This window comes from Talpa occidentalis, unplaced genomic scaffold (genome assembly GCF_014898055.3).
Source record: "Talpa occidentalis isolate TD23 unplaced genomic scaffold, MPIMG_talOcc4v2.1 talOcc4.15, whole genome shotgun sequence".
NCBI classification, from domain to species: domain Eukaryota; kingdom Metazoa; phylum Chordata; class Mammalia; order Eulipotyphla; family Talpidae; genus Talpa; species Talpa occidentalis.
Window position 1 is genome coordinate 28,581,420 of NW_023601543.1, and position 241,764 is coordinate 28,823,183.

General features: G+C 46.3%; 2 protein-coding genes across 4 annotated transcripts; both read right to left on the reverse strand.

Annotated features, from left to right (window-relative positions):
• Positions 1 to 38,354: 38,354 nt before the first annotated feature.
• On the reverse strand, positions 38,355 to 64,027 carry PRPS1 (phosphoribosyl pyrophosphate synthetase 1). The gene is made up of 7 exons (XM_037512111.2): positions 63,777 to 64,027; positions 52,397 to 52,580; positions 51,304 to 51,402; positions 49,887 to 50,011; positions 47,130 to 47,303; positions 44,307 to 44,466; positions 38,355 to 43,420 (listed from the first exon to the last, which is right to left on the reverse strand). Exons 1-7 carry the CDS (start codon positions 63,896 to 63,898, stop codon positions 43,328 to 43,330), a joined length of 957 nt encoding a protein of 318 aa, XP_037368008.1. The 5' UTR covers positions 63,899 to 64,027; the 3' UTR covers positions 38,355 to 43,327.
• Positions 64,028 to 75,425: 11,398 nt separating this feature from the next.
• On the reverse strand, positions 75,426 to 202,285 carry FRMPD3 (FERM and PDZ domain containing 3). 3 transcript variants are annotated; one of them, XM_054695620.1, is made up of 16 exons: positions 202,239 to 202,285; positions 136,188 to 136,342; positions 133,051 to 133,153; positions 129,464 to 129,509; positions 120,469 to 120,573; positions 118,242 to 118,343; positions 115,099 to 115,206; positions 111,921 to 112,052; positions 110,413 to 110,532; positions 104,757 to 104,893; positions 104,343 to 104,469; positions 102,153 to 102,242; positions 100,329 to 100,508; positions 91,048 to 91,192; positions 80,904 to 81,725; positions 75,426 to 79,402 (listed from the first exon to the last, which is right to left on the reverse strand). In XM_054695620.1, the coding sequence occupies exons 2-16, from the start codon at positions 136,333 to 136,335 to the stop codon at positions 76,314 to 76,316; spliced, it is 5,454 nt and encodes a 1,817-aa protein (XP_054551595.1). In that variant the 5' UTR covers positions 136,336 to 136,342; positions 202,239 to 202,285; the 3' UTR covers positions 75,426 to 76,313. The 3 variants fall into 3 exon arrangements, with proteins under 3 accessions (XP_054551595.1, XP_054551593.1, XP_054551594.1); XM_054695618.1 differs by lacking the exon at positions 202,239 to 202,285 and adding an exon at positions 152,065 to 152,091; XM_054695619.1 differs by lacking the exons at positions 115,099 to 115,206; positions 118,242 to 118,343; positions 202,239 to 202,285 and having other exon boundaries at positions 136,188 to 137,102.
• Positions 202,286 to 241,764: the final 39,479 nt, after the last annotated feature.

A 241,764-nucleotide genomic window follows, 5' to 3' on the forward strand; every position in this document is an offset into this window, starting at 1 on the left:
CATATACAAAAATTCTCAACAAAATATTAGCAAATCAAATCCAACAATGTATAAAAAGGATTATACACTATAACCAAGTGGAATTTATCCCAGATATGCAAGGCTGACTCAACATTCAAAAATCAAATTAATGCAATGATCACATCAATAGGCTAAAAATAACAATCACGTAATTATTCATAATTGCCAAAACTTAGAAGCAACCAAGGTGTTCTTTAGTAGGTGAATGGAAAAATCAGCTGTGGAACATCCAGACAATGGGGTATTGTTCAATACTAAAAAGAAATGAGCTATCAGATCATGAAAAGACATGAAGAAAGCTTATATGCATATTACTAAAGGAAAGAAGTCAATTTGTAAAGGCTATATAATGTATGATTCCTACCATATGATATTCTGGAAAATGAAACTATGGAGACAGTAAAAAAAGTCAGTGGTTGCTAGGAGTTGAGGGGAGGGAGAGATGAATCAGCAGAATTGTAGATTTAGAGCAGTTTTGTATGGTACTATAACAGTGAATATGTCATTATACATTTGTACATACATATACAAAACCCATAAAATGCACCACACCATTACTGACCTGGGTGATAATGATATGTCAATTTGTAACAAATTGACACTCTGGTGGGGTGTCATATTGGAGGAGGTTGTGTATGTGTGGAGGCAGGAGGTAAATGAGAACTCTGTATTGGCCACTCAATTTTGCTATGAACCTAAAACTGCTGGAAAAAACAATCTATTAATTAAAAAAAAAAAAAACGTAGGAGAGTGTGGTGGCAGATTCCTTAGGAGATAATCTGCCCATTCTACTGAATTGGCAGATGGAGCTGCTGAGGTCCAGAGAGCAGAAGGCATCTGTCTAAAGTCACAGCAGAACCTGGGTCAAAATCAAATGATTGCTTCTCTGTCCTAGGTGTATCACGTCACATAGCAAGGGTCAGCACATTGTTTTTTTCAGTTAGACAATAACTTGCATGAGCTCTTCTGAAACAGTTTCCAGGTCCCATTGTCTGCAAGCAGACAGAATGTCTTATCACTCTTTCATCTCTGCAGTGCAAACGCAATGACCAGTTGGCCTCTCTGCTTAGCAAAAGATCGCGCTTTTGCCACACCCAGGCCTCACTTCTGCCCCATGTTCTGCTGAACCTTCCAGGCTAGGGAACAGCCTCAGAGATGAAAACCAGGCAAGGAGCCTGATGCCTTTCTCCTGTCCTCTCCTCAGTCCCGAAGGCCAGAGCAGAAAAGAACAATTGGCAAACCTGTTAATTAGGTCCTATTTATTCATTGTAAAATCTCATCATTTATTTATTTTTTTAAAGATTTATTTATTTATTTATTTATTTATTTATTTATTTATACATGCACTGGGTACAGTCAGAAGCACGGGAGGGTGAGAGAATTCACCAGAGCCAGAGCGGGGAGCAGAGCAGCCAGACTGGCAAAGTACACTGCTGAGGGGAGCAGCGGGAGGCAGGAGAGGTCTGCGCACCATGTGGGACCCTCACCCAGCAGCTGGGGATTAAACCAGCGCTGTAGAGGCTACGGGCAGCTTCGCAACCCAGCGTTCAACCGCTGCGCCACCGGGGAGGCCCTCATCATTTATTTTAAGGGAGACTTTTTTCCTTGATTAATATCATAGGCTCCCAGGTGTACACTAAACTGTGTTTGCATCTGTACAAACACACCTGAAGTGTGCGCTGTTTGCAGTTTGCAGAGGGCACCAGCGCTTCTGTCAGCACAGTCCTCTCCAGATGCCTATGATCAAGACTCGGATTCTATTTGAACTAGTCCGTAATTATGCCCAACTACTCTCCACGTTTGCTAAGAGCCCCAACTCATGCACGGATAATTTGATCTTCGCTGTTTCCTCCGCATTGAAAATTATTTCATGAGAAGTAACCATTCAAAGAAAGGTCACCCCAACCACATTTCCTGGACTCTCCTTGTCATCTTAGCCCCACCTCCACCTTGCTTTGCTGGTTAATTCCTTCCTCTTCTGTGTTTTCAGACTTGCCTTTCTCCTAACTCATTCTCTGTAGCTAAAATGGGTTCACTAAGTCTCTTATCTTTATAAAACTCTCCTCCAACCCTTCACCCTCCAGTGCCCCAGCTGCCAACCCACATCACACACCCCCAACTGACTGCACAGCCTTGCTTCCCTCTTCCTCCCCAGTTTGACTTGCCACCCCCATCTGCTCAAAGATCAAAAATGAACACCAAACCCAACAGACACATTTCAGCTTTTATCTTAAGGACCTTCCCCCTCCATCCCTAAGCACTGCTAAGCAAGCTCCCCTTGCAACTCCCTTTCCCTGGCCTCTGTGACCCATTTCTCTCCTAGTCCTGCCTCTATTACCATTTCATTTAAGCCATCTCTACAGACTTCCTCTTCTTCCCCCTTTTCACACTGCTGCTTGCCAAGGGCGTTGTCCTTAGACCTCTTCTCACGGTAACAGCGCATGCTCCCATTTTAGCCTCTTTTTTTTTCAATTTCCATCTACATGGTCCTACCTCTGTGGCCACAGCCCAGACCTCACTCCTGAGTCCCAGACCCCCATATCCATCTGCCATGTGTCCCACCGACATCTCCCACATGATACATCCATGGGGACTCATTACCCTTTTCCACAAATTTTGCTCCTTCTGCTATGCTCCCCATCTTTCTCAATGGCTGCAGCAGATACCCACACACTTAAGCCAGAAAACTGAGAATTATCCCAGCCTCTTCTTTCGCTTTCACCCTCCCCCAAATCCAGTCCATCAACTTATCCTTCAAAATATGGCCATCTCCTTCCACCTCTACTTCTACCTTCCTGCTCCTGCCTCCATTCTCTCTCACCAGATGGCTACCACAGCACCTTGCTGGCCTCCCTTCTTCTGCTCTCTCCCCCCATCAGTCCACACCCCACATTACAGACAGAGGGAGGGATCACAGATTATAGATCGAGGGGGCAGAAACTGGCCCATATCACTCCTTTGCTCAAAATATTCCAATGGCTTCTCATCTTACTTAGAATAAAATTCCAGCTCCCTACCATGGAGTGAAGGGAAGTCCACATTTTGGTTCCTGCCTGCCCTTTCCAAGCTTCTCTCATATCACTCACCCTCTCACCCAATGCTCCAGCCACTGTACATACCAGGCTATCTCCTCCTTCTGGACCTTTGCTTATAACTATTCCCTCTACCTGGAATAATCACCCTGTTATGACCAGTCAATATGGGAACCACATACTCATCTTTCAAGAACAGTGATAGAAACCTTCCCTGATATGCCCAGGTGGACTCTATCATTTCCTCTGCTGTGTCCTCTACAGTACCTATAAATCACTCTCAGGAAATGCCTAGTAAGCATCTAATAGGTGCTGTTCCCACCCACTCCTGCAGGTAAACAATTCTATTTGTTTCTAGTTTATCCTCCTTAGGTCTGTTTTTCTACAAATGAGCAGATGCATCTGTACCTTCTTACTTCCCCTTCCTCTTACAAAAAAGGAAACACACTAAAGATACTTTTTTGCCCTTTGTATTTTGGATTTAGCAACATATCCTGGAAATCACTGTCACATCACAGGGAATGACCTTGTTTGTTTTATAGCTGTATAGTACTCCATTCTGGGCTTGTACCAAAATCTATTCAATTATTCTGCTATGTATGGGCATCTGGGTTATTTTGTACAAAATATACCTTTTACAAAGTTGTAAGCAATGAATAACTTCATGCATATGCATTTCCGTATTGTTGGAGGTGTATCACCAGGGTGAATTCCTAGACAGGGGATTGGTGAGTCAAAAGGTAAATGCATATATAATTTATGAGATATTATCAAATTCCCCTCCAAATGGGTTGTATCAATTTTCTTTTCCAGCAGAAATGTATGGGAACCACTTTTGGCAATTTTGGAAGAGGTTTTCGTTAGGACATTAACCAGCCCAGCTTTCTAATTGACTTGTCTTTGTGATTGATCCATCCCAATATTCACAAAGTCCCCTCAGTCATTCACCACACAATCTTGCCCCTTGAGAATTCCCATTCTGGGTGGAGCAATGGACAAAACTAAACCCTACGTTACTGGAACTGCTCCTCCATCTTCTGCCTTTTACATTCTATGTGCAGAAACAAAAAGCAAATTGCCCTGGCTCTAAGTGCACACTGCTGCAGGCCTATCAGGAGGTTCTTAATCAGTGTCAATTAGCTGAGGAACTCAGGAGGAAGTAGGAGGAAAGTTTAGTACTTTTCCAGGCTCAACAAGTACCAATTTGGTTTGTTCAAAAGCCCTTAATGAGGACAGGCATCCATCTTGTAAATAAATAAGCCATCCTATTGAGAAAAATAATAATAAAAGTAATTTACTCTGCTTCAAGGATCACTAAGTGCTTTCACGCACGCACACACACACACACACACCCCACACACACATATACACACACACACACAGATATTATCTCATTTGATCCTTATAATAGAAGCACCCACGCTGGAACAATTGCTTCCTTGGCCAATCTTTGATGCACATTAAGTGGTTCATAGACTTTAACTGTGATTTGTCCACCCAGACTTCAAAGAGTTAACTAGAGCTGAACTCTGAACAACCTGAACTTATTAGAGGCACAGGATTGGAGGAAGCCTGGGAGCAGGAAGTGGTCAGGAAGCCAGTCAGCCCCAGGCTCGAATTTCCCTGACTGAGAGCCTCAGATGAATTATGGTGGAAAACCCCCAACTGCACTGTATCCCTTTAATTTAGGCATTTAATAAACAGATTGCCTCGTTCTCCAGAAATGAGGAGGGTTAATAATTTCCTTGGACAGAGAGTTCCAAGCAGCCCTGGCGGCTTTGTGCAGACCTTCAAAAGAACTTGTGCAGACAGAGTCTGTGAAACTTTTTATGCTCGTCCATTAAATTTTCACTAGGCTCCCCAGCCCTCATTAATATCATTAGCGTATAGGCCTGAGAACCCATCCAATATTTGACATTGCAGAACCCGAGGGAGGGATCTGAGGCTATAAAGTGGGCCATGCGCTCATGAGGTATTCCTCCTGCTAACTTTCCCAGCCATCAGCACCCTCCTGCTTCCCCCTGGGGGCCCAGGACCCCCCACCATGCACCATTGCCAGGAACTAATTAAAAGAGGCCTTCGCTTGACTTTTTACCTCATAGCAGCAAAGTGTCCACCTGCTACCAACATGTCAGGCCAAAATGTAAAATGGGGAGACAAGGTCATTTTCCTTCTTCAGCATTCCCGGCTTGTCAGGGTTTTGAGGGCAACTTGGACAGCGCAGAGCCTATAAAGATGCTGTTTTAAAAAAGCTATTCTGAGTGTGGGATGTGAACTCAAACAAACCCGAATTCAGACCAGGGGTCTCTCTCTCCCTAGTTGTGTTCTTGAGTAAGCCACATAATCTCTCTGAGGCTCATTTTCCTCTTCTGTGAAGAGGAGGGGACATGCATAATAGCATCAACCTCCCGGGAGTTGTCATGGGAATGAAACAAGGCATATGGAACACTTGGCCTGGTATCTGCTGCTTAACAGTTATCAGACTGCTAGCATGTTACAACTGAAAATGACCTTGGAGAACATTCCTGTGGGCCCCTCCTTTTCTAGATGAGGAAATGGACGTAGAAGGAGGTTATCCAACTGGTTCATGAAAGGGCCAGGATTAGAAAGGGTGTCCCGACCCTTTCCCATCCACCACGGCGCCTGCCTATTTGCCCAAAGAACCACACTCCCAAGGCAGATGGGTAGGTAGTGAAGAGAGCCGGGACCCACTGGGGCCCAGGTAGGGAAGATGGCGAATGCCAGGTAAGTGGGCTGAGACCTCGTGAGAATTTCCTGTCTGGGATTGTTTTCATGATCCTTTACACACCAGGCTAGTTCAGCTCAACATTTGGTGTCATTTCTCCCTAATTGGTCCTCAACCGAGTTCTCCCTGAAGAACAAATGCTTCACTTTGGGAAGAACATTCCTCCTCCTTTGGCTGTGAGCAAGGCGCCTCTCCCCAAGGCCTCTTCGGCTGGGTGTGGAGCGGAGGAGGGAAGGAACTTCTCTCCCCTGCTCACTTTGTGGTGGGAAGTTCTGTGGCTTTCACAAGGACGTGCACGGAGGGAGAGGAAGGGGAGAGGGAAGCCTGGATGCTGTGACTTTTGTGATTGGCTGTCCACAGAAGTGGTGTGTCAAAGAGCAGCCAATCCCATGCAAGCTCCTGTGTGCAGGCCCCGCCTTCCTGACCTCACGTGGCCCTGCATGAGGTTGCTACTCCCTAGCTGTGAGACCCAGGAGCACTGGGAGTTCTGCCCAGCTCAGCACTTCGTTATACTATGGAGGCAGGAAGGAACTGGCTAGTAAGTACTTAGCTCCTGGCTGAGCAACAGCCAGACTAAACAAGGTTGGGATCTGTAACTGAAGGCTGTGGAACGACAGGGCCTCCCGAAGAACCGGAGGGCAGAACAACAGAATCGCTTCGCTGCCTTTCCACTCCCAGTGTCTGCATGGCTTCCAGAACCCAGATTTGCCACGAAGCACCAACAAGCTCATCTTAGCAGAATCCACTTACCCTCGTCTGCTTGGTTCTCTGTTAACCTCCCTCCTGTGGGAGCATAGGGCCAGGAGACGGGGTGACCTGGGGCAAGTCACTCCCCTACTCTGGGCTCTGAGGTTTCCATTGCCTCCGTTCCAGACCAGGTCGCCCTCATAACCTCCTGATTTGTCTCTCTGCTTCCACGCCTGTCCCCCTCCAGTCCATCACCAGTGCGGCAACCCAGGAACACTCTTTCAAACACAGATTATGTATTAGCCCTCCCCAGCCTAAAACGCTCCATTCCACTTTAAATAAAATATAGACTTCTCCTGTGACCCACAAGCCCCTACCTAGCAGCTTAGTCTCATGTCCTGCCTCCCACCCCCAGACTCTGTTCCAACCACACCAACCTTGCATTTCCATGTGCCAGGTTTGTAGCTGCCTCAGCTTCCCACATGGATATACTTTTTGCCTTAGATGCACTTCCTCAGGTTATTGCCTATTTAACTCTTGCTCATGCTTATGGTCTTAGCTCGAGGTCACTTCCTTGGGTAAACCCTCATTGAACAGCATCCCTCCTCTGCCCCAGCCAGGTGAATTCAAGTTCTCCTCTTAGATACTTTCACTGGACGTTGTTCATTTCCTTCATAGTGCGTCCCACGACCATACTGCTTTCCCTAACTGTTAACGTCAGTCTTCCCCACTAAACTGTAAGCTCTGTGAGGGCAGGAACCTTATTTGCCCTGTCCACCAGTTCATCTTTGGTACCTATGTGGTGTCTGGTACATAGGAAGAGCTCACTAAAAATTGGTTGATTGAGGGCCTCCCTGGTAGTGCAAGGGGTTGAGTACCACACTATGAAACAATCCGCAGCCTCTGCAGCACGAGTTCAATCCCCGGCTGGCCAGGGAGCTACCCACATGGCGGAGCAGACCTCTGCTGTCTCTCCCGCTGCTCCCCTCAGCAGTGTATTTTGGTCAGTCTGCCTGTTCTGCTCCCCACTCTGTCTCTGGTGAATCCTCTCACCCACCCCCAGCATCTCTGGCCTGTACCCCAGCTCTTGTTTGTTGTTGTTTTTTTTTTAAGATTTATTCATTTTTACAAGAACCAGGGTACAGGCCAGATGCGCTGGAAGATGAAAGGATTCACCAGAGACAGAGCGGGGAACAGAACAGGCAGACTAATGAAATATACTGCTGAGGGGAGCAGCGGGCGAGGCAGGAGAGGTCTGCTTCACCATGTGGGATTCTCCCCGGCCAGCTGGAATCGAACCAACTGATATGTCTGGCCCTGTCCTAGATTCTGCTAGTCTAAAGGTGCTAGTCTTCTTAGACATGGCTCTGGGACTTGGGTCTGGGATCTTCTAGAGCTTACATGTAAACAACCAGTTCTCATACACATCAGCCTGTGCTGAGTGCTTGAGAGGACAGAGGAAAGAGCAACTGTGCACTGATTGTCCTGTGGAAATTTAGTGGGGGAAGGAGGAGGGGCAGAAGATTGTGCAAGAGGGTAATCCGATTAGCATCAGAGTAACAAGAGTGCATTTCCTGATGGAAAGATGAACACAGAGAAGGATATCCATGTTGGGGGAACACTGGGTGAAAGTTCTCTGTCCATCAACTGGCCACCAGGGCCTGTGTGTTGGGGTGGAAGGCCTACAAGCACCCCAAATCCACATCACACTTTCCATCATCCCAAATGATTGTGTCTCAAATGCACTCGGGGGGCTTCTGAAACATGCATAATCCACTCCTCCTAGCCAGTCCCACAGACTCCGATTGAGTGGGGCAAGTATGAGATCTGGTCATCTGCATGTGTGATAACCCCCACTCCAAGTCATTCCGAGGCGTGTGGTCCAAAGAGCACACTCAAAGAAGAGCGCGGGTCCTGTTGACAGGCAAGGTGACTGATGCATTGGGAACTTAAGTGGAAACCTTGGATCTCTCTGTGTCCTGAGGACTTGGGTTGCATCACTGATTGGTGGTGGTGGTGGGGGTGTTTGTGGGTGAGTTGTCGAGACTAGGAAAGAGTGGGAGTTAATGGTATAAGAAAGGAATCCTGAGCCCACGACAAAAGTCCTCAGGTTGTTGGTGGCCATTCACTCTGGAACATTCCTCCTACCCCAGGCCAAGGATCTCTTGCATGTCCAGGTGGTTTCTGGACCAGAAGGGACCTGACAAGATGAGGTTTTCCCAGCAGTGAACCCAGGAACAGCAGAATCTCCTAGATACTCCATGACTCCAAACAGGCAGTGCTGGACAAGGTCTAGCCTACAGGAAAGAGGGAGCAATAGAACAGGACAAGAGTGCAGGGATGCACTTCATTCATTCATTCATGTCTTCATTCTACAGAGTTTTGCGTAGGACCAGGCACTGTAGGAAGGTGCCATGAGGTTTGGTGCTACCACCTGCCCACCTATCAAAGCCAGAGACCAGAGTGCCACCCTAGACTGTTCTGTCCCTTACTTATGCAGGCAATCTGTATACCCAGTCTCATTGATGGAACCTCCTAAATGTCTGTTAACTCCAGCCCCATCTCCCAGTCCTGCTGCCACTGTCTTAGCATCAGATCTCACTAACTCTTGCCTGAATCTTTGCAGAAGTTTCTTCACTGCTCTTGCCACACACACCCAGGCTTGCCTCACTACAATCAATTTTCCACCTTGTGGCCAGACTGATGGCCTCTTATTTTGTAACAGTTTTATTGAGATATAGTTTACATGGCATCAAATTCACCTGTTTTAAGTGTACAATTCAATGATTTTTGTACATTCACAGAGTCATGTAACCATCACCACAATTCAATTTTAGAGCCTTTTTATCACCCCGAAAAGGTCCCTCGTGCCCATTAGTAGTCAGTCCTCATTCCCACCCCCTCCCCCAGTCTCAGACAACCACTAATCTATTTTCCCGTCTTTGTGGATTCGCCTTTTCTGGGCTTTTCATATAAATGGAATCATGCAATGTGTGTTCTTTTGTCTTTGGCTTTGATCGCCTCTCATAACACAGAAGTCTGCACAGTTAAAACCCTTGAATGCAGTGGTAACTAGTGATGGCTGTGTTAACTAACTTTATTGTGGGAAGCATTTTGAAATATATATGTATATCAAATCATCTCTTAAACTTACCCAATGTCATATGTCAACTATTGCTCAATAAAACTGGCAGGGGATAACCCTTTAGCCATTCCCATCATCCACTGTTCAACCAGCTCACATTACTGCTCAAGGTCATCTGACTTTGCTCTTGAAGTTCTCAGGGTTCCCTAACAGATACCTTGCTCTTTCTTGCCATCATGCCTTTGTCTCTGTGGTTCCCCTGCCTGGAACGTACTTTCTCTCCCCGCTGAGGGAGCATTACCTCTGCTATAATGTCACCAGCCTCCCATTTCCAGATTCTGTTCCTCACCTGCTAGCACTTTCTACGTTATATCTACTCTAATTATTGCACAACTCACATTGCCTTGTAGATATCCGTGCACACTGGAACTCCCTAGCTAGACTGTGAGTTCCCTGAGGGCACAGATGTGATCCTATTCATTTCTGTAGCTTCACGTGGCACATCAGAAACTGCCCCTGAGGAGCACACACTCTGCTGGGAGAGCAAATAAACTATTGCTCAATCAACCCACATTTATTTATTTATTTTTTTAAAGATTTATTTATTTATTTATTTATACAAGCACTGGGTACAGTCAGAAGCGCGGGAGGGTGAGAGAATTCACCAGAGTCAGAGCGGAGAGCAGAGCAGGCAGACTGACGAAGTACACTGCTGAGGGGAGCAGCGGGCGGCAGGAGAGGTCTGCATGCCATGTGGGACCCTCGCCCGTGGCCGGGGATGGAACTGGCGCGCAGAGGCTGCGGGCAGCTTCGCAACCCAGCGCTCAACCGCTGCGCCACCAGGGAGGCCCTCAACCTACATTTACTGATGCCTCCCACACATGCCATGGTGGGAGGAGTGGGAGTGCAAAAGCACGAGGCACGATGCCTGCCCTCTGGGAGTTTACAATCCACTTGAGAAAATACACTCTCCGGAGATCAGCAAGATGCAATGAAAAACAGGAATTTACCACATGGTGGGCAGGACACTGGAGAGTGTCAGGAGTGCAGGGGGTGACTGCTATTGAGACACTTCGAAGCAGCATCATGGAGGATGACCTTGAGGTGGGGGAGGATTTGAACAGCAGTGGGAAATGTAAAGAGCATCTTTGAATGGCAGTGAGAGAATGGTTTGAGCAACACAGTGGTGCAGAGGAGAGGATGATTTGGAAGAGGGAGCAACCAGGGGCAAAGAAATCAGCTTGAATGCTGGTGATTTCACTCAACAGAGTGATGATGAGAGCGTGAAATAGCCACACATGTTCAGGAATACGTCTTGAAAAACGCATCCTTAGGCTACTTTGATGGCGAACATCAGAGAGTGTGATCGTGCAAACCTAGACGGTAAAGTCGACTACACACGTGCGCTGAGTGGCACAGCCTATTGAGCTACCTTCCCCATATATGTGGCCTGTCATTGACCAAAATGTTAACAACTCATGACCGTGCAACTATATGAGTAGGATAGATAGGAGGTTGGAGTAGGGTTCCCAGATTTAGCAAATCAAAATGTAGGACACTGCAAGGGACATACTTAAACTGAAAAATAATTTGTTGTGTATCTGAAATTGATATTTTGTGTATCCCTGCATTTTATCTGACATCCCTATGTCAATGGAGAGCAAGCTTGGACCAAACTGTGAAGGCCTTGAATGCCATGCCAAAATGTTTACCCTGTGCCCTGTACCCTGAGGAACCACTGAAGGGTATTATCTAGAGGACTGGCACAATCAGGTATGCCTTTTAGAGAGACGGCACAGGTAGTGGTGGGGAGAACGGGCTGGCACGGGATGGGGGGAAGGCGGGAGGAGGCGGTAGGCTGTGACAGCAATTCAGGAGACAGAGCAAGGCCTGAATCATAGCATAGGCGGGTGGTGGGGAAGTAGAGAAGAGGGTGGAGTCCAGGAGCAACCCAGCTCAAATCAGATGATGCTAGATTAATACCATGTACATGGCAGGGGAGTGAGGCACAAGGCTTTGGACTCAACACGCAGGGCCCATGGGAGGGGAGCAGCCTCCATGTGGCAGCTGGCCCAAGCATCATGGGCTTTTTCCCACTACCTCCTGCCACCCAATGGAAGGAGGAGAGGCAGACACTGGTGCAGCCTAGGTGGGGAGCCAGAGCAGCTGCCACAGCACAAACCTCTCCCAGCCTCTTGGCTGGCTGGCCAGTCCTCCACACTTCCCTTTCCTCTCCAGCCCCGGCGCCTGGCCAGGGTGCACAGTGTTCTCACAAGCGAATACACGCATTCTGGTCTAGGCAAGTCACTGTCCCAAGCCAGAAAGTCCTGCCTGCCGGGGCAAGGACCAGGCAACCCCAAAGAACATTCCCAAGGGCCCCCTGTGCAAACCCAGACAGAAAGGCTCACACAGGGGAAAAAGAACAGGTGTCTAAACAGAGCTGGCCTTTCCTGGGGTGATTTTTAGCACAGCTGATGAAAGAGATTCCCCATCTTAGCTCTTCGGGCCAGGAACATCTAGAACACTCTCTGCACTCAAGCCTGGCACGCCTTGGGAATGCAAGAGCCAAGGAGGCAGAGCCTGCTTCTCTGCGCAGATGTGGCCCACTCTAGTCCACACACTTGTGCCAACCTCAAGACCCACACCAGTCTGTGATCCTTGTGCCTGCACATGGCACTCAGGTAGGGGACAGAGGTTGGGCGCAGGGAAAGGCTCTTCTCCAGAGGCCACAAAGGTGCACAAAGAGTAGGGTGAGCATTTCCCCTACAATCCCTGCTGGCTTTCCCCAGGATCTGTGGGATGCCTCAGTCCCTGGCGGTCAGAGATGGAGCTGCTGGCACCTCCCTGGGTAACCTCTGAGGCTGGTGTGCTGCCAGCAGGGAGGCTGCCTGATTAAGAGCAGTGGCTCCACCGATGGTGGTTCTCCTGGGGCCTCTTATCCTTTCAGTCACTTGCCCTCTATACTTCAGCCTTTAATCTCTCATGTCATTGTTGGAGGAGCCAGACATGGAAGGCAAAGGGCAGGCGCAGAGAGTAGGCTGGCGACAACGGGTGGGGCGGAGGAGATGGCGAGCATCTGTCCCGTCAGCACTTCTTATGTGTGGAGAGGCTGCCGCCCAGGGATTGGGCTTTTTGAGAATGTCCGTGCCAGCTCCCGTCCCAAGCTGGCCTGCCCCGGTGCCAGCACCCCCGCCCCAACAGGCTCTCCGATCTCTTGGGTAGGCGGAACAAGAAGCTCAGAGTCCAAAAGATCACCTCCCACATCACCCTCCTGCAGCCCCTCAGCCCAACCCCCCGCAGTCAACCTCCATGACTCTGTGGGCGGCACCCATGGGCCCCAATTCACACCACACACTGAAAAGTCAAGCGCAAAGCTAGTCTTGTAAAGAGAGAGGATCCTGGAGGACCAGGCAGAGACCCGCCATGGGAGGAGTTTGTTTGCTCTCCAAACTAGGCCTCCCAAGGCACCTCCCTGCCTTTGTGCCCCAGAGGAGTTATCAAGAGCAGGTGTGAAAGTGTCCCCAGTGCTAAATCAATTAGGATGGCCTCAGCAATCAAGCCCTTGATTTAACACCAGCTTTTCCCCAGCTTTTACTGCACCTTCTAGGGAGAATCTCATTAAATCCAATCTCCAGGAAAAGAGACAAGCGAACACTTGAAAAAAAGAGAACACAAATAGCTGGATTCAAGCAGACGGCACAGAGAAAATAAGGAGTCAGTGGGGGAAAAATAGAGATGTTATGCTACAAACATCTGGGAAATGGTATCTGTCCTTTAAAACAAGGCTGGCTGGGGCGGGGGGGGGGGGGGGGCTTTCCATTGGCCTTGCCCAGCTGTCTTCCTCCCACTCAGTTAGAACGAAATGTTCTGTCTTTTTGTGGTTATAACCTCTTTTCACTTGGAGTGACTTGCCCATGTCTGGACCTTGCTCAGGGCTGCCGCTCTAAGATGCTCTCACGCAATAATGAATTACCCAGTCAGCCTCCGTGGCAGCTCTCCTCCCCCGCCCAGCCCCCGCCCCCTCTCTGCCCCTCCCGTCGCCCCCCCCCCTTCCCGCACCCGGCTTCCAAGCCCCTTGCAGGTCGGCACCACTGCGGGCTCCTGCGCCTGGCTGAGCACATGTCCTCCCACGTGGCCTCCGCCCACCCACCGGGGAAGCGGAAGGCATGTGGGGCGCCATGCGGCCGCCAGACGAGGGCGTGGCCAGCGGGCGGGGAGCCCGGCCTAGGCTCCCAGCGAGTCCAAGGGTTCCTTCCCAGAGGCACCCCGGAGGATTGGAGTTCTTGAGAATTTCCAAAAGCCTCCAACACATGTCCTCGGCCAAAGCCGCCCAAGAAAACAAAACAACCGCCTCTGACGAGGGAGGGGTGGGAGAGGAGACGTTTGCCTCTGGAACCCCAGAACTAGGCTGGAATGAAGGCAGTGCCCAGGGTCTGCCTGGGAAGCCAAGCTTCCCGGTTTGGAGCAGAGCCGGGGTCAAAGGCCTTAGGGTGTGCCCAGGCAGGTAAGGGGAAGAGGGAAGGTGGGTCTCAAATTTCGCTGCGGATTAGAATAGCCTGGGGGTGCTTTAAAAATCCTGATTCCCAGGACTCACCCGACCAGTGTCATCAGAATGCTTTGGGGTGGGACCCCCCCCCCCCCCCCCGCACTGGAGTTTTCGAAACTCCCCAGGTGGTTCAATTGTGCAGCCAAAGTTGAAAAGCACAGGAAAAAGCCGACAGCAACATCAGCCACACTGGGGAACTTGTTAGAAAGATTGTCCAGCCCCACCTCAGCCCTGCTGAATCAGCATCTGCATTTTTAAAGTAACAACTTCATTAAGCTATACCTCGCATCTCACACGATTCACCGTTTTAAAAGTACAATCCGGTGGGATATAGTATAGTGACAATTTTATGCAAACACTACAGCTGTCAACCTAGTTGCATTTGAGCACCCCACCCAAAGAAACCCCCTGTTCTCCAGCAATCACTCCATTGCTCCCTCCCACCAGCCCTGGACACCCCATTATACTTTCTGTGAATGCAGAGCTGCTAGATTTTCTGCTTTTTTTTAAAAAGCCAGAAATCTGGATTTTTATGTGAAATCTTCCACTTTTTAAACGGCTGGCAATTCATTCAAACTTTTTTTTCTGGTGGGGGGGGGTGGTGGCGGGAGAACTCTGTTTGGGCCAGACAAAACATGCCTGAGGGCTGGATCAGTCTGTCAGCTGCCAGTTTGCAACTCCTGATGGTCACCAGGTTCTTACCCACACCCACTAAAATCCTTACTTTAGCCATGGTGCATTTCTCCTGGTTCCAGTTTCCATGGATGTGGGGGTAAGAACTTAGTGGCCTTCTGGTAAAATCCTCCTACATCTTATTCTTCCCTTCTCCAAACTGACAGCTGTGTATCAAGGACCCACTCTGGGTTAGGTGTTTCACTTTTTTTTAAAAAAATCACTTAAATCTTCCCAACAGTTTTTACTGCAGATAATAATATTCCAAGTTTTAAAGACAAGGAAACTAGAGGTCAGAGAGGTTAAGTAACTTGAATGAATTTGCACAGTTGTTAAGTGGCCAGCGGCTGGACATTGGCCGCGAGCTCTTTCTATGTCATCATGCTGCCTCTACCAATCTTTGCGACACCCCCTTTCTTCAACTCTTTCTTCCACTTCTTCACTTTCTCCATTTCCCCCAGATTTTGGATTTAGCTCTCCAATAAAGACTAGACTGCGACAGAGCGTAGTGTCGGTGAGCCTGGGACCACGGTTTGCTGGGGGAGAGTCTCCATTTCAAACCCCCAGGCTTGTTTCCCCATGAGTACACTCATCCCTGTCAAATATGTGCTCTGATCTTTGGTTTGGAAAATGTGGCCAACAGAAGTGAGCCATGCTCTATTTTGAGGCTGATTCATATTCAACTTGTGGTCGACTCCCTCCTTCACTTGGTGTTTTTCTTGTTTATTTGTGTCGAGCCAAATTATGTTGTTAGGTTTTTGTCGCTAACGAATCCCTTGCACTTGTCCCCACTGAATATCATCCTGGTTTTGCAGGAACTTCTTCCTCCAACCCGTCGGACTAGAAGTTGTTCCCCTATCTCCTGTGGCTTTGGTCCCCTCCCAATTGTCTCGTGCTCAAGTCATTTCAGACTTTGGGAAAGTGTGGTCACCACCCTGCCACCAGTGCCCCATCCATCTTCCTCCCTTTCCTGCTGTGGAAACCCTAGTTGGGGTTTCCAACTAGGTGGAGACAGAATCTGTTCCCCAAAATTGGTTGGGGTTGGAGGCGGCCTGGCTGTGACCTGGAGTGTCCCTTCACAGTGCTTTCTCCTGAAGCTCTCCTAAGTCAGTTCCGTGCCTAATCTGGCCCCAGGGTGGTGCCAAGGGGTCCATGTACCTCTCTTGTGATCAGAGAGATCATGGATCCTGGGAGACCCTTCGAAGCGTCCCTCTACTAGGTTCTGGCCAGGTGGGACATCCCATTGTCTGATTGCTGTGGAATCCCAGACCAGTTGCTAGGCACACGGTTGTCAAACAATGTAGTGTGACAGCTCTCCAGCCTGCCCCAGGGGCCTCCCCAAGCCACAGGGTGTGGTTTGCAGTCTGGGTACATTCTGTACCCTTACTTGGGGGCGGGTTTGTGGTTCCTGGTGCAGAGCAGCAGAGCCCCGCCCATGCCTTTCCTCTCCAGCCACAAAAACAAGCTTAGAAACCAAGAGGGGAGGGGGGACTTGAAACAGAGGCTGTTACTGTACAGCTGGTCCCCGGAGACTCTGAGGTGGACACGCCTCCTTCCCTTTCCCTGAAGGCGTCCCACGGGGAAGGCCTCTCTTCTGCTGCTTCTTTGCTTCCTTCTGGTCTTTACGCTGACGCTGAAGGCTGGGGTTTGGGACTCTGTGATTAGCTACCGCCAATGGAGGGCTCTGTGCTACTGGGTCCTTTCAACCTTCCCCATCGAAATCATCATAGCCTCTTCAACCTTCCCCATCGAATCATCATAGCCGCTTTGTGAGGGAACGCTAGCTGACACTTATTTCACACGCAGTAATTGCAGGCACTGTTGTAAGAACTTGGCATATCTCATTTAATTCTCAGGATTGTAAGAGAAATCCCAGTGCTGCTGTTAACCACATTTTACAGACGAGGCAATTGCAGCACTGGGGGGAGGGGAGGGATACTGTGGCCAAGTCATATCATACCCAGTGGTAAAATCAGGATTCGAACCCGTGTCTGTTGTACTCAAGAATCCATCATCTATGCACTGGACTGGATGGCCTCCTTTGCCCCCAAGACAAACCTGGGACCAGACAGGTAGTACCTCTTCGTAATCTTTTCGCTGGAGAATAGTCTGGCTTGGATCTGAGAGGGGAGGACATGATGCTGGGAGAGGTAGGCGCAACCTTTGCTCAGTTATAGGGATTCCCCAGGACTCCCTAGGATTTGGGCCACACCCAACTGCTGCTTCTGCTGGGCTGGCGGGCAGTGTCTGAGCTGGAGTGTGGTAGAGGGTGAGTGAGTGAATGAGTGAGTGAGTGAGTGAGTGTGGTGTGTGTGTGTGTGTGTGTGTGTGTGTGTGTGTGTGTGTCTGCTCCATCACGCTGCCGCGAGCACTCACCACAGACTGGGGGTGGGGTGGGGGAAGGAGGTGCCTGAGAAACTTCCCATCCCAGAGCTCTCTGGCACCCTCTTTCGGCCACACACGCTCACTGCTGCTCTCTCTTGCATAGTGACTAATTTCTGCCACCTCAGGGCTTAGTCTTCGGACCTCAAAACCCACCTCCATTCCCTGTGGGCTGCAAGCTCAGCGAACCAAGAATTTGCTGCTGGGCCTGCCTTGATTTTATTTTTTGCCACTTTTCAGTGGCATTAAGTACCCTGTTGTGACACCATCACCACTATCCATCTCTAGAATGTTTTCACCTTTCCAAAGTGAAACACTGGAACCATTAAAATGACCCTGCCCCCTGCCCCAGGCACCACTAGATACTTTCTATCTCTATGCATTTGACTATCTGGGTCCCTCATATGAGTGGCATCACACAGTATTTGTCTTTTTCGTGTCTAACCCCCTTCACTTGAGCATTGTCTTCTAGCTGCACCTGGACACTGGGGGCGGTGGTGGGGGGCACCCATGGCTATTGTAGCAGGTGTGAGAATTTCATTCATTTCTAAAGACTGAATCAGGGGCCTCCCCCGGGTTGAGCAGGGGGTTGAGCGCAGTGCTGTGAAGCTGTCCGCAGCCTCCAGAGCGCCGGTTCGATTCCCGGCCGGCCAGGGAGAATTCCACTTGGCGAGGCAGACCTCTCTTGTCTCGCCTGCTGCTCCCCCCAGCAGTGCTTTCGGTCTGTCTGCCTGTTCTGCTCCCCACTCTGTCTCTGGTGACTCCTCTCACCCTCCCACGACTCTGGCCTGTACCCCAGCTCTTGTATAAATAAAAATAAATCTTTAGAAAAAATAAAGATTGAATCATAGTTCACTTTATGCATCTACCACCTTTTGCATATCTGCTCATCTGTCCATGAACACTTGTTGGTAGACATTTAATTTGTTTCTGCCTTCTGACCTCTGTGAATAATGCCGCTGTGAACATGCGTGTACAAGGGCCAGTTTAAGTGCCTACTTTTCACTTCCTTGGGATATCTACGTAGGCGTGGGTGCTGTAGCTGTTTGCCTACTTCCATGGCAGGCTAGTGGCCCGGTCTTCCTCCTTGGAGGAAACTTACTTCCTGCCCTGTAGCTGTTTGCCTACTTCCATGGCAGGCTAGTGGCCCGGTCTTCCTCCTTGGAGGAAACCTTTTTCTGCCCTGTCTGCTTTGTCTCAGTGTGCCTGTGAGCACCTCTAGGAAAAAGCTCCTTAATTCACCCCACTCTGCTGCCAGTGAGCCTCAGCACCAATTCTGAAGGGTGAGCCTCTCTGGGCTTCATTTTCTATTTCTTTGCCCATGTACTTATCGACGGCTTCTCTCCCCTTGAAGAATATGTCATTCTCTGGTTGGCGTGAGCAGCAGGATCAAGGCTGCCAGTTACCTTTGTACAAGGAGAGACAGACTGTGGCACAGTGGTCAAGGGCGTAGCTGTCTCCTTGTGTAACTTCAGGCAGGTAAATGATTTCGCTCTGCCTCAGTTTCTCCATCTGATGGGGGCAATAATAATAGTATCTATCTCAAGGGGTTTTGAGGAATAAAATGATATACATAGAGCCAGAAGTAGATGCTGGGTATGTGGTAAGGGACAAAGTAAATGGAAGCTGTTGCTTGTAAGTTTCCTTTCTCACCTTGGCTGTTTCTTTGACAAGAAACCATATAGGAGGCAGCAGGTGCCACCTCAGTTATGTGCCCCCCACCCAGGGTTGGTGCTGAGTGTATAGACCTCCCTCTCCAGCTCCCTCTCTTCCTCCCCCCTTCAATGCTGATTATCTCCTGCTGGTGCCCTCTGCTTCTGTGAAACGCTTTTGTTAAGTTAGTGTAAAAAATACACAGACTACAGAGGTTGTTTCTCTCCACTCCTGCAGCATTGTAGCCATTGTGTGCCTCCTAACCTAGAGGTCCGGTTGGGTTCCCACTCAGGCCAGATAGGGCTCAGAAGAGCTGCCAGCAGCGGTTGGCTTTAAGGAACCTCTCTTTCCCTCTCAGGAACCTGCCACAGAAGGGATGCATTGTCTTTGGCTCCCAGCTGGGGAGAAATGACACCAGGCTCAGTGTATTCCATGCTTATCAGTCACGATAGCCCTATCTAGTTAGTCCTGTGGGCTAAGGCAACATATTAATAAGATCTATTAATAGGGTCAAGACCATCACTTCAGTCTCCTCTGCCATTCTTCAAACATTGAGTAGCCACCTGTTACCAACAGGGCCTACAGAGATAAGCAGAGTAAGATCCCTGGCCTCCTGCACCTGGGCCAAGACAATGCAGAGGAGTGTCCCTAAATCCTGTGGGAGTCGGGCAAGGCTCTCCATGAGGCCCCCGCTGACTTTGTGTTGACTCTTGAAAGAGAAGTCTGTGGGACTGAAGCCTGGCAGGGAGGACAGGACAAACCCCCCAGGGGACAGGAAGTTTGTGCACTGAGGGCTAAAATTGTTGGGAGTGCCAGGGACTTGCTGGTGGTTGGCTGTCTGGAAACACAGCGGGTGGGGGAGGGAACCGAGGCCAGACGCCACTAGGAGCACAGAGGCGCACTTTCTTATTGTTGCTGTTGTCTTTGTTTTGTAAGAGTTTGGACTTTATCCCACAGGTTTTCAACTGCTGATGTTTCCTGGAGTGGCCTCCAGTAGCTGCTGGGATTGACAGGGGAGGCAGGGGTGAAGATTCTGAGCAGGTGGGACTACGAACTCTCCATGCCTCTCCAGCTAGAGTAGCACCACTTGTGTTAAAAACTTTCATTTGTCTGTTTCTTTTTACAAAAAGCTTTTTTTTTGTTAGATGTTTTAGAAGAAAACACCAACAAAAGTGAAAACTGCTGTGGACAGTGGGCAGCTACTAAAGAATTTGGAGTAGGGGAGTTGATATAGTTGAATTATCATATATATGTGTGTGTGCATATGATAAATATATCAATTTCCCTCTTCAAATCCTTTAATATTTAATAGCTGCCTATTGTCCATATCTGCCTTTTGTCAAATAGTTTTTCTATATGTGTACATATATACAATATTTTTATATACATGCATGTATATATACATATTTCATACACACGTATGTACATATACGAAGAGGGAGATTTCCTACATGCATGGAGAATGTATTATAGGCAGAAAGCGTGGAAGCAGAAATGAGAAATGCAAGGAAAATATATAGTGGCTTAGACTGGGGTGAAAGCTGTGGCGGGGTGAGAAGTGGTGGGAATAGAGCTAAGTGTGGGTACAGGAGACGATGTGAAGGATGACTTTTAGGCTGCTGCACCATTCCCTGAGGTGGGGAAGTCTGATTTGTGTGACATCTTGAGCTCATTTGGGGCCGCATTGCTTGGAGCTATCTGTGAAGCAGCCAAGTGGAAATGCCCTATTAGCGGTTGGATATGGGAGACTGGAGTTCAAAGAGGAGGCATGCAATGGGACTGAAGATTAGGGATTCATCAGCAAGGAGACCCATGAGATGTCCTACAGACTGGGTGCAGGTGGAGAAGAGGAGGACTCTGAGTCTGGACACTCCAGTGTTCAGAAATCAGAAAGATGAGAAGTGCCTTGTAGAGGAGACTGAGAAAAACTAGTGAGGTAGGGAAACCAGGAAGGCACAGAGGAGGCCCAAGTGATGAGGTGAAGAAAGAGTTTCAAAGAGCGTGACCAATCAATGGGTCTAGTAAGTTGAGGATAGACAGTTGGCTTTTGGAGTTGGTTGCTTGGAGGAAAGGAGAAACATTGACAAGAATAATTTTGGTGAAGTGGTGGGCATAGAAAGGAGATGGGAATGGGTTAAAAAATAAATGGATTGGGCCTCCCCGGTGGCGCAGCGGTAGAGCGCTGGGTTGCGAAGCTGCCCGCGGCCTCTGCGGCGCCGGTTCAATCCCCGGCTGCTCACCGGCCACTGGAGGAGGGTCCCACATGGCGCGCAGACCCCTCCTGCCGCCCGCTGCTCCCCTCAGCAGTGTACTTCGGTCCTTCTGCCTGCTCTGCTCCCCGCTCTGGCTCTGGTGAATTCTCTCACCCTCCCGTGCTTCTGACTGTACCCAGTGCTTGTATAAACAAAAAAACAAACAAACAGATAAATAAATAAAAAAAAACAAATAAAAAAAATAAAAATAAATGGATTAAAAATAAGAATAGAGGAAAAGCGAGAGTTGTATTTTGTTTTAGAGAGGAAATAAATATGTTCAGTTTGAGGTGAATTAAACCCGAGGTGCCTTTTAGATATCCAGATGGTATCCAGTGAGGGAGATGGATATACAGGTCTGGAGATCAGGAGAAAAGTCTGGTGTGTGTGTGTGTGTGTGTATTTGTGAGTCAATCATTCAATAGGTAATCATTAAAACTGGGGATTGATGAGATTGGAAGGGAGAAGGTTAAAGGTTAAAGTGATAAATAAAGATACAGATTACTTGGTGGCAGGCTGGTTGAAAGTTGCAGGAGTTCCCAGCTGGTCGCTCTGAGAGGAGCTAATTAGCTTGGCTCTGTCCTAAGGGACACAAAGCTGGTCTGTGGAAAACTGAGGGGAAGATTTTGTGAAGCCCAAGGCTGCAAGGGAATCAGCAGCTCTGTGGTAAATGTGCGTCTGTGTGGGGCATAATTGTGGACACTTTATAATCTGGGAACTGCATGAATGAGGCCATCTACTCTAGCAAGATAGAGATTTAACCACTTGATGGATTGAGATTTGGCACATATACACAGTGGAATACTATGCAGCTATAATAAAGATGACCACGTGCCATTTGCAGCAACATGAATAGAACTGGAGGGGATAATGCTAAGCAAAATAAGACAGAAAGAGAAAGACAATTGCCAGATAGTTTCATTCATGTGGAATATAGAGAGACAAAACAAAAGGATCACATAAAACCAAAACCAAAACAAACCCTAGAAATCTGATTATAGAATTGAGGCTAACAGATGGGGAGGGGAAGGGTAGAGAACAAAGTGGGGAAAAGGCTCAATGAACTATGGTGGAGGACTGTGGGTGCCTTGGTGGTGGGTGTGGGGCGATAACATACTTCTGAAGAGGTGTATTCCTATACCTCTGAATCATATACAGAATGTTGTCAACCAGTATTACCGCAAATCACACACACACACACACACAAATTTAACCACTGGTTTCAAAAGGATACGTAGATCATGACTCCATTTATGTACAATAAAAAAATCAACACCACATAATGTTTATGAATAGAGACTACATGGTAAAAACATAAATAGGAAAGACCCTCACCAAAAACCAATTTCAAGTTATTGGTTGCCAATAGGGAGGGAAGAGGAGGAAGCGTGGGTTAGGGAGAATGTTAGCTGTTCCTGCAAAGTTTGCTTTTCTGCTTGCTTAAAGGAGCTAGTAAATATGGCAAAAAATGAATTTGTTGAATCTGAGTTGTGTCTACATATTATTTGTTATGCTGATACCAGCTTCACCAGGTTGTGAAGAATGAGTTAACCTCCTGCGGATGTGTTGAGCAGGACTGGTTCATTAGTCCATTCAAGTGTGAACGACTAGAATCAGCTCTTATTGTTTCTGTTTTGATGTATATTGTAGGGATTTCTGAATTCCAGAAGTATCTATTGAAAAACAAAGCCACTCCATGGAAAAAGGCAACCATTACCTTTTGAGCATTTTCACCTGTGATGGGAGCACTCGCAAGCTTAATCCGTCTCACCATGGAAATGGCTTCATTATGCTCTAGACCATCTACCAGCTGCAGTGCTGCGGTGGGAAAGAGACAAAACTGCAGATGCATCGCAAGGAAAATGCAACTAGCTAAGCCGCTGCACCTTCCAGTTGGGTTTCCCTTGAACTTCTTATGATGTTAAATTTGAATTCAGAGTACCGTAGCCTATAAGTGCACCCCCTGCCTCTGTTCTATGGCCAGGGAGTAGAAGTGTCTGATTAGCAAGTCCAGTACAGGCTGGCCCGCAGCCGCCAAGAGGATGAGCTCGTCTTGTGGCAGGAGCAGAACCAGCTGACATGCTTACATCTGTAGACAGGCTAACAGAGGCCGGAAGAGCCCTGGGGGAAGGGGAGGGGAAGTGGAGAGAGACCATGAAAACAGCGGTAGTAAGCACATAACCATGAACCATTTGAGCTGGAAGGTCCCTTAGGGATCATCTTTCTATCTCTGAGGACTAGAAAACTGGGGCCCAGGGACGGACAGGACTTGTCTTTTCAGAGGAGCCCTGTAGCTTCTGGATCAGGGGTGCAGCAGAGCGTGGCCGGCTCTACTTTGGCTTCCCCTTTATCAACGCAGCACTGCAAGCTGTGGGGAGAGAGGCCCATGGCATGTGGGTGCCCATAGCTCAGCGCAAAGACTGTGGGCACCCCACATGCTAACCTGGCAGGTTGAGATGGCAGCGGCAGCGCCCGTTCCAGTGACATCAGCCTGGACTGCACCACGGCAGCTCCACTGCAGGGCCCATTCCCGGATGTGAGACTACCAGGCCTCAGCATGGTCAGTTTCACATGCTGGTGGGGTTTTGGTTTAAAAGCCCACCTGGTTTTGAAAACGGACTAATCAGGTTTGAAAGGCAGGTACCCTGAAGGGGATACAAGCAGGGGTTCACACAGCTTCAGATTCACCCTTATCTGGACACACTCCTGAAACTTTCTTCTGACACAGACCTCCAAGACCTTCACATCTGATCTCCACTTCAAACTGCTGTCTGACCACTGCTCCTGCCTCCAGCCCTGTCCACGACATCAGCTGCTAACTGGTGCTGACCCCTGCTGCTTGCTTGGGCCAGCATCTTTATTTATTTTTAAACATTTATTTATTTATACAGGCACTGGGTACAGTTGGAAGCGCAAGAGGGTGAGAGAATTCACCAGAGCCAGAGCGGGGAGCAGAGCAGGCAGAGGGACCGAGGTACACTGCTGAGGGGAGCAGCGGGTGGCAGGAGAGGTCTGTGCACCATGTGGGACCCTCCTCCGGTGGCCGGGGAGCAGCCGCGGATCGAACTGGTGCTGCAGAGGCTGCGGGCAGCTTCGCAACCCAGCGCTCAACCGCTGCGCCACCGGGGAGGCCCTGGGCCAGCATCTTTAAAGAGCTGTAGCTCTGGTGCCCGGTCCTCCACATTGCTGTCTGCTGACCAGCTCTGCCAATGCCTGGTCATCTCTAAGAACTGTCCACAGCTTCTGGTCCTCCGGTCTAGTGCCTGACCATCACCCCTGCCTGACCATCACCCCAACCCACCTTCTCGTGCTGTTGTGTGTGATGCTGTCCAGTCCAGCCTTCAGATTTCTGCTGTGCCACTGTGCTGCCACCTCAGCAGTGCCAGCTGTGATCGTCTGCAGCTGCCACCATGAGTTGGGTCCTGGTCCACCACGTATGGGTGTGCCTCCAGCTCCAGGATCTTGTCAAAGGGACACCACCATCTTGCACAAGCAGTCTTCGGGTTGGACTACTGGACACTGTGGACACTCTTTCCTTATCTTTTCTACTCTTTTGTAAATAAACCCTGATGTCGTTGCACCCTGAGCCTGAGTCTTGCCTTGCAGTTGTGAGCGCACGGGTGAGGACCCACAAACCATGACCTCCCCCAAGCTTGGCAGGATTTCAGTTTGACATTACCTAACTGCTCAGTGGCAGATCTGAGAACAGAACTCAGATCGCCTCACTTTTCTGTACGGTCTTCATGCTCTTTTCTAGAGACTTCTCTGCTTCCTGGCCATTCAGACCCTTTACCTGGGAAACTAGGTTAGCTACCCTGGATGCAGCACCCTTCAAAATTAATTAAACTCTTCTATAGAACCCTCCTTTTCAGCTTTGCTCAGCTTGGTCCAGAGTGTTGGGCCCAAGTCAGTGAGGATTTTGTTCTTACCACATGTACTTCTCACATCATCCAATGCAGGCCTGGCTGCCAAGGATAGAAGCTGGCATTCTGGATGAATGTAGAATCACCCTAATACGTAACCAGGCACCAGAGTCTTCAGTCCCAGAATGGCCAAATTCTAAGAGAAGCTCCCAGGCTCCTGGTTTGGTGCAGACGACCGACCCTGGCGCAGGTCAGGCTTCATGTGTTGACAGGGTCTGGGTTTTGAAACTTGTGCCAGTTTTTAAAATGTGCCAATCAGGTTTGAAACCCATGGACCTTGAAAGCCAAAGAGAACTGGGGCAGTGGATGCATTCAGATTATCTCACTTGGGACTCTCACCTGAGACTCTTGCCAGAAAAGAACCTTGATTCAGACCTGCAACTCTTCTTAGACCCTCAACTGGGAAAATCTTTGCTTCTGATCCTCCAGCACCACAGCCTAACCACTGCTCCTGACTCTGGCACTACCTACACTGCCTCCTGACTGGAGCCGCTGGCTGCTGACTGGTGTCTCCAAGCGCTGTCTGCTGCTGGCCTGTGCCTGTACCACCTTTATAGGTATCTCCTATTGCTGTTGTGTCCATGCTGTCCAGCCCAGCCTCTGAATTACTGTTGCTGGCTGCTGCCATGCTGCCTCAACAACGCCACCTGTGAGTACCTCCAACTGCCACCATGAGTTGGGTCCAGGCCACTTAGGGGTGTGCCTCCAGCTCCAGGCTCTTATTGAAGGGACAGCACCATCTTGCATGAGTAACTTTTTATTTGGACTACTGAACACTGCGGACACTATCTGGGGGTAGGGCTGTTGGCTATTTGTGGCCTTAGAAACTCTTCTTTTTTTCCTCTCAATTTCTTCTTTGTAAATAAACCCCGTTATTGTTATTCTCTGTGTTTGAGTCATCTCTTACAATGGTTTAAGTGCACGTGTGAGGACCCAGGAACCGTAACTTCCCCTCGGTTTTCACAGTTTCAATATCAAGCATCTGAAGACTGTCCACAAAGCATGTGAAGGTGAGGAAGGTGGTGAGGGGTCAGGATGGGTTATGACAAGCAGGAGAGGCACCCCAAGAGCAATGAAGGCCAGCTGGGGAAAAAAAAAAAAAAGCTGGTGGGGATGTTAATTGCCAAGCAGGCCAGAAGGGAGTGTCAGGAAACCCTGAAACGATAGAATGGGAGCAAAGGGAGAGCTTGGTGGGGATTGAAGATACGGACTGAGTAAAACCAGATGGGTAGATGGGTATTAAATGATTTATTCCCACTTCACCTTTTCTCAGAAAAGATTTCAGGTAGTTCATAAGGACATACAAGATAGGTCAAGGAGCGCAAATTAAAGAGAAAAACAGGAGTGGTGCCAAGAATAAAGGTAGGAACATATACCATAAAAACCTCTGCTCCCATGAAGGCTGGGCACGAAAGCGTTCTAGCAGCCAACAGGAAAGGGGAAATTTTGTCACTACACAATTTACAATGTCCAGGAGATAAAAACAAACTCGTTGCTCAGAAGGGCAACTGTTTTCAGTACTAAGATCAGACAGGAATTCCTCCCGGGGGTCCTCGAGAGGATGCTGTGGGATACAATGAACTACATCCTTGACAACATCCTTACAATAGCAATAGCAACAAGTTTCAAAGGGCTGTTTTTCATAAGGACCCTCCAGAGCAACTGCCTATAACCCACTGCAGCCAGGCCATCAGAAGCTAAAAATAGCACGTGAAGGGTGCACAAGAGTGCGTCTCCTATGTTCGCACTGGGGTGGGGGGAAAGGGGGTTATATATAGACATACATGCATTCAAGTCTCTTGGAAGAATAAATTGGTAACAGCGGTTGCCTCTGGGGAGAGGAAGCACAGGACTGTGGCTGGGACGGGAGAGACTTCCTTTTCATGATTTTATGCTGCCTGGACTTTTGTAAACTGTGTCTTTTCAATAAAATCATTCGTGATTAAAATAATAACAACATTCAGGGTTCAGAGGGTCAACTGGGTTTTATCTCTGGGCCACACCCAGGCTGAGGATGTCTGAAAGGTCTCCTTGATGTTGGAAGAAAGAAAGAAACATTTATGAGCAACTCCTGGGTGTTAACAGTTTTCATTTCCATTAACTCATTTAATCCATACAAGAATCCTGTGGGAGACTCTACGGTCACAATCAACTCAGTTTCCTTGGAGAAGACACATGAGTTAAACTGCCTCTTTTTCTTCCTGGAATTGATTTTTAGGAAAATGAGCCATTGGGAAGAAAACAAGTAACTATGATGAGTTTAACACAGCAGCTGCATGAGATATTAAACTGAAAAATTATTCTTTATCTGGAATTCAATTTCAGCTCAGCATCTAGCGCTTTTTCAAAAACTTTTTCAAAAATTGAGATATAATTGACATATAACATTAGTTTCCCATCTATACTATCATGATTCAATGTATGTATATATTGCAAAATGATCCAGGTAACCTCCATCCAGTATTTTCCCCCTTTTTTTAGCCACTATGCCAATTTGAGGCTTTCAATTGATGGATTTAGACCTTATACACCAAATGTGATTATTTTTTTGCTGTTATTTGAAGTGTTCTTTTCTTAAGATTTTTTTTATTTTAACATTTATCATTTTTTACATTTTTTTAGACAATATTTGCTCTCCCCCCCACCCTCTCAGATTGAGTCCCCACAGAATTTCCTTCCCCAAGGCACCCATGCACCATCACCACAGTCCCAAATGTGATTATTTGTTAGATATGCTAGAGCACAAGAACGGCCATTTTATTGGTGGTTTCCTGTATGCTGTTTTTTCTTCCTTTTTCCTTACTTCCTGTGGGTTATTTGTACCATTTTGAGGATTTCATTTTAATTATCTGTTGTACTTTGGAATATCTCCTTGTTTAACTTTTCTATTGGTTGTTCTAGCATTACATAATATATACTTAATTTATCAACAGCTGACTGGACATTTTACTAGTTTGAGTGAAGTACAGAAATCTTATCTCCCTCTACCCTACCTCATTTATATTTTTTTTTCTTCTGAAAAATTTTCTAGCTTTATTGACAAATATATACTTGTCATAAATACTTCTTCTACCTACACTGAGAATCACATCCACAATGTTGTAAGTTTTCTTTCAAACTTAGTTTAGAAATCTCGAGAAGGAAAGCCTATTGTATTTCCCCATGTTTTTGCTTACCCTGTGTTTTCTTCATTCCTGATGTTCTAAGATTTGCTCCCTTTCTTAAAAAAAATCAATTTCTTTCTGTTTAGAAAACTTCCGTTAGCCAGTCTTTCAGAGCAGTTCTGCTGACAAAGTTCCATTGGTTTTCTTTCTAAGAATGTCTTGATTCTTCCTCATTTCTGAAATGTATTTTTTCTGGACTTTTGGTTGACAGTGCTTTCTTGCGGCGCCTCCTTCTGGCTGGCCCGCATGATTTCTGATGAGCAATGCGCTGTCATTTGAATTGTTTTTCCCCTCAGGCAATGTCTCCCTGATTTTAAGGTTTTTGTTGTCTTTAGTTTCTAGCAGTAAATGTGATGTATTTTGGTGTGGATTGCATTTGGGTTTATCCTCTCTAGGGTTCACTCAGCTACTTGAATATGTTAGGGCTATGTCTTTTTGCCCAATTTGGAAAGTTTACAGCCTTTATTTCTTCTAGCACCATTCTGGCCTCATATTGTCTCCTCTCTTTCCAGAACTCCGATGTCATGGATGTTAGTGTTTGTCTCATAAGTGCAAAAGTCTTTTTTTTCCCTTTTCATCTATTTTCCCTCCGTTGTTCAAAATTGGTCAAGAATATTTGTTCTATCTGACACTTTTCACTGGTGCCCACACTCTGTATTGAGCCCATTTGTTGAGTTTTTTCAGTTCTAAAATTTCTAATTCTCTCTTTTCCTCTTTTACTGAGGTAATATTGGTTTACAACACTATATAAGTGTAGAGTAAGTGATTTTCAGGCTTTTCTGTCCTCCCACCATTAGGATTGCTCTGCCTGATGGGGCACCTGTATTTATTATATTGTTAGAGTTGTGTTGTTTACTCCTGTGGGCCTTGAGTGCAGAACGGAGATACCCTTTGAGAGAAGCAGAAGCAGGAGAGAGGCAGGAGAGAGAAGGGGAGAAAGACCTCCAGAGAAGCCCAGAGTGAAGACTTGCTGGCACCCCTGCCTGCCTTCTACCTGGTTGCTGCACTACATGTAAAGGCTCAATAAAAGCCTGAGAAAGCCACCGAGGGCTCCAGGACTCTCCTTTACCCAGGTCTGCCGAATCATAGAAAAACTGCTCTGGGCCCTTCCTGCCACTACTATTGGCATAAGTCGGCAAGATAATTCGAGGCAGACGGGTGTGGAGCCCTCGGAAGACCTCAGGAGGGACTGAGGAGGAGCAGACTGAGCCTGTGACAACGCTGGAGGCACCATGGCAGCACAGGAGGTGGACAGGGTCTGGGAGTTGCGGGACAAGAGCTCAAGTGGAGGAGGAGACGGCCTGCGAGGACCAGCCTGCAACCCCTGAGGCAGCAGAATCATCGGGGAGGAAAAGACCATGATTCGGAGCCCGCCAGTGCTGATGCAGGGAAAAAAGCCGACGGATGGACTTGGACTGACAATCCTGCCAAAAGGCAGAGGAACTTTGGCAGGGTAAGGTTATGTTTTGGGGACCCTGGGGGAGGATGGTATGGCTTGTATACCCAGGAGATGGGAATCTGGGAGTGGTCAGTGGGCCTTGATGGCCAAAAGCAGCCTGTGTACTGCCCAGCGGCCAGGCAGACGACATATATCAAAAGCCAACTTAGAAAGGCAAGAGCTGGTGCTGAGATTGGGAAGCCCTGAGCGGGCTGTTAAGCAGCCTAAGTATGTTGAAGAAGTCCAGTGAGTCTGTTAAAATCACCTGTGGGTGATGCCCTGCTCACCTTTGAGTGAGGGTGAGGAGCTGAGGAACCCGTCCGTGGGGGACAGGTGGGGAATGTCGCTTGTGGTGGTGCCCATAGCCAAAGAGGGGCCCCAAGAGAGGCCACATGTGGCGCTTGTTTCCACGGATCCCCGACCCATGTGCTTGTGCAAAGGGTTGGCCTGAGTGCAGGGGTCTTCATGTCACACTGGTGGCTATGAAAGCCGAGTGTTGGAGTGACCGCAGACAGAAACCCTGAGGATTGGGCGATTACCCCCCAAAGAGTGCAGAATCGCCAACCCAGGAGTGAGTGCATCCTGGGGGTGGATGCTGTGTGTGGCTTGTGGCCGAGACCACAGCCAAGGAAGGCCAGGAAACCTGACGGCTCCTGGAGTGTGAAGGCAGATGCCTGAGTGGTTCCTCCCTCCCTTGTATGAGCAGTGCTTTCGGCATCGGTGGATCATATGCTGGTGCCAGTAATTGTCCTTTGCCACTAGGTTGGTGCCCTGCCTGGACTCATTTGTGTTCTGCTGTATTGTGTCATTGCTATTTTCTTTTGTGGGCTATGGCTGCAGCGTTTACGTTTGCTAGGGGAAAATTGTATATAAGTAGACTGTATAGCAGAAAACCCTGAGGGGGTGGATTGTAGAGTAAGGGATTTTCAGGCTTTTCTGCCCTCCTACCATTAGGATTGCCCTGCCTGATGGGGCACCTGCATTTGTTACGTTATAGTTGTGTTGTTTACTCCTGTGGGCAATGAGTACAGTATTGAGATGTTCGCTGAGAGAAGCAGAAGCAGGAGAAAGGCAGGAGAGAGAAGGGGAGAAAGACCGCCAGAGAAGCCCAGAGTGAAGACTTGCCGTGTACCTGGTTGCTGCACTACCTGTAAAAGCTCAATAAAAGCCTGAGAAAGCCACCGAGGGCTCCAGGACTCTCTTTTCCTGGGTCTGCTCAGATCATAGAAATCCTGCCCCACCCGATTCTGCCACAATCGGTTTCAGGTGTACAGCTTCTCATGTCAGCAGCTGTGTATTTTACACCCTGTCCACCACCAAATGTCCAGTCACCTTCCACCCCAACCAACCAGGCCCCCAATTCCCCCCTGGCAACCACCATTCTGTTGTCAGAGTCAAAGGGTTTGTTTTGCTTTTGCTGCGTATGTTCTTTTATATCCCAGGGATGAGTAAAATCACACGGCATTTGTCTTCCTTCTGACTTATTTCCTTTAGCAAAATCCCTCCAAGGATAATCCATGTTGTCAAAAATAGCTAGATTTTACCTTTTTTTCCCTTAAATAGCTGAAGAGTATTCCTTTGTGTGTATATACCACATCTTTGTTGAGTCATCGGTCAGAGGGCACTTAGGTTTTTCCCATATCTTGACCATTGTAAATAGTGCTGCAATGAACATAAGGTTACATATTTTTTTTTGAGTTAGTGTTTTTATATTCTTCAGATAATTACCCAGAAGTGGAATTATTTTTTTTATGGTAGTTCTATTTTAATCTAATTGCCTCTTAAATATCTATACCTTTGCTGAGACGTTCTATTTTTTTTTTCATTTGTCAAGCATATTTGTATTTGCTCATTAAAGCATTTTTATGATGTTGCTTTAAAGATTTTTGTCAGATAATTCTAACACCTCTGCATCCTGGTGTTAGCATCTATTTTTTTTTAATCCTTTTCACTGCAATTGTAAATGGAATTGTTGATTCCTGGTTTTTCTTTAAAGATTTATTTTATTTATTTATGTATATAAGAACTGGGGTACAGGCCAAAGGTGTGAGGGGTGAGAGGATTCACCAGAGACAGAGTGGGGAGCAGAACAGGCAGATCTACTGAAACACACTACTGAGGGGAGCTGCAGGCAAGGCAGGAGAGGTTGGCTGTGTCATGTGCGTTAGCTCCCTGGCCAGGGGTTGAACTCACGTCTCAGTGGCTGGTGATAGTTTACCCCTGCGCCATCAGGGAGGCCCGTGTTAGCCTCTATTGCCTTTTTTCAGACGGTTTGAGATCTTCCTGGCTCTTGGGAAGACAAGTATTTTATTTTTTTTTTATTGCATCTTAGACAGTAGGAGTTTTACGAGACTCTGGATCTTATTTAAACCTTCTGTTTCAGCTGGCCTCCTCAGATACCATGCTGGTGGAAGAAGGGATCGTGGTCTTATAACCGCCATGTGAGATGGAAGTCAAGGTCCTCCACTTGGCTTCTGTAGGCCCCCAGAAGCTAGGCAGGAGTAGTAGTACAGACTTCCCAGTAGGCTCCCTGGGGTGCCTCCCACGACACTATGGGATAAAGATGCTTTGCCTTTTCTGAATCCATGCTGGTGGAAGGCTTGAAACGCCTTACTGCATGGTGCGGGTAGAAATTGGGGCTTCCTAGTAGTTTGGGGCACTAGTTTTCCCCACTAGTGTGGGTCAGTGGGGGGTAGTTTTCTTCATGGTATTGGGTTGCCCTGGAGCGGTGCCCATTTATAAGTTTTCTGTCTTGTGAGGTTGCCTCTTTCCTTTTTCCTGCTTCCTTGTACAGAGAAGCCAGACTTTCTTAGGGCTTTTTTTGTCTTTGCTCATTGGCATTTCTACGTTCCCTGCCTCTCCTGCACTGAATCCTGTGTGTATGAGGCAGAAAGTAAATGCAGAGAATTCACTGCAGATGCTCTTCTTCAGACCCTGAGTAACTAATGCTCTGCCTTCACCCCACCTCCCTGCATGGCAGCCAGACAGGGGAAAGAACTCAGAGAGGCCGAGATAGGACATGGAATTGTGTTAGCCCAGAATCCCACAGGGCCTTTGCTCGGCCATGCTGAAAGGAAAGTGAAACAGAATTGGAGCGAGGGGCTGGCCGGCCTCCACCTACAGAGAGGGGCTGGCTCTCCCATCTTTCCGAGTCTTAATTTCATTTCAAAATATATACTGTCTATGTTTGTTAGTTCACATCCTGTGCTTTTATTTTCTAAATCTGGCAACCTTACCCAGGATCCCTATTACTGGTTGAGGCAGTGAAAAAGACTTGGGAATTTTGGATGAATTTTTATCCACAAAGATCAGAATAGTTAGAAGGTTCTGTGCAACACCTATTAACTCAGAAAATCCTTTTTTAAAAAAGAAGTTGAACAGCCAATTTTCTTGAACATTTCAGTTAATCAAAGTTTTACTGTGGCTTCCAGTCTTGGCAACCTTCCTTCCCATATATTTGCCATGACATTGAGTTTTGCTAATGAGGCCCTCTGCTGTCTGCAGAGAGAACGGCAATGCCATAAATCCAGAGACTGTAGCAAATTTCTCTGCAGTGGAAAAAGGCAGATGAGATCATATATTATATCCAATTATTAGAGTAACTGAGCCCCGAACTTTGGGGAGCTGCAGTGCCCTATCTCTGTTTAACTCCAAGATCTTTCCTTCTCTCCTCCCAGAAATAGGAAATGGCATAACTTGAAAATGAAGGTTATGGCTGACTGCATTTTGGACATTCAGTGACAAGCTCTCTCCTTAACCCCCAAATTGGGGTGCTGAGTCACCACAGGGCTTCACCAAGGTTGGCCTGCACATGGCAGCCAGACAGGGGAAAGAACTCACAGGGGCTAAGCTAGGTCATGGATTTGTGCTAGCCCAGAACCCTGCAGAGCCTGTCTGCCATACTGAGAGAAAAGTGAAATAGCATTAGAGCGAGGGGCTGGTCTGCCTCCACCTACAGAGAGGGGTTGGCTCTCCTATCAGCATTGTCTTCAGCCCCCTCCAGGCCTTGCTTAAGGAGTCCTGAGGAGGGGCATGAAGGGGGGGGCAGCAGTAACTGACCTTGTTTCTGAGCGGGGGAAGGAAGTGTGTCACCACGGCGCTAATACCAATACTGTTAATACCTAGCCTAGGCCGAAGGTTGGCGTGTGTGCCAACCACTACTCTAAATACTTCACAGGATTTGTCTCATTTAATCCTCATGACAATGCCACAAGGTTAGTACTGTTATCAGCCTTTTCTAGACACACAGCTAGGAAGTGGTAAGCTGGGATTTGCACTTAGGTTGGATTTCAAGCCCATGCTTATAGTCACGACACTGTTCCCGTGGAAAATAATGGAACACAAATTTGAACCTGAGTCTGTGAAGAACTTTTAAACCTAAGGTTCGTAGATGAGGAAGTCGGGTTAATACAAGTTGTGTGCAAGAATCCATGAGCCTGTACATACAGGAGCATGGACACACACACACACACACACACACACACACACACTCACTCTGGAGAAAGCTTTGAGCCAGTCACAGGGTCCTAAAGCTGCCCATATTCTCCTTCTAGGTCAGTCAAGTAAGAGCCATAGAGGTCATCACTACTCTAATGTGGAGAGAAGTGACTGAAAGAGGATGAGAGGGGGCATCTGGGGAGCTGGTCATGTGTTTATTTTTTTAATCTGAATGTTAGGTATGTTCAGTTTGTGAAAATTCATTGAGCCATATAAACTTAAAAACTGCACTTTGCTGTATGTTTTATGTCAATAAAAAGTCTTGGTTTTATCAAAGGCATACGGACTTCTGGAAAAATGGAATAGATACACCTTTGCCTATTTCTTCTGCTAAGTACAACTGAAAACTCAGGACATTATATATCAAGCAACTGCAGAAGACTCTGAAGGGTGAAGAGAAGGTAAACAGGTTAGGAGTGTTGGACTCAAGGAACAACAGAGTGATGAGCTTCTGGGGTTTTCTTCTTGCTTTATAATCCCAGACTTGGCACTGAACAAGCTGACAACCTCCCGTTCCTCCCCCCTCTCCAGTGGTGCAGGCAAAAAAGCCCCAGCCAAATCTCTCCAGGAAAGGGGTAGCCTCGGCTGACAGAAAATTTTAGAAATTAATCTTGCTGTTATAACTAAACACCACAGGAACAACTGTGTCCTCATCTCTAGCAGCGAAGGTGGAGTCAGGAGCAAAAACTTCAATTTCAGGCTGTCACAAGGGTCCCCCTGCACCCCCCTCCCATGTCTCCTGCCAGAGGATGTCGGAAAGACAAGCAGGGAGCTTGCACTTCTGTATTATTGAGTGGTAATGGGGTTTTCCCTCATCCTCTGTTAGTGGAGACCCTGTAGGGAGCCCCACCGGTCTTAATGAGACCACATTCCCTTTCCTTGCTGGATGTGTCAAGATCTAGTGGAGAGCTAAGATTTTTACTATCACCCAGTAGCAGCAGGGCCACACCCTTCCACCCTGAGGTGTCAGCGGGAGCCATGTGGGGAGTAGTAATGAGGAACTCCTACTTCTCCCAGCCAAGTGTGTATCTGCAGAGGCCTAGTGGAGAGCCCAACTCCCATTTCCACCCAGCAGTAATGCGGAGGCTCCTTACTTGTTTGTCAACAGAGACTGAGTAGGAAGCTGCCCTTTGACCCCTCCAGCTGGCAGTCATGCCCCATATCTCCCTTCCCACTCTAGAGGGAGGCCAGAGGGAGCCAGATAAAATAGAAGACTTAACTAAAATTCAAAAAGATTTGACCAGATACTACAGCAAGAGGATATAAGGATGGCTCATGAGCATATGAAAAGATGCTCATCATTAGCCATCAGGGAGATGCAAATGAAAACCATAGATACATCACTATATAATTATCAGAATGGCTAAAATTTAAAAAAAAAAAAAAGAGTAACAACACCAAATGCTGATGAGGATGCAGAGAAACTGGACCATTCACCCATTGGTGATCAGAATGCAAATGCCTGTTTTTCACAACAGCCACTCTGGAAGCCAGTTTGGCAGTGTATTAAAAAGTGAAAAGGTGATGCATGGGGTTGAGTCTAAGCACTATGAAGCTATCCACAGCCACTGTGGCATGAGTTCAATCCCTGGCCAGGGAGGTGACCCACATGGCACAGCAGACCTCTCCTGTCTCGCCTGCTGCTCCCCTCAGCAGTGTATTTCAGTCAGTCCACCTGTTCTGCTCCCCACTGTCTCTGATGAATCCTCTCACATCCCGTACCTCTGGCCTGTACCCCCACCTCCTGTATGCATAAATAAATCTTTTTTAAAAAAGTAAAAACAATGTATAAACAAAAAAAAAAAAAACCACACACTTGTAAAAAACAAAAAAATGCATTGGCATTTCTGGGCATTTATCCCAGAGAAATAAAAGCTGATGTTCACAACAAAAACAAAACCAAACCAAACCAAAAAAATGCTTACACATAAATGCCCATAGCTGTTTTATTCTTAATAGGGATAAATGGAAAGCACAGGTGTCCTTCAGTACATGAATGGTTAAAAAAAAAAACTGTGGTCCTATATCATGGAATTCTACTTGGCACTAAAAAGGAACAAGCTATTGATACACAACTTGGATGAAATGCCAGAGAATTAGGCTGCCTTAAATAAAAGCCAACCGCAAAAGTTTATATACTATAAGATTCTATTTATATAAAATTACTGGAATGAAAAAATTACAGTAATACAGAACAAATTAGTAGTTGTCAGGGGTTAAAGAGGAGGCTGGGGGAGTGGGTGTGGCTATACCAGGGCACCAGGAGGATGGCACTGTTTGTATCTTGCCTATGCCAACATAAGGATTCGGTTGTACATTACATGCTGGTTCTGCAAGATGTTACCTTTGGGAGGAATTGGGTAAAGGACATATGAGACCTCTCTGAATTGTTTTTCACAACTGCCTGTGAAACTTATTTCAAAATAAAATAAACATTTTAATTAAAAAGTAAGGCAGAGGGACTCTCTGTGCAGCTCCACACAAGGCTCTGAAGATCCATTTTCAATGACTCCTAATGGTCACTCTCACATACTACTCAAATCCACCAAAATAGTGACTGTGCTGGGGTAGCGGGTTATGAGTAAGGCTTCCCTCCCATGTTTCCCATAATCTGTAACGTAAACCATGTCTAATTTTTAAAAGACTCCTATCTCTCTCTTTGTGAGTCTTTTTCATTGGCTTCCATTTATCTTTCCTTTTTAGATAACCTAAAACCCAGATTTTTATCTTAGGTTTTTAAAACCTTTCTTTAAACTCTTCTTCATTGTTCTCTAGATTTCTACTTATTCCATAACCTCCCCCACTTTTCCTTGCCCTTTGGAATCAAACACCAGGGATACTCAAGGCTGGCTTAATTTACAGCCCCACCTCCTCATTGCATCTGGAGAGGGCATCTGAGCAAAAATGTATTGATGACCCCAATTGGCTGCAATGGCTGCCCATTGACTCCTCCTGGGAAGGTGCCCTTGGCACCTTAAAACTTAGCAGTTCCTGCACTGTATTTCAGTATGGCTCCCAATACTCCACAGTGCGAGTGTCCAATGGGCATTCAAGCCAGAAAAATGGAAATTGTCCTGGACATCCGCTCCTCCCTCAACTGCTACATTAAAACATCACCAAGTTCTGTTACCTTGTCCTCCAAAATGCATTACAGATTTGTCTTCTGTGCCTGTGGACAACAGCAGTTTCCTAAGTGATCTGCCTGTCTTAACACGTGCCCTCCACCAATTCGTTTTTCACATTACTGTCATCTGTTTTAATAATGGGAATCTACCTCTCTCAGTACCCTACTTATTATCTGCAGTGGCTCCTCTTTGCTCCCAGGATAAAGGTCTAAGTCCTTAGCATGTCTTACAAGTAGGCTCTGCACACAATAGGGTTACAATATCATCCAAACCAGGATACTTTTAGAGCAAAATGGATAGTATTTACAAGGTTGCTGGGACAATAATAGGTTTATGTCCAGCTCCATCCTTCACAGCTCCCAATCCTACCCCAAAGCCCCCCCCACACACACACCCTACACACACACACACACACACACACACACACCCTCCAGCAGCATTCCTTTGGATAGCCAGGAATGCGCGTGCTCTTCTCTGCCTGAAAAACCCTTCTCCTAAAACACACTTCTCTTCTCTTTGTCCAACTTTTAATCAATTTCTTTAAGAGTCAAAATCATTTTCTCCAGGAAGACTTCCCAGCCTCCCAACACTGGCTTAGGTGTCCCCTTGTGCTCCTATGGCAACTGTTTCTTCCAGAATCTCAGACCTTATCACATCAGGTTGTGGTGTCTTGTTTCCCTTCGAGAGGAGAGCGCCCCCTTGTGGGGAAGGTCTCTGTGTCCTAGCATCTAGCACAGTGCTTGTTGTGTGTTTTCCTGTCTGCTGAATGAGTGGCAGTTGGGCACCGTGTTGTCACCCTGGCTGTTGGGGGACAAAATGGGGAAGTGGGGACCAAAGGACCTGGAGGAGGCTAGTGCTTAGGTGGGTCTCCTGCTTCCTTGAGCCCCTGAACCATTTCTACAAGTGTCCTTCCCTCCAGCCTAGGCTTGGCTCCCCCTGGTGGCAGCTGGAAAGTAGCGACAGACCCCGTGGGCCAGGTGGAGGCTGCAGGAAAGGGAAGGAGAGGAAGGGGCCTCGGCCAGGAGGAAGCTGGGAGGAGGCTTTGACCTCAGGGCAGCCCTCCCTCAAGCTCCCTGCCCCCCCTCCCTGCAGCCCCTCCTGCAGCATGAATTCCCCACCCACTGTGTCATCAAAGGCCTAAAGGCCTTACAAGAAACTTTTGAGGGTGATGACTTAAAGCTGGGCCATGTGACGCCCAACTAACCTACATGCTAGAGGTATGTGTATTGCCCTGCTTAGTCTATCAAAATGATCTGTCCAAGCCAGCTGTCCTGCTTTGTTTTGTATTCAAATCCTGAATCAAAACCACAAGATGTGAAGGAACTCATGACAACTATATGGGCGAAGCAGTGAGACCCAACTGCAGCAGTGCGTGGATGTGAATGTGGCAGTGGAGACTTGGAGACTATAAGAACTGATCCAGTTAATAAAAAAAAAAAAAAGCAGAGCTGAGAGGAATGAGTCTTAACCTATTGTAACTTGATTCTGTAGTTTCAGGGATTTTTGCTTCAAAATGAGCTTTTCCTTCACCCCAAGTTTTAATTTTGCACTTAGTAAGTGAGCTCGTGCAGGAGAATATAGGGGAAAAGAGCTCAGGAAAGGGGAAAGATGGTGGAGTCCGACTCTGAGGGCCAGTGGAGAGCCTTGGGTCTCCCTTGGGGCTTGAGGTAGGGGACACCAGGCCACCTCCGAGGACATACAATGGGCCAGTAGCAAAGACAATCACATACACAGGGGCCTCAGTCAGAGCAAGGAACCTGCCATGTTTCTGAGCTTCTAAGCTGGTAAGGTTACAAAGGTCTAGCATGGAAAATGCTATCCTGTTGCTTTGTCTGTCTGTCTCTCTTTCACTTTCCAAGCAAGCCACCCCTTGGTGGTGCCACCCCTTGGCACATCCTCAAAAAGAATGGGGAGATCAAGAAGCTTTGTGGCAAGATCTACTAAGGAACATCAAAGGTGAAGGGTATCCAGGCTTCCTGGCAGGAAGAATTGGGCAGAGGGGAATGGAAGGTGGTGGCCAGGAAGAGTCGACTTTCTCATGAGCCTCAGTGCTAACAGAAAAGCTCTCAGGATGGGCAAGGCCAAAGGACCCAACAATGCCCTGCAAACCCTTGACCTTTGCAATCTTTGGGGTCATGTAGGGCAGCGACTAAATCATTATCAGAGGTTATCTCATCTTTGAGGTCAAATTCCACTTCCTGAAGTTCTAAGGAAAGGACTGTGGCCTCTTCATTATTACTCTCTATATACCTCAACCCCCATTTCATATTCCCCTGCGAGAAACAATTCAAAAGAAAGTGATTTCTTTCCCCATCTTAAACATTCTGCTCCAAATGCACCGAATGACTGCAAGTCACATTCCTGGTTATCAAACTTACAGCAAACTCAGAAACCAGAATTTCTTTCAGATTTGACAACTAACATGTGGCCTTAACTTTTGATTTAACATCTAACCTCATGATCTTATCCCTGAAAAAACATATTTTTACAACATAGGTTTTTCTTACCAGAACAATGTCTTCTGAGGCAACTAACATCGACGGCCTGGCAGAAACCTACAGAAGAGCAACCTGAGAACTTGTGGCAAGGTGGACCAGATGCCCTCCCCCAACCTCACAGGTAATACAAGGCATCTGAACATGCCTAACATTTTCGTTCCCCTGCAGTTCTGTAAACACTCAGAAGACTGAAAAAGATGACTGAGAAAAAATGCCTGAAGCGATGCTATGGAACATACAGTTTTAGCCATCATAAAATTTGGAGACTTTTATTCTTAAACCAGGAGTCTTCAGACTGGCAAAGATCTGCAAGTGAGGAACAGGCCTCCAGACATGGTTTAAGAGTAAAACAAGCGGGGGGACCTTCAGCTATAGCACCCTTGCCTTTAAACCACGACCTCGTGACAGAAGCTGCCCCTTCTGTTGGCAAGGGAGCCAATGACTGGTACTGAGGGGAGGGATACCACTGGTGAACTTTGGGATAATCACTTGCACAAAGGCTGAGCCTCTTAGAGCACACTTACAGGTGAGCCAGCAAATAATTAATAGGCACCTTTGGTTAATCCTTGGCCTGGTAATGAGGTATGAATTAACTTGGGTGTGTTCCTGGCCCCAGGGTTGTGCTTATTCTAACTTTCCTTTCTCTCATTTGCAGCTGTGAGAGAACAGCAGAGATGACCCTGGTGACTATGTGGGTGGGTTCCAGAAGACTCCAAAGACACAAGACCTTCCTATAACCAATCTCTTGGTTTTACCACAGGGTTGCAAAAGGCTTAGTTAGGGAAATGAGAGTGGATCCCTGGGAAAGGCAAGGCAAGGGAGAACCAAGGGCACACGAAGCCAGGGCTCGGGGCTCCTGGAGCCAATCAACTGAAGCTGCATCTGGCTGAAGACTGGAGAAACAGATTCAAGGGCAGGAGGCTGGTTCTATGTCCTGAGGGAATGTAATGGTTATTTTTACAAATAGGCCATTTACTCCCTCATCGGCCTCCAGTCTTAGACGTGGGGCCCCAGGCCAACAGAGCTTCCTCCATCCTCAGTTTTTTGTGAGAGAGGTGCCACCAATAACCAGACTCCTTTGCAGGAGTCTTTTTCCCTCCCTCTCACAACCAGAGCTGGTAAGAGGAGGATGGCAGAAAGGGAGAGACTGCATTTTTTTTTTTTTTTACATTTCAGACATACATATGATTCTAATAACCCTCAGGTTAAGGGTTACATGCTCTTAATAAGCAAATTAAATACTTCAGCAGGAAACATTTATATTCTAAAATCTGGGAAGACCAGCAACCCCAACTAGAGATGAAATAAATCTTTTATAAAGGCATTAGCTTGGGAAGTGGCAAGCTTAGCCTTGGTCTAAGTAATCTCCTTTTCTCTGGTTCTGAGAGTGTCTGGGGGAAGAACCTGGTGAAGCCTCTGGCTCAGTAGATATGTGGTCATTGGAGGTGGTTTCCACTGAGCTCCCGCTGCCATTTCATTCCGCTCTGGTGCCTCTTCCTCAGGCCCCAGCAGATCTGTTACTACCATTGTTCTACAACTGCAAGAATCACTTGCCATTTGGGACACAGGGCTCTCACCCCTGGAGAAATAAGGACCACCCTGGGGGGTGCTTATGGCACTCTGAAGAGTGTCACAGGAAACGGGATGTTCACCTCCCCTCACCAAGAATAGGAAACAGAAGATGGGGACTGAAGGCCTTTCAGTGACCTCAAAACCTTATCTTAGGAATTGGATTAGCAAAGCAGTCCACAGTAGTGGTCTTATGTCAAAATATTCTGAAACGGCAGTCCCTGATGACAGACCCACTACTTCCGGCAACAGCACAGTCAGCAAGTTAGGGCATCGAAGATCCATGTCAGGTTCTCCCAGGAGACTTGAGGTGGAAGTGCCTAGAGCGTCAGAGCTGCACATTTCCCTGTTCACTTTGGCCCCTTTTGAATCACTTCTTCCAATAGATTTATTGTAAAGTAGATATCCCAGTATTCAGCACAAAGTCAAAACAGAAGGCAGAATCAGGCTTCAAAGGGAAGAGCTCTTCACAGACCTCCAGGAGCATGTAGCAAAGGATGCCCTTATTTGATGATGCACTAAGAAAGTCACTTGAACTTTTTAGAATGTGTTATAATTCATCCTTAAGTTTGCCCTTCACCAAATGGTTTTTATTTCAAAGGGCTGAAATTAAATGTGAGATACATCTCAACTACTAATAAAGGGAGGGGAATGGCCACATTTGGCAAAATTAGATCAAAAGGAATAAATTATAGAAACTATTCTCCTCTCATAAGAAAATACCTAATTCCTACACTCATTCCACCCACACCCCCAGGAATAAGAACCAGAGATTCCACAGGTATTATGCATCTGATCATCCAAGTATAATGAAATGCACAGACTCATACTGTATCTAGTTTTCAGTAAACCCCAGACTTCTAAAAGTCTTATTACTGATTAAAACTGCTGCTAATGCTTTCTCTTGGCTTAGCAACGTAGCTAAAATTTAAACACAAATTAGAGCTACCATAAGTTGGCAAGATACCTAAACCAAAGCTCTGGCAGAGGGACTAGTATTGATGACATAGACCCATGGTCACACACAACAGACAGAGACACTTTATTAGTCTTGTCTATTACAAGAGACAGTAACATCTTTTTAACAGAAATCTCAGGTCATATGAGAGGCCAAATAGATCCAAGGATGAAAATTAAATATTTAACGATGAAAATTAAATATTTAAATTAATCAAAAGGCACTACACCACCACCTAAAACCTACTACCACAATGGTAGCCGGCTAAGGAAGATTAAGCTACAGAGTGAAGTCATTTCATGTAAATGTTAGAGATTACAGAGCAGGAAGTGAGTTTGATTTCCAGAAGACTATGGGAGCAATGATCACTTGGGCCCAAGAGGATATTTGGCCAGGAAAAGGTCGAGATGGCTGTAAGTCAAGCCAAAGTGGAAAGGAACAGATACAAAGGAGAATCCAAGTAACAGTTCCTAAGCAGAGGGTGATGGATCAGGCTTTTTCCTCCCAAGAAACATTTGCTGCACTGTGTGCTGCATCTACTCAGGCTTCTGCCCGAGAGCTGCTGGAGCTGAGAGCTGCCAGCTCCTGTCTTAAGGGGCTTGGCAACCAGGGCTCCTGCAGTAATATAACATAGACCTTACAGAGCTTATCAAATAAGGGGGTGGGGAGAGGTAAACAGGGGTGGGAGTAAGGGACTGGGCTGGCTTTGTTGCTAGCAGTTCTGAACCAAGGAAAACCCTGAAGCATTCACATGCAAAGTAGTCTAAGTACCCTAATTGAATTCAAATACCCCTATACAACACCCTCCAAAGTTTGAAATCTTACAATAGCTATGCTGTAAAGCTGCAAGACTCACAAAATTTAAGTAGCCAGAATGAGACAATGCAGGTAGGAGATGTCAACAATTAATCTCAACCTGTCTTCCCCTAAATCAGGAGAAACACTATTTATTATACCTGATGTGGGACTTAGTAAACTACACTGGAGCAAGCTGGGTCTTCTGCTCAATAGTTCATCAAATATCAAGGGAAAACAGGGATGGGGTTCAGTTTATTTTTAAAAAGCTTCGGTCAATTCTATTATAAAGGGACATGGCTGAACAGGTAAGAAACCGATTCTCCATTGTGAGTTCTCCTGATGGCTTCTGCAAGGATCATGGAGATGTCAATCACCTAGGAAGGTGGGAAAAGCATCAGTTTAGTATCCTATTGTCAGAGATGGCTGGGTAATTTGCAGACACATAGGAGCCTAATGAAGGGTCCTTCCTCTTAAAGCTGCTGCACTGTGCCATTTTCCCTCATGAGGCTGCATCCAGCTTGTCTTCGTAACATTTTTAATATCACTTGGGAAAGAGTCAAAATGCTGATGGAGGAAAACCCTAAGACTCACCAAGCTTGGTGGTGGGTTGGCATTTCAAAATTCTTAGGAATGAAAAAAAATTTAGGCTGAAAGAAAATCCCTAAAATGACAGCCTTCCACATACTAAATCCAGAAAGCTAATGGATTACTGTGCACATTTTTAATTGAGCAAGGCTTTGCTCTTTCAGTGCAACAGCACTCAAACATTAGTGTCTAATGATTACTCGAGGAACTAAAGTACTGGTCTGAGTCCTCCAATTCTGTAGGTCTTGGATGGAGCAAAGGAATCAAGAACCCTAGAAGTAATTCATTTTGGTTTCCAGAGCACACTTTGAAAAATGCTGACATTCTAAGGAGTGTACCATCAGCTCAAAGGCTTCACATATCTGCAAGGGCCAACAGTCAAGAGTGATATACATACTTTAAAGCATGGATCTGCTACCATGCGTGTGTGTCACAATCACTGGAAGAGCCTGGTAAATGTAAAATCCTAGGCTCCATCCTCCAGAGATTGAGGTGAAACAATTTGAATATTTAAACATGTGACTTCCACCCTTTTGGATCACAGATCTATCTCAGTGACAAACTAAATCCTTAAGAGCAAAAGAGGATATTTTCAAAATTCAGACACCTAATGCAACATTTCCCCACATTCTAAATTCTCAGTGGAGTCTTATTTTGCAAGAATACCACCCTTACCTGTATTTTGGAGCAATGCTTCATCTTGTCCTCCTGAGGTATGGTGTTGGTAACTACTACTGCTTCAAAGCATGCATTGTTAATGCGAGAAATGGCTGGGCCAGAAAAGATTCCGTGAGTCAAGATAGCATAAACTCTCGTAGCTCCAGCTGAGAGAAGTCTAGAAGAAAAAGCAGAGTTGATCTGGATGAACCTTACTTGTCACTACAGAATCTGAGTTAGGAAAGAGGAGTGTATTAGTCAGCTTAGGCTGCCATAACAAAATATTGTAGACTGGGTGGCTTAATAGGATTTTATTTCTCACAGTTCCGGAACCTGGGAAATCTAAGATCAAGGTGCCAGCAAGGTAGGTTTCATTTTAAGTCGTCTTTGGCTTGTTGGTGGCCACCATCTCGCTGAGTGCGCTCATGACTTCTTTATGTGTACACACAGTGTGCAGGAAATCAGGGAGCATGCGCGCTCTGGTATCTTTGTATAAAGGTACTAACCTCATTGCAAGCCCCCCATCCATCGAAACTTAATTACCTCCCCAGAGCCCCAACTCCAAATACCATCACACTGAAAGTTACGGCTTCAAAGCAGTAATTTTAGGGGGGACAATTCAGCACATGGCACAGCAAAAGAAATGACTAATTACTGATCTGAATGGATTTGGATCAGTTCAAAAGGACTATGGAAGACTGCTACACTTAATGAAATCTACCTCTTCTTCCTGGACAGACAGCTGGAATTCATATCCCAATTTCCGTTGCATAGTCATATATGGCCATACAACTTAAGTCTGGCTATCAAAATGTGGACAGATATAATGTATACCATTTCTTGGTTGGTTCTTATAAAAATCTTCTGAGTGATCCTCTAGGCTCTTTACCCTTTCTGGCTGGTCAAAGGAGAATAGTGACATTGGAATATACCATGAATGAGAAAGAAACTGATCGTGCTGAGTCACTGACATTTTAGGTAGTTGAAATGGCAAACAACACTGAACATTACCTCATCAATATGACAACAAAAAGAGTTTTATAAACCCCAGGATCTAAGTCAGGAATCATTCAGCACACAATTTTTTAGCACTTAATACATGCCTATGCAAAGCAGGTTAAAAAAATTATGGGGGGTGGGGGAGGATGGAAGGCATGGATAGAGGGGATCAATTTGATGCTGGTTAATGACACTAAAAATTTAGTAATGGGTGGTGTGGTATATATACCTATTGAAGTGTGAAGCTGTACTTCTGAAACATAGCATTATAAAGCAATGACAACTTTATTACAATTTAAAAAAAATTAAATCTTAAGAAAAATGAGCAACAATGTTGTCCATAGTGGCTTGGACTGTAAGCAATGGTGAGCCACGTAAAGTTTTTTTTTTTTAAAGACTTATTTATTTATACAAGAACTGGGGTATAAGCCAGAGGTGCAGGAGGGTGAGAGAATTCACCAGAGACAGAGCAGGGAGCAGAACAGGCAGGCGGACAGAAAGCACTGCTGAGGGGAGCAGCAGGCTAGGCAGGAGAGGTCTGCGCCATGAGGGTATCTCCCTGGCCAGCTGGGAATCGAACCCTTGCTGCAGCAGACAGCTTCACAGCACTGTGCTCAACCCGCTGCACCACTGAGGAGGCCCACCATTTAAGGTTTTAAAAGAGAGGTAACAATGGGATCTAGTCTTAGTTTTAAAATGACTAGCAAATAGGAAGGCAATGTGAAAGATGGAGAGATAAGAGACTGATGCTGGTAGCAAAGCTAACAGAACATGATTTAGAGCAATGCAAGCAAGAAGTGAGCAGTAATATGAGCAAAGGTAGTAGCAGCTAACATGGACAGTCAAGAGGTAAGAGCCATGTTTCTAGCTTAGGCAAGATATAAATACGAAAATACATTATACACTGAATGGACTTTTATCTTGTTTATTAGAAAATCTAAAAAAAGGGCTTCTCTGGTGGCGCAGGGGTTAAGATGCAACCTATGAAGCAATCCGCAGCCACTGCAGCACGAGTTCGATTCCCGGTCTGCCAGGGAGAAACCCACATGGCGGGACAGACCTCTCCTGTCTCCCCCACTGCTTCCCTCCGTAGTGTACTTCGGTCTGTCTGCATGTTCTGTTCCCTGCTCTGTCTCTGGTGAATCCTCTCCCCCCCCCATATCTCTGGCCTGTACCCCAATTTTTGTATAAAAATAAATCTTTAAAAAAAAAATCTAAAAAAAAAAAAAGGGCCTCCCAGGTGGCGCAGCGGTTGAGCGCTGGGTTGCGAGGCTGCCCGCAGCCTCTGCAGCGCTGGTTCGATCCCCGGCTGCTCCCCGGCCACCGGAGGAGGGTCCCACATGGCGCGCAGACCTCTCCTGCCGCCTGCTGCTCCCCTCAGCAGTGTACTTCGGTCCTTCTGCCTGCTCTGCTCCCTGCTCTGGCTCTGGTGAATTCTCTCACCCTCCCGCGCTTCTGACTGTACCCAATGCTTGTATAAAATGAATAAATAAATCTTTTAAAAAAAATCTAAAAAAAGTAGTCTTCCAAGTGATGATGAAACTTTAGGAATACAGCGGCAATATTTGTCCGACATTGTAAATGTAGTTAACACCACTGAGTTGTATACTTAAAAATGGAAAAATTTTATGTTCTCTATAGTTTAGCACAAAAAAAATTAAGGAAATCTGGGGCAAAAAACCCAAATATTATCAATGTATATGTATTCATGACATAAGCCTAAAATTCCCAAAACTAGTCATCACCTCAATTCAGTTCCTAAAAACCAATCAGCAGGTTTAAGGTACTCAGATCATATGAGCTTTTAATTTCTAACCACTGGTCCCACCACTCAGCACTCACTTGTCAGCCGCGTGGCAGATTGTGCCACAAGTGTCGGCCATGTCATCCACCAGGATGGCCACCCGGTCCTTGACATCTCCCACCAGCACCATGCGGTCCACTTCATTGGCCTTCTTCCGTTCTTTGTGAATTAAGGCAAAGTCCACATTCAACCGGTCTGCAATGGAGGTCACTCTGCAAAAAAGGGTGTTCACTGCTAAAACCGTTTGCATGACTCCTAAAATAAAAGAAATGCACTCCAGCATGGTCATGTTTTCTGAGGGTGACTACTCCTTGATGCCAAACATTTCCCAGGGCTGGAAGAGAGCAACGATAATTGACATCACAAGCTGAAATTTATACTGATGTCTCCATATCCCAAGAGCAGTTTATGAATTTATTAGTTAAACTCAGATTATAATTCATTGGGTTATAGTAGGGGGCAGATATGTTCTCACTAGTCCCAGGAAGTAGTATAAAAAGCAAAGGCACATTCATTTAATGGACTGGCAGCTGGAGGGTACAGAGAGAGAAGACATGGCTAATGCAAGGAGTGCAGATTGTCCCAATTTGACATGTGGATGTGAGAACTGAACCTGAACCTGGTGGGAGAGAAGCAGTATCCAGCCCATTCCAATGCCTGTGCCCTCCATCACGCCCCTCAGTGATCCACCAACTGTCAATGTCAGTGGTACCTGGATACTGAACTTGGGAGTTTCTTTTACAAATGCTAAGAAAGCTAAACCCATTAACCGGGCAAACCGGGTTCCTGCCTGTTCAGTCCAAAGTATTTCCAAATCGGGCCTCCCCGGTGGCGCAGCGGTTGAGCGCTGGGTTGCGAAGCTGCCCGCGGCCTCTGCGGCGCCGGTTCGATCCCCGGCTGCTCCCCGGCCACCAGAGGAGGGTCCCACATGGTGCGCAGACCTCTCCTGCCGCCCGCTGCTCCCCTCAGCAGTGTACTTCGGTCCTTCTGCCTGCTCTGCTCCCTGCTCTAGCTCTGGTGAATTCTCTCACCCTCCCGCGCTTCTGACTGTACCCAGTGCATGTATAAACAAACAAACAAATAAATAAATTAAAAAAAAAACAAAAAAAAAAAAAAACAAAGTATTTCCAAATCAAAACGGTATTTTTATTTTTCTTATTACAAAATACAAACCAGACTAGAAGGTGGAACAGGAGACAAATCTGATAACAATTCTCATATAATTCATTCAAACAGAAATTTACTTGGTATAAATAACAATGTCACCTTGGAAGTGATAATGTACATCCCTGTTCCACTGCCATGCTGTCATCCGTAAAGAGGCCTATGCTTTGAGCTTTGTTCTTTAATGGAACACTGACCCAACCAGAGCACTATGTCCTGTCTCCATTGTGACTATCTATGGTCACATATCTGAGTTGTTTTTGCTAGATGGGGATGGGGGAGGAAACTATGACCATATACCAGAAAACTCACACGGTCTGAACTGCAACCTCGGCAAGATCTGTGCCAGGATCAAAATGAACCATGCCCTGTGCTCTCCACTATGTCATTAGTAAGTAAGCTGCTTGGAACGATTACTGATTTGCGGCAAATGCATGATCAATTAGTTCAAGCATCCCAAACCATGACACTCACTGGCCAACAAACCCACTACCTGACAATGCATAAAGGGTTACAAAAAGTTACTCTCTGCACCCTTGGGAGGAGAACTATGTGCAAGACACAATCACATACTCCAAAAAACATGCCAAGACACAACTGAGGGCCACTCATTTTGAAAATGCTCCACCACTGTACGAAAATTACAAGCAAACAAAAGAAACCATGGAGCAATAAATCAATTACTGAAGGCAGTTTTTCTGTACTCAACTTTGAAAAGAAAATCCACCTTGAGCATTTCAAATGTGACTAGTTTCTGAGTGCCACGGCAAGAGGGAAAAATAATGCCCAACAAGTATGGCAACTACCATTAGGGGAATGTTTTTTTAGGATCTGTCTCTGGTATTACACATGGTTACCAGTGATTACATGGGACTCACAAAGCCACACACCTGGCCGGATGACAGAACTCAAGTTCTCAGCTTATCAGTTCTATTGAAGTTACTAAAATAAAGAGGTTGTTGAGAAACAGTCTCAAGATTTGAATGGCTTTTAGAAAGATCTGAACTAGCTTTTCCTAATCATCTGTGTTTTGTAGCTCTTCATTCTATTTCCACAACAAGAAGAACATGTGTCATGATTTTGAATGCATTACTAATGAGTGATCCACTAAGGAAATCAAGAGCTCTTGGTCTGCACCATGTGGGCTGTAAAGCACTGCAATTGAAGCACTGACAATCAGTTTAAAACATTAAGGTCTTGGATTGAAAGAAAATGACAACACTTCATTTTCCTTCCCATGTTAACATTTCAATCCCAGGATCAAAATGACTGTTTAACCAATAGCATTTTAAGAAGTATGTAAAAACTTACTTGTCCACCAATATAGGGTTCAATAGCAGGCACCATTCATTAGAAAACCAAATTTTCTACCCTTCTTGACAGCAGGTCTGCAATGCTACGTTAAGGTGGGTTACAGTCAAGCCCAGAAACTATTTAGGGTTCCTTTCCTGCTGTCTTGTCTTCCAGGCAATGACTCAGGCCAATAAAAGAGCAAGTAAAACTATTATCTATTTCATGTCCCTGTTTGGTAGGGAATTAAAAAGAGTCACTTGGAGAGAAAATCACATTCTGATACAACTATCTGAAGGGTTTCCCCAGGGCCTTGGGAATAATACAGATTTCTACCATACCTCTTAGCCCCACCAGCATCGGGTGAGACAATAGTACAGTTCCTCCACTCAGAGATGTTCTCCCATATCCACTTCAGGACAGCTGGCTCTGCATACAAATTGTCCACTGGGATGTCAAAAAAGCCCTGTAGAAAGAAGGGAATCAGTTGGGCTTCACTGTCTTTCTCTTCACTTATTAATGACACAAAGACAAATAGTAACTTGCCTGATTAGAAGGCATGCTCAGTGTGGTAGTTTATAAAAATGGCCTTCTCCAATCTGGTCTGTGCAAGAGGGTCCAGCCATGACCAGAGAAGCCAGCCTCAAGCTAACCCTCAACTGTCCACAGGCACGTGAATGACCCCTTAGGTAGAAGGACCAAGTTCAGTAGAACTACCTATCCAGTGGCAGACTCATGACTTCATAAATCCTTACTGCTTTACGCTATCAAATGTTGGGCTGGTTTATCCGGGAGCAAAAGCCAAGCAGTAAGCAGTTAGAGTGACTATAGTATATAAACTCAGTGGAAGGGATTTTTAACAAATGGTCACAGAATTTTACAAGTCAGAAAATCTGTGTCTTAATACTAGTTGTTACAGATTAGTTGTGTTTCTCAACTAATTTGTTCCCTCTTTTTTAAAGTGGGTGTAATTATTACTTGTCCTATGTACATCACTGGATTACTGTAAGCCTCAAATAATGATCTGAAAATCTCTTTAAAAAGTATAAAACATAAGGTGTATTCCACTTCCCTTACTCTGGGTTTGTGCTAGAAAGTATATACTAAGTCCTCACCTAACGTCAATAGGTTCTTGGGAACTGACTTTATGTGATGTGTATGAGGATATATAATGAAAGCAGGTCCTCGAATAGCTTCATTCCTTTAAAGGTGGCTGGAATTGTTTTTCTCTCATCAACATTGTAAGGAAATGGTGCTGAACGAAATTACATTCATTATTTGAGGACCTGCTGTGGGTTCCAGTAGCTGTGGTTCTAAATTAAGACCCTGAATATTCAAGGGAAATAATAATTATGACAGTAAGTTTCCATGCATTAGGACCTGAGCCACATTATACTGAGCCGGACATATACTATGAATTTAAAATCTTACTTAGTACAATAACAAAGCAGTGTCATGTTCAGAAGTTAAATAACCTGCCATGGTTACAAAACTAGTAAGTTCCAGAGCGAGTATTCAATCTATTAATAGATTGCTAATGCCTACAATCTTCCTAGAGCATGAGAATGTCTCCCTATCCAACTACCCCAAATGACTAAGATCATGAACTATACTTAAGGTGAGTATGTTTAAAATGTCATCAGTGTCAAGTTTATTGGAGCTGCTTATGGGCAGCTTTTTTGCTTCTCTGCAGTGCTCAGCACTATCAGTCTTCTTTTCCCACCTTTCTAACTCCCAGTATTTAGCTCCCATAGATACCTGAATTTGAGAAGCATGCAGGTCCATGGTGATAATATGATCTGCACCTGCTACTGATAGCATGTTTGCAACAAGCTTGGCTGTGATGGGAGCCCGGCTCTAAATGGAGGGAGGAAAAGAAAAAAAATGAGAAACAATGTATGTGCTCAAGAAGCATTTATTTATTGTACATCTACTATGTTTAAGGCACAGGACTCCTGGAAATTCATAGAAAGTGACACAGCCACTGACTTTGAGTAGATCACAATCTAGCACCAACTTTTCAAATTCAGGATACGTGTTTCAGAAGAAAATACCTTTGTACCTTTCCTTTTCTTAATGTATATATCCAGTCTATTTAAGTGTTCCCAAGCTTAAACTAGGGAGACTTAAAAAAAATCTTTTAAAAAAGAATTTTATTAAAATCTTATAACATAGCCTTACTCAAACCTGTCATAACATGTCAAATTTTAAGGACACATCACAGAATAAAAATTACAGTTTATTCTGTAAGGATACCACTCCCCTTACTCATGTGAATGTCAATCTTCCAGCAACATCAATCCCCCTTAAATAACGGGGACAGATCTGTGGCACTATAAAATAGCAAAGCCCATGCCCTCTACACTATACAGGAATAAAACATTCCCAGTGTTCTATGCATTGGGTGTAAAATTTGGGCACTGATTATAACAGACCCACAAAGCATTAGGTATGTCTTATCTTCTAACATACCAGATAAATAAGACGAGCGCACGTATGTATGGGTGTGAGAAGAGAGCTCAACTAGAACCCCAAGAGGGTCCCAGAGAACTCACCATAATTTAAAAAAACGTTCTACTCCATGGGAGTTGGTGCATAGTCTTACAGATACAATTGAAAACTGGCAGTGAGCTAATTCAATGTCACGTGTGTGACAAAAGCAAAATGTGCAGATTACAAATGTGTTGATCTATATAAACCAATCACATGCCTATTGTTTTGAAGATGGGGAAATACCTGAGAAAATATGGTGATTCTGATGGCTAAGGAATTTTTGCTGACTTTGGGCAAGTGCTTCTGCTTCACTTAATTAAAAAAGAGCATAAACAAAAATAGGAGGTTCTGCTCCTACCTTATCCTTCTTATCTTGCCGGGCATAAGGGAAGCATGGGATGACTGCAGTAACTTGGCGGGCAGAAGCAATCTTACAGGCATTAATCATGATCAAAAGTTCCATTAGATTGTCGTTGATTTCGCCACAACCACTCTGTACAATATAGACATCTTCTCCTCGTACACTCTCACCAATTTCCACACTATAGTGGGAAAGGAAGAACAGCAGAATAATAGATTTTTAAGCATTATCTTATACTTCACAGGCAGTAGAAAAAAGTATAGCTAATACACTGCTAAATAGTGTATTATGAATAGGTTACAGCTGCATGGACATTGCTCCCCTCTAACTTCAGGGGATACCTTGGAAGAACCATTACTGCCTCAGTTTACTCCAGTAGACCCTACATATATTACCTATTTTTACATGTGGCATGACATGAAAAAGATTAGTCAAAATAGTTACATGTCATTGGACCATAATTTCAGTAGGTGGCCACAAGTACGTGACATGTGGATGCAAATTTGATGCACCACCTGTGACTGCCACAATCCATAGATAACAAAGAAGTAAAAAAATCAGGTAAGATGCAATCACTACTGTCCCATAATGATGCCGTCTGCAGAAGATAGTACACCTCATTTACCATACTGGCAGTGCGTTCCACAAATACTGTATACTCTTATGCCAGTCACTCTACCAGGTGTCAAAGACACAATGGAGAGCCGAACTGCTGTAGCCCTGGCCCTCATTCTACGCTAAACACTCTGGTCCATTTAGTAAATCTCATTTTAAAAAATGCCACCAGAAGTTACACTAATTATAGACTGGGGTTATTATTTTGCCATAAAATAAAAGTTTTAATACCCATATTTGGGTCCTTATCAAGAATAACATGATTAAAAAACAATCACCTCAGTTGAACCTCAAAGCAACACCTTTTTCCAAATTAATCCTCTAGATGAGGTGGGGGTGTTTTGGGGTGTGCATGTGTGTGCATAGTGTGCACAGATGAAGGGTTCATCAGGAGATTATTCCATTGCCAGAAGGAGTGAATTCTGAAATATTATTTACTATGTATTCCTTTCCAGTCCAAGAAAGGATCACACTTCTAAAGAGGAATGGGACAAGGTTGGTTGCTCATGGGCATTTGATGGCAGGAGTGGTGAGAAAATGTAATCTTGGAACCTACAGTGTTGTAAGGTAAGGTTACCTCAAAAAAAGATGGAAAAAATGAATAAGGTTTGTTCATTTTATATATAAAAAAAAGCAAATAGCAAAACCCAAACTAGAAACCAATTAAAATAGGTAAGCTGGCACTGACATTCCTGGTAATCAGAAGAAAGAACAAGACATTGGTTTGGAATATCTAGAGATAAACCTCCAGGCACTAAATTGAAGTTTTGCATCAGACATCCTTATTTTTAATCTATTCTGGGGCATTAAATTTAAGTATTTTACATTAGCTCATTATTTGCTCAAATCAATAACCTAAGTTCCTATATTAAGAACAGCAGCATTATTCATAATAGCCAAGACATGAAACCAATCTAAATGTCCATCGACAGATGACTGGATAAAAATTGTGGACTATAGGGCCTCCCCCATGGCACAGCAGTTGAGCTCTGGGTTGCCAAGCTGTCCGCAGCCTCTGCAGCACCGGTTTGATCCCGGCCGCCAGGCGAGGGTCCCACATGGCACGCAGACCTCTCCTGCCGCCCGCTGCTCTCCTCAGCAGTGTACTTGGTCGGTCTGCCTGTTCTGTTCCCCGCTCTGGCTCTGGTGAATTCTCTCACCCTCCTGCCCTTCTGACTGTACCCAGTGCTTGTATAAATAAATAAATCTTAAAAAAAAAAAAAAAGATTAGGAGAAACGTTAAAAAAAAATTGTAGACTATATACACAATGGAATATTATTCAGCTATCAAAAAAAGAAAACAGTGCTTTTTGGGAAATGATAGATGGATCTCAAGGCGATAGTAATTTACTAAGCCAAATATATCAGAAAATGAAAGACAGTTACTGGATGGTCTCACCCATTTGTGGAATATAAATACTGAAAGAGAACAAACTGACAAAACAAGGGTAACTTTTAGACTCTATGAATAATATACTGGTTACCAAAGGGAATGAGGGGGTGAGGGTAGGGGAGAGGGGAGGAAAGATTGTGTACTGGTGCTCTGGGGGAGAGTGAGGCAAGTACACATGTGAAGTTCTATTACCAAAAATATATAGTTATGTACATTAGTGGCAAATCAAAACTTAAATAAGAAACTACAGGGCCTCCCCGGTGGCACAGAGGTTGAGCGCTGGGTTGCGAAGCTGCCCACAGCTTCTGCAGCGCCGGTTCGATCCCCGGCCACCGGGGAGGGTCCCACATGGCGCGCAGACCTCTCCTGCCGCCCGCTGCTCCCCTCAACAGTGTACTTCGGTCCTTCTGCCTGTTCTGTTCCCCGCTCTGGCTCTGGTGAATTCTCTCACCCTCCCGTGCCTCTGACTGTACCCAGTGCTTGTATAAATAAATAAATAAATAAATCTAAAAAAACCAAAAAAACAAAAAAAACCAAAAACTACAAAGTGGGCAAAATAAGAGTAAAATAAGGTAGGGAAGAAAATAATCAACATCAGCTATCAATGAAAACTAAAAACGGGAAAATGGAGAAAACCAATGAAATAAAATGTGATTCTCGGAGGTAGGGGGAGTAGAATAAAAAAACTGATAAACCTTGAGGAAGAATGACCAAAAATAACTTCACCAGAAAATTTGACCCAACATTTGATTGAATTTTGCACACATCTTCCCAGAAAACAGGCAAGGAGGGGATAGTTTCCAACTCATTTTATGAAGCAAGTATTATCCAGATACTAAAGCCAAAGGCAATACAGTCAATAAAAAAAAAGAAGTGCAGAAGAGGGGGAGGAGGAGGAGAACGGTGGCTCTGATTACAGTTGGGCAATAGAAAACATTTATGTGGTGATAAAACCGTGTGTCTTGACTGTATCAAGGGTAGCATCCCGCTTGTTTCATTGTACTATACTTTTTCCAAGACTAGATTGGAAAAACGATGGTCTGGGAAAGTGGGTAATGCGTACACAGGATCTCTCTATTACTGTCCTTCCTACAATTGCATGTGAATCTACAATTATCTCAAATTTCCATTTTAACAAAGAATATTATTATACCTAGTGTATTCTTGAGTCAGCCGTTACTGCAGCACTCAGTGAAAGCTGAGGTCATAAAAGTGTAACACCAAAGGCACTTCTGTACTAAGTCAAAAAAAACCAAGTCCAGTTGTACTTTCAAAGAAAAGTATGTGATATTGTGAGGCAATCTGGAGAACTCTGGCTTTAAGTCAATTTAAGAACTAGCTCATCTCAAAATATTTTCTCCCTTGCTTACCATGCATCAGTCACACTAGCTTCCTTTCCATTCCTCGAATACGCTCTCCCCACTTCACAGCCTTCACACTTCTTCCCACTACCTGGAATGCTCTTTCTATAACCAACTCATTCACTTCTCAGATCTCCAAATAAAATATCTTCCCTGACCGTCTTATAAAAATTACTTCCCAGAGAGCCCAGAACAAAGTAACTTAAAAAACATTCATTGATTGCACTAATCGGACCTTATTTGCACAGCGATTTAAGCTAACAGTAAAAAGAAAACTTTTATGAGTTAGGGAAATTGTAGCAACGGCTGCTTATTTGATATCAAGAGATTATAGTTCAATTATTTTTAGGCATGAAAATGACATTGTGACTACTATAGTATGCATGGATGATGGTATGATATCTAGTGTTGTCTCAAAATGATGCAATTGTTTGTGGGGGTGTGGGTGGAGGAGAAATAAAGGTGAAACAAGAATAGCCATAAATTGATAACTGCTAAACTAAGCGATGTGTGAAAAGTAGGTAGATTTCAGTATGATTCTGTTTTTCGTATATGCTTGAAATGTTCCTTGATTCTCCCCAATTATTATCCTGGTGATTCCCTTCAGAACACTTATCAGAATTTGTTATCACCTTATTTTTAAATGCATTTTTAATTGTCTGTTCCACTGTAAGACAGGGACCAGCTCTGCCAGGCCCAGGCATATGAGCATGAATGAGTGAGAGTGAGTGAGTGTGGGAATACCCCTCAGGATTAGGCTGTACTTTGCCTGAATTCACTTTAGACAGAATGTGAACTGCTACAGCCTGCTTTTGTGAAAATTCAGAACAGACTTTCATTATCTTCTACAAAATAACTCACAGGCAAGTGGGTCCAATATGTTTCTCTCTCTCTCTCTCTCTCTCTCTCTCTTTTTTTTTTTACAAATATCTTTTTTTTAAAGGCTTTATTTATAAAGGAACCAGAGTACAGGCCAGAGGCGCGGGACGGTGAGAGAATTCACCAGAGACAGAGAGGGGAGCAGAACAGGCAGATGGAACAAAGACACTACTGAGGGGAGCAGTGGGCAAGGCAGGAGAGGTCTACTGTGCCATGTGGGTTTCTCCCTGGCTGGCCAGGTATCGAACCCGCGCTGCAGAGGCTGCGGACAGCTTCACAGCACGGTGCTCAACCCGCTGCGCCACCGGGGAGGCTCTCCAATATGCTTCTTTAAAAATCTTTTTACAGACACTCACTGACACTTTAATTTTGGGGAGAACTACAACCCACCAGGATGAGATAGCTACAAAGAATTTTATGGCAGTACCCTCCAATAGTGATACTAATATATGAACAATACAGCAATTTTATGAGCAACCCCCTCCCCCCACACACACACCATGTAGCTGAACTAATGTCTATTAATCACCAAGATCAGCCTTAAGAAACAACTGAATCTGGGCCTCCCTGGTGGCACAGAGGTTGAGCACTGGGTTGCGAAGCTGCCCGCAGCCTCTGCAGCGCTGGTTCGATCCCCGACTGCTCCCCAGCCACCAGAGGAGGGTCCCACATGGTGCACAGACCTCTCCTGCTGCCCGCTGCTCCCCTCAGCAGTGTACTTCGGTTCTTCTGCCTGTTCTGTTCCCTGCTCTGGCTCTGGTGAATTCTCTCACCCTCCTGTGCTTCTGACTGTACCCAGTGCTTGTATAAATAAATAAATAAATCTTAAAAACAAACAAACAAACAAAAAAATCTTTAAAAAAAAAAAAAGAAACAACTGAATCTGTTGGCAATGTCAACTAGGCTAATGCCAAAATTACTTTTTTGAAGACATTCTTCAAAATTTAGGAGGGAGCCAGGGAGAACTTTCTAGAAGAGTAACTTCCACATTTCTCTAAGTGTAGATTCTAGGATGGTCCGATATGGAATCATGGGCCTCATGTGGCTACTGAGCACTTGAAATGTGACTTGTGTGATTCAGGAACTGAATTGAGATGTGCTGTATATACACCTTATTGTGAAGATAGTATAAATAAAAGAAAAGGTATCTCAACTTTATATTGATTACATGGTAATATTATATATTTTGGATATATTTGGGATAAATATATTAAAATAAAAAGAAACACAAATGGAGAGAACTAAATAATGCCTCCCAGTGGTTAGCATGTGCTTCAAGTCACGCATGGTGGCAGGCCCAGATAAGGGACAGTAGTAGTTTATGGGGACTTCTCAGTTCTCCTTTATTACTACTAGGCCTTTTGAGCGGTTCCATGCTGAGAGAGTCTCTCTATGCTTTATGATACACATACACAACTCTAGGATCCTGAGCAAGTACTTCAAATACCTGAACAATTTCTTTTTTCTTTTTTTAAAAAAGATTGATTTATTTATGCATATAAGAGGTGGGGTACAGGCCAGAGATGCAGGGGTTGAGAGGATTCACCAGAGACAGAGTGGGGAACAGAACAGGCAGACTGACTGAAATACACTGCTGAGGGGAGCAGCGGGTGAGACAGGAGAGGTCTGCTGTGCCATGTGGGTAGCTTCCTGGCCGGCTGGGGATCGAACTCATGCTGCAGAGGCTGCGGATTGCTTCATAGTGTGGTGCTTAACCCCTTGTGCCACCAGGGAGGCCCTACCTGAGCAATTTCAAAACTCAAGAATATTTTAATCCAGTCTAAAGTCATCCCCCATGCCTTACCTCCTCCTCGACTAAGATCTCCATTTTTTCTAGGGGGAAACTAAAGTGAGGCATGTGGACTTCCAATAAAAAGTCATCCCTGTCCTCTCCATCTGGTACTTAGAAGCAGTTGTTTCAGTCAAGAACACCGAATACCACCTGTGCTCCAGGCATTTACTCGTCAGTCAGGTTGTGTGATTAGATACTATGGAGCAGTTTGACAAACTGATCCAAGACAGTTTAAGGTATGGAATAATTACCTGTCCTAAAGCTTTCTTATTATCAAGCAAAACCAGAAAACAACATACTTAGACCACGGTGGCTTAGCTCTCTTTATAAATGCCTCAACTCTCAGAATCAATATAAAAATACCTATATAATTGCTTACATTGTTCACTATGATACAGGATATCATTATTTTAGGATCCCACCCATAAAATTCTTAGAACTGTATGCCTGGCAGTCTCTAAAGAGTTTCTATGAAAATAAAAACTACATAATCCATTGCATATGCCTTTATCCCTTTTGCTGCCAGGAAGCCAAGGGATACACTTACAGTAACACTAAACCTCAATAATCACTTCATTGCCAAATTCTTGGCACAAATTATTGTAGTCCTTTGTACTAAAGATCTGATTTATCTACTTAACAAATCGTTTGTACCTATGATAATCACAGAGCACATTTTAAATCCTTTCTTAAAGACAGGTGAAGTATTCATTATGAAATTATCACTATCAACTTAAACATCAGCGCATTTGCTAATATAGCTTTGGTAGAGATGATTCCTTAAAAAAATCAGTTCTAACATCAGATAAGGTTTGAAAATAATTTTAAAAAATGACCAGCCTACCATCCAACACAATCACTAGCACCAATTTGTTATTATATCATTTGATGATAATCAACCGACAGTTCATTTCCAGACATACCCCAAAGCCATGCTTAGGGGAAAAAAGCTTACCCTTGGGCACAGAAGAATGTTTTGACAAGGCATGCTTCTAATAACTTGAAAAAGGTCTTCTTTAGTCATATTAAAAATGTGTTGCAACACAATGCCTTGTTTTACTGTATATAATTCTAATTTCAATAACCAAGGCCAATCTTTCCCTCCAGTAGTATTAAAGGTAAAGAATTTCATTAATGAGTCTTAAAAACCCCATGAATTATACTCATTACAGAGCCTGGTCAATAAACAGTTCAATGAATCCTGAAAAAAAAGCTTAGTATTATTCTTACAGTTTCCTCTAAATCTGAGATGTAAATTAGGCAGTGATTGATGGCAGAACAATTGTGCCTAAAAACCTGTTTTCTCTGCATATCAGGTGGAAAGAACTGGTTCAGCAATTTAAAGGGCAACAGTCCTTGTTCCCTCCTACCTAATGGAGTGATCTGCAAAGGACTTTGGGTCAATCACTCTCCTAGATATTTTGAAGAGGCCAGATGCCTGGTTATATGTCCAACCAATGAGAAAACTAGCTTCTCCTTTCCCTTTCCCTTTTATCATCAGGCATTAACTGCACCAGACTGGCACTGAATGTTAACCACAAAAAGGAAATAAAGTGAAATCTAATAAGCAGGTGGTATTCTTAAGAAAAGCGTAAGAATTTACAGAGATGTTGGCATGTGCGAATCATAGGGTATTAACAACCAAAGAATATAGTTCTTGGGACAATCCTAAGCAACCAAAGTTAGTATTCCAACTAGAGTAACCAAATAAACCAAAGTTATGTATTAATGTTCAAGAGTACTGAGTAAAAAATATTTAGTATATTCAAAAGCTTTAAAAGTCAGATGAGCTATATCAGCAAAATTTTAAAAGAATAATTCCCAGATTAGGGAAAATTACTTAATCTCTGAATTTTAGTTTCCCCATCTGTAGAATGGGGGTTAACAGTAACTCCTCATATCATCGTTGATGGTATTATGTGTATAAAGTGTTTAGCATAGGATGAAGCACATAATAAGCATTCACTATACATTAATTACTAGTATTTTATTTCTGCTGATGAGACTGGAAATTCAACTTTATTGGAGAACAATTTGGCACTAAATAGTAAAAGCCTGAAAAATGGTGTATATCTGATCAAATAATTTCCTTCCTAGGGGTTGATCCTCAAGAAATAGTCAGAAATGTTCAATAGGTTTTCATATAAAAGCATTAGATCAAAATTAGATCAAATATTAGAAATAGCTAAAAATTAGGATTTATTAATAACCACCGTTCTCCAAGGGAGGCCAAAAAAACCATCTAAAATCATTTAAAATGATGGTATAACCATAAGACCATAAGACAAAGACTATATGGCTACTTAAAATCATATAGACTAAATATTAACGGGAGAAACTAGTCACAATGTTACTATGTGATCAAAACTAAACTGTTTCTTATATTTTTGAGGAAGTGTGTAAACATGCACATACATTTATACACCAACATCTGGAAGGCCACAAACAACATGTGAACAGTTTATCTTGGCCGTGGCACTATGTGGGATAGGTCTTTTCCCTCCTTGTTCTCTTCTGTATTTTCCACATTTTCTGCAATACCCTTACCACCTCTTCTTAGCAACATTTATTGTGTATTTGTGTTTGACAATGTTCTAAGAACGCTAATCCTATCTCATTTAATCCTTACAGTGACTGTATGAATACTTGTTTATAGAGATGAGATTACCGAGGGGAGGAAAGGCTAAAGATGTAAATCCAGGTTTTTTTTTTAATTTCAGAGCCTGCACTTTTTAACCTCTCCTACTACATGTTCGTGTGTGATACACCCACATCCATGTATGTATGTGACAAAGGATGATCTTCATTTCAAAAAAGGCCACTCTGGTGAAAAGCGCATCAATCCCTATGTAGCAAAGAGCAAAACTGTTTCATTTGAAGATGGGCTCTCTCATTTCCCATCTGATGACTCACTGCCCTCACTGAGCTACCCTGTCTTTTAGATCCCAAGAATCCCCCGGGGGGCAGCAATTAGCATTTCTTCAGTGCAGAAAAGCCAAAGGTTGGAGGAGAAAATGAGGGGTGGGGAGAAGCTCCAGAGGCATCATGTGTGATCGTATTCAATGAAGATTTCAAAACATCTAAGGCGTCAAAAAGCTAAAGATTAAGCCACAAACAAGGAAACCTAACCAATCACTAATAACCCACACTGGGCTTAACCTTAGCCAATGTTTCCAAGCATGCTACTGTCCAGTTGTTTAAAAATGAAATTTGAGCCTTATATCTGAGGGAAGGACATTGTGATTGCTGATAAATTTAGACAAAATCAGTAGAAAATTGCCTTGTTGTCCCCTGCCCCTTCCCAATATAGCCGGGAAGGGTTCAACAAGAAAAAAATGTCTTTTTTCCTATGTTTGATGGAGTCTTTGAGTAGAAAAATTTAGGATGGAAGATCTCACAAGGACAGACACCAGAGGTGAGGGTAGGGATGATTAATAAATCTTAACTAAACCAGCTATGGAAGGAAGGTTCCAGGAATCTAAGGTGGGGTCAGAAAAGATTATCAGCCAAAGGTGGGGCAGAGAGGATCATCGATCTTAGAAGACCAACCCAATCTGACCGCAAGGGGATAATTTCCACAATAATTCCATCAAAGAACACCCCTTGCCCTGTCTTTTAAGACTGCCTGTCTGCATCTATGCAGGCATCTCTTGCTGTGCGCTCATGCATGATAACGTCTGCTGAATTCTTTCTCAGAGGGACCCAAGACCCCACACACCGAATGTTACCATGTGGACCCCAAAGGAAACCAGAAAATGATTTGATAACCACCGTTCTAAGGGGTGGTATGTCTTTAAAGGCAAATCATTCTTGTCCCCTAGCTGTATTGTCACTTGCAAAGCCTGGTCCTGTTTGTCTTTATTATTTCCCATGAATCATAATGCTGTGGTCTAAGATAAAGACAGCTTGCCTAGTCTCTTTTGACTTAGGTATTGCCTGGTTACAGATGACATCCATGTTTGCACTAACATTTGCCTCAACCACTGGCACAATAATCAAGCATCCAAAAGGATCTGTCTACTAGAGAGGAACACTTGCAGCTGTCTAAAAAGAACAAGGGGAGTTGCACTTTGGTAATCTGTTTAAGGATAGAAAAAAGGAAACAAAAGTATTTAGGAAAAATATATAAACCAATCTTAACTAATTTAACTGATCAGTAGAATTGATATAAACTTTCCCTTTCACAGATATCTGTAATATTGTGGGCCCTGCTCTAATTTGATCAACAGGGTGCAACCACAAAACTACAAAGCACAGCTGTCAGAACCAGAAGATTCCTCATTTAGATGGAAGAGGTACTGTGGGGATCAGATAACCAAGTTATCTCTAAGATGGCCCCAAGGTGCTTGTGGAAAGTGGAAGTGGGGGGGGGAGGGAGCAAGTTTAACTGGCAAGGCAATGAAAAAAATTCGAGTTGCAATGCACTGTGGGATCCTGATCTTACACTCCATTATCTCTTCTCGGTTATCTTAACATTCAAGGATAAGATTGTTTCCTACATGCCCCACATAGCACTAAGAGAAGTGGACAGGTTCTGAATAAACTGTGCTATTGAAAAATATGCTTTTGTATGATCTGTACCAGCAGCTGCATCGGGGAAGGTGGCGGATTCCCGAATTAAGGTGCCCTAAAGACGTTCTGGATGGCTCACGCGGAGATGCTTCCAGTCGGGTTACCAAGTTAATGGATCATTTTGTCCAACCAACTAAATCGAACTTAAGTATGGGTCCGATTCTCATGAACAGCCAACGCTATCCCATGTGAGGGAGTCCTCAGTAATAATTTTGGCGCCCTCAGTTTGTCATGTCAGTTTCCTTCAACACCAAATCCGACTGACATTTCGAATCGAAAAGCTGCTTCTTAGACTCTAGGAGAATCACCAACAGGGCTCAATATGTAGTAGATTCTCCCATGCGAGCTGGTCCAAGAGCTGAAGCAAACCCAATCTGGCCCGGATGGCTCAAGAGCAAAGCGACAAAGCCACGTGTCCCCATGGCCAAGGCTAAGCGTCTCTCCCTTCACGTCGCTACAGGCAGCCACCATCCCCGCGTTGGGTCCTCTAGCCCTTGCCTTCAGACCTAGCAGTTCTGCCTCATGCTCCATCTTGACTCCACCCCACCGCACGGTGAGAATAAACGTGACTCTCCCGCGAGAGGCAAAATAACGGAAACCGCTCTTGGGGCACCCTTGCCACAGAGCAGTCAGTCCCAGCCTCCCCCCCACGATGGCCCCTCGCTACTCACGTGGCAGCACCATCTCCCCTACCCTCCGCCGCCCAAGCGCCGCCTGCACTACCCATGCAGGTGCAGCGGGTCGGGGTCCCACCTTCGCACTTACCAGGTCTCCTGATTGCTGAATTTCTTAGTCACCACCTTGCCTAGCTCCAGGCCCAGGCGCTCGGCAATTTTCTGGGACAAGTCCTGGTGGGAGCTGCCGCTAAAGATTTTGATGTTCGGCATGTTGGCCCACTGCCCTGGCCTCTCTTCGTGCGGCGATCGCGGCTGCTGTTGAAACCCGAACCCAAGTCGCCCCGGAGACTGTGCAAAATGCTTCGCGTTGCTACTCCGCCATCTTACATTCCCGCCCGGCGCGCGGCTCTAAATTAGCCCAGCTCCGGGGAGGCGGGGTCCAGCGGGCCGTCCACACCCCCCCGCTCCGATTAGCGGAGCCGCAGGGAAGGGCGGGTCGTCGCTGGAACTCCGCCTGCCCCCGAGTCGCGGAGACCGCGGCCGGCGGCGGGGAAGTCGCCCCGCCTCTGTAGCCAGGCAGCCCGGGGAGCGGCGCGCGGAGCCCGGAGATAAACGGCGCTCGCCGGAGATGCGGGGATGCTCGTGACGCGTCGAGCCAGCTTTTTCCCGCGAGCGGGAAATCAACCACGCTTTTTTTTTTTTTTTCCCTCCTCAGCACCAGAAAGTGACATGGGCTCTATTACACTTTCTCTTAAGCAAATCCGTTTATCAGGATGGCAAGCCACAGCTCATCAGAATAAAAGAGATTTCTGAACATGTTTGGCATGTTTCTGAACGTGGTTTTTAAAATGTCTTTGTGAGAATGAGGCCCAGTTAAAGCTTTTTCACATCGGACACCCAGAGCACGGCCGCATCCGGAAGGCTTGGTTGCTCTTTGAAATTGCACATTGTTGCTTTGCCTGGAAGGCAAGCAATGCCCAAGGGGAAAGTGAATAAGGCCACGCCACCTGAATCATCCAGAGACTCCGCAAGAGAAAGCTGTTTTGTTTCTAAGGCTGGGATCAAGTACGTTCACACAAGTGAAAGTGTGTGGATTTTCCACAATATCTGCGCACTGAAGGTCTGATTGATCCAAGCCTTGGAAAAGAGTGCACATCCAGTACACGTGCATAACATTCGCCTAGCGAACTCTGAATCAGAAAACCTGGTTTTTGGTCCTGTCTTCCTCATGTGAGCCTCAACAGCATCATCTATATAAAAAAGGCCTTTCCCACCATATTTGATTATTTTTCTAATGATACTTGCTAATTAAACCAAAGACAGCCTTTATACTTTCACCACATTTTCATTAAGCATAGTCCACCGATGTGTTGAGAGAAAAATTATACCATTTAAGAATCAAACGATTTTAGTTGTGTGTATCACCGTGCAAGCTGTAAAAATAGAAGGGGCTTCAACAGCCCTCTATTCACTAACTTCATTTTACATAAGGTGAAGCCAACTTCCAGGGGTGGAAAGGATTTGTCTAAGTGGTGTAGGCAGAAAATACTCAAGGCAACATCCTGTCTTTCTCTTACTTGCATTTTCAGCAGTGTCCATGGAGGACCTCTCTTTCTGACCTTTTTTTTTTTTTTAAAGATTTATTCATTTATTTATACAAGCACTGGGTACAGTCAGAAGCACGGGAGGGTGAGAGAATCCACCAGAGACAGAGCGGGGAACAGAACAGGCAGACTGATGAAACACACTGCTGAGGGGAGCAGCGGGCGTGGCAGGAGAGGTCTGTGTGCCATGTGGGATCCCAGGCGGATGGGGATCGAACTGCTGGGAGCTTCGCAGCCCAGCACTCAACCACTGCGCCACCAGGGTGGCCCTCTTTCTGACCTTTTATCATACTTTTACAAGTTCAGAATTTTAATGTAGGCTTAGATGTATAGGAATACTTGGAGAAGGAAGTAAATTGCAAGGCAGAATATTAGTAGCCCCCCCCCCCATAATGGTCCATTCATCAAAGATTTACTGCATGCTTTATTGCATATAAGGCAGTGTGGTAGGCATGAAGGGGACTGTAAAGTGTTTGCCCGAAAGGAATTCATTCACTCAAATATTTATTGAATACTTATGTGTGTGAGATCCCGTTCTGGGTACTGAGAATACAGCAATAAACAAAAACCCCTGCTCTCCTGGAGTGTACATTCTCAGGAAGGGCTTCTTTCACAATCAGCTTTCATTAGCTGGGCTTCCTTGTCATCTTCAAGCAACCTGTCTCGCTCCTTCTGGGTATTAGCATTTCTTTCAAGATATTTTCTCTTTTCTGTCTCTGGCCTATGTTCTGATCTTTCCCTCTCAGAACTAGTGTAAGCTGTCCTCATTGTTCATATTCTGCCTTTGCTTTGTCAGCCAACAGAGTTCAATGTCAAAGTGATGGCTGGCAGATATCGCTTTTGTAAGCATACCAGAGGGCTTTCAAAACTCACCACGAAGCACATTGCATCTGTAGAGGCTGCCTGATGTGTACTGAGTTCATCAAGCATCAGGAGTCGAAACTTCCATTGGGCCCTGGTCTCCCAAAACCTTTTTTTTTTTTTTTCTTTCGCGAGCATGCAATCTCTTTGAGAGCAGAGCATGCATCTCCAGCAGCCCCAAGCATAGATCCTCAGAGTGGATACATGTTAAATATTAAAGATTTGCTTCTTCTCTTCATTTCTCTGTCATCATATTGTGTGTTTGGAACTGTTCCCTACCATATTTTCTCACGAGACTTTCAGGATCGAGTGATTCTTGGCCAAGAAACAAAAACAGGGCTGTCTTATTCCCTAATGGATTGGAGAATAAAATCAGATAATAAAATCAGGTACAACTCCAAGAGGAGAAATGGTGAACCAAGCTGTGTCTATAAGGACTCACCCGTAAGATGCCACACATATTTATGCTGCAACAAGGTCACTAGCATCTTGTCATATCATGCTGAAGCATCACTACTCTTTGGATATATTTTATTAGGAAATGATTTTTCTCTTTATGTGTTTCTGCTCTAGTAGGTTGGCTTAGTAATAAATGTGCGAGACCTTTTTTGGAAAAAAAAATGAACATTTTAGGATTTGAATTGAAAATTGGGATTGATAAGGAAGAAAGATTCAGAAGTGACTTAATGAATTTTCAAAAGGATGCAATGCAAGGGTCCTTTGAAAGAGTAAAAGACAGGTATGTAAATCATGGTTTTATGAACAAGAGTCCATCTTACTTAAGATGAATCCTGTTCCAGAAAATTTAGCCCATAAAATACATTTTACTTGTTTTATCTTTCGTTTGAGTATTTCACTGTCTTAGGTTTCCTGGGACTTGTTACCTGTGAATTGTGGGATCTATTATGCAAGGTCAGTATCCCGGGGAACTAGAATCATCTGTGGATTTAAGAGAAAAGGCATTTCGGCCCAATTTGACAGAAAGGGATTAGATGAAAATGGCAGGTTCAAGTGGGTTTTTGGTTTATTCTGATGTTTAACTTTTATGAGCTGAGGAGTTCTCCCAGTTTAATTATTGAAGTGGGGAATGTTTGGGTGATGCTGGAAGTATTCGCCTTGTTTTAAAAATGCTTAAATGAAAGGATATGGAGAAACTGAGCTCTTTATTTTTTAATTTTTTTAAAATATTTATTTATTTATACATACAAGAGCTGGGGCACAGGCCAGAGGTGCGGGAGGGTGAGAGGATCCATCAGAGACAGAGTGGGGAGCAGAATAGGCAGACTGACTGAAATACACTGCTGAGGCAAGCAGCGGGGGAGACAGGAGAGGTCTGCTGCGCCATGTGGGTATCTCCCCAGCCGGCTGGGATCAAACCCATGCAGCAGAGGCTGCGGACAGCTTCACAGCACTGTGCTCAACTGTCTGTGCCACCAGGGAGACCCAAAATGATCTCTTTTAAAGCTAATAGCCCCCCTAGTCCAACCAATTCATTTTACATAGCAAGAAACTGATATTCAGAAAGGGGAAGTAGATGCCCAAAGTCACACAGCTAGTTCATGGAAGCTCTGCAAGTAGAACCAGTTTTCTGATTGCTGGTACAGGGCTCGTGCTGGCAACTGCATTTCAGAGCCATTACCAATGGGCTTAGGCTACAGTAACTGCAAGTCAAATTGAAGTCATTTCCACCATTCAGCAAGGGAAGAAAAATCTGCCCATTTTCTACTTGGTTCTTTGAAATTTTTTTTAAAGATTTATTTATTTATTTATACAAGCACTAGGTACAGTCAGAAGCGCGGGAGGGCGAGAGAATTCACCAGAGCCAGAGTGGGGAGCGGAACAGGCAGAAGGACCGAAGTACACTGCTGAGGGGAGCAGCGGGGGCGGCAGGAGAGGTCTGCACGCCTTGTGGGACCCTCGGCCCGGTGGCTGGGGATCGAACTGGCGGGGATCGAACTGGTGGGGATCGAATCCACAGGCGGCTCCGCAGCCCAGCGCTCAACCACTGCGCCACCAGGGAGGCCCAGGTTCTTTGAAAAAAAAAATTTTTTTTAATAGAGGCATATTTTATTTATTTATTTGTTTGTTTTGTTTGTTTGTTTTATTTATACAAGCACTGGGTACAGTCAGAAGCGCGGGAGGGTGAGAGAATTCACCAGAGCCAGAGCGGGGAGCAGAGCAGGCAGAAGGACCGAAGTACACTGCTGAGGGGAGCAGCGGGCGGCAGGAGAGGTCTGCGCACCATGTGGGACCCTCCTCCGGTGGCCGGGGAGCAGCCGGGGATCGAACCAGCGCTGCAGAGGCTGCGGGCAGCTTCGCAACCCAGCGCTCAACCGCTGCGCCACCTTTTGCGGGTCACTGGAGGCATTGCATGTTCCCTCAGTGCCAGGTTAGGAATAGGGCAGGAATGCTAGTCCTAGCTCTGGCCTTCCTACCAATTCCTCTGTCCTTCTTGGCTAAGAGTCCTGCTATTGCCATAGAGTATTTTTTTGGCTTGTAACTCGTAAGAGGAAGCAGGAATTGTAGTTCCTTCTAAGAAACTGCAAAGAGATTGCCCATACTACAGATTGATCCTCAAATTTATATGAGGTGGGGGGCAGGGAGAGGAAGGATGAAGGTCTAAATAAGGGGGGTGCAATTGTATGGGGAATATAACCAAAATGAAAAATGCATACCTTGTGCAAAAATGAAAAATGATGTAAGAATTACATAAAATAAAATATTAAAAAAGTTTATATGAGGTAGTGAGAAGCAGGTGGGCTGTTTAGTTTTCAAGTGGGCAGGCTAAGGGGCTGAGTGATCAGGGTACTAGAGAAGGCGAAGGGGACATGCAACTCTGGCTTGTCTTGGCTACTCTCCACTGTCATAATCCCATAATTGCAAGAAGGGATTTCTAACAGTCATGTTACCAAGGTCACTCAGCGTGCCTACCGATTAAAAGATCAGATTCGTGGCATTCTGTATTGGATATGACTCTGTAACTTTGCAGGAAGCTCTTAGACACAGTACAAATTGCTTTATTTGTTAATCAGATAGCTCAAAATCTAATATATGCTCATAATGCCAGTTTTTGCTTGGGCAAAGGAAGAGGTCATTTTGAAGGGAGGGCAGGCCTATGGGGTTGTCACCACATAGAGTGTCGAGATGCCAGAGGAACACGTGAAGATGTCTTGGTGAGAAAGTAGTGGGGGGTGGGCAACCTGAGGGTGCGGTCACCTGAGAGTGGGAGCTAAAGCCAGTTTTTCCCTATAAGCTATTTTGCCATGATCCTGGGAGCAAAACCATCTCCTCCCTTAATAAGTATTTGAAAATCTTTTCTCCTGCTGCCCTTGGCACAGTCATAGGCTGTGAAACTGCTAGGGTGGGAGTGAGAACTCAACACTGGGCACAGTAGCTAGAACTGGAAACTGTCACTGGGAAGTTAGCTAAGAGTTTGCCGTTGAAAGGTCTTTGCTACTAACAAAGAATAAATGTTGAAGAAAGATGAGACGTTCAGACCCCCTTCCATTATAAGTACTTCTAGTGAGAAAGATAAGAATGAAGAGGATGGGAAATGTCAAAAAAAAAAAAAAAACAAACCAGTCAGGGGAATGACCAAAGCCCCAGAACAGCCTTGTGTCTGCCTGGCTGTATTCACCCAAGGAGGGGGGTTCTCCATTGAGATAGCAGCAGGGCTTCCAACTTCGCAAGGCCCAAAGGGGAAGAGGTCTTGCATTTCTCTTTTGAGGGGAATCGATGGGAAGATGATTTTGACTGAGAACAATGGCTATTTGAAGGAATCAGGCCCCCAAGTTTCTGGTTCCAGGCTCTTGGTGGCAGCCTAATTAGTTTCTCTGGACCAGCTGCAAACAGGACAGTTCAATTTGCACTTGTTAAGCTTATAGGGCTAGGACTGAGGATTTTTATAGCTGCTTTTTCATCCCTACCTCATTAATCCTCAGATTCGCAGAGGGAGGCTGAAGACTCAGTCATCTTCATTTTAGAAAAGATCCAAAAGGTGAAATGACTTGTACCCCATCATCTGGCAAGTCAGCGGCTGGGCTGAAAATAGAACTGAGCCCTGATTCTGGGGGGAGCTGCTCATCTTAGTCCACATGTTTTGCTTGCTCACTGCAGATGCAGAAATCAGCTTGCAGGGAATCTGGTTCCCTTCAGTCTTTGTCTAGTGTGTAACTTTGCTGGTATGTAACAGGCAACACTGGGGCCGGGCGGGGGAGGAAGGGAGGCATCCTGCCACCACAGGCCCCTTAGCCTTAAAGAAATGCCTTACTCCCTCTTGTGCCCAGATCGCCAGGCCAGTCCTAGATGTCCTTCCCTTGGGGCCCATGATACCAGTTATCCCATCTGAGATATCTCAAGTGTGGCGAGCATTTCCACCGAAGCCTATCCAGGGGGGGAGGGGTGTGAGCCTGGCCACCGGGTTGGTGGGCATGGGAGCGGAGCCAGCAGTATCAGGCACAAGGCTTCAAGTGTCTTTGAAATGACAGGTATTCTTCACAAGAAATGCAACTTCTCCATTTGTCTCTGATATTTTCACCTAAAAATACTTGCTGTATCATCAGCATAATGTTTTCCTCCCAAATATTTAAGATTCAAATACATGAGGAGTATGGACCCATGGAGCCACTCTGTCCCCTGGGAGACTCAGACCCCAGTTTGAGGCACACAAGGGGCCCTTATAATTTTTTTTAAAGATTTATTTATTTATCTACACAAGATCTGGGGTACAGGCCAGATGCACGGGAGGGTGAGAGGATTCACCAGAGACAGAGCAGGGAACAGAACAGGCAGACTGATGAAATTCACTGCTGAGGGGAGCAGTGGGCGAGACAGGAGAGGTCTGCTGCACCATGTAGGACCCTCGCCGGCCGGCCGGGATCGAATCTGTGGGTCTGCTACTCCTCGGCAGCCTATACGGCCACCATTTTGTTACTTAAACAAGGTCAAAGTGGTCTGGCCAGTTAGGAACAGGAGCCCTAACCCTTAAGCCCTTCAGATCAAACAAGAGCACAAAGCTGGATCACACTGGGAAGGCTGTGCATCACAAGGTATGTCCAGAACGCCCGGAGGGCTGAGGACCAATGCATAACATGCATCAATGAGGTATGTCCAGAAAGCCCAGGGGGCTGAGGACGGATGCACAACATATACACCCGATTTATACATCATGAGGTATGACTGGGAATGCCCGGGGGGCCGAGGACCAATGTATGACAAGGGACCCCAAAAGCTGATCAGTGGAGGGCCTTGTTGATGAGATTAGAACCATGGCTGGGGATTAGGGTGTAGCATCAAATAGATTAGAAGTGCCTGGAGGGCAGACTCACAATCCCTAATCTTCTACACCCTTCCCCTTTCCTTAATCTCCCTAATCTCCTAAAAACCAATTACATGTGTCAATAAAAGGGCCAGGATCTTGCTCTTCAGCAGTATCCTGCATTTTGTAGCCTGCTCCACGACTCCCGTTTGTCAGTGTGGTGTTGCCCAACGCAACAGAATCAGCGCTGCAGAGGCTGCGGACCGCTTCACAGCACGGTGCTCAACCTCCTGCGTCACCAGGGGAGGCCCTGCCCTTATAATTTTTGTGGTAACTTTTTGGGAACAAGTGCTCTTTGCACAAATGTCCATGCTCACATACTACTCCCCCCACCCCTGGCTCCTTGAGGCATGTGGCACTAGGGCAGCCCCTTGAACAGAGCAGGAGCAGGAGGTCTTCGGTATTCTGAATCTTACACACCAATGTTACCAACAACTTGTTACCCATATGCTGCCAAGACACCAAGCAACAATTATAGGCCGTCTTCTGAGGAGTGTGGCTGTATCCATACCTGTTTCCAGGTGGGGTTGGGCTGAGCACTGTAGGGTAGCACTTTGAAAGCCTAGGCTGGGCTTACTGCTTTCCAGCTGTGTGACCTCAGCCTAGTTACTTAACCTCTCTCGGCTTCCATTTCATCCTCCGAGAAGGTGGATGTGATGAAAGTTATCTTGGTTGAAGGATGGTTAGAAGATTAAATGAAATTGTGCGTGTAAGCACTTAGCACAGTGCTGGGCATATGGCAAGTGCTATACACAGTTGTTCTTGTGTGTTTAAGGGCAGGGATCAACTTTTCTGGGCTGTAGAATGTTTCCAACATAGTACAGATGCACATTCCTTTTTAGCCAAACCTGGGAAAATGATGCGGAATCAACAATCAGAGGGAAGGGCAGCTATCACAGAAAGGAGCGCAGGGAAGCTAAAGTGGTCCAGACCCTGCCACTGGAAATGTCAACACAGATGTCAGAGTATGTCTCCGAGATGCTAGGAGCATGGGCAGTACCCAAGGACTGCAGCATGGGTGCGTGGGCATGGGTGGAAAGGGGGTCACTAGAGAAATGAAACAAGCAGTTCTGTGCCTGTGAGAGGCCTCCATGATTGCCACCTACCAGCAGCATTGGGCAGGTCATGGCTTGGACCCAAGCGATCCACCTGGAGTCCTGGACATTTTGCCAGGGCCCAGGGCTGAATCCTTAGTGTTCGTTCCCTCCCACTCCTCTTCCTTGCTCCAGATGCACCCCCACAGCCTGTCTTCCAGCCTGCAGAGCAGGGTATGGGAAGGAGTTATTACTCCCATATCAGTGGTGCTTGGAGGGATTTGATCCTTCCCTCCCCCTTTAGGAGGAGAACTTCTGGCTGAGGCAGGTCCTTTCGATTTACTACTGATGAAACTGCCCATTGTCCACAGTGCCTAGACAACACCGTGAAAAAATGTGGCTGTGCCAGCAATATGGGCATCCCGGGCCCAGGCCAACATGAACCTATTTTCCTTTAATTGACTGAGTCAGAAAGGCAGGAGTCAAGCTCTGGGGACTCGTTTCTAGGAAACAGGCTCTGGCTTAGGCCAAAGAGGGTGAGGAAGATGCAAATGGGACTCTGCCTCACCAGCCGCCCCATGGCCCCATGCTACCAGCTGCTGCAGAAAATGACCCTGGGTTCACAGACTAGGAGATCATCTGTCATCTCAGGAGTTTCTGAAGCTTTGGAAAAGTAGTTGGAGAAACTCAGCTTAGTCAGTAGATCATCAGATGATGGACCAGACTCCTTAACCTTTGCTTGGTGGATGCCAGGCTGCCCAGCATCATCAAAACTGCACCACTCTGGATCGACCCTTCCTAGAGGATGGGCCCTTTTCACGAGGTGCCTTCTGGGAGGGCACTGATGATAGTCATCTCATTCAACAAATATTTATTCAAGATATGTGTATGCTGGTACTGTGTGGGTGGGCACCCTGGGCACAGAACTCAGTGAGAACATTTTCTGACTATAAGGAGGTACTAGAGTACAGCAATGGGCCCAAGGGTCCCAAAGTGTCAGGGTGGACTGGTTGGGTCGTGTTGAGTGGTAGGAGGCCTCACTTGACTCTGGCACGAGCTTCCAGAGTCCCAACCTTGGTGTTGTGGGACAGTGTCCCTGTTGGGCAGCTCCCAGAAGAGGTCTGTGCCCAGGGCCAAGCCTGTTGCTCCTGGTGGCCTCCCACCACAGAGCAGCCCAGCCTGACTCTTTCTGGCTCCTCCTCCATGCTTTGCTTCCAGACCGCTTTAGCCACACCCTTGCAGACATGAGCAAAAGAGGCTGTGCTCAACCATTGGGAGGAAGTGATTGATCAGGCCAAGGCCACTGTACATGGCTATAGAGTGTGTCCACCTGGCCAGCGAGGCAAGTGGGCCTAGATGGGCTGAAAGGACCAAGCCACATGCCCACAGCTAGCATCACCCAGAAGGTGATGGGGTGTTCCTAATTCCTTGTAGGGGATGGAAGTGATGGGGAACATTTTTCCAACTGACACAAAGGAGTCTCAGGCTAGTGGGAACCTGAGATTACCAGAAGAAAAGAAGAAAAGAAACAAGACCATTTCTCACCAGTAGTTAACCCTGAAAAGCCTGAGAGGTCAGTTTAGGTCCTTTGGAAACTTCTGTGGAAACACCCCTCCCCCCACCACCATAACCTGCCAGAAGCTGTTGCAAGGCTGTGAGGCTGCGCTCTGAGGTGACTGGACAGGCTTCAGAGGGAGGCTCCATCTCCCAGTCCTGACCCGAGTGTTGGCCTAAGACCCCCGCCTCCTCGTCTGAGGCCACCAGTGTGCTAAGCAGGGAGGGCATTGTGCTTTCGCCTTCACCTGACCCTACCCCCCTTCACTTCTGAGATCACAGCCGAGGTGGCCAGGTGACCCCTGAGGTCGTGAGAAAAGAGTAGGCCATTTCCAAGGCCTGTAACCAGTAGGAGGCTTCTAAGAGAAGCAAAGGGAGGTTAGGGGGAGCAGCGTCCTCATCACCCTGGGGGCCCAGGCACAGGCTTACTTGGGGAGCACTCAGGGGGCTGCCATTAACCCACAACTCAAGGACACCCACAAAGAGACACCACAAAGGCTTACTGGGATAGTAAGATGAATAGATTTAATCATTCTTGTTTGAAAAACAAGACATAAATTAGTATATATATAATTTATATATTTTGTGTAGTATATATACTATATACAGACATTACAAAATGTGTCCTCTCCGTGAGGCTGAGGGAGAGGTGACAGATGGTGGTGCGATGACACAAGCGGGGCCTGAGTGGCAAAGGCGCAGGAGCAAGAAGTTGGGAGAAGGGGAGCCACGTCGGCACTCGAGCTTGCAGTGGTCATGGGGAGAAGGGTCCCCCACCGGCTGCATCTCTGATCCATCAAACAACTGAGTCCTGTGGGAGAGGCAAGGAAGGGGGGACTGGCTTCTGCAGAAGGAGCTCCCCCACTTCTTGCCAGGAGAAATCACCACTCAGGGGGGTTTATTGCACTAGGGGGTACAAGGATGGGTGGGGGTTAAGCACAGTGTACATCTTTATAAAACTCACATAAGAATGAGATTTCACGCGGCCTCTCACGTCCCGGTGACAGAGAGGCAGACACAGGGCACAAGCATATGGGAGGCGGGCGGGATGGAGAGGTGGACGAGAAGCAATCTATACAGAAGAAACATTGGCTTTCTTTGTTCCCTACGGTGGGACCATCGGTAGGGACTCCGTGTCTTCACTCCCAGGAAGGTTACAGGGGGCGGTGGTGGCAGCAGTAGATGTGTGTCAAGGAGGATGCTAAACAGTGTGAATTCCCTTCCAGATGACTCCGGAGAGAGAGAGGTGCAGGGCTGCACCGGATAAGGCGCTCAGCTTCTTTTCTTAAGAGACAAATCCACAGGGTCAATACACAGCCAAAAGCATATACTCAGGATAAACATATCACGCTAGCTTCCAGAAGTTTAAGATATAGTCGTCGACACCCCAGCCCCTCCCCTCCCCCCCCCCCCCCCCCCTTCCCCGATCCAAAGCTACGTCGAACTCCTAAGGACAGTCTGTCTGGTAGAGAGATGTTGAGAGACGAGCCGCACGCCTGCAGGGACAGCCCTGCGCTGGGCCAGGCTGGGCCGGGCGGGCTCTGAGGTCTGCACTGAGTCTCCCCAGGGCAGAAATTTTCACCAGGTACCTTACCCAGGACAAGTGGGATGATCCCAGATACTTGCTCCCTAGTGGACTGAGCCGCCCTGCCCGTCAAGCGACAGGCAGAGCACTTTGGGGATGGCTGGTGTGGAGCTACCGGGCCTGGGGGGTGAGGGCCCCGAGGCTGCCAGCCTATTGGGCCGGCCACAGACAGCCCCGCGTGGCCGTTTTCTGCAAACCTACCACGTGGGCACAGACCCTCTGGGGTGGCTACTGACAGGCGAGGGTGAGCCCAGGGTGGGTGGGCACAGCTGGGCTGAGTGCCCTCTCCCCTCTGCTCGGTGCTGTGGCCTGCTGCTGTTGCCACTGGTCCCTGGAGGGGAGCAGATGCCAGGAGGAGCTCAAGACCCATGGCCCTGCTTGCTTCAGGCCCAGCTCCCCAATCCCCGCACAAGGAACAGGAAGTGAGCTTGATGTCACCTCTCAGTCCCAAAGAAGGGATAAAATAAAGCTCGGGGGCGGGCGTAGTGACAAGGGGCTTTTGCCCTCACAGTGACGCCCAGAGGCCAGGGAAGGGGCAAGGATACCCAGGGCGGTGGCGGCCTGGAGCCCTCAGGGACAGCCTCAGCCCAGGGAGCTGCACTCCCTGGACACTGAAGGCTCTCGGACCCTGACTGGCCGAGAAGACACATACACTCACTACAAGATGCAAGGACCACAAAGCTCAAACCTGGGGCCGTGTTGGGGAAGGGGGCAGGCCTGGGCAGATGCCCTACTTAATAAGGGTTTTTAAGGAGCGGGTGAATGTGCTCATAACAGTCGCCGAAGTTGGGGAGCCTGGTGGGTGCCCAGGGGCTGCCCCTATAGCAGCTGCTGCCTGCTGCTGCTGCTGCTGCTGCTGCTGCTGCTGCTGCTGCTGCTGCTGCTGCTGGTTAAGGTTCCGGGCAGTAGACTCCTCGGCTGCGCGCAGCAGGAAGGTGTAGTTCCTCACCACCTCTTCTACCTTGGCCAGCAGCTCTTGGCGCTGGGCCTCGGAGCGCACGATGAACACCAGCCGCACGAAGGTCTCAATGAGGCTGCTCAGCACCTGGAAGCTGCCTGTGATGGCTGCCAGCATGTGAGTCGGGCTCTTGTCCACGTTGGCCACGCGGCGGCAAGAGGCCCGGAGCTCCTTGAACTTGAGAGCCAGTTCAAGCTTGTACTCAGAGATCTGGGAGACATAGGGCTTGGGGGCACGGGCCTCGGGGCTAGCCACACACTGCCGCAGGACTGTCAGCAGCTCGTTGGTATCCAGTCGGGCGGCCAGGAAGCCATCGGGCAGGCCATAGGCGTGGGCCCGCAGGGCATTGATCTTTGCCAGGCTCCCCTCAAAGGTGGACGCCCGCAGGTCAATCTCCTGGGTGCGGGCCGCCTCGGGGCTGCTGCTGCTGCAGGTGGCGGCGTCCAGTACCTGCAGGGTCCTGCTCACCACAGGCACTACCTGCTCATCCAGCTTCATGCCAGGCAGAATCTTCATGGGGATGGAGTAGGAGAGCTCGTCCTTGCCGTCGCTGGCATCGTCAGCCATGTCGCACTTGCGGTAGTAGAAGCAATAGCGGATGGAGCAGCACTTGCTGCTCTCGCTCTCGTCGTCCAGCTCGGCGGGCTTCCGGTACACCTCTTCCGGCAGTGAGAACACAGCCATTGGTCTGGGGCCTTTGGTCTCAGGGGCAACCTGGACATAGGAGGGATCTCCTAGGGTGGGTGACTCCGGAGACTTGCTTTTGGTACCCAAGCCTAGGGGGAGGCCCGCCTCTACCTCCTTGGCCTCCCGGGGCAGCATGCCCAGGGGTGGGTGTGGGTAGACATCCGAGGTCAGCGAGGCCCTGTCACCCTGGTCCAGCTCACCGATACTGTAGCGGCGCATCAGTTTCCTGTAGTTGGGAGCTCCCAGACACTCGCCCCCCGAGGCACACGTGGTCAGGCATGATATACCACTCTCAGGGTCCGATCGACACTCTCGGGATTCCAGGCTGGTGGAGCGGATGCGCCTGACATTGATGGGGCTGCTGAGGCTCAAGGCTGGGCCGGCCTCTGGCTGCCTCTGGGTAGGGGGAACCCTGTCCTTCTCCCGCCCCCGGAGACTGGGCACTGGCGTCTGGGGGGCCTGAGGGCGGCCCCCCCGGCAGATACGCTTGCAATCACAGCTGCGCCTCTGCTCGCGGGACATGCCAGGCCCCTGTTGCACGGGGCTGCTGCGGAGCTGGCAGCCACAGCGGCCAGGTGCTGGGGGTTGCAGGTACTCGGTGCTTGGCAGTTCCCCCTGGCTTGGAGGCTTTAGAAGTTCCTCCAGGAACTCCAGTTCATACTGCTTTACCTTCTGTAGCTGTGCCTGCCGCTCATCGGTCTCCTTCTTCTGGCGGGTGGGGAAAGTGGCAGAGAACAAATTGCGAAGTCGGAAAGGCCCTCGGGATGATTTGGGCTTTGTGGGGCCTTCCGAGGCCGAGTGGGCTCCATCCAGGGTTGTTTCAAGCTTCCTGGAGGGCATCGTGCTCACCTGCCGGCTGGTGACCTGAGGCCTCAATGGGCTCTGACCTCGAGGTTGGCAGCTGGGACTCTGACCTCGGGACTGATTGCTGGGGCTGTGTCCACGGGGCTGGCAGCTGGGGCTGTGGCCTCGTGGCTGGCAGCTGGGGCTGTGGCCTCGTGGCTGGCAGCTGGGGCTCTGCAGAGCCATGGGGTAGCTGGCTCGGGGGACCAGGCTGGTCTCCTCAAGCTTGCTGCCTTGGGGCGTGATCTCCAGCTGCCCCTTCTCCCCCTGGCTAGAGACAGTGCCCTGCTTATGTAGGGCAAGCTTAGTACCCTCTGGCCCACCCTTGCCTACCACCTCCCCTATCGCTTGCTTGCTCACTGACTCTCGACTTGCTCGTGCAAGATAGCTTTTGGGGGGGAAACTTTGGGCAGGCAGCCTGTCTTCTTGAGGGGAGAGGTGCAGGCTGTCAGCCCGGCTGCTTGTGGGTGCTCTGGAGCAGGAAGAGATCTCTGGGCTCAGCTGCTGTTGGGAATTCCTAGAGGTCTCCGGAGCACCAGGGCTCATTTTGAACTTAAGATTCTTAGTACTGCCACTCATCACGCTAACTTCTGGTCTTCCCATGCTGACCTCAGGCCTCCCCACGCTGGCCTCCAGTCTTCTCTCCCCACTGCTGGGGGGTGTCCCTAAGGCACCGCCAGGGGTGGCTAGACTCTTAGTGTGAACCACCTGCTGTAGGGCGGCTGAGATGATGGCCGGGGTCACACTGCCCTTTGGGTCCAGGATAAGCTTGGGGCTCAACCTGACTTCCTTGGGCAGGTTCTCCCTCAGCTCAGAGACCTGCTCTTCACTGAGGGATGGTGTGGTCGCCCTCAGTGACATCTCCATGCCTCCACGAGTGTGGCCAGGCCCTTTGTCCTCAGGAACTGGGGACAGCAGGCTCAGGTTCTTCTGCTCACTGAGCTGCGGGGACAGTGCCGGGTGCACCGCCAGGGCGTACGTTCGCTCTCTCTGTGGCTGAGCCTCTGACTGCAGCAGCTTCCTCCGAGCGCCAGGGGGGCCAGGACTTTGGCCTGGGACTGCTGGTTGGAGGGATGGGTTGGGATCTGGGCGCCCGAGAGAGTAAGGGGCTGTGAGAACAGCCTGGGCTGCGCAGCTCTGGATCCGGAAGGGCAGGTCCTTGCGGGCCAGGAGGCTATCCTTGTTGAGGTGCTGGGCCAGGAAGTAGGTAGTGTTCTGGTGCTGCTTCATGGCAGACATCATCTCTGACATGTCTGTGAGCTCTGAAGAGTTGGTTTCATGGCCTGAGTCCAACGATGATTCAGGGGTGATTGTGGCCAGCACAATCAGACCTGGAAGAACAGAGACAGGGCTGCACTTACTAAGACCAAGTCCATTTCCAGACATACATAGAGACTACGGTGGTCAAGGTCAGCCAGCAGTATTTCAAGCCTGGGAAAACCAGCCAGGCCTGCACAGGAGGGGGGAAAGCTATGACTGCAGGGCTGACAGGGGCTGGGATGGAAGGGAGGGGCAAGCTAGGAGAAAGGGTTATGAAGGGCTGGAATTCGAAAGGGAAGCAAAAGAGGCAGAGAGGAGATCTGGGTAGTTTGATGGCAAATTAACATGCAAATCACATGCAAAACAACATGCTAATCATCACTATTTTTAGATTCAACAACTAGGATATTTTCGTTAATTATCCTGAAGAGGGCTGGCAAAGAGAAGTCCCTCTCTATCTGGCCAAGCCGGCCTACAGTCCTCACAGCTGAGGCCATTTAGCTCAGCTTCTCCTCTCTCTGGCCGCCATGCCAGCCTCATGCCTGGGAGCAGCAAGCGCTCGGAAAAAGTGCCAGCCCCAGAGGCTGAACGTGTGGGGTCTGCGCATCAAAGAGGTTGGTGCTCCCCCTAGTCAGTCAGGCTCCCTCTCACCCCAATCTCTTCATTCACTGTCCACACTTTCCCCTGCCTCACATGCCTCATCAGAGCCCCCTATTCCTCGCTACTCCTTTTCTGTTTCTGCATCATTGACTTCTTTTTAAGGTTTCCATGTGTACAGGGGTATGTAGGAGTGACGACGGGTGCATGTCTGACCTGTGTGTCTACAAGATGGACGTGTGTGTCTGTAAGAGGAACAGTATGCAGGCTGTAAGCTTTCCTCACTAAATAATCAGTAATAACAGCTACTGCTCACTGAGTCCTTACACGGGCCAGGCAGTGCTTAAGTGCTTAGCATGAATGATCTCACTTAATCTTCACAACAACCCTATGTAATGGGACTGCTCTTACCAAACCCATTTAAGGTGCCAAAAGTGAGGCTCAGAGAGAGTAAGTGCCTTGCTGAAGATCACACTGATGGTAAGTAAAGACGCCAGGACTCAAGTGTGTCTGATGCAGAGCCTTGCCTCGTAGGCAGGATGAAGACCTCAGGCCGGAGTAATGATGGCCCTCGGGTCCTGATCCCAGGTCACTAGGCAGTTAGGTGGTTGTTTTTCCTTCCAGTCATGTGCATGCTGGATGTTCTTTGCCTGTCTTCTATATCTCCACAATATCATTCTGATCCTACATCCTGGCCTGGCTCCATAGCTTGTCATGGCCCCAATCCTGGGCTCCAACTGAAAAACATTTCCAAGACATGGAATGGCAAAAGCCAGAGCTCTAGCTAAGCTGAGGAGTTGATCCCTGCCACAGTGTCACTGCTCCCCGGACCCTACCTAAACTGCCTCTGGCCATCCGCTGTCATGACATACCACCAAGACTGACCTCTGCTTGGGAAGAAGCAATGTCCCCTGCTGGACCTGCTTGGCCAAGATAGGCAAGGGGAGGCAAGAAAGAGGAGGAATGGGCTGTTACCTGCAGTCTGTGGGGGTGGGGGATGGGGTCCATCCTCTGAGGCTGCCAGGGCTTCCAGAGCCTGCAGAGTAGACACCAGGGCATCATCTAGCTCCTGGGCATGATCTCGGACTGTCCGGGTCTGCACACTGTCAATCAGTGTCACTGGAATCTCATCATACAGGAGTCCGCGCAGGTGGCGTCCTTGCTCCTGGCTCTGGACGGCCCGGCGTTTGGGGTCATCCTCATCAGAACTGTTGTCTCGGAAACCAGGAGGTGGGGCAGCAATTGCAGGCAACAAAGAAGTGCTCTCATCTTCCTCCTCTTCCTCCTCTTCACTCCCAGGGGGTGGGAGGGACATTAAGTCTATCATATTGTCACGAGAGGAGCCAGGCCTCCCACTTTTGCGAGGGCCCAGCTGCTCCTGGAGTTTGGCTTTGCAAGAGTCACAGTAGAAATTCAGGGCTTCAGCCCCAAGGGAATTGTCCAAGGTGTAGGACCGGGCCCTGCTGGCACAAGGCTCGTGGTCTAGGCTGGCTACATCAAAGTCATCGGGGACCACATCATAACCTTGGCCAGAGCTTTTGGACGTGGGGTCAGATTTGGTCCGGGGCCTGGTCTCCTCAAAGAAGATTAAGTTCTCGTTGACATCTGTCCGGCTTTCCTGTTCCTTCCTTTGTTCACGCATGTGGAGGTAGCAAAAGCTGACAAGCTCAGAGTCGGCAGGCGGGGGCGTGCAGCGGCTCGATTTCCTGGGGCTGGTGCCCACGCTGCCCACATAACTACTCTCCTTTTTCCCCAGGTGGCCCCCAGTGACAGGGCGGTGGGCGCTGTGCATGTAATCTAAACCCAGAAAGAGAATCAACAGATGAGCCCTGGTGTTGAGGAGTAGGCTGAGCTCCTTTGGCACCTATGGTTTCTGGCCCACAGTTGTAAGGCAGGTACTGAGGGAGAGAGAGCATTACCTGGCGCTAGAGAGTAGGGGAAGGGAGTCAATGAGCCATGTCACTACTGACCCTTAAAGTAGAGTGAATAGAGTGAATAGAATGGAATGGCCAGAAGTAGATAGCCTCATCACCTCTGAAGTAGAAAAAGGCATGGGGTGGTGTTGGGTGCGGGTGAACACATTGGTATCTGGGCACAACTGGATGTTTACTTGGCTCTATCTGGTCAAGAGTCAGCTGTAAGCCTACGTGTTTTATGTCTCCCTTGGAACTGCCCTGGCTCCTACCCTTATTCTCACCCTTTTCAGTGCCTTGCTACTCCACATTGCTCTGCTGCGTGTGTGTTACATTGGGTCTCTCCTAGCAGAAGGAACTAAATCTATCAAGTTACTAGTGTTTTAATGGGAAAGTATAAAAGAGGCTACATATAATGCCCAAGAGTTCACATTTCAAAAAGGACTGTCAATAGAGGGACCCTAAAAGAATAAACCTATACTAGTAGAATTCCTGATATTGTTAAGTGTCTTGGAGATATGCTGGGATATGCATATGTGAGAGGAGGGTGGGGGGAGCATGCTTAGACTTCTTCAAATCATGTTACCTCTCTGTATTCATGCAAGGCCAGTTAATCTGCTACTCAGAAGCATGGCAAAAATGTATTAGCCAACAGCTTTTATATGGTAGGTATGTGCATCTGGAAATTATTCGTAGCAAATGCTTCATCTCTGAATGGCTTTTCTCAGTCTGTTTTGGGACCCCATGTTATCTGTGAGAACATACTTTAGACAATGCAGGCTCATTTTGCTATCAGCAGATAAACAGATGACAAACAAGCACTAACTTAGGTGAAGATCACCACACATGATCACACTGAATCCTCACAACAAACCAATGTGGTAGGTGTTATTATTATCCCCATTCTACTAAGGAAGAAACAGGTCCAGCTGCTTATGTGACTTGCCCAAGGTCACAAATATCACAGGCGGTAGTATGGATTTGACTCCAGGTCTGAGGAATTGGAAAGCCCATGTTTTTAATCATTTCCTTAATGTTCATCATGGTGATCAAGATGCTAGGAAACAAAACTTAAAAACACCATTCTAATTCCAGTTTGACAGGGTTAATGTGTCAGTGCTGCTTTTTGCGTAAGCATAGTAATGGACAACAGAGTCCCCAAATGCATGAAGCAAAAAATGAACTGAAAAGAGAAACAGTTCAATAGCAATAGTTGGAGACCTCGATCCCCACTCTCAATGGACAGAACAACTAAGCAGAAGATTAGCAAGGAAACGGAGAACCAGAAGAACACTATAAACCAACTAGACTTAACAGAAATCTATTGGACATGCGACCTAGCAACACCAGAATATGCATTAGTCTCAAGTACATCTGGAACGTTCTCCAGGATGGACCATATTTTGAGTCATAAAATAAGCCTCAATAAACTTAAAATGAATTAAATTATACAGAATTGATTTTTAAACACAACAGAATTAAATTAGAGAGCAATAACAAAGAAATTTGGGAAATTCACAAATACATAGAAATTAAAACATTCCCAAATAACCAATCGGTCAAAGAAAAAATCAAAAAGGACATTGGAAAATACATTGAGATGAATGAAAATACAGATACAGAATAGTAAAACTATGGGATCTAGCTAAAGTAGTGTTTAGAGGGAAATTTATAGCTATAAACACCTACATTCGAAAAGAGGAAAGGTTTCACATCAATAACCTAATCTTTCACCTTAAGAAACATGAAATGGGGACTCCCCTGGTGGTGCAGCAGTTGAGTGCTGGGCTGCGAAGCTGCCCACAGCCTCTGCAGCACCGGTTCAATCCCTGGCCGCCGGGAGGGTACCACATAGCGCACAGACCTCTCCTGCTGTTCCCGCTGCTCCCCTCAGCAGTGTATTTCGTCAGTCTGCCTGTTCTGTTCCCTGCTGGTGAATTCTCTCACCCTCCCGTGCTTCTGACTGTACCCAGTGCTTGTATAAATAAATAAATCTTTTTTAAAAATGTCCTTAAAAAGACCAGTCATTGCTTGAGTTAAAAAAAAAAATTAAAAAAAAAAAGAAACATTAAATGAAAGCAAACTAAACTCAAAGCAAGCAGAAAGAAAGAAAGTATAGAGCATAGAAAAACAGTAGAGAAAAATCAATGAAACTAACAGTGGTTGTTTGAAAAGATTAAAAAAAGACATTTAGCTGTATAAACCAAGCAACAAAAAAGAATATTCACTTTACTAAAATCAGGAACAGAAGAAGGATATCAGTACTAACTCTACGGACATAGAATCAATTATAAGAGAATATTATAAATAAGTTTATGCCAAAAATTTAATAACCTAAATAAAATGAACAAATTCCCAGAAATACAGAGACTACAAAACTGACTCAAGAAGACAGAAAATCTGAATAAGGCAATACCAGGAAAAGAACTTGAATGAGTAATGAAAAATCCTCTCCTTCCTGCCCCCCACCCATGAAAATCTGGCCCACATGGCTTCAATGATGAATTTGCTAAATGCTCCAAGAAGCATATAGCATGTGTACCAATTCTTCACAAACCCTTCCAACATCAAGAGGAGGGAACACTTCTCATTCTATGAGGCCAACATTACTCTGATACCAAAGCCAGATGAAGACATCACAAGAAAACTACAGACAAATACTTCTTATGAACAGAGATACAAAATTCCTCAACAAAATAGTAGCAATCTCAATCCAGCAACTTATAAAAAGAATTATAGGCAATGACCAGATGGATTTATTGTAGGATCACAAAGTTAGTTTAAAATCCAAAAATCAACACACTACACCACAATAACAGAATAGAGGACAGAGACAACATGAGTATCTCAGGAAACACATAAAAATCATTTGACAAAAGGTAGCACCTTTTCATGATAAAAATCAGCACTCTAGAATAAAAGGGAATGTTCTCAACATGATAAAAGTTACTTATGAAAGAGTTGAGTGTGAAATACTAAAAGCTTTTCCCCTGAGATGAGGAGACATTCAGGATTTCTGTTTTCATCACTTCTGTTCAACTCTGTAACTGGAAGTTATAACCAGGACAACTAAGCAGTCAAAATGAAATATACAGCATCTAAATTGGAACGGAAGAAGCAAAACTATCTTTTTTTTGCAGATGACATGATCTTATATATAGAAAATCATAAGGAGTCTACCAAAAAACTATTAGAACTAATAAGCAAGCTCAGCAATGTTGCAAGATAAAAGCTGAGTATAAAAAGAAATTATATTTTTATATACTAGCAATGAATAATCATAATGAAAATTCTATTTACAATGGCATCAAAAAGAATTACTTAGTTACAAATTTAATAGAAGTATAATACTTGTTCACTAAAACTATAAAACATTTGTGAAAAATTAAAGTTTTAAATAAAGGGAAATATATTCTCTGTTCATGGCTTAGTAGACTTAATATAGTTGAGATGGCAATACTTCCAAAGTTGATCTACAGATTCAACAGTCCCCATTCAAAATCCTAGCTGACTCTGTAGAAATCTACAAGTTAATTAAAAACTTCATGTGGAATCACAAGGGAACCAGAATAATGAAAACAATCATAAAAAGGAAGAACAAAGTAAGAAGATTTATTTCTCAATTTCAAAACTTACTACAAAGCAATAGTAATCAAGATAGTGTGGTATTGACATACCAATAAAACATAAATATCAATGGAAAATAATTGAGAATCCAGCAATAAACCCTCATATTTATGACCAAATACTCAAGTTAAAATGGGCAAAAGATTTGAATAGATATTTTACCAAAGAAAATATGCACAGGGCTAACAAGCATATAAAAAGATGCTCAATATTATCAGTCATGGTGATGCAAATTGAAACCAACAGGTATCTCTTCAGACCTACCGCAATGGATGTCATAGAAAAGGTGAACACTGAGAAGTGTTGGTGAGGATATGGTGAAATTGTAACCTTCCTCATTGGGATTGTTAAACGGTGCAGTCACTTTGGAAAACCTCTGGCAGTTTCTCAAAATTAAACATACAGTTTTCATTTGACCAACAATTCCTCTCCTAGGAATATATTGAAGAGAAATGGAAATATATGACCCGACAAAAATTTGCACGTGAATATTTATATTATCATTATTCATAATAACCAAAAGGTGGAAATAACCTTAATGTCCATCAACTGATAAATGGAGAAACAAAATGTAGTCTATCCATACAATGGAATATTACCAGTCAATAGAATGAAACAAAGTCCTGATATATGCCACAACATGAATGGCACTTGAAAACATTATGCTAAGTGAAAAAGCGAGCTACAAAACGACCATAGATTGTATGAATCGATTTATCCAAAATAGCTAGAATAGGCAAAGCTGTAGAGGGAGAAATTTGATTATTGGTTAAGGGCTGAGTGGTAGTTAGGAGGGAGGGAAATGGTGGAACGAGTGTTAATGGGTGCAGAGTTTGTTTTAGAAGGGGTGAAATGTTCTAAAATTAAATTGTGGCTAGGATTGCACAACTTTGTGAATACGTTGAGTATACTCAACATTGAGTAACTTTAAATGGGCAAATTTTATAGCTTGGAAATTATATCTAAATGAAGTTGTTTAGTTATAAAAATAATAGCAACACACTGGGCCCATGATAAACTCTCAATCATTATAAAAAGACCAGAAATGTACACTTTACTGTGGAAGGACTATATGGGGTTTATCACATATAAGCTTATCAAATCCCTTGAGCTAGGTACTATTATATTATTATCCTTAGTTTACAGATGAGGAAACTGAGACTGAGTTTATGGAACTAGCTCATGATCACATAGCTACAGCAGAGCAGGTACCGGACCCCATCTCTCTGACTTCAGGTCCCAAGCCCTCGAGTTTTCCATAGACCATGTGCCCCTCTAAATATAAAGTGACCATACCTTATTGAGTGGGTCCAATTCAGGCCTCAGAGGCTGTATGTGTGAACTCTAGCTCAGCTGCAGAAGAGTTTGTATGGCTCTTGGAGACTCAGGGAAGAGGTGGTCTAGCGGAACACTGAACTGGGAGTGCGAACTATCTGTTGAAGAGGCCTCTAGTCTCAGGCATTGTCCGCAGGTCTGGGCCATGCATCAGGTACTAACTACCTACGAGACAGCTGAACAATAAATGCAATCAGCCTGGCAATAAATTGCCATCAGAGGTGGCTCCCAGGGGCATGTCCAACAAGCAGATGGTGAGTCGTCACAGACTAGGGCCAGGTCTAACAGTGGCTTACTCCCTGCAAGGTGGAAATGCCTCTCAACCAGACTTGTCAAGGCACAGGTAATGTATAGTCCACCACTCGTGTTGTGATTTCCAGATCAGAGGAGCAGCACGGGGATGTGCAGAAGAGAAAATGTACCTGGAAAAGCCAAATCCCCTCCAACCTGAAGGTTGGAAGTGCCAGCAGCACCAGGTGCGGTCAGTTGATGGCTGGGACAGCACGTCTCCCAGATTGCAAATCTGCTATAAATTGCTTATCAGCTCACCCCAGGGAGAGCTATCCCTCTGTACTCAGCCACTCAGAAGACTGACTTTAAAAAAATGCTTGCAAAGAACAGGATGGTGATCCAACTGGAACTATGTTCCAAAATAAATGCAGTTCACATATATATGACATATATAATATAAAATATGTATATATATACATGTATATACACATACATATATACACATATATAAATATTTACACGAGTGTGTGTGTATATATGTGTGTGTGTGTGTATATGTATATATATACACAGAGTCAGCACAACACGGACTCAAGCAGCTATTTCTATCACTTGGCCTTGCTGTATTCTACAGTCCGATGATCATTACTAGTCCTAATGAAGACCTAGAGGCCATTCAAGAAGCTCATGTTCTTTCTGAATCATCAACAAAAAGAGACTGTTAGGTTCCGTCTAGCTTTAGTACTCTGTACATGTTGCTGAGTTTTAACTACATGAAAATTGGTAAGCCATGTATGGGATATATATATATATATATTATATATATATAATATATATATATATTAGCGATTAACATGAATATTCAGTTCATTAGACCAAACTGTTTTTTAACCACGTTAGAGAATGTAGAGTGAGTTCCTCCAACTGTGGCCCCAGTTAGGGCTCCCAAAGCCTTTTTTCCTGTATTCCTCCAGGATACAGGGAGCTCAAGGATGGAGAGAGATGGCAGTTGCCTCTGGATTTCCCACCAACTTAGTACAGACGGAAAACTGGCTTTTGTCTCAGTCTTTCCCTAAGCTGTGTCCTCTAGCCTGGTGCTGTTTGTTGTGTCAGCTGAGTATCCCCTCTATGAATGCAAAGGTAATTACTGCACTGGTATTACCCCTTTAGTTGTCTGCTGTACCGCCCCCGCCTCCCACCGGCCCAGAGTGTAAGCTCTATGAAGGCAAGGACCAGGTCTGTTATTCATGGCTCTATCCGCAGTGCCCGGCCCATAACGAGTACTTGAGAAACAGTCATTGAAAGGGGCCTCCCTGCTGGCGCAAGGGCTTAAACACAGCTCTGTGAAGCTATCCACAGCCTCTGCAGCACAAGTTTGATCCCTGGCCGGCCTGGTAGCTACCCACATGGCACAGCGGACCTCTCCTGTGTCGCCCACTGCTCCCTTCAGCAGTGTTTTCAGTCAGTCTGCCTGTTCTGTTCCCTGCTCTGTCTCTGGTGAATCCTCTCACCCCCCCACCCCACCCCTCTGGCCTACATCCCAGCTTTTGTATGCATAAATAAATAAATCTTTTTTTAAAAAAAAACCATGGAGCGAATGAGCAAAATAACTACTTGAGGAAACTACTGATAAAGCCTAAGAGGTCATCCCTTCCCTTCCACGACGTCATTTTCCATTTTTCTGGATCTTAAAGAAGAGGTGAAGCTTTCTCCTTTCCAGTTACTGGTATAACAACATCCTGTGGGCCCAGTTGGCTGAGCATCGAGCTGGGCTAGCTGGCAGCCAGAAGCTGCTGTGGAACAAGAACAGAGAGTGGGCCAGAGATCACGCCCTGTGTGGGCCGGAGCTTTGGCCGCTGAGGGAAAAGCCTAGATGAGATTGGCAGGATGCCTGCTCAGCAGCGGGACTTCTGTTCTGGGATGAAAATTGGGGCTGATAGAGGAAACAGATTTCAACTTTGTACCAGAAACTGGTGGCCCTGTACTGTAACTTGGGTGGAGAGCTCCGTGGGTGCTGCTAACGGCCCCTCTTTCCTTTCCTTGGGGCTGCAGGATAAGATGTGCACACCAACCCTTGGGAGGCAGAGCGGTGAGGCTCACCCTGTCCCACCTGGCAAGGACACTCCGTGGCTGCTATTGACTTTGCATCCAATAGCCCAGAAGGTCCTGGGCACAGGCATGGACTGAAGCCCCTGCGGAGGTGAAGCATTACGAAGAGTGGGGAAACAATGGTGGTCCATTTGGTTTTTGTATGGACAGAGAGGGCCGGTGCTAGAGGCGGTCTGAGCCCCGAACACTGCAGGCTAAGGGGGCTCTCAGGAATCAGGGAGGGGCTCTAAATCAAGCTCAGCATTTATACAAGCCACCTTCCTTAGATTCCTTTTCAAGTGAATCTAATGAAATTGACTTGCCTTTGGAAAAGTGACAGAGATGCAACATGCAATGTGTTCAGGGAGACAGACAGGACACACCTGTTTCCTCCCTCAGTTGGTACACCAGCCCCACAGCAAGGGCGATACTTAAGGACAGCACTGGCCAGGGTGCTGAAGGAATGAAAGAAACCCTTTGGCAGTAAGGATGGACTACAGTGCCACTTCCCCAGAGTCTTCTGAAAGTGGATGCCCTGCCCCCACCCCATGACCCTCACTTCCACATCTGGTCCTGGGCTGGTTTCTGGCTCTTCTCTCTACCTTCCTCTTTCCCTCCCTCCCTCTGTATCCTGCTCAGTAAGAGGTATAATTTACTTGGGTATGATCACAGAGAGGTGACCCTGGCCATGCTAATGCTGCTTTGCCATCATCTGGCTACACATTGGTTTGACAGCACACTTTGGAGCCCTTCACCTGGAGACATAGGATGGCTCGGCCCCCCTGGATCCTTATTCGTGATCAGTTCCTTTGCTTCTCTCTGTGGGGCCCCCATCATGTGACTTAGGGCCACTAATGCTTTCCCAAATCTGTGTTTGGTGGATTCCTTCTAATTCCTGTGCACAATGTGGTGAGAGATCAACATGATACTGGTGATAAACAGACAAAGAAGTTAAGAGGGTGGTGGATGAGGGCACAGGGTCCTGTAGGAGTTGGGTCATCAGTAGTGTCCCTATTCTAGAACTTCTTCATCTAGATCAGGTGTGACCATGTTGCAATCCCAGATAGTCTTGAGAAGAGAAGAAATAGTCAAGTGGCGAGGCAAGTGCACGGAGTCTTCAGCATAGAACAAGGCAGCTACTGGGTGTTCTCAGCCCTGCCCATGATGATTGGAGTCCCAGCATGGGGCGGGCGGGAGAGCACTTGTGTGTCCCTAAGCTTTATGCCTAATATGGGGAGTACCCCTGGGATCTCCCCCTTGTTCTCTCACTTTGGTTCGAGGCAGCAGTAAATGGACTGGGATGGCTCTCCCAAGGCCCTGTTTGTGTCATCACCAGGACAGAGCCAATGGGTGGCTGCAGGGAGTTGCCTAACTGGGAAGCCTTCTGTTTGGGGGCAACATTTGACTTTGTCCTTAGTGAAGGCCCCCTCCTATCTCTAAGCCTCCTATTGGACTGTACTCTGGGCCTGCATGGCCTTTCCTGCCCCAGCCTTCCACAGCCTCTTACTGAAGATATATGAAAGAAAGGTTTTGTGTTTATTTTCAACTCCACTTCAACTAAGTCTGAACACACTTGCATCTCTCCTAGATCAATGTACCTCTAAAGTCTTACCTTAGAGCCAATGTGATCCTTTAATTGGTTCTATTCTATTGCTTGCTTGCTATTTTTATTTTCATCTTTCATTTGTTCACTGACTCAATCACAATGTGTTGTCACAGGTCTCCTCTGTGGGACAGGCCCATCTGAAGGCCTGCTGCCTTTCCCACGGGTTTGGACAGGTAAGTTTTGTTGTGGTCTAGCACCAGCTCCTGGTAAACTAGGCCCTGGAAGAAGGGGATGAGGACTAAAGCAGCAGAGTTCCTCCCTCCAAGTCTCCAGGCTCTAAAGGGCCTCTGACACACCAAAAACCGAGGCTGAGCCCTACCTGCCTTGATCATTGGAGGTGGAAGAGGCTGGCTGGTGGGCCTGGAGAAGACCATCTTCCTGGAATCCAGCAGGAGGCGGCAGTACCCAGCAATCAGGCAGGCAAAGTTGGTGGCTTCCGGCCACTCCATCAACAGCACCAGAGGCTGGAGGGGATGGGAAGAAACATGAGGACACAGGAAGGAGGGAAGCAGGTGCATTTCCAGGAGGGTGAAAGTGAAAAGATGACTTGCATAGTAAAGGAGTTACTCTTCTAAACCAAACATAGGCACGTGGCCTGACAAGGAATTTCCTTCTGATTTGAGAATTTATTTATAGTAAACTCTTACCCAGGTATCAAAACTAAATCAACCTTTAATTACAGATTTAATGAACCATCTTTACTGAAAAAGTCTAAAATTACCTAACATCACTTGACTGCTATGTGGCTGTGTTTGTGTTTGTCAGGTTTCAGCAGGTGTAGGGGCCAGCTGGTTGAACCCCAAAATTTAGGCTAAACTAGGGAATGCCCTTGAGGAGTGCCTGGAGCATACAAACTATCTCCTGCTCATTTCCATAACTCCTCACAACATCCAGAACAGCTCCCCAGACACGGGTGACACATGCAATCAAACAGAATTCTGGGTTGATCTTTCTGGTCTGTGGCCCTGCTCAGGCCTCTTGCTCTCTCTCTTTCCTCTATTTCCTCAAGTGTCCATGTGGCATTCATTGGTGCTCTTTAAGAGTTCCTTGGCCAGATACATGTGTGAAGCAATGGGTTAAACAAAGCTTGCAGCAATTTGCACTTGTGGGAACGCACAGACCTTTTCATATACAAACGTGCACTGTGAAAATCTAAGAGGGCGGCTTTAGTATTCCAACTTTTCCAAAATATTTGACCAAAAAAGTCTATTTTCATATAGAATATCTCACAGTAGTGGGACTCTCATTTTTAAAAACCAATTTTGGGAAGTACTAGCATACTCTATTGACTTGTGTTCCTAACCCTAAATCAAATTTATCCTGGGGTTACCTGATTGACTGCTTCAGAGACTTGGAACTAAAATATGGGGAAAAAAATTAGCACATTTTGAGGAAACCTTCTCAGTGTCTGTACTATATTTTTAAAAGTGTGGTTTATACTAGAAGGGAGGGGAAGGTGAATGTTTGTACCAAGGCGGAGTGGGGGGCATTGGTTATGGTAAAGGCTGTGGGTGCCGTGGTGGTGGGTGTGGTATGGTAACATACATCTGAGGAAGTATAAACCTATTCCCCTAGATCATAAAGAGTGTTGAAGCCAATGTTACCTCAATAAATAAATACTGCTGAGGTTTTTAAGAAACAAACAAACAGGGCCTCCCTGGTGGCGCAAGGGGTTAAGACTCAACCTATGAAGCTATCCGCAGCCACCGCAGCATGAGTTCAATCCCCGGTCAGCCAGGGAGCTACCCCCATGGCACAGCAGACTTCTCCTGACTTGCCTGCTGCTCCCCTCAGCAGTGTATTTCAGTCAGTCTGCCTGTTCTGTTCCCCACTCTGTCTCTGGTGAATCCTCTCACCCCCTGCACCTCTGGCCTGCACCCCAGTTCTGTATGCATAAAGAAAATCTTAAAAAAAAAATAAAAAAGAAACAAACAAAATAAAAGCATAGCTTGAAGATAAGTGTTGGTCACTGAAGTCATCAATGGGAGCCTCCTCCCAGGGATAGAAGCAGCCTTCAGATAGAGTTCAGTGAAGACTGGCTGAATGGGGAGCCCTGGAACTGAGGGTCACCTTGCCGTTTTGGGGTTCTCAGACCAGGCATGAAGAGCTGAGAGAATGAAGAGGAGGGAGTGAGTCCTTCTCCGAGCAGTGAGGAAGCTACTTCATGGTGCAGCTGAGAGGAGGCTAGGGCAGTAAAAGGAAGGGACATCGTGAAGATCTGATTGAACTTGCCACCAATTCTATCAGCGTTCTATGACTGGATGGTTACCTTGGGAACAATTCTAAATCCAAACCAACTCAGCTTTTAGCTAAAGGTGCCCCAGTTTCCTTTGCTATCTCCCCAAACCCCAACATAATAGTTGAGTTGAATAGTTTGTAGTTCATATAGATCAGAGATGGACAAACATTTTTAGTAAAGGGCTCGATAGTAAATATTTTAGGCCCGTGCGTCATAAAGACTGTTACAACTAGGCCACATAGGGTAAAGTCAGCCATAGATTAACCTGGAAGCTAAATGCATGGATATGATGGTATTCGATTAAAATTTTATGTACAGAAACAGGTATGGGATCAAGTTTCAGACCCCAGACTTTGCCATCTGATCCAGAAGTGAAGTCTCTTGTGAGCTAAATACAATAGTTTATATCCTTTTTCACGCCTCTCAGCTTGTTTTACTTGCCAACAGTAATCCCCCTCCTCTCCGGAAATTTTTCTCTTGGCTTCTGTTTCTGTGAGGTGACCCTGTGATCTGGTTCTGTAAGCTCTCACCATCTCCATCTTCCTTTCACAGGCTCCTCCTGCACAACTTCCCCCCCACCCCCATACATGCTCCGGGCTCTGTCCTCAACCCCAGGTTCTTCTCTGCTAAGGCATCGACTTTCACCTCTCTGCTGGGGATTCCATAATCTTCACTTTAATTCCCTCTTGAACTCTTTACCTATTTCAGAACTCATACCGTGCTGTGTCTATAGCACACAATCTGGAGCTGGATCAAGTCCTGTCTTGAATAATCGTTTAATAGTTACTGTATATGCAAAAAAAAAAAACCCCAATTACTGTATATGCAATCACACTGCCTGTCTTTGTAAGGCATCTGGATTCTGCCCCACAGGCCATGAGCTAGCGATGCCCTATGGCGCTCACACCATACCATGAGGAAGAACAGGAACCTCCGTACCCGAGTGAGAAAGGGAGCGAGGATGAGATGCCACCTTTGGTCATCATTAGGATGGGGCAGAGGAGGTATTTACACCTCCAGTTAATGGGTGCTTCTGTCACAACGGAATGGTCAAATTTGTGTATAACAAAGTAGGAACAGAAGGGGAATGGAAGGGGGGAAAAGTCAGATACCCCTTTCTGCCTCACCTTCTGTCACTAACGGCAGGAGGATACCTGTAGGTCTGTGCGTGGATAGCTGCCACCACCATGAGGGCCCGAGGTGTGCCAGGCTTGCCTCAGGATCTTTCATAGATATCATAGTGATCCCGGCTGCCATTGCTTTATCTCAGAACCTCATCATCTTCCTCCAAGACCAAAACTTCTTGGGTGTATGTGAATGGGTGACAAGTGTCCTGAGACACTGAGTACCTCAGCTGCTGTGTCCTGTTGCCTCTGCCTACAAGCTGCCTCCTTTTTGATATACAAATTGTGGCATTTGCTTATGATAAAGAAAAGGAGGGGACACACTAACCTCAGCACCTCCAGTAGCCTCCTGATTGGTCTCCCTGCCTCCAGTTTCAACTCACTTCATCTCCATCTTGCTACCAAAGGACCTTTCTAAAACACGACTTTTCCTGTCATGAAATATCTTCAATAGCTCATCACCTCAAACCCAACTGCCTTCCAATATCACACAAAGCCCTTCAGGACCTGGACCCAGTCTTCTGTCCCAACCATATCTCCTGCTAGCTCTGCCTCCTCCAAACACTGCCCCTTGCCTTACGCTCCAGCAATGACACATCATCCCCATTCTGCCAGAGATATTATGTTCTCTACCCTGCCATACCCTAACCTATGCTCTTCCCTCTGGCTGAAATGTCCCTGCACCCCACTCTGCCCACTCAGCAAGCTGCCACACACTTGCGAGGTAGCTCCTGGATAGCTCACTCACTGAGAGAGGCATGCATTAACCCCAGAACACGGCCAACACAGCTCCTGCTCTCATGGAGCTTGTAATCTAGTCTAGAATAAAACGTAGAGTCATCAAAACATAGATTGTCCTTAACTGGAATGTGGGTGGTGGTTGTGAAATGTGTGCATGGGTGACTCATTTGGTTTCTGAAACTAGAGAGAGCTTCGAGGGAATGGTGTTGGCTGACAAATACAATGAGGGACCATTTGACCAAAGTACAGGGTGACTGGCTGTCTGGCTGATGCACAGATGGCTGGACTAGCTGGCTGCAGGGCAGTCTGACTGTCTGATGTCCTGGATGAAAAGCTGGCTGTAGGACAGGCAGAACGTCCAACAGCCTGACATTCTAATCTGTTGGTTAGAGCTGCCTGCCTGGCTGTTCGGCTGGTGAATGTATGGTTTGGAGCTTGAGTGACTAATGTCTGCATTCACTCAGTTTCCCCTTTTATTCTTACCCAAATATGGCCTGAGGTCAGTAATAAAGCAGCACAGAAGCAAAATCCTGTGCACAGAGAGGGCCAATGATAACCCCAGCTGGCTCAGCACAGCACACAGGAGCTTTTCCTTTGCACCCCCCACACAGTCAACTAATTGGGCCCCAGCACGGGCCAAATACAGCTTGCAAAAGGAGCACAGATGTGCTTTCTCCCAGCAGGGGTAAAAATCAAATCAGAGGCAGGCAAGCAAAGAGGTTGGATAGGTTTTCTTAGAAATCTTCAAAAACATTTTATTTTAAATAGGATTTTAATGATCATGACGTCTAATGTAATGCTTGTCCCTACAGAAAGCACTAGAGCAATAAAACTCAAACACGAAAATAGGAGACACACTGGGCCACAAGAGATCCCTTGGGACATTCCCATGATGGTTTCTCCCCACTCCGTGTGCTTCTGTGGTAATGGGGTATGGTAATGACCCAGTGGTGTTGCAGCACCAGACTGGTGTCTCTTGGAAAACAGATATTTGAATATTACCACATGTTCTCTCCTCTAAGAGCAAGTAAGCTGAGGGAAAACTGTGAATACGCTCAGGCCATCTTCACATGGAAAAGGAGAATGGAGTTGGAAGCACAGCCAGCCCTAAGTAGGGACAACAGGATCAATTTGACACACGCCAGTCCACCTCCTCCCCAGAGTGTTCTGGGAGTTTGAAGGCACCCCACACTTTGGGATGACAACTAGGGAATGGAGGGGCCCTAGGGTCGTCTCAGCTCATTCTATACATCCCTAAAAACAAGAAAAAGATAGAAATCCAGGGGTCTTCAGGAGCAAGGGGGCAAGCCTCCACAGCATTGGGAAAGACTGCTTGGGCCTAATTAGGGGGCAGGGCAGAATATCACTTTAAGGCAGTGGTTCATAGGCCCAGTACATTATTAGAATCCCCTGAGAAATGAAAAACTTGTCTACTCCAGTCTCACCCCCTCACACTCTGGTGTAAATGGTCTGAGAGGAAAGGCCAGGCAGGCTGTGGTTTTTAAATCTCCATACTAATGTGCAGTCAGAGCTGAGAGCTACTGTTTTAAGTGAATAATCTTAGTTTTGCTGAATCCTTCTAGAATATTCCCAGATCAAAGCGGCTTATCTTGGGGGAAATGGGCCAAATCTGCTTTCTAAATTCTATGTTCCTTGTTAGGGAAATTTCGTCTTTTTTTAATGTTCCCTATGCAGCAGCTTGCCAGTAAGCATTTAACGACCAGATCTCTGAAGTCCTGATTTTGTAGCATTTGTCAACTCCTCTGGGTGGAGTTTGTCACTGACACTAAAGATAGAATCCCTCCGAGCCCAGGAAGCCATTCTCTTGTAGGGAGTGTCCCAGACCCCGTCCTCCACAATCCATCCCTTCGATTGTTCACATCTATTAGAGAAAGGCACTGCACAGTAACCACAGACACTACTAACATAAAATACCTCCAGGAAGCTTCCTTTAACCCTAGTCAGAATTAATTTTGCTCTCTGTACTCACGACTGGTACCTCTCCTATGGTTCCTCCTTTGGTATGCGACATATTCATCTACTTCTTTCTCTCCTACAAGCTAGTAAGCTTGAGGGCAGGAGACAAGCTCCCCACCCCCATCTTTGTCTCTCCCACCTCAAATGGGAATCTGCATCTTTTTTTCCCCACAATCTTTCTCTTTTCTTCCCACTGCTGTATCATTGATCCTGCCTCTGCTGAATATCTCCCTATCCGCTTCATAAGGTACTGACTTAGAACTAGCAAGCACCCGATTACAGATGAATCTGATTTCGCATAACAAAATTTGGGTATGAGCAGAACACTTATTCATCAAGTCATATCTTAAGGTGGTGTATGAGAGCTTCCTGCTTGACCAAATCTGATGATACATTAGTTTTTGGTTACTTTTGCAACAAATTACCACAAACTTAGTGGCTTAAACAATACATATTTATTTTCTTACAGTTCTGGAGGTCTGAATTCTGATATGAGTCTCTCACCGGCCCAGTGGGGTTAAAAATCAAGGGGATGCAGCGCTGTGTGCCTTCTGGGGCTTTTGCTCTAGGGGAGAATGAATTTTCTTGCCTTTTGAGCTTCCGCAGGCTGCTGCATACCTTGGCTCGTGGCCCCTTCCTCCATCTTCAAGGCTGAGTCCTTCTCACATGATATATTGACCTTCTTTCTGCCTTCCTCCTCCACTTATAAGGACCCTTGTGATTACATGAGCCCACCTGGATCATCCAGGTTAATCTCCCTATTTTAAGATCAGATGATTTGTAATTGTAATTCCACCTGCAACTTTAATTTCCTCTTGCCATATAACACCATATTAACAGGATCTAGAGAGTAGGACATAGGCATCTTTGGACCAGTGGTGGGCATGATTCTGCCCACCACAATGAGAAATCTCTTCACAGGTAGAAACACTGAAGCATAAAGTGGACAACCACTGTGGTTTTTCACATACATTTAATCGGTTGCTTCAAGTAAGGCAGACCTGAACTATCCACCACTGGATGGGGGCATCATCCACATAACCAAATTGCTGTTTCCTACTCAGTGAAGTGCAGCTTTCCTCTTGCCCTCCCCTTCCCCATCACCAATATGATCTCCCATTTATTCCATACTGTAGTCTCTCACCTTTCTACGCACCCGAGAGGTGAACCTCTGGGTGTTGTGTGCATAGCACTGTTCTTCAGTGCACTCGGGATACAGGCAGCAGCCCACAAGGCTTAGGTATGGCAAGACATGTGCTTTGTACGTGCAAGGGGGATGTGTGTGGGGACATGGCGTGCACATTCAATGATTCCCCCACACACTTCACATTCACTCTGACTCTTTCATCACCACTGCTGTCTCTCCGGCTCAGGCCCTGCCTTATCAATTCACTCCTGCACCAGCACCATGCTCCTCTCACTAATCTCCCTGGCTTCCCAGTAGTCTTGCTCCATCCACCTTGCACACGGGTCCAAGTTAGCTTTCCTTCTGTCACTGCTGTCCTGACAGGCCTTCAGCGGATTCCCACTATTCTATCACACTGAACCTTAACCTCTTGGACCAGCCTTTGAAACTTTCAACTAGTTTGCTTCGCCCACCCCCAGTCTCTCCAAGCCCCTTCTTCATTCTTCCCTCCAGTCAGGCAAATGATGTGTATCAGCCTGCACATATGGTTTGCTTTCTTCCATGCTTGTTCTCTGCCTGTGAACACATCCCACTTCTCTCTGCTAATCTGTGCCTACCACTTCAGGATCCAGATTAAAAGACTCTTGTGGGAAGCCAGTTCTGGTTAACCCCTTCCTGTCCTTTTGTTCCATATTCTATACCAGATTTACCTACAAAATTTACTTCATATTCACTTTTCTTCATTGCTGTTTTGCTTTTAAAGATATAATAGCTCTCAATTTTTTAGTACTTACTATGTGTCAGGCAGTGCGCAAACACATTTTACATAGATTTTCTCATTTAACCCTGGAAAACAACCTTTTGAGTCAGGCACTACATTTTGCAGTTGAAATCAGTGTCGGAGACCTTAAGACACTTTTTCAAGGCCACACAGCTAGGAAGTGGCATTGCTGGGATTTGGTTCTGGTCTGATCCCAGAGCTCCATGCATGCCCTGATGTGTTATTGAGGTCGGTCACATGTCTTTGTGAGTCTAGTTTCCACAATAAGAGTGTAGCCCCTCCACAGCAGTATTCGTGCCCATAACTATGGCTAGATTGCGCCTCAAAAATGAGGATGGTGCTCCTTACTCACCCCACTCCCAGATGTCTGGTCTGAGAGATGAGTGGTTTTCAAACCTGGCTTACTACAGAATCACCTGGGGAACTGAGAAAGAAAGAAATCCTGATGCTCAGGATCCCCACTTCAGTCGATTTAATCACATTCTTTGGGAGGAGGAGCCAGGCCTCTGTGTATTTTAAAAGCTCTCAAGGAAATTCTATTGTGCAGCCAATGTTGAAAATCACTTGTAGGCATAGAAAGTGACTTAGTTGGAGAGCTGTATCTCTGTTTTAAACTTCATTTTGCAAGAAGCCACATCTCCCCTGTATCTTGACCTTCCTCTCCCTTCCCTACCCGTCCTTTTGGCTTTTTACCCAACAACATCTGAGTAGGGCAGCGATCATTGGTTAAGGAAGTGGCCACAAGCCAATTAAGCATCAGCTCTGAGCATGTTCCTAAGCCAATGGGAATCCTGTGACTCACTGGTGGAAAGATTAACATATTAAAGCTCTCTGGGCTTCACAAAGACAAAAATAAAGTAAATAATTTGCTCTTCTAGAAACAGCAAACATTCCACCTCTTAATCTGCTAACAATATCTCCCCGTGGGAAATCCTTTAAGAAAGGAAAGTTGTACCTCCTCGAACAGCCTCTGCCAGTTGGCAGGCCAGCCTCCCAGCCACCCCCACTCCCCGCCCCCACTGGTAACTAAGTATTCAAACAGGAGAGTGGTGGAGGGGGTGGCTGATCATGGCTGCCAGACTCTGCACAGGTGACAGCTGCTTGCCAGTCTGAAGGAGCCAATCTAGGGCAAAGGTTCTAAGGTTCGGGAATAGCTGAATCGGAGGAGTAAAATGGGGACTAGGTTCTGCCAGTTCCCCATCATCCCAGGCCCCTTGATCCTCATCTCCATGATTCCAAGCATGCATGCCTATGGTGGGCAGGGGTCCCCAACTGGTGCGTTCATATCACTTTGGCCCCTGTGGGGTGGCAGCCAGGTAGGGCCTGGGGTGGCTGAAGTGTCTGGGGCTGGTTCATTTACCCCAATGATCCACATGAATGTGATATTCTATGCATGCTACGGCACGAGAAAGATTGGGAAGTGATGGCCGAGGGCTACCTCCATGCTGTTCAATTCCCCTGCCCTCTGCTGAAGACCAGTTGATGGGACATTTCCCACTTCTAATCCTCCCCTTGCACTGGTTCAAACAGGTTTAAACTCCCTCAGATTGACTTCTTCCTCTGGACCCAAGGTCTCTCCCTAGAGAAAAGCATCCCCTTAAAGCCGGATTACCTTGGCATCCATGATGCTGGTCTCCACCCGGGCCACGCCCTGGTTCTCCCGGAACAGCTGGATCTTGCTGATCTTGCTGAACTCGGACAGCACAGTGGTGAGGTTGGTTTTGAGGTCAATAACATGGCTGATGCCGTGACGGGGTCCCACCAGAAGAGTGGTGGCCGACTGCTTCTCATCCTGGTACCCAAGTGTGGCAGGCATTCACAGCAGGAAGGGCAGAGGAGGTGGGAAGAGGAGGCAGGAGGAGGAAATAGAGAATAGGCATTGAACTGGATCTGTCGAGAGGTCTGGAAACATCTGGGGCTCAATGCCAGGGCGGGAGACAACCTCAAGGGAAATTGGTCCGGGAACCCCATTCCCTGAGTAGTGCCCTGGATCATCATCATCATCAGTCTGAGGGGACACCACAGCCTCAGCAGCTGGTTGAGTGAAGTGGGCAGCAGCAGATTTCACTCTAGCAAAAGCATGAAGTAGGTGAGCTTGGTTTGGGTACCTTCACAGCACCCTCTTTCTCTTGAGCCTCAGGGACATGCCATTTGTTGCTATAGGCCATTCAAGGCCCCCACCTAGTGCTTTGCCTGAACGGGTGGTATTCTGTGTTTGGTCTTTACCACCTGCACCCCTTCACCAATACCACTCAAACTTGTACTTTTCACCCAGTGCCAAAAGCTATACTGACAAAGTAACTCAGCCTAAGGTGGTAAGGTTGATTAGGAACTTAATGGGCTATTTTCCACCCTAAGAAGATATTTACCCTGTAAAAGGTACTTTAGCAGTCCCAGACAAAGGGATGGCCTAGAAAAATCTCAGCAGTGCCAGGGGTTGTGCCACTGCTGATCCTCAAATCCCAGTATGTAAAAGGCTACCTCTGTCCTGACGGACTGGATTCCCTTAAGTGGGCCTGACAGGTTCTTTGGAGCCATGGAGTCTGAAGCCTCTGCAGGCCCATTCCCTGTCATTAGCATCAGCCTGAGGAATCTCTTCCATCTGTTCTAGACACTTTGATAAGCGGCTTTTGGTCAGTGTGGCCCACAGCCTGAGAAGCACCTGGATCCAGTCAGCAAGATGATTTGCATTTCCTTTCACCGTGGCTCACTAGGGTAAGCATGCCTGGAGCACAGTCTTGGGGGAGCAGCTGGGCCCCACCAGAAAGGGGTATGGCTGCAAGAGAGGCCCGGGCAGCCAGGTGGAAGTGTACAGTGGGGGGGGGTATGGGGAAGGGCAATGAAGTAGAGCTAGGGTTGACAAACTCTGGCCCTCCATAGGTTTCTGTGAGGCCCACATACTAAGAATGTTTTAACATTTGTAAATGGTTGGGAAAAAATTCAAAAGAACCATGTTTTGTGACACGTGAAAATCACATGAAATTCAAATTTCGGCGTTCATAAATAAAAAGATATTGGAACACAGCCACACTTATTTGTTTAAGCATTGTCTCCAGCTGCCTGCGTGTGACAATGGTAGGGTTGAGTGGTTGAAACAGAGATCTGCGTGGCCCGCCTGCAAAGCCTAACATGTTTACCACCTGGGCCTTGAGGGGAAAAAGTTTGCTGACCCTTGAAATAGGGGAAGGGGGACACAAAAGAGTCATGAAGGAGGACTGAAAACAAATGTTGCCTCCTTTACCATTTTGCCAGAAGCAGACCAGAGCACCATGGGCTGGGTGAGGGAGAAGAAGGGGAAAGAGGAATGGAAGCCTCCAGAAAAATGCTGGCCGAGAAAGCCACCCTAAAGCTGTAATGGAGTCCCTCCTGCCCTCCCAAACCCAAGGACAAACACCCACAAAGGACTGCCCCCCGCCCCAACACTGCCCTCACTGACCAGGCCCACAGTGTTGAACAAAACGCCTGTGAAGGTCGGAAGTTCATTCAGAATTCGAAGATACTGGAGCTTTGCCTGAATGGCGGAGCCCTGTGGAAACAACCCATCCAGAAATATGAGATGCCTGAAGTGCACCAGAGAGCAAACCCACATTCTCAGGAAGGAGTTGCAACGTCTTAGTCGGACTAGTCAGCAAGCCACAGTGTGGGTGTATGAGGCGACCCTCAGAAAAACTGCAGGAAGCTTACAATTTGGACAGCTCTTGCCTTTCACATCCCATCTTCCTTTCTAAACCCTTCTCCGACCTCTAGATCCTTGTTCCGTAAATATCCAGTTTACTCATTTTGTTCTTGATACAATTCCAATACTTTTCCCCGTCGCTGACACCCCAGCCCAGCTATACTTCTCTCCTGAGATCTTCTGTAGCCACTTGTGTAGCTACTTCTAGGTACTGGCCGTTGAGTCCCATTCAATACTTTTAATCCTGGGTACCCCTGAGTCCCAAACCTGCCCTTCTCTAGTATTCCCCTCATAGAAAAGTCCCCAGCAGTGGTACCGCCATTTCTGGGCTTTTGAGCCAGAAACCTACGAGTCACAGTGGTGTCCCACTCATCTCACTTGATAGAATCACCATCTTGATTCTATCTGCCAACTCCCCCTCCAACCTACCCACCCCCTTCTCTAGCCCCACGGTCATTGCCTCAATGTCTCCCACCTGTGTCAGGATGGCAGTCAAGTCACCTCCCTTACTGACACTCCTTTCTCTCAACCCCTCTACACTGCTGTTAGAGGGAACACCCTAGAAGATAAATTTAATCATATCATATGCCTGCTTAAACCCTTCAATGGTGTCCTGCTATACTGAGGGATAAGGCACACCCCTTCCTTTGGATAGCAGAGTTGGCTCCTATCCACCTCTCTGGTGTCGTCTCTTGCTCCCCCACTCATAGCCCAGGTACATTCCTTGCACTCTCCGAACTTGCTTAGGCTGAACGATTCCCGTTTCTTTCCATGCACCATATTCTCTCATATTTCTGGCCTTTGCAAAGACGAGACTCCCTACCTGGAAAGTATCATCGAGACAAAGTCCTATCTGTCTGCCCTGCAAGACAGCTGCGGCAGGCAACTACCAATTCTGGGCCTTTCCCGCCTCCCTCTGGCTGGGCTGGGCCTTCCTCCTCCCTGCTTTCAGAGCAGCCACACCTGTCACACTGCCTTGTGTTTCCCCGTTTAGCCTGTGCCTGCTGGAGGGTGGCGACCAGGCTTTCTTCATCTTTGTACCTCCAACCTGAGACCTGGGGAACCTCAAAAATATATTTGCTGAAGAGCCGGTTGGGAGCACACATGCTCTCCGCTGGGAAGAAAACTATCTGATTAAATATGCACAGCAAGGTAGGGAGGGCTTAACTCTCTGGGGAAATTTGCATCTTAAAAGACAAGCTAGTTGGTAATGCAAGGAATCTGGAATGGGTGGAGACGAGGGGGGCAACCGTGTCCTGTGTCTACATCTGCATGCCGAAGCCAGTGTCTCTCACCACCCTTCTGCCTCCAGGGCGGAAAGCACAAGCAGAGTGAGCCTTATAAGCCTGAGAAGGGCCTGCAGGACTGGGGGAGCAGCAAGTGGGAGTCCCTCAGACGGTAAGGGGATGTGAGCCTTAGAATGTGCAGTGGAGCACAGCACAGTCCTGAGTTCATGGCCTGATGCCCAGTGACCCATTCTCTAGGTCAGGCCTTGTCCTGCTGGGCTGGGCTTTTATCTCCCAGAATCCCCTATACAGGGACTGATGGATGAATTAGAAAGTTAATGAGTGAGAGTGCAGTCATTTCCATGGAAAACATGTGTCTCCCCGGGATCCAGTGCTTTCCACACGGCAGGTGCTCTCACTAAATTGGTTAAAGCACCTGAGGATTTTCTCCTCCTGCATTTTGGCTCCTTTGTTTTGAGGACCCTAGGCTCACTTAGTGATTGGTTATTAGCTGTCCTCCTGTGGGGGTGTGGTGCTTGTGCTTAGATTTAGGGAAAGCCCTCTTCTACAATTAGCCCCCATATCTGGCCAAGTTGGATGTGTCCCTGAGTCAAAAACAGAGGGGAGGGTCCCTAGAAGACCAGACCTGCTGAGAAACCAGGCTCTCCCCCTCCCCCTTGGCTACTGGTGCCAGAGCAGGGTGCTCAGTGACTTATCCGGGTACCTTGGTGCCGCTGGAAGGATGTGTTTGGTGGGCCTTCAGTTGCTGAGAGAGAGATTTCCGGAGATTCTTTTCTTTGATGCCCTGCAGGAGGGAGGGGGGAAGAAAGGGTTCCAGGCCCCACTCCTTCCTAAAAGCAGAAGAAAAGTAAGAAATTAGAGAGCGAATCAAAGTGGAAAGAGAAAGGAAGATGGTAAAATGGAGTCTGGGAGAAAAAGAGAGAGGGATAGGACAGGAGAATTACACTGGCCACAGTTCCCTGGTAGAAGCTGTAGTTCATGGTCTAGGTGTAAGGAACTCCAATTCTCACTCCCATCCCAGGCCTATCTTCCTGAAAATTTCAGTACAACTCAACAACTGTATTTTCTCCCTATGCAGCTATTTACCCCCTTCTTGAAGGGCCCCGGCACAACTCACTCCACATTCTTGAGCGAGATCTTCTGACTAGGTCGAGTGGCTGAGACAGTGATATAGATGTGGAGAGCAGCTAGGCCCAAAAGCATCTCTGGCTTGGGGTCCATTCCAAAGCGTTCTCGGATAACATCATTTCGACTCTGTGAGAGAGTGCAGTGCAAACCCATCAGTTAAAGAAGACATAGCTTCCAACCCCATCTTCAGCCCCGATCTACTCCCTTGCCTCCCAGAAAGGAAACGTAGTGTCAGTGAGACACCCTAGATCAAGGGGAAAAGGAAGGCTCTGCCCTTGGAGAAGGGACAACAGAGGAACCTCGGGTCTCAGAGACACTAATAATTTCATTCAGCAGACAATGGATAACCTTCTCAGAGACAGGCACACAATGGCAAGGCACAAGGGGCAGAATGTCAAGGTCACTGCTGAGACATGCTGATGCTCTCTTTCCTCCTGCTGCAAGAGACCCTCCCGCCCCATATTTTCTTGGGGGCCTATGCTCAACCCCTCACTACACAGGACTCCTCTACTAGCTCAGATGGGAACAAAGGAAGAAAGACATTGGGAGGGGCTCTCCATCCAGCTCTGGTGTAGAAGCCTCGGGTAAAAAATGGATTCAGAGATGAGGTAGATATTCTGTTCCTTGGGGATTGCTATCCTATCCTAAAGGGGGTTCCCTCAAACTACTGGCCAAAGATCTGACAGTCCCCAAACCCTGAGCTCAAAATCCCAGCCATCAATGATTCCGTTTTGATTAGACCAGTTGTCATTTTGTCGAGGTAGAACCAGGATGAGCTAAGGGACTAGGGAGCCACAGTGGTATTACTACAGCGTAGGAGAGAGTGGAAAAGGAGAACTTCATAAACGATCGTGTATGTAGAAAATCCAATGGAATCTACACAAAATAAAAAACTACTACCATTAATGAGTTAGCAAGTTTACAGGATGTAAAATTATAAAAAAACCAATTGTAGGGCCTCCCTGGTGGCACAAGGGGTTAAGCACCGCACTATGAAGCAATCCACAGCCTCTGCAGCACGAGTTCAATCCCCAGCCGGCCAGGGAGAAACCCACATGGTGCAGCAGACCTCTCCTGATTCGCCGTTGCTCCCTCAGCAGTGTATTTCAGTCAGCCTGCCTGTCCTGTTCCCCACTCTGTCTCTGGTGGATCCTCTCACCCCCCACATCTTTGGCCTGTACCCCAGCTCTTCTATGCATAAATAAATAAATCTTAAAAAAAAAGCCAATTGTATTCCTACATGCTTGTAACAAACAATTAGAAATGGAAATTTAAAATCAAAACCATTCCCAATAGCATAAAAAAGGGGACAAATCTATCAAAATATTTCAAAGACTTGTACACTAAAAACTAGATAACATTGCTGAGAAAAAACTAAAGAAGACCAAAATAAATGTAGACACACACTGTGTTCATGGGTGGAAGACTCAATATTCTTAAGATGTCAATTCTCCCTAAATCAATCTACAGATTCAACACAATCCCAACCAGAATCACAGCAGATTTTTGGTAGAAACTTAAAAGCTAAAATTCACATGGTAATGCAAAAGACCTAGGCTAGCCAAAACAACTCTGAGAAAGAAGAACAAAGTTAGAGGAGAAACACTGCCTGATTTTAAGACTTATTATAAAGCTACTATAATTAAAAGAGTGTGAAGGTGGCATAAAGACAAACAAGTAGATCAATGGAATGGAATAAACAAATAGGCCCACACATATAGAAACTCATTTTTTTTTTACACAGATGCAAAAGCAATTCAGTGGAGAAAAGATAGGTTTTTCAAAAATGGTGCTGGGACAATTGGACAGTCATATAAAAAAAGGAACATTGATCAATAACTTGCACTACATATAAAAGTTAACTCAAAAAAATGAATCACAGACTTAAATGTAAAACCTAAAAAGATAAAAACTTTAGAAAAAAAGGGATAAAAGTCTTTATGATCTTGCGTTAGAGATCTTGTTAGAGATATGACACCACAGGCACAATCCATGAAAGAATAAATTGGCAAATTGGACTTCATCAAAATTCAAACTCTTGCTCTATGAGAGACACCATTTAGAGACTGAAAAGACAAGTCAGACACTGGGAGAAATAGTGCAAATAATATATCCAACAAACAACTAGCATCTAGAATGCTTAAAATTAAATAGTAAGAAGAGAAGCAACCCCAATTTAAAAAGTAGTCAGAAGACTTGAATAGATACTTCACCAAAAAAAGAAACACCTTGGGCCTCCCCGGTGGTGCAGCGGTTGAGCGCTGGGTTGCGAAGCTGCCCGCGGCCTCTGCGGCACCAGTTCGATCCCCAGCGGCTGCCCGGCCACCGGAGGAGGGTCCCGCATGGCGCGCAGACCTTTCCTGCCGCCCGCTGCTCCCCTCAGCAGTGTACTTCGGTCCTTCTGCCTGCTCTGCCTCCCGCTCTGGCTCTGGTGAATTCTCTCACCCTCCCTCACTTCTGACTGTACTCAGTGCATGTATAAACAAACAAACAAATAACTAAATAAAAAACATGCCTCTATATATATAAAAAAAAAGAAACACCTTGGCAAATTAGCACACAAGAAGATCTTCAATATCATTAGTCACTGAGAAATGCAAATGAAAACCACACTCAGATACCACTGCACACTGTTAGAATGACTGAAAAAAAATATTGACAATATCCAGAGTGGATGAGGCCATGAAGTATATCATACATGGCTGGTGGGAATGTAAAACTATACAGCTACTTTGGAAAAAAGCACTGAGATTTCTTTAAAAAAATAAATATAGGGCCTCCCTGGTGGTGCAAGAGGTTAATAAGCACAGCACTGTGAAACTACCCACAGCCTCTGAAGCATGAGTTTGATCCCCGGCCGGCCAGGGAGTACCCACATGGCGCAGCAGACCTCTCCTGTCTCTCGTGATGCTCCCCTCAGCAGTGTATTTTAGTCAGTCTGCCTGTTCTGTTACCCACTCTGTCTCTGGTGAATCCTTTCACCACCCCCTGCCCTGCACCTCTAGCCTGTACTCCAGTTCTTATATGCATAAATAAATAAATTTTAAAAAAGACTTGTCAATTTAAAAAAAATATTAAAGATAGATCTAACTTATGTTCAAATCATTCCATGCTTAGGTATTTACCCAAGAGAAAAAAAAAAGCATATGTTATACAAAGACTTGTACATAAATGTTCATAGAAGTTTTACCTGTAGTAGCCAAAACCCAGAAATAACACAAATGTCCATCAGCAGGTGAACTGATAAACAAATTTCGATAACTCCATACCGTGGAATACTACTCCACAATAAAAAAGAATAAACTACTATGGGGACTATAGGCAGTGCAATGGTATTGTGCATTTGAAAGTTGCTAAGAAAAGATGGCAAACATATTTATTGTGAAGGTCATTTTGCAATGCACAGAAATGTCAGTCATTATGTTGTTCATCTGAAACTACAATAATGGCATAAGTTGATCAAATTTCAATAAAAAGGGAATGAACTACTGATACACATTTTGTATGGATCTCAAAATTCTGAGTAAGAGAAGCCAAACCAAAATAAGTGCATTTACTGTTTGATTTCTCTTATATAATAAAACTCTAGAAGACAAAACTAATCTATGGTGACAGTAAGCAAGTTATTAGGTGCCTGGAGATGAGGGGGACAAATTATAAAGGTGCCTGAGGTGGGCATGTTAGATTTGTTCAACATCTTGATTGTGATGATGGTTTCATGGGCATAAACATGCCAAAACTTATCCAATTGTACACTTTAAATATGTGCAGTTTATTAATATGATGCAATTTGTCAATAAAGCTGTTCAATATAAAAAAGGAGTACAGCTGAAGTCCATATCATCACAAAGAGTGGACATGGTCTTGTCCCCAAAATTCCAAAATACTTAAACAGAGTCAATTTCTGGAAGCTTGAAGAAATTTAGGATAAACGAAAGGAGAACTAAACTGGTAAAGGAATTTGAAGCTGTTTGAGAACTGTTCCTAACATTTTAGGGTGTGAGAAAGGGCAGAAGGGACATCCAGGTGTCACCATCAGAGTTTTGAGCCCCCCGCCTCCAATCAAGTGCTCTGTAAGTCCTGTAGGTACCTAAAACATAACATCTTCCCAAATGAACTCATCTTTCTCCAAACCCATTCCATTGCCTATATTCTCTAACTGGGGGAGTGGCATCACTTCTACCAGATACTCACCAAGTCAAAGCCCTCAAAGCCCATCTACTATATACCCTTTAAATATACTTGAATTCCATCCCACCCCTGCCATCATGGTCCTGCTTCCAGCCCCATTCTCCTTCCCCTGGATTACTGCAATAGCTCCTTAGCTGGTGTACTTCCTTAGCTCTATGGAATCTTTGGAAACTGCTCATCTGACTAGACTATTCTCCTTTTAACATTTGTGTTGCTACCCTATAGCATATTTTTTTTTAACTTGGCTATGCCTTAGAAGCACCTGAGGAAATTTTTAGAAATATGTGTTTGGACCCCATTCCCACAGATTTTCATTTATTTGGTCTTGGGGGGGGGCAGTAGTACATTTTTTTCAAAGCTTCTTTGATAAATCTAAGGGGCAGCTAAGGTTGAGAACTACTGCCCTAATGCAGTGGTTCCCAAACACCATCTATGGGTATCAGAATCCCCTGGAGGGGCATGTTAAAACACAGATTGTTAGGCCCTACCCCCAGTTTCTGATTCAATAGTACTGAGTAGGAGCCCAAGAATTTGCATCTCTAACAAGTTCCTGTTTGATGCTAATGCTGCTGATCCAGGGACCGCACTTCGAGAACCATTGGCCTGGATCACTTTTAGGCCTGTGCTTGCCGTGACCTACCGAGCCTTTTGCCACTTGCTTCCTGTCTCTCCCATTGCACTTGCTGCTGCTTTTTACATTCTGCACTCTAGTTGTAATAAATTACCCACAGTTCTCTCATCCTGTTGTGCTGTTTCATGCCACCAAGTCTTTGTAGATGCAAGTCCCTTTGCCTAGAAGGTGCCTGCGCCATTCCATCTCTGCACACAGCAAACTTCCACTCATCCTTCAAAGTGAAGAGTGCATGAATCGCTTCCTCTGTGAAGCCTTCATCATCGCCCTCCCATGGAGAGTTGGAAACCTGCTTCCTGGGTTGTACCCTGCCATCATTGCAGTACCTGTAACACTGTCTTTTGTATGTGCATGTATCTATGAGCGTTAGAAACTGAGACAATTCTTTATTCAGCCCTCACTGCCAGTACCTAGGACAATACCCGGCCCAGTGTGAATGCCCACAAATGTTTCTGGATCAACTGAATTGGGAATCACCTCCTGACTGAAGCTTGGTACTGGGGGTTGGGAACCTCTGTTATCCACATGCATTTGTTAAACCTGGGGATCCTGTGAGGATGACAGCATTACTGAGGTTGCTTGTTTCTGAAAGCTGATGAGATTTTTCTGGACAAACAGACAGGACTTTGAACCATGGTCAGCTCAGGTGACCAGGCCGACACACTTGGCCATGGTCTACAAAGGTAACAGAAAAGGAAAGGGCCTTTAGAGCTATTTGCAGGTTGGAGTGACTCACACAGTAACTTCATTGTGATGGCAGAACAGACTGCCTGCCTGTTTGTCCATTGGGTAGCTGTCTATGTATCCCCAAGCCAGACTCTACCTGGATATACAGGTACTCAAAAGCAGCAGGATCCCGACGCAGCAGCTCCACAGGGTCTTTGGGAAAGAAGCTTATTCGGAAGAGGCATTTCATTCCTTGATAGTGCGTGCGCTGCACCACCTGAAAGAGATCTGGAATTAGTGGCTGGGGTGGCGGAAGCCAGCTCAGTGTCTCTTCAAGTCTGACCTTGGGCTAGAGTGAGGCTGCAGTTTTCCACTCTATCTCCGGCCTGGTGATTCTGGTTACCTTAGAGGAAAGTGATGAAGAGTCAGGGATTTTCTACCTTTCTGACCCAAGGTGACTAGAATTTTCAAATCACTTATTCAGGACATGGCCTTTATCAACAACTAGTTCTAAGGCCCAAGACACTAGGTAGGAAGAGAGGGCTTCTGGGAACTTCTCTTAACTCGTTCCTTGCTGGAGAGCTAATGCCTTTACCTTGTAGATAGACTCAAGCAGAGGAAGTTGTTGATTAGAAGCCAACTCCAAGATTTAAAATCCCATTTGAAAGTATAGGTGAAACAAGTTGGCAATGTGTTGGTAGCTGCTGAAGTTGTGATGGGTAATGAAGGTTCATTATGTAATTCTCCTGACTTCTGTCTGTTTGAGATTTTTCATAAAGACATTGGAACAAAAGACCAACTGGATCTAAAAGCTCTCTTGAGGGGCAGGGAGGTTCTTGGATTTCTCTCTAGACAGAGCACTAACAACCTTCCCTTCATAGGTGGGAAGCTGTGAGTCTCTGGACTACATTTTACTGAGAGCTAAACTTGAAGAATGCTTCTTCCCTAAGATCCTTTCATTTTCTTGTGTCTGAGTTTTGGGTTTTGTTTTGCTTCCATTTAGGTATTTCTTCCCAACCACCCCTCTTCTACTCTCCCTCCCTTTCTGGGAATACTGACAAGCCTCTATGACTCTTCTTGGCACTTTGCCATTGGTGAAATACTATCCAGCAATGCTGAATTTTCCCAGCTTTTGTCCATATGGCAAAGGCAAGAATGAGAAGATGCTTTCTCTTCCTCTACCTTGGAGATTTATGTGGATAGTATGAAGCCCAGTCTTGGCCCCATTCAGCCCATTCTCATCCCATATGTGCCCTAGCCTCATGGGACTCACGAGACTCCATTTGCTGACCATTCCATATTACAGGCTTCAGCCAAAGGCTGAATTCCATGACAGAGGCAGTAAAGTTTAGCAGGCAGGGCGTTCAGGAGACAGAAGAGTTGACACTGCCCTTCAACTCAGCATTCGAGTGGCAGGCAGTGAAACACCACCCCATGATTTTCCCACTAGGGACCCAGGCTAACAATCTTCATGCTCTTCTTTGGCTATAAGAGACATTGCCAAAAGCCCTCTGGAGATGGGTAGTACAGATCTTGGTTGAGAGCTATTGACTTCTGGGAACTGGCTGAACATATGACTACGAATTTTCCAGAGAGTGCCTTGTGTCCTCTTCTGTTGTAGAGGCCACATACAAGCTATCACGCTAAGAGAAAGGAAATACTTACATAAGCCAGGGGCTGCTTGTCCTGGAGAAGCAGGAACTTGTGGTTCTGCTCTGGCCCAGCATACTCAAGGACAAGAGCAAAATGCTCGATGTACCTCAGGGAAAGACGGTCCTGTAATGTCACCATCACATCCTGTGCAAGAGAAAAGAGCCTTGAGAGGGAGAACCGTTCATCTCTAGGCTCTTCTAAGTAGTCAACATGGTAGAAGGGGACTGACACCAAGCAAGATGATCTGGGGGTGAAGGCTGAGGCTGGGAAAGCAGGTCAGACAAGACAGAGACACTGGCCTTTGTGGTAGCCCAGGCTGTGCTCCATGATGAGGTGCTAGCCTGGGGGAACATCAAAGGTGCCGGGGGTGGAGGGAAGTGTTTCTGAACTTGGCCTGGCCAGACCAAAAGCAAGAAGTCATGGCCCTCCTGCCCTCCTTCCACTCAACAAATTATTTCCTGAGTGCTCAGGAAGTGCATTTGTGTCTGATTTAGGTTTTTGTGTTGCATTTGTGTTGGTTTCTTCCCTCACCTTCTCCAGTCAGTCAGAACATTCACTCTGGTTTGTCAACTCCTTACTTAGACATTAACAAAAGCAGAAGCCACAATGATATGATTAAAAAGAAGACTATTTCTGGATTCATAATCTAAATCGAATGACTTGAGTTACTGGCAAAATGTTCAATTTTGTTGGTAGCTGGCTTTTAGAGACGATCAATTTAGCAACTTGAAAAATGTGTCCGTGCAGAGGAACTATATCACGTGTTTTGTGTGCAGTCATAAATCTGACTACTCGGGGGCTCCGTCTGCTCTGCTGCCCTACTTTTAATGTTAGGGTGTCTGGAAACACATCCGTGGGGGCTGCCCAAATGTCAGTTCTGAGACTCCTGCCATCTATTTGCTGTGACTTTGGCATCTGCTGGGCTCCAGTGTAAGAGTGTTCCTGGAGTCAGCTCTCCACAGTCCCCAGAGGCTGGAAAGAAGTGGGCTTGGGGGGGCCTCCCTGGTGGCACAAAGGAATGAACTCTCAGCACTATGAAGCAATCTGTAGCCACTGCAGCATGAGTTCCATACCTGGCCAGGGAGCTGACCTACATGGTGCAACAGACCTCTCATGTCTCGCCTGCTGATCCCCTCAGCAGTGCATTTCAGTACATCCGCCTGTTCTGCTCCCCACTCTGTCTCTGGTGAATCCTCTCACCCTCCCCGCACCTCTGGCCTGTACCCCAGTTCTTGTATGCATAAATTAATAAATCTCTAAAAAAAAAAAAGAAGTGGGCTTGGGTAGGCGCCTTCTCTCACAGCCAGGGAAGCCAAACAAGCCCCTCAGTGAACATTAAAAGATGCTTAGCCATTCAAATGTTAGGCTGGAAATTGGTGGGTACTTGAGAGTATCTCTTTGTATTATTCAAGCAGTCACAGAGACGCCAGTGTTGCTGAAGCTATGGCAAGGACAAATGAGGTTTTCTTTGCAGTTCGGCTGCATTGGGATTGTGGACAGCCAAGCCGGTGATTGCCAACTGGTGTTACAAGTGTAACAGCCTCTGTGCCAGGCTGTCAATTCACGCAGGTACCTCTGTGGGACAAATGGTTTGGCAGCCTATCCAAGTTCCAGTGAACAGCCCAAACACTCTCCCTGAAATCAGGATGAGTTCATGAGCCCAGGGACGCTGCTGTCCTGGAAGGCCGGGGCTGCTACCTGGAAGCAACAATGGCGCTGCTGTTGTGAGGTGGGAGAATGATTAGAGAAGCCTTCAAGGGGAAAGCGGGAGTAGGGGGTGCTCCAATGTGGAGACAGATCTGCAACAGACACATTGACCTATGGATAAACACTAAGGAGGATCATGACACAGAGCTATCCACATGTAGGAGGGCCATTTGGGCACCTGTAGGTGGCCTAGCTCCATTTCAATGACCCGCCTGTATATAGACTGACACCTTCAATAACCCAGAGATCATCCCAGGGCACCCTGATGAGTGTGTTTTGGTCTTGTGTCCCCTGGGGGAGCCCACCCAGGCTTGGGCTTTCCATAGACACTGGGTTCAATTAACATGGCACCAGTGTTTTGCAACGTAGGTGTGACTGACACTTTGGGCAGGATAATTCTTCATTCAGGGACTGTTCTGCTCCCTCTGACAATTAGCATCTCTGACCCTGAGACACTAAATGCCAGTAGCATGCCAAATCATTGGGGTGACCCAAAATATCTGGAGAAGTTCGCCAAAACCATCTGGGAGGGGGCAGTGGTGACCCTAGCTAAGAACACTGGCAAGGCCATTCTGAGCTTTTGATAACTCCTCTTGCTGAAAGTTTCCTGGCCCAAAAGTTTCTCTTTTATTTCAGAGGGTTGTCTTGGCCCCAGTCGAGTTATCTCAGGACACCTGTAAGTCAAGGTGGGTTTCTTGGCAGGTGTTTTAGCTGCCTGGCAGTCTAGGCAGCTCGGTTGCATGAAACCATTCATTCTGGGATGGCAGTCTCTTTCCACAGAGAGTCTAGAGGGAGCAGGAGCAAATATTTCTGTCTCAGAGCAGAGTGAACCTGTGGGTTAGTAGTATCACTGCCTCTCTTCCTCAGGATCAGGAGAACCAACTTTTAGGTACCTGCCTGAGTCATTAAGAACTGCAGCTTGGTAATTGCTCTTTCTGTTCAAGGAACAGCCAACGGGGCTGTTGTTGGGCTTTTCAAATCTTGGTTCAGTGCTTGAGATCTGGTTGTTACTTAAAAAACACTGCGTGGCTAAGCTAATCTCCTGAGAGACTGTGTTTGTTGATTTTTGTGTGTAAATTTGCGTAGGTGTTATTGTATCAATATAAATCACTTTTACTTTATAAATGGTTTAATGATCTTCACACTGCTTAGCTCCTCAGAATCTTGAATGACTCCATGTAACATGGATGCAAAGCACTTCACAAGCAGAGGTGCACTTATGCATGTGTGTGTGCATGTGTGTGCGCGTGCAAGTGTGTGCACACATGTACTCACACACACGTGCAAATCTCCCACACCCCACCCCATCCAAGGACGATGTGTTTTTGCAGCCTGGTGCTGCAGGAGATCAAAGGAGATCAAAGACCACCATGTTGGACAGTGAGGGTCTATGTGCAGACTCAGAGGACCCCAGGGACCTGCAGGTACGTATATAGCTGTGAAGAGGACAACGCTGACCCAAGAGAGGAGACACTGTATCTACCTTAACAGTGGTCCGGCCGTCAAATGTGAAAGATTTGATCTGCCCATTTTCTAAGAAAACCTTCAGGACATTGGGGATGAGGAGAAGGGCTTCCTTTTTCATCATTTTCTGTGAAAAGACAGGGAAAGAATAAGAAAAGGGGAGCATTTAGGAGGAGGGAGGTCAGAGGAGGGGTGTAGAAAGGAAGAGAAAGGAGCTAGTGAAGGAGACAAAGGAGCCAATGGCATGGAAGGACAGATAATAGGAAAGGAAAATGTGTAATAACATTGCATGAAGGCCAGAACCAAAATCTCCAAAAAGATGTCAGGCTGTGTCAAAAGTTGTTTTTTTTTTTTTATTAGATAATAAATTTTATTGTTATATTCCCCATACAATTGCAGCGCCCCATTCTGACCCCAATCCCTCCCCTCCCGCCCCTGCCCCCCTAAAAGTGTCTCTGGTTCATAGTTTTTTGTTGATTTTGATTTTCACTTTCTTATAGTTATTCATTTTCCTGGTCCCTTATTTAAGTTTTCTAGATTCCTGCTATGAGTGAGACCATCCGGTATTTTTCTTTTTCTTTTGGCTTATTTCGCTGAGCATGATCCCTTCCAGCGCCATCCATGTTGCTGCAAATTGCATGTGTTTATCTTTTTTGAATGCTGAGTAATATTCCATGGTATATATGTACCACATCTTCTTGATCCAGTCATCTATTTTTGGGCATTTGGGTTGTTTCCAAAGCTTAGCTATTGTAAACAGTGCTGCTATAAACATAGGGGTGCAGGTGTTCTTTGGAATTGATGTTTCTGTGTCCTTTGGGTAAATACCTAGGAGTGGAATTGCTGGATCATATGGAAGCTCTATGTTTAGTAGGTCCAGAAATCTCCACACAGGCTGTGTCAAAAGTTGACCCTTCTGTCGATGTCACGGCCTACCTGCATTTACTGTGGCTCAAGGCTCTAGAGTCTAGAGCGTTGCTTGGCCCATAGTAACCTCCACACAGTAAGGGTGGATGGGAGTCTCCCGAGGAGCCTGATTCACTCACCTGCTCTTATCTCCTGACACCTCCCATCTCACCAGGGCCTCATACACCACGGTCATGTCCACACCCATGCCAATGTTCTGCTAGGCCCTCCCTCATGGCACCCTTTCTGACCTGCCCGCCTGCCTCCCCAGAGTCATGTCTTGCCATTCCTGGTACCCATGCTGATCTCTCATGCCTGTATACCTTTGGCAGTACGGCATCCAGGTCTATCTCTTTCCCTTAGGACACGTAGCATCTCTGACCCTGACACACTAAATGCCAATAGCATGCCAAATAGTCGCACTGGGCCTGATTTACGAACATCAGCAATGCCCATTTCTGAACACCTGATGATTCTTTAGCAAAAGTTTCTCCGGTTCAGGCACTTGTTTATTTATAGAGTGGTGTATGGTAAAGTCTCAATAAATAATCATTAAATGAAGACTATTCTTCTTACTTTTCTCTTTCTCACCTTAGCAAACTCCTATCTTTCCAAACCCAGGTTAAATATGAATGCTGTTAAGCCATTAGGTTAATATTGCCAGGTCATCAGACGTGGTGTTCTCATGTGTTCCTATAGCAACTTCTACATCCCTTTCTCAGTGCTCTTAGGATATTTTTGAAGAATGTTTGTCTTTCATAATCAAATGGTGAACTCAGAGCACAACAATGTCCTAGTCAATATTTGTAGTCCTGATATTGAGCAGAGTTCCTGGCACACACTTGGTGCTCAATAAATGGCTGCAGACAAAATGAGTACTACGTGCTTAATATGTGCCTACTTGAATGATTACACTCATCAGGAGACTTCAACCATTTCCCTGGGCCAATGTCTAGAGCTCTACAGGAACTGAGCAGTTATATAAGATGGCCAATTCCTTAATTTGGTGGGCATTCATTCAGTCATTCCTGCTTGCCCAGCACTATATTAAGCCCATGAGGACAAGGTAAAAAGAGGGCTCCATGGTGGAGCAAGGGGTTGAGCACAGCACTGTGAAGCTATCTGCAGCCACTGCAGCACGAGTTCAATCCCCGCCCAGGGAGATACCCACATGATGCGCAGACCTCTCCTGACTTGCTTGCTGCTCCACTCAGCAGTGTATTTCAGTAGATCCACCTGTCCTGCTCCCCACTCTGTCTCTGGTGAATTCTCTCACCCCCCCGCACCTCTGGCCTGTTGCCCAGTTCTTGTATGCATAAATAAATAAATCCTAAAAAAAAAAAACAAGGTAAAAAGAGAGGATTTGGGTCTGGTCTTACACTGTTGTGGTAGTGACACTGGCACATGCACATGAGTCCACTGAAGAACAATTATAAAACCAAGCAACCAAACAGTTATAAGATAAGGTTTCAGGGAGAAGGGGGTTGACTGTAGGGTGATGGATAGAACCGGACTTTTAGAGGTGAACTTAATGTAGTATCGACACATGTTGATTTTCAGTGATATACATCTGAAACATATATGATGTTATAATGCAATGTCACCTCAATAAAAAACAGAATATGCTATAAAAATAAGGCAGTGAAGCTATCCTTGTGAGGTGAACTGGATTTAGATTTTGAAGGCGACGGTGTGTACAGACATCCAGATCCAGAGACTGTCAGGGAGAAAGTGTGAAAACAGAATCGAGCAAGTCCACCTGGGTCGGGGTGCAGTTGGCAGCAGTGGGGAGTCAGGAGTCAAGGCACAGTGGGGAAGAAATAGGATATATAGTTGGAAAAGCATGACTCGCTGATTCTCTCCCCGATCCAGAGATGCCTTGCTCTTGCCAAGCCCAGAGGCCCCGGATCCCCAGACTGATGACGCTCAGCGGTGGCAGGTTTTATTTAGCACACTGGGTTGGACTCAGATAATTACTTAATTGATTTTGCTTAAAAATAGAGTTGGCAAGGCACGCCCACAGGATTTATTTTTGCACTGGCTGCTTAATAAAGGCCTGGAACACAAGGGAGAGGGATGATAGGACGGCCTGGGATCACCTGGGCCTGGACTCCGCCAGGTGCCTACCACGGGTGACACTGCTATCATCGAAGCTGCTGGTGGGGGCAGGGTGGGGGCGCTGTTGGGACATCAGGTAATTTCCTGGGTACAGCAAGTGTGGAGGACTGATATTTGTCTCTCAGACAAGAACCTTACCTGGTGGCCTGTCCAGGAGCGAGAGAAGAGGCCCTGGTGGGTCTTAGCTATTCTGTGGTATTTGCGGTCAGATTGGTCTGGAGTGAGGGCTGTGTGTGAGGCCTGTGAGGAAGGGCAGAGTGGGGAAGGGAGGAGAAGGAGGGGAAGAAGGGGGGAGGTAGCTGGATGGCGGTTCCCTGGGTGGCCCGCCTTGGTGACTTACTCTGCAATGTGGAGATGGGATGGGGGCGCCTGTCTGTACTTTCCAAATTCAAGTCACATTTCCTCTGGATTTTCAAGGGTGCAGGACACAAATGTTCCCTTAGTGACTGGGACCTCAGGGTCTACCTCACCTGATCTGCAGGGACTCCATGCTGCTCACTTTCCTCTCTGCCCACCAATGCCTGCTGCTCTCCAACCTCTTCTGCCAGACTGACTTGAAGCCCAAACCCCAATGAATTATTCAAATGGTTTACCTAGTGGGGGCCCCCCAGTAGTCCCATGGGCTCCAGAACCTTCCTGGAAGAGGAATGGAGAAGAGGAAGGGCATGGGCCTAGATTGGGGAAGGTCACGGAAGTAGAGATGGAAGACAGCCTCGCTCTATCCCTATCCTACCTCAACAAACTATAGAGGTGCCTGACACCCCACCCCCACTGATTTCCTGCTTACACTATGTCTGCTAGCTTCTCTCAATTGCAGCTGTGCCTCAGTGCACAAACCCCACAAACATCCGTCATAGGCTGCAAAAGCACACCAGTGCCTGTCAGATCTGCCTACCCTCCCACATCCCTCACCCTACTGGGACATCACCAACTTCCTTGGATTCCAAGGGCACTCTGGCCACAATCTATGAGTGCTGAACACTTATCTTTCTGCTCTCTGCCCACCTCTTCTTATTTGCTCATCTGGAGGAGACAGCTCGGCTCATGTAAATCCCACAAAGCAGTGAGAAACACTGCAGCTGGCCATGACCCCCTATGTTGGCAGTTTCATGGCATGGACTGACAAACATCACCTGCCCCTCGAAGCTATGCCACCGGGCAGTGGAGTCCCTGTTGTCTCCATCTGAACCACTTGTCGCCCCCAACATCACAGAGAGGAATGCAGTGGCAGAAAGTAGGTATTTATTCTGCATTTGCTGTGGGGTTAGGAGCACAGCAGGTGCCTAATAAAAGTTCCATGACTTCATGAGTACCTGTATCATTTCCCCTAGGCTGCTTCACACACTGCTGCATGATCTCCTCTAGTAAAATGTGGAGTTGTAGGATCACTTCAATGTGAACAGCTCAATTGTTCCAGAGAGCTCAATTATACCAGCCACTCTTCCTCCAGATCTTCAGAAAACCACTACTTCCTTCCTGCTTCTATCAAGTAGCCAAAAGATGTTTACAGAGCACGTGTGCTGAGCTTAGGCCACCGTGTTGGGTGAACTGATACATATCCCTTCCCCCAGACTATGCCCAGGGCCCCTGTGGATGCCTCCCCTCACTCACTACCCTCCCTGGACCCTGGGGTCCTCCCCCTCTAAGTCCTTCATAATGTTGTTCACTCTGAGGAGCAGCAGATGAACAATTGTAACAGGGTGGTCCCCCAAAAAGAGGAAGGTTCCAGGTTTCCTGCCCCACCCAAAAGGAGGGTGGAGCTGAGCAGGGAGAGAAGAAGCTGCAGAGGAGACTGAGGAAGGAAGCAGGATGGAGCCAGAAGGAGACCTGGAGGAGGCTCTTGGAGTCTAGAGACACGTAAAAAAACTGCGCTTGCCTTTTAGTCATGGACTGGGGGACACAGATGTGGGTGAGACCCGTGGGGAGGTGACCATGGCAGCTTTTATCTTGATTTTGATTTTGCTCTTCTCCTTCCGGGCCTGTCTGGTTGTTTCTGACCCTTTCCTGTGGGTCCCCACTGGAAGATGCTTTGGACTTGGGGCAGGCTTTGGGGCCTTGCTCTGGGCCGATCCCATTTGGATGGAGTTTTACCCACGAGGGGACGGGTAACTTTGGGTGCTTGATTTAAAAACTAGATTCTTTGCCTTTCCTGTATTGTTTACTAATTGTATTAAGGTTCCTTCCCATTAAAGTCTCATGTTTTGTGTTAATGCGGCAAATGGCAGAACCCATTTAGAGTAGGCAGTTTTGTGGGGTCTGGGGTGCCCCTCTTCCTGCCCTATAACACAACCACACCAAAGGGAGACCTCCACGGCCAGGCTGGACTCACCAAGGGCAGAGGAATAAGAGCTGAAGCTGTACTTACTGCATCTGTTTCTCCAACTGCCACCTGCTCAGAAAATCGGACCTTCACTGGATTGGATCTCAGCTTGGCCTTCTTAGCAGCACTGATGAAGGCAGATTTGGGGGACTGGAAAAGAACAGAGGGCTGGTCAGTTCTCCATCCCTGGCAAAAACCTGACCTTTGCCATGTCAGAGTTAAGATATCTCAGTACAGGTAGCCTCTGCCTTACTGATCAATAAGCCAATAAATATTGATTCCCTCCTAGGTGCAAGGCTGTGCTAAGTGCTTCCTTGCATGATTGTTATGTTCTGAAAAAGTTGGTTATGAAATGAATTTGGGTAAATTGATCCCATTATTAATGCTCTAGGCCTAGGGGAGTTTGCAAAAATTCTTTAGCAACAACATACACTGAAATTTTATATATTTGGTTTTCTTAATGTGAGATATATCTAAATGGTAGTTTTTATTACATCTGAATACAAGCATCTCAAAGGACTTACAGAAATGATCTTATTCATTTCAGATATATCCTGCCCCTAGGAAGGAGGATCATAAAAATAATATTTTAGATGTGGGAGAAGAGAGGCTTAGTGCTTCAAGATTTATCCACAATTTCTACACTGTTGAGAAACAGAGACATTGGGGATTTTTACCCAGGTCTCCTGGCTTTCTGGTTCTGGGCTCTCCACCACTTCATTCACCCAATTGTATAAGAAATGCCCCAAGGATGAACTAGGCTCTCTAGTTCTTAAAAACACTCCCACAAAGTCAGTAGGACACATGGTTAGCATATGCTGGAGTTTAGCCCCTAGCCAGGAAATGCAGGAATTCTGGGAAGGCCCTCCTCCTACCCCCTGCAGGTCTTTGAGGGCATTTATTTATTCAAATGATAATGGAGGGAGAAACTACTATGCATCAGGCACCAGTTTCAGGTGATCAGGGATTCAGCAAGAAGTCAGACCAGGGGCCTCTCTGGTGCTGCAAGGGGTTAAGCCTCAGCACTATGAAGGTATTACCAGGCACTGCCTCAGGAGTTCGATCCCAGGCCAGGGAGCTATCCACATGGCATAGCAGACCTCTCCTGTCTTGCCCGCTGCTCCCCTCAGTAGTGTATCTCAGTAGATCTGCCTGTTCTGCTCCCCACTCTGTCTCTGGTGAATTCTCTCACCCCCTACACCTCTGGCCTGCACCCCAGTTCTTGTATGCATAAATAAATTAAAAAAATACTCATCTTTTTGAAATCAGTATGGCTTCAAAGTGCAGTCCTATTAGAAAAGCACTGAGTTGAAGGCACCTTAGTGGTCTCATCCTGAGAGTTGGGGACAGTTTGTGGGCAGCAGACAATAAAGCACAATGAAATCCAGGGCTAGAGATTGTTGCAAAAAAGTGATTACATAATTGTTTATTCATGGGAGTCAAGAAATGTCTCTGTGTGTGTCCCAGCCTGGTGCTCAAATCCTGGGTAGGGCTTCAGGCTGTGGCAGGAGCAAAGGAACGGGGAAAGCTAGAAAGATCTATAGCATGTTCAGGCAGCTTGACTCCATGTCCACAATAGTCCAAATTTCTACCTGAGGTGCCAGAAACAGGAGGCAGGTGAAATCTTCATTCTCTCCGACAGTCACCCACTCCTTTTTCTGTATCACCTGCAACTGGAGGCCCCTCTGCACTATGTGGAACAAAGCATCTCTAGAGACCTGAATGGGCCACAGAGTCCACTCACTCTTCATTTTTATATGTGGAACAGAAGCCTGGGAAGAGGATATGATCTACTCAAAGTATCACGTATGGTAGTGGAACTGAAACCAGAATCCAGATTTCCTGAGTCTAAAGGTGGAAGTCCATTCTTGTCTTTCATCCACTGATTCTGGATCTGGTTCTACATTGGTCCTATTAATGGATCTGAACATAGGAAGGACCCCAACTGCTATCTTTTATGTATTCACATACGCGTAGGGGATGGACTCCTTGTTCTCTCTATCAAGAGTGCAAGATTAGAGCCTGTCCTAGAGATTCCACTATAAACAAAAGATTCCGATATTTATAGGAACAGAGTCATGAAGGAGGAAACGGAATTGCCAATCTTTTCAGGGGTAAAAATCATTTCCGGTGTCTGATTTAGAGTTATTTTCAGCTTGTTTGTGCCTCATTCCTCATTGACCCTTGTCCTGCTGGTCTCTAAGACTCCATCCTATTCTCAGTCTCCAGCCTTAATCGTTGATGGTGACTCACTCATTGCCAGCTGGTCTCTGCCAAATGTCACGGAGTCACATCTAGCCTTGTGCTTAGACACAGGTGATGCCTGCTTTTCAGTGCAACACAAGGGGCTGTCAGAGGTCTCCCAATCCCAAAACGTCCTCAAAACTCAGCTATGGGGCCTATTAAGGTGACTTATTTGAATTAAAATATGGAAAATTGGGAAGGACGTGGTCAAAATGCAAATGTGGTACCGGGGAAAAGCAAGGAACATGCTTAAGGAGCCAGTCGACTATGGCCCCTATTTTTGGGAATAAAACTTTATCAGATACAGTCATGATCTTTATTTACGTATTGTTTATGGCCATTTTCTCTGCTACCATGTGTGGTCTACAAAGACTACAATATTTACTATACAGCCTTTTACAGAAAAGCCTTGCCAACCTTTGCACTAACTCATTAGCACACACTCACTCACTGTTTCTAAAACTGGCCTGATAAGAAACAGAGGGGAGTGCTTGTCAAAACCCAGTTTTCTAGACCCCCACCAGACTTCAGAAGTCAAAATGTCTGTGAGGCTAGGGGTAGGACCTAGGGATTTATATTGTTGAAAATATCCTAAACCATAAGGCATAGATTAATTGATCACCTTAAAGCTGGGATATCTGAGCTCTTCACTGACCCCATTTTCCCTCTAAGCATCTGGGAGTCTCATTTTGCAACAGGCACCCTTTCTGGCTAAAATGAATTTTGGCTTGAAACACGGGACTAGAATTGCTAAGTACCTCCGGGGCCACTGCAAGCCCCTTGAAGTAAATATGAAGCCAGCAGTTCGGTGGAATAAGCAATAGATGAGAGAGCCTGCCTCTCCCTCAGGACTGAATTCAGCAGCTGGTGGCTTTTCTGACCATTTTTAAATTTGGTGGATCTATTAGTACAGATTTTTGGGGCTGTGTTCAGTCATGTCTTGGCCAAAGTTGGGTATATGGCCAAACATTTTGGTGCATGATAGGACCCCATTTTGATAACCACAAAGGGGATTTTAAGGGGATGGAGCTCAGGTCTCTGAAACTCTGATGCCAGCCTCCTGATTCTTTCTGCTGGCTTGTTGTCTTTGACACCTGAGCCTACTTACAATCAATTTCCATAGCAACCACTGTGCGAGCCTGAGACAATGGTAGGGCCATCTTGATTCCACCAGAAGGCTGATACAGGACCCCAGGAGCCATCCTTCTTGCACTTGGCATGCCTAAAGGTGACTACGATCTCTTTCCAGCTTCCAAGCCCACCCATGTCACTCATGCCCCTCATTTCTCACCTATGAGGGTGGCTCCCTAGACACAGAGTTTCTTATCACTTCTGTGCCCACCTTCTTATGTTGTCTCTTCCCATCCATGCACTTCAGGGTTACCATGTCTATCTTTTTTAAAAAAAAAAAAAAAAGATTATGCATACAAGAGCTGGGGTACAGGCCAGAGGTGTGGGGGATGAGAGGATTCACCAGAGACAGAGTGGGGAACAGGACAGGCAGACTGACTGAAATACACTGCTGAGGGGAGCAGCGGGCGAGTCAGGAGAGGTCTGCTGCGCCATGTGGGTTGCTCCCTGGCCGGCCGTGGATCGAACTCCGTGCTGTAGAGGCTGCGGATTGCTTCATAAGTTGCATTTTAACCTCTTGTGCCACCAGGGAGGCCCCCCCAATTGTCTCTCGGCTCCTCGAAAGGCTGCTTCTAAACCCTAGAACAAATTTTACCTTGAAATTCTACCTTCCCCAACTCCTCCATTCCCCTTTCTGGATTTCCTATAGTACTCCTTGTTAATCCACACTGCCATCACTCATCTCTTCAACCAGGTTGTAAAGGAAGAGATGGCATTTTATATCACTATGTCGGCCCCTAGCACCAAGCACAGAGTAGGCACAGAATAAGAAATAGTAATTGAATGCCTAGGGTAATAAAATTAATTCATCAATTCAGTAAAGATGGTTTGAGCAGATACCATCTGCCAAGTACTATACATCCGAGAAGCTCTGTGGAAAGTCAGTTTTCTGCATTAGTTCCCATTGTGTCAGCTTCTTGTTTTGGGGCAGGTGGCTCCAGGTAGAGGGGATTCAGACTTTTTAGGTATAGGCTAAGTTTTCAGAATCAGAAAAGTAGAATTTCACTGGAAGGGACTGCTTGCTGTATTGGGGCCATTCTTGGTCACAACCCAGTACTTTACTTATTTAAAAATACTTATTGAGGACATACTGTGTATCAAGGTCTAAGGGTACCAAGATTAATATGCATTGAATCATGAGGAATGTTGGTCAAAGATTAAGGAACACTCTTGCTTAAATGTAGGCTTCATATGTGGTTATCAATGCAATATAGTTTGAGAGGCCCTGGGAAAAGACCCCATGACTTCCTAAAATATCCCGCAATGGTCAAAGTCAGTCCTTTAAATGAAAAATATTATCTGAAAGAGACTACATATTAGGTCAGTAGTTCTTGATTGGTACATAAAAATTATTTGGGCAACCCTTTCAAAAGACCAATCCCTGTGCTCCCTCCCCAGAGTTTCTAATTTAACTGGTCAGGGATGGAACCCAGGCAATAATCTTAAGAGCTTCACAGATGGTTTTACTGTATTGGCAGGATCTAGAAACACTGTGTTAGACCATTAGCAGACAGAGAATATAGGGGCTGGAAGGATCCTTACAGATTACTATTCCAATGTGTCCCAAATTCTTCAGAACATCACAATCACCCGTGGTTGCTATGAAAAATACAGATTCCTGGGCTGCATCCTGGAATGATCAGGAAATTGATGTTTGGAAGAAGAGGTAATCAAGCTTTATAATGTGACAAGAGTTTGGTTAAAAGGCACCAGTCTCTGCAAGGCCATGAAATGCCAAGAGCCTGCTGAAGACACAGTAATGGGTGTGTGATGCAGGGGCTATATCACCGAATACACGCTGGAGGTCTTCAAGAAACCTTCACTACAGTTCAGAGAGAAGATCTCAGTAGACTCTTGTAATGGTAGTTATGTTCTGCAAAGTCATCTGGAACACTGAACTAATGAATACTGAAGAGTTGTTCCGAGGGGAGTACGTGTGTGTCTCACATAGATTATTATCTTAAATTCTAAACTCATCTGGTGGGTTCTAGTTTCTTTATTACACCAGGAGAAAATAAGGTTTTGAAGTTTTTAGTGATTTGCCTTAGGCCATTCCAGTAACTGGTGTTAGAGTTGAGATTCCAACCCCTTCCAATTGGCCCCAGAGATGAAGCTTCTTACACTACACTGCACTGCCCCCTACTGTTTCCATCCTTGGGACACCTCTGTATGACAGCTGCAACAAGAAGCAGACCTTCGTCACATTTTTGGGACTCAGTTGGGAATAGGTACATTGGGCAATTCAAAATTTTCAAGGTCTGTGCATGGCCGCAAATGATCAGAAAAGCACTATGAGTTTTGATTTTTGTGTTACAAATACATTTTAGGGAGTAGGTGAATTTGCAAGTGTGGAATCTATAGGTAATCAAGATCGACTGTGTGCGTGCGCAAGGCTGACGTAAAGTTGGAATATGCTGCTCTGGTCATACCTATTATAAAATGTTGAGGGAGTCTTTCACACTGACTGCTAAGCAGTCACCCCCCTGAACTTCCTGGGTGCTGCCTGACCTCTCCCCAAGTACCTCTTTGCAAATGATCAACTAAAGGGTTAACACCTGGTGCAATTAGGGGGCTCCAAGACTCTGCTCCAGTGTCTATGGCTGTTTTATGTTTTGACTGGCTAACCCCAACTATACAGGTTGTTAATTGTTTTGACTGTCACCCCTGTGTGTACATGCTCATTTCTTTGCTCTAAGGGTTTAGACAGCACAAGACCAATAACTAGAATTTAAGTTCAGTGAGGGTAGGGACCCTATCCGGCCTGTGCACTGCTCTATTCCCAGCCTAGAAAAGCACCTAAAATAGTAGCCATTCAATAAGTGTTTGATGAATGAATGAATGAATGGATGGATGAAAATGTCCCACTGAGGTTAGTCAAAGGTATTTGGAAGACAGGCATCTCAAGCCAGATCTTAAAGGAAACAGACATGTATTAGATGAGATGTGAGTTTGTATAAGGACAGAAGTCCACAAGGCGGTAAGAACTAATAATTGTACAAAAATGGAAAGAGAGCAGCCTGGCTATAGTAAAAGGGTCTTAGGATGGGCCAGGAGAAGGCAACAGAACTAGGAGATGAGGGAGAGGGAGAGATGGGGGCCCTGGGATGGGGAAGTTGGGAAAGAGTTCAGGAGCATTATTCATTCTGCGTCTAAGTTTGGACACTTGAGTTTAGATTGCTCTGATGGATGGAAGTTGTGTTTCCCTTATTCCTTCAACAAATATTCATGGAGTGTCTACTCTGTACTAGGTGCTGGACATACAACAGTGAACAAAACACAGTCCCTACCCTTGTGGGACTGACATTCTAATGGGCTAGATAATAAATATATCTAAACATGGTATTTCACTGGAATTGGTAAAATGGTACAGCCACTTTGGAAAAATAGCCTGGCAGTTTCTTAATAAACTAAACATGCACTTAATATATGACTGAGCAATTGCACTCTTGGGCACTTGTCCTGCACATGGATGTTTATGGAAGCTGTATTTGTATTAGCCAAAATCTAGCCTCAAACCAGATGTTTTTAAATGGGTGGATGACTAAAACTGTGGTACATCCAAACCATAAATACCATGGAATACTGCTCAGTAATAAAAGGGAATAAACTATTGATACATCTAACAACCTGGGTATCTCAATGGCAGTATGCCGAGTGGGGAAAAAAAATCCCCAAAGATTACATTCTATATTCTCTTATTAAAATATTCTGGAAATTACGAAAATGCAGGTAAGGAGAATGCATTCGTGCTTTACAGGACTTGGGGTTAGGAGGGAGGCGTGTGTGGTTATAAAAGGGTTACGTTTGGGTTTTTTCAGTGATAGAAATATCCAGTATCTTGACTGTGTTGGTGGCTACATGAACTCACACAGGTGACCGATTGACTTTGAACTATACACACACATCAAGGTCCTGCTTTGGAGATGATACTGTAGTTATGCAAGATGGAACTCGGGAGAAATAGAGCAAAGGGTATACAAAGATGTCTCCACACTAGCTTTGTGACTTCCTATGAATCTATAATTATTTTCAAATAACTAAATTATGTTTAAAAATTTATTCTGGTGGAAAAATTAAGCAGCATTAGGAGACAATGACAGGTTGATGCTATCTTAGAAAGGCAGTCATGGAAGGATTCTACAAGGAACAGAGATTTGAGGCGACCTAACTAACAAAGTTACCCACAATGGGTCTCCGAGCAGAGGCTGTAAATTATAACCACACAAGCATGTTTTTAGGGGAGAACGGGTGGCCACATTCACGACAAAAGATTGAGGAGTGAAGACTGATGCTCAAGTGCCCGTTAGGCAACAGCACACAGGGACAGAGGGGCTGTTACGTCCACCGAGGGGTGAGGCTTGCATGCTCAGAGGCAGGGGAATTGTGATTGAGCAGAATTTCTTTTGAGAAAGGCCTAGCACTTTGGGAGTGAGCATGCACAAGTGCCCATGTGCTTGTGGTATATATGTGCATTTGTGGGTGTGTGTGGTTCACAATGACATAGAAGAAGTCTGGGCCCTTGAGGAGAGGCAGTTAATGCCAGAGCTTGATTTGAATCCCACCCCTCTGACTGGTGAACCTGTGCTATGCACCTGTGCAATATCCCTGGCTTTGTAAAGAAATGTCGTCTCTCTGGAAAATCTTTCTCACCTTCTCTGTCTAGGAAAGCCCAGCCCATCCCTCCTTCAAGGTCGAACTCAGGTGCAGCTTCCTCCAGGATGACTCCCCTGACTTCATGTATCCAACCCCAACTGTTGTGACCTCTCCTGTGGCTATGGAATGGGGTTTGGACATCAGTTCTGTGGTGTAATGGGGACATTGGGAAGGTACAGATAGGCTGGAGGTGGAAGGAGGGTTCCAAGTTTTGCCCATGAAGTTTTGCACCTGAGTTTGCACATTTGAATTAAAATTTCTAGAAGGTTATAACTGAGTAATGGACACTGGGTCTTCTGATTCCAATTCTTGAGGAGAGAGGCCTGGAGATCTTCACTTTTTTTTTCCCCTTGCCTCATTCCCCTCAAGATCTTCATTTTAAATAAGCAGTCTTGATTATTATTAGGCAAGTTTGGGGAACATTATTCTAGTCTAAACCCTTCAATTTACTAATGTGGAATATAGGTTCAGAAAAGGAAAATGACTCACCAAAGGTCATATAGCCCGTTAGTGACTGTACCAGAACAAAGATGAACCTGTTCGTCCAACTGTACCTCTTTAACAACTTTATATTAAAGTCCTTACCTATGGTATTGGATTGCTTACATTTTCATCCATTTAGTAAATAGCTGTGCGAATGAATGAACAAGATTAGCACCCTACCTTTCACAAAAACTGTATGGGAGTTGGACACTGTAAAGTAATTTTTGATGGAGCACAGCAAAAAAGAGGTAGAAATTATCTCTGGAACAGGGATCATGGGCGGTGCAAGTAGGGTAAAGCAGAGGGCACAGGGCAGAACATAGTACTGTATGGCCCTTCAAAACTCTCAAGCCTTGGATATGAGAGTACACAAGATGTTCAGAAATTATTCTTTGAATTCACTCCTTGGCTCACAATTTCTTGGTCATAGTCTCTCCCCCCACCTCTTGTCCAGTCAATGTCCCTTTCCAATATGATGTCCTCTCATCTCAGTTAGGAAGAAGGGCGGGTGACAAAAAGGCTCACTCACCTGATGAGTGTGCAGAACTGTAAGAACGATGAATTCCTTAGCACTCCTACAGAGAGAAGAGGGAATAAGACAGTAGTGTATCATGCACTAGGTATTCATCTAGCACAAGAAGCAACACCAGAATTTTCCCTGGGCTGCATTCAGGTATATGGATTAGGACAGAGGGCAATCTGAATATTTGCATCATGGTCTCGCCTCCATGTGGTGACTGATATAAACCATTCATAAAGGTTCACACAGGCAGCTGCTAGACAGTATTACCATTACCGCTGGGGTTGTCATTTTTCAGAACTTCTTTTTATATTCCTTCTCACATTCTCTCTGTAGAAATCACCAAATCATTGGAGCAATTTTATTTGTAGACTAGAAAATTCTCAAGGAAAACTAAAGGCCTAAATTATGGAACTCAAAGGGCACACAGTCAAAGTCCTGGGAAGCATGTACCACGATTATTGGCAATTTGGTATTTAAGCAAGAGGATAAATTCAGAGGAAAAACCCAAAGGAGGTCATTTGGTCACCATGACTCATACTCAGCAGATTTTTTTTTAATTGAAGGACCAAAAAATGAGAACCGGGGAGCAACAGATGGAAGTCAAGCCTCTCCAGATAGCAAGTATTCAGAAGAGTTTCAAAATTGACAAGAATTATGCTAATGATCAAACAGGTTGTGAGGTATGAAAATCTCTCCCAGGAACACACAATCCTTTGAAAGAACTCAAAAAAAAATGGAAGGAGTTTGCCTTGAAGGAGCTTGCCCTCTCCTTGCTGATATCTTTCAGATGTTTCTGGAATAAGGATACGCAAGAGACAAAATGTCCTTGATACTGGGTATTCAAGAAAGGCCAAGACCCCCTGCTCCTATGTGATCATTTTCCATACTCAGTGAAGTGAAATCCAGGGATGAATCAGTCCCAGGAGCTGGGAAGCACCCAAGGAGAGGAAAGAGTTGTGTTCCAAGGAAAACACTAGGGGAAAACCTGACTCTTGAATAGGGCTGGGGCAGAGTATAAGCCAGATCATGTGACTCATCTGCTCCAGCCCCTGCCAGGTCTCCCCACTTTGGCAAAACAAAGCCAAAGTCCTTAGAACGGCTACAACTCTCCCCCTACCTTATCTATTTCACTCCACACACTGGCATCTCCTCTTCCCAAACATGTCAGACACATTCCTGCCCTAGGGTCTTTTCACTGGCTCTTCTCTGTCTCCAAAACCCTCACTTCCTTTAAGTTTTTCTTCAAATGTTACCTTCTCAATGTGGCTGACACTGGCATGCTATTTGAAGTTGCACTCTATACCCTACACCCAGCATCTGATCCTCTTTACTTTCATCCATTTTCTATTCAATAACATTCATCACCTGCTAGTATACGGTGCCATCACTTATGTATCATAGTTATTGCTTATAATGTAAATAGCAATGGGCAGGCATTTTCTGTCTTATTCACTGCTATATATTCAGTGCTTAGAACAGTGCCTGGTGTGTATTAGATACCTGATAATAAATATTGATTGAATGAATAAATGAATAACTCATTCACCCCTGAGCTTATCAAAAAAGTGAATTCTGTCTTGACCCTGAAGAGCTCTGAACTCCCTCACAAAATTGGGCTACCTTGTTCTAGGGTTCAAAGATAATCTACTAGAAGCAAAGACTTCTGAGAAGTTAGGCTAAAAGTACCCCAACACACACTGCGGGGCTGAAAGAATGCACCCATATTACTGTGGTGGTGAAGGGTGGGAGAATGCAATGGACAATTGAACTTGGAGGAGACAAACTAAAGGTTATTAGGGATCAGACACATTCCAAGATACAGAACTTGGTGGGAAGCATGGAAGAAAGACATGCTCTGGACCTCAGAAAGGAACACTCAACCCCGCCAGGGCTAGTGGGAGGTACTGTTGCGTAAACAGGGTGCTAAGTCTGCCTGTGAAGGAGAGGGAGGCACTCTGGGGGCAGGTGGAGAACAAGACAGACTAGTGAGATGGAATCACTTCAAATCAAGAGGGGCTGAAGGAGATGAAACAGACTACAAGAAGCAGAGGGAGCAGGAGAGATAGCGCCCATGGTTTCATTTGTTGGAGATAGTCAAGGTCCCCCAAACTAGACCATGGAATCTAGAGCCTTTATTTCTATCTTCTCATTCTCTCATTCTTTATCAACACATCTATGCAAGGGAGTGTACAGGTGGTGTGTGTGTGTATGAGGTAGCTGTGTGTGTACTTTGCATACTGTGTGTCTATGTGATATGTGGTATACATAGTATGTGTGGTATCATGATATGCATGGTGGGGTTTGTATATAGTGTGGGTGTGGTGTGCATGGTGTGTGTGGTATAGATGGCATGTGTGTGCATGTGTGTGGTATGCATGGCTTATGTGTTGTGAGTGGTGTGTGTGCATTTGTGGTGTGATATCCATGGGGTGTGTGCATGTGTATGGTGTGTGTGTGTGATAGGTATGGTGTGTGAAGGTATGTAACATCTGTATGGTATAGACGGTGTGTACGCATGTGTGTGTATGGTGTGTATGTGGTGTGCATGTTGTGGATGTGTGTGCACCTGTGGTGTGTGGTATGATATGCATGGTGCATGTGGTATGTGGTGTGCATGTTGTAGATATTGTGTGTGCATTTGTGGTATGTGTGGTGTGATATGCATGGTGTGTAGTATGCATGGTATGAGTAAGGTAGAGATGGTGTGTGTGGTATGCATGTTGTAGATGTTATACTTGCATGTGTGGTATGTGTGATAGGTATGGTGTGTGTGGTATGCATGGTGTGTCTATGGTATAGGTGGTGGTGTTCGTGTGTGGTATGCACAATGTGTGTGTATAGTGTGCATGTTGTGGGTGGTGTGTATGTATGTGTGCATGTGTTGTGTGTGTGGTACGCATGGCGTGCGTGTGGTATAGATGGGAGTGTGTGTGTGGGGGGGTGCATGTTGTGGATGGTGTGCATGTGTGGGGTACAGTGGTAAGGGAGGGGAAATGATGTCAGTGTGATTACCCCCATGTACAGGTGGTGGTGGTGCCTGTACACTCCTGTCCTTCTCTCACCTGCCCCCATCTAGGCGGCTATGTCACACACACCATAAGCAAAATCTACGATGGCAGGTTCCTGTCCTTAGCCCTCTGGCCAGGAATTTGGATGTGCTTCTCCTTGGGATTTTGGGGTGTGGCTGTGGAAAGGCGGGAAACTCTGTCTTTCTCACACTGTGCTTCTCTCAGTGTTCCTTTAATGGCTTGCTTGGTTCTCATCGGTTACTTGGTCTGTCCTACTGCACAGTAAGTCAAAATCCAAAGGGTCTGGGTGAGGGGGGTAGTTGGGTAGAGGGAGGTGAGGTGAGGCTTTCACAGCAGCCTCCTGTGGGCTTACTTGGCTGCAGAAGTCTAACCCAGAATGTGGAGAAGGCCCCCGGGGATCCTGGAGGGCTGGCCCCTGAAGTCCTGGGTAGCCAGGAGCCCTGACTAGGCTGCTCTGCCTGCAAGGGCGCCTCTCTTAGGGTCAGGGAGGACAGTGGTAGCCCCGTGGGACAGTGGAAGGGGTACTGCTCAGCTCCCTGCCAAGGCCCAAGAGGCCCCTGTTACCTGATGAGTTCTATGAACCTCTCCCTGGGGGCTTCACTCACGTCTTCCTCATTAATAGCCACAATCTGGTCACCAGCCAGGAGCTTGTCCTCAGAGGGGCCTCCTGCAGAGGAGAGGAGAGAGGAGTGAGGGCTTAGAGCCACTGCTGGGAAAGCACAGGCCTGGGCTGGAGTTACCAGTGCCAGTGGGAGCTGAAGTGCATTGAGGGTTGCAGGACAAGGTGCAGGTGCAGGCGGAGTGGGGTGTTGGAGGAGCAGGAGCGCTGGTGGAGCTCTTGGCCACGGCTGCCAATGGCAGCTGTGGGGCAGAGAACTGAAGGAGAATGGAGTGGACCTCCTCTGTCTGGGAGTGGTGTGGTAGCAAAAGACCCCAAGGCCAGGTCTGGTCCTCAGATGAGCTTAAAGCGCACCCGGCTGGCTTGGTTCTGAAGAGGAACAGACTTCCATTTCACTAGGAGGGATCTGCTTAGGCACAAAGAATGACTTCCAGAGTGCTGGAGGTGCTGCAGGGAATGAAGGGAGGGGGAGGAATCTTCTTACTGAAACATAATTCACTGGTCTGGAATGATCTAGGCATCTCAGGGGGATTGACTAAAAGACCCCAAGTGTTTACTTTATTCCCCACACTGAGAGATGCTGCCCTCCAATACACGAAGGGAAGAAGGCACAGACCCTCAATCGCGGGCTGTCAGCAATCTGCCTCTCTCCTTCCCACGTCTACTGTCCAGGTTAAGAGAGCAGACCTGTCTGAGGGCCCTACCTTCTTGGTTGGGGCAAAGGGTGGGGTAGAGGAGTGCCATGGAGTGTATACACTACCTCCTGTGTTTGGTAACGATTTATTTGGAGAAAAGCTTTCCAGAGATTCAGGGAGAAGAAGAGGTCAGAGCCAGTCTAATTGAGACCCAAAAGAAATATTTCATGACATGTTCCACTCTCACACCGTCCTTGACCCTTGCTGTGCCCACTTTAATGGGTCATATGCCAATTGCCCCCTCTCTCTGCCCCAATTCCAAGAACGTGGACAGAAAGCAACAATGCTACTTGAATACAGCTTGATGGCTCTGGAGTGTGTGCCAAGGCTGTGCCAGCTGAGTCAGCAGGATTCACCACTTGAAGTGCAGTGGCTCTCAACCCACTAGTCTGTGGACAGGACAGTGACTTCAGGCGAGGAGAGCCTGGTGGTGAAGAGGTTGTCTGCAGCCAGCTAGACCTAGCCTCTAATCCCACAGCTGCAATTCTCTAGCATGACCTCGGAAGACACATTTCATCTCAGTGAGTGTGTCTTTCCTCATCTGTAAAATGGGAAAATAACAGTGCCCATATGACATAAGGATGTTGAGAGAAGTGAGATGAATGGACAACACTTCAGACAGCTTATTGATGTTGGCAGGAATCAGATAAATGGTAGACAATTCCTTCAACTCACTACATTCCTTCAATCTAGTCCTGCCCCGATGCTGATTTCTAGGCGGAGGTCACTATTTTTTCTCTTCCCACTATCCCTTCCCTTTTAATGGAAGAGCTCCTCATGGAACTCAGCCTCCGTCACGAGCCTTGGCTCTGTCATGGCAGTGGTCACATTGATCTACTACTACTGCTGCTTTCACGGAATGGTTTGCTGGCTTGCTCAAGCATAATGTTCCTCTCTAGGATACATCGTGTCTTTTCCTAGGATATCAAAGCAGAACCAAACAAGCCCTTTGCATTCCGGAGCCACCTGGGCTGAAGGCAGTTCTGCAGATCAGCCTGTCTTTACAGGGCTGTGCCTGCCAGCCCCGGGGCTTTATGTGGCTCTCACCTGCAGGGTTCCTTCTCTCCTCTCCTCCAGCCCTCCCTCTTCATTCTTATAGCGCTTGCAGCTGAACCCCTAGTGTAGGCCTGGGGGCTTCCTAGGGCCCTGTGAATGCTGTCTCCTGTGGAGCTGAAGCAGGGGCTCATGGTGGCCTGTGACAAAATTTTATCTGGTGCCTCTTTCCCGAGACAAATTTGCTTTCTGATCAGAGACTCAAAAACCTTTTGCCAAACTGCATGACTGGCTCTGGAGCCTTAGGTCGGCCACAAACTCCTGTACTGAAATGTTGTTTTCTCTATGCCCTCTAGTTGAAGAGTGAGCTCACAAAAGCTCTTTTTTCTTTTCCTTTGAGGATTGCAAAATTCATCAAATTTCTGCAAGACCAGTTTGTACTCCGGCTGCTCCTCTTGACTGAGCGAGAAACTGTTGTAAACATCTAAAGCCTCAGGCCCAGCAAATCAGGAATAAAGCTCCTTTCCGTCTGTCTTTTCTGTCACTGCCTAACAGATCTGGAACAAAACAATGCTTCAGTCCTTTCCCCCTTCATTCATGATGCTGCCACGGTTCAGGTGGGCCTTTGGCTGGTGCCCTCCCACGTGGTCCCATTCAAACCGCGCTTCCCACGCTAGCCAACGTCAGACGCAAATCCTGGCTCTGCTTCTGCTGCATTCTACCTCAGTGACCCTGCACGAGTCATTTCCTCTATGCCTCAGTTTCCTCATTCATAAAATGGGAGATCACTTACCTTACAGGTTTGGCTGTGGGGGTTAAACAAGATGATGTAGGTACTTGTCAAGGGCAGCTGTTGTTCCTGCCACTGTGTATTCAGAGACTTCATTCTCCTTACCCACCCCCCCCCATACCCCTCACTGGATCTTGATTCCAGTCTTCAATGGCTGAGCTATTTCATGAGCATGTTCCACTCTCCACTGTCTGCTGGTTAGATTCTTGGGGCTAGGAACTGTGTCTTGAACTCCCCGCCAACCTGGATAGGCTTAGAGTAGGCAATCTATAAATACTTGTTGAATTGAACTGAATAGGTATTTCTCATTCAAGGCAGCACGGCTCTTCCATGAAGGTTCTACTCAAAGGGAAGCCTTATTAAGACCCAGACCCTACCAAGCCATGAACGGCGGCCTCTGGCTTGGCCCCAAGCCACCTCCATGGTTTGTGGTGCTCAGTCTTAAAAGACCAGCTCCCTCACAGTTATTGGCTGGCAAGTCTTCACCCACTCTTCATGAATTCCTGGGCAACACTGTGTACTCGGGAGCTCTGCTCTCTGGGAAGATGTGTGGGTGTTGGGGGATAAGAGCCAGGGCCAGGGGGACACTCTGAGGGGCACCTACCTGGCCTCACAGATCGCACCACCACAGGCCTCTCACTGCCGGCCACGAAGCCAAAGCCATATATAGGGTCTCGGTGAATGGTCACTTGTCGCAGCGTCTCTGCTGGCAGCTGCTCACATTCCATAGCATTTGCGCTCTCTTCCTGCATCACATGACTGGGGGAGGGGGAAGATGGGAGCAAAACAAGACGCAAAGGCACCTAAGCCTCAGAACCAGTGGTGAGGGACACCCATCAGGGTGTCGGCCCTGGCACCCAGGAGTTCACGAGCTTAGCTTCCTACATCCTTTGGAACCTGCAGAGGTGACGACCATCTCACATTTCAGATTGGAGAAAGGGGAGTCTAGGAAGGAAAAGCCACTTGGCTACAGGGCCAGAGCCAACAGAGGAGACTGGCGCCACTGAGGCTGTCATTCAGACTCAGTCTTTTCCTCCAAGAAATTGGGGGCGCTAGCAGGCACCTGAAAGCAAACGTGTTATTCCAATGGTTAATTGGTATGACCCCCTCGAATTGGCTATTAACTCCCTAAGGGAAACCCAAACCCTAAGGGAACAGAGCACAAAACAAGCACATTAGTGGGGAAGGAATGTGAAGTCATTTCAGAATTTAGAGCATCTTCATGAAGTCCTTGTGCAATTTTAAACTTTAATATCCCTTGGGTTATATATAAAAATAAACAATGGAGATGGCATATATAAACAAATGTGCTAATGTTGAGGACCATTACCTTACACAATTGTAGACAATGCCAACTTCTTTCAGTTAACGGGACACCTGGGAAATGGCTCCTGTGGGCAAGAAGGGGAGCTGTGTTCTGTGGCTACCCACAGACCTGAATCCCAGATGAGCCGGGAGAAGAGAAATCGCTGTCCCAACACCTGGGAGGCAGACCAGATGGTTCTCCTGGTGCCCACAACTTGAGGTACTGAAGCTTAGCAATTACACAAGGACTTTATAAAGGCCCACAGCACGGGCCAGGGAGAGGCGTCCTGGGGGCGGAGATGGGGCTGAGCACAGTATTTCAATGAACAGCCCCGAGGTGAAAAGGAGGGGAGCCTGGGGCTTGTGAGGGCACTGGGCGCCAGGGGCAGGGAAGGAGGTAAAGAGATGAATGACTGGCCCACAGGCAAGGCAGGGCAGGTGGAAGAGAGGGGCCCGGAGCCTTAGCTCTCTGGCTTGGCATCTCTCTGCCCCCTGGCTCCAGCCTCATAGCTGGGGCTTATTCTCCAGGCTCAGTGTGTATGTTCTGAAAATTAAGGTTCCAGGCAGGGCCCTTCAGAACAAAGTACAGAAGGCCAGGTGCTAATTAATCAAACTAGTATAAGTGTTTTAAAAGAAGTGGGAGGTTCTGACACTATGAGAATGTTGTTGACTAGCGGAGAATACCAAATTCCTCGGTAGCAAATGGTTTCAGGCAATTAGGATGTTTATTAGGACACAAATTCAGTAATTAGAGAGGAGCTCTAGGACTATTTATGTGGGGGGAGATTTAGAGTAATTATATATCAAAGAGATGCCACAGTCCTGGGCTTGTCTCTATCATAGATGACCACTGCTCACGTGACCCAGCCACATCGACTCTGGCTGCACCCAAGCTGGTTTGGGGTCTGTTGTCGCTTAGGGAGCCCAAAAGGGCTGCGAGGATGAAGTCAAGCCTCCTGAAGGTGAATTCAGAAACTGGCTCCTTCCCTCCCACACTGGTAAGACAAATGTTTAATGGAAAGTCTCTCAGAAGCTGGAACACGGCTGACCGGTGACCTGGACAGGCACTCCGCCAGGACAGGGGCTCAGTGAAGGTGGCCTCAGGCTGGTGCTTCTACTCTTGGTGGCAGGCAGGAGCTCAGCCTTGAGGTAGCCAGAGAAGATTTCTGCAGCCCTGGGGTGTGCCTTGCCCCCAGGGCTGCTTTGGAATGAGCCCTTTGTCTCCATCACCAGACCTCCTCAGCACTACCAGGGCCTTCTTCCTGGGATGACAGGATGCCAGCTCACTTCCGACAGACAGGGGGCCAGTCAGGGTAAGCCGGAGGGCTAGTCTGTGGCGTGGGGAGCAGGGAGCCAGCAAGGCAGATCCAGGTGCACGGAGAAGCGCTCTGTTGTGTCCCTGAACCCAGAGTGTCCTGGCCACCTCAGCCTCCACTTCGCCGCCTTTTTCTTTATTCGAAGCCGGGGGACACTTCAGTCTCCACTGGGCCTTCAGGCACCACCAATACCGATGAATATAGACATTCCTGGAGCCAGAGGAGCCAATGAGCCGAAAGCTTTTTGTGACACAAGTGTTTTGCTTTACTGTTTTGACTCATATTAAGCCATCAACAAGTATTTATTGAGTGCCTACTCAGCGGTCAGAGCCTCCGGGGACACAAGAGAAGTTATGGGTCTCTGCCCACAAAGAACCTCCACTCTAGGGGGGGTTACAAAAGACAGGTGTACAGTGAACAAGGGATTTAAGTGGTAACCGAGGATAGTATTAGGGTCCAAAGAGGGGTTCTGAGAGAGGGGTAGAGGTTCCGGAAAGGGGCAGGAGGCTGAGGTGGGAACTGGGTGGTATGGCCTGGAAAGGGATGGGAAGGATGAGAAGCCAAGTTTGGTCTATGGGCAGTGCCATCTTCCTGCAGGGGACCCAGCTCTTTCTCCCATAGCCACGGGTTCCTCTCCAGGTATGACTGGAGCACATTAGTCCCTAGGTTGTGAGTTGTCCCTAACTGAGTGGGACTACTTACCCCCAACTAGATGCTCCCCTAATTCTGTAAGTACCCCTGTCCTCACACTATCTGGGTCTTCTCAGCCATCTGTGGTCAGGAAAGAACCCCCTCCATTAGCAGGTAGAAGACCATTTTACAATGCAACTTGTCTTTTCTCTTCTGGGGTTTGCATCTTCCAGTGTCTGCAGCTCAGTCCCTCTGAAATTTGCTAAGTGCCAGAAGATTTGGGAGTGACACTGAAGGCAAGCAGTGATGGATGACAGGAGCTCAGCTGTCCATGGATCACGTGACAGCCCTCTTGGGCGGGGGATAGGCAATTTGACTTTGAAAGATGTTTGGCTTCTGGTCCCTTCAAACAGGGCAACCCTGAACAAAATTATGAAGCAGCCAGTGTTTATGGTCCCTTTACCCTCCCCAGCTTTGTTTCTGGGGCCTGCGCTTTGCTTCTGTTTTTTGCCCCAAAGCACACAATGCCTTCATCCATTCTGCCCCCTTTTTACCCAAGAAGCCCAAAGGGAACACTGCATCCTGTGCCAGACTTGACCTCTCTAATCAGTGACCCAGGTAAAGACCTCATCTCTCTCTTCTGCCTTATGCTAACAGCACTTTGCATTCTTAGATGCATTACTTCATCTGCGAAAGGCTTTCACATCCATTATCTCCTCTAACTGTCCTGTCAAATAAGCTAGGTACTGCACTTCCTCCATCCCAGCCTCCAAGGTAGGTGATTGAAGTTGAGTCCCAAAGCAGCTGGAAGCACAGTAAGGGCCCAGACTCTCAGACAGGGCTCACCATCCTGGCAGCCTCCCTACATCCCCTCGGGGTCCTGAACCTGCTGGCTATTCAGTCTTCATCGCCCCACTCCAGACTCCTGGCCGGGTCTGGATGGCTGGCCTACATCCTAATTAACCTGCCTCTCAGCATTGTTGGGAGAATGAAATGAGATCATGGCTACAGAAGCACTTTGGAAGGTTAAAAGTAGCACACAGATGTAGAGGTGGCGATATAACTGGTAGCATTATTTGGGGTGGCTGAAATAAATTTCATTGGCTTCATACAATCCATGACCTGCCCCATCAACTCCTGGCTTGGAAGAGGCAGTCCAACAACGTATTCCGTCCCCTGGCTTTCCAGGCAGACGACTCTCAGACAGCCTGGCTCCCTGTGGGTGCCCGGCTCTAGCGGCTAAAAGGATCCTCTGTCGCCATCCAAAGAGGGTCCAGGAACTGAAGCTCAAGCTGATGACTGTTGCTAGGCAGGACATGGTGAAAGGACAGGTGAACTGAGATGGATGGATCTGGAGCTGATGCTTTGGCCCCTGCCTAGTGGGCATAAAGGACAGAAATTCTAGCAGCTAGAGTCCCAGGCATCAGCTTCAAGTTCCCCCTCCCTCCTTGCCTTTGGCTCTTTTTTCTTTACATTTGGTTGGCTCCTTGGGGAGTCTTGTCACTCCCCCTCACAACTGGCAAGATTTGGAGCCATGTGGGGCCAATTAGCCCTGTGATTTCAATCACGGGAGCCTGACTCTCCAGGAAGCTCCAGAGGATCCAGCATGGCAGCTGGGCCCCCAGAGATGTCATCTTCTGCTGGTGGCAGAGATGGGAGCTCCATCCCCAGGGCTCTGGAATGGCCTCTGACAAGGAGCTTGGATGCAAACCCTTCTTCTGTAAAGAAGCCCTCGCTGAGACTAGCTACTCCTGATCCTAGCAGCGCTGACCAAACTTGCAAGTGTCTATGCATCATCCGGGGGGACAGAAAAAAATGATCCTGACGCAGTAGGTCTGGAGTAAGGACTGAGTTTCTAACAAATTCCTGGGTGGTACCACTCCACTGATTCACAGACCACAATCTGAGAAGCAAGGGTAGGTGAGAACGCTATGCTCAAGCCATAGGAGAGCCATGATCAGGTGGGAAGGACTCTGGTGCTTTCGTTCAGTCAGGTAATAGCATTGAAGGCCCCAGTCAAAACACAAATACTACCTTGCAGAAAGGACACATAAATTCTTGCAAACGACAGGCTCGCTGACTGTAGTGATTTACCCCGTGAGAGAATAGGGAGGGTTCTAAATGTATATGAAGCAAGACAGAGAAAGCTGCTGATAGGGAAAAGGAGAGAAAAATATGGCTGGGTGGGGCACTGCTGAAGAGTTTTGTTAGCAGAAGAACAGTCTGGAGTTTGAGACATCTGAGAACGAGGTGAGGAAGATTCTGGAAGAGAGAACAGTATGGAAAACAACAACGACTGCCATTCATTACGACCTTGCTAGACACCAGGCACTGTCCACGTGTTACCTCACTCCAGCCCCGCAACAACCCACCAGTAGGCCATATTATTGCCATTTTGCAGATTGGGAAACTGAGATTTGGGGAGGATCACTAAGCAGCTTCAGGGCACACACTGGATCTGCACTGTGGGAGAACCACAATGGCAGCCCAGGTCTGACCTGACTTCAGAGCCAATTTCCTACACCATTTCTGCCAACGACCTGTGGTTGGCAGCTGCCCAGGAGGCAATAAGCTGACCCCGTGGGAGGAATCAGCAGACTGTTCCTCTGAGGTGAACTGAGGGTTAGCCCAGTGCTATCTGTCAGAATAGACTCCCTCCTTGAAGCCACCACATCGGAGGGGACGTGCTGGAGACCCCAGCCCTGATCTGACTTCCTACATGCCTCTAAGTCTACCTTCCCAGAGGACAGTCACCCCACAAGGCCTGACATGCCTGTTAACATCACTCACCACCAGACAGAAGCCCTCAGTCCTCTGATCATCCCTCAGAGCCCATCCCAACAGTGGTCTGTTCATACCCCAATGCCACCCTTCTCTTCCTTTCAAACCCTGCCGCTGTGCCCTGTGGAACCCCCAGTCAATAGCAAACTCCCCTATCTCCCTTAATATTGACATATCGTCTGAAAGTGCCCTTCATCTTATTTCCCAGTGGAGGCCTGGTTTATTCCTTGAGGATATTAATTGCCCACCAGTCCTCTCGAGTGGAAGCTGGTTTTATTTTCCCTCTCAAATCTCACGACCTTCAGGGCCTGCAGGTGGAGTAGGCGGCCGCCTGGCTTGCCAACTCTGCCTCCAGGCCGTTCCTCCTCCTTCCTTCTGCAAAAAATCCTGCTCCTCTGAGGACATGCCTGCCGCCCACATCTCTGACTTTCTCCCTCCTCATTGTTATCTTTGACTTCCTGGGTAAGCGCCCAGTCTGACCGAGGACTTTAGTTTCCACTCTTTTTTTATTGTGGTGAAACATACATAACGTAAAAATGGACCATTTTTATGGCTCAGTGGCCTTAAATGTATCCACTTGTTCTGCAACCATCCTCACCATCCGTCTCCAGAACTTCTCATCACCCCAAACTGTAACTCTGGACCACTGAAGACCAACTCCCCACTCCCACATCCCCCTAGTCCTGAGCAATGATTTTTTTTTTTTTTTTGCCTCTGTCTCTATGAATCTGACTCTTCTAGAAACCTCATATTGGTAGAATCATGTAATATTTGTCCTTTTCTGACTGGCCTCCTTCACATAGCATTAATGTCATCAAGGTTCATCCATGTTAAAGATGTGTCAGAATTTTCTTCCTTTTGACATCCGAATAATATTCCATTGTGTATGTGTATGAAATTTTCCTCATCTGTCAACAGACACTTGTGTTTTTCTACCTCTTGACTGTTGTGAATAATGTTGCTATGAACGCGGGTGTAAAATATCTATGGGAGTCCCTGCTTTCAATTCTTTCATGTCTAACCCCAGAAGTGGGATGGCTGGATCACATAGGAATTCTAGGCGTAATTTTTTGAGGAGCCGCTATACCATTTTCCACAGTGACAGCACCATTTTTCACTAGGGTTGTTATGTCTCCACCTCTTTGCCAACACTTGTTATTATTTCTTATTATAAGAAATATTTTCTATTATTTTCATATCAGCCGTTCTATTGGGTGTGCCTGCTCCAGTTCTTGATCTCGTCAATGGTGAATTTGGCATCCACCTGGTGAGAGGGGGCCTCCAACAACAACTTCCACGCTTTGCTCAGCCACTCACTCCATTGCCACCCCTAGACTTTGGGTCGTCATCTAGCAGCAGATGTTGCCGCACCTCCCCAGTCTCCTTCGCTGTCAGCCCGCACTCTGCTATCCCACCTATCCTGATGCTTCACTTCCGCATGGACTCCAGGGCTGACCCGACAAGGATTCAAGGAATGCAGGAATAATAGGAATGCATCTTGAGCACCTAGTCACATCCCACTTCCTATGTCCTTTCCCTGGAAATCTGTCTTTATTCTACGAAGAGTCCATTCTTCATCCTTGGGTCTCAGCTTAAATGTTACTTCCTCAGAGAGGCCTTCCCCCTAATTATTCATTTTTTTTATACTCTCCTTCAAGCACCTCCTTATCTTAATCTCCCTTCATGTCTCGATTAGAGCACCGGGTCTATCACTAGGTTCATTTTCCTGCAGACACCTTCAATTCCCTACCTTTCTCTCCCTTTGTTACACTTGCTTCGCAAAATCTTACAACTTGATGAACTCTCACACACACACACACACACACACACACACATTCTCCATGTCAGTATTTGAGTAGCTGAAGGCAGCTGGAGAAAAACCACACCATTGGGTAGATGACTTTCACTTTAAATTCAATCACAAACCTGGTATGGGTTTTCAACAGAACCACTTTCTCACATCTCACTCATGAAAATGACTATTTCATAGCTCTCCCCTCCATTTTCCTCACCTTCTCATTTGCCCCAGCAAGTTTCAGCTGATGACCTTATCCCATATGTTACCGAGAAAGCAGAAGCCATCAAATGAAAACTCCCTCATCTTACCATCAAATCTACACACCATCCTGTCTGCATCTGTATCCATGAGTTCTCTTATCCTCCTATTAAAATGGAGGATGTTTCTTTTCTTCTATCAATGGTAGATCTCTTTGTTTATGCTTGAGTACCTGTCGTCTCTTTGAGGTTTTTGCTGCTTTGGGCATTCACTTTCCTCCCTAAATCTTTCATCTGTACACCTCTCCAGAATTGTGCTAGCATGCTGATAGAAATCATCTATCATTAAGAAAGCAAACAGAAACCACTTCTTTCTCCACAATCCCTTCACATTGTCCTCATTTCCTGCTCCCCTTCCACAGCAAAAACGTTCAAGAGTTTCCTACACAATATTGTCTCCACTTCATCTCCAACTTGCTCCTCAATCCATTATACTCTGGCTCCCTTATCTGCCAGTCCAGAGGTGCTCTTGTTAAGATCACCAAAGGCCTTCCAGGTCGTCTCTCAGTCCTCATCTTACTCGACCCCTTACTTCCCAGCTTTGTGCCTAGTTGAACTCTCCCTTCTTCCTGAAATGCTCTCTTTTCTTAGCTGCTATGATTCTCTTCTTAGTCTCCAGTGAACTCTCTGCTTTTTCTTAGTCCCATTTGTGGACTTTTCTTCTTCTATTTAGTCACTAGGTACAGCATTTCTTCCCAACTTAGCCTCTACTCTCTTTCCCAAGGTGATCTCATCAGTCCCCTGGCTTTCCATACACATCTGTATGCAGACAGCTCCCAAATCTGCATTCTATCCTCATCTCTCTGAGAGCTCCCAATTCTCCTCTCCAACTCTCTACTCTGAAGGCTCCACTTTTATGTCTTACAGGAATCTCAAAAGTAACATGTCCGAAGCTGAACTCTTGATTTCTTCCTGTTCACATTTAGGCCTCCCTCTGCCTACCTCATTTCACTTGATCTGAGCCAAAAGGCCGAGAAGAGATGCCTACCTCATTTCAGAACGTGGCACCCACATCGTTTCAATGACTCAAGCCAGAAACCTCAGAGTCATTCTTGAGTCTGTCTGTCCCTTTCCCTTATCCTCACCTTCAGAATCGGGCCAACTCTTTCCATCTCCACAGCTGTCACCCAGTTTAAGCCATCACCATCTCTCTCCCAGATTGCTCTGTGCTGGTCTCCCTGTAGCCACTGCTGCCCCCTTCAAGTCTGACTCTACAGATCTTGCGGAAGTGCGAATCAGATCTTATCACTCCTCCGCTTAAAACCCTGAAGGTATTTCCAACTGCATGTAAATAACACCTAAATGTTTTTTCACAGCCTACAAGGTCCTGTGTGGCTCTCCAGCCCTCCCTGACAAACCCTTTTCATGCTACTCTTACTCTGCCCTAGTATAGCCTGGCCTCACTGGCCTTTCGGTTTCTGATCATCTCAAGTTCAATTCAACCTCAAGGCCTCCCCACCTGATTGTCTTCATTTCTGGAAACCTCTTTCCTAATTCTTCACATGGCTGATCTTTCATTCTTCAAGTCGCCATTTGAATGTTACCTCCTCAGAGAGGATAACTCTGCTTGTTATCCCTTTTACTGAAACCTGTTTGTTTCCTTCATGAGATTTGTCAGCATCTGCAATTATAGATGCATTTATATGATTATTTGTCTGTAACAATATATCCCGTAAGTAATGTAATCCCACAACAATAGAAATTCTATCTCTTTTGTTTTCTCCATCTCCTAGTATGGTACCTGCATATAGTAGGTGCTTAATAGATATTTTTTAAATGGATCGATGGATGTGTAGATAGGTGTGATTTTGAAGATACAGATGAGGATCCTCTGGCTGTTCCATATATTTCATTATCAAATAGCTATTGGTTCTGTCTACGTATGGGAAAGTTGGGTTGCTAATGGGGAGTCTAGACCATGGGAGAAACCCTTCAACATCTCTGGCCAAAGTTAAAGTTAGGGAGAGAAAGAAAAGGAAGAGTACAAGGAGGGGGTCAATCTAAGAAGAAACAGGAGTCAGCATGGCCCCATTCCTTTTGAGGATGCCGGGGTAGGGAAGTCTAATGGTGATTCCTTCTTAGGGAAGGAATATTTCTTCAAAGGAAAAATAAGTTTCCTTTCAGAACAGCTGGAGGCTAAGTTGGGGGGTGGGAGACTGGGAGGGATAACTCTGTATAGTCCTTTCTACTCCTAAGAGTCTCTGGGTAAACAATCTGGTTGCTTTCCTAGGATTGCCTCCTTTTTTTCCCTCCAAGTCTTTAAGGCCCTGCAACTTCCTCTTCCACTGAGCTTGGACAAGCATCTTCTGGAAAACCTGTTGGTGTCTGGATTCCTTTTCTAGTTTCCAAACAGTTACTTTCCTCCAGTGGGCTGGAATGGAAACACCTATCACCTGTTCTAGCAGGTCAAGAGGGAGCAGTTAGAGAGACCAGGGCCGCCATTTTTCCTTTCACAAATACCTGGGAGCCTAGAGTCACCTCAGAAAACACCAACCCCAGTGTTTCTGAGAGGACACTGCAAAGAATCCTCTCACAAACCCCCCACCGCTCCCTACTTCTCCCTCCAGAGGCTACACATCCAGTAGACTCAGACATGTTGTCTAATAGGCCCAGACACGCACTTAAACTCTCCCTGCTGGGGAGGTGACAGATGTGAGGGCTGTGCCAGATGTGAGGCTGATGCCATATGGCACTGTGGGTCATAAGGTCTGAAGCTGCTGCCACTGAGCTGTGGCGGAGTTAGTGGGGAGATCCTTGTATTTTAGCCCCCACTCACCTGTCACTGGCAAAGGCAGTGAGGGGGAACTAGAGCTATGAAATATTCACGGGAGCTTGAAGGAGCTGTCATGTCACTCCAATGAGCCCTGGGCACCCCAGCCCCCACCTTCCATGTACCACACCTAATATTTCTGAGGAAGGCAGAGACAGAGATTGACTGATGAGGAATAGAGGGGAAGACAGCTGAGCAGAAAGGGGGCCAGACAGCAGGAGGGAGGGATAAGGAGAGGCAGAGAAAAACAGAAGTGCAGAAATGAGATGAGAGGAGGGCCTCGGTGGCAGTGAAGGAGAAAGCACAGTCATGGGCAAGGCAGGCCCTCCAGAGAACATGTGCCTGCCACCTCTGGTTTGCATTACTTTTTAGAGGCCCACTCCAGAGCTGCCTGCTCTCCCAGTGCCCTTGAGCTTCCCCCAGCTTTACCCCAGGGCTCCTGCTACTGTGAAAGGGCCACCTGATAATGAGAGTCTCCTGGTATTGGACTTTGGGTGATCAAGCTTTTCCTGGAGGGCCACTGCTATTAAAATGCCATGCTGACAGGAAATGGCACCTCTCCATTCCACAGATGGGCAAATCTGACACGGCCTAAGGAAGAGACCCAGGACACTGACCTGATGTGGGCCAATTCCTCAGCCACCGCAGGCTGTATTATTCTCGTGAAAGAGATTGAGATCAAGGGGAGAAAATAGGAAGGGGAGAGGATTCCAGAAGGTGGGAGGGAATGGTCATGATGGGAAAAGTGGAGTTGGCAGGGAAGGGAGCAGCAGGCCTGAATTCGTCCCCTCAGTGAACACATCTCTCTGAGGCCAGGCTGGGCTGCAGAGCTCTGGCACAGAATGAGAATCCAAGAGAGGGTCCCTGGCCATAGAGATCTCTCTGCTCTTGGCTCCTAGCCTCTTGTCTGCCAAGGGCTGAACTGTAAACAAGGCTTGGAGGCCAGATAGGGGGAGCAGGTGTGGGCAGGAGCGGCTGGGAACATCCCAATAAGTAGCTGCCTCCAGCAGCCAAAGATCCAGGGCTCAAAGAGTACCCCTCTGGGGGGCAGGTGCTTGGCAGGTGCCCACAGCACAGGGCTCCCAGAAGAGCCTCCCGAAAGCAAAGGAGAGCCTACTTGGCTGGCTGGCTGGCTGTGCCGTCTCCCTCCTCTCTGTGAGGTCACCGGACATTGATGGTCTGGGCCACCAGCCTAAGATGTCCCTAACCCCTAACTCTGGTCAAACAGCCAGAGATCTCAGAATTGGCAAGGACCCCTGGAAGTTATACACTTCACCCTTGTCCACCCCCTGCGGATTTCTGGAAGCAGCAGGGAGAGAGGCTTCTAGAGGAAGACTGCAGCTGGGTACTACAGGAGGGGGCCAGGTTTGGGCAAGGAGAGAGGGAGGGCATGGAGAACAGGCTCAGAGACAGAAGGGAGCAGGGGGTATTGGCAGGAGGCCTGAAGACCACAGCCTGAGTAGAGGAGGGGCTGCTGGGAAAAGACGAGCCTAGCAATAAGAAGCTGGAGCCTACCCAGGTAGACAGTGAGTAAACCTTGCCATCCTTCCTCCCTCCCCTACTCCTTCATGTCCAGTTCTGCTGGGGTATAAAGCCCTCTCCCCAGTGCCCCCTTGGGGACTTTGTGAGAGAGGCAGTCCAGTCTAGCTGTAGCTGGACTGAGAAAAGCATATCTATCTGGCTGCTTTGCCTAGATGCCATCTGCCCCTGTGAGGCTGAGATGATGCAGGTGGTATATGAAGCCCAGGCACCATGCCCGGCAGGCGCCAGGCTGACCTCCTGTAAGGGAGCAAACAGGAGCAACCTCTGGCTTCTCCCTCTGTGTGCCATCTCCAATCTGTCCATCCAGGAGCACGGGGTGGGGGCAGGGCCGAAATCAGGCCAAGAAGCAACTCAAAAAAGAGGTTATGTGAGCAGAGGCCTGGCAAACTCGGGTCATGCCGTCTGGAGACATCCAGAAGATGCCAACTACAGCTTCAGGACAACGAGACACCTTTTAGTCTCCCTAACTGCCTCTTCCGACTGAGAAAGAGGAAGGAATTATAAGGTCTTTCCTAAAGAAAGGGAAAGATCCTATGGGATCAGAAAAAGAGAGGGGGTTGGTGAACCATCCATCTAAAAATATGGTGGTACTTGGGGGAGAGGGGTGAACTACCCCCTGTCCGTTTCCTGGAGGTGAATGGCAGGAAAATTGCAAAGCTTAGGGGGCCCTTGCACTTGTCTTTGGGTGGGGGTGGAGAGGAGACTGCACTCTATTCTGCCACCAGGGTTGGGGAAGACTGAATCCTCAGGAATCCTAAGAACCCATAGGCTCTGTACTGGGCAACACAGATTCACCAGGGGACCTCAGATTTGACTCACGGAGGTAGAAAGGCAAACCCGTGCATTGTAGAAAGAACCAAAAAGGGTGAGGAAAAATGATTTTGGAGGGGGCCTAACCCTCCATTACCCAGAATGTTCTATTAATCAAAAAAGCCCTTTGGCAAGCATTTAGGTTTTGGCATTACAGAGTGCATTTGTAGTTTTTTCAGTGACGAAGATCCATAGTTGGGACTCTGCAGAATATTACTGCAGAATAATGCAAGCTCTGCTCCCACGTCCCTTCTTATAAGGGGGCTATAGTGGAGACCCTGGCTGAGAGTCAGAGGCTCCCTCTGCCAGCTTTTAGATAACATGCACTTATGCATTCATTCATACATGCAAGCAAAATTCACTGGGCACCTACTATGCCCGGTCCAGTGCTGGGTACTGGGGATTGATTAGGCACAGGCGGTCCCTTTAGGCAGATTGCAGTCTGAGGTGGGGACAGGCATGTAAGCAAATATAAAACCATGGCGTGACAAGGGGCAGCAGAAGATACTATGGGGACACAGAGGAGGGTCTGTTCCCCACTCCCCACGAATCCCAGAAGATCCCCCTATCTGAACAGTGAAGGTGAATAGGATTTCAGCAGATGAACAAGACAGAGAAGGGCATTCCAGGAAAGGAATGTCAAATCACAGCAAATGAATAATAAGGAAGATTCAGTAAAGAGGAAAACCTCTAGATATTTAAGTCACTGCAATTAAGTGAAGAAATCAGAACAAATTCAGGCAAAACTGAAGGGAATCTTTAATCTCTGGTGGCAGAAATGAGAAGACTACTTCTGAAAATATGTAGTACACTCAGAAGAGGCCAGAGAGACAAATAGGGACACAGCCCAGCATTGGGGTTACCAGCCAAGTGTCCTATGTACTACCCCAAAGCTACACATGGAAGGCCCCTCCTTCCGATGCACAGAGGCAGAAAGGGTGGACCGTCAGCAGCTGCACTGAGATACAGCCACAGCAATGGAGACTGCAGTCACGAGGCTCACTTGCCCCTTTACGACCACATCGAAGATGGTCCCTGGGAGACCAGCTCTGTGAATGGGCCAGGGTCAGCGATTGGAAGTTAAAGCAACTGCACTGTAGGACCAGATGTGATACACATCTGGGATATGTGGCCACATTCAGTTCAGGTCACAGGGGCCATCTTAGGGGAAGGAGGGACAAGTATTGATAGGCACAGAGATATTATACCCAAGTATCAAATATGGGCTGCGGAAGCCTTGGCCAAGAAACAAGCTCATTCTCCCTTCCCAGGAGGTAGGAAGATGGCTTTGCTGAGCAAGGCCAGTAAGGCTCTAAAAACTTTTTAGAAAAATAATTCCTAAGAGAGGTACTCAGATTGAGCCATAACGTCGAATTAACAACTTCAAGCCAGCAGACCAGACACTTGTCTAATTAATAAAACTTATAAAGCAGAACAACTTATTGATGTTACAGGCATGGCATTTAGTACAACAAAACCCAGCTCCATGCAGGGCGCTCCAAGTTCACTAGGAGGCCCTTTTCCTGCCAACCAGCACAATCCCTTTCATGCAAAGAAGGGGCTGCGGAAAGGAGAGGACAGGGCAGAGCGCTGGGCAACTGACCTGGGAGGAGAAGGGACAGCTCCAGGAGCCTGGCAGGGGAAGGCAATGGGAGAAGCTCTGTCTCTGGCACAAATTTGCCAAAGATTAGTTCCAACCTGTGCTTTGGAGGCAATGGATCTGGAATGCCAACTCCGGCAAGTGACTTAACCTTGTGAACTTCAGTTCCTACACGGATAGTACCTATTTCAAAGTACTTGCATGAAGAGTAAATGTATACATAAAGTGTTGGCAAAAAGTAAGTGCTCCATCAGTAATAGCTATTAGTAATTATTGTTGTTATTTTTAGCCACCTACTAATAGGATCTGCGGTCCTGTTATAGCCCACTTGGTTTGCCTTTCTCTACAGAAAGTAATGGGGGTGATTTGAAAACTAATTCAAATCTCTTTAGACCTTGGGCCCTGACTTCAGATCAGCACAACAAATAAGCTTTGCTGTGAGGAAAACCAACACTATTTTACGACTTCATTAAAGCCAACTTCTCATCAAATTTGTAGTGGTTAACAGTGTGGGTACTGAAGTAAGACTGGGTGAGAATTCCAGCTCTGAATTTCCCTAGCTGTGGGACCTTGGGCTTGTCCACCTCTCTGTGCCTCGATTACCTCTTCTGTGAAATGGGGATAATATTAGTATTTACCTCATAAAGTTGCTGTGAAGGTTAAGTAAGATAATACATGTAAAAGCACTTTATGGCTGTGCTTGGCACATGAAAAATGCAGAATGTGGGCTACTGTCCTTACCTCTAAAGGGCTTGGCACAATGCTAGGCACAGAGCAACAGCAGCTACTATGCTCATCAGAGCAGAAGGGAGATCTGTGCCTTCTCTGGGAGGGGGCCTGAGTGGCTAGCCTTGATGATCGCAGAATCCCCTCCTGAATTTTTTTTTACACAGCTCATAAGAAGCAATGGGTAGGTGCCGCAACTCCCACTTGCCAAGGTTTCTACAGGTAAGGCACCACCTGGTAGGGCAGGCTTGGGCCCAGCGATGCTGTGCGAATGCCTAGGCCCGGCAAGGGCAGGCCTGCTGGGGTGCAGGGCCTTGGGGAAACCAAGGCGCTGGAGAAAAGGCACCTAGAAACCCCGCGCTTGCATTTTGTGACCTGGGGCGCCCCCAGACTGCGCTTGCTACAGAACTTGGAAACCGGCAAGCCCCGGTCGTCTGGTGGGGAGGGTGGCCCTGAGCCCCCCCCCCCCCCCCCCCCCCCCCCGAGGGATTGTCCCGCGGTGGTTGCTACCCGGATTCTCGCTCTCTCCGCTTCTTCTCTCCCTCCCCCACCACCTCCAGCCCGAAAACTTCCCGCTCAGCCGCCACTTCTCCACCGTGTCCCAACCCCCAGCCCGGTGCATCTTGCTTTCCAATTTCCTCACAGGTGCCGAGAAGGGGGTCCACAGGCAGCACGATGCCCGAACGTCTCCAGGGGGTTGGGGTGGGGGGCGGGTTTCGGATGCCGGCATGCCAACTCCATCCATCGACTGCGGGCACCCGAGCGGGCGCGCACCCGGGACCGGGGGCCCATGCCAGAGCCACTCCGAGTCATTGTGAGGGCTGCCAAGGACCCTAGTACTGGGCTGCCGACTTCCCCACCCACCCAAGACATCAGCTTCAAAGGCCAGGCACCCGATTTCTGGCCCTTGCCCAGGCGAGCCGGCTGCACCCAGCGTGGTACTTACTGTCGTGGACCTCGCCTGGCCGGGGCAGGGCGGCTGTCCGGCCCGGGCAACCTCTCGCCTTCTCCTCGCGCTGCCTCCGGCTGTGCCCAGCACCGACGGTAGCGGCAGCAGCAGCGGCGTCCGTAGGAAGAGAGAGATCACGCCTGCCTTAGAAACCCAGCTCCTGCTGTGACCAGAATCTAAAGAAGGAGGCGACTGGCTCGGCCCCAGAGCCGCGGCTGAGGTGGCGAACTAGCTAGTGAGCAGCTGGTAAACACGGCGTCTGCTGCTTCCAGCGCTCCGAGGAGCCCTCCCTCCCCTGCCCTGCCCCTCCCCCCCAGGCGGGGTCCTGGGGAGAGCGGGGGAGCCGGGAAAGGAGGCTGGAAGGACAGCTGCCGCGGGGCCAGCACTTCCTAAGTGCGGCCACTGTGCTTTAATATCTATTTCCTCAATCCAGCTTCCTCCCCATTGTACAGAAAAGAAAACCGAGGCGCAGAGGAGCAAGCAAACAACCCCCCATACACAAGCTAGTATTAAGCAGCAGCAGGGCCAAGATTCCAGACCAGAGGGGTCTCAAGAACGCTGCTGCCTGCCTGGAAGCCACTTCATGACACTGCAGTCTACCTCCTGTTCCCTCACTGTGTGAGTGGGCTAAGGGACCACGGCAACTCTGGGTCAGCTTGCTGGTGGGGCTGGAGAGGTGGGGGTAGGGGCCTGGAAGGCAGGACCCAGTGCCAGGGGTGGTGGTCACTCCTCTTTAACTTAGTTTCCCTACTATGTGTCAACCTTGCAGAGACAGAAGAATATGAGGACAGAAGGGATATGAGGAGGAAGCCTCTGTCCAGGTGCCATCCACAGTCAGGTACCAAGCCTGTGAGATCCAGGTTATGTTAGAAGGATCAAAGGTGTGTGTGGTGGGGGCGGGGGTTGGTGGTGGTGGTGGTGCAGATATCCTAAAGGAGCAAGCACCCAGTGCCCTCAGAATCCCTCCCACAGCAAAACCTGGTGAGTCTCTGGTGGGAACATGGGGAGATGGGCTTGCAGCGAGCATGGGAAAGGTGTTGTTCCCCCCAGGACTGAGTCCCACTCCTTCTTGGTCCTGGTGTGAGGTGAGACCCCCACCACCTGTTCCGCTAAAGGTAGAGTAGAAGGCAGTCTTGGCTGGAGATTAAGCCCTGTGGCTTCTCTGTGGGTGCTTCCTTACTCTCCTGGTGTTGGCAGTGACACCTGTGAAATGGGAAAGATTTCTCACTCCTTCCTTCCTGGTCACAATGATGAAACAATACAGCATTGCTGCCCTTCTATTCTGATCATTAAAAAAAAAGAACAGTTTTGGAACTTGTATTCCTCCCTGCCTTGCCCTGGCTTATCCATTCATTTAGTGACTATTTATTAGCACCTGTCTACTATGTGTCCACACCGGCAAGGAAAAGCACACAGGGCTGGAAGTTAGGAAACACATTCGAAGTCCTCATTCATTGACTAAACAATTGTGTGATCCTGGCTGAGTCATGTCTCCTTTTGGGACCTCAGTTTTCTTATTGGTCAAACAGGGATCGGAACACCTCCCCATTCGACTTCGCTGGGGTGTTTGCGAGGCTCAGTGGAGATAATGGATGTGAAAGAGATTTGAAAAGTATAAAGCCACTAGACAAATGTCAGGGATTAGTCTGTCTCCAAGGTGGGAGGGGGCTGCTGGGAAGTAAAGCTTAAAAGAAATCCTGGCTGCCTCTCCCAAATTGATTGCACTGAATTCCATCTTCCCTGATTCACTGATCCCACACCTGGGCAGGAGCCTCTGCTCTGTGAAATATCGTCTGCCCTGAGCAGTGTCCATGGCACTTTGGGTTAGTGATGACCTGGCCTTAAGCCGGGAGATTGTTTAGGGGACTCGAATGGAACCAGAAGATAGTCTTGGCTCTCTCGGTTTCTAATTCTTTGCAACAGAAGCTTCCCCCCTACTTCTCCCCCCCCCCATCTCCATCTGAGCCCATCTGGGTAGAAACCACTTCAAGTTCCCAGAGACACCCCTTGAGGAAGCACATGACTCATGTTGGAAGGCAGAAGGTGGCTTTGAGGGTGGACACTTATTTATTTTGGCGCTCCGGGTTCAGTCAGGCTAGCTGAGATCTACAGCAGAACTAGTAGAGCCACTGGGAAGATTCACCCCTGCCAGCACCCCTCCCCTCTCCCCGGCAAGTATACCTACAATCTGAATTATAATACTATGCTTGCTGTGAAAATGCAGCTGCAAATCTCCAGAAGCACTCTCGTCTACTCTCTGCTACCCTAAATAAATACACACGCTAAGGAAACACAGGGTCTTGCCAGGCAGTTTCCAGACAAATCTCCTGGTTTCCTTCCTTCCTCTGCTCTTTGCTACCAGAGTGTCACCCTGAAGTCCCTTGGATATAAAACTAGAGTTGACACCAAATAGGAAGATACTCAGAAAACTGGACACCATGGCTGGTCAAACCCACAGCTGTACTGCACAGCTTTGGGGGCTGAACTGGAATGGAACTTAGAGGTAGTGGTAGAAGGGACCCCAGCTATGGCCCAAGGTACCCTGGGCCAGCACGTCCACACTGAACCTCCTTTGGCAGCCCGGAAGCCCATCCCTCTTCTGGTTCATAGATTCTCTCAATGTCTCCATAGATTCCGTTGTCACATCCATCTCACCCAGGCTGCTCCTCTTAATAAAGTGCCCCTGCAGCCACTTCAGACAGCCTGATGTTATCCTTCATTCTCTCGCCCTTCTTCCCAGCGTGGGCCACACAACAGTGATTCAGGCCTCCTGGTCACAGTACAGTCTCCTGGGGGAATGTTTCCTGACCGCCCAAGCCAGGTGTGACAGGAGTTTCCGGTGTGGGTGTATCAAATATTCCATCCTTGCCCTGTCAGGGTGGCCTGGGCCCTGGATTCAGAGTCTTGTCCTGAATTCCCATGACCCCTCCTCGGCCTACCTCTTCTTCCCTACGCCAGCTGCCACGGCTCCCCTCCAGCTATATAACCTGAGTCCAATTTGCAAAGCCTTTCTGCTTTTGGTGATTATCAATACCCTCCCCCACCTCATCTATTGCCCCCTAAAAGGCCAGAAAGCTTCAAGATCCAAAGGAATGAATCACCGATGGTGAAATTTCAGGCTCAATGACAGGCAGTTGAGGAAACATATTTGATCACATCATGTTTACCTATGTGTAAAGCTGGCCCTGAGGATATTCTGGCATTTCCCCTTGACTATAATGAAGACTTGGAATAATAGCAAAGACGGCAATAGGAAACACACCAGGCTGGGAACAGGGACACCTTGCAGCTCATTCCAGCTCTGGCATTAATTAGGCATTAATACTGTGGCTCTATACTTTCGCTTTCTAGGTCTCAGTTTCCCCATAAGAAATAAACAAATAAACAAACAAACAAAAAAACCCAGATTAGCTAATTTCCAGGGTCTCTTTCAGTTCTAAAAGGTTCATGTTCTAAGCTATCTGGCCCTGAAATAGAGCAATGTTCCCTCCAGAGTGGGCCCCCATTCAGGGACAGGGGGCATGGCACTGTGCACGCACAGGCATCAGCCAGGGATGAAGGGCTGGCACAATGGGCATGGGCCTGGAGCTGGTATTCAACAGTGTAGCCCGGGTCTACCCCACCTTTGGTAGGGAGCAAAGGGAGAAACTATTCATTGCCCTCCACTCTGTCTTGAGGATAGGACCCCTCAGATTCACAGTGATGGCTTTCTGCCTGCGACCCCTCTCTGCCCTTCAGGATTGATTCCTGATACCCCAGGATCAAGGCTGACACTCCAAGGTGAACACCTATACTGCCATTACACGTACTCAAACCTTCCATTCCTGCCATCATGGATGGTACACAGCTGCTGCCTCAAGCCCGGAGTTGACTGTCCTGACAGCCCTGCGCCCCCACAACCTACTTTGGATGCAGCAACTAAAGGGTTAATGCCTGGCCCAGCAGGGGCCCTCTAGAACACACTGCCCTAGAGCTCTGGGCTGTTTATTCTGCCTGGTCAGTGCCTGAGTCCTATAAGCAATACAGTAATTTTCGTATCACCCTAGTCTAGGGGAGTAGCCAAGCCCCACTTCCCACCTAGGCCATTTCTCTGGAAGATTTGTCAAGGTCTTTCTGAATCGAGGTATGCCCCATCCCCTGCCTCTGAGTCAGATGGGCCCGGGTTGTTTCACAGATGGGCGAATAAGAAGGCAGCAGGGGTTGGGGTGGGTGCCTGTTTTGTAATTAGCAGCAGCTGCCCTTGACCCTCTGCCCCATGGTCTGGATCTTGTTGCCAGAGAATGAAGTCAACTGTGCTGCAGTTGGGGGGACACCCTTCCAGCTATTACCTTATTGGATACTGATTCTATATCTCTCAGTGGGCCCCCCACCCCCTTCTACCCACTTAGGGGTTGTCAGGTGCTCCTGGCTGCCCCCCAGACCTGCCTGGGGTACCTGCCACCATTTTCTTTCCCTACTTTGTAACAGACCCCTTCCCTTCTGCTCTTCGCCACAGCAAGACTCCCCAGCATTGAAACCCCCCTCACTTAGCCCCTGTCTTCCTTCCCTCCAGTATTCCACATCTTTCTCCCTGCCAAGGCCTATGTGCTCCAATGGGTGCTTAGCCCCTGCAGTGCGAATGTTCTGTTCTTGCTGGGCCAGTATTAATTTGCTCTCATTTGAGAGCTGCTTTGTTAACATGCGTGGCCTTTTCTGGATGTGTAGTGCTGCTCCCTGCTGCCTCTGTTACCTCCACACCCACACCCTCCTTAACCTTGTAATAATGGGCCCTTCCCTGTGGAGAGGGGGTTGGGCTTTTTCAAAGGCCTTTCTTGTAGAGGCTTTAGTAGTTCAGTATATCCTCACAACTGCAGGAGGAAATAAAGTGGTGATTGCTGATCTCTGTTGGATTGGTGAGGAAATCAGAAACCGGGGCTCCTTGAGGTCAGAAGGCCTGCCTGCATGGACAGACACTATATGATGGCCAAGTGGGCCTAAAACCAAGCTCTTTCCCCTAAGACCCCATGTGCTTATGTCATTCACCTTCAGCACTGCCATGGGAGGCCTCAACCAAGTCCCCAGAAAAGTGTGGGGATGCACACACCCTCATACACAATTTTGCTTATGACTGTGTGAGGGGACACAGATCTCTGAAAGTCAAGACCCTGCATTGGTGTTTTTGAAAAGCCACCCAGGTGATTCTAATGTGCAGCCAGGGGTGAGAACAACTCCTTGAAAGGAAGATGAAAAAACAAGAGATGAGAGTACTAAAGTTTTAGCAGCAAAGAGCTCTCTTAAAAATTTTGAGTCTCCAGGAAGAACTGAAGACAGAATAGTAGGATGCGAACGGTGGCCTAGCTTCCCTGCCTCAGTTTCCCCCTTTCTATTTGAAGGGAATCCCTCTGCAGGCTTTCTCAGCATGGTCCTAGGCCTGGACTGACTTTGTAAATCAGGAGACACTTAATTTCCTGTGTGAGAGGGGGGGTGTACAGAAGTGCACCCCCTCCACATGTACAAGTGCTGGTCAGCTGCTGTGTACACACATCCTTAGTGTCTTCTGCCGGCAAAGGTGGAGCTGAATTCCCCTTAGTAAGGGTTTGGGGTCTCTCTGGAGGTGAAGGACAGAGATTTTGACATCAATCATCTAGAAAGGGATACTGCTCAGGTAAAAGTCTGAAACCCCTGGGAATAATAATCATCCTAATAGTTATCACTTACTATGTGACAGGCATTTCACTTACTTTAACTCATTGAATCCTCATACTCTCCCTCTGCAGCAGGTATTAATATTACCCCCATTTTACATAATAGGAAACTGAGGTTCAAGAAGTTAATGAATTACTTGCCCAAAGGCCACCAATTAGTAAAGAAGTATTTTTTTAAAGATTTATTTATGCATATAAGAGCTGGGGTACAGGCCAGAGTTGCAGGGGGTGAGAGGATTCATGAGACAGAGTGGGGAGCAGACCAGGCAGACTGACTGAAATACACTGCTGAGGGGAGCAGCGGGTGAGACAGGAGAGGTCTGCTGTGCCATGTGGGTTGCTCCCTGGCCGGCTAGGAATTGAACTCGTGCTGCAGAGGCTGCGGATTGCTTCATAGTGTGGTGCTTAACCCCTTGTGCCACCAGGGAGACCCAGAAGTATATTTTGCTTGGCCTGTACCGTGCTATCAAAATTTTTTTTAATTCATCGATAACACTGAAAAATCCTCAGATTTCACATAAGCATCAGGATTCCTGGCTTCTCTTGAAAAATCCTCCCTGGAAATCTTGGGCCTTATAGACCAAGCCAACAATGACCAGATAACTACACAGTAGTGCCCCTTTCAGTTGAGGGAAATGCTCTCCAGGTCACCCAGTCTTCACTGTGCCTTTCATACCCTCATCAGGAGGCCAAGTGTCAGTTGCCATTTAATATTGTTCTGGTACTGTTGTGTTGCTGTTTTTATTAAAAGAATAATAAAGGGGATAATGAAACATTTTTTGGGCCAATATCTGATCTTGCCCTAGTGAATACATTTACTCTTTTGAGTCTGACCCCTACAGACCTCTGAGCACATGATTCCTCCTCCCCATTCCTCTCCACCGCCTGCTTAATGTGGGGGAAGGTAGACTGGACACCCCGGCCTGACCTGGATTTTCTCTTTTCTGGAGTGTCTCAGTCAGCAGGGCATTTGTAGGTGGCTGGGATTATAGGTGGCCTCTGGCCCCTGGAGGCAGACCAGGAGTTAGGAAGGAGAAATGAAGCTCCAGAAGGCCCTGGCAGTGAAGGACTGAGTGAACCTTCTAGGTCTAGTGTCCTGGTCCTTATCTGTGAAATGGGTATAATGACAACAGTACACGAGCAGTAGATGAGTACATGTATGTATGTATGTATGTATATAATAGCATCTGGTTTAGAGGAAGGACTCAACAAATATTACCTATTATCACTATTCTTCATATCAGTTACCTTTTTTGTCATATCCTCGCCTTTAACATATGGTTTTGTCTGAAAATTTAAGCCTGAAATAATACTGTAGGATACTGAAGTACCCTTGTGATGGCTTGATGTTCCAAGGGAAGGTGAATCTTACAGATCCTACTTCCCAATGAAATGGTCTCCTTCTAGAGCCAATCATGCATGCTCTGAGTGTCTTTAGGGAAGATGGCATTTCCTACTCTAGGGAAAAGGCAGTCTTGCCTTGCTTGTGGGGACCATAGCTCTTTCTTTACCCAGAATGCCTTCTGCCTCCTTATGTACCCTGTAATCCCTAACTCACCCTTCTGGACTCAGTTTGAGTCACCCTCTGTATAAAACCCCACTGAGACTCATCTGCCTCCCCAGGCAGAGTTAAACTGCAAAATCTACCCTTTACTAGACTGTAAGCTTATTGGGGGCAGGGCAGGACATAGGTCCTGTCCACTGAATCCCCAGTGTCCAGCACAAGAATAGGTACTCAGTAAATACTGGCTGCATGAACAGAGAGGAAGGGGGTATGGGGAAGAGAAACATTCAAGAGGACATCCTAGCAGCCACATTTTCTAGGGCAGACCTCCTAAATTAGCTTCTGCATGTCCCTACCTCCTTCCCCAGTTCTTCAAACTAATATCACAAATTCCGTGTCCCTCCCAGGCCTAATTCTGAGGCTTACTACTAGGGTAGGTGGGGGTGACAGGTTTTGGAAACTTTCCCAACTTCCAGTATGCCCTTCCACCTTTGAACAGGTCCTCACTGTGAAGGACCCACATGCTTCCATTCTGCAGGTTGTTCAGGGTACCCCCAAAGCCTCGAGAATTTTTTTGGGGGAATACCTCTTGAGCAAAAGAATTAAAATGTTTCATGTACCCATTCCCTTCAGGTTGTTCTCCCCCTAGGCCTTCCTTCCCAGACAACACATCTGAGGCTTCAGTGCCTCCATCCCAAGGGGATTCCAACCTGGGAGGCTAGCTAGGGAGCTATTTCTGGGTAAGCGAGGTTCGAACATCCCTTCAGTCACATACCCCACAGCCTGTCCCCTAACTCAGGAAGGGATTTTTTTCACTTTGTTATAAGTACGAGTCTCTTATGGGAGAGCAGGCTATAACAGCTGGGGTGAGGATTATATCATCGACCCTGTTACCCTCCATTAACAATAACACAGGACAAACTTGGAAGCCCCTCCAACCCTGCTCAGCAGTCTTCCTCCTCCCACTCCCACCCAATGTGGTCTTATCACCAACTTCTACCCCAGTGCAACTTCCCTGCCTGGCTTCCTCTAGGCAATCTGAGTTCCAGGTGCCAAGAGCAATCTGCCTGCATACAAAAACAACTTGAGAGCCATTAACAGGAAAGAGCATCTATCAGAAAAACCCGATGATTCTAAAGCATTAATGGACAACTTTGAGATCCTGTCTCAGGAGGAACTAATGAATGTCTTGTAAGCTGGCACTGGGCCGAGAACTATTCAGCACAGCAGCCCTCCCACCCTGAGAACACATGCCTTAGGACCCCAGAAGTGCCAGAAGAACCAGGTAAGATCCAGAGAGCAGTGAATAAAACTTACAATGTGAGCTCCTATAGAGTCCCAAATACAATACCACAATGAATGCTATGTGTGCACGTGCTTGCGTGTGCGCACGCGCGCGCGCACACACACACACACACACACACACACATCCAGAGACATAGGCGGGGCCACACGTTGGCACAAAAACACCACCCACACTCTTGCTATAAGACCCACATGTGATTTGCCAACAAATTGCAAATTAACCTCCTAGTGAACAGATTAATGGTATTCATGGTAATTTACACTCCAAGTTTCATAGCAACAGACTTTGAACATTCTGGTTGCATAAGAATTCAAGGATTTTCAAGTTCCTGGAGACATTGTAGTAATTAACCTGATAAGCCTATGCAAATTAGCCCCAATTTGACACTGTCATTTTTGAATCCAATATCCAGGGTATTTGCCCAGAAGGTTGCCCATTGCTGTTGCAGCTCTTTGGCTTGAGGTGCTAAGCTGACAGATGCCAGTCTGCATTTGTGTATGCAAATGAGGCCCCAGAGCAGAACTCCCCATTAGGACCAGAAAGGGACTGGACAGTTACAAATGGTCCATTTGTGTGGTGTCAAGAATGAAGACAAGGCTTCCCGGAGAAATGGGAAGGGGTCCCAGCCAATTTGCTTAGGACTGACAACTTTTATTTAAGAGTCTTGGTTTGAGGACAAAAATCCCTGATTTGCACTAGAGTTTGAGCTTTCTACCTGAGGTCAGGAAGACGCCTCCTTGTGGCATATTGCCAAGTGACACTGGAGTTTATTTTGATCAGCTTCCTAAAATAAAGGCAAAAGCTGGGGTTCCCTGTTTCTTCCCTGGGAAGGTGAAGTTTAATTGGCTCTATTGCCCATTTGAGCAAAACAAAAAAAAAATCACAGAACGTACTCAACTCCCTCATCAAATCATTCAGCCTATCTATGGGCACAGCTTGTGTGCTTTCTCCATGGGTGGACTGGTTCCTGTCTAATAATGTTAAACCTCAGGGATGGTCACATCGAGTTCCATCCTTGACCTCCTTCTTGTTTGATCTCTTGAACCACCCCGGGCTCACTGAATCCCTTTCGTTTATCTTCTCTGTGTTTCCTGCTTTGCAGGGCACAGCAACACAGGGCCATGAAGGGGAGTAACCATGTCCCCTGGCTACCTGTGGTAGCTTCCAGCTCAGCTCTCCCCAGGGCCTCAGCTGCTTGCTCTTGGTACTACAGACCCCTAGATTGTCTCAAAAACAGCTTTCTGGAGCCCCCATTTTGGGGGCAGAGGAGGAGCAGGGAAATACTGCAGAGAGAATGTCCAGACCACCCAGACCCAACTTGCTGCTAATTGGCTACCATCTGGAACTCAGAATTCTCTGGAATGCCAGGCTAGACAGGGTGATGATCAGAGCAGCCTCACCATTCTCAAGGAGCTAACACACGGGGGTGATAAAACACTTGAAACTTCTACCACGGCCATTCAGTAATAATTATCTTTATCTGTTTTCCTGAACAATCTTTAGCTAAGTCAGGATTTCAGAAACATTGCAAAGTCTCTCTTGCAGCTGCTGGTTTCCTCTCTGAATATCAAATGGTGATATTGAGGCACCATTTCAAGATGGTACCTGTAGCCACTCTTCCTCTTCTCTATGCTGCCCTTCTCACTATGCCCGTGCCTCTCTTCACCCAGCCACCAACTCCAGTCCTTTGGCTCAGTGTCCACTGCACTGGCCCCCACAACTGTAAGCCCAGGAACACAAACCCGGACACATTCATACACTCTGAAGCACTATCTGTGGCTATGTCAATCAAAAACCCACAATGATGGTGGTGATAATGATGATGATGAGAACTGCTCCCATTGCTGGGGCATTTACTGGGTGCCAGACACTTTACAGAAATGCAACATGCAATAGCTCATTGAACACATGTAACAATTCTGTGAGCTTCATACCATCATTAGTCCCTTTTTGCAGATAACAACAGAGGCAAAGGTCTAAGATCATACAGGTAGTAACTGGCAATGCTGCAATTCAAACCCTGGCTGACAGATGCCAGAGACTAGGCATTTAAGCACTGTCCCCAAACATCTTATATATATATATATATATATATATATATATATATATATAATATGTACAAACATCTTATACATATATATATATATATATGTACCGCTATTTTCCAAATGTTTGGCAGATGGCATAATGATTAACAACATTCGTTTTAAGATAGCACACAGATTCATATTAATTTGTGGTCATTGTGTTTCTCAGTCAATGAAAAATGCTAAGGATAAAATTGCTGTCAAGAAGGGTCCAGGATATGAATCCTTGGCTTTATCCAGATAGGGAAGGGGACATTTTGTGCATTGCATACTCCCAACTCATGTCCTCTCACCTACAAAGGCTCTCATTCTCTCACCCTCTCATTCTCCCCTCTGTTTCATCTCGAAGGGACTGCATTTCTTTATGGATGAGACTGGCATGGGAAGTGTGTCTCAAGCTATCTGCCTATTTAAACATTCATTAAACAATATGGAGTTCCTACTATGTGCCCAATTCTGGGGAGACTTCAGTGAAGAAAATGGGTAAAAGCCCCTGTCCTCATGGAACTTGCATTGCAGTGACAATAAACAAATGAACAGGTAAAGTTACATGATATTTTAGAGAATAAGTGCTGTAGAGAAAAAAGAAGCAAGGAAGGAGACACAGGTTTGGGGGTGAGTAGCTGTAATTTTAAATGGGGTGATCAGGGAAAGTCTTGCCAAAGTGACAACTGAGCAAAGGTAGGAAGGAAGGGAGGATGTGAGCCCTATAGTCATCTGGGGGAAGACCCTGTCAATCACAAGGAATAGCATTGGCAAAGACCCGTGCATGGAGTGTGCCTAGAGTGACAAAGGACCGTGAGGGAGGCCAGCATTGCTGGAACCATTTGTCTGTGAGGCTATATGAACAGTTATGTGTGCAGAGGTAGATTCATGAATAGGCTCTGTCATTATATCTCCAAGTGGGCTGCGAGGGCCACGTCAGTTGACTCACAGGGCCAGCTCTAGGCCAAATGATGAAGCCAACGTCTGTCATTCCTAAACCCCCTCGACATTCCTTTTGCCTCCACAGGAGGCCATTTGCCTCCTCAGAATTCAGGGCCTTTACGATGTCCTCTGCCATCAAAGCCAGTCTCCCCGCCTGAGGAATAAAGAACACAATTTGGGAGTCCCACAGATCTGGGCTTGCCTCCCACTTCTGCCCCTTACTAACTGTGTGCCTTTCTTTGGGTAAGTCACCCACTCCTCTGAGCCTCAATTTCCTTATCCTTAAAATGGGGACATTATGGTATTGAGAGGATGAAATGAGATATAACATCCAAAATGCTGAACCCAGTGCCTTGCATATAGTAGATGCTCAAGAAAAGTAGCTTCTCTTTTTCATTCTTTATGATTTAACTATAAAGAACCATCTTGATGTCTTGAGTCCCCTGAAAGGCCTGTGGAACTCTTGCCCCACCCCCACCACACTGCCAACCAAAATTCTTAAATAGACAAACATTCGAGTAGAATCACTATGGTGGGGAGTATCCTAAAATTTTAACATTCCAAATGGGTATTGATACTTAGAAAGGTTAGGGGTCATTGGCATCCATGTTATCTTTTCCAGGTGGGCTTGCACTTAGCTTGAAGACTGATGGGGCTCTCCATAGTAGCATTTCCAGCATCATGGAGTAGATAGAAAATTCCAAAGAAGCCTTGGATCTTTTGAACCAGTATGAGGAGGTGTCCCCATAGGCTCTTCCCTATCTACTCTTTTGCTTCTGCTCTGGTATGGGTGTGGCAGAAGTGAGTGAGAATGCCAGAGTGAGCAACCACGGCTTGGCAGCCCTTCCAGTTGGAGGGGCCTAGTGGTGTCTGTCTTCTTCAGTTTGTACACACCTCTACTTCATGGAACTTGCATTGCAGTGACAATAAACAAATGAACAGGTAAAGTTACATGATATTTTAGAGAATAAGTGCTGTAGAGAAAAATGAAGCAAGGAAGGAGACACAGGTTTGGGGATGAGTAGCTGTAATTTTAAATGGGGTGATCAGACACTTTACAGAAACGCAACATGTCACCTCCTCTTTCTGGATCCTCAGGAGACAATCCTGGTTAGCCACATAAGGTGGGCACTGACAAGGGGCTTAATGCTAGCCTCCAAGAAACCTTGGTGAGAGCCTCACCTATGTCCTAACTGGAGTCTGGGCATGATAGCATCTGACTGTAGAGAAGGCTTGCATCCTAGAAAAGTTTCTTGCAAATCAAAATTTCGCATATCAAAGTCTATATTCCATTTAACTTTTAACATAAAATTGAGGATGTGTTTCTCTGACGAGAAAAAAATTGGGCTCTGAGACTTAAAAATCATGTTTATGAATGCAATGCAACACACTTGAAAATCACAAATGTGAATGGAAAAAATGAGAATTTTCTTATAAAATATTAACAATGCCCCCAAATGAGTCGCAAGATGTGAATACGAAATAACAAGTGTTATTTTGATGTTTGCCATAATAGCTTAAAGGCCTAAAAGAAAAACAACGACAGCTTAACAGAACAGAACACACTGGACTGAGAAGGTGCCCAGCTTCTAGAAAATTGCCTTTCTAATGTTCTACAGCAGGGGACCACACAACATTCTTTAGAGTCTCAGATCCCAAGCTTGAGTACCCTGGAGAAGCTGCTGGGTTTAAGAAACAAACAGGTTGATCTCGGCCAGAGAACAGGCCAAGAAGCACAGGCATGGCACTGCTTAGAAATGCCCCCAGGAAATGAGCTAATTGGGAGCGGGAGGGTAAGGAAAGACTTTTAGTGACACAAGACTCGGAAGACTTGAAAATTCTATAAAACAAGTACCTGGAAAATGTATGATTAATCGACCCCACCTCAGCCACCGCTGCAGATTTGTACATGTTGCTTTTGGCTGATGTCTTTCCATTGAGTCTCTAGATGATTAGAAATTCCCTAAGAAAGGCTTTCTAGCCTTTATACTTCCCCCAAAGTATCTTACAGGGAACATGAGTCTTGTAAGAGGTTCCATATGCAAAACAGTTTGAGAAATATTGGGTACTCAAAATCAGTGTTTCTCAAAATTTAACATGCATGTATATCACCTGAGGATCTCATTAAATTCTGATTCTAACTCAGAAAATCTGAGATGGAGGCCCGAGAGTTTGCATTTCCAGCAAGCTCCCAGGTGACGTCCACGCTGCCCATCCTTAGACCGTACTTTGGAAGAGTGACAAGGCTCTAAATGTCCTCCTGGAGATTCATGATCCTCATTAGTTTATGAAGGGCTCTGTGAAACCCTGTAGCCAAGTTTAGCTTACCTAACCCATCATTTGTCAAACTCATTTGTACCCAGAAACCTTTTTCTCCCCATGGTACCTACTAATCCCTCCCACTCAGGGTGCTGTAGAAGCCAATTTGGGAAATGCTGTTCAAGCCAATTCCACTCTACCTGGAGTGACTTGGCATCATCTGAGAAGCATACATTTTGGTCACAGCCACAGACCTCATCTGGGGCTAGTTAATAGGTCCGGAGAGACAGAGGTATTCCAGGGCTGAGAATTGCCATTGGTTTTCAAAGACTCCACGCTCAATGACAGCACAATGCCATACAACTCTATTTACCATCCTGCCATCCTTGCTACTTTCCAAAGTGCTTTATAACCTTAATGTGGCTTGAGCCAAAATGAAAGCAGGGAAAAATGAAGAGATTTGGAGCAGAGAGGAACAGGCATTTTTGAAAGAGGAATGAAATGAGATGATGAGCAAATAACACTGAAAGTAGATAGGAGGTAAGTAGATAGACTCGGGGGTCAGCTGGGGTGAAGAGGAAGAAAGGCATCAGAGAGGACTGTGTGCAGGGTATCCCGGAGGTGCAATGAAAAGAGAATATATGCTCTATAAAATTCTCCCCTATAGAATGAGGATGAAGAAAACATGCAGAGAACAGCCATCTTGTTCACGTGGCCTCTGCCTATGCAAGGCTCAGCTGTGTATGTCCCGAAGTTCTGCTGTACAAACGGCTCGGTCTGGAGGCCCTCTCCGGGCAGATTTCTCATGTTCATGGCATTGGTGGCCAGACGGAAAGGGTCTGGGTTGTCACTTCATGTAAGAGGGAATCTGCTTGTGCCCATGGTAGCCTGAGACTACAGCCCCTGTCCTAAGTAGCAAATGACCCATGGGAGCTCTCTAACGATCAGAAGCCAGTGGCAGACAGTGCTTACCACACTGGACAAAGGGAGAGACAGGAACCCGGGACTGGGGAGGTGGTGCAGAATCAGAGTTCAGTTTCTGGAGTCAGAGGCCAACATCCCAGTTCTGCTGCTCAGTAGTTATGAGGCCAGGGGGTAAATTATCTCGTCTAAACCTCAGTTTTCTCCGCTCTAAAATAGGATTAAGCATAGGATCTATCTCACAGTGACATGAAAGAATGATTAGGGTAATTCTTGTAAGATGCTTAGGACGGTACCTGACATATAATAAGAATTCAATAACTGATAAATGGCATTAATATCGTTCTCTTTATTATTTTTAAAGCATTTCAGTGCAGTTGCTTGGCACAAAGAGAGTGCTTGACAAACGATCGTTGATATGCCAGGATAACAATGACTGTGGCCGTGACAGTGACGATAGTGATGATGCTGTTGATGATGCTGTTGCTACTGATGATGAAGGAGTTCGCTTTCCCTCAGCCCTTTGGCATCAGGAGGTGGTGAGCTCTGAAAGGCTCTAGGATCAGTTAGTTCTTGCTTTAAATCCTGACTTTCCTACTGAATAGTAGGTAAGCAGTTTTTGCAGTTTTGAAATGGGGAAATAAGTCTACTTGCTACGCCGTCATGAGGATGAAATGAGATAATGCTTGGGAAGTAGCAAGCCCAGTGCCAGTGCATTGTACGCACCAATCGCTGTTACCCAGATCACTGTTAGACACTAGGGATCCAGGGTCTGAGATCTTGAGAGAACTCTGGTAAGTAAAGTTTCAGGAGTCAATATACCCTCACAATCTAGTCTGAAAATCACAGAAAGGCCCATGAGAAGCTTGCAAACATTGGGCCTCCCTAGTGGCACAACGGGTTAAGTCTCAGCACTATCAAGCTATAGCCAGCCACTGCGGCATGAGTTCGATCCCTGGCCGGGGAGGTGACCCACATGGTGCAGCAGACCTCTCCTGCCTCTCCTGCTGCTCCCCTCAGCAGTGTATTTCAGTAGATCTGCCTGTTCTGCTCCCCACTCTGTCTCTGGTGAATCCTCTCACCCCCTGTACCCCTGGCCTTCTCCCCCATTTTTGTATGCATAAATAAATAAAAATAAATATTTTTTTTAAAAAAACTTGCAAACATTACCAGTTCATACAAAAAGGGGAAGTAATTTGTTCAGCCCATATACAAACACACACCTGTTTTCTGAGAAGAATTTCCAGTGCACAGAAATTCCTGACCGAGAACTAAAATGTTGTTGTTGTTCTTGTTAAAAACAGTACCTTTTAGTTCAAGAGGAGTTTTTTTTTTTTTTTAAAAAAAAAGGTTATTAATACCTAGGATCTAAGTACCTGGCACACAGGTTTGGGTCACCACCCAAATCCAGAGCAGCCCAGTGGCTGGCATATGGTGGTGCTCAATAAATAGCCACAGGGCAAGATGTCCCATTTCATTTCAGAGTAGTTTTGTAGCAACAGGACAAATACAGATGTATTTGTCATGAATCAAGGTCATTTTTTCTCTGTACTTGGGAGAGTCCTCTCAGTCTGCAAATGGGCCAAATTTGAATATTAGCCATAAGGGCTAGACACCCACAAGTACACAAAGACTCTCCCAAGTGGATACACAGACAGCCACTTTCCAAATGCTTTGCCAACTTTGGGCCTCCCCGGCAAGATGTGGGCCTTGCTTCTTTGGACAGAAATAGCAAAGCATGTGTCTGTGATGGTTCTCGGAGCCAGTGGAGACACAATGATGAGGCCATTCAGAGTCTTTGTCAAAATCACGTGGATGTGGGGCGAAATTTCAATCATCTCACCAGCTGGTACCAGAACTGCTCTTTGGAGAGAACCGGGGCTGTCCTTAGGAAACAGTTTTGATAAGCTGCTTGCCTTGACAGCATGGGTTGGCAGGAACCAAGGCAATGGAGGAGCGAGCATCAAGTTGGGTGGTGAAAACAAAAAGAACTTTGCAGTTGTGGGGAAGCAGAGGACAGAGGGGTAGATAGAGGAGAGAGAGGAAAATCATAGAGCCTGATGGGAGGCTAGAGCCTGACTGACAAAATGACCATGGATTCCTTAGGTCCAGCAGTCCTAACCTTACATTTTAAGTTATTTGGCTGCTGCCAGAGCTTTCTACAAACAATTCCTTGGGCAAGTGGTATTGAGGGAGAGAGCCCAGCTCCATATTGTGGTTGACATGAAAGGGTGCAACAAATGTAAAGTCTACAGCTACTTCCTAAGGCAGGCTAATAATATCAGAATCACCTCAGGGGATTTTGAAATTCCTGAGGTGCCCCTGGGGTCTTCTCCCCAGAGATTATAATGTAATTAGTCTGGGGCAGGGCCAGTCATCAAGTCTTCTTAGAAGCTCCCCAAGTGACTCTGATAGGAAGCCAAGGTTTAGAACCTCTGGTCCAGATGAAATTCTTTCCAGAAGACCAGGCCCTTGCAGCCTGAGGTAGGGTTGAAAACGGAATCCATCCCTGGGCATGCAGAGGTCTGGGAGGGTGCGTATTTTGGAGGAAACTTGTTTCCATCCATAGGCCAAGGAAAACCAGTGACATGGGGGAGTTACAGGGTAACTGGTTCCAGGTGTCTCTACTCCTCCTCACCTGCCCAGCTCTCCTAACCCAGCTGGCCCATTATGCTTCACCTTGTTGCAAAAACATCCTCTCCTCTTCCCATCAACCATTTTTTTTGCCCTGGATCCCAGTTCTTTATGAACTTGTTTTTGACAGGTAAAAGCCAATGCATTCAATATATGGAAACTTTTCTCAGATAAAAGAAAAAGGTATATATTTAACAAGGGTCTTCAGAGGACAACGTCTTGGCCCACAGCAATGAATTTCAGGGATGATGGCAAAGCACAGAAAACGTATTTTATGGTGGAAGGGACCTGTGGAGAGGTGACTATCCATGAGGGTGATTACCAGAGATCTGTGTCTGAGAACTATCTGTAACAGCCAGGCCCGATTTTCAGGGGTGATTGGAGCTGATACCCAGGAAAGGGTCAGGCTTACCCTAGCCTCTTGGGGCTCTTCTAATATTCAGTCACTGGTCCTTCCTTCCCGCTGTTCCACTGGTCCTTCTAGTTCTTTCCCCCTCCAGCGTCTTATGCAGCTCTGAGTCACAAAAGCTTGAGAGGCCAAGCTACTCTGGTAAAAGCTCACTCCATCATGGACAAGGCAGGAGTCAGCATTTTAGCAGCAGTTTAACCACTGCCAGGGAAGGCAAAGGCAGAGAATGGCAGACTGCGGGTGCCAATTCCCTGGTTTTTATAGGCCCTGGCCTCAGGGGTGGATCCTCCTGTCACATCTCCTGAAGCTAAATATGACAAATGAGTACTCTCTGGTGGGAAAACCACTCAGCAGGATGGAACCAAAGAGGGACAGATCTCTTTCCCCTGTCCCCCCAGCCCCACCCAACCCCTGCCCTGGGGCACTGGGACAAAAGCCTGGCTGGAGGGGGATGAGGTAAGGTGAGGTCCCAGAGGTGACCAGTGGGTGGTAGTCCCAGCACCTGACCTGCAACCAAAATTCCCCAACACAGCAGCTTACGCAGGGGTGGGAGCTTGAACTGAGAAGAATGCAAATGCTAAATCTGAATAAAACCTGTTAACCTGTTGTACCCTTCCTTCACAGAACTCAAATTCCTCCCTTATTGAACACAGAATGAGGGTGCTTTTTAAAACCTAGTAAACCAATTAAACCCAGGGGGGAAAACCCACCTATTTTCTATCATTATTGAACAAAATTTAAATGGCCACATCTGAACAGGACTAAACATTTAATTTGACCCAGGATCCTTCTCAGAGGCTGGGAGGTGCTCCTTTGGGAACTCTTTCCTCTGCCTCAGCCTTTCCCCTCTGGTCCTGCTCCCCCCCATCCCAAGAAAAGCCCAATTAAGTCCCTGCAGAGATCCACCAGTACTAAACAGGATTCCTGACAAAGAACTGTCTCACCAGCAGAGGAACCCAAGCTCCATGGTCTGAGAAGCTCTTCCATTCCAGGGAGCCTCCCCTATCCTTCCCCCTCACCAAACTGCTTGGTTGGCGTAAGCCCACTGGCATGACTAAATTGGAACATTCTTCCAGGGTGTGTAACTCCTTCCAAAAGAGTTCAAAGAACTGGGAAGCAGACATTTCTTCCAGAATAAATGGAATCCTGGGGTTCCTTGTTCTTTATAACCCCTCCAGATCTTTGGCCTTCCCACTAACTGAACCCTGTCCCCTGGGATTTATACCCACCTCTGGGGAATGGAATGAGCTCTGGGAAGTGAGAGGTGGAGGGTGGTGCAACAGGAAAACTGGCGCCTTCTATTTCCAGAGAGCAGTAGAGTGGCTGTTGTTGGACACTACGAATGTTGGCTCCCTGTCTGGTATTCATCTGGAGTTGGACTTGCCCTGGTCGTAAGCTCCCAGAAGACCAGCTGACTGGGCCTCTCTGAACTCCTAGATGGGCACCCAGTCTTCTCTGCCCTGGCCCTGATCCTGGCTCTAAGATCCAGTTCTGGGACAGCTTGGGGTCTCCCTCCCCCTTCTCTGGCAGGCCCGGACCCACACCCAGCTCCCCTCCCCCCTGCCCCAAGGGAGCCAGCTGGAAACTGCGATGGTGATGACGCAACTTGTCAGGGCTGGAGATTGATGGCAGGCCTTCTGCTTTCTTTCCCCGCCCCTTCTTCCACTGTCTGGCTCCTTCTAGCTCAGGGACTTGGAGAGGAGGGAGGAGGTGGAGAGGGAAACCGCTTAGCTGTTCCATTCACATTCTTCTTGATTCAAGGGCTTTTGCTAGTCTTCACTTGAAGGGGCTCAGCTGAGAAGATGCTGGCCTCTCTTTCAGAGTGAAGAGGTTTAGGGGACCCAGCTCCCCTCTGTCTCCCTCACTGGTTGCCTCCTCTCTGGCTGGCCCAAAAGGCCCTGACCTGAGGCCCCTTTCTTCCCCAGCAGCACTCTGTCGGACAGTTTGCTTCAGGCCCATCTGCCACCATAATCCGCTGGCCTCTGGGAGGGCCCACTGAGCTCATTTGGAAGCCTTGGGTCTATGCAGTTAGAAAGTGGGGGGAAGGGTGCTTTAGGCATGGCCAGAGAAGCTAGTAGAACCCAAGCACTAACCTGCCCCCTGCCCCTCACACCGCACAGGGGTCTAGGGCCTGCTGCTGGCCCTGCTGCAGCCCCGCTCTGCAGCCCAAGAGGACTAGCTGGGTGTCTGGTGGCATCTTGACAGGGCACTGTGTGGATATGACAAAGCTCTCTAGCAGAAAGCCCATAGCCACTGTCTTCCTCCCAGCCTACCCCACACATACACTCTTTTGCAGTGAAAGAGCCAACAGGAGGCCTCCATCCTGATAGGCAGGCAGGGAGCCAGGGAGCTGGAATGCTCCTCCAAGCCAGCCCCACCCCCAGCCATCCCACCCCCGCATTAGGGCCCAACAGGCCTAGGGGATGTGTTCTGGCTGCGGCAGCTGACTACAGAGGGGCAGCTGGGAGGGCAGGGCACAGAAAACAGGGGACACAGCAGTCAGAGTCACGATTCAGACAAACAGTTGGCACTACACTCCCAGGAAGGGAACAGGCATCCAAGATGTCTAGTCCTTTCAAGAAGGAGACTAGAATGATCCATGTGAGCATGACAGGTGAACAGAACAACACAGTTGCAGGAAACGCACGACTGAGAGTTCAGAAATATGGGGGTTTTTGAGAGTTGGGGCCCAGGCCCCCAAGACCTGCCCCTCTGGATTTCCTGCCCTCGGGCTCAGAAGGTAGCTGGCAAGAACAAAAACCCTGGGGCCAGCGAGGTGCACAGGGTAGAGGAGAGCCTCAGTGGCAAACTCAGGAGCCTATGGATGGCAGCCAGAGCTGCAGGTAGTCTATTCAGTGTCCTTGCATACAAAAGCTTCATAAAAGCTACTGCCTCTGGATGAACACAGCCCATGAAAGCTATAGTATGTCAGATAAAAAATGTATTTGTCCAGGTGGACTTAGTCTTGTAGCATGGCACGAGGTTTGGGGAGCGGAGCGTGGGTTGGATTCCCCCCACTCCCGATTAGCCCCTTGACCAAGCACCTTTATGTAGTGCACAACTTGTACAACTATACGCAGTAATCCTAATGCAGCAAATAACTCTCGTTGTTTGGAGATACTGGGGTGCAAGGAGACTGCACTGTTTGCTCAAATGCCATCATTATTTTAAAAGCAAGGAAAGGGCTGGGTCTCTGGACAGGGACAATGGTGACCCAACTGGGGCACCAGACCAGTGGGAAGCTATATTGTAAGGTGGGAAGAGAGGTGCTTTTTCCTCTTCCAACCTTTTGTTTTCATTGTGCTTTATTTGGTCATGAATGTAATACACAGGTCTTTTGCATCCCCCAACTTTTTTAGACTCCTCTCCTCAAGGACCCCCACTTAATTACCCTGGCCAGTAGGGGCTATGCCCCCGTGCAAGTACACTCTTTGGGGATCCTGTTTCCTCATGCTCTGCTCTAAGGTGGAAACTAGGCTTACTTATTGTGGCAGCGATCCTCAGTTTTCCCATTTATACACTGGGGGCAGATTAAGGTCCCTTCCTGTCCTGAGGCTCTGTGACTTTGAAAAGACTATACTACTCCCTCCCCAAGGTTTGTTCCCCGGCCCCTCCCACCCCCAGCAACACAACAGAGAATCTTGTGGCCCTGGAAACTGGGACATGGCCAAGCTGGTAACTTCTATGGGCAGAGTTGGAGGTAAGAGGAGAGATGGCCGAGACTGTAGTCAGCCAGCGGCTACCTACTGACAAGCCCTTCACTGACATTATCTTCATTTCTGAGTGGCCTTTCCAGTAAGCCTCTGCTGACAAAGGAGAGGGAGGGGAAGCAGGCTGAAGACACAGCGAGGACCTACTGGAGCTTGGCCTGACTCCAGAACAGGGCCACCTTGCTATGGTAAGACAGGAAGGGAGGAGGGGCAAACCTGGGTTTCTGTCACTGCCACCTTGCAAAGATGTTTGAGAGAGTTGAAAGAAGTCTCAGCTCGTGGAGGTTTTGCTTGCCAGCATAATGGGTCTTTTGATTAAAAAAAAGGATTAGATTAGGATCCAGTGACTGTGCTGGGACTAATTAGCTGGGTGGCCTTGGGTAAGTCCCTTCCCTGTGTCAAGTCTCAGTTTCCTTATGGGTAAAATGAAGAAGGAAATTGACCTAGTAAATAAACTCAAACATTCTATGTTATCCTAGTCTGTCCTATCCCCCACCTGCGTTCATTTGTTATGACCACATTGCATCAGAGCTCACTCACAGCCTGATTTCTTTTAGCCCCAGACACCATTATTTTGGAACATGGCGCTCAAATATGACTTGGAGGGAAGTCTAATCTTCAAAAGGCTGAGGGAGATGAAGTGAGAGGTCACCAAGGATTCGTTCTGGCCAGCTGTGTTCCAAAACAGTTTGCTTCCCTCCCTTTAGGCCTCACTGCTTGCTCAAATTCTTTCTCTCTCTTGCCATTCTCTTGGTGGCATTTATCCCTTATGGTGATTAATGTAGACACCAGGCAAATGCTGGCCAAAGGAAAATGCAAATTACGTTGCAGTCCCTTTCCCTTGTGTACTGGGAGGGTCAGTCAAGCCTTTTGTCTGCTGAAGAGAGATGAGGCCCTGGTGGGACTGAAATTGGACAGGTCTAGAGAAGCAACAGCAGGGATAAAGTGATCCCCACAAATTATAACTCCTTGGATGGTGGGAGGGGGTGGACCCCACCCAGATGGCTCCATTTTTCTGTGTTGGGAATTGACCCTGAGGCCCTGCTGGCTTAACGTGAATGACAACTTCATATGTCAGGCAAGAAAATCTGGATGGCATCAGCACTGGGCAAGAACCCTCCTCTTCCCCTCCCATCAGCAAAGGTTCAAAGGTCACCAGAACACAGTGGGTAGAAGAATCATGGGTCTTTCCTTTTGACTTCTGTCACCCACCAAACCTTGAACCACCAAGCCATAAGGGTGAGCCCTTTTGACTCCCCATCCTCAACACCCTTAGAAGATGTACAGTTTGATGAGATTTCAAGAGTTAAGTTAGGTGGCACAAAGTCAACTAAAATAAACTGATGACATTTTTGCCAACTTCTATTTCGTTTCATTCATTCATGGAAGACTCACAAGCTTCGCCATGGCCTGTGAGAGGTGTGAGGCACAGACTGGGCAGCCAGCCTCTGAGTAACTCAGAGTTCTTGAGCTGCTCCTAAGCATGAGCTGTGTCATGTTGCAACCTAAGAACCCAACTTTCTTATCACCCACCCCAAGGAACTGCTTCAGCTCTGCCATCTACCTGTCAACTGACCAACAAAGTCGCACCATATTGCCTCTTCTTCAACATGTGTCCCCACTTTCCACATGCCCTTGGGGCCCACGATTCACTTTGCAACAATCTTTGGCTAAATCAGATAGCCATGAGCCCATTTCTCCATAAGCCTGTTCACATTTAGAGGTTTTTTTTTTTTATTCCCTATGTTCTATTATGAGTATTTTCAAATATACAGACAAAAAAGAAAAAAAAAAAGTGGCCTGAAGAATAACATGGTAATCACCTTTATATTCCTCACCTAGGCACAACGCTTATTAATAATATTTTTGTCATTTCTAGCTCTGTGTGCATGGTTATATACAATTTCACTGTGGTAAAACATCATCACGTGAAAGGTGCCATTTGAACCATTTTTAAGTACATACACGTTGTTGTGCAGCCCCCACCGCCATCCATCCCCACAACAGTCTCATCAGCCCAAACAGAAGCTCTGGACGGTTAAATGACAACTGCCCATCTCCCCAGGTCTTTCTTATATTTTTAAAAATTCTGTACCATTTTAAAATTTCAAACAGCATGACATTTCACCCCTAAATACTTTATCCTTCAGCTCCTGAAAATTAGAACATTCCCACATAACCACAATGCCCTTCTCCCACTGAAGGCAATTAACAACAATCTATTATCCAGTTGCCAGGGTCTTCTTAAATAATGAAAGGGTTCTCCATGTAAAGTAAGGGGAATGAATCACATCTAGGCATTTCATAAACTCTGAAGTGCTATATAAATGTGAGGCATCGATAACCTTATTAGATGATCTTGAAAATTTGTTTCAGCTCTAAAATTCAATTAGTGTTTATGATTTTCTAAAGGGTTCTGCCTCCAGATCAGCTAGTATAACAGATGCCACTCTCAATCCCTTCCTGGCTCCCTCAGACAGGGAGACATTGGGTGTGGGGTGACAGCCTTTTCTACCCTCCACCTGAAGAGCAATAAACAAATGCATCAAATCAGTCCATTCAAATTCCATTACTGACTCCACAAAGGAGTGAAAAGGCCACAAAGTAGGTTCTCCAGACTCCAAACACAAAAGGAACCGTATGTACCTGGCCCCAGCCAAGGGGACCTTTATCACCACGTGCAGGATCCTAGCACCCTTTGTGGCCACTGGCCTCAGGAAGTGACAGGTACCACAGGAAATGAGGGACCCAGGAATCTCACCCTGCCTCCAGCACTGCTCCCACCCACCCCAAACTGGGTTCTCAGCTCTGGTTAGCTCCACTCAGAGCATGAGGCTCTGAGGCATTTGGGCTCCTTAGTGCCCCCATTTGTCTCTGCCTCCAGATATCTGAACAGAGTCACCAATCACTTGAGTTTTCGGCTGCTTTCTTCCCCAGCCATCTGAACAATCAATTTCTGTATGATTGCATGGCTTGGCTTTGCAGTCTAGCGCAACCAGGCACTGAGTCAAACATTTTCTTTTTCTTTATTTATACTGTGTCTTGTTTCAGAAAGGATTTAAAACGAAGAGACAAACATTTAGTAAACATCCTGGACCAGATGCTCGAAATTGTGCTAGGTGTTGTGGGAAATGCAAGAGAGAACACATGGTTTTCTGTGTGTTGTTTTTTCTTTTTCTTAACCCTCACTGGAGCTTATAATTCACTTGGGGAGACAAGACTCTCGTAGGAGGCAACTAACCACATCAGCAATGTCCGGGGAACTGGAAATCTGGATACCTAGGTTCCTACCCTTAGTTCAGACACTAGCCAGCTGTGTGATCTCGGAAAAGTTACCAAACCACTCTGGGCCTCAGTTTCATTACCAGTAAAAGGGGCTGGGTATATATGTCTGTGTGATCAGAGAGACCAGTGATAATGGTTTTCTCAGGGGATGGGGTTAGAGGGGTTTGAGAGGGAGATTAATTTTTTCCTTGAGTCTCTGGATTTTTGTTGACTAGTTATAATGAGCATGCATTACTTTTGTGGTTAACTAAATCTAGCATTTATAAGTAGCCATGGGTGGCACTACCTAAATTCTGGTTTAGCGCTAACCATGGCCTATTGTAGGGTAAGGAAAAAGTATCAGGCTTTTCTGCCCTCCCGCCATTAGGATAGATGAGGGAATCCCGTGGTCCTGAATGCATGCCTGATGGCAGGCACCTGGAGTGGGTACACCTGAGCAAAGAGACTGAGTTTATAAGGGCGGCGTCATGGGGACACCAGCAGAAGCCAAGAAAGAGCAGAAGCCGAGAGAACGTGAGAGAAGGCCGGAGAGCCCAGAGTGAAGACTTGCTGGGGGCTGGGAGGCCTGCCAGCCTCCCGGTTCCCCAGCACCCCTACCTGCCATGTACCTGGTAAATCCCAATAAAAGCCTGAAAAGCAACTAGGGCTCCAGGACTCTCCTCCTTTACCTGGTCTGCTGGATCAGAAAACCTGCTCAGTGTCCCGTCCTGACCCTACACCTATGATTATGTGTGTTTTGAATAATCCTCAGCCTTTGCAATTGGAAAGAGGAAAAACGCATCTAGGGCTTTGACGATCAGGGAAGGCTTCCTAGAAGAGGTGTTTCTCCAGGTGGATCTTGAAGGACTGGCATGCTTTGGATTTATAGAGACAAGGAGAAAGCATCCTTGGCACGAGGTGAAGATGAGTAATAAACTGGCTGAGGCCATAATGGGGGTGGAGGGCAAAGAGGAGAATAACTCCCAAGATTTGGATGCATTATAGACTGGGGAGTCCCAGGGTGGGGAGGAGCTTGAGAACAGGAATAGTTCATCCTACTCCCCTCCCCAGGGGGCTGTCCCCAGACCCACCTGCCATCTCAGCAGTTGCTGAACCTGAGCAGCAGGAAGTCTAGAGGCCCCAGACTGGTGTTCTTGGATCATGGAGTAAGCATAACACTTGGGTATTAGCTAATCAATCTCGTAAATTCATCTCCCTTTTACTGGGATCTGTCAGGAAGCTGATTAAATGCGGTGCGAGTGGGATTTGGCTCAGATGCTAGCCGGGAGCTTGGGGCTGAAGTTTTTCAATGTTCAGCTCATGCATAAAATTCATAGTTTATCATTACCCAGACTTGCTTCTCTAGAACTATCCAGATGGGAGTATTTCTATATGACAGTCCTATCCTGGGTGAGCCAGGTGCCTGGCCTCTCTCCCCATACTCTCTCTGCAGTAGGTGCTGCAACCCCCACGCCCCAGCCCAGGTGCTCAGTTTTGTCTGCAGAATCACAAAGCCAGGATGCCAATGACCCTGGGCACTCTGCTGGCTCAGCCTCTTTACTGGGGCACCAAAAGGATTCCCCGGGGCAAGGCTTGCACTCTATGTCTCTGTTAATCCTTGGGCAAAATTGAGGCGTGGGCTGCAAATCATGAAGGAGCAGCACACATCACCATTACCACCCCCTGCTGCAGCCCCTGGCTAGATACCCTCTGGCTGTCCTTCTAATATGGGTACCCCATTCATCCCTGGTCTCCTCCATCACGGGCCCAAGTTTCCCCAAAACACCCCAAGTCCATCACCTAGTGGACTCCTACCCTGGAGGCCACTCCCTCCTCTATCCTAAACCCTAAGCCTGACCAGGTAAAGCAATTTTGGCTAATGGGTAGAGTGAGGGGATTGAGCCCTGATGACCACAAACTTCTTCAGCTTTTGCTCCTTTGCTTCCCTTTTCTCTATCTGTTCAGGAGAGAGAACGTAAGTTCCCAGTGTGTTACCTGATTTCGGAACCTCTGACTTTCTTTTCCTCATCTGTAAGGTCCCTCTCAGCTCCTCTTATTCCTCTTGCGAAAATTCTGCAAACAACTCCAGCTATCACCCAGGAGCTGGAAACAGTCTGTTCTTTCCTACTGTCTTCCGTGGACACTGGGTAGCCCCCAAGGACATACCACAACCAGCAGCTACTATGCATTAAGCACTCACTGAATGCCAAGGTCCTGTGCTTGCCCATGAGTCTCAGAGCAAGGATCCTGTCCGAAACTGCAGCCTGGCCCAGCAGTGGAGCAACCAAGGCATGGACACTGGCACCAGCACCAAGCGTGACTAGGCACTGTGAGGTGCTTGGAACTAAACTGGGAGTGAGGGGGTTCAGGTGGCTTGGGGCAGATACAGTGTTTGTAGGGGTTAACTAACATTCTGGTGAGGAAATGGGACAAATGGTGAAATTTCAGTCAACAAAAATCCAATCTTCCGACACATCCAATGGTTATATATATTTTTTTTTCATTCAGCTGTTTTGAGAAAGAGGCAAAGGATAATAAAATAATCCTGCATAAGGTAATAATTCACGGAAGTCACTTCCAGGGGATAGTCTGGTTTCAGTGCACATTGTCACCTATATTTTCTCCATCCTATAAAAATGACACCACTCCATTTTACAGATGAGAGGGTAAGGCTCAGAAAGGATAAATCTTCACCCGAAGTGACACTTGAGTATGACAGCATTGGGAGTGGAACCCACATCCTCCAACTTCTAGAATTTAGTGTTCTGACTGCTCTCCCATACCATCATCCTGTGATGCTAAACATCTATTTCATAGGGCTTTACATTCTAAGGCAAAGAAGGAGGCCTCCTACTTTAGAGAGAATTTCAAAAATGAAAACTCTCAATTCACCAGAAAACTGCATGATTATTTGCCCATTCCTAAATATTCCAGTCAGCAGAGGCTTTGCTCCATCTATGGCTAATTCTCTTCTAGGCATCTGGAAACAATGGCTGAGCTGGCATTTCATTGGCTCAGAGATTCTTCTCAAACCAATGATTGCTTCTCCCTTTGGATGTTGTGGAGGAAATAGCATCTCAGGCTAAGATTGGGGCAGAGGAAAAAGGAACCACAGGAAACAAAAACACATTCCCAGCTAGGGCTCCTCTTCCACAGAGTAGAACAGACATTTGAAGGGCGTTCGCAGAGGAGAGAGAGCTGGTGTTAAATTGGCCTTCACAGGCCAAAGGAAGGCCCACTGGTATCAAGATAGCAGAGCGAGAACATAATTCCCCTCACACACGCGTGTGTTACCCATGGATGTGCAATGCCGCTGTATAGCAGAAAAATCTTCCCCTCTGGCACGTGTGCTTGCACATATGCACACACACAAACACACATTTGGTGTCCTTACGCTAAATTCAGAGCTGGCCCTGCTATTGGTAGAGGTGGGTCTGATAGTTCTCCAAAGCAAGATTCTGGAATATACTCCTCTTTGGGGAGTCCTTACACTAAATTCAGAGCTGGCCCTGCTGTTGGTAGAGGTGGGACTGATAGTCCTCTAAAATAAGGTTCTGGAATATACTCCTCTTTGGGGAGTCTCAAATACCAGGCATTCATTTAGTCAGCTTGTTGTCCTTAGGCTTCCGAACAAACGCCTCCCGCGTACTACCCCTGCCCGCCTATTCCCTTAAGGGTACTTGAACCTGTTGCAGACTCCACGAACCTTTTTTATTTTTTTTTCTCTTTCTTTACTTCCTGCTATTTGATTTGGTTCAATCTCATCTCCTCCAGCACACAGTAGGCACTTTATAAATGTTGCCCGGTAGTGGCAGGATGCCATGGGTGGCTAAAGGAAGAACCATCCATTCTCATTAAGCTCTAACAAGTAGTTGCTTCCTGCAAGCTACCCCTAAGAAATGTTCAAACTCAGTAGAGGCCATGTGCAAAGGCAGCTCCCAGACACAGTTCTTCAACCCTCTATCCATGAGATTGCTGTCCCCATGCTCTTCCTCTATGACAATTCTGAGGCCCACCCTTTCAGTATATTTGTCCTTATTTCGTTCCTCCATTCCTTCATGTCTCTCAAACTCCTCTTCCTTGATTTCCTCTTCTCTTTCCCTTAATCTTGCTTTCAATCCTTGTGCTTTGTCTTCTTTTATCCTCCTTCTACCTTTGAGATCTGCACATTTCTCATCTTCCCTTTCTCCCGAGGAACCACAATTGAGAAATCTTCTCCATTCTTAATTCCTTGCTTCAAGCGCCAAGGGTTACATGAGTTCTTCCTTCTCTGCAGTTATTTGTAGATAAAGGAGAGTCTGCCCTGAGCCGTGAAGCTAGGGCAAGTTATGGCCAGGCCAGATGCCCAGGTCCTGCTGCAGGGACCTGCTGGGGTTTCCCTTGGTAACTAGGAGAGGGGAACTGCATCTGCAAGGATGACAGTGCTCTCAGAGCTTAGCATTTTGAGTAAGTCTTCAAATACTCCCTCTATGCCTGCTTGCCTGTTTCTTGATCTCAGAAATGTGTTTGAAAGGACACTGGTTATTTGATATTAAAGTATGTGTGTATGTGGGTGCTGAGGGTGGAAAACTGTCATTACACAAATTAGAACCTCTACTCTTGGCTCAGCCATGTGAAGATGGGGTAGAAACTGTACTTCAAGGTCAAGTTTGTAGGGTTGCAAGAGGTCGTATGATCTGGACCCAAAGCCTTCTATCTTTGTAGCAAGCCTCTGACCCTGCTGTCTAGCCAAGATGCCATCCTGAAATAATGTTCAGGGCCAACCAAGTATGGGTAGAGTAGAAGAAAGGCAGATTTGGGACTATGAGGGATCTGGGTTAGGTTTCAACTTTGCCACTTGTTATTAGCTGTGTGCCCCTGAGCAATTCGTTTTACCTCTCTAAGCCTCAGTTTCTACTTATATAAACTGGCGATTATGATAATGCCTAACCCATGTAAATCCACACAAAGACCCAAACGTTCACTCTTAGAAAGTTTTTCCAATTGGCTGGGGAAGCAGGGTCCTGGCACTGACAGATACCTGCCTGATTTGGGCTGGGTGCCCCGAGTCAGAGCTTGGCATATAAACAATAGCAGCTGCCATTTATTGGTGTTTTACCTACATGAGCCACCGATTCCTCAGAACAACCCTGTAAGCTAGAGACTATGTATCTCCATTTTGCAGGGGAGGAAATGAAGGTGCAACTTGCCCTAGGCCACAAAATCAGGAAGTGGTAGGCCAGGATGGGAACAGAAGGGTGATAAAAGGGAGAAGATGCCAGTAGGCAGTTGCTGGCCCACAGCACTGTTTTGCCTAGGTCTGGCTGGGACCCTTTACCCAAGGTCTGAGACCCATTAGGCCCAACAGAACCCATTGCCCAAGCAGCCTTTCTTTACTGCTAGCTAGCCAAACTCACCACCCTGCAAACAGAGCCTAGGAGCTGACAAGGCGGCAATGGCCTGTGGGAGGCAGCCAAGGGCTAGCTCAGCAGAAATGACAAACCCTCCTGCTTCAGCCCCTTGTGTGAAGCTAAAATTAACAACTTTCCCAATTGCAAACAAATGCGGTTGCTGAACCTGCATTCCCCTCTCTTGCTTCTGCTGCCACTGGGCTTCCCCGGGCCTCACCCCAGCTCCTTCCTTTCTCCCTGGCCACGCCCAATGGGCTGGGCCTGTGGGTAGGGGCAAGAGAGGCTGATACTTCTGCAGAAATTTGGGCCTGGGGCTGAGGAGGGTTCCCAGATATTTGGCAACTCCAAATGTGGATCAAACACCTGAGGTATCATCCACCCTACCTTTTGGTTCTTGTCTTTGCCCCTTTGGTAACCAACATCTTTGGCTATCACCAAGTCCAACAGCTATTTATGATGACCCCAATTAGTCAGGGTATTCCAAGTTTCCACATCACTAGCGCATTTTTACCTCCTACCATCAATCTTAACCATCTACAGAAGACAGTCCCTAAATGGCCCACAATAATCTCCACCTCCTTTTTCAAAAAATATTTATTTATTTATTTATATATACAAGAACTGGGATACAGACCAGAAGCGTGGGAGGGTGAGAGAATTCACCAGAGACAGAGTGGGGGGCAGAAGGACCGAAGACACTGCTGAGGGGAGCAGTGGGTGGGGCAGTAGAGGTCTGCCACGCCATGTGGGTCTCTCCCTGGCCGGTGGGGAATCAAACCAGTGCTGCAGAGGCTGGGAACAGCTTCGCAGAGTGGCACTCAACCTGCTGCGCCACTGGGGAGGCCCAATCTCCACCTCCTGATATTCACACCTTTTGTATTCCCTCCCGCCGAGAGTATGCAGACCTAACAAGTGATGGGACATAATATTTAAGAAAAGGTTATAAAAAGACTGTGGCTTCTACCTTGGGCTGGCCTGCCCTTAGTGTCTGTGTCTTTCTCTCTCTGCTCCCCCCTCTCCCTGTGTGTGTCTCTCTCATCAATCATAGTAGAGGAAGTAAGCTGCCATGTTGTGGGCAGCCTAATGGAGAGGCCCATGTGCCATGGCAGGAACTGAAAGTACTGAAGCGAGTCTGGAGACAGAGCCTTCAGCCCCAGTTGAATCTGCAATTACTGCAAGCTTGACCTACAGCTTGACCGCAGTCTCATGAGTGGCCTTGAGCCACAACCACCTAACTCAGTTGCACCCAGACTTCTTGATCCACAGAAAATGTACAATGATAAACGTTTGCTGTTTTGAATGGCTAAGTTCGGGGATCATATGTTACACAGCAATAGAAAACTAATATACCCTCTGTGTTCCATTCCCTCGAAGCTCTGCTTTATCCCAGGTGACAATGGCTGATGACCTAATGTTCATTTTTTTTTTAATGTTCATTTTTTAAAAACTGAAAATAAGATACCTCGCTCGGTTAAAAATGCCTGTCTCTAGATTGCCACTAAGAAACAGTAGAGGTTTTAGATGCTGCTAGATGGCTAATGCAGGGGCAGAGGTCCACCCTTACTTTGTATACACTGGGTCTGAGCCCAGGCAATGCTCACAACTTCTCAGAATATCTACATAATCAAACTGGGACTAAAATGATTCAGGATTTATGGTGGTATCCAGATTCTACCCCCTCATATCCATTTCCTCCTTAGATAATGGTACCTAAAAGTTTACGAATGCTAATTTAACATCAGGTACTATTCTAAGCACTTTATAATGATTAACTCATTGAATCCTAGCAATAACCACATTCGAGAGAGAAGGAAACTGCGGCACAGAGGAGGTAAACAACTCATCCACGTTCAGAGTCATAAGTGGCAGAGCTGGGATTTATTTATTTATTTATTTTAAAGATTTATTTATTTATGCATACAAGAGCTGGGGTACAGGCCAGAGATGTGGGGAAGGGGGGTGAGAGGATCCACCAGAGACAGAGTGGGGAACAGAACAGGCAGGCTGATTGAAACACACTGCTGAGGGGAGCAGCAGGCGAGACAGGAGAGGTCTGCTGCACCATGTGGGTTGCTCCCTGGCTGGTCGGGGATGGAGCTGCAGAGGCTGCGAATTGCTTCATAGTGTGGTGCTTAATCCCTGCACCATCAGGGAGGCCCCAGAGCTGGGATTTAAACCCGTGTGCTCAGACCCATGTTCCTCAAGGGGAGCCCACATGTATTGGGTAGGAGGAGAGAGTCTAGTTACCAGAAAGCATCTAGACCTTTCCTTTCTTCCCTTTTTTTTCTGCCTTTCATTTCCACACTCAACACCTGACAGTAGTTTGCCTCTGCCTACTGAATCAGGCCCAGAGTCTTCTTTAGGGTCTTTACCATAATGTGGCCCCACCCTACTCATTTCTCTCTTCTCCACAATGCAACTTGTATTTCTAGCAAAAATAATGCCCTAGTCCCCCAGCCCCTCCAAATCCATAAACTAACTTCCTGATTTTGTCCTACTTAGAAGTCTCAATATTTCTTAGAATTTACTAGGTTGAGTATATATAGAAAGGGTTTCAGAGTCAGATCATCAGGAGAAATCCTTCCTCTTACAGTGGTCACCTCAGATTTCAACGAGAGCACGTCACATTCTTGACCCTAGTGAAAGCGCACTTGAGTTTTGCCAGCATGAGGCCAAGGCAGCAAAGGTAGTGGCCAAAGATCTGTGCTGTGCACTGTATCCAGCCAAATTCCATCTCCTAAAAAAATTTAAAAAAAAAATCTACTCTCAAAAGTCTTTCCTGTTTCCTCCTGCCCGTGCCATTTCTGTGTCTGAGGCACACCGTGTGGACAGTCCTCAGGCCAGTCAATTCACAAGTCAAATGTCACATCTGCAGAGAACTGGCCCTGTTAAAGTAGCTCTTTGTCACACTCCAACCAGGCTCCTTGTTTCCTTGCTGGCACTTGCCAATACAAGTCGTGATGATGTATCTGTTTGCTTTATAAACACGTATGCTCCACAGTGGCAGAGCTTTTGTCTGTCCTGTTCACCATTATTCTCTGGCACCAAAAACTGGTACTCTTTGAATATTTGTTGATTGAATGAAAGAGATGTTCCACCTGGAAGTTCGTTTGTGTGTTTTTCCCTAGCTAGAGAACAAATGTCCCATGGGCAAGGCCCATGTCATGGCATTCAGTGTCCCGCAGCATCCAGCATAACACCGGACATGAATGAAGCCTGAGAACACACCTGCGGAGTCAAATTGTTGGGACCTCCTGCCTCACGGTCTTCGTGTCTCCATTTAACACAACCCCCCCCCCCCCGTTTTACTAGGCTGCCAGGGATAGGGAGATGTAGCATGGGGTGGGCTTTTTTTTCTTTCTTACCTGCATAACATAGTAGTCTGGAACTTTCTAATAGGGAGATCTAAGGAGGCCTGAAGAGGGGGTGGGGAATTTGGCAGGTTTTCTGCAGTTTCTGGCAAGCAGAGAGAGTCATTGCAGAGGAGAAGGTACAGAGAAATCAAAAGGAGAGAAGCTGAAAGGAAGGGGCCGTACAGACAGGCAAAAGCTGAAGCCCACATATGTCAGGAAAAAGGAAATCTGGGTCCTGGATCAGGAGGGGGCCTCTGGTAGCCAAACTGCAAGGTGATTAGGACATTTTGAAGCTAAAAGCACTCTTGGGTGGGGGGTGGCTCTGGAGAGGAGAGGAGAGGAAAGGAGAGAGGGAGAGAAAAAGGGAGAGAGAGAGAGAGAGAACGAGCAACAAGCGAGTGAGCGAGCACAGGAGCCTGGGGTCTTCATATCTAAAAATAGAAAGAATCTAGTGAGAGGAAAATAGTCCATTTCCTAACCTGAATGCAGTTAGGTGGCAGAATAAACTGCCTAGTGAGGAGGTTGAGTCACTGGAATTAGAGGCATTCAAAGTAGACAAGATCAGATCTTTGGTGGGGGGGTCTAGTACCAGCAAACCCTTCCCAGACTGTAGGTCACTGGGGGAGGGGGTGGGAGTTCAAACAGATCCACTGAGAGGTCTTGTGCAGGGTTTTTCCTCTGAGGTGCCCGCACATACCCACGCTTACTCATGCTCCTGCACCCTGTGTTGGAAGGAAATGGCCTAGCCCCATGTCCTCTGCTTCATTGATGATGAAAGGCCTATTGCATTACTGAGTTATTATCCCTTTTCCCTTCTGACAAGCCACTTCCGTCATCCAGATGTGCTCCCCTGCAAAAGTCCAGGTGTTGCCTGCACCTCCTCATTTGGGGAGAGTCAACAACCTTTCATGTTACCGTCACACACACAGGCATGTGCATTACACATGTCTGATCAGTGTACCTTCTCTGTGCACATTCATGCCCACCTGCTTCCTCATTCTCCAACCTGAGACAATCTCAACAGGTATCAGCTGGACTTCCTCACGGTTCTGATCCTCTGGTTCCCACAGGGTACCCCGCCTGTCTTTCTAACCCTCAGCTCCAGCTCCTAGATTCTCTTAGAGAAAGATGGGAGTATTCTCTGCTTCCACAGGGATCTTTGTTACCTTCCAAGGCCCAGAGATGGCTACAGAAAGGCCAGATTGTGCTGCCTGCAAGAGACAATACAGGCTTGCCCTGGTCCTGCAGGAGAGACCACATTCTTTTCCTTGCCTTCCCTTTATCCCTACTCCATCCTCTCATTCCTCTCTTTGGCAGCAGAAAACTCCAAAGCTTCCTCATTCCCTCTGAAGGTGAGAGGAAAGAACAAGACCCCAGTGAAAGGGATCAACCTGTGCCGGAGGCCCAGGGAGGGAACGCAGAGCAGCAGGTAAGGAATGGAAGTGGAAAGACCCCAGCTGAGAAGCCAATGACCACAAATGGCCTTGCAGGCCCTGGCCTGGTCAAAGCGGCTCTGCTCTGCTCACTGGTGGCTCAGAGATGAGAGCACAGCATCTACCATGGCCGGTTAGGGGCAAGCTCTGGGCTGGCAGAGCTGATCTCCTTTCACTGCCATTTGAGGTCCCCTCTCTCAGACTCTCAGTGCTTTCTCCCTGTCCCCAGAGTCTCACCCATTCCTGTTCCCTTTCTATAAGACCTTGGGTGCATCAAGGTATCTGTGCATCCCGGTACGAAACAGTGGGCCATGGCTGAAAGTTGCATTCTCCAAAGCTGTTGAATGGATGCTAATAGATCACATTTGAGGAGAAAGAGAAGGATGGTGATCTGTGCTGGGAAGCATTAAGCTATGTCAGCAAGTTGCTCTACAGAGGGACTTCTCAGTGCCTTTAATATGCTAATAACGTGCACTGTGAAGAGTTAAGAGGGTGACATAGCATTTCTCAAGGTTTATTTGGCCTTGGTGAGGAATCTTTTTTTTTTCCTTTTGTCCAGCAGCTTACAGGACTAGTGTTTTATTTGATGTATTTTCCCTCTCGGAGAACACAATTGCACATTCATCCCAGTCTTTAATACCTGTACCTAAAGGAGAGACAACGGTGGTGGGACAGTCAGGCATGCTGACCATGAAGCAGAAATAGTGATGCTAAGACTGGGTCAACCACCAGATAACAGAGGAGTGATTTTTGGGCCAGAGGCCCCTGGTGGTATGGCTGTCTTAGGTCACACTTTCAAGGTGATTGTCTCTTACAGACTGACCTGTTCTAACGCCATACCGTCTGAAAGGCCTTTAATACTTAAGTCATTGTATGCTGTCTCTGGGTGAGTGCTATGGAGAGAAGAGAGGGGAGCCTGTCTCCCCCAAACTTGTCTATTTCTCATGTTGACACACTGTTGAACAGCTGGTTCTTCCTGAAGCATCTGACCTCATTCTCTTCTGATACCACAAGTCCCCCAAACTCCATCTCCTAAAACCCTCTGTGTTGCTGCATCAAGCAGGACTAGCCGTGAGCACCCGGCCTCTCTCTCACACTGTGGTTGGTGTGTGAACCAACCATTTCTCTACAGAACACAGAAGTGGGAAAATGGGGGCATTTCAAGGGCTGTGCCCAGTCACACTGCCCTTCTGCTGCCTACTAAGTAGCCTGCCCAGACAGGTCCCCATAAGGGACCTCTACTACCTCTCTTTGTATGAGCCGAGGAGGGCAGCAAACTGCTCTTTGGAGTAAAAAGACTTAGTCATGGTGAGGGCAGCTACCTGTGAATGAGGCATTCTTGTCTACTGAACTAAGAGGTCTCCAAAGATGAGAGCAGTGCCATGCAAGGTGCTTACAAAAGCACCGTGTCGACTGTCCTTGGTGCTGGGTGGAGTGCCCCAGGCATTCAGTTCTGTACAGGACCCCAAAGAGGCATCATAACAAATTAAGAGTGTTAGCAAAGGAGAGCAATTCAGATGCTATAAGGTCAAAAGGCCTTTTCTAGGTCCTGATCTCTGTTGAAAGTTATAAACCCTGGGGAAGACATGCAACTGCTGAAGGTAGGACTCCCCAAGATGTCCAGACCAGGCCTTCCCAAGACATGTCACTTTGCTTTTTGTTTTTTTTAAAAAAAGATTTTATTTTATTTATGCATACAAGAACTGGGGTACAGGCCAGAGGTGGGGGGTGGTGAGAGGATTCACCAGAGCTGGAGTGGGAAGCAGAACAGGTGGATCGACTGCAATACACTGCTGAGGGGAGCAGTAGCGGGCAAGACAGCAGAGGTCTGCTGTACCATATGGGTAGCTCCCTGGCCAGGGATCAAACTCATGCTGCAGTGGCTGCGGATTTCTTCATAGTGCTCACATGTATCCCTTGCACCACCAGGGAGGCCCCAAGACATGTCACTTTAGCATGTGGATAATTTCAAGTTGAGGTCAGTTGAGCCCAGCAGGCTCAAGAGAAGTCTTTTACCACTCTGTTAATTATCTAGAAAAATGAGAATTGGGGGGTATTACCCAGATTTTGGGTTACTGCCAGAAATAACCCTTCTACTGGCTGGGCAAAGATGTAATTACAGAGCACCGGGTCCTTTGGTCATGTAAGTCCCCCTCTTCTCCTCCTGAAGCCCCTGGTCCCTGTCCCATTCCTTAGCTCAGGATAACAACCCTCATTTTGACCCCACTTAAGAAATTACATCCATGTAGATTCTCCATATGTATGTAATTATATTTGCTCTTTTCTCCTACTAATCTGCCTGACGTTAATTTGATTGCTTGACCAACCTGACAAGAACCAGAGGGGTGGGAGAAGACGTCACTGAGCAAACTGGGTAGCAACTTAGCCAAAGTAAAACGAAAGTCAAAAGGCAGACCTGAGTGATGTCTATATTCAGATATTTGAACGTGTCTGCCAAAAGGAAGAGGGAGAAAAGGATATAGTGAAAGACTGCTTCCAGCTCCGTTGCCAAGACTTGTACTTCAACTTGTTCAGCCACGTAATGGGCTACCTTAGGAGGCAGCAAATGCCTCCCATTAACTGAGGGGGGCTGAACCAGATGATCCACAAGGACCATCCCCCCAAGCTCACACTCCTCCCTCCATGAGTTTGTGTGTCTGTCACAGAGAGCCTTCCTAGCTTAGCAGAGACCAGAGTCACAATCTTGCTGACAAATCAACTCCCAGAGGCAAGAGCAGATGTGAAGCGGCCATGAGCTCCTGACTGCCTGGCCTCTCATTCCCCCATTGCCACCTCCTGTCATCCATCCTAGCAGCCCCCTTACTAGGGCTGACTCGGCACCAGCTAGTTAATCTGATAAACTAATCTGCACTAATGGGATCATGAATGCTAATGAATTAATGTGTTACCTTCCCCAGTGACATATTTGCATTTTAACAGAGGTCTTCAGGAGATAATGCCTTAACTCAAAGGAGTGATTAATGTTGAAATTTCCACTCTTTGGCAGTCTAATAAAGGAGTTATTTTTGGAAAGGGAACCTTTTCCACCCTTCAAGTCACACCTGCTAGAAAAGGGGGAGAAAAACAGGTCCCTGCCCTTGAGGGGTTTATAGTTTATAAAGTTGGGGAATTACAACAGCTGATATTTATTGAGCCTCCACCAAAGTGTCAGGCCCTGTGCTTCATGCTATATAAACATTATCTTTGGCTCCTCACAACAACCATCCTGAGAGGGGAAGTAACTGAATATAACTGGTCCCCGAATAATGTCCTTTTGTTCAATGTTATTTCTGTTATCACTTTAAAGAGATTAAAAACAAAGAAACCAACAAAAGCCCTGGCCCACACTGAAAGACAGTATGGGAGGACTTCCTTGCCTCTTCTATCTTTCACTTAAATTCGCAGTTCCCAAGAACCTAGCCTTGACGGCCAGCGCCGACTTACCGTGCTGCCTTTCACTAATGAGATGTTAGAGGCAACATTTTCTTAGGATTCCCTGAGAAAGAAAAGTTGCTACCAACTAAACTGCAAAGCACCGCGGATTGTAAGCAGCATTTCTGATTCAGAAGTGTTGAAACTGTACTTCAAAACCATGAACTAGAGTAAGGGCGAAGGCCGACTTTAGAGCATGCACCCTGTCCTGTGCTGTTCACGGAACCCAGGTGGAAAGGAACTGGGAACACTCCGCTGCAATAACGTAATAGCCAGCAGCAGTATTTTCAGGCTAAATGATTACCCAAGGGCCGAGAAGATGGTACCGTGAGTCTGACGTTGATGGGGTCCTGAACCTCAGGGGTTGAGAGAAACAGGGAAGACACAAGGTTGAGGGACTAGGCTGGGCTGTCTAGAGCTGAGCAAGGGGGGTGGTAGGTAGTACATACTCTCCTCGTGGGCACCCTTACGTCAGGGAAGTCAGTTTTTGAGGATATGGCACACTGGTTGCCTTGGCTCAGGGAAGGGGTTGATTAGGGAAACCATGAGATCTTCCCGAGATGGGAAACCTTGGTGAGAGGAGAAAGGGAAGAAAAGTGAATTGACAGATGGTCTTTGAAGGGCAAGATGAGAGATTTTGATTTGCTATGACAGACAGAGGGGGCAACTGCTGATTCTTGCCAGTTAATGCCAAAGTATTAGGAAAAGGTCATTCTGGCCACGAGTGAATTAATTTAGGCTCCCACCTCAAAGCCACAGGTTGCCTGAGGGGGTGGGGAGTGAGCACTACACAAGGGGGTTGTGTCATCAGAGGCAGTGGAATGCCAGGGCATTGTGGGAGGTGGGGAGACTGGATGATGTACAGCTAATCTCCCCTCTTTCCACTAATCAATGTTTGTTGAGTCCCACAAGGGGCCCATGGGAAGGGCAGTGAAGAGGACGACCACACTAGCATTTGGCATGGCGCTGCATGACACATGGATCTGAGGTCCCTGAAAAGCTCACCCCCCTAGCTGAGGAGAAGGTACACATACAGGAAGTCAAAGCAACACAAAACAGTGTAATCCAGGGTTAAATTACAGAAAAATCCATTTGGAACCCAAAATTGGAAGAGGGGGAATTGTGGGTGACTCATTTTTCCCCTATCTTTTCTGTATTCTCAAAATTTTCTACTCTATTATAGACAATCAGGGAAATTTTATAATTTAAAAAAAGCCCAACAAAGGCTAGAATAATGGGGAAAGGCTTCCCAGCACACGCTGGACTTGAGCTTGTCAGAGGATGATACGGAAGGATTTGCAGAGGTGGAGAAAAGGGGACCACAGCAAACTGGGGAACAGCAAGAAGGTGAATGCAGAGAGAGGGCTAAACTCTGACTGGGGTACAGCAGAGCAGAGAGAGTAAGGAGACTAGAGAGGTTTGAGGGTCAGGAAGAAATAAATCAGAGGGATTCCACCTATCTCCAGATACATGGCAAAGTTCAGCTGTTGTGGAAGGCAGGCCTCGAATACCAGGGAGAGGAGTTTCTATTTGATATAGTAAGCAAAAAGGAGCTATTAGAGGCTCTTGAGCAGGGAAGTGACACGATGAAAGATGTTTTAAGGAGATTCCTTTGGCAGCAGCATTGAAGGATCACTTGGTGGAGGCGGGGGGCTGGGTGAGGAGACCAATTAGGAGGCTGCTACAGAGATCCAGGTGTGAGCTCATGAGAGTATGGGCCTTGATGGTGGCAGTGGCATGGGCAGGAAGGCATGACTCCATGAGGCTCTCATGAGCAAAGCATTGCCGAGACAGGGTGGTGGGAAGGGGTGAGTGATTCCCAGGCTCAGCCCCTGGGCTATTGCCAGTGGGAGGGTGTCACTGCTAGAGACAGGGATCCTGGGAAGTGCTGGGGGCAGGAGATCAGCTATGAGAGTGAGGCTGGAGAGCAGACCCAGAGTTTGGCTTTCACTGTGGTGAATTTAAAGTGATGGTAAACTCCAAAGAGAAACCGTCCTTAACGGTAATAATGAAATGGAACTGGAGCTCAGGTTAAAGGCCAGCCTTTATCATTTCCAGCAATCACCCAGAATTCTAAAGCAGAACAAGCTGTATTTAGACTGAGTGTAGAAACCTCTAGAGAGGCAGAAAAAAAAAAAAAAAGGAAAAAAAGCAGACCCAACAGCCAATTCTGATTTGGACTTTGCAGGTGACAGACTCTAAATTGTGTGGCAACAGCAGACTGGTGGGTCTGTTTAAAAATCCCCCCTCCTTTTTCTGTCTGTGAGTGATTTCCCTCCATATTAGAAAGATTGCAGCTCGACTGTAGGTGAAGAGATGAATATGGAACAACACTGGCTTTATTAATCATATCTGCAATCTCTGTGATTTCACCAACGGTGGCTGCGGAACCGGTGCAGCACACAGCGCCCTCGCCAGTCCTGTTATGGGCTGGTTTTCAGCCCATAAAAACAAGATCCAGACTGCTGGCCATCATGATACAGGATGGGAGGCAAGTCCCATTAAACAATAATCAGATATCTCAGTTCCCCACTATGTCAACTGGAAAAACATCTGCCTCTGCCTTCCTTGGGTCTGGTTAGAAGAGAGTAACTGCTACGGGGGGAAATGTATCAGTGAAGGAACAAAACTTGGGAGAAAACAGTAAGTGCAGATTGCAGCAGGATTTCCAACTGAGAGGGGTCTTGCCACTTACCTGGTTGTCTCCTAAGTCAGCGATACCACCACACCCCTTTCTTTCCACCTTCAGAAGGGCTTTTCCATGTGAAAAATAGTAATGGGACAGCCACACCAGTGCGTGACTGACACCCTCTTGCCAGTCTCCCACATCTGTCAGCATTTCCACTCAAGATACCTACCTGCACACTTCTCAGCCACCTTCCTCCCTGACTACCACCCCTAACTCAAACCAGCCAGCAGAGCACTGGACAGAAGTCAGAACTGGTATCTTTGGCAGGGAAATGTTGGAGATTGCCACTGGACAGCCTATGCTGTGTGTGTGTGTGTGTGTGTGTGTGTGTGTATGTGTGTGTGTGAGAGAGAGAGAGAGAGAATGTGTGTGTGTGTGTGTGTGTGTGTGTCATCCACCAGTCTAGCCATCTGTTCATCTGTTTTCCCAGTAGGATTGGATCACAAGCAATGAGAAGCCTGTTTGGGTGGTCCTGCCCCCAGTGCTGAGCTCCCTGGGTAATTAGGAGCCCCAAGCCTGGACAGACTGACACTCTTTAGAAGGAATCAATCCCTCCCACAAAAAGAACCAGTAAGAGGAAGGGGGCTAAAATCTCACAAATACCCCTTATCCTCAGTTCTCTACTCTTCTCCCACCCTGGGATGCAGGACTTGGCCCAGACCTCACCGGGACTAAAACTCAGCATTGCTGGACAGGGAAGGGAGAACAGGTGGGGGAAGCAAATGAGCAAGCAGAGGTCTCTACCATCAGTCTCCCACCCGCCTGTGGACTCCTCACTCTTTCCCTCATACCAGCTGTAACAACAGGGCTCCAGCCGGCATTAAAGTGCCATGGCAGTTCTTGCCATGCCCTGGCACAGGTGTAACCTCCACTGGGACAATCCCAAGTGCTGAGAGGAGTTTTCAAACTGATTCTACCAGGAAAATGGGCAGATGTCTCCTTGCTCTCAGTCTTAGAGCTCTTTGGGCCTTGAAACAGCGAGTCCTTGCCTCCAGCTTCCCTGTTGGGGAGCACGCCAGCTCAGATGTCCTTTAGACCCTCTATTCTGCAGCCATGTCCATGACGCCTTCCTGGCACTGAACGCCCAGGGGCAAATCAATTTTACTTGGGGTCGGTACTCTCCCCCCTCCCAAACTGACCAGCCGATTATCCTGTTGTCACTGTCTCTCCAGTGAAGTTTTGCCCCTTGAAGGCTTTGAAGGAAAGGGGTAAAGAATGTGTCAGCATCAAGGCTCAGAGACGGGGGTGGCTGAAACAAGTGCAGAGCATCTCCTTGGTAGTTTCCAGTCTTGCCAATGTAAATGCCTTTGGGTCTGATCTTCCGTGCGACGCTCACTGCCACCACCCCAATCACGGGTCACGCGGACCGCTGCAATGGCTTACACACTGGTTCCGATCCCTCCAAACGCCAACCCAGCTGGCTTCTTATCACACCACAAGCCATCCCCGAACACTTGTGTGCCTGTCCCATAGTCCTCCAACATTGCCCCGGATCCAAATTCCCCATTCCGACATCATAGAAATTGCAAATCTCGGGACCCACTGCCCAGTAACTCCTGTTTCCTCACTGCACGTCCGCATCCACACTTTCCTCTGATCACACTCCTTCGCTCTCAGGGGTCACACCATGACCCTCTCTGCCTTTTCTCCAAACTGCGCCTCCGCCTTGGAAACCGGCTCCTTTTCTAGTCAGCAATCTCATTCTCTCCCATTATTCCAAATGTAACTCAAGTTCAAGCTCTTCTGGGAAGGCTTCTCCCTCCTCTGCAGCCCACAGTGCTCACTCTCTGTGTCCCGAATCCTACAGTGCTTCTGTTTAGAGCACATAATGTGCTATGTAATTTTTTCCCAAACTGTATTATTCTTAAGTTGCTTCATAGAAATACGCATTATTCTCTTGTTAAATTGTGAATTTCTAAAGAGCAGGGTCTGTGTTTTCCCCTTCCTACTGTAAGATTTACCATGGGGCTAGACCTAGCATCACTCCATCGATCCCTTCCCTTGCCTTCACTCCAGAAGGAAGGAAGGATGGGATGAATGAAGGCTCTATGAGGATCTCCTCTGCTCCTTCCCTCCCCATTCGCAAAAGATGTTTCAGGTTGTTGAGGCGCTGAGGCCAGTCAGAGAGGCTTAGCCAGCCAATCGGCCTTCGGATCTCTAGCTTTCAGTATACTCCCGCCTCCCAAGGCTTTCGGGCGATCAATAATGCTGCTTAAGTGATCAATTTGAGACACAACGGGCTGCAGGGGCCAGTGTTTGATTAACTCGAGAGAATAAATGTATGCTGAAGAGTCAGAGCAGGGAGGGGGGAGCAGAAGGGAAAGCATGCAGAAAGATGAACTGGGAGAAGAAGGTAGGAGAGAAGGTTTTATGAATGAGAATACTATAGGAAGGAACTGAGAGTAGTTCTCACCGGATCTGATTCAACAGTTGAAGCAAGTTTGTGCTGAATTTTCTCAGAGCCCAGTGAATATCCTGGGGAGGCTGACTTTGGCAGATCACTGTTGCCACGGTCCACTGAGCGTCTCAGAGGCTGCAGTCTCCATACTGGATGAAGAAGTAGGTGTGAGATGAAGACTTCATGGAACACCAAGGAAGAACTTGGGTCTTGAGCTGTGCACATTGACTGGGTCCACAGAAAGCCTATGCTCTGGCATCCTCCAGTCCTCCATCCTGGACTGGAGACTGATTCCCATGATGCAATGGCCAGTGGGCAGTGATGCGCACAACGGCTACCAGTACTATCTTTTCTGTAATCATTGGTGTACATACCATCCCTCCTCCCAAGGCTCTGGGGCTGGCCATTTAATTATTTGGAAGTTAACAAAAAATAAGAAATCCCTTTCTGAATTTTATCTGGAGGACCCAAATTTCTAGTTGTATCATTAATCAAAAGTTTTCTGGGAAAGATATCTGGGAAAAACAGAGGTAGCTTATTACTGAAAATTCCTCATTTAATCTAACCATGATTTCTGCTGCTCTCATTAAAAATCCATGCTTCACATTGGATGGTAGCACTACTCTTCCCCTACACCCATTACTCAGCTCAAAGCCTCAGAATCAGTTGTGATTTTCTCTCCTCACCCTACCATCCAATTGGTAGGTCAGTCCAGTTTCTTCTACCTCCCAAATCCATCCGTCCCTCTCCTTTCTCCTTCCCCCAGCTCTTTTAAAAACCTCCTATGTGGTCTTCATATCTCCACGATGGCCCCCATTTAATCAATCTGCCAAAGGGGAAGGAGGATGAAAAATGAGCCTGGATCTAATCAAGACTAGAGCTAACTTCCATTTACAGGAGATACAGGGGATAGTGGAACAAGCTAAACAACAATAAGAAGCAAATAGATGGAGGGGCCTGAATGGGGGACAGAATACCTAACTTGAGCTCTTGACTAAGACAAAGAGAGGGGACATAGCAACGAGATGTAATGTGTGGATCTTGATTCTAATAAGTCAACTTGGTAAATCATGTTTTGAGACAATTGAGAACATTTCACTATGGACTGGGTAATAGATACCACAAAAGCATTATTGTTATTTCTCTTTGATGTGTTAATGGCACTGTGGTCATATGTGGAAACATCCACTTTTTTAGACATGCACCAAGAAATACTGGGGTGAAACGACATGACTGATGCTTAAATTTTATTGTACTGGAGCAAAGGAAAAAAAAATAGGGTGGATTAAATAAATATGGTAATGTCCTGATAACTACTTAACGTAGATAATGGGTATATGAGGTTAATATACTCTTTTTCTATTTTTTGAGAAATGTTCATACTAAAAACCAAAACAGCAGTCATCCACTATATCCCAGAATACCTTCTTAGCTTTACCTTCCACCTCCATTTCATTTCTATATGACACCGCTGCCCTACAACCGTACTCAATTTATTCCAGTCTGAACTTCATCTCTTCACTTACTCATTTTTTTGTTGAATAAATAAAACAAATATCTAAGGTTTCTTATACATAGTAGGCACTGTAAATGCAAAGATAACTGAGGAAGACAAGGGAGTCTTTATATTCAGTCTAGCAACTAACACAGCGCCTTGTACATACTGGATGTTTGATACATGTTTATGAGACAGATGTTCAGGAGATATGATACACTTCCTCTCTAATCTGAATCAACAAGCATTTGATCCAGTGCAACAAATGCTTATTGGATACCTACTATGTGTATGTAGACAAGACATACACATAAGAAAACACACATTTGTATGTGAAGATTATATGAATTAATGACTCAAGCAGTAATAGTGGGGTCTATCAACAACGTGCTAAATGTATTCTTAGAGAAGGTAAGTACATGAGTGGTTGAGAGGAGGGAGAGAGATCACTGCAGTCTAGAATGATGAGAGAAGACTTCATAGAGGAGATGAGTTTGGATGTAGAGTTGAAGGACAGGCATAGTGGTATGGGAGAGGAGAAGGGCATAGGTATTCCTGGTAAGCAGAATGGTATGAACAAGCATAGATGTAAAAAAATATATATACCAAAGATGGAAGGAAAGAAATTTGGTTAGAGTGGAAGGTCCATGAGGGGCTGTGTTTCTCAAGCAGCCCGAGTAGGTCTGAGTCACTTGGGGGAGCTTGTTAAAATGCATATTCCTTGACAACAGCTCCCAGATCTACTAAATCATATGCACAGGTGGGTGGAACCCAAGAACCTACACTTTAAAAAGTGTCCCCCTGCCATGTGATTTTTAGACACATTAAAAACGGAGAATCTATGATGTGACCAAAGAGTGGGAAATAAGGTTGGAAGAATAGACAGCATCAGGCTCATGCAAGTAGAGCCTTGAGTATCAGGTTCAGGAGACTGAAGTTTGTCCCGCAGGCAATGAGGGACCACCCCACAAAGCTGTTGATCAAAAGCATCATGAATCCAGGGTATTTAAGAATGTCAATCTAGCAGCTGTATTATGTACTAGAAAGGAAAGACACTGCCCTGGTGGTGGGTGGTAGACTAGAACAGAGTCAGAGATGGTTCTGAGGCTTCTAATTTGGGAGACCAGAAGAGGTTTCAGAAGAGCAAGCCAACTCGGAAAGCTAATGAGATGAGTTGGTGAAGATTGCGTTTGACATAATGACAGACAATCAGAGAGGATATGGTCAGTAAGTAGCTGGAAATACAGGACTCAACTATAGGAAAGGGGTTAAGTTGGCAGTAAAGAAGTGGGAAGGGCCAGCAGAGGGGGAAGGAGGAAGCCCGGATGTGGCTGCAAGTCCCATCCAAAAAAGGGAGTGGAAAACTGGAGGAGTCAGAGACTTGAGGGGTAGAAGGAGTAACTAGGGAAACAGAAGCGGGTCACTAGCAAGGAAGGAGACCCAAATACTACAACCAGGCAGAGAGTTCTTTAAAAACCCATGGATGGCTAGTAGTGTGGCTAATGGCAAAGAGAAGGTGAGGCTCAGAAAAGGTCACCAGTTACGGCATGCATGCAGAAGAATCCCACCTCATGTGCACCAGTGCAAACACTCTCCCAACGCAGGGGCCCCTACTTGTAACAGGCAGTCTGTCTCCTGCCTCGCCTCCTCCCTCCCTCCCTACTTCTCTCCTCCCCTGCCCCCAAGTCATATGCCTCCTGGGATTTCCAAGCTCCTCTGACAGCCCAGGAGAATAGGCACCAGTATTCCACTGAGCTGTTAAATTCAGTGGTAAGGATGGTTTCCTCACAGAAAAGGGGGCTAATTCAGAGCCCCAAGAAACCTGCCCCTCTCCCTACCAGATTGACTGAGGAGGTGGGAAGAAGGTATGCTCCTCCCCTTTGCCCCAAGCCCTCAGATTTCTCAGCAGAGCTGCAAGGTCCAGCCCATTTTGAGAGTCCTTCGGTTTGGCTGCTGATAATGCAAGAGAATGTTTTTCTTTTTGAATTTATGGTAAGAAGGAAAACAGAAGTCCTTGAGAGACGAGCGAGAACAGAGTTTTCTGCTGTGCATGCTAATAATCTGAAGGCTGGCCCACAGCTGAAGCTAACTTGAGTGTATCTTCATCCCAGGGGCCTGTCCAAGCCTTCATCCTGTTTGGATGGGGACCATCCCAGTCTCCCTAGACCTGAATGCTAGGGCCTCTTGTGAAGGCATGAAACCCAGAAGCCAAGCTCGTCTGCATGAATCTCACTTCCTGCAACTTACTCCAGGTGCATGTGCACATGTGTGTGACTTTTATGGCTTCAGCTAGTCTAGAGGCGCTGAGAGAACAGGGATCCTTCTGATACATTAATGCTGCCCTCTCAGGGTGCTTTCTCTGGTGCTGGCCACTGAGCCCAATCATTTCTGCAGAGAAGGTGTGGGTGGGTATGGAGTGCCTCCACTGCCCTGTATCCACTGTGCTCCCTCCAAGGGCTGAAATGAGGACTACTGCAGCGGGGTGGTGCCAGACCAATGCCTTTCCAATGCCCATGCCTCCTCAAGTTCCCCTGCACCCACCGCCACACCCCAGGACTGCAGTGCCTCACCCCCACCCCATCTTGGTGCCTTGCCTAACTTGCTGCTGTTTTCAGCAATCCCATGGGCTTTCCTGTAGCACTTTTTCAACCTACCACTATTCTCAAATGATCCTTTTGGTGGCAAAATCCCCAATCAGGTCCTACAGTTCACTTCCCAAGACCCTAAGACTGTGCCACTCACCAGAGTGAGAGCTCCCTTGACTCACTGCAAATGGGGCCTGCAGCCTCCCAGGAGTCCCCAGCCTCCTCCCCCAGGGAGGCAGAAGCTCCATTGTCTTGTCTGAAGCAACCGCCCCAGTAGCATCTCTAGCTTGTGTTTATGGGGGCTACAGGAAGCCTCGGATCAGGGAGAGGCTCAGAGCCAGGAGCCTGGGTCATCCACCACCCTACCCTGGCCAGCCTCCTTTCTCTGGTGGCACTTGCCCAGCAATTGCGATGGAGGGTGTCGGGTGGCAGAGAGGAGTGCATCTCTTCACAAACAGCCACGAGCCATTTTTCTCTTGCTGGGATCAAATCCCCTCCCACTTCAGAATCCTGCAGTGGCTCCCAAATGCCTCTCACATCAAAGAAACCTTCTCTCCATGGGCCTCAAAATCCTCCACAATTACATCCCACATCCTCACTTCCACACACAATTCATGCAGAACTCAGGCCAGACACAGATGATGCCCTCCAGAAAGCAGAACTGCTCCTGGCCTGGGTCCTGCCACAGGTGCCTGAGAGTCCCATCAAGGGAGCCACTCTGCTGCCTCCCTTAAAAATGCAAATGTTACCTGAGAAATGAAGGCAGAAAAGCATTATGAGCTATTAACACCTTGGCCAGTCAAGGATTCTGTTCTCATGTTTGACCAAGCTGGGAGCAAAGCCCCATCTAAATGGTTAAAGGGAGCGGGGAACATTCAGGAGGGGAGAGGGAAGGGGCTCTGATGTCCAAGCCAGGATTTTCCGGAGGGTTACAGACTGACTCCATGTTTCTACTTTAAACCAGGCAAACTCACTAGTCTTTCCCCACCCCCAATTTGGCTTCTCTTTCCACACACACACTTTATGTCTTATTTCACCTCAGGGGTACCCTCCTGTGAAGCTGCTGAGGTTGAACTGCTACTCTTTCATGGGAAAAAAAAAAGCCACGAAATTGGGTAGAAGCTGGCATGTCTGCTTGGGCATGGCTAAGTCTTGCTGAGGTCTCCCTGGGGAGAGCTGACAGCCTTTTGCTCAGTGGAAACAGCAAAGGCTTCCCGGGAAGCCTCTCTCAGTGCCCAGGAATGAAGCTGGGAACTGATTCGGCAGGGAAGGGAGAGGCAGGGTCTCCCAGTTGAGGGCCCCCCTGGTGGCTGCATTGCCACATCACCTGGAGGTCCTTCTGGCCAAGGTGTTTGCCTTTTACCCCAGGCACATTTCCTGGTGCCTTCCCGCCTGGAAAACATACCTGGGCTGCTCTCTGAGTCAGCAGAGTCTCCCACCCTTCACCCTAAGAAGGGCGCCCCCAAAGGCATCCTTGCTCTTATAGCAGTTTCTCCCATGGGCAGGAGTCCAGAGACTGCCCCGCCCTCTGCAAGAGCTGCAGGATGCTGAGACCACCTGGCAGACTCCAGGGCTCTGCAGCTGGACTAAGATGCCAAAGGGGGGGGGTGGGTCTGGCAGAATTCAGTGTACACTGTAATCAAGGGCTATTTGGTGGCAGCAGGGTGGAGGTGCCACCTGCTTCTGGGTGAAGGTGTCAAGAATTTGCCCCTGCAGTGATGTGTGTGTGTGGGGGGGTGTTGGGGTAGATGCAGATGGGGGAGTATGCACACACATACCTACAAGAGTTGGAACGCTTTTGACCAGAATGTAGTTCTTAATAACCCTGGCGCAGGTGTCTACAGTAGCTGGGGGGGGGGGGGCAGCAGGTACTGGATCTGCAGTAATGAGCTTGTCACGTAGTTTCTCAGGGGCACTGAGACAACACACTCACACACATACATTCACACACGCACACGCACTCACGCAGACACTCTCTCCAAGCTCTAAAGCATCAAGCTGGGGAGTAGAGTGTGTGCGTGTGCGTGTGTGTGTGTGTACATGTTACAGCCGCGTTAGGGAGTGGGTGCGCTATGTGTTTTGGCGACTGTTGTATTGGAGTCCTGATAGAAGGGGGCAAGTGTGGCTGTGTGTGTGTGTTTGTGTGTGTGTTTGGTCTCGATGGGGGTGACCATGTCGCTGAGCCCTGGGTATGTGGTGCGGCTGTGTGTGCGTGTGTGCGTCCGTGTCCGCGTGTGAACATGGCCCCGGGAACCACGCACATGCTTCAGACAGCTGTTTCTGACAGCCCTGGGGTTTGGGCATCTCCGGGCACCCCGGCTAAGTGGCCGCCTCCCAGCAGCCAGGCCCCGCGTCTCGCCAGCTCTCCCAACTGTGCCCACGGCCCGGCGCGCACACAAAGGCTCCATAATGAACGCGCTGCACTCCCCTGCGCTCGGCTCCTCACCCTGCACCCCCGGCGGCCAAGATAAGCCCGCCAAGCCGGGGACTCAGCCGGGCAGTGGGCACGCAGTCCGCCGCTTCCCCCCACGCCTGCCCAAACTCCGGGCGGCCCGACGCTCGGCGTCCCCCGACCCGGCCCAGGCTGCCGGGGGCGCCCCAGCGGCCCGGGGCGGCACGCGCCCGCCGCGACCCATCCCTGGCCGGGCTGAGACTGCGGGCGCGCCCCCCTGAAGGCAGCGCGCCTCTTACCTTCCTCCTCCTCTTCCCTTCGGCGGCGCGGCAGCGGCGGCGGCGGCGCAGCGGCGAAGGCGACGGCCACGGGACTAGGGCGCCCGTGCCCCCGAGCCCGGCACGGGCGTGGGGCTCAGTGGCGCCGGGCGGCGGGGCGGGCAGAGGCTGGCGGGGCGGCAGCAGCTGGCCCGGGACGCGGGAGCTGGCGCGCGAGCGGCGGGCTGCGGGCAGGCTGGCAGCGGCGCGCGCGGGCTCCTCGGGCGGGCTCCATGGCTGCGCCGCGGGCGGCACCATCGCCGTGGCTCGCTCGTCGCTCCCTCGCTCCAGGAGTGCGGCAGGCGGCGAGGTGACGGATGGCGGCGAAGCGGCCGGACGGTAGAGGAGGGGAGGGGAGAGGGGGCGGGGGAGGAGAGGGGGAGGAAAGAAGGAAGTGCAGAACGAGGGGCCTCTCCGGCGCCTCCCGACCCTCGAGTGCTGGCGTCGGTTTCCCCGAGTGGGAACGCAGCTTAAAGGCACAGCTCCCGGCTCGGGTCGCAACTAAAAATATGCACAAAATTGGCAATTGGGGAAAGAATCTCCCAAGACACAACCCAGCCACCCAGCCGCCTAGCCCGGCGCTGCCTCACTTCTTGAACCTGACCGTTCAGGCTGGGCAATGCCGGGAACTGCTGGCAGCAGAGAGGGCCGGCCAATTTCCAAAGTGAACCCGGGAAAGTAGGGCGGGGGATTGAACTGCGGAGAAGGGGCGACGCCACGCTTGCTTCGGGGACCCCGCTCCCTGACCTCAGACCTGCCGCCCCCCCCCGCCCCCCATGTTTTCTGGCTTTTGCTATGGTCGCCCTCCTTGCAGCAACCTGCCTGGTCACCACCGGCAACATCCGCACGCACCTTGAGTTTCGGCTCGGGTTCCTGCTCACAGCGCCTCTCCCCCGCACTGGAGCGCCAGCTGTTTGGAGCCCAGGCCCAGCCCGAGAGCCCACCTCAGAAAGGGAGCTATCTGCCAGCTGGCAGAGGTCCGCTTAGAGCATGCGGGTGGTTTGGTGAAAAGGGAAGGTTAAAGTGTATGCGTGTGTATTTTCACCAGCAGATGGAGGGAGGGTCCTGGCCCCGAGCGCGCGCACACACAGGAGAGTAGCTTAGGCACACAGCACAGTGCCTGATGAATGATCTCAGGACATCTTTTCAGAGACACGCTGTGAATACTAAAGAGCAGCAGCCGAGGTTCAAGAATGGCTCAGTCTCGCAGCTGACACCAGACCCCTTTGGAGGAGTTTGGGGACCAAGAAGAAGGGCCCCTCTCCCTTGCACCCAAAAGGAAGCCTCAGTGGGGACCCAGAGGGCCTGGGAAGCTGGACAGTGGATTTGGGAGGGTGAAGTTGGGACCACGGAGGAGAAAAGCAGAAGGAAACGGAGGAGTTGAGGAGCCTCTGGTGATGTCAAATGTAAGGTGAATTTTCCAGTGTCAGAAGCACCTCCCTGAGATAGCTACCTTTGGCACATTTGGGCCTCAGAGGTTCTAAGCTGAAAAGTGGGCTCTCCTCAATTTCCCCTGAGCCTGGACTCAGGAAAGAAGACAGCTGGGAGAAGAGGACCCCCTCCAGTTGGAATCTCTTCTTCGGCTGCCATTCTGCTTAAGCATTTGGTGACATCTCAGAAAAACCTAGAGGGCTACTGAGGGGCAGTGGCGGGGAAAGGGGATGGATGTGTCAGGTGTATGGAATTTCCACAGAGCACAAAACTCCAGGCTCTGTGGCTCTCTGCAGCTGGGATCAGCAGTGGAGTAGCTGACTAGGAGATTTGACCATCCATCCACCAAGCACACTTTTTGCTTCCTTCCTGGCACTTCCTACCTTGAAAAAAAGGATGGCAATTCCCTGCATCTGGATTGGGGGTGGGGGTAGCCTAGGTTTGGAAAAGAAGCTGAAGAAATTATTAAAAATGAATGGTGGGTGAAAGCAAAGACACACAGGGAAACACCCAAATTTCCTGCAAACTCACAGGCAGACCCTCCAACATGAAGATGCTCTTCAGATCCCCCACCCCACTCCTCCCCCCCTCCCTCCACACACACACACACACACACACACACACACACACCCCACGGGGCGACAGGCACACTAACCTGGTACCCAAAAAATAAAGAAAGAAATCTAGCCAGAGGAGTGACTCAGTTTTCATTTCTAATCTTTCCCACAGAGAGCGGTGACGAGAAGCAGGGAAGTGTTGGCCTTTTGTCTCCAGGGATTGAGCAGGAATCAGGAACCAGCTGTCCAGTATGAATGATGCTATTTGTGGCCAGACAGTCTGTGGCTGGTTTCCTTGGGGCTGTTGGCTTGGTGGGGGGGATCCCCTCTAGAGTCCCCCTATCCTTACCCAGTTTGTTCCTTATTACTGTTAATATTAATAACACAGACACCAGCAAGTTGTATTGGTTCTAACCAGAAAACTCACAGGTTAATAACTAAAGCAAGTGCATTTTATGATTCTGCTTAGCCCTCTACTGCTGTTTGCTGGGCTCACTAGGAGCACATGCCCTGGGTCTAGTCAATCTGCTATGCAGTAAACAGAAGTGAAAAGGGGAGAGAGAGCGTCACTGGACAAAGGCATGCAGGAGGGTTGCAGCTGACCAGGAGGCCAGATCCAGTTTAGAATGATACTAAGTGCATAGCTTTTGGAATCCACTTCTTACTAATGGGGTAACCTAGGTAGGTAACTTAACCTCTTTGAAACTTACTTACCTGTGCGATGGTGATGATGGCAGAACATGCCTCATAGAATTATGGGGGTATTAAATGAGATATGGATTAAAAGATTTCAACAAGTGGCAGCTATCATTTTTTCTCAAGAGCCATCAGCCTCCTATCCATCTACTAAAAGTCTCTCCATTTTGTTCTTATTCTGCTTACCAGTCTGAAGTGATATAGCATTTGCACTACTTGCTTTTGGTTGAAAGAGTTCTCAAGCTTGTATGCATATGGGCTGATTTCATTTCCAAAGAAAGAACTCCCCCCCCCCCAATTTCAGAGGTAAGGTTTTTTGGGGGCTGTTGTTGTTGTTTGTCAAGCTGTATGCACTCCCTATGCTCAACAGAAATGAGGGAGGAAGGAGAACTGAACGCAGGATACAGAGAGGGTTCTACAGCACTCTTAACCCTGTGCCAAAATGCAGCCAAATCAACCCTTGCATGTAAAACTGGGTCCATGAAACTTGGTGAGGAGGTTCCCCTCGGGGTAAGAATTTGGTCTCTTCAAATCTCATGACAATCAGATGACAAGTGAAGATCTTCCAGCCTGAAGTCTATTTCTTATTGAAATCAATACATTGAGAGGAAGTTATTAAGTAGCACCGTTTTTCTCCCCTGCACATTGAGAGTGAACGGAGGCAGCCCAACCTCACTAGCACTTTGGACTGTAATCAGCACTTAACAACCAGGCAACCAAGTCACCATTAACCGAGAATCCAGGGATAAATGGACAGAGACTCTTTGACCTCCAGTAATAATAGTAATACTGACTACCATCTATTGATTCGTCAATTACTAGGAGCTGGGACACTGCAAACGCGCCTAAGAAAAAGAGGATGGTTCTGGTTATTCATCTCAAGGGATGCAATTAGTCCATTCGCCTGATAGGAACTTCAGCCAGCGCTGAGAGCTTGGCATGCATTAACTCGTTTCATGATCACTGCAACCCTCTTACTTAGGGATCATCATCTTTATTTTACAGAGGAAGCCAAAACTCACATAGCAGTAAGTAGTAGAGCCTGGATTCTGACCCTACAATGACATTTAATAGGAACAATAATTATGGTCGCTAACTTTTACTGAGCACTTCTTATGAATTGGGCACTGTGCTACCATTTTGCACGCATCATCACATAATCCTCACAATAGACTTGTGAGGGTGGGTACTATGCTTGACTATTTTAAAAGAAATGAAGCCCCAGAGAGGTTAAGTAATCTCCATAAAGCCACACAGCTAGCAGGACCTAAACCAGGATGTGAACGCATGCCAACTGACTATATCAGAGTGTCTCCTCGAGAGACGGTGATTCCAAGTCTTTAACGGGAATTGCACAGTGGAGACAGGCTGCTAGCTTTTTCCCGAGACATACCAAGCTGTCTGCCTGTGCTGGCGCAGCCTAGCTATCTACTAACACCCAGGAAAAGATGAGTAAGTGAAGAAAAGGGTGTCACCAGTGGCTGGAGTATGAAGTGCATCTGCCTAAGGCTGCAAAGGAACCCTCTGGGTGACTGGGCAGGCCCTGAGGTGGAGGAGAGATGGCATAATTAGAAAGATCATAGATGAAATTTACTTTATAGTTTTTCAACACCCAACCTTTCATTCCCCATCTACTCACCCTTCCTAAAGCATCTGAGGTCTTTGGTGTTTGGGACTGGGTGGGTAGAAAACAAGGGAAAGGAACCTCTCTCTAGGGAAACTGGGAGCTAGCAAGAAAGCTGGGTGATAGGGAAAAATGGAAACAGGGCCATTTAAAAGGATTTATGATTAGGAGGTGGGAGGGCAAGAGGCTGAGCAATTATGCTAACAGGGTTTTTAGTGGCCCTTTGTGTGTTAGCTGAGCCTGCCCACCCTTACCTGGTGTGTTGGGAGATACTGAAGGGAACCCCTCTGGGGTGAGGAGCTGCAAACTGCCGGCCAACTCTTTCCCTACCCTGGCCTGACTGGTACCCTCTTCTTTCAAACCCAGTTGCTGAGCAAGCAGCCCCCAAGGCTATTTCCATGGGTCCCAGTTAGCTTGCAGGTTCCATGTCTATATCCATGTGTACCCACTTCCCACAACTTGCTGGGGAAGTGCCCAGTCATGGGAAAGGGTTCTCCAGGTTAGAACTGGGGTTCATCCTACAGGAGTGCCATGTGGCTAGAATGTCATTCAGTTCTTAAATCCTCAGTGGCACGGGTGGCTGGAGACAGAGAGACAGGATTTGCTTGAACAACACCCAGGCCTCTTCAGTATTAATGGTTCCTTAGCCTTCCCTGCTTCTGCTCTTCTCACTTACCTAGTATTAGCTTAACAAGATTTCCTGTAGGCATCTCCCTGCCCCTCTTCACAAACCCCCTTCTCCCCAGATCCTCTTTGCCCTTCTCTGGAAGGCCCCTTAGGCTCTGGGTGTGTCCTGGGTGCAATCAAATACAAATAGGTTGGCAATTCGCTTGCTTCTCAACCTTTACTTACACACACACACACACACACACACACACACACACACACACACACACAGATGGGCAACAAAGTGAGAATCTGGAGGTGAAAGCCAAAGTGGCCCAAAGCGTCAGTATCCTTTAAGGCTCACATTTTGAGAGCATGTGTGACTTTCCACATTACGTTCAACTGCATAGTACACTGGTATTTGCTTTACCATGTAAATATCGCGGAGCTCTAAAATCTTTGCATGACCAGGAGCTCCAAAAGGACACACCTTGCTTGTCCTGTGCCTCTGTGTACCCTATAGGAGGTATGGAAGCCCTATTGGAGAAGCGCCAAATGAAGGTATTATCCTAGAACCTGCTGACTTTGAACTCACAAAGGGAAACAAAACACATTGTCATGGGGCAGGGTTAGGGTCCCCTGGGACCCTCAAGCCTGTCTGCTCTAAATGTGTTCTGCCATCTGCCACATCAAGGCAAAACATACTCTAGTGCATAAGACCTTCAAAGGAAAGGAACTTTAATACAATTAGTGTGCAATGGAGAAAAGAAAGATTATTGTTAACACAGTTTCCTGTGAAGCACTCAAAGTTACCCATCCCCTGGTGGGTAAATGCCCAGCCAAACAGGGTTGGCCCAGAGCGGGGCCACTGAAGCCTGAAAGACTGCCACAAGTCTAAGGCACCTTCCGGTGGGGACCCACAGGAAAGGGCCAGAAGGAGCCAGGCAAGTGTGGAAGGAAAGGAGCAAAATCAAAATCAAGATAAGGCTGCCACTGTCAGCCTCCCCATGGGTCTCTCAGCTACATATCTGTCTCTTTCAAAAGTCTCCTTGCATGTCTCCAAAGTCCCTGGGACAAGTCCAAGCCGAGAAGCAAGCACCGCTACACCACATGTCTCTCTGCTCCACGTGCCTCCAGGTCTCCTTCATCTCCCTCCTTCCTTCCCCAAGTCTCCTAGCTTCTCCTCCCTGCTCAGCTCCACCCTTCCTTGGATGGGGCAGGGAATCTGGACCCTCCCTCTTCCCTGGGGATTACCCTATTACAATATCACCCCAAATATGCCACTTTGGCATGAGGATTTTAAGCTGGTTATTTTTTAAGAAACAGCAGACATAGCAAAAGCTCTAAAAACCCAAGTAGATGTTACCGTTTTGTAAGAGACTTTGACATTTATAAGGGGAATCTCCATTTGTAGGGTACCTTTCCTAATCTGTACTAGGATGCAAAATCTCCAGAAACTTTTACCAAGGGAGAAAGCATGAACTTAAATCTACATAACTAGCACACCTGGATTACTGTGCCTGTCCTTATACCCTCCCATAACTGCCCCCCCCCCATCTTCTTTTGCCTTTAGAGGGAGGTGGTATTTGAGAGGATGATGGCCTGAGCAATTTCAAAGGTTCTCCATTTTCCTGGGTCTCTTACATGCACACAGGAGGTATACATGTTATTAAACTTTGGTTTTCCTCCTATTAATTTGTCTTTTATTACAAGGGTATTTTTTTAAAGATTTATTTATTTATGCATACAAGAGCTGGGGTACTGGCCAGAGGTGTGGGAGGGGTTGAGAAGATTCACCAGAGACAGAGTGGGGAGCAGAACAGGCAGACTGACTGAAATACACTGCTGAGGGGAGCAGCGGGCGAGACAGGAGAGGTCTGCTGGGCCATGTGGGTTGTTTCCTGGCCGGCCGAGAATAGAACTCGTGCTGCAGAGGCTGCAATTGCTTCATAGTGTGGTGCTTAACCCTTTGCGCCACCAGGGAGGCCCTATTACAAGGGTATTTTAGCTAAGAACCTAGAAGGGTAAAGGTAAAACTCTTTTCCTTCCCCACACCCACTATCTTCATGAAGGACTGTGGTAAATGGAAAGAATGACTAGAACAACTTGGAGTGTTGGGGCGCAGCGGTGTGCACAGGGAGCCTGTCCTCTTGTCAGGCTCCATTTCCCTGCAGAAATCTCAGTGGAATCCCTAGGTCCCAGAGGGCACAAGCAGTTTCTTACTTGGTGTGATTCCAGCCTTCCCCTTACTCAAATCCACCTGCCCCCCCCCCCGGCTGTGTGTGCTGGAAATTCTCCTTTGGGTTAAGGCCCAGTCTCCAGAAGGTCCTGGTAAATTGCACATGTTATCTGGAATGGATAGCACATTAAGTCATTAGCGCCCATTAATGCACTCACTGGAATAAATCTATCAGATTGCCTGTCACCTCTCAGAGGGCAGAGCTATGAGGGGATGAGCCAGTGATTAGGGACTTTCCTTGGAGTAAGATGGGATGCAGTGGGGTGGATGAGCTCTAGTATGGCATTTCCCCAGTTGTGGGCCTTAACCCAGCGACCTCAAAATCATGTGGATACCTGTGAAAATGCTGATTCCTGGGCCCCAGCCCTGACCCCAGGACTCTAGTTAACAAATTGCCCGGCCTACATCACACATTGCCAAGCAGGCCTGAGGAGAGGACTGCTGTGGGGAGGGCTTGGAGGCCAGAGCCAAAGGAGCTGTCACTGAGGGCTGGGCCTAAAAGAACCTCGCCACCAGCTTTGCATTGTCCTGGTCTTAGCCTGGACATTCCATGTTTTGGCCCTCTCCTCTTTAAAGTCTCTCTCTAGAGAAAGAACTTCTGTGTGACTGCCTCCTCCTAGCCCACCTCCCTTGCACAGAGGGAGCCCAGAGGAGAGAGGACCGGTGGCTTATATAGGCCTTGGAGTGGGAGCTGAATTGACAGACTCTAGGGAATAGTCCATTGCTTCCTTGTATGCCTTCGCTGTCTCCCCCCTGCTGGCATCTTAGGCGTGTTTGCCCTCCTGGAGTTAGGAAGCAAAACACCAATTTAAATTGATGCTGACAGAGCCTGTCAGATGCCAAGTGCTTGCTGCCGCTGTTGCCATCAGTACAGCTACTCCCCATGTGGGAGTCCAGAGGTATGTTTGGGACAGGGCTGCCAGGAACTGGCCTCCTCACCCTTAACCTCCCCTGTCTCAGGTGGGGTGGGGCTGGGGTGAAATTTGGATTGAAGAAACTGAATGAAAAATGGGAAATGTACCTAAGCTGGTGAACAGAGCACTGGCTGCCTCTGATAGTCTCTCCGTTCTGGTTAGGCCACTGTGTGGTCACGGACACTTTACTTAACTCTCTAAGGTCCCTTTGAAAAAAAAATCTGAAGGAGACTCTAGCATTTAACCCGATGCTTTTCACAGGCATGCAGACTTAGAGGACACATTTGGAACTGTGGGGAAGAAAACCACCAGGTAGAGACAAATGTCCCTTGAAAGACGTGGGAGGGGGAAGGGCATTAAAATTGTGAACATGCAGTACAAGTTCGGGGAATGACCCCTCCCTGCTCTAGCAGACAGAGAGCAACGCCATCTTGCATAGATGCGAAATCTGTGAAACAGCTTTGCAAAATTTGCTGCCTGCAGGTAAAGCAGGCTTTTCACCCCACTAATGACCAGGAGCCAGATAAAGAAGATTTAAACAATGGGTACCCAACCTTGGCATCTCTGCAGCGCATTCTTCAGAAAGAAAGAGATTAAATCTCAACATTGCCTTTCTCTGAGCATAGACAGCATCACAGATCTTTAGGTCAGAACAACTTAAAGCCAAAAGCCCCCCTGTCGAGAATAATTTTTAATGTCAGCGACTCACAGTTCTACCTATGTACACTTAATGGTTGTTGGAATGGTTCTCACAGAGTAAAAATCTGTAGAAGTACTTCCCAGGTCGAATCCTCAATTTGATAATCCAATAAACTTTGTCTAACTATCACTGAGACTTTTATTCCAGCTCACAAAATTCACCGCCCCCCCCCAAACCCACTAGTCTGATAAATGAATTCTTACCTACATGCTACAGGGTGCTAATGAGCCAATGGTTTCCCTGCCCAACAATTTACATTTTGTCCAGAGCTCAGCTTTTCCTGCCTTTCTCCAAAGGAGTGGAGGGTTTGACTCAGAGGTACGTGGGGCAGGTGGCTGAAGTGCTGAAGGGTATGGGGACCTTTCCAGGTTCAGCCTCAAATAATCCCTTATGTGTGCACAGGATTTTACAGTTGACTTTTATTTCATCTTCAAATAACACTATAAAGTATGTCGCACACTTATAATCCCCATTTTATGCTTGAGGAAGTTGAGGCTCAGGTTGGCTGAGTGGTCATCCAGGGCCACACAGGTAGGAAGACCCTAATTCCTGGCTTAAGTGTTCCTCACTCGTTTCCATGCTGATTCCACTTCTTTGGAGAAAAGCAGGAAAAGCTTAGCTCTGAACAAAACTGTAAATTGTTGGGCAGGGAAACCATTGGCTCATTAGCACCCATTAGCAGGGATCAGGAATACCTGGCCTGAAGGGAGAGCCGGCTTCTACCTTTCACTTTTTCTGTCACTAATTTCTCTTTACTTTGTCTTTTCTGGATCCCATTTTCTGTTCTTCTGGCTGCCATTCACCAGGCAAGTAAGAAAAAACAAATTAGCTTTGCAAGAAAAAGCAGGTGTTGGTTTGTATGTCTCTGTGGGCTCAAGTAATAACGCCCAGAAAGGCCTGACTAGAATATTCTCATCGCTGGACTGTCAGTAACTTGCTGTGTTTGACCGGGAGTCAATTGATTAACCTTTCTGTCTGCGAGTTCTCATCTTTTCAACCTGCATAAGTCTTGTCAGGCTCATGGTCGGGTAGGCCTAAGGGAAGGAGGGGGAGAAGAGAGCGAGCGGGAGATGGGGATGGCTAATGAATAACAAGAGCTGAAAAACACTTTGCAACCATTCCTACATGATGCATCGATATTTAATGGCATTCTTTGCCTCAAAAGCTACGGCTCAGAAATGGGAGGTATTTTTAAGGCACTGCGTGCAGTTCCCTGGTAATCCAAGAAGCCTCCCATTTAGGGGGGAAGACCTAATTATAGCTTCTTCTTTTCTTATCTCTTTCTCTTGTTCATTAAGACCAAAGGACATTTGCTTAGGAAATCAGATCTTGGTTTCAGAAGATTTCATCTGCTTCCACAAATTGAATTTCCCACCTGGAGTCAAATTCTCTATTTATAATAGAGATATCATCTGCCCAGAAATCTGTCCTCGGTAAAGGCCTAAGCTTGCTGAGATGTGCTTTGAATGGTGACCAGCTCCATGGATTTGGTGGGCCTCAGGGAACTGAAGCTGTGGTTTCATGGTGTGGAACCCAGTAGGCGTCTTTGGAAGAGAGGATTGGGCTCCAGCTGGCTTTGACAACTGAGGTGTGACTCTACCAAGTATTTGAACACATGCACATGAGCTATGACTGCAGATTTCTTAGGCATTATCATCTTTTGTTGGGTCTCCCTAACTCCACCTTCAATCCACAGGGACTTAGACAGACAGGATCTTGTCGAGGCATGGCTGGCACTTGACACAATCCTGCTCAGATGCCACCAGCTCCTCTGCAGCATCCATCCCCCTCTGGTCTGTTCTGACAACTGCTCACTCCACCAGGTATATCCTCATTCTTCTTTGCCCATATCCTGCCTTTTGCATTTGATTTTGTTGATTTCTGGGCCTATGTTGCTGTTCCTCCTCTATGCCTAGCCCCATTGAGACTGTCCCCTCTGCAGCACTTCTCTCTGCACCAGTCATTTGGCACATGTCAGAGACTATGTGCCATGTCGCAGCACAAGTCATCTCGACTTGGACTGTATTTTGTCCTTTTGTGGACATCACCCTGTCTCCCTATCTTCATGGTCATAGGCCAAGCCTTATGCTCCTTTCCATCTCTCCAAGTGCTTGGCTTCCTGCTGGGCCATGGAGTGGCTGGGCCCTGGCTGCCTGTCCCATCCCCCCATAGCTCTCTGCAGCTTTGCAGTCTCTGGTGACTGCTGTGTTTTCAGCCTTCCAGGCTCCCCCTCTCCATCCTCTTTTCTTGTCCTTCACTGGAAACTCTAGCACCATTCAGTAGTTTCCTCCTTTTATTAATCATTTTGATGGTTCTTCCTTGGACCTTCTTCAGTTTCTCTGAAATTAATCAATCCAGAAGCAGCCAAGAAAAGACTGGGAAGTCAGGGAAGTTTGTCTTTCATGGGGCTCTTCCTCCTCTAGTTGCTCAGTGTGTGCTGTTAAGCCAGACAACCATCCTTCTTCACTCCCTGCTCCCTGAGACGAAACTTTATCAAATAAAAGGGGCACATAAATGTCTTTTTTAGAATTAATATAATCTTGATTGCCTAGCAAGATGCTCTGTGTTCCTGACCTCTGGGTAGCTGGAAGCTGATATGAAGTGGTTGTTCTAAGATAGAAATGCATTTCTTGCAAATGGCCAGCAGGTATATGAAAAAATGTTCAGCATCACTTAAAATGCAAATCAAAACCACAATGAGATGCCACCTTACACCAGCAAGAATGGCACTTGTTAAAAAAATTGGCAACAACAAATATTGGTGAGGATGTGGTGAAAAAGGAACTTTCCTGCACTGCTGGTGGAAGTGCAAACTGGTCCATGCACTATGGAAAGCTGTGTGGAGATTCTTCAGACTACTAAAAATGGAGTGTCCATATGACCCAGCAATTTCTGCTCCTAAGGAACTACCCAAAAGACACAAAAACATTAATTCAAAAGGACATCTGCACCCCTATGTTTATTGCAGCACTATTTACAATAGGTGAGATATGGAAACTGCCCAAATGCCCAAAAATTGTTGACTGTGTATCAAGAATATGCGGTATATATACACAGTGGAATACTATTCAGCAATCAAAAAAAAAAACATGCCATTTGCAGCAACATGGATGGAGCTGGAAGGGATTATTCTCAGTGAAATAAGCCAGAAAGAAAAAGAAAAATATTGGATGGTTTCACTAATAGGAGGAATGTAGGGAAACCAAATAAGGGATAAGACAAAAAAAATTATAATAAATTATAAAACAAAATTAACAGGCAACTATAAATCAGAGACATTCTGCAAGCAAGGGGGAAAGAGAGGGGTCAAAACAGGGGAGGGAAGAGCACAAGGACCATAGTGATGGTGCACAGGTGAATGGATGGTGGGAATTTCACAGGGACTACATTTGAGAGGTGAAAGCAAACATTGTACAAAAATGAACAATGATGCAATATATATACATTTCCTACGGCTCAAAGCGGGACTGTGGGAACATACCCTCAGGGAAGGAAGGAACTTTCTATGTTCTAGAAGGGATCCCTTTTAGTCACCTATCTGTCAACCTCGATAGCCCATGAGATGATTCAATAGAACTACTTCAACCTGGCCTGGGAAATCATCTCTTTAATCAGAAGATGGGGATAGACTAGTTGGGGGAGTACAATCCATTGATTAGTTGGGGAGCAAGAACTTATACTTACTTGGACTTCAACATACTTGTGTCAAGTGTGGTGCTATGAAGTTTACATCAATTATCTCATTAAATCCTCCTCACAGCAACATGAGTTAAGTATTTTTACCCTTGATTGTGGATGAGGAAGGTCACCAGCTAGTAAGTGACAGGGTTGGGATTCAAGTCTAGGTCTATCTTACGGCAAAGTCTGTAAATTTAACTACCACTCTATTTTGCCTTCACAAATAAAACCACCCCATTGTGGAGTCAGCATATAAAAAACACATAACATAGGGCCTCTCTGGTGGCACAAGGGGTTAAGCACCGCACTACAAAACAATCTGCAGCATCTGCAGCACGAGTTCAATCCCTGGCTGACCAGGGAGCAACCCACATGGAGCAGCAGACCTCTCCTGTCTCACCTGCTGCTCCCCTCAGCAGTGTATTTCAGTCAGTCTGCCTGTTCTGTTCCTCACTCTGTCTCTGGTGAATCCTCTCACTCCCCACATCTCTGGCCTGTACCCCAGCTCTTGTATGCATAAATAAATGAATCTTAAAAAAAAAAAACACATAACATAAAATTTACATTTTAATGTTTTTTAGGTTTACAGATCCCCAAAGGGCTAGCCTTTGACTACTTTGACTACTTTCTCTATACTCTCAAAGCATGTTTTCAAGCTATTACCTGTGACTTCCTTTTTCCATTATAGTCTTAATAACCAAAATGTGCCCCATGCCCTGTACCACATATCTTTTATTTGTCTACTACAGAAAGAGTATAGGCCAGTGGATGAGAGCATAGCTCTAGAGTCAAACTGCCTGGGTTCAAGTCCTGGCTCTGTCACTTTCTAGCTGTGTGGCTTTGGGTTAATTGTTCAATTTCTCTGGGCTTCTATTTCCTCACCTGTAAGTTTGGGCAAATTTCCTGAAGAATTGCCAGGAAAAAATAATGAAGTAATGGATATATATTTTACTTAGCCTAGTGCATGGTACATGGTAAGTGTTCAGCAAATGCTATTTACTATTATTCTCCCCTTGTTGTCTCTTCCCACCCAGGTTTTCTAGAGATCTCATGCCATCCTTGAATTACCAAGGACTCCCCCACCACGGCACCCTTTCAGACCTACTGGTGTACTAGGCATCTATGAGCCACAGCCTTCATACCCCAAACCTCATGCTGAGTTTCAGTCCCTCCCTTCATTGTTAACCTTTAGAAAACAGCCCTATTTCTGTCAAAATTAAAAACTTTTGTGCATCAACGGATTCTATCCACAGAGTGAAAAGGCAACTGATGAAAGGAGAGAAAATATTTATAAATAATATATTTAAATAACACCTATAACTCAGCTGCAAAAAAAGCAAACACCCCAATTTTTTAAATGGGCAAAGAATTTGAATAGATATTTCCCCAGAGAAGATATAGAAATAGCCAATGAACACATGAAAAGATGCTCAAAATCATCAGTTGTTAAGGAAATGCAAATCAAAGCTACAATGAGATACCATCCTTTAGGATGTCTATTAAGAGGCAAGAACAACACATACCAAGCATTTGCTAAGGTGTGGAAAAATTGTAACCCTGATATAAACTGCTAGTGGAAAGGTAAAACGGTGCAACTGCTGTGGAAAATGGAGTTTCCTTAACAAAGAAACCTAGAATTATCACATGATGCAGTAATTTTACTTCTGGGCATAGACTCCAAAAAATTGAAAACACAGACTTAAATATATATTTACATACCCATGTTCATAACATCATTATTCACAATACCGAAAATGTGAAAAAATCCAAATGTCTATCAATGGATGAAAGTGCAAAACATGGTAGATATACACAATGAAAAACCGTTCAGCCTCAGCAAGGAAATTCTGTCACACGCTACAACATGAACGCACCCTGAGGACATTATGCTAATTGAAATAAGTCAGACACAAAAAGACAAATATTGTATGGTTCCACTTCTATGAGGCAATTAGAGGCGTCAAATTCATAGAGACAGAAAGTAGAATGGTGATGGTCAGGGCCTTTGCACTAGCCACGCAAGTTTCTCAAGGTCATACAGAAGCAGTGGGGCCGAGATTCAAAGCCGGACAGTCTGACTCCAGACCCTGGGATGTTATGCCTTAAGTTTGGAGCACAAAGAGGAGGTGAGGACCAGACATAGAAATTTGGGAGTCTTCATTTTATTAATGTTATTTAGAGTTATGGGGCTGGATGAAATTACCTTGTAAGAGTGAAAAAGGAGTGTAGGGTTGAGCCCTAGAACATCTCAAACATTTAGAGGTAGAGGGAGGAAGAAGAGTCAGCAAAGCAGAATCAAAAAACACAAGTTAAGGGGCCTCCCCGGTGGCGCAGCAGTTGAGCGCTGGGTTGCGAAGCTGCCCGTCAGCCTCTGCAGCACCGGTTCGATCCCCGGCTGCTCCCCAGGCCACCGGAGCAGGGTCCCACATGGCGCGCAGACCTCTCCTGCCGCCCGCTGCTCCCCTCAGCAGTGTGCTTCGGTCCTTCTGCCTGCTCTGCTCCCCACTCTGGCTCTGGTGAATTCTCTCACCTTCCCGCGCTTCTGACTGTACCCAGTGCTTGTATAAGTAAATAAATAAATCTTTAAAAAAAAACACAAGTTAGGAGGCAAGCTAGGAAGGCAGGGCCTCTTGAGACCCAAGAAAGAAGTGTCTCCGGTCTCCAGTGCTGCTGAGAGGGCCAGTGTATTGAGGACAGAAAAGTAATCCCATTGATAGGACCACTCTTACAGAGAAAGAAGGCTGGTTTCCTAATGTTTGCACACCAAAATGAGTGTAATGCACTTCCCTGGGCCTCCTCCCCGCCCTTCAGCCTTTCATCCCTTCAAGTACACTGAGTCCACATCAGTACTAGAATCTATGGAAGGTGGTGAGAGGGTTCAGATCTAGAATCTCACTGTATCTTATTTAGTGTTTGCTCTAGGAACGATTTCAGAGTCAGTCTCAGGTAGCAAGAGAGATTTGTCATGCCTGACCTGAAGAAGGCTTCCAGTGGGATAAGACAGCCTTGGATATTGCTACTATACTAAAAATGTTAGCACACAGCCAAGGGGCACCCAGGGACCCCAAACCTAAGGGGTACATGTTCTAAACCAGGGTTTTGGCCTCCACTACATAAAGACAAATGAAGCAGACTCTTAATGTAAAAGATCTTCGGTAGATGTGTGTGTTATAGAGAGGAGAAGAAAGAATATGCTTAATAATAGTTCCCCAATAAAACCTCCAAAACAGCCCATCCCCTGGAGGGCAAATATCTAACCAAACAGGGTCAGCCCCAAGCCAGGCTACTGAAGCCCAAAACTTGCCAAAAGTCTAAGGCACCTTCTGCTCTTAGAAAAGCAAGAAAGGGGTAAGAAAGGCCCCAAAGAGCTGGAACAAAAGCAGATACCACATCAAGGTAACAGCTGCCATTGTCAGCCTCCCAACTTGTCTGGATCTCTTTCAAGTGCCTTTCCTCCACTCTCTCCTAAGTCCCAGGTGCAAGTCCAAGCTGCAGAAGCAAAAGCCCTCTTTAAAAAAAAAAAAAAAAAAAAAAAAAAAAGATATTTATTTATTTATTTATTTATTTATTTATTTATTTATTTATTTATTTATTTATACAAGCACTGGGTACAGTCAGAAGCTCAGGAGGGTGAGAGAATTCACCAGAGCCAGAGCGGGGAACAGAACAGGCAGACCAATGAAATATACTGCTGAGGGGAGCAGCAGGCGTGGCAGGAGAAGTCTGTGCGCCATGTGGGACCCTCGCCAGCGGCCGGGGGTCGAAGCGGTGCTGCACAGGCTGCAGGCAGCTTCGCAGCCCAGCGCTCAACCACTGTGCCACCAGGGGAGGCCCGCAAAAGCCCTCTTGAGCTCACCTGCCTTCCGTGTTGTACAGCTTCACTTGGCCGCTCAGCTCTGCCCTCGTTCCCAGTAGCTAGTCCCACGCAGGTGATTCACTGCACTGTACCTCCTCCATTCAAAGGTAAGGAAATTGGCATTGACCTCAGCAGCCTGGGCCTCCTCTCTGCCTTGTTGGGTACAAAGTCTCTGGAGCATGGTACTCTGTAATACGTTGGATACCTCTTTACGGTAAGCTGCAGAGAACTACCACGTGGCTTTCCAGGGGACAAACACACTATGCATTGCTTTTATCGTGAGGGATCAGAGTCCACTTTTGTCTTGCTTAATTCAGGATTAGTAGTTTTCTCCAATTTACTCCTGGTCACTATCCAGCTCCTAGAAAAATAACAGATTTAACCTGTTAAGTAAATAACCTGCCCCCAAGACCAATTACATTGCCACTTCATTTATGGGTGTATATACACCCCTTCATTTAATATGCATATGTTCTTAGTACTAGGAAAGAAATATGATGTTTGGAAACTTGAAAAGCTCACTAAATTCTTCAAGTGAAACCAGTATCTATAACTACCTATCTTCATATTTTATAACAATACACATGCAAAGCTTTACATAAAATAATATATACGTAACACTATATTTATATATCTAGATACAGATCTAAATACACATCTATTTGTAGATCAATGTCTCTATGTAGAACAGATCTTTAACTATATCTAGATCTGCAATAAAGGAATGGACAGTTTCTCCCCTTTCCAAACATACAGTATCTTACAACTTCCAGATTTTCTACTTTTCCAACAGGGTAAGTGACTGGAAACCATTTTTGTAATCTTCTCAGCATCTAACCTACTCTCGTGCACACACACACATACACACACAGATGTAAATAGATTCTTATCATGTTTATCTTAAATTTACAAGAATTAAATGTGATAGGCTTTGGTGTCTGACATTGCTAATAACTATAGGGCTAGATGGGGTTGGAGTTCAGCACGATATTTATTAAGTCACTTTATCTTTCTGGCTTTGACTTTTGACAATCTGTAAAAAGAACTAATTAAACTAGATGATTTAGAAAAGGCCTTTCCAATTCTGGTAGCCAGTGATTACCTGGGGCTGGGGTATATAGAAGTGGAACGGATCAAAGGGAAATACTTTCCTAAAGAAAAGGTAGCTCTGAAAGGGTCCCACTGTCTGGAGAAGACTAGAGAAATTAGTTAGGGAGAGGAAGAACAGGTAATTGAAACCAAAGGAGCAGGAAGGTAAGAGGGAAAAAAAGGACTTCTCATGCCAAATCATAATAGCTAATATCAGGCAAATGCTAACTAGGTGCCAGACCCATTACCTATTTCCTTTAATCCTCACAACGACTCTTTAAGTTAAGTACTGTTGTCATTCTCATTTTAGATGAAAAGCTGGCGCATAAAAGGTAAGCAAACACTGCAAGTCTGCAGAGCTGGCAAAGGCAGAGTTGGGCTGTGGACCCTGGCAGTCTGGCCCTGGAGTGTGTGCCCTGACATTCTGCTTCCAGAATGACAAGGGAGAATACGATATTCAAGTGAAGTTCCACTTGGGTCTGGGTAGCCAACTCAGAGAAAGGGGGATCAGGCCAGGGCTGGGAGGAAACCAAGCAGACCATAGGAAGAAACTGAAGTTAGACTCTGAATCACTTGCACCTACTAAGTTTGGCTTAGAGACACTACCCCACCTGGAGTGGAGTGGCTGCAGTGACTCTCCAGATGCCTGAGGGCTGAGGAGTCAGGGAAACTGCATTCTAAGGGCCAAAGCTACCTATTCCCCAAACCATTGTGGGTGTTAGTGATCTTCCAGCCCGCAGCAAGTTTGGGGCTGCCCCCAGCTTTCTCCAACACTGTGAGCACAGGAACTGTATGTTCTGCCCCTGCCATGGGCTCTGAGGAACATGGTCAGCACAGGAGGTGCATTTTTCATTCATTCCACTCCCAGCCCTCCCCACTGATGAGAAATGGCCTCAGTATTCATTTCTCTATTTACAACTCCCAATCCTTCCTTCAGCTGAATGAACCTGTCAATGGTTTCCTGAGGAGACATAGACTGAGCTACATGCAGTACTAGTTCAAGTGGATCAAAAACTCCTGTCTTTGATGTATTCATTCTAGAAACATACTGAGTGACTAGAGTACCTACTGACAACTTACCTATCCCTGGCAATCAGGCCAGAAGCAGGTTCCAAGAACTCTATGGACAAAGCTGAAGCCTGAAAACAAATTTTGCCTCCCTGGAAAGAGGGAGGAGCAATTTTGGGTGGTGGGTTTCTGGGTCTATTAAGTAGGGACCGTCTTTCTATTAACTGGAATAAAAGTCTCACTGATTGTTAGACAAAGAGTTTATTAGTTAATCAAAATGAGGATTCAAACCCGGGAAACAGTCCAACGGATTTTACTCTCTGAGAACTGTTCCAACAATCACAAGTTTGAATTTACTTTATATAGATAGGAACGGTGAGTCATTGACATTAAAAATGTAATTATTCCTAACAGGGCAGCTTCTGGTTCTAGGTTGTTTTGACCTAAAGATTGTTGATGCTGTCTATGTGCACAGGAAGTCAATGTTGGGGTTTAATCTCTTTCTTTCTGAAGAATGCACTGTGGGGATTCATTTAAACAATGGTTACCCATTTAAACAATGGTTACCCATTGTTTCTTCTTTATTTGGCTCCTGGTCATTAGTGGGGGTTCAAAAGGCTGCTTTACCTGCAGGCAGCAGATTTTGCATAGCTGTTTCACAGATTTCACATCTATGCAAGATGGCTTTGCTCTCTCTTGTTAGAGCAGGGAGGGGTCATTCCCAGAACAGCTTACAGTAAGTTCACATCCCTATGAGCCATCTTGCCTCCTATCTACCTCCTCTAGCAGTGCCACCCACAATTCTCATGGGCCTTTTTCCATGCTCTATGTTTTGGGTTCTCCTCACTGGAAGAAGGAGGAGGCTTTTCTTCGGAAAAGCCCAGTCAGCCCAAGGGGGTTCTAAGAAGTTCTCTAAATTTCAAAATCTCCCTCCCCATGACTTTCCAGGAACCAGGTGTGAGGCTGTGGCCAGGAGGGAGAGGTCTCACAAATCACCTTTGCTCAGCTAACCAGGAACTAAACAGGTCTGCCCATAATTCCCCCCCAACCAGTTGTTTGGAGCAATGGCTCTGTAAGTTTATGACAGTCTGATTCCCCTGTTCTCTACCTGAGGCTTTCTTGTTCTAACCCAAAATATATCTGTAGCTCAGCCACCAAGCAATTCCAGACTTTCCTTCAGAGAGTCTTTGGAAGACTAGCCAATCAACACATTATCTAGCCCAAACCCAGGACACCAAAAAGAGGCTGGTTCCCTGGCTGATGTCAAAATGCTGGTGCCTCTGTTCTTCTTCCTTATAAGCCCTGCTGGAAGCCCATTTAGGATTTCTTTCACCCTGCAAGCCACTCATTGATGTTCTTTTAAAGAGAATTTCAGTGCTGGAAGGATAAGTGCATATGCATATCCCATTTACCTCAGCTCATACCAGGGAAGGTTTAGAGCTCTTTCTGGGAGGCTATGTGGCTGTAGATCCCTTCTCCTCTCACATCCATGCCTACTCTTACTCCTTGAAAGGATACTGACTTTTAGTGACAAGACATTTTCCAGTTGGTCCTAGAGAGGAAGTTTGTAGAGGCCTTTGAATGTGTAGTTCTCAGTGCATGTGTTGTGTGACTCTGGTTCCTGGGCCACATTCTGTGCCAGAAAATGGGGTTACAGTGGTGAAAAAGACAGAATGTGCTTGGCCTCGTGGAGTTTACGGTCTAATAGGAAGAAAGATATTAATGGAATTATCACACAGACAACTAAAATAAATTACAAGTTGGGATAAGTGCAATGAAGGATACACATTGTTCTCAAGTAGAGAAACAGGAGCAAGAGAAGTTGACTTCTTTTTTTTTTTTTATTCAAAATGATACATTCACCTGGTTAAAGTTTCTGATAAAAAGCAAAATCCTTTGCTCCACACCCCACTTTCAGTTTCATAAAGCTGCCACTTTTAACATTTCTTTCTTAACATTTCTGATGATTGACCCCTCATTCTCAAAACAATATGCTTCTTTCCCCTTCTCTGTCTTAACAGCTTGAGACAGTCATCTATCGGATTTCCTCTATGATACATGAGAATGCAGTGCTCAACCAAACCCACTTCCATTTATTCACTGTCCCTTTCTTAAAATGGAACTGTTCAACTCTGGACTCTGCTCTCTACCTCTTTCCTCCTCTATCTCCAGTTTCTGTTAAATATATAATTACTTCCAATATTGTCAAGTTTGGTAGCACTTACATTTTTTTTCTATTCTATGATTGCAATTCTCATGCTTTGCTTATAGGTTGATTCTAAAACTTGACAAGCAATAAATAATGTTTATATTATTGTGACATTGCAATAATTCACTGTAGGTAGAAGTATAGTATGATTTTCCATGGACCCTACGCACTTTCGTTTTGGTGAGCCTTTCCTTCATAAAAAAAAGTTAAAAAATAATATTTAATGTCTACATTAGCACAAAGAAAAGTATATTGGATATTAAATAATTTTCTTTGACCTGAAAGTTCATTTTCCTTCTGATTTCAAAATAGATTAAAACATTTTTATATTCCCAAAGTTCATGTAATGGATATATATATATACTGTTGTGTGAGTTTTAAAATTAATGTAGGGAGGGCCTCCCCGGTGGCACAGCGGTTGAGCACTGGGTTGCGAAGCTGCGCCGGTTCGATCCCCGGCTGCTCCCCGGCCACCAGAGGAGGGTCCCACATGGCACACAGACCTCTCCTGCCGCCCGCTGCTCACCTCAGCAGTGTACTTCGGTCCTTCTGCCTGCTCTGCTCCCCGCTCTGGCTCTGGTGGATTCTCTCACCCTCCCGCGCTTCTGACTGTACCCAGTGCTTGTATAAACAAACAAACAAACAAACAAAACAAAATAAATAAATAAATAAAACATGCCTCTATATAAAAAAGCAAATAAATAAATAAAATAAATGTAGGGGCCTTCCTGGTGGTGCAGGTGGTTGAGGGCAGTGCGGTGAAGCTGTCCGCAGGCTCTGCGGTGCAGTTTGATCCCCACAGGCCTCCAAGCAACCCACATGGCGAGCAGACCCCTCCTGCCCCGCCCGCTGCTCCCCTCAGCAGTGTACTTTGGTCAATTTGTCTGTTCTGCTCCCCACTCTGTCTCTGGTGAATCCTCTCACCCTCCCGCGCATCTGGCCTGTACCCCGGCTCTTGTATAAATAAAAAAAAAATCTTAAAATAAAATAAATGTAATCTTTGTAATCATTTAAAACCTCTTGATTGAGCTCTAAGTGACCTACATTAAATTGGATATGTTTAAAATGCATACTTTGATAAGTTCTGACATATGTACACATCCATTACCACAATCAAGATCTTGAACATATCTTATACCCCAAAAGGTTCCCTGGGACCCATTGTAATTAGTCCCCCACCCCCCGCCCCCCACATTCCTAGGCAACCACTAACCCGCTTTCTGTAATAGGTTGGAATTTTATACACCCAGAATCACACAGTATGTACGCTTGTTTTTCTGACTTTTTCTCATGTCATATTTGTGAGATTTCTGTGCGAATTGTGTCAATTCCTGAGCACTGGTCCATGCTGTGACTATACCATGAATTATTTATTCACTTGTTTTTATTGGACATGTTAATTATTTCCAACTATTGACAACTGTAAATAAACCTTCTAAGAATGCTTGTGTATAATTTTTTGTGTGAACACATGTTTTCCTTTTTCTCTAGAAATGGGATGTCCGTATTATATAGAACATATATGTTTAACTTTCTAAAACACTTCCAAAGTGATTTCCATAGTGACTATACAGTTGCTCCAGTTCCTTGCCAAAACTAGGTATTGCTATTATTTTAAATTTTAATTTAATTGACGTTATTTTAATTTTAATTAGTTCTAATGTCTGTGTAGATTCATCATTGCTTGCGATTTTAATTCTGATTTTCTGAATGACCATTTTAATGTGTTGATCACCCAGTCTTATATCTTCTTTTGGAAAGTAACACTTCAAATCTTTTGAACATTATAAAACTTTGGTTTGTTTCAGTAAGTCTTACTATTGAGTTGTAGGAGTTATGTATTCTAGATACAAGACTGCTGTCAGATACGTGATTTGCAAATATTTTCTCTCACATTATAATTTGTTTTTTCATTCACTTCACAGTGTCTTTCACAGAGCAAAAGCTTCACATTTCAATGAAGTCCATTTTATCATTTTTCCTTTCAAGGGTTAGGCTTTTGCAGTCACGTCAAAAAACTCTGCCTAACCCACAGTCATGAAGATTTGTTTCTTACATCCAAAATTTTTTTTTTTTTATAGAGGCATGTTTTTATTTATTTATTATATTTGTTTGTTTGTTTTGTTTATACATGCACTGGGTACAGTCAGAAGCGCAGGAGGGTGAGATAATTCACCAGAGCCAGAGCGGGGAGCAGAGCAGGCAGAAGGACCGAGGGACACTGCTGAGGGGAGCAGCGGGTGGCAGGAGAGGTCTGCGCACCATGTGGGACCCTCCTCCTGTGGCCGGGGAGCAGCCGGGGATCGAACCGGCGCTGCAGAGGCCGCGGGCAGCTTCGCAACCCAGCGCTCAACCGCTGCGCCACCGGGGAGGCCCCATATCCAAAAGTTTTACCATTTTAGGTTTTACATTTAGATTAAATACACATTTTTAATTTTTTTTTAAGATTTATTTATTTATGCATACAAGAGCTGGGGTACAGGCCAGAGATGCGGGGTGGGGGGTGAGAGGATCCATCAGAGACAGAGACCAGAACAGGCAGATTGACTGAAATACACTGCCAAGGGGAGCAGTGGGTGAGGCAGGAGAGGTCTGTTGTGCCATGTGGATTTCTCCCTGGCTGGCCGGGGATTGAACTTGTGCTGCAGAGGCTTCGGATTGCTTCATAGTGCAGTGCATAACCCCTTGCGCTACCAGGGAGGCCCTAAATACACATTTTAAATTCATTTTTATATAAAATATGAGACTTCTGTCAAGATTTTTCAAAAACATACAATTATCCAATTGTTTCAGTATTATTTCTTGAAAAGACTGTTTAGTCCATTTAATTGTTTTGTACCGTTGTCACTTTTTTACAGGTTTCCTTCTAGACGCTTCTGTCCCACTGATCTATATGCCTATCCCTTCATCAGTACCACTGTCTTGATTACCAGATTTTATATAAATCTTAGTCATTCAGTATGATTCTTTTTATTTTATTCCCTTTTTTAAAATATTGTCTGACTTTTCTAATTCTTTTGCATCTTCCATAGTAGTTTCAGAATATGCTTATCTATATATACAAGAATCTCCTGATATTCTGATAGACATTACATTAAATCTATAGAACCACTTTGAACATGAACAATTATGCTTCCCCATTTATTTAGATTTTATTTCTTGTATCAGCTTTTTTTATAGCATTCAGCATACAAGACCTGGACATGGCTGGGAACTGTGATTTTGAAAAAATCAATTCTGTGTGACATTCTATTGGCTTTTTCAGTTAGAAACTCTTCTTCCATTAACTTTGTGAAATTTTATCATATTACACCTTGGATAATTTTCTCTCTTCCTTTTTTTGAATTTCTAATAATGGAATGTTAGGCATTGAAGCTCTTAAACTTTTCAGCTTTACTGTTTTTCTTTCCTCCTTTATTCTCATTTTCTCCCTTGATTGTGAGAGCTTTCCTTATCTTTGTTTTTGATCCTCTGTAGTGGATGGAATTTTAAGATGACCCCCAAGATTTCTGCTCCATGATGTACATGTGCCACCCTCTTGGAGAGTGGGTGGCACCCATGAATATGATGGAATGTTACTCATGATTAGGTTCTATGGCAAATGTGAAGGGGTTTTGAAGATGTGAGTTAGGTACCAAATCTTTTTTTTTTTTTTTTAGTTAATCAAAAGGGAGAATACCCTGAGTGGGCCTGACTTAATCAGGTAAGTTCTTTAAAAGGCGGTCTAGGAGTCAGAGACAGAAGAAGTCAGAGATATTCTCTTTTTGCCCTTGAAGAAAATAGTCATGTTGTGAATTGCCCAAGGAGAAGGATGGCTTCTAGGAACTGATGGTTTCTTTACAACTTTTGGGAATTGAATTCTATTCATAACCTCAACTGAGCTTGGAAAAGGGTTCTGAGGTCCACATGTATATATATCTCAAGGACAGGTTAACTACTGCCTGCTAAGCAGAGAATCCTGCTATGCTGTGACCAGACTTCTGCCTTACAAAAACTGTCAGATCATGGATGCTTCTTGTTTTTATCTGCTAAGCTCTGGTAACTGTTATGCAGCACTAGAAAGTTTTATACTTTCTATGCTTTTTACTTTGTCAACCATATTTTTATTTCCAACAGCTCATCATTTAAAAAAAAAAAACTAAGTTCATTTATTTCAAAGAAGTAATACCTTACATGGTTCAAAAATAAAAGTAATATATTATGGTTTACATTGAAAAGTTTTACAAAGAGCTCAATTGTATACTTTTTTTCTTATTTCTTAGAGCTTTCTATTCATTCTTGTTTTACAAATGTAATATATTTTCAATTTTCTCTGTGGATATTACTTGAAGCTTTATTTAAAGCTATTTAAGTTCCTTGAATTAAATCTGCTTATTCCATTTATCTCGTGATTTCTTTTTTTTTTTTTTTTAAGATTTGTTTATGCATATAAGAGCTGGGTACAGGCCAGAGGTGTGGGGGATGAAAGGATTCACCAGAGACAGAGTGGGGAACAGAACAGGCAGCTTGACTGAAATACAGTGCTGAGGGGAGCAGCAGGAGAGTCAGGAGAGGTCTGCTGTGCCATATGGGTAGCTCCCTGGCCGGCCGGGGATCGAACTCATCCTGCAGATGCTGTGGATTGCTTCACAGTGCGGTGCTTAACCTCTTGCGCCACCATGGAGGTCCTATCTTGTGATTTCTTGTTAATATTTCAGTCTCTCTTCATATGTCTAATGCTCCTTGTTTCCTGTCCATCCTTTAAAATAAGACAGTAGAGAGTGTGAATAGGAGCTGTGTGTTGATTTGATCAATGGAACATTTTGTTTAAGGATGACGGGTAGGGAGGTACTTCGGAATCTTTTGTGTGGGCACAGGGAGAGAGGGAACGCACAAATACCAGACTGTGCCGAAGGTCTAACTCTGAGGCACTAACACCCAACTAGCCACCCTAGATACTTCGTTTAATTTTCATAATGAAGAAATCCTTCGTTTTCATGTTGACAAGTATATTTTTGCTATCTGGTCCTCTCCCTGGAGGGGTTGGAGGTGAACTCTTCACAACTCATCAGTTATGAGGCCCTGTTGTCCGCTTCACTTCCTACTTTTCGGCATACTGTGTTCTCTGAGGCCAGACCTTGCTATGGTCTGCAAGGTGGGCGGGCAGCCTCTTGATCGCAGCACTTCTACACACAGTTTAAACTGATTGTTTGTTCCACTCTGCTTCATCAGTTTGCACTCCTCCAGATGCTTTCTGACTTCAGAAACGTATTTAAATTTCTCATCCACTGATGGTTTCCTTCCTGTTCTCTTTATTGTGATGGGTTTATGCATTTTAAAATTTCTGTACTATTATTTTAACGAGGTCTCTGGAGGGAGATGACTTAAATGTTTGTGCTCAGTCTACCATCTTGAACTAAAAAAATGTACAATGGAGTTAATAGTCATGCCTATTACAAAGGCGTTTTTGAAGATAAATGGTTTATGTATGTAAATTGCTTACCACAGTGCCCAGCTATATTTGATTATTTATAAAAAATAGTTGTTATTGTTGTTACTGCCTTGACAAGCAATTGGGGAATAGAGTTTTGTCCAGGGACTCTTCCTGATGCCACTGAAGACCACAGCACTGCAGTCACCGTCCAGTCAGGCCTGACCTAACTAAATGTGAATTTCAGTGCCTTTGGCTCCAAAGATGATGCTTTGGGGAAATAGCTCTAAGTTTGGGGAGAAGTTATGGGAATAAAGTGTGGTTAGTAGGAGGAGCCGCATGCCCCGGGAGGCAAATCCTGAAATGGAAGTAGCAAAGCAGAACCCGAGTAGCAAAATCTCGATTTCCCCTTGCAGCAAATCCGGGAGCCAGCTGTGCTGATGGATGGAGGGTGGTCAGCAGCAGCAGCAGCGGCAGCAGCAGCAAGAGCAAGCAGAGACCAGAACCATGGCAATAAAGCTGATAACAAAGGTCTCAGATTTGCCAGTGACCCAAGGAAGTGAGGGGGCATGGAAACTGGAACCAGGAGGTGAATGAATTAGAATTGGATTTGTTTTTCTCTCAGAGGAACTGGAAATCTTCCCACTAGCAGCTCCTTCCTTTCCCTTTTCATCAGGCTCCCTTGTTTCCTCCTGAGTGGTTGTGGGCACTGTGCCTGGCTGCACCCGCTAACCCCTGATGGAGGCCAGAAGGACAGGCCACTGTAGACCTGTATCCTTAGTCTTTCTGTCCAGTGGAGCCAGCTTCCTGAGGACGGGGCTCATACCATATACAGCAGGAGGAGGGAGCTTTGCCTAGGTTTTGTAAAATCTTAAGCAGAGCTTCCAAAAATTAGCCTGACCAAAGATCCCTTGCTAGCCTGCTCTACAACCTGAAATTGCACAGTTCCTTCGGGTTTGGAATCTACAGAGTTCCCAGTTAATGCAAACAATCATGGGAAGTTTGATATTCAGGCATGAGTCCCTTACCAGTCAGAAAACATTCAGTCTAATTCATATGTTCAATCAAACTGTCACTTAGCAGAGTTCCCAAAAGAAGTGGGAGGTGGAAGAGAAGGGGTACCTGACCCTGGCCGAGAGAGGAGAGGCAGATCAGGAGCAGGGGTATCTTCCAGGCAATCTTCTCCACTTGAATGGGAGGCTGCAATGCTTGTCAAGGTTCTTTCTCTTCCATGATTCTAAACTCTTGAGAGGCTAAAAGGTAAAATGATTTGTCAAATCTCGCTGATTTGGGAATTCCATAATGTCCAGTCACTTGAAAAATGAGCAAAAGACACCAGGGCCTAGAGGGGTGGGCGAAATGTCTGGAAAAGATTGGGGCAAAGCCCTCAGAGGCCCCTTTCCTTTACAACACCTTCAGGAAAACACCATAGAGTTGGGAGAATCCCGAAATCTGATGTCGGCACTGTGTTTCTAGCCCAAACTCATTCTACTTTCAAGGGTGTTCCCTTGCTTTCTCATTCTCAGTCTCGTTATGCATATAATGTACAGGATTGTTGCGAGGATCAGATGAACTGACCGATGACCATGGAAGTGGTCAAATCACCAAGAGTTCTATAAATATGAGGGTTTTTTTTTTTAATGTATTAGGCTTCACAAGGTCGTAGTAGCTGGCTTCAGTTGGAAGGAACATTTAAAAAAAATACAATTTTCCCCCTGATTATGAAAGATTTATATAATTACAGAAAACAGAGTCAGATAATGAGAAAAAAATTAAAACCCTTTTAATTCCGCCCAGAGATAGATATCTTTAATGGTTTGCATCTTGGTGTATTTCTTCTCAGTCTCTTTACTTCTAGCAGAGCATCAAGACTGTCTGCTTGGGCCACTGCTATGTCCCCAGAATCTGTCACTGTACCGGGCACATATTAGATCCTCCAGGAATATTTGTTGAATTAATGAGTACATACACTTGCTTTAATTAAAAAGCTATTCTGTGTGTAGAGTTTGATATCTTGCTTTCTTTACCTAATTATAACCAGAGTACTTCCTATAATGTGAAATATTCTTTAAAACATGATTTTAATGTCTACATTCTATATCATATCAATGTGTCAGCTCTTTATTATTTGTGTTGCTTCCAATCTTCTACTGTTATAATTAAAACAGATAAATATCTTCAGAGCAAAAATCTTTGTGCCCACACATGTTTATTTCCTTTTAAATAAATTCTTAGCAATGGGATTCCTAGGTGACATGGTAAGTGCATCTGAAAGGCTTTTAATGCACATACCAGATTGCCCTCCATGAAAGTTGCACCAATTTACTTACTCGCCGGCAGGGTCTGTATTTCTTTAATGCATATACATTTTTGATTTTTTGTCACATCATCTGTATTTTCCCTTTGTGACTTCTTCTGTTGCATTTGTGCTTAGAAAATCCTCAGGGAAGATCTTTTAAAACGATAAAAGGTCAATTTATATGCGATTCCTGTTTTTGGAATGCAATGTATTTATGGAAGCTTTATCATAAGACAGTCTACATACTGGGAAATGGACCAAGCTCATGCATACACATGTCTGTATTCATCTATTCCAACTTGATTGGTTTCATCAGCAGAAACTAATGAATATGTGCGTAAAGGCAGCAAGGGGTGAAGTATAGGTGCTCAGAAAGCAGTGTAGCAGGGCAAGCAGTGAAGAACAGCACTTGCGTTTTAATGGTTCTTATGTCTTCCTTGGATATGAGAGTTTTCAAGCACACTCTGTTCTGGAAAACCCTTTTCCAAAGCTGTGTGAGCCCTACAGTGCAGTCTATGTGATCAGCAGGTGGAAAGGGAGGCTTCTAAAAGGCCTAAAATTATTCCCAGTTTAACAAGATGTTAAAATCCTTCGGAGAGGTTTCCTTTTGACTCTGATCTCCCTTGGCCGGGAGTCTTGAGTTATTTGAAGACCAGATGACTGTTTTTTAGAATGAAAAAGACTCAAGCTGGGGGGCCTCCCTAATGGACTAGGGTTAAGTCTCATCGCTATCAGCCTGAGTTCAATACCTGGCCAGGGAGCTGACCCACATGGCATAGCAGACCTCTCCTGTCTCGCCCACTGCTCCCCTCAGCAGTGTATTTCAGATCCACCTGTTCTGTTCCCCACTCTGTCTCTGGTGAATCCTTTCACTCCCTGTACTTCTGTCCTACACCACAGATCTTGTATGCAAAATAAATAAATTAATTTTAAAAAGTATTAAAAAAAAAAAGACCGAAGTTGGTCCTCAGCACGGAGGTAGGACAAATGTCTCTGGCCAACGTTGTCTAAGAGAGTTCCTTGTGCTTCAATCTGGGACTGAGAAGATAAAAGAGATTCAAAAAGGAGATGTTCAGATTGATCATCTCTATCCCTACAATATCTTGGAGAGTGCCAGGCCTTTCATAGACATGGTAATAGACACTCAGACTCCTTGAATGAATAAATCACTAGTCTGTTAGTCTATGCACTTACAGTTTCTTGTCTACTCCCTAGTGTTTTCTATGTCCTGACTTCCTCCTTTATCATCCAGTCTCCCCTGTTCTGTTTCCTACTCTCTCTGAGATCTTTTCTCAAGGCCCTGAAACTGGATATTCTAGTTATGATATAAGGTAGTGGTTAAAAACATGGGCTTTATGGTCACATAGATTTGGAGGTAGTACCCTCAATCTACCATTGAGTGGTGTGTGACCCTGGACAATTAGGGGAGCTTTTAGCTTATGACATAGCCTTTATTATTATTTAAGATATTGAAAGTTCACAAACCTCTGTAACTTTAAAGGGCTATTTAGTTTAGCATATATCTAAATTCTTGCTTTTCTGTTAAGAAATACCAAGGACTTACTCAAATTTTTACAAAGGAATTGAGGCAATATTGAAGCATAAATAATTTAAGATTGCTTTTGAACATCTGATATTGGTGGGACTATTCCTCTCTAGTAAATACATCTTTTTTTTTTTTAATTTAAAGAGGCATGTTTTATTTATTTATTTGTTTGATTGTTTATACATGCACTGGGTACAGTCAGAAGCGCGGGCGGGTGAGAGAATTCACCAGAGCCAGAGCGGGGAGCAGAGCAGGCAGAAGGACCGAAGTACACTGCTGAGGGGAGCAGCGGGCAACAGGAGAGGTCTGCGAGCCATGTGGGACCCTCCTCTGGTGGCCGGGGAGCAGCCGGGGATCGAACTGGCGCCGCAGAGGCCGCGGGCAGCCTCGCAGCCCAGCGCTCAACTGCTGCGCCACGAGGGAGGCCCACTAGTCAATACATCTTTATTCCAGTTCTCTCATATCTGATTTTCCAGGGCAATAGCAGAACCTTCTGGTTGTCTCCTCGTAACCATTCTATCGTTCTTTCATAGTAAAAGAAGTTTTAACTGGGTACATAACATCTCAGAAAAAAGTATTGTTATTTCCTAGCTTTCTTTCTAGTTAGAAGTGGTCATGGATATAAATCAGTGGTATGCAATGTTGGGGCAAGTGGGATTTAATCTTAACTGGTATCAGCTTCTAGAAAACTTCTTTAATGAAGTTTCACATGTCTTTAGTTTCTTCTCTGAATTTTTCTTCATACTGCTGTCTAGAACAAAGATGTGATGGTTGAGGACCTCCCTGGTGACCTAGGGCTAAGTCTCAGCACTATCACTGCTACATCTTGAGTTCCATCTCCTGCTGGGGAGCTAATCACATATGGCACAACAGATCTCTCCTGTCTCGCCCGCTGCTCCCCTCAGCAGTGCATTTCAGTCGATCTGCCTGTTCTGCTCCCCACTCAGTCTCTGGTGAATCCTCTCACCCCCCACACCTCTGGCCTACACCCCAGTTCTTCTACACAAAAACAAACATAAGAAAAAAAAAAAAGATGTGATGGTTGGAGCTCTGAGCCACCAACTTCGGCCATGGAAGACAACGAATGGCAAAACACTGCGCTGGAAATAGCCTGAATCCTGGAGTACACCACGGGATACAACCACTATGAGACTAACACACCGTTAAGAGAAATAAACTACATTGCTTAAACCATGGTTATTTGGGGGTTTCTGTCAATAGAAGTTGAATCCTAAAGCAGATTTATCTTCTCCTCTTCTCTTCTTGCTCTGTTGTTATTCTCCAAAAGGGCCACTAATTGTTAAAAGAATTCAAGTATGGTGATCTTTGCTCAATATCTTGTAGATCTTCAACATCTGTATGGACAACTCATTCAACTGGATTCTCAATTCTTGAATAGTTTTTTCAGATAATCTTGTCCTCTATACCACCTCAGCCACCCATGACTGTTCAATCTCCAAAAATCAGTCATTCAGACATCCTACTGTATGACCACAGCTTCCTCTTCTTGATTATTCAATTATTCCCACTATGACTCTTTTTGACCCAATTGGCACTTCTGGTCTATTTACCCTTTAAGCTTTGCTCAGTCCATTAACTCTCTTTTTCTTCCATTCATATTTAGCTCATATTACATGATTCATCTGTTCAACATTTTCTCACTGACCCAAGCTCTCTTGTCCCTCTGAGTTTTTGCTACATCTTCCTAGAAAAACCCTGGATGAACCCTATTATCCACTTTCTTGATTCCATAACCCAAACACCCAAACACTATCAAAGAAATTACACAATAGGCCAGACTGGGATCACTTTACATTTATGATAAAAGCTCATTTCACTTAAACAGCACATTAAACACTTATTCCTTCATTAAATCCCCTATCACATTGGGAGTAAAGACATTTTTCAAAAGGGTAGAAACCTATGAGAAGAAAGAACAGAAAAGGAAATCACAAAGGATAACGGATGTGAACACATACTTGGAAAGCAGGTGGGGGAGTTAGCAGAACTGAAAGGCTGAATACCAACTCCATGAAAGGAAATGCTGATGAGAAAGCAGCCAATTCACCTGCAGAACCCCGGAGGCATTCAGCATTTGGAAGCACTAGTTAATGAGTAAAGTTGGAACAGGAAATGAATGGAGCTATAAAGAGGAAGTTTGACAAAAACTGGTATAAGAGTGATACAGAAAGTGTTACACCTCCAGTGCCTCCCTGGAGGCACAAGGGGTTAAGCACAGCACTTTGAAGCTATCCGCAGCCTCTGCAGCACCAGTTCCATGCATGAGTTCGATCCCGGCCAGAGAGCTACACACATGGTGCAGCAGACCCCTCCTGACTCGCCCGCTGCTCCCCTCAGCAGTGTATTTCAGTAGATCCACCTGTTCTGTTCCCCACTCTGCCTCTGGTGAATTCTCTCATCCACCACACCTCTGGCCTGTACCCCAGTTCTTGTATGCATAAATAAATAAATCTTTGAAAAAAGTCACATCTCCAAGTCTTTTCCTTCATCCTGATAGGAGGCAGGAGATTTAGGCTGTGGAGAAACTGAACCAGAGAGAGTTTGGTTTGGGGAACATTATGCACAGAGCTTAGTACCATTTGAAAACAGTGGGTTAAGCAAACATCTGCCTATTCAACGCGAGACTCCCATGACTCTTGTGCCACTTAGCTCTAAGCATGTTAGTAGCTATATATATGGCCACTAGGCAAAGGATTAGAAAATTGCTCTCCAGAGAAACTGAGCAGCCCAGAATGTGATCTACAGATAAAGGCAGTCTTTGTTTCTCAGTGGGGTGGGACTATAAAAATGACCACTGCAAGCTGACTATAAAAATGACCACTGCAAGCTGCAATCATGCACAGTGATCTTCATAATCATTAGGAAAAATTACAATTATTTTATGACCTTAAAGATTTTTTTTCACAAAATGTGCACTCTTTCTTATTGTCAGGTATGAGTATATAGTGAAATGATGAAACAGTAAAACTGACCATTATTTAGCACACTGCAGTTTAAAATGTTGGGAACATTGAGAATAAAAGCTGGTGTGGTTTTTTGGGCAAAATTTACTAAGAACTAGTTTGATCAGTGATTACCTTCTTTTTTGTAGTATAATTTATAAAATTGAGCCAGCATCTTTTCTGTGTTTTGGGGTGGGAATTGTCATATTCTTTTCTAAGTTTGGATCAACTCTCAACACGTTATCCTTTGCACTTTGAATCTTGTGAAACATCTCTGAGAGATCCTTTAATGTGAATTTTTTGGCCAGTGTCACTTGCTCCGAGACACCATCCTTTGATCACAATTACTGTTCTTGTTTATGTTGATAAGTTCACCTTTGCTAAATTTCTCTGATTGCATATATAGAATCTCTCCTTTACAGCCATTTCATGATCCTCCATCTTTTGTCATATGTTATTCATGGAGTTGCCTTTCAAAAAAGACTTGTCTCATCAACATTAAATGGTGATGATCATCGTAACCGTCTCTCTTAAGTAATCCTTGAAATTTGGCTGCAAATTTTATAGCAGTATCCTCATCTATGCTAGTAGCTTCACCAGCCAGATTAACAATAAATTCATGTCTTCTTTTGAAATGATTAAAGCAGACTTTACTGGCAGTAACTACAATACTTTAACCTGAATGTGAGCCAAAGAGACTGGGAATTTCTTTTTACTAGTTTTCAATTCAAACTAGAAGTATCTTCCCAGTGCAATTTAAACTAAAAAACATTGATGCAACTTTGTCTTTTTTATATTAATTGAATTTGTACAGTGTTGTCTGCACCATAGCTTCATGCAGGACTGGGACATGTCCTGTGGATGCTTTCCTGCTGCCATTTTCAAATCACACTCAATTTCATTTCCAGCATTTTCACTTAATTTTTTTTTTTACTGTACTTTCATCTTTGTTGGCCAATTCTCTCTTTTGATTATCCATTTTTGCAAAACGTCATGTGGGTTTATCATGGGGACACAAGGAGGCAGCTTAACTATTTATATGCTTTGCCATTTGTGTGTACACTGAATAACACATTCACAGAGAACAATCACCAAAAGACTTTGAAAGAGGTGACATGATATTATGCAGTCCTGTATTTACATAGTGATTTGTGGGCTGAAGAAATAACAACACAGTTTGTACTTTATATAATTACTCACAGTTAATATACTTAGGTAACTGATATTGGAACTGTGCTGTTAGGGGACTGGTATAACTGAAACTGGTTCATATATCAAGCAAAACAAGGATTGCTTGTATTGATCATTGCAGCTTCACCAATGAAACTTTGGGTTCCTGCCTTATCATCTATATTGACACTTCACAGTAAACCTTAGAAGAACTTCCAGTCTAAAATGTAGACAACAGAGGAAAGTTTTTAACATGAAAGAAAGAAGATACACACACACTTGAGACACACACAAGCACACACACACTCTCACACACACACACACACACACACACAGAGAGAGAGAGAGAGAGAGAGAGAGAGAGAGAGAACAGGTAACATAAAGAATTAGGAATCACAATGGCATCAGACTTTTCAAAGCCACAATGGAAAATGAGACTCATTATTACCATCACTAGAAAATAAATTCTTTTCAATACTCTAAGGGGAAATTTCTTTTTTTTAAAAGATTTATTTATTTATGCATACAGGAGCTGGGGTACAGGCCAGAGATGTGGAGGGGGGGTGAGAGGATTCACCAGAGACAGAGTGGGGAACAGAACAGGCAGACTGATTGAAATACACTGCTGAGGGGAGCAGCAGGCGAGACAGGAAAGGTCTGCTGCGCCAGGTGGGTTGCTCCCTGGCCGGCCAGGGATTGCACTCGTGCTGCAGAGCCTGCAGATTGCTTCATGGTGCTGTGCTTAACGCCTTGCATCACCAGGGAGGCCTGGAAATTTCTTTTTAATAAGAATTTTATATCCAGCAAAACTGCTAATCAAGACTTAGGTCAGGAAAAGTAAAATTTTAGACATGCAAGGTCTTAGAAAATTTCTATGCACCCCTTTTCAGGAAATGACTAGATCAAGTGCTCCAGAAGGAATATTCGAGACCCAGGAAACAGGAGCTTCATCAAAGGAGGCAAAGGAAAGGAAGCACTAAGATGAGAACTGTGCAGCAGGCTAGAGGCCAATCAGTCCAAACTGGAGCACGAAGATGGAGGTCTGCAGCACAGGTGTCTCCATTAAAAAAAAAAAGAAAATGGAACTGACATAATCCTTTAACTGTGTGGAAACCAATATTCTGGGGAGAGTGGAATTAAAAGAACTTTGATAATAGGCAAATAGTAATTCAACAAAGTTTTAAATGAGTAAAACTCACTTGGAGAGAAGAAGGAATGTAGTGGAAAAGAGATATATTATGTGGCTCAGCAGTGAAAGAAATTGGCATTGTTATAATAATGTAAATGATAAATATAAATTTAAATAATCGTGATGTAACTATTGGAAAGATAGAGGGTAGGGAAGTGTGTAAGTGAGTGGTGTTTTAAAGAACAAAACCCTAATCTTTTCTTAAATTAGTGATGATTTGATGATTTTCTTCTCTATGTTAAATTTTTTTCTCTATTGTCTTTCTGCTTTTAAACATTCATAAAATTATCCAACTAATAAAACAAAAAAAGTGCCATCTAGCCAAATAAGCAAAAATCCCTCAAACTTGAAAACAATTATTCTAACCACCTTTTCTTCCGTACTTCTTATCATGACCAAATGTCTTGACAGAGAGATTTATTTCACTTCCTCCATTTTGTCTGTCAAAAATCTACTTCCTCTGCAAAATAGTGAGTTTGGCAAGGTTTCAGGGCACAAGGTCAATATATGAAAGTCAATTGTATTTTTACAAGCTGTCCATTCTCTGCAAATCGATCGACAAATTCAATGCTATCCCAATCAATATTCCAGCAGATACGTTGGTACAAATAGACAAGATGATTCTAAAATTTACATGAAAATTTTAAGGACCTAGATATAAAAAATATTTTAGAAAAGAACAAAATGGGCATATTTGCACTACCTGATTACAAGTTTTACTATTCAATTATACTAATTTAGACAACGTTGTATTGATTTAAGAACAGATACATAGACTGATGAGTGAAAGAGAATAGAATGTATATATGTATGTACATATATACACACATGCATATTTTCAATACATATAAAATATAATAAATAAAAATTCAATATACAGCTTATTTTGACAAAAACATCAAAGTTGATCAATAGGGAAAGTGTATTCTTTTTAACTAATAGTGCTGAAACAACTGGATATCTTAATGCAAAAACTGAACCTCTACTGTTGCTTCATACTAGACACAGAAATTAAGTTGAAATGGATCATAAGCCTAAACTAAAAACCTAAAATTATACAACTTTAGAAGAAAAATAATACAAGAAAATCTTTGTGACTTTGGGGGTAGACCACAGCTTCTTAGAACATAAACCACAAACCATGAAAAAAATTAATAAATTGGTCTTCATCAAAATTTTAAAACTTTGCTCTTCAAAAGACATCATTAAGAAAATGAAAAAGGCAAACCAGACTGGGAGAAAATATTCACAGTCCATAAATCAGATGAAGGACTTGTATCCAGAATATATATATATATATATATATATATATATATATATATATATATATATATAAAAGAGGTCAACAATAAGAAGAAAACTAATGTAATTTAAAAAATGGGGAAAGGTTTTGAACAGATACTTAACAAAAGAAGACATGTGAATGATAAATAAATACATGAAAATATACTTAATAGTATTAGTCTTCAAGGAATTGAAAATTAAAAAAACACTACTCATGTAGTAGAATAGCTGAACTTTCAAATATTGACCATATCAAGTATTCATTAGGATGTGGGAAAGCTGAACCTCTCCTCCAGTGCCAGTGGGAATGTACTATTTTACAACTACTATTCACTCAATTTGGAAAATTGTTCGAAAATTTTTTAAAACAGTGAACTTTCACCTACTGTGTGACCTAGTTATTTCACTTCTAGGTATTTAAGCAAGAGAAATGAAAACCTATGTCCATACAAAGACTTGTACACAAATATTCATAGCTTTTTTTTGTTTTGGTAATAGCCCCAAACTGGAAATCACTAAAATGTTCATTATTTCGTGAATGGAAAAGTAAATCCATTAAACAGAATAAATAAGGGGAAAAAATTATTGGCATAATCATCAGTGTGGATGAATCGCAAAATCATTATGCTGAGTGAAAGAAGCCAGGAGTAAAAATGTGCATATTCTATGATTCTGTTATTATAAAATTATAGAAAATGCAAACTAACACACTGTAACAAATAGCAGACCAATGGAAGTGTGTGAATGAGGGAGGACTGCTTACCAAGAGGTACAAGGAAACTGTGGGTGGGGATGATAGAAATATTTCTTATATTCAATTATGGTTATGGTTTCACAGATATATACATATGTCATAGCTGAGTGAATTGTGTAATTTAAATATGTGAAGTTTACAATTGAAGTTACAAACTTCAATTATATCTCAAGAAAATTGTTTTAAAAAGGAAACCAACTACTGAAACGCCATATATGAATCTCAAAATTACTACGCTAAGCAAAAGAAAGCAGATACAAAATAGTGCATATTGTGTGGTTCCATTTACGAAACATGGAAAAATAGACAAATCTAATCTGTCATGTTTGCCTGGCACCAAGAACACGCAGTGGAGATCAATTGAGAAGGAGCAATTGGTCTGTATCTTTGTCAAAACTCATCAACTATTCACTCTAAATGGGTGCATTTTATTTTATGTAAATTATAACTCAATAAAGGTGATTAAAATTAATCATTTTCAGATGATATGCTTGGTTATCCAGAAAATTAAAAATAATTTCTAAACTAGGAGAATTAATAAGTGAATTTAACGAGGTCGTTGTTAATGAGGTCAATATACAAAAATCAATTACATTTCTGTATACCAGAACAAAGGACTTAAAATGAAAATTTAAAAACTATACTACCATTACTCTGGATCTTCGGACAGAAAGAGAGCAAATGGAAAAGCTGGTAAAATCCTAATAAATTCTAAAGTTTAACTAATTGTATTATATTAGTGGCAGCTTCTTAATTTTGACAAAAGTATCATGGAAATGTAAAATGTAAACACATAGAGCAAACTGTATGAGGGGTATACAAGCACTTTCCATTTTATCTTTGCAACTATCCAGTATATCTAAACTTAGTCCAAAATAAAACATTAGAAAAATCACTTAAAACAAATATATGATAGGGCCTCCCCGTTGGTGCAGCAGTTGAGTGCTGGGTTGCGAGGCTGCCCGCGGCCTCTGCGGCGCCAGTTCGATCCCCGGCTGCTCCCCGGCCACCAGAGGAGGGTCCCACGTGGCACGCAGACCTCTCCTGCCGCCCGCTGCTCCCCTCAGCAGTGTACTTGGGTCCTCCTGCCTGCTCTGCTCCCCGCTCTGGCTCTGGTGAATTCTCTCACCCGCCCGTGCTTCTGACTGTACCCAGTGCCTGTATAAGTAAATAAAAAATAAATAAATAAATAAATAAACAAATATATGATATAAAATGAAGTTTATACCTAGTGATAGAATTACTGATAAAACTTAAAAACAGTAATTTGCTGTTTATATCTGGTGAGACATACCTTAAGGAGAAAATAATTGCAAACAAATTAACAGTAAGAAGAACAACACACCTCAACCCTCAGTGTATCAGCAAAAACAGTCATTCATTTACCATCTAGATGCAATGCAGCCTTTCCAGTCTTCTTCATATTTTAAAGTTACCTTACAAATAATTTACAGAAATAAGACTAAAAGTATAGTGGAAATAAATATATATATTTTAAAGATTTATTATTTATTTATTTATACAAGCACTGGGTATAGTCAGAAGTGCGGGAGGGTGAGAGATTCACCAGAGCCAGAGCGAGGAGCAGAACAGGCAGACTGACTGAAATACACTGCTGAGGGGAGCAGCGGATGGCAGGAGAGGTCTGCGCGCCTTGTGGGACCCTTGCCGGTGGCCGGGATCTAAACGGCGCTGCAGAAGCTGCGGGCCGCTTTGCAGCCAGCGCTCAACCGCTGTGCCACCGGGGAGGCCCCTATAGTGGAAATAAATTTATAAAAACATTTACAAGGATTTTAATATAACAAATAATTTTATATCAAGTAAATTTTAACACAAAAATCTCACCAAGAATGTGGAATATCTTATAACAAAAAGGAATGGTTTCAGTTCATGTCACAAATATCACAAGTAAGAAGTTCTACTAAACGACTGTCATTCCTTTTTTGGTTTGTCTTTTTCTTTTCGCCCCTTTATTTTCTCATTAGAAATATTCACTCATCAGTTCTTGAGTTTGAGAAAATTCATCTAGGATATCTTCATCTGAAGATGCATGGTCTGAGATTTCACTTAAGCAATCAGTTACACTATAATCATTTGAGTCTGGAGTGATGTTTCCTTCTCTTTATATTCACATTCTGATTCATCTATTGTGAGACACTCTCCTTAGTCAATTTTCTTCTATTTCCTATTATCAGAATAAATTTGTTAAAAAAATCTGCATTGTCAAATGCAGATGCTTTTATTAAAAGCTTTTATTAAAAGCTAAGAGCAAGCTAAAAAACAAAA

What these genes read in the sequence shown, in the direction of transcription:
- FRMPD3 (XM_054695620.1), bottom strand. Translation starts at nt 136,335, where the DNA reads ATGCAGGAAGAGAGCGCAAATGCTATGGAATGTGAGCAGCTGCCAGCA. An exon ending in ATCCTTCCAGCGGCACCAAG is followed by an intron (nt 102,243 to 104,342) that starts GTACCCGGATAA and finishes TTGTTTCCACAG; the next exon opens with GGCTCCGCCATTCAGGCAAA. An exon ending in ACCTCCAATGATCAAGGCAG is followed by an intron (nt 81,726 to 91,047) that starts GTAGGGCTCAGC and finishes TTCTGGGTTTAG; the next exon opens with ATTACATGCACAGCGCCCAC.
- PRPS1 (XM_037512111.2), bottom strand. Translation starts at nt 63,898, where the DNA reads ATGCCGAACATCAAAATCTTTAGCGGCAGCTCCCACCAGGACTTGTCC. An exon ending in GGCAAGATAAGAAGGATAAG is followed by an intron (nt 51,403 to 52,396) that starts GTAGGAGCAGAA and finishes CCCTCCATTTAG; the next exon opens with AGCCGGGCTCCCATCACAGC. An exon ending in AGCATTGCTCCAAAATACAG is followed by an intron (nt 43,421 to 44,306) that starts GTAAGGGTGGTA and finishes CCACCTTCCTAG; the next exon opens with GTGATTGACATCTCCATGAT.